We start from the raw sequence: 288,358 nt of genomic DNA on the forward strand, positions 1-288,358 counted from the left end.
GTGGGATGGCAAAACCACAGTTATTCTTTACTAGGGTATACCACACTTTTTTAAATAGAGATATTTGCGGCTGAACAGTGAGCGACACACTCAAACTGCTTTTTTTTTAGATACCAAAGGCCCAAAACTGGATAGTACAGCGATTTGACCCGTGGAACTGCGAAACCACACTGGGATGTCGGGCCTACACAAGACTATTTTCAACAGATATATTTTTGTGTCACAACAGTCAGGAGACACTACTGTTTTTCTTTACGGAAAAAACTACTAAAAGCTGAATAATAGAGATTTTTTACCTTAGGATGGCAGAACCACAGTTATTGTTTACTGGGGTATACCACACTTTTTTAAATAGAGATATTTGTGGCTGAACAGTGAGCGACACACTCAAACTGCTTTTTTTTAGATACCAAAGGCCCAAAACTGGATAGTACAGCGATTTGACCCGTGGAACTGCGAAAGCACACTGGGATGTCGGGCGTACACAAGACTATTTTCAACAGATATATTTTTGTGTCACAACAGTCAGGAGACACCACTGTTTTTCTTTATGGAAAATATACCAAAACCTGAATAATAGAGATTTTTTTACCGTGGGATGGCAAAACCACAGTTATTGTTTACTGGGGTATACCACACTTTTTTAAATAGAGATATTTGCGGCTGAACAGTGAGCGACACACTCAAACTGCTTTTTTTTTAGATACCAAAGGCCCAAAACTGGATAGTAAAGCGATTTGACCCGTGGAACTACGAAACCACACTGGGATGTCAGGCCTACAAAAGACTATTGTCAACAGATATATTTTTGTGTCACAACAGTCAGGAGACACTACTGTTTTTCTTTACAGAAAAAACTACCAAAAGCTGAATAATAGAGATTTTTTACCGTGGGATGGCAAAACCACAGTTATTGTTTACTGTGTTATACCACACTTTTTTAAATAGAGATATTTGCGGCTGAACAGTGAGCGACACACTCAAACTGCTTTTTTTTAGATACCAAAGGCCCAAAACTGGATAGTACAGCGATTTGACCCGTGGAACTGCGAAACCACACTGGGATGTCGGGCCTACACAAGAATATTTTCAACAGACATATTTTTGTGTCACAACAGTCAGGAGACACTAATGTTTTTCTTTACAAAAAAAACTACCAAAAGCTGAATAATAGAGATTTTTTACCGTAGGATGGCAAAACCACAGTTATTTTTTACTGGGCTACACCACACTTTTATAAATAGAGATATTTGCGGCTGAACAGTGAGCAACACACTCAAACTGCTTTTTTTTAGATACCAAAGGCCCAAAACTGGATAGTACAGCGATTTGACCCGTGGAACTGCGAAACCACACTGGGATGTCGGGCCTACACAAGACTATTTTCAACAGACATATTTTTGTGTCACAACAGTCAGGAGACACTACTGTTTTTCTTTACGGAAAAAACTACCAAAACCTGAATAATAGAGATTTTTTACCGTGGGATGGCAAAACCACAGTTATTCTTTACTGGGGTATACCACACTTTTTTAAATAGAGATATTTGCGGCTGAACAGTGAGCGACACACTCAAACTGCTTTTTTTTTAGATACCAAAGGCCCAAAATTGGATAGTACAGCGATTTGACCCGTGGAACTGCGAAACCACACTGGGATGTCGGGCCTACACAAGACTATTTTCAACAGACATATTTTTGTGTCACAACAGTCAGGAGACACTACTGTTTTTCTTTACGGAAAAAACTACCAAAACCTGAATAATAGAGATTTTTTACCGTGGGATGGCAAAACCACAGTTATTCTTTACTGGGGTATACCACACTTTTTTAAATAGAGATATTTGCGGCTGAACAGTGAGTGACACACTCAAACTGCTTTTTTTTTAGATACCAAAGGCCCCAAACTGGATAGTACAGCGATTTGACCCGTGGAACTGCGAAACCACACTGGGATGTCGGGCCTACACAAGACTATTTTCAACAGATATATTTTTTTTGTCACAACAGTCAGGAGACACTACTGTTTTTCTTTACGGAAAATATACCAAAACCTGAATAATAGAGATTTTTTTACCGTGGGATGGCAAAACCACAGTTATTGTTTACTGGGGTATACCACACTTTTTTAAATAGAGATATTTGCGGCTGAACAGTGAGCAACACACTCAAACTGCTTTTTTTTTAGATACCAAAGGCCCAAAACTGGATAGTACAGCGATTTGACCCGTGGAACTGCGAAACCACACGGGGATGTCGGGCCTACACAAGACTATTTTCAACAGATATATTTTTGTGTCACAACAGTCAGGAGACACTACTGTTTTTCTTTACGGAAAAAACTACCAAAAGCTGAATAATAGAGATTTTTTACCGTAGGATGGCAAAACCACAGTTATTGTTTACTGGGGTATACCACACTTTTTTAAATAGAGATATTTGTGGCTGAACAGTGAGCGACACACTCAAACTGCTTTTTTTTTTAGAAACCAAAGGCCCAAAACTGGATAGTACAGCGATTTGACCCGTGGAACTGCGAAACCACACTGGGATGTTGGGCCTACACAAGACTATTGTCAACGGATATATTTTTGTGTCACAACAGTCAGGAAACACTACTGTTTTTCTTTGCGGAAAATATACCAAAACCGGAATAATAGAGATTTTTTACTGTGGAATGTCAAATCCACAGTTATTGTTTACTGGGCTACACCACACTTTTATAAATAGAGATATTTGCGGCTGAACAGTGAGCAACACACTTAAACTGCTTTTTTTTTAGATACCAAAGGCCCAAAACTGGATAGTAAAGCGATTTGACCCGTGGAACTACGAAACCACACTGGGATGTCAGGCCTACACAAGACTATTTTCAACAGATATATTTTTGTGTCACAACAGCCAGGAGACACTACTGTTTTTCTTTACGGAAAATATACCAATACCAGAATAATACAGATTTTTTACTGTGGGATAGCAAAACCACAGTTATTGTTTACTGGGCTACACAACACTTTTTTAAATAGAGATATTTGCGGCTGAACAGTGAGCAACACACTCAAACTGCTTTTTTTTTAGATACCAAAGGCCCAAAACTGGATAGTGAAGCGATTTGACCCGTGGAACTACGAAACCACACTGGGATGTCAGGCCTACACAAGACTATTTTCAACAGATATATTTTTGTGTCACAACAGCCAGGAGACACTACTGTTTTTCTTTACGGAAAAAACTACCAAAAGCTGAATAATAGATATTTTTTACCATGGGATGGCAAAACCACAGTTATTGTTTACTGGGGTATACCACACTTTTTTAAATAGAGATATTTGCGGCTGAGCAGTGAGTGACACACTCAAACTGCTTTTTTTTTAGATACCAAAGGCCCAAAACTGGATAGTACAGAGATTTGACCCGTGGAACTGCGAAACCACACTGGGATGTCGGGCCTACACAAGACTATTTTCAACAGATATATTTTTGTGTCACAACAGTCAGGAGACACTACTGTTTTTCTTTACGGAAAAAACTACCAAAAGCTGAATGATAGAGATTTTTTACCGTGGGATGGCAAAACCACAGTTATTGTTTACTGGGGTATACCACACTTTTTTAAATAGAGATATTTGCGGCTGAACAGTGAGCGACACACTCAAACTGCTTTTTTTTTAGATACCAAATTACCAAAACTGGATAGTACAGCGATTTGACCCGTGGAACTGCGAAACCACACTGGGATGTTGGGCCTACACAAGACTATTGTCAACAGATATATTTTTGTGTCACAACAGTCAGGAGACACTACTGTTTTTCTTTACGGAAAATATACCAAAACCGGAATAATAGAGATTTTTTACCGTGGGATGCCGAAACCACAGTTATTGTTTACTGGGGTATACCACACTTTTTTAAACAAAGATATTTGCGGCTGAACAGTGAGCGACACACTCAAACTGCTTTTTTTTTAGATACCAAAGGCCCAAAACTGGATAGTACAGCGATTTGACCCATGGAACTGCGAAACCACACTGGGATGTCGGGCCTACACAAGACTATTTTCAACAGATATATTTTTGTGTCACAACAGTCAGGAGACACTACTGTTTTTCTTTACGGAAAAAACTACCAAAAGCTGAATAATAGAGATTTTTTACCGTAGGATGGCAAAAAAACAGTTATTGTTTACTGGGGTATACCATACTTTTTTAAATAGAGATATTTGCGGCTGAACAGTGAGCGACACACTCAAACTGCTTTTTTTTTAGATACCAAAGGCCCAAAACTGGATAGTACAGCGATTTGACCCATGGAACTGCGAAACCACACTGGAATGTTGGGACTACACAAGACTACATTCAACAGATATATTTTTGTGTCACAACAGTCAGGAGACACTACTGTTTTTCTTTACGGAAAATATACCAAAACCTGAATAATAGAGATTTTTTTACCGTGGGATGGCAAAACCACAGTTATTGTTTACTGGGGTATACCACACTTTTTTAAATAGAGATATATGCGGCTGAAAAGTGAGCGACACACTCAAACTGCTTTTTTTTTAGATACCAAAGGCCCAAAACTGGATAGTACAGTGATTTGACCCGTGGAACTGCGAAACCACACTGGGATGTTGGGCCTACACAAGACTATTGTGAACAGATATATTTTTGTGCCATAATAGTCAGGAGACACTACTGTTTTTCTTTACGGAAAATATACCAAAACCGGAATAATAGAGATTTTTTACTGTGGGATGGCAAAACCACAGTTATTGTTTACTGGGCTACACCACACTTTTATAAATAGAGATATTTGCGGCTGAACAGTGAGCGACACACTCAAACTGCTTTTTTTTTAGATACCAAAGGCCCAAAACTGGATAGTACAGCGATTTGACCCATGGAACTGCGAAACCACACTGGGATGTCGGGCCTACACAAGACTATTTTCAACAGATATATTTTTGTGTCACAACAGTCAGGAGACACTACTGTTTTTCTTTACGGAAAAAACTACCAAAAGCTGAATAATAGAGATTTTTTACCGTAGGATGGCAAAAAAAACAGTTATTGTTTACTGGGGTATACCACACTTTTTTAAATAGAGATATTTGCGGCTGAACAGTGAGCGACACACTCAAACTGCTTTTTTTTTAGATACCAAAGGCCCAAAACTGGATAGTACAGCGATTTGACCCGTGGAACTGCGAAACCACACTGGGATGTTGGGACTACACAAGACTATATTCAACAGATATATTTTTGTGTCACAACAGTCAGGAGACACTACTGTTTTTCTTTACGGAAAATATACCAAAACCTGAATAATAGAGATTTTTTTACCGTGGGATGGCAAAACCACAGTTATTGTTTACTGGGGTATACCACACTTTTTTAAATAGAGATATATGCGGCTGAAAAGTGAGCGACACACTCAAACTGCTTTTTTTTTAGATACCAAAGGCCCAAAACTGGATAGTACAGCGATTTGACCCGTGGAACTGCGAAACCACACTGGGATGTTGGGCCTACACAAGACTATTGTCAACAGATATATTTTTGTGCCACAATAGTCAGGAGACACTACTGTTTTTCTTTACGGAAAATATACCAAAACCGGAATAATAGAGATTTTTTACTGTGGGATGGCAAAACCACAGTTATTGTTTACTGGGCTACACCACACTTTTATAAATAGAGATATTTGCGGCTGAACAGTGAGCAACACACTCAAACTGCTTTCTTTTTAGATACCAAAGGCCCAAAACTGGATAGTAAAGCGATTTGACCCGTGGAACTACGAAACCACACTGGGATGTCAGGCCTACACAAGACTATTTTCAACAGATATATTTTTGTGTCACAACAGCCAGGAGACACTACTGTTTTTCTTTACGGAAAAAAACTACCAAAAGCTGAATAATAGAGATTTTTTACCGTGGGATGCCAAAACCACAGTTATTGTTTACTGGCGTATACCACATTTTTTTAAATAGAGATATTTGCGGCTGAACAGTGAGCGACACACTCAAACTGCTTTTTTTTTAGATACCAAAGGCCCAAAACTGGAGAGTACAGAAATTTGACCCGTGGAACTGCGAAACCACACTGGGATGTCGGGCCTACACAAGACTATTTTCAACAGACATATTTTTGTGTCACAACAGTCAGGAGACACTACTGTTTTTCTTTACGGAAAAAACTACCAAAAGCTGAATAATAGAGATTTTTTACCGTGGGATGCCAAAACCACAGTTATTGTTTACTGGGGTATACCACGCTTTTTTAAACAAAGATATTTGCGGCTGAACAGTGAGCGACACACTCAAACTGCTTTTTTTTAGATACCAAAGGCCCAAAACTGGATAGTACAGCGATTTGACCCGTGGAACTGCGAAACCACTCTGGGATGTCGGGCCTACACAAGACTATTTTCAACAGATATATTTTTGTGTCACAACAGTCAGGAGACACTACTGTTTTTCTTTACGGAAAATATACCAATACCAGAATAATACAGATTTTTTACTGTGGGATAGCAAAACCACAGTTATTGTTTACTGGGCTACACAACACTTTTTTAAATAGAGATATTTGCGGCTGAACAGTGAGCAACACACTCAAACTGCTTTTTTTTTAGATACCAAAGGCCCAAAACTGGATAGTGAAGCGATTTGACCCGTGGAACTACGAAACCACACTGGGATGTCAGGCCTACACAAGACTATTTTCAACAGATATATTTTTGTGTCACAACAGCCAGGAGACACTACTGTTTTTCTTTACGGAAAAAACTACCAAAAGCTGAATAATAGATATTTTTTACCATGGGATGGCAAAACCACAGTTATTGTTTACTGGGGTATACCACACTTTTTTAAATAGAGATATTTGCGGCTGAACAGTGAGTGACACACTCAAACTGCTTTTTTTTTAGATACCAAAGGCCCAAAACTGGATAGTACAGAGATTTGACCCATGGAACTGCGAAACCACACTGGGATGTCGGGCCTACACAAGACTATTTTCAACAGATATATTTTTGTGTCACAATAGTCAGGAGACACTACTGTTTTTCTTTACGGAAAAAACTACCAAAAGCTGAATGATAGAGATTTTTTACCGTGGGATGGCAAAACCACAGTTATTGTTTACTGGGGTATACCACACTTTTTTAAATAGAGATATTTGCGGCTGAACAGTGAGCGACACACTCAAACTGCTTTTTTTTTAGATACCAAAGGACCAAAACTGGATAGTACAGCGATTTGACCCGTGGAACTGCGAAACCACACTGGGATGTTGGGCCTACACAAGACTATTGTCAACAGATATATTTTTGTGTCACAACAGTCAGGAGACACTACTGTTTTTCTTTACGGAAAATATACCAAAACCGGAATAATAGAGTTTTTTTACCGTAGGATGGCAAAACCACAGTTATTGTTTACTGGGGTATACCACACTTTTTTAAATAGAGATATTTGCGGCTGAACAGTGAGCGACACACTGAAACTGCTTTTTTTTTAGATACCAAAGGCCCAAAACTGGATAGTACAGCGATTTGACCCGTGGAACTGCGAAACCACACTGGGATGTTGGGCCTACACAAGACTATTGTCAACAGATATATTTTTGTGTCACAACAGTCAGGAGACACTACTGTTTTTCTTTACGGAAAATTTACCTAAACCGGAATAATAGAGATTTTTTACTGTGGGATGGCAAAACCACAGTTATTGTTTACTGGGCTACACCACACTTTTTTAAATAGAGATATTTGCGGCTGAGCAGTGAGCGACACATTCAAACTGCTTTTTTTTTAGATACCAAAGGCCCAAAACTGGATAGTACAGCGATTTGACCCGTGGAACTGTGAAACCACACTGGGATGTCGGGCCTACACAAGACTTTTTTCATCAGATATATTTTTGTGTCACAACAGTCAGGAGACACTACTGTTTTTCTTTACGAAAAAACTACCAAAAGCTGAATAATAGAGATTTTTTACCGGGGATGGCAAAACCACAGTTATTGTTTACTGGGGTATACCACACTTTTTTAAATAGAGATATTTGCGGCTGAACAGTGAGCGACACACTGAAACTGCTTTTTTTTTAGGTACCAAAGGCCCAAAACTGGATAGTAAAGCGATTTGACCCGTGGAACTACGAAACCACACTGGGATGTCAGGCCTACACAAGACTATTTTCAACAGATATATTTTTGTGTCACAACAGCCAGGAGACACTACTGTTTTTCTTTACGGAAAAAACTACCAAAAGCTGAATAATAGAGATTTTTTACCGTGGGATGGCAAAACCACAGTTATTGTTTACTGGGGTATACCACACTTTTTTAAATAGAGATATTTGCGGCTGAACAGTGAGTGACACACTCAAACTGCTTTTTTTTTAGATACCAAAGGCCCAAAACTGGATAGTACAGCGATTTGACCCATGGAACTGCGAAACCACACTGGGATGTCGGGCCTACACAAGACTATTTTCAACAGATATATTTTTGTGTCACAACAGTCAGGAGACACTACTGTTTTTCTTTACGGAAAAAACTACCAAAAGCTGAATGATAGAGATTTTTTACCGTAGGATGGCAAAACCACAGTTATTGTTTACTGGGGTATACCACACTTTTTTAAATAGAGATATTTGCGGCTGAACAGTGAGCGACACACTCGAACTGCTTTTTTTTTAGATACCAAAGGCCCAAAACTGGATAGTACAGCGATTTGACCCGTGGAACTGCGAAACCACACTGGAATGTTGGGCCTACACAAGACTATTGTCAACAGATATATTTTTGTGTCACAACAGTCAGGAGACACTACTGTTTTTCTTTACGGAAAATTTACCAAAACCGGAATAATAGAGATTTTTTACTGTGGGATGGCAAAACCACAGTTATTGTTTACTGGGCTATACCACACTTTTTTAAATAGAGATATTTGCGGCTGAGCAGTGATCGACACACTCAAACTGCTTTTTTTTTAGATACCAAAGGCCCAAAACTGGATAGTACAGCGATTTGACCTGTGGAACTGTGAAACCACACTGGGATGTCGGGCCTACACAAGACCTTTTTCATCAGATATATTTTTGTGTCACAACAGTCAGGAGACACTACTGTTTTTGTTTACGGAAAATATACCAAAACCTGAATAATAGAGATTTTTTACCAAGGGATGGCAAAACCACAGTTATTGTTTACTGGGGTATACCACACTTTTTTAAATAGAGATATTTGCGGCTGAACAGTGAGCGACACACTCAAACTGCTTTTTTTTAGATACCAAAGGCCCAAAACTGGATAGTACAGCGATTTGACCCGTGGAACTGCGAAACCACACTGGGATGTCGGGCCTACACAAGACTATTTTCAACACACATATTTTTGTGTCACAACAGTCCGGAGACACTACTGTTTTTCTTTAGGGAAAAAACTACCAAAAGCTGAATAATAGAGTTTTTTTACCGTGGGATGGAAAAACCACAGTTATTGTTTACTGGGGTATACCACACTTATTTAAATAGAGATATTTGCGGCTGAACAGTGAGCGACACATTCAAACTGCTTTTTTTTTAGATACCAAAGGCCCAAAACTGGATAGTACAGTGATTTGACCCATGGAACTGCGAAACCACACTGGGATGTCGGGCCTACACAAGACTATTTTCAACAGATATATTTTTGTGTCACAACAGTCAGGAGACACTACTGTTTTTCTTTACGGAAAAAACTACCAAAAGCTGAATAATAGAGATTTTTTACCGTGGGATGGCAAAACCACAGTTATTGTTTACTGGGGTATACCACGCTTTTTTAAATAGAGATATTTGCGGCTGAACAGTGAGCGACACACTGAAACTGCTTTTTTTTAGGTACCAAAGGCCCAAAACTGGATAGTAAAGCGATTTGACCCGTGGAACTACGAAACCACACTGGGATGTCAGGCCTACACAAGACTATTTTCAACAGATATATTTTTGTGTCACAACAGCCAGGAGACACTACTGTTTTTCTTTACGGAAAAAACTACCAAAAGCTGAATAATAGAGATTTTTTACCGTGGGATGGCAAAACCACAGTTATTGTTTACTGGGGTATACCACACTTTTTTAAATAGAGATATTTGCGGCTGAACAGTGAGTGACACACTCAAACTGCTTTTTTTTTAGATACCAAAGGCCCAAAACTGGATAGTACAGCGATTTGACCCATGGAACTGCGAAACCACACTGGGATGTCGGGCCTACACAAGACTATTTTCAACAGATATATTTTTGTGTCACAACAGTCAGGAGACACTACTGTTTTTCTTTACGGAAAAAACTACCAAAAGCTGAATTATAGAGATTTTTTACCGTGGGATGGCAAAACCACAGTTATTGTTTACTGGGGTATACCACACTTTTTTAAATAGAGATATTTGCGGCTGAACAGTGAGCGACACACTCGAACTGCTTTTTTTTTTAGATACCAAAGGCCCAAAACTGGATAGTACAGCGATTTGACCCGTGGAACTGCGAAACCACACTGGGATGTTGGGCCTACACAAGACTATTGTCAACAGATATATTTTTGTGTCACAACAGTCAGGAGACACTACTGTTTTTGTTTACGGAAAATTTACCAAAACCGGAATAATAGAGATTTTTTACTGTGGGATGGCAAAGCCACAGTTATTGTTTACTGGGCTACACCACACTTTTTTAAATAGAGATATTTGCGGCTGAGCAGTGAGCGACACACTCAAACTGCTTTTTTTTTAGATACCAAAGGCCCAAAACTGGATAGTACAGCGGTTTGACCCGTGGAACTGTGAAACCACACTGGGATGTCGGGCCTACACAAGACTTTTTTCATCAGATATATTTTTGTGTCACAACAGTCAGGAGACACTACTGTTTTTCTTTACGAAAAAAACTACCAAAACCTGAATAATAGAGATTTTTTACCGGGGATGGCAAAACCACAGTTATTGTTTACTGGGGTATCCCACACTTTTTTAAATAGAGATATTTACGGCTGAACAGTGAGCGACACACTCAAACTGCTTTTTTTTTAGATACCAAAGGCCCAAAACTGGATAGTACAGCGATTTGACCCGTGGAACTGCGAAACCACACTGGGATGTCGGGCCTACACAAGACTATTTTCAACAGACATATTTTTGTGTCACAACAGTCAGGAGACACTACTGTTTTTCTTTACGGAAAAAACTACCAAAAGCTGAATAATAGAGATTTTTTACCGTGGGATGGCAAACCACAGTTATTGTTTACTGGGGTATACCACACTTTTTTAAATAGAGATATTTGCGGCTGAACAGTCAGCGACACACTCAAACTGCTTTTTTTTTAGATACCAAAGGCCCAAAACTGGATAGTACAGCGATTTGACCCGTGGAAGTGCGAAACCACACTGGGATGTTGGGCCTACACAAGACTATTGTCAACAGATATATTTTTGTGTCACAACAGTCAGGAGACACTACTGTTTTTCTTTACGGAAAATATACCAAAACCGGAATAATAGAGATTTTTTACTGTGGGATGGCAAAACCACAGTTATTGTTTACTGGGCTACACCACACTTTTTTAAATAGAGATATTTGCGGCTGAGCAGTGAGCGACACACTTAAACTGCTTTTTTTTTAGATACCAAAGGCCCAAAACTGGATAGTACAGCGATTTGACCCGTGGAACTGTGAAACCACACTGGGATGTCGGGCCTACACAAGACTTTTTTCATCAGATATATTTTTGTGTCACAACAGTCAGGAGACACTACTGTTTTTCTTTACGGAAAATATACCAAAACCTGAATAATAGAGATTTTTTACCAAGGGATGGCAAAACCACAGTTATTGTTTACTGGGGTATAGCACACTTTTTTAAATAGAGATATTTGCAGCTGAACAGTGAGCGACACACTCAAACTGCTTTTTTTTTAGATACCAAAGGCCCAAAACTGTATAGTACAGCGATTTGACCCGTGGAACTGCGAAACCACACTGGGATGTCGGGCCTACACAAGACTATTTTCAACACACATATTTTTGTGTCACAACAGTCAGGAGACACTACTGTTTTTCTTTAGGGAAAAAACTACCAAAAGCTGAATAATAGAGTTTTTTTACCGTGGGATGGAAAAACCACAGTTATTGTTTACTGGGGTATACTACACTTATTTAAATAGAGATATTTGCGGCTGAACAGTGAGCGACACACTCAAACTGCTTTTTTTTTAGATACCAAAGGCCCAAAACTGGATAGTACAGTGATTTGACCCATGGAACTGTGAAACCACACTGGGATGTCGGGCCTACACAAGACTTTTTTCATCAGATATATTTTTGTGTCACAACAGTCAGGAGACACTACTGTTTTTCTTTATGGAAAATATACCAAAACCTGAATAATAGAGATTTTTCACCGTCGGATGGCAAAACCACAGTTATTGTTTACTGGGGTATACCACACTTTTTTAAATAGAGATATTTGCGGCTGAACAGTGAGTGACACACTCAAACTGCTTTTTTTTAGATACCAAAGGCCCAAAACTGGATAGTACAGCGATTTGACCCATGGAACTGCGAAACCACACTGGGATGTCGGTCCTACACAAGACTATTTTCAACAGATATATTTTTGTGTCACAACAGTCAGGAGACACTACTGTTTTTCTTTACGGAAAAAACTACCAAAAGCTGAATGATAGAGATTTTTTACCGTGGGATGGCAAAACCACAGTTATTGTTTACTGGGGTATACCACACTTTTTTAAATAGAGATATTTGCGGCTGAACAGTGAGCGACACACTCGAACTGCTTTTTTTTTAGATACCAAAGGCCCAAAACTGGATAGTACAGCGATTTGACCCGTGGAACTGCGAAACCACACTGGGATGTTGGGCCTACACAAGACTATTGTCAACAGATATATTTTTGTGTCACAACAGTCAGGAAACACTACTGTTTTTCTTTACGGAAAATATACCAAAACCGGAATAATAGAGATTTTTTACTGTGGGATGGCAAAACCACAGTTATTGTTTACTGGGCTACACCACACTTTTTTAAATAGAGATATTTGCGGCTGAGCAGTGAGCGACACACTCAAACTGCTTTTTTTTTAGATACCAAAGGCCCAAAACTGGATAGTACAGTGATTTGACCCATGGAACTGCGAAACCACACTGGGATGTCGGGCCTACACAAGACTATTTTCAACAGATATATTTTTGTGTCACAACAGTCAGGAGACACTACTGTTTTTCTTTACGGAAAAAACTACCAAAAGCTGAATAATAGAGATTTTTTACCGTGGGATGGCAAAACCACAGTTATTGTTTACTGGGGTATACCACACTTTTTTAAATAGAGATATTTGCGGCTGAACAGTGAGCAACACACTCAAACTGCATTTTTTTTAGATACCAAAGGCCCAAAACTGGATAGTACAGCGATTTGACCCATGGAACTGCGAAACCACACTGGGTTGTCGGGCCTACACAAGACTATTGTCAACAGATATATTTTTGTGTCACAACAGTCAGGAGACACTACTGTTTTTCTTTACGGAAAATATACCAAAACCTGAATAATAGAGATTTTTTACCAAGGGATGGCAAAACCACAGTTATTGTTTACTGGGGTATACCACACTTTTTTAAGTAGAGATATTTGCGGCTGAACAGTGAGCGACACACACAAACTGCTATTTTTTTAGATACCAAAGGCCCAAAACTGGATAGTACAGCGATTTGACCCGTGGAACTGCGAAACCACACTGGGATGTCGGGCCTACACAAGACTATTTTCAACACAAATATTTTTGTGTCACAACAGTCAGGAGACACTACTGTTTTTCTTTACGGAAAAAACTACCAAAAGCTGAATGATCGAGATTTTTTACCGTGGGATGGCAAAACCACAGTTATTGTTTACTGGGGTATACCACACTTTTTTAAATAGAGATATTTGCGGCTGAACAGTGAGCGACACACTCAAACTGCTTTTTTTTTAGATACCAAAGGCCCAAAACTGGATAGTACAGCGATTTGACCCGTGGAACTGTGAAACCACACTGGGATGTCGGGCCTACACAAGACTTTTTTCATCAGATATATTTTTGTGTCACAACAGTCAGGAGACACTACTGTTTTTCTTTACGGAAAATATACCAAAACCTGAATAATAGAGATTTTTCACCGTGGGATGGCAAAACCACAGTTATTGTTTACTGGGGTATACCACACTTTTTTAAATAGAGATATTTGCGGCTGAACAGTGAGCGACACACTCAAACTGCTTTTTTTTTAGACACCAAAGGCCCAAAACTGGATAGTACAGCGATTTGACCCGTGGAACTGCGAAACCACACTGGGATGTCGGGCCTACACAAGACTATTTTCAACAGACATATTTTTGTGTCACAACAGTCAGGAGACACTACTGTTTTTCTTTACGGAAAAAACTACCAAAAGCTGAATAATAGAGATTTTTTACCGTGGGATGGCAAACCACAGTTATTGTTTACTGGGGTATACCACACTTTTTTAAATAGAGATATTTGCGGCTGAACAGTGAGCGACACACTCAAACTGCTTTTTTTTTTAGATACCAAAGGCCCAAAACTGGATAGTACAGCGATTTGACCCGTGGAACTGCGAAAACACACTGGGATGTCGGGCCTACACAAGACTATTTTCAACAGACATATTTTTGTGTCACAACAGTCAGGAGACACTACTGTTTTTCTTTAGGGAAAAAACTACCAAAAGCTGAATAATAGAGTTTTTTACCGTGGGATGGAAAAACCACAGTTATTGTTTACTGGGGTATACCACACTTATTTAAATAGAGATATTTGCGGCTGAAAAGTGAGCGACACACTCAAACTGCATTTTTTTTAGATACCAAAGGCCCAAAACTGGATAGTACAGTGATTTGACCCATGGAACTGCGAAACCACACTGGGATGTCGGGCCTACACAAGACTATTTTCAACAGATATATTTTTGTGTCACAACAGTCAGGAGACACTACTGTTTTTCTTTACGGAAAAAACTACCAAAAGCTGAATAATAGAGATTTTTTACCGTGGGATGGCAAAACCACAGTTATTGTTTACTGGGGTATACCACACTTTTTTAAATAGAGATATTTGCGGCTGAACAGTGAGCGACACACTCAAACTGCATTTTTTTTAGATACCAAAGGCCCAAAACTGGATAGTACAGCGATTTGACCCGTGGAACTGCGAAACCACACTGGGTTCTCGGGCCTACACAAGTCTATTGTCAACAGATATATTTTTGTGTCACAACAGTCAGGAGACACTACTGTTTTTCTTTACGGAAAATATACCAAAACCGGAATAATAGAGATTTTTTACTGTGGGATGGCAAAACCACAGTTATTGTTTACTGGGCTACACCACTCTTTTTTAAATAGAGATATTTGCGGCTGAGCAGTGAGCGACACACTTAAACTGCTTTTTTTTTAGATACCAAAGGCCCAAAACTGGATAGTACAGTGATTTGACCCATGGAACTGCGAAACCACACTGGGATGTCGGGCCTACACAAGACTATTTTCAACAGATATATTTTTGTGTCACAACAGCCAGGAGACACTACTGTTTTTCTTTATGGAAAAAACTACCAAAAGCTGAATAATAGAGTTTTTTACCGTGGGATGGCAAAACCACAGTTATTGTTTACTGGGGTATACCACACTATTTTAAATAGAGATATTTGCGGCTGAACAGTGAGCGACACACTCCAACTGCTTTTTTTTTAGATACCAAAGGCCCAAAACTGGATAGTACAGCGATTTGACCCGTGGAACTGCGAAACCACACTGGGATGTTGGGCCTACACAAGACTATTGTCAACAGATATATTTTTGTGTCACAACAGTCAGGAGACACTACTGTTTTTGTTTACGGAAAATATACCAAAACTGGAATAATAGAGATTTTTTTACTGTGGGATGGCAAAACCACAGTTATTGTTTACTGGGCTACACCACACTTTTTTAAATAGAGATATTTGCGGCTGAGCAGTGAGCGACACACTCAAACTGCTTTTTTTTTAGATACCAAAGGCCCAAAACTGGATAGTACAGCGATTTGACCCGTGGAACTGTGAAACCACACTGGGATGTCGGGCCTACACAAGACTTTTTCATCAGATATATTTTTGTGTCACAACAGTCAGGAGACACTACTGTTTTTCTTTACGGAAAATATACCAAAACCTGAATAATAGAGATTTTTCACCGTGGGATGGCAAAACCACAGTTATTGTTTACTGGGGTATACCACACTTTTTTAAATAGAGATATTTGCGGCTGAACAGTGAGCGACACACTCAAGCTGCTTTTTTTTAAGATACCAAAGGCCCAAAACTGGATAGTACAGCGATTTGACCCGTGGAAGTGCGGAACCACATTGGGATGTCGGGCCTACACAAGACTATTTTCAACAGATATATTTTTCTGTCACAACAGTCAGGAGACACTACTGTTATTCTTTACGGAAAATATACCAAAACCTGAATAATAAAGATTTTTTACCAAGGGATGGCAAAACCACAGTTATTGTTTACTGGGGTATACCACACTTTTTTAAATAGAGATATTTGCGGCTGAACAGTGAGCGACACACTCAAACTGCTTTTTTTTTAGATACCAAAGGCCCAAAACTGGATAGTACAGCGATTTGACCCGTGAAACTGCGAAACCACACTGGGATGTCGGGCCTACACAAGACTATTTTCAACAGACATATTTTTGTGTCACAACAGTCAGGAGACACTACTGTTTTTCTTTACGGAAAAAACTACCAAAAGCTGAATAATAGAGATTTTTTACCGTGGGATGGCAAACCACAGTTATTGTTTACTGGGGTATACCACACTTTTTTAAATAGAGATATTAGTGGCTGAACAGTGAGCGACACACTCAAACTGCTTTTTTTTTAGATACCAAAGGCCCAAAACTGGATAGTACAGCGATTTGACCCGTGGAACTGCGAAACCACACTGGGATGTCGGGCCTACACAAGACTATTTTCAACAGACATATTTTTGTGTCACAACAGTCAGGAGACACTACTGTTTTTCTTTAGGGAAAAAACTACCAAAAGCTGAATAATAGAGTTTTTTTACCGTGGGATGGAAAAACCACAGTTATTGTTTACTGGGGTATACCACACTTATTTAAATAGAGATATTTGCGGCTGAACAGTGAGCGACACACTCAAACTGCTTTTTTTTTAGCTACCAAAGGCCCAAAACTGGATAGTACAGTGATTTGACCCATGGAACTGCGAAACCACACTGGGATGTCGGGCCTACACAAGACTATTTTCAACAGATATATTTTTGTGTCACAACAGTCAGGAGACACTACTGTTTTTCTTTACGGAAAAAACTACCAAAAGCTGAATAATAGAGATTTTTTACTGTGGGATGGCAAAACCACAGTTTTTGTTTACTGGGCTACACAACACTTTTTTAAATAGAGATATTTGCGGCTGAACAGTGAGCAACACACTCAAACTGCTTTTTTTTTAGATACCAAAGTCCCAAAACTGGATAGTAAAGCGATTTGACCCGTGGAACTACGAAACCAAATTGGGATGTCAGGCCTACACAAGACTATTTTCAACAGATATATTTTTGTGTCACAACAGCCAGGAGACACTACTGTTTTTCTTTACGGAAAAAACTACCAAAAGCTGAATAATAGAGATTTTTTACCGTGGGATGACAAAACCACAGTTATTGTTTACTGGGGTATACCACACTTTTTTAAATAGAGATATTTGCGGCTGAACAGTGAGTGACACACTCAAACTGCTTTTTTTTTAGATACCAAAGGCCCAAAACTGGATAGTACAGCGATTTGACCCATGGATCTGCGAAACCACACTGGGATGTTGGGCCTACACAAGACTATTTTCAACAGATATATTTTTGTGTCACAACAGTCAGGAGACACTACTGTTTTTCTTTACGGAAAAAACTACCAAAAGCTGAATGATAGAGATTTTTTACCGTGGGATGGCAAAACCACAGTTATTGTTTACTGGGGTATACCACACTTTTTTAAATAGAGATATTTGCGGCTGAACAGTGAGCGACACACTCGAACTGCTTTTTTTTTAGATACCAAAGGCCCAAAACTGGATAGTACAGCGATTTGACCCGTGGAACTGCGAAACCACACTGGCATGTTGGGCCTACACAAGACTATTGTCAACAGATATATTTTTGCGTCACAACAGTCAGGAGACACTACTGTTTTTCTTTACGGAAAATATACCAAAACCGGAATAATAGAGATTTTTTACTGTGGGATGGCAAAACCACAGTTATTGTTTACTGGGCTACACCACACTTTTTTAAATAGAGATATTTGCGGCTGAGCTGTAAGCGACATACTCAAACTGCTTTTTTTTTAGATACCAAAGGCCCAAAACTGGATAGTACAGCGATTTGACCTGTGGAACTGTGAAACCACACTGGGATGTCGGGCCTACACAAGACTTTTTTCACCAGATATATTTTTGTGTCACAACAGTCAGGAGACACTACTGTTTTTCTTTACGGAAAATATAGCAAAACCTGAATAATAGAGATTTTTCACCGTGGGATGGCAAAACCACAGTTATTGTTTACTGGGGTATACCACACTTTTTTAAATAGAGATATTTGCGGCTGAACAGTGAGCGACACACTCAAACTGCTTTTTTTTTAGATACCAAAGGCCCAAAACTGGATAGTACAGCGATTTGACCCGTGGAACTGCGAAAACACACTGGGATGTCGGGCCTACACAAGACTATTTTCAACAGATATATTTTTGTGTCACAACAGTCAGGAGACACTACTGTTTTTCTTTACGGAAAATATACCAAACCTGAATAATAGAGATTTTTTACAAAGGGATGGCAAAACCACAGTTATTGTTTACTGGGGTGTACCACACTTTTTTAAATAGAGATATTTGCGGCTGAACAGTGAGCGACACACTCAAACTGCTTTTTTTTTAGATACCAAAGGCCCAAAACTGGATAGTACAGCGATTTGACCCGTGGAACTGCGAAACCACACTGGGATGTCGGGCCTACAGAAGAATATTTTCAACAGACATATTTTTGTGTCACAACAGTCAGGAGACACTGCTGTTTTTCTTTACGGAAAAAACTACGAAAAGCTGAATAATAGAGATTTTTTACCGTGGGATGGCAAACCACAGTTATTGTTTATTGGGGTATACCACACTTTTTTAAATAGAGATATTTGCGGCTGAACAGTGAGCGACACACTCAAACTGCTTTTTTTTTAGATACCAAAGGCCCAAAACTGGATAGTACAGCGATTTGACCCGTGGAACTGCGAAACCACACTGGGATGTCGGGCCTACACAAGACTATTTTCAACAGACATATTTTTGTGTCACAACAGTCAGGAGACACTACTGTTTTTCTTTAGGGAAAAAACTACCAAAAGCTGAATAATAGAGTTTTTTTACCGTGGGATGGAAAAACCACAGTTATTGTTTACTGGGGTATACCACACTTATTTAAATAGAGATATTTGCGGCTGAACAGTAAGCGACACACTCAAACTGCTTTTTTTTTAGATACCAAAGGCCCAAAACTGGATAGTACAGCAATTTGACCCATGGAACTGCGAAACCACACTGGGATGTCGAGCCTACACAAGACTATTTTCAACAGATATATTTTTGTGTCACAACAGTCAGGAGACACTACTGTTTTTCTTTACGAAAAAAACTACCAAAAGCTGAATAATAGAGATTTTTTACCGTGGGATGGCAAAACCACAGTTATTGTTTACTGGGGTATACCACACTTTTTTAAATAGAGATATTTGCGGCTGAACAGTGAGTGACACACTCAAACTGTTTTTTTTTAGATACCAAAGGCCCAAAACTGGATAGTACAGCGATTTGACCCATGGAACTGCGAAACCACACTGGGATGTCGGGCCTACACAAGACTATTTTCAACAGATATATTTTTGTGTCACAACAGTCAGGAGACACTACTGTTTTTCTTTACGGAAAAAACTACCAAAAGCTGAATGATTGAGATTTTTTAACGTGGGATAGCAAAACCACAGTTATTGTTTACTGGGGTATACCACACTTTTTTAAATAGAGATATTTGCGGCTGAGCAGTGAGCGACACACTCAAACTGCTTTTTTATTAGATACCAAAGGCCCAAAACTGCATAGTACAGCGATTTAACCCGTGGAACTGTGAAACCACACTGGGATGTCGGGCCTACACAAGACTTTTTTCTTCAGATATATTTTTGTGTCACAACAGTCAGGAGACACTACTGTTTTTCTTTACGGAAAATATACCAAAACCTGAATAATAGAGATTTTTCACCGTGGGATGGCAAAACCACAGTTATTGTTTACTGGGGTATAGCACACTTTTTTAAATAGAGATATTTGCGGCTGAACAGTGAGCGACACACTCAAACTGCTTTTTTTTTAGATACCAATGGCCCAAAACTGGATAGTACAGCGATTTGACCCGTGGAACTGCGAAACCACACTGGGATGTCGGGCCTACACAAGACTATTTTCAACAGATATATTTTTGTGTCACAACAGTCAGGAGACACTACTGTTTTTCTTTACGGAAAAAACTACCAAAAGCTGAATAATAGAGATTTTTTACCGTGGGATGGCAAAACCACAGTTATTGTTTACTGGGGTATACCACACTTTTTTAAATAGAGATATTTGCGGCTGAACAGTGAGCGACACACTCGAACTGCTTTTTTTTTAGATACCAAAGGCCCAAAACTGGATAGTACAGCGATTTGACCCGTGGAACTGCGAAACCACACTGGGTTGTTGGGCCTACACAAGACTATTGTCAACAGATATATTTTTGTGTCACAACAGTCAGGAGACACTACTGTTTTTCTTTACGGAAAATATACCAAAATCAGAATAATAGAGATTTTTTACTGTGGGATGGCAAAACCACAGTTATTGTTTACTGGGCTACACCACACTTTTTTAAATAGATATATTTGCAGCTGAGCAGTGAGCGACACACTCAAACTGCTTTTTTATTAGATACCAAAGGCCCAAAACTGGATAGTACAGCGATTTGACCCGTGGAACTGTGAAACCACACTGGGATGTCGGGCCTACACAAGACTTTTTTCTTCAGATATATTTTTGTGTCACAACAGTCAGGAGACACTACTGTTTTTCTTTACGGAAAATATACCAAAACCTGAATAATAGAGATTTTTCACCGTGGGATGGCAAAACCACAGTTATTGTTTACTGGGGTATACCACACTTTTTTAAATAGAGATATTTGCGGCTGAACAGTGAGCGACACACTCAAACTGCTTTTTTTTTAGATACCAAAGGCCCAAAACTGGATAGTACAGCGATTTGACCCGTGGAACTGCGAAACCACACTGGGATGTCGGGCCTACACAAGACTATTTTCAACAGACATATTTTTGTGTCACAACAGTCAGGAGACACTACTGTTTTTCTTTACGGAAAAAACTACCAAAAGCTGAATAATAGAGATTTTTTACCGTGGGATGGCAAACCACAGTTATTGTTTACTGGGGTATACCACACTTTTTTAAATAGAGATATTTGCAGCTGAACAGTGAGCGACACACTCAAACTGCTTTTTTTTTAGATACCAAAGGCCCAAAACTGGATAGTACAGCGATTTGACCCGTGGAACTGCGAAACCACACTGGGATGTCAGGCCTACACAAAACTATTTTCAACAGACATATTTTTGTGTCACAACAGTCAGGAGACACTACTGTTTTTCTTTAGGGAAAAAACTACCAAAAGCTGAATAATAGAGTTTTTTTACCGTGGGATGGAAAAACCACAGTTATTGTTTACTGGGGTATACCACACTTATTTAAATAGAGATATTTGTGGCTGAACAGTGAGCAACACACTCAAACTGCTTTTTTTTTAGATACCAAAGGACCAAAACTGGATAGTACAGTGATTTGACCCATGGAACTGCGAAATCACACTGGGATGTCGGGCCTGCACAAGACTATTTTCAACAGATATATTTTTCTGTCACAACAGTCAGGAGACACTACTGTTTTTCTTTACGGAAAAAACTACCAAAAGCTGAATAATAGAGATTTTTTACCGTGGGATGGCAAAACCACAGTTATTATTTACTGGGGTATACCACACTTTTTTAAATAGAGATATTTGCGACTGAACAGTGAGCGACACACTCAAACTGCATTTTTTTTAGATACCAAAGGCCCAAAACTGGATAGTACAGCGATTTGACCCGTGGAACTGCGAAACCACACAGGGTTGTCGGGCCTACACAAGACTATTGTCAACAGATATATTTTTGTGTCACAACAGTCAGGAGACACTACTGTTTTTCTTTACGGAAAATATACCAAAACCAGAATAATAGAGATTTTTTACTGTGGGATGGCAAAACCACAGTTATTGTTTACTGGGCTACACAATACTTTTTTAAATAGAGATATTTGCGGCTGAACAGTGAGCAACACACTCAAACTGCTTTTTTTTTTAGATACCAAAGGCCCAAAACTGGATAGTAAAGCGATTTGACCCGTGGAACTACGAAACCACATTGGGATGTCAGGCCTACACAAGACTATTTTCAACAGATATATTTTTGTGTCACAACATCCAGGAGACACTACTGTTTTTCTTTACGGAAAAAACTACCAAAAGCTGAATAATAGAGATTTTTTACCGTGGGATGGCAAAACCACAGTTATTGTTTACTGGGGTATACCACACTTTTTTAAATAGAGATATTTGCGGCTGAACAGTGAGTGACACACTCAAACTGCTTTTTTTTTAGATACCAAAGGCCCAAAACTGGATAGTACAGCGATTTGACCCGTGGAACTGCTAAACCACACTGGGATGTCGGGCCTACACAAGACTATTGTCAACAGATATATTTTTGTGTCACAACAGTCAGGAGACACTACTGTTTTTCTTTACGGAAAATATACCAAAACCGGAATAATAGAGATTTTTTACTGTGGGATGGCAAAACCACAGTTATTGTTTACTGGGCTACAGCACACTTTTTTAAATAGAGATATTTGCGGCTGAGCAGTGAGCGACACACTCAAACTACTTTTTTTTTAGATACCAAAGGCCCAAAACTGGATAGTACAGCGATTTGACCTGTGGAACTGTGAAACCACACTGGGATGTCGGGCCTACACAAGACTTTTTTCATCAGATATATTTTTGTGTCACAACAGTCAGGAGACACTACTGTTTTTCTTTACGGAAAAAACTACCAAAAGCTGAATGATAGAGATTTTTTACCGTGGGATGGCAAAACCACAGTTATTGTTTACTGGGGTATACCACACTTTTTTAAATAGAGATATTTGCGGCTGAACAGTGAGCGACACACTCAAACTGCTTTTTTTTTAGATACCAAAGGCCCAAAACTGGATAGTACAGCGATTTGACCCGTGGAACTGCGAAACCACACTGGGATGTCGGGCCTACACAAGACTATTTTCAACAGATATATTTTTGTGTCACAACAGTCAGGAGACATTACTGTTTTTCTTTACGGAAAATATACCAAAACCTGAATAATAGAGATTTTTTACCAAGGGATGGCAAAACCACAGTTATTGTTTACTGGGGTATACCACACTTTTTTAAATAGAGATATTTGCGGCTGAACAGTGAGCGACACACTCAAACTGCTTTTTTTTTAGATACCAAAGGCCCAAAACTGGATAGTACAGCGATTTGACCCGTGGAACTGCGAAACCACACTGGGATGTCGGGCCTACACAAGACTATTTTCAACAGACATATTTTTGTGTCACAACAGTCAGGAGACACTACTGTTTTTCCTTACGGAAAAAACTACCAAAAGCTGAATAATAGCGATTTTTTACCGTGGGATGGCAAACCACAGTTATTGTTTACTGGGGTATACCACACTTTTTTAAATAGAGATATTTGCAGCTGAACAGTGAGCGACACACTCAAACTGCTTTTTTTTTAGATACCAAAGGCCCAAAACTGGATAGTACAGCGATTTGACCCGTGGAACTGCGAAACCACACTGGGATGTCAGGCCTACACAAAACTATTTTCAACAGACATATTTTTGTGTCACAACAGTCAGGAGACACTACTGTTTTTCTTTAGGGAAAAAACTACCAAAAGCTGAATAATAGAGTTTTTTTACCGTGGGATGGAAAAACCACAGTTATTGTTTACTGGGGTATACCACACTTATTTAAATAGAGATATTTGCGGCTGAACAGTGAGCAACACACTCAAACTGCTTTTTTTTTAGATACCAAAGGACCAAAACTGGATAGAACAGTGATTTGACCCATGGAACTGCGAAATCACACTGGGATGTCGGGCCTACACAAGACTATTTTCAACAGATATATTTTTCTGTCACAACAGTCAGGAGACACTACTGTTTTTCATTACGCAAAAAACTACCAAAAGCTGAATAATAGAGATTTTTTACCGTGGGATGGCAAAACCACAGTTATTATTTACTGGGGTATACCACACTTTTTTAAATAGAGATATTTGCGACTGAACAGTGAGCGACACACTCAAACTGCATTTTTTTTAGATACCAAAGGCCCAAAACTGGATAGTACAGCGATTTGACCCGTGGAACTGCGAAACCACACAGGGTTGTCGGGCCTACACAAGACTATTGTCAACAGATATATTTTTGTGTCACAACAGTCAGGAGACACTACTGTTTTTCTTTACGGAAAATATACCAAAACCAGAATAATAGAGATTTTTTACTGTGGGATGGCAAAACCACAGTTATTGTTTACTGGGCTACACAATACTTTTTTAAATAGAGATATTTGCGGCTGAACAGTGAGCAACACACTCAAACTGCTTTTTTTTTTAGATACCAAAGGCCCAAAACTGGATAGTAAAGCGATTTGACCCGTGGAACTACGAAACCACATTGGGATGTCAGGCCTACACAAGACTATTTTCAACAGATATATTTTTGTGTCACAACATCCAGGAGACACTACTGTTTTTCTTTACGGAAAAAACTACCAAAAGCTGAATAATAGAGATTTTTTACCGTGGGATGGCAAAACCACAGTTATTGTTTACTGGGGTATACCACACTTTTTTAAATAGAGATATTTGCGGCTGAACAGTGAGTGACACACTCAAACTGCTTTTTTTTTAGATACCAAAGGCCCAAAACTGGATAGTACAGCGATTTGACCCGTGGAACTGCTAAACCACACTGGGATGTCGGGCCTACACAAGACTATTGTCAACAGATATATTTTTGTGTCACAACAGTCAGGAGACACTACTGTTTTTCTTTACGGAAAATATACCAAAACCAGAATAATAGAGATTTTTTACTGTGGGATGGCAAAACCACAGTTATTGTTTACTGGGCAACACCACACTTTTTTAAATAGAGATATTTGCGGCTGAGCAGTGAGCGACACACTCAAACTGCTTTTTTTTTAGATACCAAAGGCCCAAAACTGGATAGTACAGCGATTTGACCCGTGGAACTGTGAAACCACACTGGGATGTCGGGCCTACACAAGACTTTTTTCATCAGATATATTTTTGTGTCACAACAGTCAGGAGACACTACTGTTTTTCTTTACGGAAAATATACCAAAACCTGAATAATAGAGATTTTTCACCGTGGGATGGCAAAACCACAGTTATTGTTTACTGGGGTATACCACACTTTTTTAAATAGAGATATTTGCGGCTGAACAGTGAGCGCCACACTCAAACTGCTTTTTTTTTAGATACCAAAGGCCCACAACTGGATAGTACAGCGATTTGACCCGTGGAACTGCGAAACCACACTGGGATGTCGGGCCTACACAAGACTATTTTCAACAGATATATTTTTGTGTCACAACAGTCAGGAGACACTACTGTTTTTCTTTACGGAAAATATACCAAAACCTGAATAATAGAGATTTTTTACCAAGGGATGGCAAAACCACAGTTATTGTTTACTGGGGTATACCACACTTTTTTAAATAGAGATATTTGCGGCTGAACAGTGAGCGACACACTCAAACTGCTTTTTTTTTAGATACCAAAGGCCCAAAACTGGATAGTACAGCGATTTGACCCGTGGAACTGCGAAACCACACTGGGATGTCGGGCCTACACAAGACTATTTTCAACAGACATATTTTTGTGTCACAACAGTCAGGAGACACTACTGTTTTTCTTTACGGAAAAAACTACCAAAAGCTGAATAATAGAGATTTTTTACCGTGGGATGGCAAACCACAGTTATTGTTTACTGGGGTATACCACACTTTTTTAAATAGAGATATTTGCGGCTGAACAGTGTTCGACACACTCAAACTGCTTTTTTTTTAGATACCAAAGGCCCAAAACTGGATAGTACAGCGATTTGACCCGTGGAACTGCGAAACCACACTGGGATCTCGGGCCTACACAAGACTATTTTCAACAGACATATTTTTGTGTCACAACAGTCAGGAGACACTACTGTTATTCTTTATGGAAAAAACTATCAAAAGCTGAATGATAGAGATTTTTTACCGTGGAATGGCAAAACCACAGTTATTGTTTACTGGGGTATACCACACTTTTTTAAATAGAGATATTTGCGGCTGAACAGTGAGCGACACACTCGAACTGTTTTTTTTTCAGATACCAAAGGCCCAAAACTGGATAGTACAGCGATTTGACCCGTGGAACTGCGAAACCACACTGGGATGTTGGGCCTACAAAAGACTATTGTCAACAGATATATTTTTGTGTCACAACAGTCAGGAGACACTACTGTTTTTCTTTACGGAAAATATACCAAAACCGGAATAATAGGGATTTTTTACTGTGGGATGGCAAAACCACAGTTATTGTTTACTGGGCTACACCACACTTTTTTAAATAGAGATATTTGCGGCTGAGCAGTGAGCGACACACTCAAACTGCTTTTTTTTTTAGATACCAAAGGCCCAAAACTGGATAGTAAAGCGATTTGACCCGTGGAACTACGAAACCACACTGGGATGTCAGGCCTACACAAGACTATTTTCAACAGATATATTTTTGTGTCACAACAGTCAGGAGACACTACTGTTTTTCTTTACGGAAAAAACTACCAGAAGCTGAATAATAGAGATTTTTTACCGTGGGATGGCAAAACCACAGTTATTGTTTACTGGGGTATACCACACTTTTTTAAATAGAGATATTTGCGGCTGAACAGTGAGTGACACACTCAAACTGCTTTTTTTTAAGATACCAAAGGCCCAAAACTGGATAGTACAGCGATTTGACCCGTGGAACTGCGAAACCACACTGGGATGTCGGGCCTACACAAGACTATTTTCAACAGATATATTTTTGTGTCACAACAGTCAGGAGACAATACTGTTTTTCTTTACGGAAAAAACTACCAAAAGCTGAATGATAGAGATTTTTTACCGTAGGATGGCAAAACCACAGTTATTGTTTACTGGGGTATACCACACTTTTTTAAATAGAGATATTTGCGGCTGAACAGTGAGCGACACACTCAAACTGCGTTTTTTTTAGATACCAAAGGCCCAAAACTTGATAGTACAGCGATTTGACCCGTGGAACTGCGAAACCACACTGGGATGTCGGGCCTACACAAGACTATTTTCAACAGATATATTTTTGTGTCACAACAGTCAGGAGACACTACTGTTTTTCTTTACGGAAAATATACCAAAACCTGAATAATAGAGATTTTTTACCGTGGGATGGCAAAACCACAGTTATTGTTTACTGGGGTATACCACACTTTTTTAAATAGAGATATTTGCGGCTGAACAGTGAGCGACACACTCAAACTGCTTTTTTTTTTAGATACCAAAGGCCCAAAACTGGATAGTACAGCGATTTAACCCGTGGAACTGCGAAACCACACTGGGATGTCGGGCCTACACAAGACTATTTTCAACAGATATATTTTTGTGTCACAAAAGTCAGGAGACACTACTGTTTTTCTTTACGGAAAATATACCAAAACCTGAATAATAGAGATTTTTTACCGTGGGATGGCAAAACCACAGTTATTGTTTACTGGGGTATACCACACTTTTTTAAATAGAGATATTTGCGGCTGAACAGTGAGCGAAACACTCAAACTGCTTTTTTTTAGATACCAAAGGCCCAAAACTGGATAGTACAGCGATTTGACCCGTGGAACTGCGAAACCACACTGGGATGTCGTGCCTACACAAGACTATTTTCAACAGATATATTTTTGTGTCACAACAGTCAGGAGACATTGTTGTTTTTCTTTACGGAAAATATACCTAAACCTGAATAATAGAGATTTTTTACCGTGGGATGGCAAAACCACAGTTATTGTTTACTGGGGTATACCACACTTTTTTAAATAGAGATATTTGCGGCTGAACAGTGAGCGACACACTCAAACTGCTTTTTTTTCAGATACCAAAGGCCCAAAACTGGATAGTACAGCGATTTGACCCATGGAACTGCGAAACCACACTGGGATGTTGGGCCTAGACAAGACTATTGTCAACAGATATATTTTTGTGTCACAACAGTCAGGAGACACTACTGTTTTTCTTTACGGAAAATATACCAAAACCTGAATAATAGAGATTTTTTACTGTGGGATGGCAAAACCACAGTTATTTTTTACTGGGCTACACCACACTTTTTTAAATAGAGATATTTGCAGCTGAACAGTGAGCGACACACTCAAACTGCTTTTTTTTTAGATACCAAAGGCCCAAAACTAGATAGTACAGCGATTTGACCCGTGGAACTGCGAAACCACACTGGGATGTCAGGCCTACACAAGACTATTTTCAACAGACATATTTTTGTGTCACAACAGTCAGGAGACACTACTGTTTTTCTTTACGGAAAAAACTACCAAAAGCTGAATAATAGAGTTTTTTTTAACGTGGGATGGCAAAACCACAGTTATTGTTTACTGGGGTATACCACACTTTTTTAAATAGAGATATTTGTGGCTGAACAGTGAGCGACACACTCAAACTGCTTTTTTTTCAGATACCAAAGGCCCAAAACTGGATAGTACAGCGATTTGACCCATGGAACTGCGAAACCACACTGGGATGTTGGGACTAGACAAGAATATTGTCAACAGATATATTTTTGTGTCACAACAGTCAGGAGACACTACTGTTTTTCTTTATGGAAAAAACTACCAAAAGATGAATAACAGAGATTTTTTACCGTGGGATGGCAAAACCACAGTTATTGTTTACTGGGGTATACCACACTTTTTTAATTAGAGATATTTGCGGCTGAACAGTGAGTGACACACTCAAACTGCTTTTTTTTTTAGATACCAAAGGCCCAAAACTGGATAGTACAGCGATTTGACCCGTGGAACTGTGAAACCACACTGGAATGTCGGGCCTACACAAGAGTATTTTCAACAGATATATTTTTGTGTCACAACAGTCAGGAGACACTACTGTTTTTCTTTACGGAAAATATACCAAAAGCTGAATGATAGAGATTTTTTACCGTGGGATGGCAAAACCACAGTTATTGTTTACTGGGGTATACCACACTTTTTTAAATAGAGATATTTGCGGCTAAACAGTGAGCGACACACTCAAACTGCGTTTTTTTTAGATACCAAAGGCCCAAAAGTGGATAGTACAGCGATTTGACCCGTGGAACTGTGAAACCACACTGGGATGTCGGGCCTACACAAGACTATTTTCAACAGATATATTTTTGTGTCACAACAGTCAGGAGACACTACTGTTTTTCTTTACGGAAAAAACTACCAAAAGCTGAATAATAGAGATTTTTTACCGTGGGATGGCAAACCACAGTTATTGTTTCCTGGGGTATACCACACTTTTTTAAATAGAGATATTTGCGTCTGAACAGTGAGCGACACACTCACACTGCTTTTTTTTTAGATACCAAAGGCCCAAAGCTGGATCTTACAGCGATTTGACCCATGGAACTGCTAAACCACTCTGAGATGTCGGGCCTACACAAGACTATTTTCAACAGATATATTTTTGTATCACAACAGTCAGGAGACACTACTGTTTTTCTTTACGGAAAAAACTACCAAAAGCTGAATAATAGAGATTTTTTACCGTGGGATGGCAAAACCACAGTTATTGTTTATTGGGGTATACCACACTTTTTTAAATAGAGATATTTGCGGCTGAACAGTGAGCGACACTCTCAAACTGCTTTTTTTTTAGATACCAAAGGCCCAAAACTGGATAGTACAGCGATTTGACCCGTGGAACTGTGAAACCACACTGGGATGTCGGGCCTACACAAGACTTTTTTCAACAGATATATTTTTGTGTCACAACAGTCAGGAGACACTACTGTTTTTCTTTATGGAAAATATACCAAAACCTGAATAATAGAGATTTTTCACCGTTTGATGGCAAAACCACAGTTATTGTTTACTGGGGTATACCACACTTTTTTAAATAGAGATATTTGCGGCTGAACAGTGAGCGACACACTCAAACTGCTTTTTTTTTAGATACCAAAGGCCCAAAACTGGATAGTACAGCGATTTGACCCGTGAAACTGCGAAACCACACTGGGATGTCGGGCCTACACAAGACTATTTTCAACAGATATATTTTTGTGTCACAACAGTCAGGAGACACTACTGTTTTTCTTTACGGAAAATATAACAAAACCTGAATAATAGAGATTTTGTACCGTGGGATGGCAAAACCACAGTTATTGTTTACTGGGGTATACCACACTTTTTTAAATAGAGATATTTGCGGCTGAACAGTGAGTGACACACGCAAACTGCTTTTTTTTTAGATACCAAAGGCCCAAAACTGGATAGTACAGCGATTTGACCCGTGGAACTCGGAAACCACACTGGTATGTCGGGCCTACACAAGACTATTTTCAACAGACATATTTTTGTGTCACAACAGTCAGGAGACACTACTGTTTTTCTTTACGGAAAATATACCAAAACCTGAATAATAGAGATTTTTTTACCGTGGGATGGCAAAACCACAGTTATTGTTTACTGGGGTATACCACACTTTTTTAAATAGAGATATTTGCTGCTGAACAGTGAGCGACACACTCAAACTGCTTTTTTTTTAGATACCAAAGGCCCAAAACTGGATAGTACAGTGATTTGACCCATGGAACTGCAAAACCACAATGGGATGTCGGGCCTACACAAGACTATTTTCAACAGATATATTTTTGTGTCACAACAGTCAGGAGACACTACTGTTTTCTTTACGGAAAAAACTACCAAAAGCTGAATAATAGAGATTTTTTACCGTGGGATAGCAAAACCACAGTTATTGTTTACTGGGGTATACCACATTTTTTAAATAGAGATATTTGCGGCTGAACAGTGAGTGAGACACTCAAACTGCTTTTTTTTTAGATACCAAAGGCCCAAAACTGGATAGTACAGCGATTTGACCAGTGGAACTGCGAAACCACACTGGGATGTCGGGCCTACACAAGACTATTTTCAACAGATATATTTTTGTGTCACAACAGTCAGGAGACAATACTGTTTTTCTTTATGGAAAAAACTACCAAAAGCTGAATAATAGAGATTTTTTACCATGGGATGGCAAAACCACAGTTATCGTACACTGGGGTATACCACACTTTTTTAAATAGAGATATTTGCGGCTGAACAGTGAGCGACACACTCAAACTGCTTTTTTTTTACATACCAAAGGCCCAAAACTGGATAGTACAGCGATTTGACCCATGGAACTGCGAAACCACTCTGGGATGTCGGGCCTACTCAAGACTATTTTCAACAGATATATTTTTGTATCACAACAGTCAGGAGACACTACTGTTTTTCTTTACGGAAAAAACTACCAAAAGCTGAATAATAGAGATTTTTTACCGTGGGATGGCAAAAACCACAGTTATTGTTTATTGGGGTATACCACACTTTTTTAAATAGAGATATTTGCGGCTGAACAGTGAGCGACACTCTCAAACTGCTTTTTTTTTAGATACCAAAGGCCCAAAACTGGATAGTAAAGCGATTTGACCCGTGGAACTGCGAAACCACACTGGCATGTCGGGCCTACACAAGACTATTTTCAACAGATATATTTTTGTGTCACAACAGTCAGGAGACACTACTGTTTTTCTTTACGGAAAATATACCAAAACCTGAATAATAGATATTTTTTTACTGTGGGATGGCAAAACCACAGTTATTGTTTACTGGGGTATACCACACTTTTTTAAATAGAGATATTTGCGGCTGAACAGTGAGCGACACACTCAAACTGCTTTTTTTTTAGATACCAAAGGCCCAAAACTGGATAGTACAGCGATTTGACCCATGGAACTGCGAAACCACACTGGGATGTCGGGCCTACACAAGACTATTTTCAACAGATATATTTTTGTGTCACAACAGTCAGGAGACACTACTGTTTTTCTTTACGGAAAAAACTACCAAAAGCTGAATAATAGAGATTTTTTACCGTGGGATGGCAAAACCACAGTTATTGTTTGCTGGGGTATACCACACTTTTTTAAATAGAGATATTTGCGGCTGAACAGTGAGCGACACACTCAAACTGCTTTTTTTTTAGATACCAAAGGCCCAAAACTGGATAGTACAGCGATTTGACCGTGGAACTGCGAAACCACACTGGGATGTCGGGCCTACACAACACTATTGTCAACAGATATATTTTTGTGTCACAACAGTCAGGAGACACTACTGTTTTTCTTTACGGAAAATATACCAAAAACTGAATAATAGAGATTTTTTACTGTGGGATGGCAAAACCACAGTTATTGTTTACTGGGGTATACCACACTTTCTTAAATAGAGATATTTGCAGCTGAACAGTGAGCGACACACTCAAACTGCTTTTTTTTTTAGATAGCAAAGGCCCAAAACTGGATAGTAAAGCGATTTGACCCGTGCAACTACGAAACCACACTGGGATGTCGGGCCTACACAAGACTATTTTCAACAGATATATTTTTGTGTCACAACAGTCAGGAGACACTACTGTTTTTCTTTACGGAAAAAACTAGCAAAAGCTGAATAATAGAGATTTTTTACCGTGGGATGGCAAAACCACAGTTATTGTTTACTGGGGTATACCACACTTTTTTAAATAGAGATATTTGCGGCTGAACAGTGAGCGACACACGCAAACTGCTTTTTTTTTAGATACCAAAGGCCCAAAACTGGATAGCACAGCAGTTTGACCCGTTGAACTGCGAAACCACACCGGGATGTCGGGCCTACACAGGAATATTTTCAACAGATATATTTTTGTGTCACAACAGTCAGGAGACACTACTGTTTTTCTTTACTGAAAATACTACCAAAAGCTGAATAATAGAGATTTTTTACCGTGGGATGGCAAAACCACAGTTATTGTTTACTGGGGTATACCACATTTTTTTAAATAGAGATATTTGCTGCTGAAAAGTGAGCGACACACTCAAACTGCTTTTTTTTTAGATACCAAAGGCCCAAAACTGGATAGTACAGCGATTTGACCCGTGGAACTGCGAAACCACACTGGGATGTCGGGCCTACACAAGACTATTTTCAACAGATATATTTTTGTGTCACAACAGTCAGGAGACACTACTGTTTTTCTTTACGGAAAATATACCAAAACCTGAATAATAGAGATTTTTTTATCGTGTGATGGCAAAAGCACAGTTATTGTTTACTGGGGTATACCACACTTTTTTAAATAGAGATATTTGCGGCTGAACAGTGAGCGACACACTCAAACTGCTTTTTTTTTAGATAGCAAAGGCCCAAAACTGGATAGTACAGCGATTTGACCCATGGAACTGCGAAACCACACTGGGATGTCGGGCCTACACAAGACTATTTTCAACAGATATATTTTTGTGTCACAACAGTCAGGAGACACTACTGTTTTTCTTTAGAGAAAATAAACCAAAACCGGAATAATAGAGATTTTTTACTGTGGGATGGCAAAACCACAGTTATTGTTTACTGGGGTATACCACACTTTTTTAAATAGAGCTATTTGCGGCTGAACAGTGAGCGACACACTCAAACTGCTTTTTTTTTAGATACCAAAGGCCCAAAACTGTATAGTACAGCGATTTGACCCGTGGAACTACGAAACCACACTGGGATGTCGGGCCTACACAAGACTATTTTCAACAGATATATTTTTGTGTCACAACAGTCAGGAGACGCTACTGTTTTTCTTTACGGAAAAAACTACCAAAAGCTGAATAATAGAGATTTTTTACTGAGGGATGGCAAAACCACAGTTATTGTTTACTGGGGTATACCACACTTTTTTAAATAGAGATATTTGCGGCTGAACAGTGAGCAACACACTCAAACTGCTTTTTTTTTAGATACCAAAGGCCCAAAACTGGATAGTACAGCTATTTGACCCGTGGAACTGCGAAACCACACCGGGATGTCGGGCCTACACAGGACTATTTTCAACAGATATATTTTTGTGTCACAACAGTCAGGAGACACTACTGTTTTTCTTTACGGAAAAAACTACCAAAAGCTGAATAATAGAGATTTTTTACCGTGGGATGGCAAAACCACAGTTATTGTTTACTGGGGTATACCACATTTTTTTAAATAGAGATATTTGCCGCTGAAAAGTGAGCGACAAACTCAAACTGCTTTTTTTTTAGATACCAAAGGCCCAAAACTGGATAGTACAGCGATTTGACCCGTGGAACTGCGAAACCACACTGGGATGTCGGGCCTACACAAGACTATTTTCAACAGATATATTTTTGTGTCACAACAGTCAGGAGACACTACTGTTTTTCTTTACGGAAAATATACCAACACCTGAATAATAGAGATTTTTTACCGTGGGATGGCAAAACCACAGTTATTGTTTACTGGGGTATACCACACTTTTTTAAATAGAGATATTTGCGGCTGAACAGTGAGCGACACACTCAAACTGCTTTTTTTTAGATACCAAAGGCCCAAAACTGGATAGTACAGCGATTTGACCCGTGGAACTGCGAAACCACACTGGGATGTCGGGCCTACACAAGACTATTTTCAACAGATATATTTTTGTGTCACAACAGTCAGGAGACACTACTGTTTTTCTTTACGGAAAATATACCAAAACCTGAATAATAGAGATTTTTTACCGTGGGATGGCAAAACCACAGTTATTGTTTACTGGGGTATACCACACTTTTTTAAATAGAGATATTTGCGGCTGAACAGTGAGTGACACACTCAAACTGCTTCTTTTCTAGATAGCAAAGGCCCAAAACTGGATAGTACAGCGATTTGACCCATGGAACTGCGAAACCACACTGGGATGTCGGGCCTATACAAGACTATTTTCAACAGATATATTTTTGTGTCACAACAGTCAGGAGACACTACTGTTTTTCTTTAGAGAAAATAAACCAAAACCGGAATATTAGAGATTTTTTACTGTGGGATGGCAAAACCACAGTTATTGTTTACTGGGGTATACCACACTTTTTTAAATAGAGATATTTGCGGCTGAACAGTGAGCGACACACTCAAACTGCTTTTTTTTTAGATACCAAAGGCCCAAAACTGGATAGTACAGCGATTTGACCGTGGAACTGCGAAACCACACTGGGATGTCGGGCCTACACAACACTATTGTCAACAGATATATTTTTGTGTCACAACAGTCAGGAGACACTACTGTTTTTCTTTACGGAAAATATACCAAAAACTGAATAATAGAGATTTTTTACCGTGGGATGGCAAAACCACAGTTATTGTTTACTGGGGTATACCACACTTTCTTAAATAGAGATATTTGCAGCTGAACAGTGAGCGACACACTCAAACTGCTTTTTTTTTTAGATAGCAAAGGCCCAAAACTGGATAGTAAAGCGATTTGACCCGTGCAACTACGAAACCACACTGGGATGTCGGGCCTACACAAGACTATTTTCAACAGATATATTTTTGTGTCACAACAGTCAGGAGACACTACTGTTTTTCTTTACGGAAAAAACTAGCAAAAGCTGAATAATAGAGATTTTTTACCGTGGGATGGCAAAACCACAGTTATTGTTTACTGGGGTATACCACACTTTTTTAAATAGAGATATTTGCGGCTGAACAGTGAGCGACACACGCAAACTGCTTTTTTTTTAGATACCAAAGGCCCAAAACTGGATAGCACAGCAGTTTGACCCGTTGAACTGCGAAACCACACCGGGATGTCGGGCCTACACAGGAATATTTTCAACAGATATATTTTTGTGTCACAACAGTCAGGAGACACTACTGTTTTTCTTTACTGAAAATACTACCAAAAGCTGAATAATAGAGATTTTTTACCGTGGGATGGCAAAACCACAGTTATTGTTTACTGGGGTATACCACATTTTTTTAAATAGAGATATTTGCTGCTGAAAAGTGAGCGACACACTCAAACTGCTTTTTTTTTAGATACCAAAGGCCCAAAACTGGATAGTACAGCGATTTGACCCGTGGAACTGCGAAACCACACTGGGATGTCGGGCCTACACAAGACTATTTTCAACAGATATATTTTTGTGTCACAACAGTCAGGAGACACTACTGTTTTTCTTTACGGAAAATATACCAAAACCTGAATAATAGAGATTTTTTTATCGTGTGATGGCAAAAGCACAGTTATTGTTTACTGGGGTATACCACACTTTTTTAAATAGAGATATTTGCGGCTGAACAGTGAGCGACACACTCAAACTGCTTTTTTTTTAGATAGCAAAGGCCCAAAACTGGATAGTACAGCGATTTGACCCATGGAACTGCGAAACCACACTGGGATGTCGGGCCTACACAAGACTATTTTCAACAGATATATTTTTGTGTCACAACAGTCAGGAGACACTACTGTTTTTCTTTAGAGAAAATAAACCAAAACCGGAATAATAGAGATTTTTTACTGTGGGATGGCAAAACCACAGTTATTGTTTACTGGGGTATACCACACTTTTTTAAATAGAGATATTTGCGGCTGAACAGTGAGCGACACACTCAAACTGCTTTTTTTTTAGATACCAAAGGCCCAAAACTGTATAGTACAGCGATTTGACCCGTGGAACTACGAAACCACACTGGGATGTCGGGCCTACACAAGACTATTTTCAACAGATATATTTTTGTGTCACAACAGTCAGGAGACGCTACTGTTTTTCTTTACGGAAAAAACTACCAAAAGCTGAATAATAGAGATTTTTTACTGAGGGATGGCAAAACCACAGTTATTGTTTACTGGGGTATACCACACTTTTTTAAATAGAGATATTTGCGGCTGAACAGTGAGCGACACACTCAAACTGCTTTTTTTTTAGATACCAAAGGCCCAAAACTGGATAGTACAGCTATTTGACCCGTGGAACTGCGAAACCACACCGGGATGTCGGGCCTACACAGGACTATTTTCAACAGATATATTTTTGTGTCACAACAGTCAGGAGACACTACTGTTTTTCTTTACGGAAAAAACTACCAAAAGCTGAATAATAGAGATTTTTTACCGTGGGATGGCAAAACCACAGTTATTGTTTACTGGGGTATACCACATTTTTTTAAATAGAGATATTTGCCGCTGAAAAGTGAGCGACACACTCAAACTGCTTTTTTTTTAGATACCAAAGGCCCAAAACTGGATAGTACAGCGATTTGACCCGTGGAACTGCGAAACCACACTGGGATGTCGGGCCTACACAAGACTATTTTCAACAGATATATTTTTGTGTCACAACAGTCAGGAGACACTACTGTTTTTCTTTACGGAAAATATACCAACACCTGAATAATAGAGATTTTTTACCGTGGGATGGCAAAACCACAGTTATTGTTTACTGGGGTATACCACACTTTTTTAAATAGAGATATTTGCGGCTGAACAGTGAGCGACACACTCAAACTGCTTTTTTTTAGATACCAAAGGCCCAAAACTGGATAGTACAGCGATTTGACCCATGGAACTGCGAAACCACACTGGGATGTCGGGCCTACACAAGACTATTTTCAACAGATATATTTTTGTGTCACAACAGTCAGGAGACACTACTGTTTTTCTTTACGGAAAATATACCAAAACCTGAATAATAGAGATTTTTTACCGTGGGATGGCAAAACCACAGTTATTGTTTACTGGGGTATACCACACTTTTTTAAATAGAGATATTTGCGGCTGAACAGTGAGTGACACACTCAAACTGCTTCTTTTCTAGATAGCAAAGGCCCAAAACTGGATAGTACAGCGATTTGACCCATGGAACTGCGAAACCACACTGGGATGTCGGGCCTATACAAGACTATTTTCAACAGATATATTTTTGTGTCACAACAGTCAGGAGACACTACTGTTTTTCTTTAGAGAAAATAAACCAAAACCGGAATATTAGAGATTTTTTACTGTGGGATGGCAAAACCACAGGTATTGTTTACTGGGGTATACCACACTTTTTTAAATAGAGATATTTGCGGCTGAACAGTGAGCGACACACTCAAACTGCTTTTTTTTTAGATACCAAAGGCCCAAAACTGGATAGTAAAGCGATTTGACCCGTGCAACTACAAAACCACACTGCGATGTCGGGCCTACACAAGACTATTTTCAACAGATATATTTTTGTGTCACAACAGTCAGGAGACACTACTGTTTTTCTTTACGGAAAAAACTACCAAAACCTGAATAATAGAGATTTTTACCGTGAGATGGCAAAACCATAGTTATTGTTTACTGGGGTATACCACACTTTTTTAAATAGAGATATTTGCGGCTGAACAGTGAGCGACACACTCAAACTGCTTTTTTTTTAGATACCAAAGGCCCAAAACTGGATAGTACAGCAATTTGACCCGTGGAACTGCGAAACCACACCGGGATGTCGGGCCTACACAGGACTATTTTCAACAGATATATTTTTGTGTCACAACAGTCAGGAGACACTACTGTTTTTCTTTACGGAAAAAACTACCAAAAGCTGAATAATAGAGTTTTTTTACCGTGGGATGGCAAAACCACAGTTATTGTTTACTGGGGTATACCACATTTTTTTAAATAGAGATATTTGCCGCTGAAAAGTGAGCGACACACTTAAACTGCTTTTTTTTAGATACCAAAGGCCCAAAACTGGATAGTACAGCGATTTGACCCGTGGAACTGCGAAACCACACTGGGATGTCGGGCCTACACAAGACTATTTTCAACAGATATATTTTTGTGTCACAACAGTCAGGAGACACTACTGTTTTTCTTTACGGAAAATATACCAAAACCTGAATAATAGAGATTTTTTTACCGTGGGGTGGCAAAAGCACAGTTATTGTTTACTGGGTTATACCACACTTTTTTAAATAGAGATATTTGCGGCTGAACAGTGAGCTACACACTCAAACTGCTTTTTTTTTAGATAGCAAAGGCCCAAAACTGGATAGTACAGCGATTTGACCCATGGAACTGCGAAACCAAACTGGGATGTCGGGCCTACACAGGACTATTTTCAACAGATATATTTTTGTGTCACAACAGTCAGGAGACACTTCTGTTTTTCTTTAGAGAAAATAAACCAAAACCGGAATAATAGAGATTTTTTACTGTGGGATGGCAAAACCACAGTTATTGTTTACTGGGGTATACCACACTTTTTTAAATAGAGATATTTGCGGCTGAACAGTGAGAGACACACTCAAACTGCTTTTTTTTTAGATACCAAAGGCCCAAAACTGGATAGTACAGCGATTTGACCCGTGGAACTGCGGAACCACACCGGGATGTCGGGCCTACACAGGACTATTTTCAACAGATATATTTTTGTGTCACAACAGTCAGGAGACACTACTGTTTTTCTTTACGGAAAAAACTACCAAAAGCTGAATAATAGAGATTTTTTACCGTGGGATGGCAAAACCACAGTTATTGTTTACTGGGGTATACCACATTTTTTTAAATAGAGATATTTGCCGCTGAAAAGTGAGCGACACACTCAAGCTGCTTTTTTTTTAGATACCAAAGGCCCAAAACTGGATAGTACAGCGATTTGACCCGTGGAACTGCGAAACCACACTGGGATGTCGGGCCTAAACAAGACTATTTTCAACAGATATATTTTTGTGTCACAACAGTCAGGAGACACTAATGTTTTTCTTTACGGAAAATATACCAAAACCTGAATAATAGAGATTTTTTACCGTGGGATGGCAAAACCACAGTTATTGTTTACTGGGGTATACAAAACTTTTTTAAATAGAGATATTTGCGGCTGAACAGTGAGCGACACACTCAAACTGCTTTTTTTTAGATACCAAAGGTCCAAAACTGGATAGTACAGCGATTTGACCCGTGTAACTGCGAAACCACACTGGGATGTCGGGCCTACGCAAGACTATTTTCAACAGATATATTTTTGTGTCACAACAGTCAAGAGACACTACTGTTTTTCTTTACGGAAAATATACCAAAACCTGAATAATAGAGATTTTTTTACCGTGGGATGGCAAAACCACAGTTATTGTTTACTGGGGTATACCACACTTTTTTAAATAGAGATATTTGCGGCTGAACAGTGAGCGACACACTCAAACTGCTTTTTTTCTACATAGCAAAGGCCCAAAACTGGATAGTACAGCGATTTGACCCATGGAACTGCGAAACCACACTGGGATGTCGGGCCTACACAAGACTATTTTCAACAGATATATTTTTGTGTCACAACAGTCAGGAGACACTACTGTTTTTCTTTAGAGAAAATAAACCAAAACCGGAATAATAGAGATTTTTTACTGTGGGATGGCAAAACCACAGTTATTGTTTACTGGGGTATACCACACTTTTTTAAATAGAGATATTTGCGGCTGAACAGTGAGCGACACACTCAAACTGCTTTTTTTTTAGATACCAAAGGCCCAAAACTGGATAGTAAAGCGATTTGACCCGTGGAACTACGAAACCACACTGGGATGTCGGGCCTACACAAGACTATTTTCAACAGATATATTTTTGTGTCACAACAGTCAGGAGACACTACTGTTTTTCTTTACGGAAAAAACTACCAAAAGCTGAATAATAGAGATTTTTTACCATGGGATGGCAAAACCACAGTTATTGTTTACTGGGGTATACCACACTTTTTTAAATTGAGATATTTGCGGCTGAACAGTGAGCGACACACTCAAACTGCTTTTTTTTTAGATACCAAAGGCCCAAAACTGTATAGTACAGCGATTTGACCCGTGGAACTGCGAAACCACACCGGGATGTCGGGCCTACACAGGACTATTTTCAACAGATATATTTTTGTGTCACAACAGTCAGGAGACACTACTGTTTTTCTTTACGGAAAAAACTACCAAAAGCTGAATAATAGAGATTTTTTACCGTGGGATGGCAAAACCACAGTTATTGTTTACTGGGGTATACCACATTTTTTTAAATAGAGATATTTGCCGCTGAAAAGTGAGCGACACACTCAAACTGCTTTTTTTTTAGATACCAAAGGCCCAAAACTGGATAGTACAGCGATTTGACCCGTGGAACTGCGAAACCACACTGGGATGTCGGGCCTACACAAGACTATTTTTAACAGATATATTTTTGTGTCACAACAGTCAGGAGACACTACTGTTTTTCTTTACGGAAAATATACCAAAACCTGAATAATAGAGATTTTTTACCGTGGGATGGCAAAACCACAGTTATTGTTTACTGGGGTATAGCACATTTTTTTAAATAGAGATATTTGCCGCTGAAAAGTGAGCGACACACTCAAACTGCTTTTTTTTTAGATACCAAAGGCCCAAAACTGGATAGTACAGCGATTTGACCCGTGGAACTGCGAAACCACACTGGGATGTCGGGCCTACACAAGACTATTTTCAACAGATATATTTTTGTGTCACAACAGTCAGGAGACACTACTGTTTTTCTTTAGAGAAAATAAACCAAAACCGGAATAATAGAGATTTTTTACTGTGGGATGGCAAAACCACAGTTATTGTTTACTGGGGTATACCACACTTTTTTAAATAGAGATATTTGCGGCTGAACAGTGAGCGACACACTCAAACTGCTTTTTTTTTAGATAGCAAAGGCCCAAAACTGGATAGTACAGCGATTTGACCCATGGAACTGGGAAAGCACACTGGGATGTCGGACCTACACAAGACTATTTTCAACAGATATATTTTTGTGTCACAACAGTCAGGAGACACTACTGTTTTTCTTTAGAGAAAATAAACCAAAACCGGAATAATAGAGATTTTTTACTGTGGGATGGCAAAACCACAGTTATTGTTTACTGGGGTATACCACACTTTTTTAAATAGAGATATTTGCGGCTGAACAGTGAGCGACACACTCAAACTGCTTTTTTTTTAGATACCAAAGGCCCAAAACTGGATAGTAAAGCGATTTGACCCGTGGAACTGCGAAACCACACCGGGATGTCGGGCCTACACAGGACTATTTTCAACAGATATATTTTTGTGTCACAACAGTCAGGAGACACTACTGTTTTTCTTTACGGAAAAAACTACCAAAAGCTGAATAATAGAGATTTTTTACCGTGGGATGGCAAAACCACAGTTATTGTTTACTGGGGTATACCACATTTTTTTAAATAGAGATATTTGCGGCTGAACAGTGAGCGACACACTCAAACTGCTTTTTTTTTAGATACCAAAGGCCCAAAACTGGATAGTACAGCGATTTGACCCGTGGAACTGCGAAACCACACTGGGATGTCGGGCCTACACAAGACTATTTTGAACAGATATATTTTTGTGTCACATCAGTCAGGAGACACTACTGTTTTTCTTTACGGAAAATATACCAAAACCTGAATAATAGAGATTTTTTTACCGTGGGATGGCAAAACCACAGCTATTGTTTACTGGGGTATACCACACTTTTTTAAATAGAGATATTTGCGGCTGAACAGTGAGCGACACACTCAAACTGCTTTTTTTTTAGATAGCAAAGGCCCAAAACTGGATAGTACAGCGATTTGACACATGGAACTGCGAAACCACACTGGGATGTCGGGCCTACACAAGACTATTTTCAACAGATATATTTTTGTGTCACAACAGTCAGGAGACACTACTGTTTTTCTTTACGGAAAATATACCAAAACCTGAATAATAGAGATTTTTTACCGTGGGATGGCAAAACCACAGTTATTGTTTACTGGGGTATACCACACTTTTTTAAATAGAGATATTTGCGGCTGAACAGTGAGTGACACACTCAAACTGCTTCTTTTCTAGATAGCAAAGGCCCAAAACTGGATAGTACAGCGATTTGACCCATGGAACTGCGAAACCACACTGGGATGTCGGGCCTATACAAGACTATTTTCAACAGATATATTTTTGTGTCACAACAGTCAGGAGACACTACTGTTTTTCTTTAGAGAAAATAAACCAAAACCGGAATATTAGAGATTTTTTACTGTGGGATGGCAAAACCACAGGTATTGTTTACTGGGGTATACCACACTTTTTTAAATAGAGATATTTGCGGCTGAACAGTGAGCGACACACTCAAACTGCTTTTTTTTTAGATACCAAAGGCCCAAAACTGGATAGTAAAGCGATTTGACCCGTGCAACTACAAAACCACACTGCGATGTCGGGCCTACACAAGACTATTTTCAACAGATATATTTTTGTGTCACAACAGTCAGGAGACACTACTGTTTTTCTTTACGGAAAAAACTACCAAAACCTGAATAATAGAGATTTTTACCGTGAGATGGCAAAACCATAGTTATTGTTTACTGGGGTATACCACACTTTTTTAAATAGAGATATTTGCGGCTGAACAGTGAGCGACACACTCAAACTGCTTTTTTTTTAGATACCAAAGGCCCAAAACTGGATAGTACAGCAATTTGACCCGTGGAACTGCGAAACCACACCGGGATGTCGGGCCTACACAGGACTATTTTCAACAGATATATTTTTGTGTCACAACAGTCAGGAGACACTACTGTTTTTCTTTACGGAAAAAACTACCAAAAGCTGAATAATAGAGTTTTTTTACCGTGGGATGGCAAAACCACAGTTATTGTTTACTGGGGTATACCACATTTTTTTAAATAGAGATATTTGCCGCTGAAAAGTGAGCGACACACTTAAACTGCTTTTTTTTAGATACCAAAGGCCCAAAACTGGATAGTACAGCGATTTGACCCGTGGAACTGCGAAACCACACTGGGATGTCGGGCCTACACAAGACTATTTTCAACAGATATATTTTTGTGTCACAACAGTCAGGAGACACTACTGTTTTTCTTTACGGAAAATATACCAAAACCTGAATAATAGAGATTTTTTTACCGTGGGGTGGCAAAAGCACAGTTATTGTTTACTGGGTTATACCACACTTTTTTAAATAGAGATATTTGCGGCTGAACAGTGAGCTACACACTCAAACTGCTTTTTTTTTAGATAGCAAAGGCCCAAAACTGGATAGTACAGCGATTTGACCCATGGAACTGCGAAACCAAACTGGGATGTCGGGCCTACACAGGACTATTTTCAACAGATATATTTTTGTGTCACAACAGTCAGGAGACACTTCTGTTTTTCTTTAGAGAAAATAAACCAAAACCGGAATAATAGAGATTTTTTACTGTGGGATGGCAAAACCACAGTTATTGTTTACTGGGGTATACCACACTTTTTTAAATAGAGATATTTGCGGCTGAACAGTGAGAGACACACTCAAACTGCTTTTTTTTTAGATACCAAAGGCCCAAAACTGGATAGTACAGCGATTTGACCCGTGGAACTGCGGAACCACACCGGGATGTCGGGCCTACACAGGACTATTTTCAACAGATATATTTTTGTGTCACAACAGTCAGGAGACACTACTGTTTTTCTTTACGGAAAAAACTACCAAAAGCTGAATAATAGAGATTTTTTACCGTGGGATGGCAAAACCACAGTTATTGTTTACTGGGGTATACCACATTTTTTTAAATAGAGATATTTGCCGCTGAAAAGTGAGCGACACACTCAAGCTGCTTTTTTTTTAGATACCAAAGGCCCAAAACTGGATAGTACAGCGATTTGACCCGTGGAACTGCGAAACCACACTGGGATGTCGGGCCTAAACAAGACTATTTTCAACAGATATATTTTTGTGTCACAACAGTCAGGAGACACTAATGTTTTTCTTTACGGAAAATATACCAAAACCTGAATAATAGAGATTTTTTACCGTGGGATGGCAAAACCACAGTTATTGTTTACTGGGGTATACAAAACTTTTTTAAATAGAGATATTTGCGGCTGAACAGTGAGCGACACACTCAAACTGCTTTTTTTTAGATACCAAAGGTCCAAAACTGGATAGTACAGCGATTTGACCCGTGTAACTGCGAAACCACACTGGGATGTCGGGCCTACGCAAGACTATTTTCAACAGATATATTTTTGTGTCACAACAGTCAAGAGACACTACTGTTTTTCTTTACGGAAAATATACCAAAACCTGAATAATAGAGATTTTTTTACCGTGGGATGGCAAAACCACAGTTATTGTTTACTGGGGTATACCACACTTTTTTAAATAGAGATATTTGCGGCTGAACAGTGAGCGACACACTCAAACTGCTTTTTTTCTACATAGCAAAGGCCCAAAACTGGATAGTACAGCGATTTGGCCCATGGAACTGCGAAACCACACTGGGATGTCGGGCCTACACAAGACTATTTTCAACAGATATATTTTTGTGTCACAACAGTCAGGAGACACTACTGTTTTTCTTTAGAGAAAATAAACCAAAACCGGAATAATAGAGATTTTTTACTGTGGGATGGCAAAACCACAGTTATTGTTTACTGGGGTATACCACACTTTTTTAAATAGAGATATTTGCGGCTGAACAGTGAGCGACACACTCAAACTGCTTTTTTTTTAGATACCAAAGGCCCAAAACTGGATAGTAAAGCGATTTGACCCGTGGAACTACGAAACCACACTGGGATGTCGGGCCTACACAAGACTATTTTCAACAGATATATTTTTGTGTCACAACAGTCAGGAGACACTACTGTTTTTCTTTACGGAAAAAACTACCAAAAGCTGAATAATAGAGATTTTTTACCATGGGATGGCAAAACCACAGTTATTGTTTACTGGGGTATACCACACTTTTTTAAATTGAGATATTTGCGGCTGAACAGTGAGCGACACACTCAAACTGCTTTTTTTTTAGATACCAAAGGCCCAAAACTGTATAGTACAGCGATTTGACCCGTGGAACTGCGAAACCACACCGGGATGTCGGGCCTACACAGGACTATTTTCAACAGATATATTTTTGTGTCACAACAGTCAGGAGACACTACTGTTTTTCTTTACGGAAAAAACTACCAAAAGCTGAATAATAGAGATTTTTTACCGTGGGATGGCAAAACCACAGTTATTGTTTACTGGGGTATACCACATTTTTTTAAATAGAGATATTTGAGGCTGAAAAGTGAGCGACACACTCAAACTGCTTTTTTTTTAGATACCAAAGGCCCAAAACTGGATAGTACAGCGATTTGACCCGTGGAACTGCGAAACCACACTGGGATGTCGGGCCTACACAAGACTATTTTTAACAGATATATTTTTGTGTCACAACAGTCAGGAGACACTACTGTTTTTCTTTACGGAAAATATACCAAAACCTGAATAATAGAGATTTTTTACCGTGGGATGGCAAAACCACAGTTATTGTTTACTGGGGTATAGCACATTTTTTTAAATAGAGATATTTGCCGCTGAAAAGTGAGCGACACACTCAAACTGCTTTTTTTTTAGATACCAAAGGCCCAAAACTGGATAGTACAGCGATTTGACCCGTGGAACTGCGAAACCACACTGGGATGTCGGGCCTACACAAGACTATTTTCAACAGATATATTTTTGTGTCACAACAGTCAGGAGACACTACTGTTTTTCTTTAGAGAAAATAAACCAAAACCGGAATAATAGAGATTTTTTACTGTGGGATGGCAAAACCACAGTTATTGTTTACTGGGGTATACCACACTTTTTTAAATAGAGATATTTGCGGCTGAACAGTGAGCGACACACTCAAACTGCTTTTTTTTTAGATAGCAAAGGCCCAAAACTGGATAGTACAGCGATTTGACCCATGGAACTGGGAAAGCACACTTGGATGTCGGACCTACACAAGACTATTTTCAACAGATATATTTTTGTGTCACAACAGTCAGGAGACACTACTGTTTTTCTTTAGAGAAAATAAACCAAAACCGGAATAATAGAGATTTTTTACTGTGGGATGGCAAAACCACAGTTATTGTTTACTGGGGTATACCACACTTTTTTAAATAGAGATATTTGCGGCTGAACAGTGAGCGACACACTCAAACTGCTTTTTTTTTAGATACCAAAGGCCCAAAACTGGATAGTAAAGCGATTTGACCCGTGGAACTGCGAAACCACACCGGGATGTCGGGCCTACACAGGACTATTTTCAACAGATATATTTTTGTGTCACAACAGTCAGGAGACACTACTGTTTTTCTTTACGGAAAAAACTACCAAAAGCTGAATAATAGAGATTTTTTACCGTGGGATGGCAAAACCACAGTTATTGTTTACTGGGGTATACCACATTTTTTTAAATAGAGATATTTGCGGCTGAACAGTGAGCGACACACTCAAACTGCTTTTTTTTTAGATACCAAAGGCCCAAAACTGGATAGTACAGCGATTTGACCCGTGGAACTGCGAAACCACACTGGGATGTCGGGCCTACACAAGACTATTTTCAACAGATATATTTTTGTGTCACATCAGTCAGGAGACACTACTGTTTTTCTTTACGGAAAATATACCAAAACCTGAATAATAGAGATTTTTTTACCGTGGGATGGCAAAACCACAGCTATTGTTTACTGGGGTATACCACACTTTTTTAAATAGAGATATTTGCGGCTGAACAGTGAGCGACACACTCAAACTGCTTTTTTTTTAGATAGCAAAGGCCCAAAACTGGATAGTACAGCGATTTGACACATGGAACTGCGAAACCACACTGGGATGTCGGGCCTACACAAGACTATTTTAAACAGATATATTTTTGTGTCACAACAGTCAGGAAACACTACTGTTTTTCTTTAGAGAAAATAAACCAAAACCGGAATAATAGAGATTTTTTACTGTGGGATGGCAAAACCACAGTTATTGTTTACTGGGGTATACCACACTTTTTTAAATAGAGATATTTGCGGCTGAACAGTGAGCGGCACACTCAAACTGCTTTTTTTTTAGATACCAAAGGCCCAAAACTGGATAGTAAAGCGATTTGACCCGTGGAACTACGAAACCACACTGGGATGTCGGGCCTACACAAGACTATTTTCAACAGATATATTTTTGTGTCACAACAGTCAGGAGACACTACTGTTTTTCTTTACGGAAAAAACTACCAAAAGCTGAATAATAGAGATTTTTTACCATGGGATGGCAAAACCACAGTTATTGCTTACTGGGGTATACCACATTTTTTTAAATAGAGATATTTGCCGCTGAAAAGTGAGCGACACACTCAAACTGCTTTTTTTTTAGATACCAAAGGCCCAAAACTGGATAGTACAGCGATTTGACCCGTGGAACTGCGAAACCACACTGGGATGTCGGGCCTACACAAGACTATTTTCAACAGATATATTTTTGTGTCACAACAGTCAGGAGACACTACTGTTTTTCTTTACGGAAAATATACCAAAACCTGAATAATAGAGATTTTTTTACCGTGGGATGGCAAAACCACAGTTATTGTTTACTGGGGTATACCACACTTTTTTAAATAGAGATATTTGCGGCTGAACAGTGAGCGACACACTCAAACTGCTTTTTTTTTAGATAGCAAAGGCCCAAAACTGGATAGTACAGCGATTTGACCCATGGAACTGGGAAAGCACACTGGGATGTCGGACCTACACAAGACTATTTTCAACAGATATATTTTTGTGTCACAACAGTCAGGAGACACTACTGTTTTTCTTTAGAGAAAATAAACCAAAACCGGAATAATAGAGATTTTTTACTGTGGGATGGAAAACCACAGTTATTGTTTACTGGGGTATACCACACTTTTTTAAATAGAGATATTTGCGGCTGAAAAGTGAGCGACACACTCAAACTGCTTTTTTTTTAGATACCAAAGGCCCAAAACTGGATAGTACAGCGATTTGACCCGTGGAACTGCGAAACCACACTGGGATGTCGGGCCTACACAAGACTATTTTCAACAGATATATTTTTGTGTCACATCAGTCAGGAGACACTACTGTTTTTCTTTACGGAAAATATACCAAAACCTGAATAATAGAAATTTTTTTACCGTGGGATGGCAAAACCACAGCTATTGTTTACTGGGGTATACCACACTTTTTTAAATAGAGATATTTGCGGCTGAACAGTGAGCGACACACTCAAACTGCTTTTTTTTTAGATAGCAAAGGCCCAAAACTGGATAGTACAGCGATTTGACACATGGAACTGCGAAACCACACTGGGATGTCGGGCCTACACAAGACTATTTTAAACAGATATATTTTTGTGTCACAACAGTCAGGAAACACTACTGTTTTTCTTTAGAGAAAATAAACCAAAACCGTAATAATAGAGATTTTTTACTGTGGGATGGCAAAACCACAGTTATTGTTTACTGGGGTATACCACACTTTTTTAAATAGAGATATTTGCGGCTGAACAGTGAGCGGCACACTCAAACTGCTTTTTTTTTTAGATACCAAAGGCCCAAAACTGGATAGTAAAGCGATTTGACCCGTGGAACTACGAAACCACACTGGGATGTCGGGCCTACACAAGACTATTTTCAACAGATATATTTTTGTGTCACAACAGTCAGGAGACACTACTGTTTTTCTTTACGGAAAAAACTACCAAAAGCTGAATAATAGAGATTTTTTACCATGGGATGGCAAAACCACAGTTATTGCTTACTGGGGTATACCACACTTTTTTAAATAGAGATATTTGCGGCTGAACAGTGAGCGACACACTCAAACTGCTTTTTTTTTAGATACCAAAGGCCCAAAACTGGATAGTACAGCGATTTGACCCGTGGAACTGCGAAACCACACCGGGATGTCGGGCCTACACAGGACTATTTTCAACAGATATATTTTTGTGTCACAACAGTCAGGAGACACTACTGTTTTTCTTTACGGAAAAAACTACCAAAAGCTGAATAATAGAGATTTTTTACCGTGGGATGGCAAAACCACAGTTATTGTTTACTGGGGTATACCACATTTTTTTAAATAGAGATATTTGCCGCTGAAAAGTGAGCGACACACTCAAACTGCTTTTTTTTGTAGATACCAAAGGCCCAAAACTGGATAGTACAGCGATTTGACCCGTGGAACTGCGAAACCACACTGGGATGTCGGGCCTACACAAGACTATTTTTAACAGATATTTTTGTGTCACAACAGTCAGGAGACACTACTGTTTTTCTTTACGGAAAATATACCAAAACCTGAATAATAGAGATTTTTTACCGTGGGATGGCAAAACCGCAGTTATTGTTTACTGAGTTATACCACACTTTTTTAAATAGAGATATTTGCGGCTGAACAGTGAGCGACACACTCAAACTGCTTTTTTTTTTAGATACCAAAGGCCCAAAACTGGATAGTACAGTGATTTGACCCGTGGAACTGCGAAACCACACGGGGATGTCGGGCCTACACAGGACTATTTTCAACAGATATATTTTTGTGTCACAACAGTCAGGAGACACTACTGTTTTTCTTTACGGAAAAAACTACCAAAAGCTGAATAATAGAGATTTTTTACCGTGGGATGGCAAAACCACAGTTATTGTTTACTGGGGTATACCACATTTTTTTAAATAGAGATTTTGCCGCTGAAAAGTGAGCGACACACTCAAACTGCTTTTTTTTTAGATACCAAAGGCCCAAAACTGGATAGTACAGCGATTTGACCCGTGGAACTGCGAAACCACACTGGGATGTCGGGCCTACACAAGACTATTTTTAACAGATATATTTTTGTGTCACAACAGTCAGGAGACACTACTGTTTTTCTTTACGGAAAATATACCAAAACCTGAATAATAGAGATTTTTTACCGTGGGATGGCAAAACCGCAGTTATTGTTTACTGGGGTATACCACACTTTTTTAAATAGAGATATTTGCGGCTGAACAGTGAGCGACACACTCAAACTGCTTTTTTTTAGATACCAAAGGCCCAAAACTGGATAGTACAGCAATTTGACCCGTGGAACTGCGAAACCACACCGGGATGTCGGGCCTACACAAGACTATTTTCAACAGATATATTTTTGTGTCACAACAGTCAGGAGACACTACTGTTTTTCTTTACGGAAAAAACTACCAAAAGCTGAATAATAGAGATTTTTTACCGTGGGATGGCAAAACCACAGTTATTGTTTACAGGGGTATACCACACTTTTTTAAATAGAGATATTTGCGGCTGAACAGTGAGCGACACACTCAAACTGCTTTTTTTTTAGATAGCAAAGGCCCAAAACTGGATAGTACAGCGATTTGACCCATGGAACTGCGAAACCACACTGGGATGTCGGGCCTACACAAGACTATTTTCAACAGATATATTTTTGTGTCACAACAGTCAGGAGACACTACTGTTTTTCTTTAGAGAAAATAAACCAAAACCGGAATAATAGAGATTTTTTACTGTGGGATGGCAAAACCACAGTTATTGTTTACTGGGGTATACCACACTTTTTTAAATAGAGATATTTGCGGCTGAACAGTGAGCGACACACTCAAACTGCTTTTTTTTTAGATAGCAAAGGCCCAAAACTGGATAGTACAGCGATTTGACACATGGAACTGCGAAACCACACTGGGATGTCGGGCCTACACAAGACTATTTTAAACAGATATATTTTTGTGTCACAACAGTCAGGAGACACTACTGTTTTTCTTTAGAGAAAATAAACCAAAACCGGAATAATAGAGATTTTTTACTGTGGGATGGCGAAACCACAGTTATTGTTTACTGGGGTATACCACACTTTTTTAAATAGAGATATTTGCGGCTGAACAGTGAGCGACACACTCAAACTGCTTTTTTTTTTAGATACCAAAGGCCCAAAACTGGATAGTACAGTGATTTGACCCGTGGAACTGCGAAACCACACGGGGATGTCGGGCCTACACAGGACTATTTTCAACAGATATATTTTTGTGTCACAACAGTCAGGAGACACTACTGTTTTTCTTTACGGAAAAAACTACCAAAAGCTGAATAATAGAGATTTTTTACCGTGGGATGGCAAAACCACAGTTATTGTTTACTGGGGTATACCACATTTTTTTAAATAGAGATATTTGCCGCTGAAAAGTGAGCGACACACTCAAACTGCTTTTTTTTTAGATACCAAAGGCCCAAAACTGGATAGTACAGCGATTTGACCCGTGGAACTGCGAAACCACACTGGGATGTCGGGCCTACACAAGACTATTTTTAACAGATATATTTTTGTGTCACAACAGTCAGGAGACACTACTGTTTTTCTTTACGGAAAATATACCAAAACCTGAATAATAGAGATTTTTTACCGTGGGATGGCAAAACCGCAGTTATTGTTTACTGGGGTATACCACACTTTTTTAAATAGAGATATTTGCGGCTGAACAGTGAGCGACACACTCAAACTGCTTTTTTTTAGATACCAAAGGCCCAAAACTGGATAGTACAGCAATTTGACCCGTGGAACTGCGAAACCACACCGGGATGTCGGGCCTACACAAGACTATTTTCAACAGATATATTTTTGTGTCACAACAGTCAGGAGACACTACTGTTTTTCTTTACGGAAAAAACTACCAAAAGCTGAATAATAGAGATTTTTTACCGTGGGATGGCAAAACCACAGTTATTGTTTACTGGGGTATACCACACTTTTTTAAATAGAGATATTTGCGGCTGAACAGTGAGCGACACACTCAAACTGCTTTTTTTTTAGATAGCAAAGGCCCAAAACTGGATAGTACAGCGATTTGACCCATGGAACTGCGAAACCACACTGGGATGTCGGGCCTACACAAGACTATTTTCAACAGATATATTTTTGTGTCACAACAGTCAGGAGACACTACTGTTTTTCTTTAGAGAAAATAAACCAAAACCGGAATAATAGAGATTTTTTACTGTGGGATGGCAAAACCACAGTTATTGTTTACTGGAGTATACCACACTTTTTTAAATAGAGATATTTGCGGCTGAACAGTGAGCGACACACTCAAACTGCTTTTTTTTTAGATAGCAAAGGCCCAAAACTGGATAGTACAGCGATTTGACACATGGAACTGCGAAACCACACTGGGATGTCGGGCCTACACAAGACTATTTTAAACAGACATATTTTTGTGTCACAACAGTCAGGAGACACTACTGTTTTTCTTTAGAGAAAATAAACCAAAACCGGAATAATAGAGATTTTTTACTGTGGGATGGCGAAACCACAGTTATTGTTTACTGGGGTATACCACACTTTTTTAAATAGAGATATTTGCGGCTGAACAGTGAGCGACACACTCAAACTGCTTTTTTTTTTAGATACCAAAGGCCCAAAACTGGACAGTAAAGCGATTTGACCCGTGGAACTATGAAACCACACTGGGATGTCGGGCCTACACAAGACTATTTTCAACAGATATATTTTTGTGTCACAACAGTCAGGAGACACTACTGTTTTTCTTTACGGAAAAAACTACCAAAAGCTGAATAATAGAGATTTTTTACCCTGGGATGGCAAAACCACATTTATTGTTTACTGGGGTATACCACACTTTTTTAAATAGAGATATTTGCGGCTGAACAGTGAGCGACACACTCAAACTGCTTTTTTTTTAGATACCAAAGGCCCAAAACTGGATAGTACAGCGATTTGACCCGTGGAACTGCGAAACCACACCGGGATGTCGGGCCTACACAGGACTATTTTCAACAGATATACTTTTGTGTCACAACAGTCAGGAGACACTACTGTTTTTCTTTACGGAAAATATACCAAAACCTGAATAATAGAGATTTTTTACCGTGGGATGGCAAAACCGCAGTTATTGTTTACTGGGGTATACCACACTTTTTTAAATAGAGATATTTGCGGCTGAACAGTGAGCGACACACTCAAACTGCTTTTTTTTAGATACCAAAGGCCCAAAACTGGATAGTACAGCAATTTGACCCGTGGAACTGCGAAACCACACCGGGATGTCGGGCCTACACAAGACTATTTTCAACAGATATATTTTTGTGTCACAACAGTCAGGAGACACTACTGTTTTTCTTTACGGAAAAAACTACCAAAAACTGAATAATAGAGATTTTTTACCGTGGGATGGCAAAACCACAGTTATTGTTTACTGGGGTATACCACACTTTTTTAAATAGAGATATTTGCGGCTGAACAGTGAGCGACACACTCAAACTGCTTTTTTTTTAGATAGCAAAGGCCCAAAACTGGATAGTACAGCGATTTGACCCATGGAACTGCGAAACCACACTGGGATGTCAGGCCTACACAAGACTATTTTCAACAGATATATTTTTGTGTCACAACAGTCAGGAGACACTACTGTTTTTCTTTAGAGAAAATAAACCAAAACCGGAATAATAGAGATTTTTTACTGTGGGATGGCAAAACCACAGTTAATGTTTACTGGGGTATACCACACTTTTTTAAATAGAGATATTTGCGGCTGAACAGTGAGCGACACACTCAAACTGCTTTTTTTTTTAGATACCAAAGGCCCAAAACTGGATAGTAAAGCGATTTGACCCGTGGAACTACGAAACCACACTGGGATGTCGGGCCTACACAAGACTATTTTCAACAGATATATTTTTGTGTCACAACAGTCAGGAGACACTACTGTTTTTCTTTACGGAAAAAACTACCAAAAGCTGAATAATAGAGATTTTTTACCGTGGGATGGCAAAACCACAGTTATTGTTTACTGGGGTATACCACATTTTTTTAAATAGAGATATTTGCCGCTGAAAAGTGAGCGACACACTCAAACTGCTTTTTTTTTAGATACCAAAGGTCCAAAACTGGATAGTACAGCGATTTGACCCGTGGAACTGCGAAACCACACTTTGATGTCGGGCCTACACAAGACTATTTTCAACAGATATATTTTTGTGTCACAACAGTCAGGAGACACTACTGTTTTTCTTTACGGAAAATATACCAAAACCTGAATAATAGAGATTTTTTACCGTGGAATGGCAAAACCACAGTTATAGTTTACTGGGGTATACCACACTTTTTTAAATAGAGATATTTGCCCCTGAACAGTGAGCGACACACTCAAACTGCTTTTTTTTTAGATACCAAAGGCCCAAAACTGGATAGTACAGCGATTTGACCCGTGGAACTGCGAAACCACACTGGGATGTCGGGCCTACACAAGACTATTTTCAACAGATATATTTTTGTGTCAAAACAGTCAGGAGACACTACTGTTTTTCTTTACGGAAAATATACCAAAACCTGAATAATAGAGATTTTTTTACCGTGGGATGGCAAAACCACAGTTATTGTTTACTGGGGTATACCACACTTTTTTAAATAGAGATATTTGCGGCTGAACAGTGAGCGACACACTCAAACTGCTTTTTTTTTAGATAGCAAAGGCCCAAAACTGCATAGTACAGCGATTTGACCCATGGAACTGCGAAACCACACTGGGATGTCGGGCCTACACAAGACTATTTTAAACAGATATATTTTTGTGTCACAACAGTCAGGAGACACTACTGTTTTTCTTTAGAGAAAATAAACCAAAACCGGAATAATAGAGATTTTTTACTGTTTGATGGCAAAACCACAGTTAATGTTTACTGGGGTATACCACACTTTTTTAAATAGAGATATTTGCGGCTGAACAGTGAGCGACACACTCAAACTGCTTTTTTTTTTAGATACCAAAGGCCCAAAACTGGATAGTACAGCGATTTGACCCGTGGAACTACGAAACCACACTGGGATGTCGGGCCTACACAAGACTATTTTCAACAGATATATTTTTGTGTCACAACAGTCAGGAGACACTACTGTTTTTCTTTACGGAAAATATACCAAAACCTGAATAATACTACCAAAAGCTGAATAATAGAGATTTTTTACCGTGGGATGGCAAAACCACAGTTATTGTTTACTGGGGTATACCAGACTTTTTTAAATATATAGATTTGCGGCTGAACAGTGAGCGACACACTCAAACTGTCTTTTTTTTAGATACAAATGGCCCAAAATGGATAATACAGAGGTTTGAACCGTGGAAGTGCAAAACAACACTTCTGCTTCTCTAGCCTACACCAGACTATTTTCAACAGTTATATTTGTGTCTGAAAAATCAGAGACACGCTTTTTTTTTGGGGGGGGGGACACACCAAAAGGTTAATAAGACGGGTATTTGTACAGTGTGAAGGAGGAAAAAAAAAGAAGGATTTAGATGAAAAAAAAAGGATTTTTCCTGGCCCCCGACACCTGGTGCTAAGTCCAGCAATTTCAGCAACAGGAGCACACAGGACTGTAATGCAGCATTTGCTGGTATAACCACTGTGTCTCCTATACAGCCTGCCTGCCTGGTATCTGGGATGGATATTAGTCCTGAAAAGGACTGTTTGTTTGTTCTGGCAGCCTTTACAGACCCTACACTAACTATTTTGCAGTTTATATCTCTCCCTAAATCAGCAGCGCTGTCCCTACCCTGTCTAATCCGGAGCGACTGTGTCCAAGATGGCGGCGCCCGGTTTTAAATACTCGAGGTGACGCTGTGCGGCCAGCTAATCACTGTAATGCCCACAACCAACATGGCTGCAGCATTACAGTGACTGGCTGGCAATCCCTGCATGTTCATTGGCTCTGTAAAGAGCGCTAAACATGCAGGGCGGAGACCCGAGCTCCCGCCCGAGTAACCCGGAAATGCTCTGTGCTCGCCGAACATCCCGAGTAGCGTGATGCTCGGGCGAGTACCGAGCAGTGTCGAGCATGTTCGCTCAACATTACTTATAACCTGTGATGCTCTACACTAACTTCTATCTGCTGCTATACTAAGTGCACAAATTGGGTGCATTAGTCTACACCTGCATATTATTTAGTGTTGAGTTATACACTCATACTGTGTCCTACTGATTTGCAAATACAATAGTCCTCTATGCACTTATTGTGTGCTAATTCACAGTATATTTTGTATACTCACCTTTAATCTATAGGTATAGCAAAATGGGAAATTTCTTAAAACAAAACCTTTACTTTACCAACTAAGATTCCACTAAACCTGGTATAAAAACAAGACACACAGACATATGTACCTGACTTAGAGGTAGGTCAGTATGAACGTTACTCTGCAGTGAGATGCTGTAAAAGTAGCAGCATACAGTATTCTGATAGATCTCTCACAACAACAGAATATGGATGAGATGAGACACAAAGGGTAGCCAGCTTTATCACAAGTCAGGATATAGTATAAAAAAAAGAACAATCTCACCCAAGGCTAGCAGTTTTACAGGCATCAGGCCCCAAACCTTCCCAGGTCTATCAGGATGGAAGCGAATCCATGCGCATTTTCATCATCCTATTTTCAGACCATGAAAAGTGTCCTGCTTTTAATGATTACCCCATCCCATGATGAATCCTGAGCAGGGAAGAAATGTGTCGGGAGGAGGTTGTCTCATTCGGGAAGTCTTCACATTCACCTCATATATGTCAGGTTTGGTGCCTGTTGCCTGTAAAACAGCTAGCCTTGGGTGAGATTGTTTTTTTTCATGCTATATCCTGACTTGTGGTAAAGCTGGCTACCCTTTGTGTTGGGTGGTATTGTTGTTGAAATTGAATCTCATCTCATCCATTAACTGCTGTTGTGAGAGATCTATTAGAATATGCTGCTACTTTTACAGCATCTGACTGCAGAGGAACATTCATATTGACTTACCTGTGTTTTCCAAGTCAGGTACATATATGTCTGTGTTTCTTGTTTTTTTACTAGGTTTAGTGGTATTTTAATTGGTAAATTAATGGTTATGTTTTAAGAAATTTCCCATTTTGCTATACCTATTTCTTGATTTTTGGAGAAGTGGTTGTTTTCCTCAGCTTTCAATTTGAAAACTGTTTTGGCTAATTCACCTTTAATCTAGCAAGTTTATTGCTTACATTTACATAGGCCTGTTATGAGGATTATCCCTAGAATTTAACAGGATCTATAACCTTCAAGGAGCACTTTGAGGGATGTTTGTCTCTTAGATTTAAAGACTTTTCCATCCTTCCCTATTTTTTAGTCGTACTCCTCCCCTTATTATATGTCATTGTACTTTTGCATATCATTATTGCAATTTCTGTAATAATAAACTTTCATTTGTTCTAAAAAAAACCTTCTTTTTGCTTCTGAGTGTCTCTACCATCGCCCAGTTGGTTATGTATTTAATAGTTTAGTATTTTACTAGTTACTGTGATTGGGAGGGATTTGATAGGGATCCCCCTTTTTGGGTCATATAATTGCTTTAGGTGTTCGTCCCACTACACTGTAGTGGTATCTCTTTTATAGGTCAATATTTGGGAGCAAGGGGGTTTGTCACTGTGATATGCCCAGCAGTGGACCCATTCTGCCCTGACAGACATGGTCACCCCCAAGCGCGTCAATATTTTCGTTTTCAATTTTGCACATTCTTTGGCATCCCATAAGACTAAATCATTGTATTCCTTTTGTGGCTTCCCCGTTAAGTATGGCGCCGGCCACTGCTCTGGTGGGAGTTTTTTGCTCTCTGCAACTCTTTAAAAAAAAAGGTTAAAAAGGCCTCTATATCGTCACCCAGGTTCATTTTCTGCAAGACTCTCCTCACCGCCTTCCGGATAGAAAAATCATCAGCTGACCTTGGAGTCGGAGCTGCGGCCGGGCCATGAACTGCCTCTGACTAATTCAATGTGCTGCTGCTGTTGTCGGTTCTGTTGTGGGAGCTGTTGCATAAGCAGCTTATTTGTCTATTGTTGCCCCTGGAGCTACTGTAGCTGCTACTGCAGCTGTTGCTGTTGAAGCTGGGCTTGCACCAGGTGTTTAATCAAGTCCTCCAAGCTGTCTGATGTTGCTCCGTGGCTTATAGCCACCTTCACCCAAAACATGCATCACTTCTGTAGCAGTCACACATGTTCCCTGGCAAAACTGTCCGCACTTCTAACACCAAATGTAGCAATGCTACTTACTTGGGAGCGATTTGAGGTATCACAAAAACCGTTTTTATTTAAAGTCCGGCTGATTTAATTCAGTCTTCATAAACCACATCACAGGATACTCAAATACAGCCCTTGTTCGGCATAAAATAAAGCATAAAGCAACAAGTTCATACAATAATGCTGGTTAGCCCACCTGGCTTAGAATTAAGCTTCTTAGTCCTTTAGCAAAGGCACTTGTGTCACCCCAGGCCTGGATGCCACAAATAATAAAGGCTGTGTCTGAGAGCAGGAGGGAGGTTCCCTGGTTAGGGACAATTAGCATACAGCACCTCCTGTCCCAGGCCAGTAGGGGGAGCAGGCTGCCCCTATAAAAGCTGGAACTGGGCGAAGGGTTAGAGAGAACTGGACATCTAGCTCAGGACTGAGACTAGTCCCAGAGAAGGAGGGACAGTTCAGCTGTAGCTGAGGAGTCCGTGAGGCAGAGGAGAAACTGCAAGCCAGGGACAGAGGCGACGAGAGCCGGTCCTGGCTGAGAGAACCAATCTATCGGACATTGGGGTCCGAGGCTGTCAGGGTTGTAAGCCCAGCAGCAGAGAACCAACAAGTGAGGAATTTCAGGTCCCTTGGCCTAAGAAGCCTGGAGGCTCCGCCACACAGAGGGACCAGGACAGCGAGGATAAAGCACAAGGTACCCAAGGCCCGAGTCGCAAGCCATACAGGCGAGAAGTACACGGCCAGCTCAGGGACATGGGCTATTACACCACGAATGGGGGGGGGATAGTCAGAAAGAGCATAGAGAGAACGGTAGGCCTACACACTCACCCTGACAAGTGGGGCTCGCCCGAATGCTCTCAGACACCCAGGCTCATTCCTAACCAGTACCACAGTTGGGACAGAAATAATACCTACAATAAAGACCCTGGACTGTTTGAAGTGGACTCTGAACTCTTACTATTGCGGCCTGCACTATCACCCCCAGCATCCACCTACACTGCCCTGAGGCTACACTCTTCCCGTGGGGAGTTATCCTACCCCTGTGCTGCACACCAACACCAGCCTCAGCGGTCTGCCTTGCAGCAGCGGTTATCCCTGACCGCAATCCATGGGTGGCGTAGTCGGACATTCAAAACACTGATAAATAGACTGCCGCCATTTGGTCTGACCACCCTGAGCCACGGGATCGGGATACCACTACTACCCCCATCAGCACTGTACACCAGAAGGCCCGGTTCCGGGTACCCCACGGCCCAGGGGGCGAGTCAGCTTTGGCGTAGTCGGCAGGATTGTGACCAACCCGCCACAAACGGGTATTGCGTGCCTGAAAAAGACTTTATACTTACCTGAGTGAAGTTTCCCGCCATTCGGGGCCATTTCCCGCCAAATGGAGCCGTTTCCCGCCATCGGGCGCCATCTTCGGGATGCCGCGCGGGAAGAAGAGTGGCGTGGACGTCAAAAACGCGCAAGACCTTAAGCCCCGCCCTACGCTAAGACGCTGCGCAAGGTCCTGGAAGGAGATCCAGCGGACGCCGACGTCATCACCGAGCGACGCAAGCTCCTCGCCCAGAGCATCGCGAGCGGAGCCGCGGCCTACAGAAGAGGATCGCCGGAAGGTAGGCCACGGTTAACTAGGGGGGAGGAAGATGTCGGACGCGGAGGGACCCTCTACCACGAGCGTAGCCGCTGCAGCTGTGATGCCGTTTTCCATGCCCTATTTCCCCAGAGCGGCCTGGCTGCCACAGTATGCCGGCGAGTCGTATAATTTGGGCGACTTTAAAGAAAGGCTGTATAGCCTGTTCAAAGTTTATCCCCTGACAGAAGAACAGAAAGTAAGCATACTGATAGGGCAGTTAACTGGTGCGGCCCACCGGGAGGTAAAGTCTTGGACAGCTGAGGAGAAAAGGACTGTAAGGGGGGTTCTGACCCATCTACGGGACACCTTTGATACCCGTACCTCAGCAGAAATCAAAATGCGGTTCTATGGATGTAAGCAGCGAGCTCAAGATAGCATCAGAGACTATGCCCTAAATTTACAGGAAGCCTTGGGGGCAATCAAGCAAGCTGACCCTAGCAGTGTGCAGGATACAGATAAACTATTGACTGACCAGTTCATAGAAGATCTGCTGTCCAGCATCCACAGAACCCAGCTGCACCTCATGGCTCTACAGATCCCCTATTTGACTTTTGCACAGTTTAAAGGTAGGGCCATCCGGGTGCTCCGAGAACCCGCACCAGGTGGCGCTGTAGTTTCTCGGCGCCCTGCCATCACTTACCACCAGGAGGCAGCGCCCTACCCTGCAGACCTTGTGGGGGCTGATGCGCAGGCCCTAAACCCATCCCCGCCTGCAAACCTGCACCATAAGGTCCAAGAACTGACAAAGAGTGTTGCTGCATTGACCAGGACCATACAGTCATTACAGATGGACCCGTCAGGACCAATCAAGCTGGCTTCCAGTCCGGAGGATGTCCCGTGGCATCAACAGAGGAGGATCCCGTCGTTCAGAGGGAGGCCCGCCGATCATTACACTGAGGATGGACAGCCGATTTGCCGCCGTTGCAGCCAGCCGGGACACGTAGCCAGGTACTGTAATTTAAATGGGTCCGACCTGGGGCAGAGGGCCAACCCCCAGTCATAAGGTCATCAGGCCCGTCTAATTTGCGTGATAAGTACGTGGGGGAACGCCCAGTTTTACCCGTAGTGCTGGACGGTATCCCCATGAGTGCACTGCTGGACACCGGGTCCCAAGTGACTACCATCCCCTATGTACTTTTCAAGCAGTACTGGAGTGACACTGACATAACCCGCTATCCAGACAATGACTTGAGCATCATCGCCAGCAATGGCCAGCCCGTGCCGCAGGTGGGGTTCACAGAGATGACCATTAAGATTGGTAAAGTTGAACTGCCGGCACAGGGAGTGATCATTGTGGACATTGACCGTCGAGAAAGTCACCCTAAAATAACCTTGGGTACTAACGTGATTGAAAATTGTCTTTCAGAAGTAATTGTAATTTTGCAGCAGGTGGCGATGAATGCGAGCTCCAGCCAACAGAGGGTCCTCCAGAAAGAGATAAGAACCCTGATGAGACGGCAACAGGTAGAACTGTCTGGTGGTGAGATCGGTAGCGTGAGGATGAGCGACCCGTTCCCCATTGCCATGCCTCCCAAAAGTGAAATGATGATCTGGTGTCGGACTGCAATCGGGTTAAGAGGAAGAGACTACCAAGCCATGGTAGAACCCGTGTACTCAGACAGCAGGCCCACTATTTTGACAGCCCGGGGGGTGGTTGATGTCCGCCATGGAAGGGTGCCCGCCCGGATCTTAAACACTGGGGAAAGGGAAGTACATTTGCCCCGGTACGCTACATTAGCCAAATTGTTTGCTGCCGAACACAATGCTCTCAGGGTCATGGAACCCTTGCCTCCATCTCCACCGGTGGAGGATAATGGATCCCAGAAACACATGGAGGACTGGTGCCAGAAACTCCATGTGGGTGCTGACTCCACTCCCCTTCACCAAAAACAAGGAGTCTACCGGGTGGTTCAGGAGTACGAGAGAATCTTTAGTAAGCACCCGCTGGACTTCGGCATAGTGAAAGCGGTAGAACACCACATCCCCACGGGGAGCCACCCACCAATAAAAGAGAGACACAGACCTGTACCCCCTGCACATTATCAGAACGCAAAGGGCATACTGAGATAAATGAAAGAAGCTGGGGTCATTAGAGATAGCTGTAGCCCCTGGGCAGCTCCCTTAGTTTTGGTAAAAAAGAAAGACGGTACCATGAGAATGTGCATGGACTATAGAGAAGTCAATCGTATCACCCATAAAGACGCATACCCGTTGCCTAGAATAGAGGAGTCTTTGACCACACTAAAATCAGCTAATTTCTTCTCTACTTTGGACCTTACTAGGGGGTACCGGCAGGTTCCTGTGGCAGAGGCTGACAAGGAGAAGACCGCCTTCACCACCCCGATGGGATTAAGTGAATTCAACTGTATGCCATTCGGGCTCTGCAACGCACCTGGGACTTTCCAGAGGCTGATGGAATGCTGTCTAGGGCACCGAAACTTTGGGACGGTCCTACTTTACCTGGACGACGTGATTGTCTATTCGAAGACCTACGAGGGCCATCTAAAACACCTGCCAGAGGTGTTCGAAGCCCTGGCAGGCTATGGCCTGAAGGTGAAGCCCTCAAAGTGTCACCTGTTGAAACCGAAGGTACAGTACCTAGGACACGTGGTGAGTGCAGAGAGAGTAGCCCCCGACCCCGACAAGGTTACAGTAATCAAGAACTGGCCAAGCCCCTCTAACATCAAAGAATTGAGGCAATTCCTCGGGTTGGTCAGCTACTACCGAAGGTTCATCCCCGGGTTCACCAAGATGGCAGCCCCTATGCAGGACCTCCTTATAGGACAATCTAAGACCAGAAGCCAAAAGCCACCCTTCAAGTGGGACAAGCCGGAAGAGGAGTCCTTCCGCCAGCTGAAGATGGCCCTCACGGGGGATGAGATCCTGGCCTACCCCGATTATGACCAGCCTTTTATCCTCCACACAGACGCCAGTAATGTGGGGCTGGGAGCCGTACTGTCACAAAACCAACAGGGCAGAGAAAGGGTGATCGCGTACGCCAGCCGGAAGCTGAGGCCCACCGAGAGAAACCCGGAGAATAACAGCTCCTTCAAGCTAGAATTCTTGGCAGTGGTGTGGGCCATCACAGAACGGTTTAAACATTACCTGGCTTCCGCAAAGTTCACCATGTACACGGACAACAACCCGATGACACATCTGGACAATGCTAGACTTGGTGCCCTAGGACAGCGGTGGATGGCCCGGCTATCAAATTATGACTTCACAATCAAATACCGGGCAGGCAGAACCAATGCCAATGCAGACGCCCTATCAAGAATGCCCCACCTACCCGAAGGAAAAGAGGACTCAGAAGAGTTGGAGGAAGTAGAGCTCCCTGCGTTCCACCGGTATGGGGCCACTCAGTATTCTCACCGGGTAAGAGACAAAGACCTAACCACCGTCATGTTCAATCCCTTACCCCACCACGGCTGGGCTGAAATGCAAGATAGTGACCCTGCAATTCGCCTGGTGAAAGACCTGTTGACTCAGGCAGACGCTAGCCCTGGCCCGGACGCTCCAGAGGAAGCCAAGAAGTTATGGAAGGAGAAAAGTAGGCTATTCCTCTACGAAGGTAAGCTGTGCAGAAGGCTTGTCAACCACCGGACGCACGAGCTGACCTGGCAGGTAGTGGTCCCAAGACAAGATGCAGCAATGGTCCTGGAGGCCTACCATGACTGAGCGGGACACTTCGGGTGGAAGAAACTGGAGGTACTACTGAGAGAGCGGTTCTACTGGGTAGGTATGAGAGGGGCCATAGAGAAGTGGTGCAGGGACTGCGGCCCATGTAACCTCAGAAGGAAGGACGGTACCAGCCAGAAGACACCCTTGAGGCCCATCGTCACCAGGCAGCCTCTTGAACTGGTAGCTCTGGACCATGTGAAGTTGGCTCCAAGCCGGTCGGGCTACGTCTATGCCCTCACAATAGTGGACCACTATTCCCGGTTCCTGGTGGTGGTTCCCGTTAAAGACTTGACAGCCCAAACAGCGGCCAGAGCCTTCCAACAACACTTCTGCCATCCACACGGGTATCCGGAACAGGTCTTGACAGATCAAGGTCCAGCGTTCGAGGCGGAAATCTTCCAGGAGTTCTGCAACCTCTACGGCTGTAAGAAGATTCGGACAATGCCTTACCACCCACAAACCAATGGGCTGTGTGAGAAAATGAATAATATCGTCATTGATCTCCTCAAGACGTTGCCCCTGGAAGAACGCAGCCTGTGGCCGGAGAAGCTGCCAGACAGGATAGACTTATACAACCATATCCAGGTGAATGCTACCAACTGCACCCTGGCTTACCTGATGCGAGCAAGACCAGGTAAGCTGCCTATGGACCTGCAGATGGGAGTCCTGACACCCGAGGACACCTCCCCAGATGCGGACTGGGATACGGAACGGCGGCTACAGTACAAGAAGGTACAGGAGAGTGTGGAGAGGAGTCTGGCTCAAGCAAGAGAAAAGCAAGAGAGGCTCTTCAACCAACATGCCCCTGCTGGTCCCCTGGAACCTGGTGAGCAGGTCTTGAAGCAGAAGAGAAGGCTTCACAAGCTAGATGACCAGTGGGAGAGCGACCCGTACACAGTACTGCCGTCCAACCACGACAACCCGAAGGTATGTGTAATTACCAAGGATGGAGGAGAAACCACTAGCTCTGTCTCCAGAGACCACCTAAAACGGTGCCTCGAGCAACTGCAGAGTCCGAGTGAGGATCAAGATGACCTTGAACCCGCAGTGGACAAGGAAGAAATGGTCAGCACCGTTCTTGGAGAGTTCCCCCGGTCCCGGACTCGGATAAACGATGCCATAGTGGTACCCGTCCTACACTTCCTTCAACCAACCCAGCAGGAACATACAGAAAAAGCAGTCCCAGAGGCAGAAGAACCCATGCCAGCAGCCCAGGAGAGTCAACCCTCTGCTGACAGCGAGCCTGCCATGCCTGCGGTAAACCAAAGGACCCGCAGACAGCTGCCTGCCCTGCCGGTAAACCCAGCTAGTAGCTGTACCCTAAATGCTAGTGGGGAAAGCCAGGTTAGACCACCACCAGACAGTGGGTTACGCAGGTCAAACCGGAGCACTAGGGGTCAAATACCAGCTCGCTTTAAGATCTAAATGCTGCATATTGCAAATGTTTTATACTTGTTACCATGTTATTAATATTGTTTTCCCAGTTTTCCTAGATACAATGGACTGACAGGTCATGGACACTGAATGGCCGGAACTGTCTTGTAGATATTTGCACTTGGTGCCCTCTTGTGAAGATGGCCACAGAAGAAAAACCTGTCCAGCGTGGCCTCCTTGTGGTCCAAAGTAGTTAGCTTTTACCTTGCCGCCACACCCAAGGCCAGGAAATTGGGGTTTATAGGGACAGGTCCCCACACTGTGGAAAACTTCACCTTATTGGATGATATGGACACCCGGTCATGGAAGCGCCGTGACCTTAAGGACAAAATGTACTTGTAAATATGTTATGTTGTCATTTATACTCTGTTTGTTGTTGGCCAAAAAGGCTTAGTCCCGGAGTACTAAACTTTACTAATGGGGAATGTGTCACCCCAGGCCTGGATGCCACAAATAATAAAGGCTGTGTCTGAGAGCAGGAGGGAGGTTACCTGGTTAGGGACAATTAGCATACAGCACCTCCTGTCCCAGGCCAGTAGGGGGAGCAGGCTGCCCATATAAAAGCTGGAACTGGGGGCAGGGTTAGAGAGAACTGGACGACCTAGCTCAGGACTGAGACTAGTCCCAGAGAAGGAGGGATAGTTCAGCTGTAGCTGAGGAGTCCGTGAGGCAGAGGAGAATCTGCAAGCCAGGGACAGAGGCGACGAGAGCCGGTCCTGGCTGAGAGAACCAATCTACCGGACATTGGGGTCCGAGGCTGTCAGGGTTGTAAGCCAAGCAGCAGAGAACCAACCAGCGAGGGATTTCAGGTCCCTTGGCCTAAGAAGCCTGGAGGCTCCGCCACACAGAGGGACCAGTACAGCGAGGATAAAGCACAAGGTACCCAAGGACCGAGTCGCAAGCCATACAGGCGAGAAGTACACGGCCAGCTCAGGGATGTGGGCTATTACACCTCGAAGGGGGGGGATAGTCAGAAAGAGCATAGAGAGAACGGTAGGCCTACACACTCACCCTGACCAGTGGGGCTCGCCCGAATGCTCTCTGACACCCAGGCCCATTCCTAACCAGTACCACCGTTGGGTCAGTAATAATACCTACAATAAAGACCCTGGACTGTTTGAAGTGGACTCTGAACTCTTACTATTGCGGCCTGCACTATCACCCCCAGCATCCACCTACACTTCCCTGAGGCTACACTCTTCCCGTGGGGAGTTATCCTACCCCTGTGCTGCACACCAACACCAGCCTCAGCGGTCTACCTTGCAGCGCAATCCAAGGGTGGCGTAGTCGGACATTCAAAACACTGATAAATAGACTGCCGCCATTTGGTCTGACCACCCTGAGCCACGGGATCGGGTTGCCACTACTACCCCCATCAGCACCGTACACCAGAAGGCCTGGATCCGGGTACCCCACGGCCCAGGGGGCGAGTCACACTCAATCCAGGAGATTTACAGACATATACACAGCCATGTGTGAGGCAAGCAAACAGCTCTCAATTTACAAAGTGAACCACACCTAGCGGTGAAGATATGGTGAGCAGCCTGTCAGCTGCTCAAAATCAATCTGTCATAGCTGATTAACACTAGTGATAAGCGAGCACTAAAATGCTCGGGTACTCGTTGCACATTGGAATACTCGGGTGCTCGATCCGAGCAACGAACCCAATGTAAGTCTATGGGAAACTCGAGCATTTTTCAGGCGGCTCCCCCCGGCGGTCTGCAGAGGGCCTAAAAATTTCAAAAATCGATTGGAACAGTGCTCAAATAACATGGGAACAGCATGGGGAAGACCCCTGGAAGCATTTCTGACTCCCAGGTCACAACTGTCAACAACGTTGTCAGTGGTATTACACCACTTTTACGGACTCACAATTAAACATACAAAAACAAATCCTAAATGGATTTCCTGGGAAATATGTTAAGGAAAATCCTTTCCAGGTTAATGACTTGTATATAATGCAAAATAAATAACCAAAAACAAAAATACTCCTCCACACCTTGGGCTATGTTCACACGTAGCGTTTTTGATGCGTTCTTGCACTTTTGCATTGCTTTCAACCAAGACAAATGCATTCACCAGGAAATGTCATTTTAACATTTTACAACCTTATCTGGCCATGTGGTGTGTGACATATCATCAGACACATGCATATAGTGCTGAAAAGACATGGGAACAGCATGGGGAAGACCTCTGGAAGCATCTCTGACTCCCAGGTCACTGCCTAAAAGTGCGTCCATCAGAAGTGATCCTTGGTGCATGCGAAGATGCCTCCCGCCATGCACCTATCGTTGAAGACTTGCAACAATCACCGTCCACGTCCTTGTCCCAGTGCTGCGTTCAGTTGTCCCAGCCCCATTCCTTGGAATGAAAGTGCAAGTATGCAGCCAGCCACCCACCAACCTACAGGCTGCAATACTATACTGCAAAATTTTTGACAGCTGCTTGAACTTGAAATGTGGCCTTTTAGGCTCATGGAGGCGGAAGCTGTCCACAATCTTATGGCGGTAGTGACCAGGTATCCATACTCGGTCCCCAGCCGCCAATATTTGTCCCGGTGTCGTCTCCGCCTTCCACAAGCACGGGTCCCACAACATTACCCGTGCCCTCCCCAGTGCACTTACTGGGAAGGACCGCCTAACCACAAACACGTGGACAGGTGAATGTGGCCAGGGAGTTGTATTTCACCACAGCCATATTCTTTAGCTTGGTGAAGGGACTTGGGAAACCATATCTACCCAGCTGTCATTTCTCCCAGGAAGTACTCTAAAGCTGCTTTCACTTGAAATGTGGCCTTTTAGGATCGTGGAGGCGGAAGCTTTTCATAACCTCATGCCGGTGGCGGCCGGGTGTCCATACTCGGTCCCCAGCTGCCACTGTTTCTCCCACTTTCATGCCCTCCCCAGTGCACTTACTGGGAAAGACCGCCTAACCACAGACACATGGACAGGTGAATGTGGCCAGGGACGGTACGGAGCCAGTCCACAGCTTTTTTAACTGAGTTGTATTTCACCACAGCCATATTCTTTAGCTCGGTGAAAGGACTGGCATAGAGGGAAGCCATATCTACTCTGGGTGTCATTTCTCCCAGGAAGTTCTCTAAAGCAGCTTTTGTAGAAGCAATGGCAGCCCGTCCAACATCAACTCGCACTTCTCGGTGGTGCTTTGACACACAAACATCTTTCTTTGTGCATTTAATTTCATGACTACAGAGTTGGGCAATGGCCTTATTTGCAATCCGGTTTGAGAAATAACATGCATAAGCACTAGTGTTGAGCCACCCCATAGTGTTCGGGTTCGGTTCGGTTCGTCGAACACCGGGATGTTCGAGGAACTGTTCGTCGAACTGTTCGTCGAACACCTTAGAACACCGTCAAACACCGTTAAAACCAATGGCAGGCAAACAAAAACACATAGAAAACACCTTCAAAGGTGTCCAAAAGCTGACAAACTGCTCAGAAGACACTCTCTTTAAAAAAGCCGGCCGGCAAATTCAGCAGCGGCATACACCGGTACCCGACAATTTAGACAAGAAGGCATAGAGCATCACACATAGATTAGATAGATAGAAACATGTCAGTCACACATATAAGAAGCACAGTGACAGTGTTGGTTACTGCACTTGTCATTTAGTGTAAAGGATTTATTAAAAAAAATATTAGTGTTTTCATGCACCGTCTCTTTAAAAAAGCCGGCCGGCAATTCAGCAGCGGTACCCGACAATTTAGAACAGAAAGAATAGAGCTTCACACATAGATTAGATAGATAGAAACATGTCAGTCACATATATAAAAAGTACAGTGACAGTATTGCTTACTGTACTTGTTATTTAGTGTAAAGGATTTATTTAAAAAAATAATAGTGTTTTCATGCACTGTCTCTTTAAAAAAGCCGGCCGGCAATTCAGCATCTGTACTCGACAATTTCGAACAGAAAGATAGAGCATCACACATAGATTAGATAGATAGAAACATGTCAGTCAGATATATAATAAGTACAGTGATAGTGTTGGTTACTGTACTTGTCATTTAGTGTTAAAATAAAGGATTTATTAAAAAAAAAATTAGCGTGAGGTTCCCCGTAATTTTAGTCTCTAGCGGAGGTTAAGCAGACGGCTGGGGCAGATGTTTGAAGCCTGGGAAGGGGGTAATACCCACGGAGCTTCCCAGGCTACTAATATCAGCCCCCAGCTGAATACCTAGCCTTTACTAGCTATTAAAATGGGGGACCCCACAAAAAAATAACGTGGGGTCCCCCCTATTTTAATAGCTAGCAAAGGCTAGGCAGACAGCTGGGGGCTGATATTAATAGCTCAGGAAGGGTGCCATGAATATTGGCCGCCTCCCAGGCTAGAAACACCAGCCGTCAGCCGCCCCAGAAATGGCGCATGTATAGGATGCGCGAATTCTGGCACTTAGCCTCGCTCTTCCCACTGCCCTGTAGCGGTGGCAGTGGGGTAATACGGCTGGGATTGATGTCAGCTTATAATGCCAGCTGACATCAAGCCCAGGTTAGTAATGGAGAGGCGTCTATAAGACACCCCCATTACTAACCCCATAGTGAAAGTTAAAAAAAACACAAACACCCAGAATAAAGTCCTTTAATTGAAATAAACACACAATTCTTTATTGTTCTAAATTAAACCATACTTACCGTCACGCCCATTCCAGCTGAAGCCAACGATCTCCTGCAATAAAAATAAAATAATAAACCAACATCATCCTTACCTTTCGATGGTTCCCAGGACAGCTCCAGCTCTGCTACATCGAGATGACAGGCTGGACCGCAGCAGAACGCTGCCATCCAGCCTGTCAACCCGCAGACACTGAGAAGAGCAGGCTTGCTTCGCTCCTCAGTGTCTCGCTGTGACGGCATCCAGATGAGCCGAGGTCATGTCCAATGAACTCGGCTCACCTCATGCACGTCACTGACAGCGTGGGAAAATTCTCCTGCACTCAGCGCTTCAGCGTGGGAGAATTCTCACGCTGAAGCGCTGAGTGCAGGAGAATTCTCCCACGCTGTCAGTGACGTGCATGAGGTGAGCTCATGTCCAATGAACTCAGCTCACCTCATGCATGTCACTGACAGCGTGGGAAAATTCTCCTGCACTCAGCGCTTCAGTGTGAGAATTCTCCCACGCTGAAGCGCTGAGTGCAGGAGAATTTTCCCACGCTGTCAGTGACATGCATGAGGTGAGCTGAGTTCATTGGACATGAGCTCACCTCATGCACGTCACTGACAGCGTGGGAGAATTCTCCTGCACTCAGCGCTTCAGCGTGAGAATTTTCCCACGCTGTCAGTGACGTGCATGAGGTGAGCCGAGTTCATTGGACATGACCTCGGCTCATCTGGATGCCGTCACAGAGAGACACTGAGGAGCGCAAGCATGCCTGCTCTTCTCAGTGTCTGCGGGATGACAGGCTGGATGGCAGCGTTCTGCTGCGGTCCAGCCAGTCATCTCGATGTAGCAGAGCTGAAGCTGTTATGGGAGCCATGGAAAGGTAAGGATGATGTTGGTTTATTATTTTTCTTTTATTTCAGGAGATCGTTGGCTTCAGCTGGAATGGGCGTGATGGTAAGTATGGTTTAATTTAGAACAATAAAGAATTGTGTGTTTATTTCAATTAAAGGACTTTATTCTGGGTGTTGTGGTTTTTTTAAAAACTTTACTAGAAATTCATGGCGGTCATGTCTAATACTGGCGTGACCCCATGAATTTTGGGCTTAGGGCCAGCTGATAATACCAAGCTGGCCCTAACCCCTTTATTACCCAGTGAGCCACCGCATCAGGGCCCTGGATGAGTTGGGTACAGTGCCAGAAGATGGCGCTTCTATGAACGAGCCATTTTCCGGGGTGGCTGCGGACTGCAATTTGCAGCGGGGGGGGGGTCCCAGAAAGCTTGGGCCTCCCTGCGCTGCAGATTCCAGCCCCCAGCTGCCTAGTTGTACCTGGCTGAACACAAAAATAGGGCGAAGCCCCACGTATTTTTTTTTTAATTATTTCGTGAAATTCATGAAATAATTAAGAAAAAAAGGCCTTCTCTATATTGTTGTGTCCGGCCAGGTACAAATAGGCAGCTGGTGGTTGGGGGCAGCCCGTTCCTGCCTGCTGTACCTGGCTGGACACAAATATAGTGCGAAGCCCCACTTCAATTTTTTTTAATTATTTCAGGAAATTCATGAAATAATTAAGAAAAAAAGGCTTTCCCTATATTGTTGTGTCCGGCCAGGTACAAATAGGCAGCTGGTGGTTGGGGGCAGCCCGTTCCTGCCTGCTGTACCTGGCTGGACACAAATATAGTGCGAAGCCCCACTTCAATTTTTTTAAATTATTTCAGGAAATTCATGAAATAATTAAAAAAAAATTGACGTGGGGCTTCGCACTATACTTGTGTCCAGTCAGGTGCAGCAGGCAGGAACGGGCTGCCCCCAACCACCGGCTGCCTATTTGTACCTGGCCAGACACAACAATATAGGGAAGACCTTTTTTTTTTAATTATTTCATGAAATAATTAAAAAAAAATTGACGTGGGGCTTCGCACTATATTTGTGTCCAGCCAGGTACAGCAGGCAGGAACGGGCTGCCCCCAACCAACAGCTGCCTATTTGTACCTGGCCGGACACAACAATGTAGGGAAGCCCTTTTTTTCTTAATTATTTCATGAAATAATTTAAAGAAAATTGACGTGGGGCTTCGCCCAGTTTTTGTGTCCAGCCAGGTATAACTAGGCAGCTGGGGGCTGGAATTCGCATCGCAGGGAGGACCAAGCTTTCTGGGCCACCCCCGCTGCAAATTGCAGTCTGCAGCCACCCCGGAAAATGGCGCATTCATAGAAGCGCCATCTTCTGGCGCTGTACCCAACTCATCCAGGGCCCTGGTGCGGTGGCTCACTGGGTAATAAAGGGGTTAGGGCCAGCTTGGCATTATCAGCTGGCCCTAAGCCCGAAATTCATGGGGTCACGCCAATATTAGACATGACCGCCATGAATTTCTAGTAAAGTATTTAAAAAAAACACAACACCAAGAAAAAAGTCCTTTAATTGAAATAAACACACAATTCTTTATTGTTCTAAATTAAACCATACTTACCGTCACGCCCATTCCAGCTGAAGCCAACGATCTCCTGAAATAAAAGAAAAATAATAAACCAACATCATCCTTACCTTTCCATGGTTCCCATGACAGGTTCAGCTCTGCTACATCGAGATGACAGGCTGGACCGCAGCAGAACGCTGCCATCCAGCCTGTCATCCCGAAGACACTGAGAAGCGCAGGCTTGCTTGCGCTCCAACAGTGTCTCTCTGTGAGGGCATCCAGATGAGCCGAGTTAATGTCCAATGAACTCGGCTCACCTCATGCACGTCACTGACAGCGTGGGAGAATTCTCCTGCACTCAGCGCTTCAGCGTGGGAGAATTCTCACACTGAAGCGCTGAGTGCAGGAGAATTTTCCCACGCTGTCAGTGACGTGCATGAGGTGAACTGAGTTCATTGGACATGAGCTCACCTCATGCACGTCACTGACAGCGTGGGAGAATTCTCTTGCACTCAGCACTTCAGCGTGATAATTTTCCCACGCTGTCAGTGACGTGCATGAGGTGTGCCGAGTTCATTGGACATGAACTCGGCTCATCTGGATGCCGTCACAGAGAGACGCTGAGGAGTGCAAGCAAGCCTGCGCTTCTCAGTGTCTGCGGGATGACAGGCTGGATGGCAGCTTTCTGCTGCGTTCCAGCCTGTCATCTCGATGTAGCAGAGCTGAAGCTGTCGTGGGAACCATGGAAAGGTAAGGATTATGTTGCTTTATTATTTTTCTTTTATTGCAGGGGATCGTTGGCTTCAGCTGGAATGGGCGTGATTGTAAGTATGGTTTAATTTAGAACAATAAAGAATTGTGTCTTTATTTCAATTAAAGGACTTTATTCTGGGTGTTTGTGTTTTTTTTAACTTTGACTAAGGGGTTAGTAATGGGGGTGTCTTATAGACGACTCTCCATTACTAACCTGGGCTTGATGTCAGCTGGCATTATAAGCTGACATCAACCCCAGCCCTATTACCCCACTGCCACCGCTACAGGGCAGTGGGAAGACCGAGGCTAAGTGCCAGAATTGGCGCATCCTATGGATGTGCCATTTCTGGGGCGGCTGACGGCTGGTGTTTCTAGCCTGGGAGGGGGACAATATTCATGGCACCCTTCCTGGGCTATTAATATCAGCCCCCAGCTGTCTGCCTAGCCTTTGCTAGCTATTAAAATAGGGGGGACCCCACGTCAATTTTTTGGGGGGTCCCCCATTTTAATAGCTAGTAAAGGCTAGGCATTCAGCTGGGGGCTGATATTAGTAGCCTGGGAAGCTCCGTGGGTATTACCCCTTCCCAGGCTTCAAACATCTGCCCCAGCTGTCTGCTTAACCTCCGCTAGAGCCTAAAATTACGGGGAACCCCACGCCAATTTTTTTTTAAATAAATCCTTTATTTTAACACTAAATGACAAGTACAGTAACCAACACTATCACTGTACTTATTATATATCTGACTGACATGTTTCTATCTATGTAATCTATGTGTGATGCTCTATTCCTTCCATTCTAAATTGTCGGGTACCCTGCTGAATTGCCGGCCGGCTTTTTTAAAGAGACGGTGCATGAAAACACTAATTTTTTTTTAATAAATCCTTTACACTAAATGGCAAGTACAGTAACCAACACTGTCACTGTACTTCTTATATGTGTGACTGACATGTTTCTATCTATCTAATCTATGTGTGATTCTCTATTCCTTCCATTCTAATTTGTCGGGTACCGCTGCTGTATTGCCGGCCGGCTTTTTTAAAGAGAAGGTGCATGAAAACACTAATATATTTTTTAAATAAATCCTTTACACTAAATGACAAGTACAGTAAGCAACACTGTCACTGTACTTCTTATATATGTGACTGACATGTTTCTATCTATCTAATCTATGTGTGAAGCTCTATTCTTTCGGTTCTAAATTGTCGGGTACCGGTGTACGCCGCTGCTGAATTGCCGGCTTTTCATGTTTCACTGTGAGCACAGTTCCCATCGATTTGGGCAATCACTCTAATGCCACAACCACCATGGCTGTGGCATTACAGTGAGTGGCAGACAATCCCTGCATGATTGGTGCTCTAAATAGCGCCAGACATGCAGGACACGCTTTTGGTGCACGAACAGTTATCGAACATAACCTCGAACAGCCGAATTTTTTGCAAATCGTTCGGGTTCGTCGAACAACTCGAACACCGCTCAAAACAGCTCGAATTTAAGATTGGCGAACAGTTCTAGTCGAACACCGCTCATCTCTAATAAGCACGTCCGATCCACATTAAAAAAAGCAGCCATAGAGTGTCCGGGAACCTTCCCCCACACTTTTCTTAGCCAGGGCTGCTTCTCGCCAGGGTTGGTCGGACCCACCAGAAAACCGGAGACTCCTCCGGTGGGCCCTGGCTTCTCCTTCAGGAGCAGAGATGAGCGTTGTTCTACTCGAACTGTTCGCCAATCTCAAATTCGAGCTGTTTTGGGCGGTGTTCGAGCCGTTCGGCGAACACGAACAATTTGAGAAAAATTCGGCTGTTCGAGGTTATGTTCGATAACTGTTCGTACACCAAAATCATAACTGGATTTTTTCTCAGTAATCATGAAAATTAATGTTAATACGCAGTTTGAGTGTACAGCGGGGTGGGGGGAGGGGCAGGGGATGGATCTCTGCAGGAACAATGAAGATCTCCATTTTTTTTTTCTCTTTCCCGCATTTACAGTGGGGAGGTGCAATCTGTCAGCCTATCAGCAGCGCACACACGGAGCGAAGTGCTTTTTTTCACACAAGCAAGGGCATGTGTCATTGGCAGTGTATGTCACATGTCCTTGCCCTATAAGACCAAGCCATTTTCCCCGTCGCCACCATTTTCTCACTGCTGCAGCTGCGTGTTAGACGGCACCGCTGTTGCTGTGTGCGCTATACCTTGTTAATTTCAAGCCAATTTTCGCACAAATCTACAGATAGCTTGGGAGTAGGGAATAGTTGTGATTGCAGTCCTTTTAAGGACTAGGTTACAGCATTTCCTATGACTTTTATCAGGCAGGTCTGTGCTCTTAAATAGTGTTGAGCCACCCCCGTAGTGTTCGGGTTCGGTTCGGTTCGTCGAACACCGGGATGTTTGAGGAACTGTTCGTCGAACACCTTAGAACACCGTTAAAACCAATGGCAGGCAAACAAAAACACATAGAAACACATAGAAAACACCTTCAAAGGTGTCCAAAAGCTGACAAACTGCTCAGAAGACGCTCTCTTTAAAAAAGCCGGCCGGCAATTCAGCAGCGGCATACACCGGTACCCGACAATTTAGACAAGAAGGAATAGAGCATCACACATAGATTAGATAGATAGAAACATGTCAGTCACACATATAAGAAGCACAGTGACAGTGTTGCTTAGTGTACTTGTCATTTAGTGTAAAGGATTTATTTAAAAAAATAATAGTGTTTTCGTGCACCGTCTCTTTAAAAAAGCCGGCCGGCAATTCAGCATCTGTACCCGACAATTTATAACAGAAAGAATAGAGCTTCACACATAGATAGATATAAACATGCCAATCACATATATAATAAGTACAGTGATAGTGTTGGTTACTGTACTTGTCATTTAGTGTAAAGGATTTATTAAAAAAAATAATAGTGTTTTCATGCACCATCTCTTTAAAAAAGCCGGCCGGCAATTCAGTACCCGACAATTTAGAATAGAAAGAATAAAGAATCACACATAGATTAGATAGATAGAAACATGTCAGTCACATATATATGAAGTACAGTGACAGTGTTGGTTACTGCACTTGTCATTTAGTGTAAAGGATTTATTAAAAAAAATAATAGTGTTTTCATGCACCGTCTCTTTAAAAAAACCGGCCGGCAATTCAGCATCTGTACCCGACAATTTAGAACAGAAAGATAGAGCATCACACATAGATTAGATAGATAGAAACATGTCAGTCACATATATAAGAAGTACAGTGACAGTGTTGATTACTGTACTTGTCATTTAGTGTTAAAATAAAGGATTTATTAAAAAAAAAAAATTGGTGTGGGGTTCCCCGTAATTTTATTCTCTAGCGGAGGTTAAGCAGACGGCTGGGGCAGATGTTTGAAGCCTGGGAAGGGGGTAATACCCACGGAGCTTCCCAGGCTACTAATATCAGCCCCCAGCTGAATACCCAGCCTTTACTAGCTATTAAAATGGGGGACCCCCCAAAAAAATGACGTGGGGTCCCCCCTATTTTAATAGCTAGCAAAGGCTAGGCAGACAGCTGGGGGCTGATATTAATAGCTCAGGAAGGGTGCCATGAATATTGGCCCCCTCCCAGGCTAGAAACACCAGCCGTCAGCCGCCCCAGAAATGGCGCATCCATAGGATGCGCCAATTCTGGCACTTAGCCTCGCTCTTCCCACTGCCCTGTAGCGGTGGCAGTGGGGTAATAGGGCTAGGGTTGATGTTAGCTTATAATGCCAGCTGACATCAAGCCCAGGTTAGTAATGGAGAGGCGTCTATAAGACACCCCCATTACTAACCCCATAGTCAAAGTTAAAAGAAAACACAAACACCCAGAATAAAGTCCTTTAATTGAAATAAACACACAATTCTTTATTGTTCTAAATTAAACTCTACTTACCATCACGCCCATTCCAGCTGAAGCCAACGATCTCCTGCAATAAAAGAAAAATAATAAAGCAACCTCATCCTTACCTTTCCATGGATCCCACGACAGCTTCAGCTATGCTACATCGAGATGACATGCTGGACTGCAGCAGAACGCTGCCATCCAGCCTGTCATCCCGCAGACACTGAGAAGCGAATGCATGCTTGCGCTCCTCAGTGTCTCTCTGTGACGGCATAAAGATGAGCAGACAATGAACTCGGCTCACTTCATGCACGTCACTGACAGCGTGGGAAAATTCTCCTGCACTCAGCGCTTCAGCGTGAGAATTTTCCCACGCTGTCAGTGACGTGCATGAGGCTGATATTTAAATTTGGCGCACAAATCGGTGATTGGTCGCGGGCAGCGTCCGCGACCAATCAGCACGGTAGTGTTTAACTTTGGCGGCAAGATCAGTGATTGGTCGCGCGCCAAGACCGCGACCAATCACAGATTTGGGCGCCACATTTAAATATCGGCCGCGACCAATCAGCACAGCGTTGTTTAAATGTGGATCCAAGATCGGTGATTGGTCGCGGCCGATATTTAAATTTGGCGCACAAATCTGTGATTGGTCGCGGGCAGCGTCCGTGACCAATCAGCACAGTAGTGTTTAACTTTGGCGGCAAGATCAGTGATTGGTCGCGGTCAAGACGGCGACCAATCACCGATTTGTGCGGCACATTTAAATAGCGGCCGCGACCAATTGGATGTCAGCGCCGCTCACCGGTCCTCCCTTCACACCCTAGCCGCATGGATGTCAGCGACGCTGCCTGTGCGGATACTTCCGCTGCGAGAACCAGGGACATGAGCGGGCGCTCGCAGCAGAAGTATCCCGACCCGCAGCGCGGCTCCCCGGTCCTCCCTTCACACCCTAGCCGCTGTAGGGATGCGCCATTTCTGGGGCGGCTGACGGCTGGTGTTTCTTGCCTGGGAGGGGGCCAATATTCATGGCACCCTTCCTGGGCTATTAATATCAGCCCCCAGCTGTCTGCCTAGCCTTTGCTAGCTATTAAAATAGGGGGGACCCCACGTCATTTTTTTTGGGGGGGATCCCCCATTTTAATAGCTAGTAAAGGCTAGGTATTCCGCTGTGGGCTGATATTAGTAGCCTGGGAAGCTCCGTAGGTATTACCCCCTTCCCAGGCTTCAAACATCTGCCCCAGCTGTCTGCTTAACCTCCGCTAGAGCCTAAAATTACGGGGAACCCCACGCCAATTTTTTTTTAAATAAATCCTTTATTTTAACACTAAATGACAAGTACAGTAATCAACACTATCACTGTACTTCTTATATATGTGACTGACATGTTTCTCTCTATCTAATCTATGTGTGATGCTCTATTCCTTCTATTCTAAATTGTCGGGTACCGCTGCTGAAATGCCGGCCGGCTTTTTTAAAGAGACAGTGCATGAAAACACTATTATTTTTTTTAATAAATCCTTTACACTAAATGACAAGTACAGTAAGCAACACTGTCACTGTACTTCATATATATGTGACTGACATGTTTCTATCTATCTAATCTGTGTGTGATTCTCTATTCTTTCTATTCCAAATTGTCGGGTACAGATGCTGAAATGCCGGCCGGCTTTTTTAAAGAGACGGTGCATGAAAACACTATTATTTTTTTTGATAAATCCTTTACACTAAATGACAAGTACAGTAAGCAACACTGTTACTGTACTTCATATATATGTGGCTGACATGTTTCTATCTATCTAATCTATGTGTGAAGCTCTATTCTTTCGGTTCTAAATTGTCGGATACCGGTGTATGCCGCTGCTGAATTGCCGGCTTTTCATGTTTCACTGTTGGCACTGTTCCCATCGATTTGGGCAACCACTGTAATGCCACAACCACCATGGCAGTGGCATTACAGTGAGTGGCAGACAATCCCTGCATGATTGGTGCTCTAAATAGCGCCAGACATGCAGGACACGCTTTTGGTGCACGAACAGTTATCGAACATAACCTCGAACAGCCGAATTTTTTGCAAATCGTTCGGGTTCGTCGAACAACTCGAATACCGCCCAAAACAGCTCGAATTTGAGATTGGCGAACAGTTCTAGTCGAACACCGCTCATCTCTACTCTTAAATAGATAGGTTGTGGGAGTAAAGACTAATTGTAATTGGAGTACTTTTCAGGACTAGGTTACATCAGTTCCTATCAGTTTTTGCCAGGCAGGTCTGTGCCAGTGCTGTGCAAGTTTTTTTCACAGCATTTGGCTGAATCTAGCAAAGCTAATCCTTTTTGGCCTATTGCAGAGTGTGTTAGTCAGTGGAGTAGCCTATCTGTGTTGCAAGATATACCACCTGTGTATAGAATACCAATTTTTTTACTGCACCTAGTGAAGTAAAATCTTTTGGGCATAGCATCATTCTATTAGTCCATCTATACTGACCTCCATCAGGTTGCAAATTGAATATAATTTTTTTCTGCATCTAGCTCTGAAAAAATATTGGGCTTCTAGCTGTGTGTGGAACTTGTTGTATTAGTCCATCTATACTGACCTCCATCAGGTTGCAAACTGAATATATTTTTTCTGCATCTACCTCTGAAAAAATATTGGGCTTCTAGCTGTGTGTGGGACTTGTTCTATTAATCCATCTATACAGACCTCCATCAGGTTGCAAACTGAATATATTTTTTTCTGCATCTACCTCTGAAAAAATATTGGGCTTCTAGCTGTGTGTGGGACTTGTTGTATTAGTCCATCTATACTGACCTCCATCAGGTTGCAAATTAAAAATAATTTTTATCTGCATCTACAGTACCTCTGAAAAAATATTTGGGCTTCTAGCTGTGTGTGAGACTTCTTCTAGTAGTCCATCTATACTGACCTCCATCAGGTTGCAAATTGAATATAATTTTTATCTGCATCTAGCTCTGAAAAAATATTTGGCCTTCTAGCAGTGTGTGGGACTTTCTCTATTAGTCCATCTATACTGACCTCCATCAGGTTGCAAATTAAAAATAATTTTTATCTGCATCTACCTCTGAAAAAATATTTGGGCTTCTAGCTGTGTGTGGGACTTGTTCTATTAATCCATCTATACAGACCTCCATCAGGTTGCAAACTGAATATATTTTTTTCTGCATCTACCTCTGAAAAAATATTGGGCTTCTAGCTGTGTGTGGGACTTGTTGTATTAGTCCATCTATACTGACCTCCATCAGGTTGCAAACTGAATATATTTTTTTCTGCATTTACCTCTGAAAAAATATTGGGCTTCTAGCTGTGTGTGGGACTTGTTCTATTAATCCATCTATACAGACCTCCATCAGGTTGCAAACTGAATATATTTTTTCTGCATCTACCTCTGAAAAAATATGTGGCCTTCTAGCAGTGTGTGGGACTTTCTCTATTAGTCCATCTATACTGACTAGAGATGAGTGTTGTTCTACTCGAACTGTTCGCCAATCTCAAATTCGAGCTGTTTTGGGCGGTGTTCGAGCCGTTCGGCGAACACGAACAATTTGAGAAAAATTCGGCTGTTCGAGGTTATGTTCGATAACTGTTCGTGCACCAAAATCATAACTGGATTTTTTCTCAGTAATGATGAAAATTAATGTTAATACGCAGTTTGAGTGTACAGCGGGGTGGGAGGAGGGGCAGGGGATGGATCTCTGCAGGAACAATGAAGATCTCCATTTTTTTTTCTCTTTCCCGCATTTACAGTGGGGAGGTGCAATCTGTCACCCTATCAGCAGCGCACACACGGAGCGAAGTGCTTTTTTTCACACAAGCAAGGGCATGTGTCATTGGCAGTGTATGTCACATGTCCTTGCCCTATAAGACCAAGCCATTTTCCCCGTCGCCACCATTTTCTCACTGCTGCAGCTGCGTGTTAGACGGCACCGCTGTTGCTGTGTGCGCTATACCTTGTTAATTTCAAGCCAATTTTCGCACAAATCTACAGATAGCTTGGGAGTAGGGAATAGTTGTGATTGCAGTCCTTTTAAGGACTAGGTTACAGTATTTCCTACGACTTTTATCAGGCAGGTCTGTGCTCTTAAATAGATAGATTGTGGGAGTAAAGACTAATTGTAATTGGAGTCCTTTTCAGGACTAGGTTACATCAGTTCCTATCAGTTTTTGCCAGGCAGGTCTGTGCCAGTGCTGTGCAAGTTTTTTTCACAGCATTTGGCTGAATCTAGCAAAGCTAATCCTTTTTGGCCTATTGCAGAGTGTGTTAGTCAGTGGAGTAGCCTATCTGTGTTGCAAGATATACCACCTGTGTATAGAATACCAATTTTTTTACTGCACCTAGTGAAGTAAAATCTTTTGGGCATAGCATCATTCTATTAGTCCATCTATACTGACCTCCATCAGGTTGCAAATTGAATATAATTTTTTTCTGCATCTAGCTCTGAAAAAATATTGGGCTTCTAGCTGTGTGTGGAACTTGTTGTATTAGTCCATCTATACTGACCTCCATCAGGTTGCAAACTGAATATATTTTTTCTGCATCTACCTCTGAAAAAATATTGGGCTTCTAGCTGTGTGTGGGACTTGTTCTATTAATCCATCTATACAGACCTCCATCAGGTTGCAAACTGAATATATTTTTTTCTGCATCTACCTCTGAAAAAATATTGGGCTTCTAGCTGTGTGTGGGACTTGTTGTATTAGTCCATCTATACTGACCTCCATCAGGTTGCAAATTAAAAATAATTTTTATCTGCATCTACAGTACCTCTGAAAAAATATTTGGGCTTCTAGCTGTGTGTGAGACTTCTTCTAGTAGTCCATCTATACTGACCTCCATCAGGTTGCAAATTGAATATAATTTTTATCTGCATCTAGCTCTGAAAAAATATTTGGCCTTCTAGCAGTGTGTGGGACTTTCTCTATTAGTCCATCTATACTGACCTCCATCAGGTTGCAAATTAAAAATAATTTTTATCTGCATCTACCTCTGAAAAAATATTTGGGCTTCTAGCTGTGTGTGCGACTTGTTCTATTAATCCATCTATACAGACCTCCATCAGGTTGCAAACTGAATATATTTTTTTCTGCATCTACCTCTGAAAAAATATTGGGCTTCTAGCTGTGTGTGCGACTTGTTCTATTAATCCATCTATACAGACCTCCATCAGGTTGCAAACTGAATATATTTTTTTCTGCATCTACCTCTGAAAAAATATTGGGCTTCTAGCTGTGTGTGGGACTTGTTGTATTAGTCCATCTATACTGACCTCCATCAGGTTGCAAACTGAATATATTTTTTTCTGCATTTACCTCTGAAAAAATATTGGGCTTCTAGCTGTGTGTGGGACTTGTTCTATTAATCCATCTATACAGACCTCCATCAGGTTGCAAACTGAATATATTTTTTCTGCATCTACCTCTGAAAAAATATGTGGCCTTCTAGCAGTGTGTGGGACTTTCTCTATTAGTCCATCTATACTGACTAGAGATGAGTGTTGTTCTACTCGAACTGTTCGCCAATCTCAAATTCGAGCTGTTTTGGGCGGTGTTCGAGCCGTTCGGCGAACACGAACAATTTGAGAAAAATTCGGCTGTTCGAGGTTATGTTCGATAACTGTTCGTGCACCAAAATCATAACTGGATTTTTTCTCAGTAATGATGAAAATTAATGTTAATACGCAGTTTGAGTATACAGCGGGGTGGGAGGAGGGGCAGGGGATGGATCTCTGCAGGAACAATGAAGATCTCCATTTTTTTTTCTCTTTCCCGCATTTACAGTGGGGAGGTGCAATCTGTCACCCTATCAGCAGCGCACACACGGAGCGAAGTGCTTTTTTTCACACAAGCAAGGGCATGTGTCATTGGCAGTGTATGTCACATGTCCTTGCCCTATAAGACCAAGCCATTTTCCCCGTCGCCACCATTTTCTCACTGCTGCAGCTGCGTGTTAGACGGCACCGCTGTTGCTGTGTGCGCTATACCTTGTTAATTTCAAGCCAATTTTCGCACAAATCTACAGATAGCTTGGGAGTAGGGAATAGTTGTGATTGCAGTCCTTTTAAGGACTAGGTTACAGTATTTCCTACGACTTTTATCAGGCAGGTCTGTGCTCTTAAATAGATAGATTGTGGGAGTAAAGACTAATTGTAATTGGAGTCCTTTTCAGGACTAGGTTACATCAGTTCCTATCAGTTTTTGCCAGGCAGGTCTGTGCCAGTGCTGTGCAAGTTTTTTTCACAGCATTTGGCTGAATCTAGCAAAGCTAATCCTTTTTGGCCTATTGCAGAGTGTGTTAGTCAGTGGAGTAGCCTATCTGTGTTGCAAGATATACCACCTGTGTATAGAAAACCAATTTTTTTACTGCACCTAGTGAAGTAAAATCTTTTGGGCATAGCATCATTCTATTAGTCCATCTATACCGACCTCCATCAGGTTGCAAATTGAATATAATTTTTTTCTGCATCTAGCTCTGAAAAAATATTGGGCTTCTAGCTGTGTGTGGGACTTGTTGTATTAGTCCATCTATACTGACCTCCATCAGGTTGCAAACTGCATATATTTTTTTCTTCATCTACCTCTGAAAAAATATTGGGCTTCTAGCTGTGTGTGGGACTTGTTCTATTAATCCATCTATACAGACCTCCATCAGGTTGCAAACTGAATATATTTTTTTCTGCATCTACCTCTGAAAAAATATTGGGCTTCTAGCTGTGTGTGGGACTTGTTGTATTAGTCCATCTATACTGACCTCCATCAGGTTGCAAACTGAATATATTTTTTTCTGCATCTACCTCTGAAAAAATATTGGGCTTCTAGCTGTGTGTGGGACTTGTTGTATTAGTCCATCTATACAGACCTCCATCAGGTTGCAAACTGAATATATTTTTTTCTGCATCTACCTCTGAAAAAATATTGGGCTTCTAGCTGTGTGTGGGACTTGTTGTATTAGTCCATCTATACTGACCTCCATCAGGTTGCAAACTGAATATATTTTTTTCTGCATCTACCTCTGAAAAAATATTGGGCTTCTAGCTGTGTGTGGGACTTGTTCTATTAATCCATCTATACAGACCTCCATCAGGTTGCAAACTGAATATATTTTTTTCTGCATCTACCTCTGAAAAAATATTGGGCTTCTAGCTGTGTGTGGGACTTGTTGTATTAGTCCATCTATACTGACCTCCATCAGGTTGCAAACTGAATATATTTTTTTCTGCATCTACCTCTGAAAAAATATTGGGCTTCTAGCTGTGTGTGGGACTTGTTCTATTAATCCATCTATACAGACCTCCATCAGGTTGCAAACTGAATATATTTTTTTCTGCATCTACCTCTGAAAAAATATTGGGCTTCTAGCTGTGTGTGGGACTTGTTGTATTAGTCCATCTATACTGACCTCCATCAGGTTGAAAACTGAATATATTTTTTTCTGCATCTACCTCTGAAAAAATATTGGGCTTCTAGCTGTGTGTGGGACTTGTTCTATTAATCCATCTATACAGACCTCCATCAGGTTGCAAGCTGAATATATTTTTTTCTGCACCTACCTCTGAAAAAATATTGGTCTTCTAGCTGTGTGTGGGACTTGTTGTATTAGTCCATCTATACTGACCTCCATCAGGTTGCAAACTGAATATATTTTTTTCTGCATCTACCTCTAAAAAAATATTGGGCTTCTAGCTGTGTGTGGGACTTGTTCTATTAATCCATCTATACAGACCTCCATCAGGTTGCAAACTGAATATATTTTTTTCTGCATCTACCTCTGAAAAAATATTGGGCTTCTAGCTGTGTGTGGGACTTGTTCTATTAGTCCATCTATACTGACCTCCATCAGGTTGCAAACTGAATATATTTTTTTCTGCATCTACCTCTGAAAAAATATTGGGCTTCTAGCTGTGTGTGGGACTTGTTCTATTAATCCATCTATACAGACCTCCATCAGGTTGCAAACTGAATATATTTTTTTCTGCATCTACCTCTGAAAAAATATTGGGCTTCTAGCTGTGTGTGGGACTTGTTCTATTAATCCATCTATACAGACCTCCATCAGGTTGCAAACTGAATATATTTTTTTCTGCATCTACCTCTGAAAAAATATTGGGCTTCTAGCTGTGTGTGGGACTTGTTGTATTAGTCCATCTATACTGACCTCCATCAGGTTGCAAACTGAATATATTTTTTTCTGCATCTACCTCTGAAAAAATATTGGGCTTCTAGCTGTGTGTGGGACTTGTTCTATTAATCCATCTATACAGACCTCCATCAGGTTGCAAGCTGAATATATTTTTTTCTGCACCTACCTCTGAAAAAATATTGGGCTTCTAGCTGTGTGTGGGACTTGTTGTATTAGTCCATCTATACTGACCTCCATCAGGTTGCAAACTGAATATATTTTTTTCTGCATCTACCTCTGAAAAAATATTGGGCATCTAGCTGTGTGTGGGACTTGTTCTATTAATCCATCTATACAGACCTCCATCAGGTTGCAAACTGAATATATTTTTTTCTGCATCTACCTCTGAAAAAATATTGGGCTTCTAGCTGTGTGTGGGACTTGTTGTATTAGTCCATCTATAATGACCTCCATCAGGTTGCAAACTGAATATATTTTTTTCTGCATCTACCTCTGAAAAAATATTGGGCTTCTAGCTGTGTGTGGGACTTGTTGTATTAGTCCATCTATACTGACCTCCATCAGGTTGCAAACTGAATATATTTTTTTCTGCATCTACCTCTGAAAAAATATTGGGCTTCTAGCTGTGTGTGGGACTTGTTCTATTAATCCATCTATACAGACCTCCATCAGGTTGCAAACTGAATATATTTTTTTCTGCATCTACCTCTGAAAAAATATTTGGCCTTCTAGCAGTGTGTGGGACTTTCTCTATTAGTCCATCTATACTGACCTCCATCAGGTTGCAAATTAAAAATAATTTTTATCTGCATCTAGCTCTGAAAAAATATTTGGCCTTTTAGCAGTGTGTGGGACTTTCTCTATTAGTCCATCTATACTGACCTCCATCAGGTTGCAAATTGAATATAATTTTTTTCTGCATCTAACCCAGCCAATAGTTTTGGCCTAATACCACAGTTTTTCCACTCAGCTCTGCTCGGTTCCCATCCATTGTTTTTTTGTGCAAACAACTCCAGAGTTGTTAATTAGTTAACCACCAAAATGAGTGGAAAAAGGCCTGCTGCTGGTGGAAAGGGGAATAGGCGTGTTGGGAAGAGGAAAAAAGGTTGTGTCCGTGGGGTAGGTGTTAAAGCAACAGTAACATCTGCAGAAGAAAGACCATCTTCCAGCCAAACTAAAATGTCTACTTCTTTTAGCGGACAATGTGATAAGATCCCTTTCTTACTTCCACGCCAATCGCTACAAATTCCAGATGAGGCACAAACACAGCAGGTGCTTCAACGGATATCAAGTGCTCCTTTAAGTGGGCTCTCCTCCACATCAACTTCAACATCACAAATACTCCAGTCCTCAAAGGTGTCACCCCAATCGCACTTGCTTCCTCACAGCTCCCAAATCTCCAGCTGCCCGTCTGAGTATGAGGTAGAACAGATGGTTGAGTCTGCAGAGCTGTTTACTCATACTATAGCCTGGGAATCAGAGGTCGACTCCAGCGCTTCTGTGAATCCAGACGAAGAAATGATCTGCACTGATGCCCAGAATCTTTATGAGTCGGATCCAGGACCAGACGCAGAAGGTTCTGACCATAATGTAGACCCTCATTCCCAAACTGTAACTCCTGTTGGTGGAGACAATGAGGAAGACGATGATAAGACTCAAATACCTGATTGGAGCGACAACTTTAGTTTTTTGTCAGGGCAGGAACAGGTTGGCTCTGAGGACGATGGGTGTGATAACGCACAGGGTGATGATGATGAGGTTGGAGATCCCACTTACTGTCAACCCACAGTCAGCCAAGAGATGAGGTCAGCAGAGGAGGTGGAGGAAGATGCTAGTGACGACGAGGTCAGGTTGCGCCTTTCTGGACAGAGACGTAGTACTGGAAGCACGTCAACAACTGCATCCTCAAACACAACTCTGCCTCTCACCACAAGTCGTGGTGGCTCTTCAGGTCGCATGGGTGCTAAGCCTTGCATAGCCTGGGCATTTTTTCAGATCGATAAAGATGACCCAACTCGTGTTATCTGTAACATTTGTCAGCAAAAGCTAAGTAGAGGCCAAAAAATACATAGTTTGAGTACTTCATGCATGAACAGGCACATGGACATGAAGCATAAGTTGCAGTGGGAAGCTCAGTGTGCTACAATGCGGCCTAGCCGGCTGGGCCAACCACCGTCTGCCATATCTTGTGCATCCGCGGCCTCTTCATCCTCTGTGACTGGGGGGACAGCAGTCACACCTGTTTTGGGGCGCAGACCTGCCACCTCTTTACCCGCAACAGCCAGCGTGATTGGCAGGTCATCATTTTCTTTGGAGGTGGTAACACCAGCTGGTGTTGAGCGCTGTCCGACATCGATAGCACCACCTTTGGATCAAGGCAACCTAACATGTCCGCCTGCATCTTCCTCACAGACCGGCAGTAGCCAGCCCTCGGGTCCCTCAGATGTGGACAAGTAAAAGACCATTTCCTCCTAGCCATGAGAAAGCTAAGAGGTTGAATTTCACCATCTGCAAGTTCTTGGCTACAGAAATGCTGCCTTTCCGCCTGGTGGACACAGAGGATTTTCGAGACCTTATGTCCGTCGCAGTGCCCCAGTACCAGATGCCCAGTCGGCACTACTTCTCAAAGAAAGGTGTGCCTGCGCTCCACCAGCATGTCGCACACAACATCACCGCTTCTTTGAGAAACTCTGTGTGTGACAGGGTGCATTTCACCACAGACACTTGGACGAGTAGGCATGGACAGGGGCGTTACATGTCGCTGACTGGGCACTGGGTAACTATGGTGACAGCAGGACAAGGGGCTGCTGTCCAAGTCTTGCCGTCCCCACGAGTTGTGCGTCAATCCTCTTTATGTCAAAGTTCCTCCACTGCTTCTGCCTCCTCAACCTCCTCTCGGTCTTCCACCTGCACCCAAAGCCTGTCTGGTCATGCCACAAGCTTTCGAACTGCGCAGAAGGGATCCTGCACACCTCCTTACTATGCTGGCAGTAGGGCTCAACGTCATCAGGCGGTTTTTACCTTGAAATGTCTGGGAAATGTGAGTCACACAGCTGAGGAGTTGTGGTCAGCTCTGGAGAACCAATTTCATGAATGGTTGTCTCCACTGGACCTGAAACCAGGGAAGGCCGTGTGCGACAATGCTGCAAACCTGGGTGCGGCCCTTCGCCGGGGCAATGTCACACACGTGCCTTGTATGGCTCACGTGTTGAACCTGGTTGTCCAGCAATTTTTAGCCCACTATCCCAGACTAGATGGCCTTCTGCAGAGGGCACGGTCGCTGTGTGCTCACTTTCGCCGTTCGCATCCCGCAGCTCAGCGACTTACATCTCTACAGAAGTCGTTGGGCCTGCCACTTCACCGGCTAAAATGCGATGTGCCTACCCGGTGGAATTCAACTCTGCACATGTTGCAGCGACTGTGGCAGCACCAACAAGCCCTGGTGCAATACGTTCTGACGTATAGCCTGGGCCAACGAGATCCAGAGGTGGGGCAAATCACGCTGGAGGAGTGGTCTCAGATCAGGGACCTATGTACCCTTCTGCACAGTTTTGAAATGGCGACGAAGATGTTTAGTGCTGACGATGCCATTATCAGCATGACTATTCCGGTGATTTACATGCTGGAGCACATGTTAAACAGAATTCGGAGTCAGGTGGTGGCACAAGAGGAGGTGGAGGAAGTAGAGGAGGAGGAGTTGTATGCGGAAGGGCTAACATCTGCAAGGTCCAGACGGTCGGCAGCACCAAGGCGGCAGGCATGTGAGGGTGGGGGAGATGGTTTTACCAGGGCGCATGGTAGCAGCCAAACTAGTGAGGAAGGTGCAGGAGCCCAGGAAGAAGTGGAGGACGAACTGATGGAAGACTCATCAGATGAGGGAGACCTTGATCACATTTCTGTTGTGCGAGGTTGGGGGGAGAGGACAGAGGAAGGAAGCATGATTGTTACCTCGCCACCAACACAACAGGGACTTGGTGCTCCTGGATGCGCAACACACATGAGTGCCTTCTTGCTGCACTACCTGCAACATGACCCTCGAATTGTGAGAATTAGAAATAATCCTGACTACTGGGTTGCCACACTGTTAGATCCCCGGTACAAAAGTAAATTTGCAGAAATTATTCCTGTCATAGAAAGGGATGCACGCATGCAGAAGTATCAGCAGAGACTGTTGCAGAATCTTACATGTGCTTTTCCACAAAATACCAGTGGTGCACGTAGTGAATCTCACAGTTCCAACTTGCCAACCGTGGGACCGTCAAGTGTTCAGCACTCAAACCGTAACAGAACCACAGTATCTGCTGGTAACATCAATTTTGCGGAATCATTTCACCACTTTTTTAGCCCATCCTTTGCAAGGCCACAGGAGACAAGAAGTCTGACACATAGTCAACGCCTAGAGGCGATGGTACAGGAGTATCTCCAAGTAAACATTGAAGCCACGACTGTGTCACTGGACCCTTGCTCTTTTTGGGCTTCCAATCTGGATAAATGGCCGGAGCTAGCCACTTACGCCTTGGAGATCTTGTCATGCCCCGCAGCCAGCGTTCTGTCTGAACGTGTGTTCAGCGCTGCTGGTGGTGTGCTGACAGATAAGCGCACGCGGCTCTCCACTGATAATGTAGACAGACTCACGTTCATAAAGATGAACAAATCATGGATCCGAAACGACTTTTCTACCCCTGTGTCATCCTGGGGAGAGTAAAAGCTTGATGATTGGTTAAAATCACCCTACCAACCGTTTTAAGCTTTCAAATTACTAATCATGTTTATCTGTATCTTGGCTGGAAAATAATTTAGGCTTTGTAGCAGTGTGCAGCACTGATTCTATTAGGCCATCTATAATAAGCTCCACCAGATTTAAAATTACTAATCATGTTTATCTGTATCTTGACTGGAAAATAATTTGGGCTTTGTAGCAGTGTGCAGCACTGATCCTATTAGGCCATCTATACTAAAGCTTCACCAGATTTAAAATTAATAATAATTTTTAGCTGCATCTAACCCGGAAAATAATTTTGGGGCTCCGAGATGCGCAAGACACATAAGTGCCTTCTTGCTGCACTACCTGCAGCATGACCCTCATATTGTCAGAATTCGAAGTAATCATGACTACTGGGTTGCCACACTCTTAGATCCCCCAAACTTTTCGATCAACCTTTTCATTTTAATAAAGACCAAAAAAATGGTCATTTTTGAAATTATAAGCATTAGCAGGTTGTTAGAAACTGAAATCAAACAGTTTTCAACTCAAAACTTTATTCTAGGTGATGTTACATTTTCACATAGGACCCCTTGTTCGAAAGGAGCTTCTGAACTCTCTCGTCCATTGAATTTGTCAGGTTTTGGATGGTTTCTGCTTCAATTGTTTTGCATGAGGACAGAATACCCTCCCAGAGCTGTTGCTTAGATGTGAACTGCCTCCCGCTATCATAGACACTCCTTTTAATGATGCTCCAAAGGTTCTGAATGGGGTAGAGGTCAGGGGAGCATGGGGGTCACACCATAAGTTTGTCCCCTTTTATGCCCATATCAGCCAGAGATGCAGATGTTTTATGTGCAGCATGAGATGGTGCATTATCATACAGAAAAATGATCTTGCTGTGAAATACACGGTTTTTCTTCTTGAACCATGGCAGGAAGTGCTGTTTGAGAAAATCCACATACATTATGGAGATCATCTTTAGCGCCTTCAGGGATCCTAAAGGGGCCGACAATCTCTCTCCCCATGATTCCAGCCCAAAACATTACTCCACCTCCTCCTTGTTGGCGCTGTAGCCGTGTTTGCGTGGGGTGTCCATCAACCATCCATCCTCCACTCCATCCATCTGGACCATCGAGCGCTGCATGGCACTCATCCGTGAACAAAACAGTTTTGAAATCAGTCTTCATGTAATGTTTGGCCCACTGGAGCCGTTTCTGCTTGTGTGAAGTGGATAGAGGAGGTCGACAGGATGGCGTATGCACAGCTGCAAACCTCTGAAGAACCCTGCATCTTGTTGTTCGGGGGACGTTGGAGGCACAAGCAGCTTCAAAAACTTGTCTGCTGCTATGACAAGGCTTTTTTGCCGCTGCTCTTTCAACCTGACGTAATTGCCTGTAGGAAAGAGTCCTCAATTTGCCCTTATCAGCACGCACACGTGTGTACTGTGAATCAGCTACATACTTCTTGATTGCCAAGACACTTCATCCTGATCATCGCACAATGTTGATTGTAGTCATGCCTTGACCTAAACACTCCACAATTTGTTGCTTCTCAGCAGCCGACACATCCTTTTTCTTTCCCATTTTGGCAGAAAATGTAGGCTGCTTAATAATGTGAGACAGCCTTCTTAAGTAGTCTTGCCTTTCATTGGACACACCTGCCAAACTAATTAGCACAGGTGTCTGCAATTGCTTACAGTGATATAAAGAGCCCTGACACACATCACCATCAATGAGTTTAACTGACAAACAAACAAATTCTTCCCTTATCACTCCTAAACACTTTTTGCATAATAATTTGGAACACAGTGTACATGTGCTTTTCCACAAAACACCAGTGGTTCACGTAGTGAATCTTACAGTTCTAACTTGCCAACTGTGGTCTGTATGGAGTTGTTCAATAAAGGGCCCAAAACTAAGATAACATAGACGGGAGAGGTCTCTATGAATAGGAATTCCTAAGTATTTGATACCCTGTGAGGGCCAGGCAAAGGGAAAGTTGGACTGGATGGAATCCTATATGAATTTGGGGAGGGAGACATCGAGGGCCTCAGACTTCGCTGCATTGATTTTAAAATTTGACCATGTAACAAAGTGATCTATTTCAGCCATAACAGCATGGATGGATATATGTGATTGAGTGATATATACTAGGACATCATCAGCAAATAGAGAGCACTTGTGCTCGGTGCCTCCCACCTCAATCCACCTAATATTGGGGTTATGGCGAATTGATGAGAGCAGGTGCTCTGTCACTAGGATGTATAAGAGAGGGGACAGAGAACATCCCTGCCTTGTCCCATTGGTGATTGTGAAAGGTGATGAAAATGTTCTGACGCACCCCCTGGGCCTTGGGACACCCGGAACCGGACCCTTTTTGGTGGATGCTGGTGGTTGTAGTCTCCGTGGCGGCAACCCGGTTCCGTGGCTGAGGGCGGTCAAACCAGTGGCGGAACTATTTATGTGGTTTTGATGTTTAAATGTCCGACTACGCCACCCGTGGATTGCGGTCAGAGTGAACCGCCGCTCCAGGGCAGACCGCTGAGGCTGGTGTTGTGGGTGCAGCAGAGCGTAGCATAACTCCCCACGGGAGGAGTATAGCCTCAGGGCAGTGTATGCGGAGGATGGGGGTGATGGTGCAGGGCAGCAGCAGTAATGACACGGAGTCAGTGATGCAGTCCAGGGCCTTTACTCACAGTTCTTATTATCCAGACCACGTCTGCAGGTAACGGCTGCCCACGTCGTACTGTGCTCACCAGGTGAGGGGCTCAGACAACTCCCAGATAACTTTGGAGTGCTTCACAGGACCCCCTTTGTGTGTCCTTTGTCTGGCCTTTCTTACCAACCATTCTGTCCGGCTGCCTCGGGCCTCCTCTTGGTAAACTTGGCGCCAGTTTCCCTGACCCTATGTGGTGCCTTCCTAGCGGGTGTAGCGAGGGGCTGCGCCACATAAAATGTCACAGCCTCCTGTTTCTAGCTGAGGGTCGTTTCCTGCCTCCACTAGTTTCGGGGACCGGTCTCCCCCTTTGGCCTGACCCCTCCACGCAGGTGGATTCGGGCGTGCGGTGGCGACTCGCCCGTCCGCACCCCTGAGATCCCTTCGTTCCTCGTTCCTGGAGCCTTCTCCGCTCCTCTTCCTTCCTTCTCCCTCTTCCAGGCCTGGGCCTCTGTTACTAGGCCCGCCTCCGGAGCAGAGCTCATGCAGAGCCCCTGCTCCCTGCCACTTCTGCTCAGACTTCTCTGCACTGAACTAAGATGGTGCCCACCTTTTATACTCCCTTCTCAATGCACCCAGGAACTGCTTCCTCCCTGCTCCTGCACTACAGGGTTCCCCTTCCTCAGTGTTCCCTCCCCCCACTCCAGCCAGGGACAGGGACTGTCGTGCCCATCTCAGGGGCATATTGGTCGCCCTGCCCCACGGCAATGTGGTGTAATGCATGCAGGTGTCGGGTCCTGATCCACACTACATCCTTACCTGAGAGTGAGATATCACACCTCTGGATGAGGTGCAATACCTCTGTAGCAACCGAGCCCTCAGGGTGCTACAGTTCCATTTATCTTCAGCCTAGGTGACGTATTGCGATACAGGGCCGTGATTTTGGCTATAAAAGGGTCCCCTAGACCCCTACCCCAAGCTTTTTAAGAGAATCATATATGGCGTGCCAGGAGACTCTATGGAATGCTTTCTCAGCATCCAACGAGAGTATCTAATTACAAATTTTTAACTGCATCTAGCCCAGGAAATACTTTGTGCCTAGTAGCAGGGTCTGCTAGTCAGCGGATTATCCCGGCTGTTAAGCAAGCTACACCACCTGTAGTTTGGAAACTTCATTTTTTCAAAGGAAATGCTTCGGGACCACGGGATACTCAGTGAAGAGCATCAGGAGGCACCCCAAGGCATAGGGGCTCGGACTGGCAGTAGGATGCCTTGCGGTGGACAGCCGAGCTCGATCCTTATAAAAGCTTTTTAACTGCAGCAGCTTTAGTGGACGCTACTGGAGCTGGAATTACGCGGCTGCTGGCATGAGACTTGCCCTCCAATAGATCCTTGTAAATGGATTTAAAGTGTATTTATTCAAATTAGAGAGACAATTTAAATTAAAAAGCTTAGAGCTGCCTCCACCACAGGGGGGCTCGCTCGACCCACCAGCGGAAAGGCACCAGTATTGGGAGAGGGGGGCTGGCCGTCAGGGTTCACCGCGGCTCTGGCACAAACCCGGCGACACGGAGGTGGCACGGGCAGGAGCGGACTGAACGTGTCGGCTTCTCACTTTTTGGATTTTAGAAGGGCATGACATGCCTATATCTGTGTCTCCCCCTCCTTTTACTCCTCCACCTCTTTTCTTTTCGCATGACTATATGTACTTGTCACTTTTCCATGTGTTAGTTGTGTCTTCTGAGCAGTTTGTCAGCTTTTGGACACCTTTGAAGGTGTTTTCTATGTGTTTCTATGTGTTTTTGTTTGCCTGCCATTGGTTTTAACGGTGTTCGAAGGTGTTCGACGAACAGTTCGACGAACAGTTCGGCGAACACACGGGTGTTCGACGAACCGAACCGAACTCGAACACTACGGGGGTGGCTCAACACTAATACTGACCTCCATCAGGTTGCAAACTGAATATAATTTTTTTCTGCATCTAGCTCTGAAAAAATTTTTGGCCTTCTAGCAGTGTGTGGGACTTTCTCTATTAGTCCATCTATACTGACCTCCATCAGGTTGCAAATTCAAAATAATTTTTTGTCTGCATCTAGCTCTGAAAAAATATTGGGCTTCTAGCTGTGTGTGGGACTTGTTGTATTTGTCCATCTATACTGACCTCCATCAGGTTGCAAACTGAATATATTTTTTTCTGCATCTGCCTCTGAAAAAATATTGGGCTTCCAGCTGTGTGTGGGACTTGTTCTATTAATCCATCTATACAGACTTCCATCAGGTTGCAAACTGAATATATTTTTTTCTGCATCTACCTCTGAAAAAATATTGGGCTTCTAGCTGTGTGTGGGACTTGTTCTATTAATCCATCTATACAGACCTCCATCAGGTTGCAAACTGAATATATTTTTTTCTGCATCTACCTCTGAAAAAATATTGGGCTTCTAGCTGTGTGTGGGACTTGTCCTATTAATCCATCTATACAGACCTCCATCAGGTTGCAAACTGAATATATTTTTTTCTGCATCTACCTCTGAAAAAATATTGGGCTTCTAGCTGTGTGTGGGACTTTTTGTATTAGTCCATCTATACTGACCTCCATCAGGTTGCAAACTGAATATATTTTTTTCTGCATCTACCTCTGAAAAAATATTGGGCCTTCTAGCATTGTGTGGGACTTTCTCTATTAGTCCATCTATACTGACCTCCATCAGGTTGCAAATTCAAAATAATTTTTTGTCTGCATCTAGCTCTGAAAAAATATTGGGCTTCTAGCTGTGTGTGGGACTTGTTGTATTAGTCCATCTATACTGACCTCCATCAGGTTGCAAATTAAAAATAATTTTTATCTGCATCTACTTCTGAAAAAATATTTGGACTTCTAGCAGTGTGTGGGACTCATTGTATTAGGCCATCTATACCAAGCTCCACCAGCTTTGAAATTAATAATAATTTTTAGCTGCATCTAGCCCTGAAAATAATTTTTCCCAATAGTGGTAGCAATAGAAATATAGGGCGCGCGCCTGGCTAACAAAAATATACGCTTCATAACACAAAACACCAGCCTAGCGCACTGCATTAATAAGATGGCATCATCGTCTCTCCCAGTGCTAGGCCTACTATGCAGGCTAGTATTCCTGTGCCTAAAACACAATGTATGGGTCCGCGCTAGCCACTATGCTGAGGGGTATAAAGCTGCTGCTAACGCTTTATAACAATTCAATTGGCAGATTTTCACAGAGCTCTTCCACAACGCCCACCCATCGTGCAACAGTTGCCCACCCTCCCTATGGGATCTAGTGTCGAATAGTTGATGCCATTAATCAGAGCGTCAGTTGCCCCGTCAACGTGGCAAGCATACGGTAAGGCATGGGAAGAGTGGACACGACTAGTAGCAGGCAGACGGGTTGACCAATGTGAACAAGCCAGATCACAATTCACCATAGAATTTCTTCACCAGCTAATGATGAGGGGCATATCAGGGGCGTCAGCGCAGCGGTGTCTGACCGGAGTAGCATTTCACTTCCAACTACTGAATTGGGGAGATGTGACAAAGATTCATCATCAGACAATCCATAAAAGGGTGGAAAAGGGGTCAGCCAAGTCAGGAATGTAGACGTCCCGTCCCGTGTCACTAAAACTGATTTCTCACATCTTATCCCTAACACCATTAACATGACACTCACAATTTGAAGCAACACTAATGTCTACTGCATTTGTGATCGCCTTCTTCGGGGCGTTATGTATAAGCGAATTAGTCCCTCAATCCAAAATTACCACCAGTGGACGCTTATTACACCAGGAAGTAGTCATAGCCAATAATGCAATACGTGTACGCATACACCAATCGAAAACGGTTCCAGCGGGCAGGGGTACTTGGGTACTTCTACAACCCACAAACGGTACACTGAGTCGGGTAACAATAGTAAAAACATATCTAACCATCAGATCACAAAGTAATTTCTTCGTATCACACATTGATGGAACGCCATTATCAAGATACCTGTTCCAAGCTATAGTTAATAAATGCATAACATCGGCAGGGAACCACCCCAAAGATTACGGGACACACCCATTCCGCATAGGTGCGGCCACGGAAGCAGCAAGAGCAGGACTGTCAGAAACGGAAGTTCAGAGGATAGGGAAATGGCGATCCACGTGTTTGGCGAGATACATAAGACCGGACTTGTTATCCTAACGTGGCTTGTTTCTTTTACAGGTGACGCTAAGCCAACAGTGTGAGTGATAGGCCACTCGTATATATATTGGGCACAAAAAAGGGCGAAAGTCCGCCCAGGCGGGAGGAAATTAGAGTTTCATAACACATATTTCAACTGGAGAGGTATTAGAGGCCTGCTATGGCCACAGGTACTAATGGAGGTAATCAAGGTAGGGAGAGAGGCAAGAGGTCCGGTCATCTTAGTTATACAGGCCGGGGGAAACAACCTAGGTCATCACAAGAGCGCATAACTAATGGCAATAATGAAACTAGACACTGAGAGCTTCAGAGAATTTTTCACAAAATTAGCTATAGTATGGTCAGAGATTGTGCCGATAGCGGTATGGCAAGGTGCGCGAGACATCACGGCCATCGAATGGACAAGGCGGGTAATAAATATTCGGATGGCAAAATTTAGAAGAGACAGAGGCGGTGTAGTGATACGACACCGACAACTGGAAGGAGATAAAGCAGGCCTCATATGGCCCGACGGTGTTCACTTAATAGATATTGGACTGGACATATTCCTGTCAGGACTCCAGGACGGAGTGGAACAAGCGTTAAGAGTGATGGGTGGGGGTCAGAGTCCTGCATACGAGTACGCTGGATCCTCCGTGGCCTGGAAATAGAAAGGACATGTTGGAGAGTTACACTTGTTGGCCAACTTGCCGGAGTGGGGACCCAGGGCATGCTGCAACAAGCTGAATTATTTTAGAAATAAAATGCCTTTCTAATAGAATGAGTATAAAGAGTTAATAAAGCTGTGACCGATCCTCACCCATCCAGTTGTAAGAGTTACATTATTGGGTTGTCCATAAAAGGGGGGCGGTAGGGGGGCTTAGCATCTGGGTTTGGTTGGGGGTCCCCACAGTCTGCCTAGGCTAGATTAATTTAAAAATTCTTATTAGATACACAGGCGGTGCAGCTTGCTTCGCAGCTGGGCTACTACGCCCAAAGTATTGCCTAGGCTAGATGCAGTTAAAAATTCTACGCTGACTAGCAGACACTGAAGATTTGGAGCAGACCTCAGAGTAAACAGCTCTTCAGACTCAACCATCTGTGTTACCCCAAGCCATAGTGTATGTAGTTTCTTACAGTTAAAAGGGGGGGGGTGCGACCCAACCCACCTGGAATTGACGATGCCAACGTCACGTAAGACACAGCAAGGGGACTCCCAAAATTGTGGCACAGACACCACTTAACCCTAGAACGCATACCTGTGGCCTTGCAGGCCCGCCCAGTTAATTGTTTTCTATTTTCTGCAAGATTGCTTTAGTTAGAATTTTGAAACTCTAGGTATTCTTCATGTATATAGTTGTTTGTCATTTGAGTTTGAGTTATTCCATGTTATTTGCACACGGGCCTAAAGGGCCCCAGGTATGTGAAAGTGTAGATTTTTATGGTCATGCGTTCTAGGGTTAAGTGGCATCAATTGCCCCACTGTTGCTTAAAACGGTTGGTGAGGTGATTTTACCAAATCCCCAAGATTTTAGTCTCCCAAGGATGACACAGGGGTAGAAATGTCCTTGCGAATCCATGATTTGATCATCTTTATGAACGTGAGTCTGTCTACATTCTCAGTGGACAGCCGCGTGCGCTTATCTGTCAGCACAACACCAGCAGCGCTGAACACACGTTCAGAGAGAACGCTGGCTGCATGGCATGACAAGATCTCCAAGGCGTGACTGGCGAGCTCCGGCGATTTTTCAAGATTGGAATACCAAAATGAGCAAGGGTCCAGTGACACAGTCATGGCTTCGATGTTCACTTGGAGATTCTCCTGTACCGTCCTCTCTAGGCATTGACTATGTGTCAGACTTCTTGTCTACTGTGGCCTTGCAAAGGATGGTCTAAAAAAGTGGTGAAATGATTCCACAAAATTGCTGTTACCAGCAGATACTGTGTTACTGTTACTGTTTGAGTGATGAAGACTCGACAGTCCCACCGTTGGCAAGTTAGAACTGTGAGATTCACTACGTGCACCACTGGTGTTTTGTGAAAAAGCACATGTAAGATTCTGCAACAGAAACTCCTGCATTCCTTTTTATGGCAGGAATTATTTCGGCAAATATACTTTTGTACCGGGGATCTAAGAGTGTGGCAACCCAGTAGTCGGGATTACTTCGAATTCTGACAATCCGGGGGTCATGTTGCAGGTAGTGCAGCAAGAAGGCACTCATGTGTCTTGCGCATCCAGAAGGACCAAGTCCTTGTTGTGTTGGTAGCGAGGTAAGAATCATGCTTCCTTCCTCTGCCCTCTCCCTCCAACCTCGCACAACAGAAATGTGATCAAGGTCTCCCTCATCTGATGAGTCTTCCATGCCCATTGCCAGTTCGTCCTCCACTTCTTCCTTGGCTCCTGCACCTTCCTCAACAGTTTGGCTGCTACCATGCGCCCTGGTTAATCCCTCTCCCCCACCCTCCCATGCCTGCAGCCTTGGTGCTGCCAACCGTCTGGACCTTGGAGATGTTATCCCTTCCGCATACGACTCCTCCTCTACTTCCTCCACCTCCTCTTGTCCCACCACCTGACTCCGAATTCTGTTTAACATGTGCTCCAGCATGTAAATCACCGTAATAGTCATGCTGATAATGGCATCGTCAGCACTAAACATCTTCGTCGCCATTTCAAGACTGTGCAGAAGGGTGCATAGGTCCCTGATCTGAGACCACTCCTCCAGCGTGATTTGCCCCACCTCTGGATCTCGTTGGCCCAGGCTATACGTCAGAACGTATTGCACCAGGGCTTGTCGGTGCTGCCACAGTCGCTGCAACATGTGCAGAGTTGATTTCCACCGTGTCGGCACATCGCATTTCAGCCGGTGAACTGGCAGGCCCAACGACTTCTGTAGAGATGTAAGTCGTTGAACTGCGGGATGCGAACGGCGGAAGTGAGCACACAGCGACCGTGCACTCTGCAGAAGGCCATCTAGTCTGGGATAGTGGGCTAAAAATTGCTGGACAACCAGGTTCAACACGTGAGCCATACAAGGCACGTGTGTGACATTGCCCCGGCGAAGTGCCGCACCCAGGTTTGCAGCATTGTCGCACATGGCCTTCCCTGGTTGCAGGTCCAGTGGAGACAACCTTTCATGAAACTGGGTCTCCAGAGCTGACCAAAACTCCTCAGCTGTGTGACTCACATTTCCCAGACATTTCAAAGTAAACACTGATGCGTTGAGCCCTGCTGCCAGCATAGTAAGGAGGTGTGCAGGATTCCTTCTGCGCAGTTAGAAAGCAGGTGGCATTACCAGACAGGCTTTGGGTGCAGGTGGAGGACCGAGAGGAGGTTGAGGAGGCAGAAGCAGTGGAGGAAGTTCGAGATAAAGAGGATTAACACACAACTCGTGGGGACAGTAAGACTTGGACAGCAGCCCCTTGTCCTGCTGTCACCATAGTTACCCAGTGCCCAGTCAGCGACATGTAACGCCCCTGTCCATGCCTTCTCGTCCAAGTGTCTGTGGTGAAGTGCACCCTGTCACACACAGAGTTTCTCAAAGAAGCGGTGATGTTGTGTGCGACATGCTAGTGGAGCGCAGGCACACCTTTCTTTGAGAAGTAGTGCCGACTGGGCATCTGGTACTGGGGCACTGTGACGGACATAAGGTCTTGAAAATCCTCTGTGTCCTCCAGGTGGAAAGGCAGCATTTCTGTAGCCAACAGCTTGCAGATGGTGAAATTCAACCTCTTAGCTTTCTCATGGCTAGGAGGAAATGGTCTTTTACTTTTCCACATCTGAGGGACCGAGGGCTGGCTGTTGTGCTTAGACGGTGTTGAGTAGGGTGTCCACGGCAACTGCCGGTCTGTGAGGAAGATGCAGGTGGACATGTTAGGTTGCCTTGATCCAAAGGTGGTGCTCTCGATGTCGGAGAGCGCTCAACACTAGCAGGTGTTTCCACTTCCCAATGAACTGACGACCTGCCAATCACACTGGCTGTTGCGGGTAAAGAGGTGGCAGGTCTGCGTCCAAAAACATGTGTGACTGCTGTCCCCCCAGTCACAGAGGATGAAGAGGCTGCGGATGCACAAGATGGGGCAGACGGTGGTTGGCCCAGCCGGCTAGGCCGCATTGTAGCACAGTGAGCTTCCCACTGCAACTTATGCTTCATATCCATGTGACGGTACATGCATGAAGTACTCAAACTATGTATTTTTTGGCCTCTACTTAGCTTTTGCTGACAAATATTACAGATTACATGAGTTGGGTCATCCTTATCGATCTGAATAAATGCCCAGGCTATGCAAGGCTTAGAGCCCATGTGACCTGAATAGCCACTACGACTTGTGGTCAGAGGCAGAGTTGTGGTTGAGTATGCAGTTGTTGACGTGCTTCCAGTACTCCGTCTCTGTTCAGGAAGGCGCAACCTAACCTCGTCGTCAATAGCATCTGTGATGCCCCGCTGCGCTTGGTATCACAGATCCTACAAGAGTGCATTGATGGAATCCTCCACAAGAGGCCCCCATAAACATTCACACATCTCCACCTTCCACCTCAGACCAGCAGAGGGAGCCCGTTAGGGATATAAATAGGGAAGGTGGAGCTAGGCAGTTCAGTTCCTCTGAAGAGTTCCTGCAGTAGAGAAGCCTAAGAGAGGTCAGTCTGCAGTGGAGCTCAGTCTATTCTAGAGAAAGCAGTTAATAGTTCAGCAGTGGAGCACGAGGCTCCTGCTTGCTAGATTCAGGGAGCCCAGATAGAGCTTAAGGTGTGCCGGTGCCGTAAGATCAGTGAAGCGCGGCAAGCTGCCGTTAGTGTGTATAGCCTAGTGAGGGCCCGAGTAGGCCGAAGGCGAGTGGTGAGTTAGTACAAAAGGGGCAGAGGAGCTTAACCAGCTCACCCCGAAGCATTTACCGGACACAGGATCCGAGCTTACCGGTATCTCTATGACCCAGTAAGGCATAACTGGAATCCCTGGAGAACTACAAGTCCCAGGATCGCTAAGGTGCTGATATGTAACAGAGCCAGGAGACGCTTAGGCCCCGCATACTGGGAGCGTGAACTCCAAGAGAAGGCCCTACCACAAGGTCAGCCAGCGCAGGACAGAGACAAAGTTAGGCCTAGCTCCAGGCAGGTTAGAAACTTACTACGCAGAGGCAAGAAACAGGAGGCCCTACACCCGCTCATTGGGGAGGATCCTGATATGCACCCTTCACCCTACAGTGCTCCGTGATGTGTCTGAATTTCCACCAGTAAAAGGTACTGAAGTGACTACCCTGTCCATTTCCGTTCTTGCTCTGACCCAGCTGGGTCTCGCCTGTCCTGCATTCCCCCTGCATACGCTGCCCTGAGACCTAGCTCCACCTGTGGGGAGCTATACCATCGAGCTGCCTTATCACGGGCCTCAGTGGACTGCTGCAGCGCTGGTGCTTCTCTCCAGATACCACAGGTGGTGTCACAAACTCTTATAAAATTAACAATTATCCACCCTTTTAAAGAGTGACCCCAGGGTACGGGCCAGGGAGCCGACCACCGCGACATCCCAAAGGCCAGGCAAAGGCCCGGGTGACCTCATCGACTGGCTGACTGTGGGTTGACAGTAAGTGGGATCTCCAACCTTGTCATCATCACCCTGTGTGTTATCACACCCGTCGTCCTCAAAGCCAACCTCTTCCTGCCCTGACCGAAAAGTCAAGTTGTCGCTCCAATCAGGTATTTGAGTCTCATCATCGTCTTCATCATTGTCTCCACCAACAGGAGTCACAGTTTGGGAACGAGGGTCTACATTATGCTCAGAACCTTCTTCATCTGGTCCTGGATCCGACTTATAAAGATTCTGGGCATCAGTGCAGATCATTTCCTCGCCTGGATTAACAGAAGCTCTGGAGCAGACCTCCGTTTCCCAGGCTATAGTATGAGTAAACAGCTGTGCAGACTCAACCATCTGTGTTACCCCATACTCAGACGGGCAGCTGGAGACTTGGGAGTAGTGTTGAGCCACCCCCGTAGTGTTCGGGTTCGGTTCGGTTCGTCGAAAACCGGGATGTTCGAGGAACTGTTCGTCGAACTGTTCGTCGAACACCTTAGAACACCGTCGAACACCGATAAAACCAATGGCAGGCAAACAAAAACACATAGGAACACATAGAAAACACCTTCAAAGGTGTCCAAAAGCTGACAAACTGCTCAGAAGACGCTTTCTTTAAAAAAGCCGGCCAGCAATTCAGCAGCGGCATACACCGGTACCCGACAATTTAGACATGAAGGAATAGAGCATCACACATAGATTAGATAGATAGAAACATGTCAGTCACATATATATGAAGTACAGTGACAGTGTTGCTTACTGTACTTGTCATTTAGTGTAAAGGATTTATTAAAAAATATAATAGTGTTTTCGTGCACCGTCTCTTTAAAAAAGCCGGCCGGCAATTCAGCAGCGGTACCCGACAATTTATAACAGACAGAATAGAGCTTCACACATAGATTAGATAGATAGAAACATGTCAGTCACATATATATGAAGTACAGTGACAGTGTTGCTTACTGTACTTGTCATTTACTGCAAAGGATTTATTAAAAAAAATAATAGTGTTTTCATGCACCGTCTCTTTGAAAAAGCCGGCCGGCAATTCAGCATCTGTACCCGACAATTTAGAATAGAAGGAATAGAGAATCACACATAGATTAGATAGATAGAAACATGTCAGTCACATATATATGAAGTACAGTGACAGTGTTGCTTACTGTAATTGTCATTTAGTGTAAAGGATTTATCAAAAAAAATAATAGTGTTTTCATGCACCGTCTCTTTAAGAAAGCCGGCCGGCAATTCAGCATCTGTACTCGACAATTTATAACAGACAGAATAGAGCTTCACACATAGATTAGATAGATAGAAACATGTCAGTCACATATATAATAAGTACAGTGATAGTGTTGGTTACTGTACTTGTCATTTAGTATTAAAATAAAGGATTTATTATTAAAAAAAATTGGCGTGGGATTCCCCGTAATTTTAGTCTCTAGCGGAGGTTAAGCAGACGGCTGGGGCAGATGTTTGAAGCCTGGGAAGGGGGTAATACCCACGGAGCTTCCCAGGCTACTAATATCAGCCCCCAGCTGAATACCTAGCCTTTACTAGCTATTAAAATGGAGGACCCCCCCAAAAAAATGACGTGGGGTCCCCCCTAATTTAATAGCTAGCAAAGGCTAGGCAGACAGCTGGGGGCTGATATTAATAGCCCAGGAAGGGAGCCATGAATATTGGCCCCCTCCCAGGCTAGAAACACCAGCCGTCAGCCGCCCCAGAAATGGCGCATCCATAGGATGCGCCAATTCTGGCACTTAGCCTCGCTCTTCCACGCTGCCCTGGTGCGGTGGCAGGGGGTAATAGGGTTGGGGTTGATGTCAGCTTATAATGCCAGCTGACATCAAGCCCAGGTTAGTAATGGAGAGGCGTCTATAAGACACCCCAATTACTAACCCCATAGTCAAAGTTAAAAAAAAAACACAAACACCCAGAATAAAGTCCTTTAATTGAAATAAAGACACAATTCTTTATTGTTCTAAATTAAACCATACTTACCATCACGCCCATTCCAGCTGAAGCCAACGATCTCCTGCAATAAAAGAAAAATAATAAAGCAACCTCATCCTTACCTTTCCATGGTTCCCAGGACAGCTCCAGCTCTGCTACATCGAGATGACAGGCTGGACCGCAGCAGAACGCTGCCATCCAGCCTGTCATCCCGCGGACACTGAGAAGCGCAGGCATGCTTGCGCTCCTCAGTGTCTGACTGTGACGGCATCCAGATGAGCCGACAATGAACTCGGCTCACCTCATGTACGTCACTGACAGCGTGGGAAAATTCTCCTGCACTCAGCGCTTCAGCGTGAGAATTTTCCCACGCTGTCAGTGACGTGCATGAGGTGCGCCGAGTTCATTGGACATGACCTCGGCTCATCTGGATGCCGTCACAGCCAGACACTGAGTAGCGCAAGCAAGCCTGCGCTTCTCAGTGTCTGCGGGATGACAGGCTGGATGGCAGCTTTCTGCTGCGGTCCAGCCTGTCATCTCGATGTAGCAGAGCTGAAGCTGTCGTGGGAGCCATGGAAATGTAAGGATGATGTTGCTTTATTATTTTTCTTTTATTGCAGGAGATCGTTGGCTTCAGCTGGAATGGGCGTGATGGTAAGTATGGTTTAATTTAGAACAATAAAGAATTGTGTGTTTATTTCAGTTAAAGGATTTTTTTCTGGGTGTTGTGTTTTTTTTAAATACTTTACTAGAAATTCATGGTGGTCATGTCTAATATTGGCGTGACCCCATGAATTTCGGGCTTAGGGCCAGCTGATAATGCCAAGCTGGCCTTAACCCCTTTATTACCCAGTGAGCAACCGCACCAGGGCCCTGGATGAGTTGGGTACAGCGCCAGAAGATGGCGCTTCTATGAACGCGCCATTTTCCGGGGCGGCTGCGGACTGCAATTTGCAGCGGGTGGGGCCCAGAAAGCTTGGGCCTCCCTGCGCTGCAGATTCCAGCCCCCAGCTGCCTAGTTGTACCTGGCTGAACACAAAAATAGGGCGTAGCTCCACGCATTTTTTTTTTAGATTCATGAAATTCATGGAATAATTAAGAAAAAAAGGGCTTCCCTATATTGTTGTGTCCGGCTAGGTACAAATAGGCAGCTGGTGGTTGGGAGCAGCCCGTTCCTGCCTGCTGTACCTGACTGGACACAAATATAGGGCGAAGCCCCACATCAATTTTTTTTTCATTATTTCATGAATTTCCTGAAATAATTTAAAAAAAATTGACGTGGGGCTTCGCCCTATATTTGTGTCCAGTCAGGTACAGCAGGCAGGAACGGGCTGCCCCCAACCACCAGCTGCCTATTTGTACCTGGCCAGACACAACAATATAGGGAAGCCCTTTTTTAAAAAAATTATTTCATGAAATAATTAAAAAAAAATTGACGTGGGGCTTCGCACTATATTTGTGTCCAGCCAGGTACAGCAGGCAGGGACGGGCTGCCCCCAACCACCAGCTGCCTATTTGTACCTGGTTGGACACAACAATATAGGGAAGCCCTTTTTTTCTTAATTATTCCATGAATTTCATGAAATGATTAAAAAAAAAAATGCGTGGGGCTTCGCCCTATTTTTGTGCCCAGCCAGGTACAACTAGGCAGCTGGGAGCTGGAATCCGCAGCGCAGGGAGGCCCAAGCTTTCTGGGCCCCACCCGCTGCAAATTGCAGTCCGCAGCCGCCCCAGAAAATGGCGCGTTCATAGAAGCGCTGTACCCAACTCATCCAGGGCCCTGGTGCGGTGGCTCACTGGGTAATAAAGGGGTTAAGGCCAGCTTGGCATTATCAGCTGGCCCTAAGCCCGAAATTGATGGGGTCACGCCAATATTAGACATGACCACCATGAATTTCTAGTAAAGTATTTAAAAAAACACAAACACCCAGAATAAAGTCCTTTAATTGAAATAAACACACAATTCTTTATTGTTCTAAATTAAACCATACTTACCATCACGCCCATTCCAGCTGAAGCCAATGACTTCTGCAATAAAAGTAAAATAATAAACCAACATCATCCTTACCTTTCCATGGTTCCCAGGACAGCTTCAGCTCTGCTACATCGAGATGACAGGCTGGACCGCAGCAGAAAGCTGCCATCCAGCCTGTCATCCCGCGGACACTGAGAAGCGCAGGCTTGCTTGCGCTCTGCAGTGTCTGGCTGTGACGGCATAAAGATGAGACAAGTTCATGTCCAATGAACTCGGCTCACCTCATGCACGTCACTGACAGCGTGGGAGAATTCTCCTGCACTCAGCACTTCAGCGTGAGAATTCTCCCACGCTGTCAGTGACATACATGAGGTCAGCTGAGTTCATTGGACATGAATGAGCTCACCTCATGCACGTCACTGACAGCGTGGGAAAATTCTCACGCTGAAGCGCTGAGTGCAGGAGAATTTTCCCACGCTGTCAGTGACGTGCATGAGGTGAGCTCATTCATGTCCAATGATCTCAGCTCACCTCATGCACGTCACTGACAGCGTGGGAAAATTCTCCTGCACTCAGCGCTACAGCGTGAGAATTCTCCCACGCTGTCAGTGACGTGCATGAGGTGAGCTCATTCATGTCCAATGAACTCAGCTGACCTCATGTACGTCACTGACAGCGTGGGAGAATTCTCACGCTGAAGTGCTGAGTGCAGGAGAATTCTCCCACGCTGTCAGTGACGTGCATGAGGTGCGCCGAGTTCATTGGACATGACCTCGGCTCATCTGGATGCCGTCACAGCCAGACACTGCAGAGCGCAAGAATGCCTGCGCTTCTCAGTGTCTGCGGGATGACAGGCTGGATGGCGGCGTTCTGCTGCGGTCCAGCCTGTTATCTCGATGTAGCAGAGCTGAAGCTGTCGTGGGAACCATGGAAAGGTAAGGATGAGGTTGCTTTATTATTTTTCTTTTATTGCAGGAGATCGTTGGCTTCAGCTGGAATGGGCGTGACGGTAAGTATGGTTTAATTTAGAACAATAAAGGAATGTGTCTTTATTTCAAATAAAGGACTTTATTCTGGGTGTTTGTGTTTTCTTTTAACTTTGACTATGGGGTTAGTAATGGGGGTGTCTTATAGACGCCTCTCCATTACTAACCTGGGCTTGATGTCAGCTGGGATTATAAGCTGACATCAACCCCAACCCTATTACCCCACTGCCACCGCTACAGGGCAGTGGGAAGAGCGAGGCTAAGTGCCAGAATTGGCGCATTCTAAGGATGCGCCATTTCTGGGGCGGCTGACGGCTGGTGTTTCTAGCCTGGGAGGGGGCCAATATTCATGGCACCCTTCCTGGGCTATTAATATCAGCCCCCAGCTGTCTGCCTAGCCTTTGCTAGTTATTAAAATAGGGGGGACCCCACGTCATTTTTTTGGGGGGTCCCCCATTTTAATAGCTAGTAAAGGCTAGGTATTCCGCTGGGGGCTGATATTAGTAGCCTGGGAAGCTCCGTGGGTATTACCCCCTTCCCAGGCTTCAAACATCTGCCCCAGCAGTCTGCTTAACCTCCGCTAGAGACTAAAATTAAGGGGAACCCCACGCCAATTTTTTTTAAAATAAATCCTTTATTTTAACACTAAATGACAAGTACAGTAATCAACACTGTCACTGTACTTCATATATATGTGACTGACATGTTTCTATCTATGTAATCTATGTGTGATTCTCTATTCCTTCTATTCTAAATTGTCGGGTACAGATGCTGAATTGCCGGCCGGCTTTTTTAAAGAGACGGTGCATGAAAACACTATTATTTTTTTTTAATAAATCCTTTACACTAAATGACAAGTACAGCAAGCAACACTGTCACTGTACTTCATATATATGTGACTGACCTGTTTCTATCTATCTAATCTATGTGTGATTCTCTATTCGTTCTATTCTAAATTGTCGGGTACAGATGCTGAATTGCCGGCCGGCTTTTTTAAAGAGACAGTGCATGAAAACACTATTATTTTTTTTAATAAATCCTTTATACTAAATGACAAGTACAGTAAGCAACACTGTCACTGTACTTCATATATATGTGACTGACATGTTTCTATCTACCTAATCTATGTGTGATTCTCTATTTCTTCTATTCTAAATTGTTGGGTACAGATGCTGAATTGCCGGCCGGCTTTTTTAAAGAGACGGTGCATGAAAACACTATTATTTTTTTTAATAAATCCTTTACACTAAATGACAAGTACAGTAATCAACACTGTCACTGTACTTCATATATATGTGACTGACATGTTTCTATCTATCTAATCTATGTGTGAAGCTCTATTCTGTCTGTTATAAATTGTCGGGTACCGCTGCTGAATTGCCGGCCGGCTTTTTTAAAGAGACGGTGCATGAAAACACTATTATTTTTTTTGATAAATCCTTTACACTAAATGACAAGTACAGTAAGCAACACTGTCACTGTACTTCATATATATGTGACTGACATGTTTCTATCTATCTAATCTATGTGTGTAGCTCTATTCTTTCTGTTCTAAATTGTCGGGTACCGGTGTATGCCGCTGATGAATTGCCGGCTTTTCATGTTTCACTGTGAGCACTGTTCCCATCGATTTGGGCAATCACTGTAATGCCACAACCACCATGGCTGTGGCATTACAGTGAGTGGCAGACAATCCCTGCATGATTGGTGCTCTAAATAGCGCCAGACATGCAGGACACGCTTTTGGTGCACGAACAGTTATCGAACATAACCTCGAACAGCCGAATTTTTTGCAAATCGTTCGGGTTCGTCGAACAACTCGAACACCGCCCAAAACAGCTCGAATTTGAGATTGGCGAACAGTTCTAGTCGAACACCGCTCATCTCTACTTGGGAGCTGTGAGGAAGCAAGTGCGATTGGGGTGACACCTCTGAGGACTGGAGTATTTGTGATGTTGAAGTTGAGGTGGAGGAGAGCCCACTTGAAGGAGCACTTGATATTCGCTGAAGCACCTGCTGTTTTTGTGCCTCATCTGGAATTTGTAGCGATGGGCGTGTCCGTAACAAAGGGATCGTATCACATTGTCCACGAAAAGAAGTCGACATGTTAGTTTGGCTGGAAGATGGTCTTTCTTCTGCAGATGTTACTCCCACCCCACCGCGGGGGGCTCGACCCACCAGCAGACAGGCACCAGTATTAGGAGAGGGGGGCTGGCCGTCAGGGTCCACCGCGGCTCTGGCACAAACCCGGCGACACGGAGGTGGCACGGGCAGGAACGGACTGGCCGTGTCGGCTTCTCACTTTTTGGATTTTAGAAGGGCATGACATGCCTATATCTGTGTCTCCCCCTCCTTTTACTCCTCCACCTCTTTTATTTTCGCATGACTATATGTACTTGTCACTTTTCCATGTGTTAGTTATGTCTTCTGAGCAGTTTGTCAGCTTTTGGACACCTTTGAAGGTGTTTTCTATGTGTTTCTATGTGTTTTTGTTTGCCTGCCATTGGTTTTAACGGTGTTCGAAGGTGTTCGACGAACAGTTCGACGAACAGTTCGGCGAACACACGGGTGTTCGACGAACCGAACCGAACTCGAACACTACGGGGGTGGCTCAACACTAGTTATAAACTTCTGTGAAGCACCTAGGGGTTCAAGGTGCTCACTAGTGTTGAGCCACCCCCGTAGTGTTCGAGTTCGGTTCGGTTCGTCGAACACCCGTGTGTTCGCCGAACTGTTCGTCGAACTGTTCGTCGAACACCTTCGAACACCGTTAAAACCAATGGCAGGCAAACAAAAACACATAGAAACACATAGAAAACACCTTCAAAGGTGTCCAAAAGCTGACAAACTGCTCAGAAGACACAACTAACACATGGAAAAGTGACAAGTACATATAGTCATGCGAAAAGAAAAGAGGTGGAGGAGTAAAAGGAGGGGGAGACACAGATATAGGCATGTCATGCCCTTCTAAAATCCAAAAAGTGAGAAGCCGAGACGGCCAGTCCGCTCCTGCCCGTGCCACCTCCGTGTCGCCGGGTTTGTGCCAGAGCCGCGGTGAACCCTGACGGCCAGCCCCCCTCTCCCAATACTGGTGCCTGTCCGCTGGTGGGTCGAGAGAGCCCCCCTGTGGTGGAGGCAGCTCTAAGCTTTTTAATTTAAATTGTCCCTCTAATTTGAATGAATACACTTTAAATCCATTTACAAGGATCTATTGGAGGGCAAGTCTCATGCCAGCAGCCGCGTAATTCCAGCTCCAGTAGCGTCCACTAAAGCTGCTGCAGTTAAAAAGCTTTTATAAGGATCGAGCTCGGCTGTCCACCGCAAGGCATCCTACTGCCAGTCCCAGACCCTATGCCTTGGGGTGCCTCCTGATGCTCTTCACTGAGTATCCCGTGGTCCCGAAGCATTTCCTTTGAAAAAATTAAGTGTCCAAACTACAGGTGGTGTAGCTTGCTTAACAGCCGGGATAATCCGCTGACTAGCAGACACTGCTACTAGGCACAAAGTATTTCCTGGGCTAGATGCAGTTAAAAATTTGTAAGTAGATACTCTCGTTGGATGCTGAGAAAGCATTCCATAGAGTCTCCTGGCACGCCATATATGATTCTCTTAAAAAGCTTGGGGTAGGGGTCTAGGGGACCCTTTTATAGCCAAAATCACGGCCCTGTATCACAATACGTCACCTAGGCTGAAGATAAATGGAACTGTAGCACCGAGGGCTCGGTTGCTAAAGACGTATTGCACCTCACCCAGAGGTGTGATATCTCACTCTCAGATAAGGATGGAGTGTGGATCAGGACCCGACACCTGCATGCATTACACCACATTGCCGTGGGGCAGGGCGACCAATATGCCCCTGAGATGGGCACGACAGTCCCTGTCCCTGGCTGGAGTGGGGGGAGGGAACACTGAGGAAGGGGAACCCTGCAGTGCAGGAGCAGGGAGGAAGCAGTTCCTGGGTGCATTGAGAAGGGAGTATAAAAGGTGGGCACCATCTTAGTTCAGTGCAGAGAAGTCTGAGCAGAAGTGGCAGGGAGCAGGGGCTCTGCATGAGCTCTGCTCCGGAGGCGGGCCTAGTAACAGAGGCCCAGGCCTGCAAGAGGGAGAAGGAAGGAAGAGGAGCGGAGAAGGCTCCAGGAACGAGGAATGAAGGGATCCCAGGGGTGCGGACGGGCGAGTCGCCACCGCACGCCCGAATCCACCTGCGTGGAGGGGTCAGGCCAAAGGGGGAGACCGGTCCCCGAACTAGTGGAGGCAGGAAACGACCCTCAGCTAGAAACCGGAGGCTCTGACATTTTATGTGGCGCAGCCCCTTGCTCCACCCGCTAGGAAGGCACCACATAGGGTCAGGGAAACTGGCGCCAAGTTTACCAAGAGGAGGCCCGAGGCAGCCGGACAGAAGTGTTGGTAAGAAAGGCCAGACAAAGGACACACAAAGGGGGTCCTGTGAAGCGCTCCAAAGTTATCTGGGAGTTGTCTGAGCCCCTCACCTGGTGAGCACAGTACGACGTGGGCAGCCGTTACCTGCAGACGTGGTCTGGATAATAAGAACTGTGAGTAAAGGCCCTGAACTGCATCACTGAATCCGTGTCGTTACTGCTGCTGCCCTGCACCATCACCCCCATCCTCCGCATACACTGCCCTGAGGCTATACTCCTCCCGTGGGGAGTTATGCTACGCTCTGCTGCACCCACAACACCAGCCTTAGCGGTCTGCCCTGTAGCGGCGGTTCACTCTGACCGCAATCCACGGGTGGCGTAGTCGGACATTTAAACATCAAAACCACATAAATAGTTCCGCCACTGGTTTGACCGCCCTGAGCCACAGAACCGGATCATAGAATCATAGAATCATAGAATCATAGAATGGTAGAGTTGGAAGGGACCTCCTGGGTCATCTGGTCCAACCCCCTGCTCAAAGCAGGATTCACTAGATCATCTCAGACAAATGTCTGTCCAGCCTCTGTTTGAAGACGTCCATTGAAGGGGAACTCACCACCTCTCGTGGCAGCCTGTTCCACTCATTAATCACCCTAACTGTCAAAAAGTTTTTTCTAATATCTAATCTGTGTCTCCTCCCATTTAGTTTCATCCCATTGCTTCTAGTCTTTCCTTGTGCAAATGAGAATAAAGATGATCCTTCTACAATGTGACAGCCCTTGACATATTTGTAGACAGCTATTAAGTCTCCTCTCAGTCTTCTTTTTTGCAAGCTAAACATTCCCAAATCCTGCAACCGTTCCTCATAGGACATGGTTTGCAGACCAGTCACCATTCTGGTCGCTCTTCTCTGAACTTGCTCCAGTTTGTCTATGTCTTTTTTAAAATGTGGTGCCCAAAACTGTACACAGTATTCCAGATGAGGTCTGACCAAAGAGGAGTAAAGACCGATAATGACTTCACGTGATCTAGACTGTATGCTTCTGTTAATACATCCCAGAATTGTATTTGCCTTTTTTGCTGCTGCATCACACTGTTGACTCATGTTCAGTCTATGATCTATTAGTATACCTAAGTCTTTTTCACATGTACTGTTGCTTAGCTCTATTCCTCCCATTCTGTATATGCTTTTTTCATTTTTATTGCCCAGATGTAGTACTTTGCATTTTTCCCTGTTAAAAACCATTCTGTTGGTTGCTGCCCACTGCTCCAGTTTATTTAGGTCTTTTTGAATCCTCTCTCTCTCTTCTCTAGTATTAGCTATCCCTCCTAGCTTTGTGTCATCAGCAAATTTAATCAGTTTACCCTCAATTCCTTCATCTAAATCATTGATAAAGATGTTGAACAATACAGGTCCCAGGACGGAGCCCTGTGGTACCCCACTTGAGACATTCATCCAGCTGGATGTGAAGCCATTTACAACCACCCTTTGAGTCCGATCACTAAGCCAGTTATGAATCCACCTAACAGTTGCCTGGTCCATTGCATACTTGGTCATTTTTTCAATAAGGATCGTGTGAGATACTTTGTCAAATGCTTTGCTGAAGTCAAGATATACTATATCTACAGCATTTCCCTGATCCACCCAGTCAGTGATTCTGTCATAGAAGGAAATTAAGTTAGTCTGACATGACTTGTTAGTTACAAACCCATGCTGACTCTGGTTAATCACTTCATTCTTATCCATGTACTTACATACATGTTGTTTAATAATTTGTTCAAAGATCTTTCCTGGTATAAAAGTCAGACTCACCGGCCTATAGTTCCCTGGGTCCACCTTCTTCCCCTTTTTGAAGATAGGAACAACATTTGCTCTTCTCCAGTCTTCTGGGACTTCTCCTGTTCTCCAAGAATTTTCAAAGATTATGGAGAGTGGTTCTAAAATTTCTTCTACGATCTCCTTCAGTACTCTGGGGTGTAATTCATCTGGACCTGGAGACTTGAACTCATTTATGTTAGCTAAAAATTCCCTCACAATCTTTCTGTTTACAGATAACTTGGATTCCTCTATTCCTTTAAAAGGACAGTGAAGATCAGTTGATGTTACATTTTGTTTCTGAGAGAAAACAGATGCAAAATAGGAATTAAAAAGTTCGGCCTTCTCAACATCCTCTCTTACCATTTCTCCATTTTCATCCTGTAAAAATCCTATAGCATCTTTGACTTTTCTTTTACTTTTGACATACCCCCAAAATCCTTTTTTATTGCTTTTGACATCTCTTGCAAGCCTTAATTCATTGTCAGCTTTAGCTAACCTGATACGTGCCCTGCAGGATCTGCAGACTGCATTATAATCTTCTTTAGATATGCCTCCCTCTTTCCATTTAATAAACATTTCTTTCTTTCTTTTTAGCATGTGTTTAAGTTCTGTGTTCATCCATCCTGGTTTCCTTAAATGCTTCCCATTCTTCCTACTTTTCCGGATTGTTAACGATTGTGCTTTGAGAATCTCATTTTTAAAAATTTCCCATCCTTCCTGGACATTTTTGTCCTTAAGGACATCCAGCCATTGGATCCCTCCTATTCTCTTTCTGAGTCTCTTAAAATCTGCCTTTCTAAAATCTAACCTTGAAGTTTGAGTCTTCACATGTCTTCCTCCTCTAGTTATCCAAAATTCTATAATAGCATGATCGCTGCCTCCTAGGGTCCCAGCCACCTTTACCTCCTCAACCATTTCCTCCCTGTTTATAAGGATTAGATCCAAAGTAGCAGATCCCCTTGTTTTCTCCCCTACCTTTTGGAAGATAAAGTTGTCAGCAAGAGAGGATAAGAATTTGCTTGACCTGTTAGTTTTACTTGAGAGAGATTCCCAACAAATGTCTGGATAGTTGAAATCTCCCATGACCAGTACGTCATATTTTTTGGAGAACTTGGTCATTTGATACATAAAGAGTTCATCCATATCTTCAGCTTGCCCAGGTGGCCTGTAGTAAAAGCCTACAATGGTGTCCTTTCCGTTGTTCTCTCCTTGTATTCTTACCCAAACAGTTTCCACAGAACTCCCAGTCTCTGAAGCTTCAATCTCTGTGCAGATATACGCTTTTCTAACATACAATGCAACACCTCCTCCTCGTTTATCAAGTCTGTTTCTTGCAAATAAGTTGTATCCTTTTAGCCTTTTATTCCAATCATGTGTATCGTCCCACCAAGTTTCAGTGATTCCAATGACATCATATTCCTTTTCCTGCATTAGTAGTTCCAATTCTCCTTGTTTGTTGCCCATGCTTTGTGCATTTGTATAAAAACATTTTAGTTTGTGATTGGTTTCTCTTCCTCCCATATTTTTATTATTTAAATTGTTTTGTCTTTGTTCTTCCTTTCCACTTCCAGTAGCAGAGATCTCAATAGTATTTGTCAGTTGTATGGCTTTTTCTGGCCTTTTGCTTCCCTTCCCACATTGTTCTAGTTTAAAGCTCTTCTGATGAGTGTAGCAAGGCGACTTCCAAATACATGTTTTCCAGTCTTCGTAAGGTGCACCCCATCTCTAGCAAGTAGTCCATCGTATAGGTAATTCATTCCGTGATCCAGAAATCCAAATCCTTGTTGACAGCACCATCGACGTAGCCAGTTGTTCACCTGTAGAATCTTATTCCACCTCATTGTTCCATGGCCATCCACTGGGAGGATGGATGAGAAGACCACCTGCGCTCCCAATTCTTTCACTTTCTTGCCTAAGTCTTCAAAGTCACTGCAGATGGTTTCCAGGTCCTTTCTTGCGGTGTCATTTGTCCCCACATGTATTAGCAGGAATGGGTAGTGATCTGTAGGTCTGAAGAGTCTTGATATCCTGTCAGACACATCTTTAATTTTTGCTCCTGGAAGACAGCACATTTCTCTTGAGGTTATGTCTGGTCTGCAGATAGCGGCCTCTGTTCCTCTTAACAGGGAATCCCCCATGACCACCACTCTCCGTTTTTTCTTCACAACATTCTTCTTTCTCCATCCAGGAGGATTTTGAGGGCTTACAAGGTTATTCATTGCTGGCAAAGTCTTATTTTGCTGTATTTCTTCATGGTTCTCCTGCGTGAGAGCCTGGTACTGGTTCCTGAGCAGTATGGGTGCTGACTGCCTATCGATCCTCCTGCTTCTGTGGGTCACATGCTTCCATTCCTCTGTTTCCTCAGGTGCAGTTCGAATTTCTTCTCTTTCTGAATCATGAAGAGATAATTCTGCTCTGTCTAAGAACTCTTCACCTTCCTTAATGATTTTCAAGGTAGTTAACCTCTCTTCTAGATTTCGCAACTTTTCCTCCAACAGGGACACAAGCTTGCATTTCTGGCATGTGAAGTTTGGCTTTTCCACTGGCAAGTCTGTGAACATGTAGCAGGATATGCAGTTCACCAAATGGCTCCTGGACTCTTCCATGTTCTTATTGTTAATGTTCTGAAAACAGTGAAAAAAGCTTAAAAAAAAAGCTTCAAAATGCGCGCGCCGGTAGGCGCGCGGTTTACCGATGTCCTCTTTTCAGCTCCAACAGCCAAAATCCAGTGTTCTTTGAGCTCGCGGAGACTCTTCACTTACCCCAAAATGCAGTGGGAATATGCAAATTATCTCCTCAGGACTTCTCCCCTGGTTTAACGATGTCCTCTTTTCAGCTCCAACAGCCAAAATCCAGTGTTCTTTGAGCTCGCGGAGACTCTTCACTTACCCCAAAATGCAGTGGGAATATGCAAATTATCTCCTCAGGACTTCTCCCCTGGTTTAACGATGTCCTCTTTTCAGCTCCAACAGCCAAAATCCAGTGTTCTTTGAGCTCGCGGAGACTCTTCACTTACCCCAAAATGCAGTGGGAATATGCAAATTATCTCCTCAGGACTTCTCCCCTGGTTTAACGATGTCCTCTTTTCAGCTCCAACAGCCAAAATCCAGTGTTCTTTGAGCTCGCGGAGACTCTTCACTTACCCCAAAATGCAGTGGGAATATGCAAATTATCTCCTCAGGACTTCTCCCCTGGTTTAACGATGTCCTCTTTTCAGCTCCAACAGCCAAAATCCAGTGTTCTTTGAGCTCGCGGAGACTCTTCACTTACCCCAAAATGCAGTGGGAATATGCAAATTATCTCCTCAGGACTTCTCCCCTGGTTTAACGATGTCCTCTTTTCAGCTCCAACAGCCAAAATCCAGTGTTCTTTGAGCTCGCGGAGACTCTTCACTTACCCCAAAATGCAGTGGGAATATGCAAACTATCTCCTCAGGACTTCTCCCCTGGTTTACCGATGTCCTCTTTTCAGCTCCAACAGCCAAAATCCAGTGTTCTTTGAGCTCGCGGAGACTCTTCACTTACCCCAAAATGCAGTGGGAATATGCAAATTATCTCCTCAGGACTTCTCCCCTGGTTTACCGATGTCCTCTTTTCAGCTCCAACAGCCAAAATCCAGTGTTCTTTGAGCTCGCGGAGACTCTTCACTTACCCCAAAATGCAGTGGGAATATGCAAATTATCTCCTCAGGACTCCTCCCCTGGTTTACCGATGTCCTCTTTTCAGCTCCAACAGCCAAAATCCAGTGTTCTTTGAGCTCGCGGAGACTCTTCACTTACCCCAAAATGCAGTGGGAATATGCAAATTATCTCCTCAGGACTTCTCCCCTGGTTTACCGATGTCCTCTTTTCAGCTCCAACAGCCAAAATCCAGTGTTCTTTGAGCTCGCGGAGACTCTTCACTTACCCCAAAATGCAGTGGGAATATGCAAATTATCTCCTCAGGACTCCTCCCCTGGATCACCGCCACGAAGACTACAACCACCAGCATCCACCAAAAAGGGTCCGGCTCCGGGTGTCCCAAGGCCCAGGGGGTGCGTCAGAACATTTTCAGCACCTTTCACAATCACCAATGGGACAAGGCAGGGATGTCCTCTGTCCCCTCTCTTATACATCCTAGTGACGGAGCACCTGCTCTCATCAATTCGCCATAACCCCAATATTAGGTGGATTGAGGTGGGAGGCACCGAGTACAAGTGCTCTCTATTTGCTGATGATGTCCTAGTATATATCACTCAATCACATATATCCATCCCTGCTGTTATGGCTGAAATAGATCACTTTGTTACATGGTAAAATTTTAAAATCAATGCAGCGAAGTCTGAGGCCCTCGATGTCTCCCTCCCTAAATCCATATAGGATTCCATCCAGTCCAACTTTCCCTTTGCCTGGCCCTCACAGGGTATCAAATACTTAGGAATTCCTATTCATAGAGACCTCTCCCATCTATGTTATCTTAATTTTGGGCCCTTTATTGAACAATTCCATACAGACCACGGTTGGCAAGTTAGAACTGTAAGATTCACTACGTGAACCACTGGTGTTTTGTGGAAAAGCACATGTACACCGCGTTCCAAATTATTATGCAAAAAGTGTTTAGGAGTGATAAGGGAAGAATTTGTTTGTTTGTCAGTTAAACTCATTGATGGTGATGTGTGTCAGGGCTCTTTATATCACTGTAAGCAATTGCAGACACCTGTGCTAATTAGTTTGGCAGGTATGTCCAATGAAAGGCAAGACTACTTAAGAATGCTCTCTCACATTATTAAGCAGCCTACATTTTCTGCCAAAATGGGAAAGAAAAAGGATGTGTCGGCTGCTGAGAAGCAACAAATTGTGGAGTGTTTAGGTCAAGGCATGACTACAATCAACATTGTGCGATGATCAGGATGAAGTGTCTTGGCAATCAAGAAGTATGTAGCTGATTCACAGTACACACGTGTGCGTGCTGATAAGGGCAAATTGAGGACTCTTTCCTACAGGCAATTACATCAGGTTGAAAGAGCAGCGGCAAAAAAGCCTTGTCATAGCAGCAGACAAGTTTTTGAAGCTGCTTGTGCCTCCAACGTCCCCCGAACAACAAGATGCAGGGTCTTTCAGAGGATTGCAGCTGTGCATACGCCATCCTGTCGACCTCCTCTATCCACTTCACACAAGCAGAAACGGCTCCAGTGGGCCAAACATTACATGAAGACTGATTTCAAAACTGTTTTGTTCACGGATGAGTGCCGTGCAGCGCTCGATGGTCCAGATGAATGGAGTGGAGGATGGCTGGTTGATGGACACCCCACGCAAACACGGCTACAGCGCCAACAAGGAGGAGGTGGAGTAATGTTTTGGGCTGGAATCATGGGGAGAGAGATTGTCGGCCCCTTTAGGATCCCTGAAGGCGCTAAAGATGAACTCCATAATGTATGTGGATTTTCTCAAACAGCACTTCCTGCCATGGTTCAAGAAGAAGAACCGTGTATTTCACAGCAAGATCATTTTTCTGCATGATAATGCACCATCTCATGCTGCACATAAAACATCTGCATCTCTGGCTGATATGGGCATAAAAGGGGACAAACTTATGGTGTGACCCCCATGCTCCCCTGACCTCTACCCCATTCAGAACCTTTGGAGCATCATTAAAAGGAGTGTCTATGATGGCGGGAGGCAGTTCACATCTAAGCAACAGCTCTGGGAGGGTATTCTGTCCTCATGCAAAACAATTGAAGCAGAAACCATCCAAAACCTGACAAATTCAATGGACGAGAGAGTTCAGAAGCTCCTTTCGAACAAGGGGTCCTATGTGAAAATGTAACATCACCTAGAATAAAGTTTTGAGTTGAAAACTGTTTGATTTCAGTTTCTAACAACCTGCTAATGCTTATAATTTCAAAAATGACCATTTTTTTGGTCTTTATTAAAATGAAAAGGTTGATCGAAAAGTTTGGGGGATCTAAGAGTGTGGCAACCCAGTAGTCATGATTACTTCGAATTCTGACAATATGAGGGTCATGCTGCAGGTAGTGCAGCAAGAAGGCACTTATGTGTCTTGCACATCTCGGAGCCCCAAAATTATTTTCCGGGCTAGATGCAGCTACAAATTATTTTTAATTTTAAATCTGGTGAAGCTTATTATAGATGGCCTAATAGGATCAGTGCTGCACACTGCTACAAAGCCCAAATTATTTTCCAGTCAAGATACAGATAAACATGATTAGTAATTTGAAAGCTTAAAACGGTTGGTAGGGTGATTTTAACCAATCATCAAGCTTTTACTCTCCCCAGGATGACACAGGGGTAGAAAAGTCGTTTCGGATCCATGATTTGTTCATCTTTATGAACGTGAGTCTGTCTACATTATCAGTGGAGAGCCGCATGCGCTTATCTGTCAGCACACCACCAGCAGCGCTGAACACACGTTCAGACAGAACGCTGGCTGCGGGGCATGACAAGATCTCCAAGGCGTAAGTGGCTAGCTCCGGCCATTTATCCAGATTGGAAGCCCAAAAAGAGCAAGGGTCCAGTGACACAGTCGTGGCTTCAATGTTTACTTGGAGATACTCCTGTACCATCGTCTCTAGGCGTTGACTATGTGTCAGACTTCTTGTCTCCTGTGGCCTTGCAAAGGATGGGCTAAAAAAGTGGTGAAATGATTCCGCAAAATTGATGTTACCAGCAGATACTGTGGTTCTGTTACGGTTTGAGTGCTGAACACTTGACGGTCCCACGGTTGGCAAGTTGGAACTGTGAGATTCACTACGTGCACCACTGGTATTTTGTGGAAAAGCACATGTAAGATTCTGCAACAGTCTCTGCTGATACTCCTGCATGCGTGCATCCCTTTCTATGGCAGGAATAATTTCTGCAAATTTACTTTTGTACCGGGGATCTAACAGTGTGGCAACCCAGTAGTCAGGATTATTTCTAATTCTCACAATTCGAGGGTCATGTTGCAGGTAGTGCAGCAAGAAGGCACTCATGTGTGTTGCGCATCCAGGAGCACCAAGTCCCTGTTGTGTTGGTGGCGAGGTAACAATCATGCTTCCTTCCTCTGTCCTCTCCCCCCAACCTCGCACAACAGAAATGTGATCAAGGTCTCCCTCATCTGATGAGTCTTCCATCAGTTCGTCCTCCACTTCTTCCTGGGCTCCTGCACCTTCCTCACTAGTTTGGCTGCTACCATGCGCCCTGGTAAAATCATCTCCCCCACCCTCACATGCCTGCCGCCTTGGTGCTGCTGACCGTCTGGACCTTGCAGATGTTAGCCCTTCCGCATACAACTCCTCCTCCTCTACTTCCTCCACCTCCTCTTGTGCCACCACCTGACTCCGAATTCTGTTTAACATGTGCTCCAGCATGTAAATCACCGGAATAGTCATGCTGATAATGGCATCGTCAGCACTAAACATCTTCGTCGCCATTTCAAAACTGTGCAGAAGGGTGCATAGGTCCCTGATCTGAGACCACTCCTCCAGCGTGATTTGCCCCACCTCTGAATCTCGTTGGCCCAGGCTATACGTCAGAACGTATTGCACCAGGGCTTGTCGGTGCTGCCACAGTCGCTGCAACATGTGCAGAGTTGAATTCCACCGGGTAGGCACATCGCATTTTAGCCGGTGAAGTGGCAGGCCCAACGACTTCTGTAGAGATGTAAGTCGCTGAGCTGCGGGATGCGAACGGCGGAAGTGAGAACACAGCGACCGTGCCCTCTGCAGAAGGCCATCTAGTCTGGGATAGTGGGCTAAAAATTGCTGGACAACCAGGATCAACACGTGAGCCATACAAGGCACGTGTGTGACATTGCCCCGGCGAAGGGCCGCACCCAGGTTTGCAGCATTGTCGCACACGGCCTTCCCTGGTTTCAGGTCCAGTGGAGACAACCATTCATGAAATTGGTTCTCCAGAGCTGACCACAACTCCTCAGCTGTGTGACTCACATTTCCCAGACATTTCAATGTAAAAACCGCCTGATGACGTTGAGCCCTACTGCCAGCATAGTAAGGAGGTGTGCAGGATCCCTTCTGCGCAGTTAGAAAGCTTGTGGCATGACCAGACAGGCTTTGGGTGCAGGTGGAAGACCGAGAGGAGGTTGAGGAGGCAGAAGCAGTGGAGAAACTTTGACATAAAGAGGATTGACGCACAACTCGTGGGGACGGCAAGACTTGGACAGCAGCCCCTTGTCCTGCTGTCACCATAGTTACCCAGTGCCCAGTCAGCGACATGTAACGCCCCTGTCCATGCCTACTCGTCCAAGTGTCTGTGGTGAAATGCACCCTGTCACACACAGAGTTTCTCAAAGAAGCGGTGATGTTGTGTGCGACATGCTGGTGGAGCGCAGGCACACCTTTCTTTGAGAAGTAGTGCCGACTGGGCATCTGGTACTGGGGCACTGCGACGGACATAAGGTCTCGAAAATCCTCTGTGTCCACCAGGCGGAAAGGCAGCATTTCTGTAGCCAAGAGCTTGCAGATGGTGAAATTCAACCTCTTAGCTTTCTCATGGCTAGGAGGAAATGGTCTTTTACTTGTCCACATCTGAGGGACCGAGGGCTGGCTATTGTGCTTAGATGGGGTTGATAAGGGTGTCCCCGGCAAACTGCCGGTCTGTGAGGAAGATGCAGGCGGACATGTTAGGTTGCCTTGATCCAAAGGTGGTGCTATCGATGTCGGACAGCGCTCAAGACCAGCTGGTGTTACCACCTCCAAAGAAAATGATGACCTGCCAATCACGCTGGCTGTTGCGGGTAAAGAGGTGGCAGGTCTGCGCCCCAAAACAGGTGTGACTGCTGTCCCCCCAGTCACAGAGGATGAAGAGGCCGCGGATGCACAAGATATGGCAGACGGTGGTTGGCCCGGCCGGCTAGGCCACATTGTAGCACACTGAGCTTCCCACTGCAACTTATGCTTCATGTCCATGTGCCGGTTCATGCATGAAGTACTCAAACTATGTATTTTTTGGCCTCTACTTAGCTTTTGCTGACAAATGTTACAGATAACACGAGTTGGGTCATCTTTATCGATCTGAAAAAATGCCCAGGCTATGCAAGGCTTAGCACCCATGCGACCTGAAGAGCCACCACGACTTGTGGTGAGAGGCAGAGTTGTGTTTGAGGATGCAGTTGTTGACGTGCTTCCAGTACTACGTCTCTGTCCAGGAAGGCGCAACCTGACCTCGTCGTCACTAGCATCTTCCTCCACCTCCTCTGCTGACCTCATCTCTTGGCTGACTGTGGGTTGACAGTAAGTGGGATCTCCGACCTCATCATCATCACCCTGTGCGTTATCACACCCGTCGTCCTCAGAGCCAACCTGTTCCTGCCCTGACAAAAAACTAAAGTTGTCGCTCCAATCAGGTATTTGAGTCTTATCATCGTCTTCCTCATTGTCTCCACCAACAGGAGTTACAGTTTGGGAATGAGGGTCTACATTATGGTCAGAACCTTCTGCGTCTGGTCCTGGATCCGACTCATAAAGATTCTGGGCATCAGTGCAGATCATTTCCTCGTCTGGATTCACAGAAGCGCTGGAGTCGACCTCTGATTCCCAGGCTATAGTATGAGTAAACAGCTCTGCAGACTCAACCATCTGTTCTACCTCATACTCTGACGGGCAGCTGGAGATTTGGGAGCTGTGAGGAAGCAAGTGCGATTTGGGTGACACCTTTGAGGACTGGAGTATTTGTGATGTTGAAGTTGATGTGGAGGAGAGCCCACTTAAAGGAGCACTTGATATCCGTTGAAGCACCTGCTGTTTTTGTGCCTCATCTGGAATTTGTAGCGATTGGCGTTGCCGTAAGAAAGGGATCTTATCACATTGTCCGCTAAAAGAAGTAGACATTTTAGTTTGGCTGGAAGATGGTCTTTCTTCTGCACCTACCCCACGGACACAACCTTTTTTCCCCTTCCCAACACGCCTATTCCCCTTTCCACCAGCAGCAGGCCTTTTTCCACTCATTTTGGTGGTTAACTAATTCACAACTCTGGAGTTGTTTGCACAAAAAAACAATGGATGGTAACCGAGCAGAGCTGAGTGGCCAAACTGTGGTATTAGGCCAAAACTATTGGCTGGGTTAGATGCAGAAAAAAATTATTTTTAATTTGCAACCTGATGGAGGTCAGTATAGATGGACTAATAGACCAAGTCCCACACACCGCTAGAAGCCCAAATATTTTTTCAGAGCTAGATGCAGAAAATTTTTTTATTCAATTTGCAACCTGATGGAGGTCAGTATAGATGGACTAATAGACCAAGTCCCACACACTGCTAGAAGCCCAAATATTTTTTCAGAGCTAGATGCAGAAAAATGTTTTATTCAATTTGCAACCTGATGGAGGTCAGTATAGATGGACTAATAGACCAAGTCCCACACACTGCTAGAAGCCCAAATATTTTTTCAGAGCTAGATGCAGAAAAAAATTATTTTTAATTTGCAACCTGATGGAGGTCAGTATAGATGGACTAATAGACCAAGTCCCACACACTGCTAGAAGCCCAAATATTTTTTCAGAGATAGATGCAGAAAAAAATATTTTTAATTTGCAACCTGATGGAGGTCAGTATAGATGGACTAATAGAACAAGTCCCACACGCTGCTAGAAGCCCAAATATTTTTTCAGAGATAAATGAAGAAAAAAATTATTTTTAATTTGCAACCTGATGGAGGTCAGTATAGATGGACTAATAGACCAAGTCCCACACACTGCTAGAAGCCCAAATATTTTTTCAGAGCTAGATGCAGAAAAAAAATATTTTTAATTTGCAACCTGATGGAGGTCAGTATAGATGGACTAATAGAATGATGCTATGCCCAAAAGATTTTACTTCACTAGGTGCAGTAAAAAAATTGGTATTCTATACACAGGTGGTATATCTTGCAACACAGATAGGCTACTCCACTGACTAACACACTCTGCAAGAGGCCAAAAAGGATTAGCTTTGCTAGATTCAGCCAAATGCTGTGAAAAAAACTTGCACAGCACTGGCACAGACCTGCCTGGCAAAAACTGATAGGAACTGATGTAACCTAGTCCTGAAAAGGAATCCAATTACAATTAGTCTTTGCTCCCACAATCTATCTATTTAAGAGCACAGACCTGCTTGATAAAAGTCGTAGGAAATGCTGTAACCTAGTCCTTAAAGGACTGCAATCACAACTATTCCCTACTCCCAAGCTATCTGTATATTTGTGCGAAAATTGGCTTGAAATTAACAAGGTATAGCGCACACAGCAACAGCGGTGCCGTCTAACACGCAGCTGCAGCAGTGAGAAAATGGTGGCGACGGGGAAAATGGCTTGGTCTTATAGGGCAAGGACATGTGACATACACTGCCAATCACACATGCCCTTGCTTGTGTGAAAAAAAGCACTTCGCTCCGTGTGTGCGCTGCTGATAGGCTGACAGATTGCACCTCCCCACTGCAAATGCGGGAAAGAGAAAAAAAAATGGAGATCTTCATTGTTCCTGCAGAGATCCATCCCCTGCCCCTCCCCCCGCCCCGCTGTACACTCAAACTGCGTATTAACATTAATTTTCATCATTACTGAGAAAAAATCCAGTTATGATTTTGGTGCACGAACAGTTATCGAACATAACCTCGAACAGCCAAATTTTTCTCAAATTGTTCGTGTTCGCCGACCGGCTCGAACACCGCCCAAAACAGCTCGAATTTGAGATTGGCGAACAGTTCGAGTAGAACAACGCTCATCTCTAGTGCTCACTACACATCTAGATAAGTTCCCTGAGGGGTCTAGTTTCCAAAATGGTTCACTTGTGGGGGGTTTCCACTGTTTAGGCACATCAGGGGTTCTCCAAACGCAACATGGTGTCCGCTAATAATTCAAGCAAATTTCACATTGAAAAAGTCAAATGGCGCTTCTTCCCTTCCGAACCCTGCCGTGCACCCAAACAGTGTTTTTTCCCCACATATGGGGTATCTGCGTGCTCAGGGGAAATTGCACAACAAATTTTGTGGTCCATTTTTTCCTGTTACCCTGCGAAAATAAAAAAAAGTGGGTCTAAAGTAACATTTTTGTGAAAAAAGTTAAATGTTAATTTTTTTCTTCCACATTCCAAAAAATCCTGTGAAGCACCTGAAGGGTTAATAAAGTTCTTGAATGTGGTTTTGAGCACCTTGAAGGGTGCAGTTTTTAGAATGGTGTCACTTTTGGGTATTTTCTGTCATAAAGAACCCTCAAAGTGACTTCAAATGTGATGTCATCCCTAAAAAAATGGTTTTGTGCATTTTGTTGGAAAAATGAGAAATCGCTGGTCAACTTTTAACCCTCATAACTCCCTAATAAAAAAAAATTTTGGTTCCAAAATTATGCTGATGTAAAGTAGACATGTGGGAAATGTTATTTATTAACTATTTTGTGTGACATATCTCTCTGATTTAAGGGCATAAAAATTCAAATTTTGAAAATTGCAAAATTTTCAAAATTTTCGCCAAATTTATGTTTTTTTCACAAATAAATGCAAGTGATATCGAAGAAATTTTACCACAATCATGAAGTACAATATGTCACGAAAAAACAATCTCAGAATCAGGGGGATCCATTGAAGCATTCCAGAGTAATTACCTCATAAAGTGACAGCGGTCAGAATTGTAAAAATTGGCTTGGTCATTAACGTGCAAACCACCTTGGGTTGTAAAGGGGTTAAACAACTAGAAATTGATCATAGTAAAAATACAAGTATGAAAAATAAAAAGAAAAAGAAAACTAAGAAAAATTCATCAGAACAGAAAAGTGAACAAAAAATTAGGGATACTATCACCAGAATGGAAAAGAATGCCTTAGAGAAATTAAGAAACAATCAGGATTTGGTTATTAAACAGGCAGATAAAGGGGGAGGGATAGTCATCCAGAATAGAGATGATTATCTCAAAGAAACAATGAACATACTTTCTGATAATAAATATTATAAAGAGGTATCTATAGATCCAAGCCACAATTTTAATAAGGAATATCATCAATTAATTAATTAATAAGGACTTCAAGGAAAATATTTTGAACAAAAAAGAAAAACGTTTTTTAACGAAAAATTCACTTACTACAGCATTTTTCTATCATTTGCTGAAGGTCCATAAGGACCCAGTGACACCCCCGGGCCGCCCAATAATATCAGGGATTGGGTCTTTAACAAGCTACCTCTCGCACTATATAGACCTGTTTTTACAGGATATTGTGAAAACTCTACCGTCATACTTGCATGACTCAAGTCAACTCATTAGTGAATCCAAATCTCTATCATGGCATGAAAATTATTTTTTTATAACACTTAATGTTAATGGGCTATATATATTGCATGTTACACTTAGTGCATGTAATTGCATATACTACATAAGTGCTGCCACAATTGATAAAGGAATCAATTTACTTGTAACATGGAACCATGCCATATTATGAATAAGAACTACTTAGTACAAAACGTGTCAGATCTACTGAAGTAACTGGGTACAGTTCCCGGGGACTGTCCCATTTTTTTCCTTTTGCCTTTTAATTAATTTCTAAAAAAAATTGCTTTTAATCATGCATTGTTGTTGGATACTCACATCTACTGCTTTGTCCTGTTGCCAACACAGCTGAATCCTTGCACTGCTTGACTCCTTTCACATTAGTGAACTGGAAAAACTTTTTTCTATGTATTGGATGGCGCTATACACAGCAAGAGAGGATACTATGTAATAAGGGCGGGTGCTATACATAAGAGATTAAACTATGTGTATAATATATATTTTAATCTGTAGACTTGTCGCAATAAAAGAGGAAGGGCCTAAACACACTTCTTGCACCAGGGCCCCAATCAGTGATTGATCTCAGGGAGGCATAATATCATGTCTACATCCATTAGTCTCATCAAAAATATCTCAGAGTGGCAGTAAACCTTGAAGGAGAGTTGCATCTTCAGTATCTTTGCTTATCCTTTAGGATTTCCACAGGAACGAGTAGCTTTATAAAACTTGTGGCAGAAATATCTGCTCAGGTGAGAAAAAAATGTTCTATTTAATACATACTTTTGACAATTTCCTTTTGGTGGGTACCTCAGCAGTAACATGTAACCAAGCGGTGTCTAGGGTTTTACTTTCCAATCTTGGCTGTAATATCAACATGGAGAAGTCACGACTATTACTTCTTCAGATTCAGACATTTCTGAGTATCGCTCTATACTTAAACACTCAAGTTTTTTTCCTTCCAGAAGAGTGGGGTTGGGGCATAATGGAAAAGATCCACAGTTTAAATGCTTGCCCTTCCATCTCTCTGAGAAAAGCTTTATTACTCCAACCATCTTATTGGCTGTTTCATACCCAGAGCAACCAGTGTGAAATCTTTTCTGGCAAGGATAAAAATCAGGGGAGTTTACAAAAGCTTCATATCGCAAAACATGGTGAAATGTAGATCAATAAAAGGGTAACAATAAAATGAGAGGTGAAGACTCAAATGTATAAAAGGAGGACACGGTCTAGACACATTGTGTAAGGAGATGCAAATACCACATGAATAAATACATAATACAGTTGAAACCAGAAGTTTACATACACAATATAAAAAGATACATATGCATGTTTTTCTCAATATCTGACATGAAATCAGAATAAACCTTTCCCATTTTAGGTCAATTAGTATAACCATAATTTTTAATATTTGCCAAATGCCAGAATAATGAGAGAGAGAGAATGTTTTAAGGCATTTTTATTACTTACTGTAAAGTCAAAAGTTTACATACACTAAGATTACTACACCTTTAAACAATTCTGTACTGCCCATATGATGATGTCATGTGTTTGGAAGCTTCTAATAGTTTTTTTGGCAACATCTGAGTTAATTAGAGACTGACCTGTGGATGTATTTTAATGCACACCTGAAACACACTGCTTTTTTTGTAGCATCATGGGAAAGTCTAAAGAAATCAGCCAAGATATCAGGAAGAGAATTGTGGACTTGCACAAATCTGGCTCATCCTTGGGTACAATTTCAAGATACCTGAAGGTGCCTCATTCATCTGTACAAACAATTATATGTAAGTGCAAACAAGATGGGGATGTCCAGCCATCATACCACTCAGGAAGGAGACCGGTTCTGTGTCCCAGAGATGAACGTGTTTTGGTCCGACATGTGCATATTAACCCAAGGACAAAAGCAAAAGACCTTGTGAAGATGATGGCGGAAGCTGGTAAGATTGTGTCAATAACCACAGTGAAACAAGTACTGTATCAACATGGGCTGAGAGGCCACTCTGCCAGGAAAAGCCATTACTCCAAAAGAAACATAAAAAAAACAGATTAATGTTTGCAAATGCACACAGGAATAAAGACCTTAATTTTTGGACACATGTCCTGTGGTATTATCAAACTAAAATTGAACTTTTTGGGCATAATGACCATTATTACGTTTGGAGGAAAAAGGGAGAAGCTTGGTAGCCTAAGAACACCATCCCAGCTGTGAAACACGGGTGGGTAGGTAAACTTTTGACTTTGCAGTAAGTAATAAAAATGCCTTAAAACATTCTCTCTCTCTCTCATTATTCTGGCATTTGGCAAATATTAAAAATTATGGTAATCCTAATTGACCTAAAATGGGAACGGTTTATTCTGATTTCATGTCAGATATTGAGAAAAACATGCATATATGTCTTTTTATATAGTGTCTGTAAACTTCTGGTCTCCACTGTATATGTACTGAATAATGAATATAGATGTGCATAATTTGTATTGCATAAAGTATAGTCAATATATCCCAAAGTGTGCTACAATGTATAACAAAATACAGTCAGTATTCCAAATCATGTGGCTTATCCATAATTCCCTGTATCAGACCATGTGCCTGTAAGATTAAGATCTCAGTCAGCACTCTGAGCTCCCTAACCTGGTGGCTAAAAGAGAATCTCTTTAGAGGGATTCCATGGACTATCCAGAACATAGTGGTCATCACCACAGATGCAAGCCCTTAGGGTTGGGTGACCCACCTCGACAGATGATGCTTCCAGGGTTTGTATGACAGGTTAATAAAAGACAGATCCTCACATCTAAATAATTGATGGCAGTCAGTAGGGCCAGAGAGCCCTATTCTTTCAGGGAAAGAATGTAGTAATCTTATCAGACCACAGGACTGTAAAGTCCTTTCTAAACCACCAAGAGAGGGCCAAGTCTCTTTCCTTCATGTCAGTAGTAAAGAAGAATCTAAAGTCGCTAATTAATGTAGAATTTTAGCTAAATTGTGATATCTTATGCATGATTAAAATGTTTGAAATTAGAGCTGAGCGAATATATTCTAGTGGAATTTAATTCTATTTGAATATTAGAAAAAGCTATATTCCCCAAAATGCAGACTTTGTTTGTAATTCGCTTCTGTGCGAATAAGGGATATTCAATTCACAAATAGATAACCTATCTGCAAATTATATTTCTGAGGAAAATCTGTGCAAATAAAATTCTGTTTGTTTTTTCCCTTCTTCTTTTTTCCCCTGCTATTTCCTTCCTCTTTTTACCCGCACCCCTACCCTTCCCCTTCTTTTCTTTTTTCCCTGTTTTTCTTCCCCTTAATCCTACTTTGTTTCCTTTCTTTGTTACTTGTCTTGCCCTGCCCTGACATATGGGGTTAATGTCTTCTTACTTGCCCCCTGCTTAGCACGTACTAGCAATTCTGACATTATTATCATCTGACCTTGATGTCAGTTGTTTCCATCTGTTCCTACTGGTTCATGCGCATTCCGATATCCTCTGCCAGCTACATAATTCTCTGACATGGTGGTCACCTGATTATTGTGTTATGTGACCATCTCATCACCTGGCTGGATCATACGACCACCGCGTCACTTACTGGGTCGGCCCACTGAACTCATTCATATCAGTGCCTGTTGGCACAGTTATTTGACATCACCAGTTCATTATATACTTTACTGTACATGTGCCAGCATCCATATGATGCTACATCTGTACCTCCATTGTATGTAAGTGTGTATGTCCCTTTTTTATATGCTCATATTAACCTCACCTGTTGGTAGTATTTTACATTTATTCCATTGGATATTTCTTCTTTAAATACCTGGTTTAATTTCTCACCATCTACCCCTGACAAAGCGACAGTGAAACATATGGCGGCTGTTTGAAGGGTGGGCTTCTCTGTTATTAATTATTTATTTCCATTTACTAGTGATATTTGCTGTAGGTTATATCTGTTTTGACATTTTTGTATATACACTTAGGCATGTACTTATGTCTGTGTACCATTGAATACTTATTCGTGCATACTGTAAATTATACTATATATAACATACAATTATCTATGCCTTTTACCTTTGAGGTTACCACCGCTGCTAACCCTCCAATTTTAGCTTTCGTCTGTACTGCTGGAGCTATTTGTATCTCATTGTTTTTAGGATTTGTATTCTATAAAGTTCATCATTTTTTTATAATTTATAGAATTATGTTCTTTCCTGGCACATAATTTTCTTTTTCTTTTTGGTTGCATCTGTTGTTCCAGTGTCTTGTGGGGATATCAATATTCATTATTATCTGGGATTACAATTCTCAGTTGTTTCAAATTTGAATTTTGCCTAAACCTCTTTTCTCGAGTTGCAGTATTAATGTATTTTTTCCATGCCTTATTTTACACAGGTCATAGCTCTCTATAAAATGTGACCTTTATGTAAAAATGGAATCCTAATTGTAACGCGAAATGCTTAACCGTGCCCCCCTTTCTTGTTATGATTACCTTTCAGCGTAGGTACAAAAATGGAGGAATAAATGGCATAAAACAATAATCATGTGAACCTAGTGATAAATGTCCTCAAATGTTTTCTAAATTTGTATACAGATTGGAGGGATTATCTATATTAATTTATATAGTGTAAATTATTATTTTTTTATTGTTTTGTATTTTGCAGTTAGTCTGGACCATTACACTCCATCCACTAATAGAATCTAATAGTTCTTACTATTACTCTATTTTCTAACACTAATTAGTTTGGCTAAAACAAAGAAACTTGCATAGGATTAATGTTTATATTCTGGATAATTTCATATAATTTCCCACAGCTTTGTACACATATGAAGACATTGTATAAATTTTTGCTGAAATGCAAAATGAGTAGGCATATTATGAATAATTAACTTCATTTGACTCACATGAAGGCATTCGACTAAAATGTCAGTTAGCAGTTTCTGTACCTCTTTCATTCACAAGTCCAAAAAAAAAATTTATTTTTTTTCGCGGTTATTGTTTACTTCTGTTTTCTGCTGTTTTTATGGTTCTTTTTTTCTGTTACATTTAATGATGCCATAGGTTTATATTTCCATTCCATCACGTCTGTATGTGAATGCAAACATAGAATAACATGATGGCAGAAGAAAAAACATAGGCCCATCTAATCCGTCCCAATTTCTTTGTCTTAATTATGTTTCGTTTTTTGACATCTTCAGAAATTACAGTCTGAAATCTATATTTGCTTACAATACATTGATAAATCTGAGTTTATCTTAAATTAAAGAAAAAGAAGTTAGACTGAATGATGCAATATTTTTCTCCAGTAAAAAAAAGTATTTTTCTGACAGACATAACAGATACCAGACTGAACCTATTACACCCAATAGAATCCTTTTGGGTGCCGTTTCCATTCTTTGTGCAAAGGATCTCTATTTCACAGTTCATAGGGCTTGTTCACAAGTCGCGCTTTTGGTGAGTTTTTGATGTTGCAGATTTTTTACACCATTTTTGCACCTATTATGTACATTAGATTACATGCATTTTTTCATTGCGTTTTTAGTGCGTTTTTATCAAAACATTTTTTACACTGCGTTTTGTCTTTTGTTGTATGTCATGTTAACATAACTGCTTTGTTTTTCATATTTTCTGGTATTTGACTTTGGCAAAACTTTATTGATACAGTTGTTCTGATAACATACATTTTTGATGCGTTTCCGCAGCGGAAACGTGCTAAAAATTATGTGCATTTCTTAGTTGAGGATTTTCCACATCTAATGCAAGTCTATGGGAAAAATATGCACAAAAAAATGAGCGTACCCGCAAAAGAAATTAGCATGCTGTAGATCTTAAACACGCACCGCAGGTCAGTTTCAGTTTACGTTGACTAAAAAAGAAGCATAGTGGGCATGAGAATCTTATAAATCCCATCAACTTTCCTTGAACTGTAAGACGCTGCTTTTCTGACACAACAAAAATATTCAGCTTTAAAAACTAATCGTGGGCACACAGCCTTAGGCTATGGTCATATGAGCGTATATTCTCTCATCCGAGAGAGTCAGGTTGGAACACGTTCTGACTCTCCATAGGCTTATGTGGCACCCCAGGGGTATGATTGCCACAGTGATAGAAATATTGCGTCTGAGAGCAAGTGGGAGGTTCCCTGGTCAGGAGCCCTTGAACATGCAGCACCTCCTGTCCCAGACCAGATAGGGGAGGAACCTGCCCTATATAAACTGGATCTGGGGTGGGGTTAGTGAGTCAGAGCCTGGAGTTAGTTCCAGACACAGGGAAAGTAACAGCTAGGAGCTCTGTAGGAGCCAGGAGCTGAAGACCAGGGACTTGAGCTAAGCAGAGTTCATCCTGGAAGAAGACGCTAAGAACCGGACACAGGAGTCCGAGGCTGTGGGGACTTATATATATACTCAGCAGCAGAAACCAGCCGGCAGGGGATTCCAGGTCCTCTGGCCATAGAAGCCCGGAGGCTCAGTCACAAGCAAGGGACCAGCACCGCCGTCGTGGAGCGGAGGCTATCAGAAGGCCCCAAGTCACCAGCCATACGGGTGAGCACTACACGGTATACTCAGGGATGTGGGCTACTTCCACTCGCTTACAGCAAGGTAGCCAGAAAGAGTGCAGACAGACGGAGAGGCCTACAACTCCACCTGGCCAGGGGAACTCCTGTTTGCTCACAGACTGACCAGGCCTCTTATACTAGCCAGTACTCCCGGGAGGGTCTGCCTTATTATCATCTGTAAAGACCCTGAACTGCACTGCAAAGACTCTGAGTCATTCCTGCTGTGCTCATGCACCATCACTCCCATCATCTTACTGCCCTGAGGCTATACTCCTCCCATGGGGAGTTATCCCATTCTCTGCTGCGCACACAACACCAGCCTCAGCGGTCTGCCTCGCAGTGGCGGTACACTCTGACCGCAATCCACGGGTGGCGTAGTCGGACAATTAACCTAAAACCTATAAAAGGCTGCCACTGGTCTGACCACCCTGAGCCTCGGGACTGGGTCGCCACTACTACTCCCAGCATTGCCCTGAAGTCCGGTCTCAAGTGCCCCACGGCCCAGGGGGCGAGTCAGCTTTGGCGTAGTCGGCAGGATTGTGACCAACCCGCCACAAACGGGTATTGCGTGCCTGAAAAAGACTTTGCACTTACCTGAGTGAAGTTTCCCGCCATCCGGAGCCGTTTCCCGCCATCTTCAGTCGTCTCCCGCCATCTTCAGTCGTCTCCTGCCATCTTCAGTTGTTTCCCGCCGTCTTCAGCCGTTTTCCCGCCATCGGACGCCATCTTCAGGACGCTGCGCAGGAAGAAGAGGGGCGTGGACGTCCAAACCGCGCGAGATCTGAAGCCCCGCCCTACGCACTGATGCTGCGCAAGGTCTTGGAAGGAGAGAGAGCGACGCTGACGTCACCAGGACGCGACACAAGGTCCTCGTCCAGAGCAGCACCAGCGGAGCCGCGGCCTACAGAAGAGGATCGTCGGAAGGTAGGCCACGCTTAACTAGGGGGGAGGAAGATGACGGACGCGGAGGGACCTTCTACCACCAGCGCCGCTGCAGCAGCGGTGATGCCATTTACAATGCCTTACATCCCTGGAGCGGCCGGGCTGCCCCAATACTCAGGGGAGTCGCATACCCTAAGCGACTTTAAAGAGAAACTGTACAGCCTATTTAAAGTGTACCCCCTGAAGGAGGGACAAAAAGTGAGCATTTTGGTAGGCCAGCTAACCGGCGCAGCCCAACGTGAAGTAAAGTCCTGGTCAGTCAGGGACAATGAGACTGTGAAGGAGATCTTAGCCCATCTGAAGGACAATTTTGATACCCGTACCTCAGCAGAGATCAAAATGAGATGTTATGGGTGCAAGCAGCGGGCCCAAGACAGTATAAGAGACTATGCCTTGAATTTTCAGGAGGCCCTGGGAGCCATTAAACAGGCAGACCCTGACAGTGTGCGGAATGCAAATGAACTGTTGACTGAGCAATTCATTGAGGGTCTGCTGTCCAACGCCCACCGAACCCAGTTACGTGCAATGGCCTTGCAGAACCCTGGGTTAGACTTTGCAAAGTTCAAAGACAGGGCCATCCGGGTGCTCCGAGAACCGGCACCGGGTGGCGCTGTAACCCACAGGTGCCCTGCTATTACCTATCACAAGGAGGTGGCGCCCTTGTCTGCAGAGCCTGTGGGAGCTGGTGCGCAGGCTTTGGATAAAGACCCGGCTGCAGACCTGCACCATCAGGTCCAAGAACTGACCAAAAGCGTTGCCACATTAACCAGGACTGTGCATTCGTTACAGGTATCCTCTCCAGGAAGGATCAAGCTGGCCACCAGTCCGGAGGATGTCCCGTGGCGCCGACAGAGGTTGGATCCCATCGTCCAGAGGAAGACCCAGCGACAGATACAACGAGGACGGACAACCCATCTGCCGCCGCTGCAATCAACCCGGATATATGGCAAGGTACTGTCATTTAAACGGGCATAACCTGGGGCAGAGGGCCAATCCCTAGGGCCAATCCCTCAGGCCCATCGAACTGGCGTGATAAATACGTAGGGGGACGTCCAGTCTTGCCTGTGGTACTGGATGGCATTCCTATGAGTGCCCTACTAGACACCGGGTCACAGGTAACTACCATCCCTTATGTGCTCTTTAAGCGGTACTGGAATGACTCGGACATAACCCGCTACCCAGATGATGACCTGAGTATCATCGCCAGCAATGGTCAGCCCGTGCCGTAGGTGGGATTCAAAGAGGTGACCATTAAAATCGGTAAAGTTGAACTGGCGGTACAAGGACTGATTATTGTGGACATTGACCGTCGTGAGAGTCACCCTAAAATAACCTTGGGTACTAACGTGATTGAAAATTGTCTTGCAGAGATAATTGTTATATTACAGCAGGTTGCCATGAATGCCAGTTCCAGCCAGCAGCGTGTCCTACAAAAGGAGATCCGGGCACTGATGAAACGGCAACAGGTGGAACTATCTGGTGGTGAGATTGGTAGCGTGAGAATGTGTGACCCGTTCCCTATTGCCATGCCCCCGAAAAGTGAGAAGATGATATGGTGCCGGGCAGCTATTGGTCTAAGAGGTAGAGACTACCAAGCAATGGTCGAACCAATCTACTCGGACAGTAGGCCCACCATTTTGACAGCACGGGGGGTGGTCGATGTACGCCATGGGAGGGTGCCCGTCCGCATCATAAATATCGGGGAGAGAGAAGTATACCTGCCCCGGTATGCCACGCTAGCCAAATTGTTCACCATAAACCAAAATTCTGTAAAGGCCGTAGAACCCTTGCCTCCATCTCAACCAGAGGAAGGTAACGGCTCTAAGAAACAAATGGAGGACTGGTGTCAGCAGCTGCATTTGGGTACTGACTCCACTCCCTCACACCAAAAACAGGGAGTTTACCGGGTGCTTCAGGAGTACGAAAGAGTCTTTAGTAAACAGCCGCTAGACTTCGGCGAGTAAAAGGGGTAGAACATCACATCCCCACAGGAGACCATCCACCCATAAAGGAAAGATACCGACCTGTACCCCCTGCACACTATCAGCATGCAAAGGGGATGTTGCGAGACATGAAGGAGGCTGGGGTAATCAGGGACAGCTGAAGCCCCTGGGCAGCTCCACTAGTTCTAGTGAAAAAGAAAGACAACACCATGAGAATGTGCGTAGACTACAGAAAGGTCAACCGTATCACACACAAAGATGCGTACCCGTTACCTAGGCTAGAAGAATCTTTAGCTGCATTAAAATCTACTAACTTCTTCTCCACTTTGGATCTTACTAGCGGGTACTGGCAGGTTCCTGTAGCAGAGGCGGACAAGGAGAAGACTGCGTTCACCACCCCGATGGGTCTCAGCAAATTCAACTGTATGCTGTTCGGGCTCTGCCACGCACCAGGAACCTTCCAGCGGTTGATGGAATGCTGTCTGGGACACCGGAATTTCGAGACGGTCCTGTTATACCTGAACGATGTCATTATTTATTTCAAGACCTACGAGGACCATCTGAAACACCTGGCAGAAGTGTTTGACGCCCTGGCAAGCTACGGCCTAATGGTGAAACCCTCCAAGTGTCATCTGCTGAACCCAAAAGTACAGTACCTGGGACACGTGGTGAGTGCTGACGGAGTGGCTCCCGACCCCGATAATATCACCGTGATTAAGGACTGGCCAAGACCCTCCAGCATAAAGGAAGTGCGGCAGTTCCTCGGGTTGGTAGGCTACTACCGAAGATTCATTCCCGGTTTCACCAGAATGGCAGCACCTATGCAGGACCTCCTGATAGGCCAGTCCAGGAAGGCCAAAAACCAGAAGCCACCCTTCAGGTGGGAAAAGCTGGAAGAGGAGTCCTTCTGCCAGCTGAAGATGGCCCTCACGGGGGATGAAATCCTGGCATACCCTGACTACGGCTAGCCCTTTATCCTCCACACGGACGCAAGCAACATCGGGCTAGGAGCCGTACTGTCCCAGATTCAGCAGGGGAGAGAACGGGTAATCGCTTATGCCAGCCGAAAACTATGGCCCACAGAGAGAAACCCTGAGAATTATAGCTCATTCAAGCAAGAGATCCTGGCAGTGCTGTGGGCAGTGACGGAACGTTTCAAGCATTACCTTGCCTCCTCCAAGTTCACCGTGTACACGGACAACAACCCGTTGACACATCTGGACACTGCAAAACTTGGTGCCCTGGAGCAGAGATGGATGGCCCACCTGTCCAACTATGAATTCACCATCAAATACCGGGCGGGACGCTCAAATGCCAACGCAGATGCACTGTCCAGGATGCCGAACTTACCGGACGGAGGGGAAGATCCAGAGGAACTGGAAGAGATTGAACTCCCTGCGTTCCACCGTCATGGGATTACCCAATATTCCCACCGTGTAAGGGACAGGCACTCTGCTACGTTCAATCCCTTACCCCACAACAGCTGGGCAGAGACTCAAGACAGTGACCCCGCAGTCCATCTGGTGAAGGAAATGCTGACACAGGCTGATGCCCGCCTTGACCTAGACGCTCCGGAGGAGACCAAGCAACTGTGGAAGGAGAAAAGTTAGCTGTTTCTTTACAAAGAGAAGCTGTGCCAGAGAATGGTCAACTCCCGAACACATGAGCTGACCTGGCAGGTAGTGGTCCCGAGACGAGACACGGCTATGGTTCTGGAGGCATACCACGACGGAGCGGGGCACTTCCGATGGAAGAAGCTGGAGTTCCTGTTGCGTGGCCGGTTCTTCTGGGTAGGCAAGAGAGGAGCCATCGAGAGATGGTGCAGAGACTGTGGCCCGTGCAACCTAAAAAGGAAGGACCGTGCCAGCCAGAAGACTCCTCTGCAGCCCATCATTACCAGGCAGCCACTGGAGCTGGTAGCTCTGGACCATGTGAAACTGGCTCCAAGCAGATCTGGGTACATCTATGCCCTCACAATCGTAGATCACTACTCCCGGTTCCTGGTGGTGGTCCCTGTCAAAGACTTAACGGCTCAAACAGCAGCCAGAGCCTTCCAGCTGCACTTCTGCCGTCCACACTGGTATCCGGAGCAAGTGTTGACGGAACAAGGATCAGCCTTCGAAGCGGAGGTCTTCCAGGAGTTCTGCAATCTGTATGGCTGCAGGAAGATAAGAACAACGCCCTATCACCCTCAGACTAACGGACTTTGTGAGAAAATGAACCAGGTGGTGATAGACTTGCTAAAACGTTGCCCCTGGAAGAACGTAATCTGTGGCCTGAGAAACTGCCTGATCTGGTGGACCTGTATAACCACATCCCGGTGAATTCCACCAACTGTACCCCGGCTTACCTAATGAGAGCAAGACCTGGTAAGCTGCCTATTGACCTAGATATGGGAGTCCTGACACCCGCGGACACCTCGCCAGAGGCAGACTGGGATACAGACCGGCAGCAGCAGTACCGAAAAGTAGAAGAGAGCGTCGAGCGAAGTCTGTCTCAAGCAAGAGAAAGGCAAGAGAAGACTTATAACCAGCATGCTCCCGCTGTTCCCCTGGTGCCTGGAGAGCAGGTCTTAAAGAGAAATAGGCGGCTCCATAAGTTGGATGACCAGTGGGAGAAGGAACCATACACCGTACTGCCTTCACGCCATGAGAATCCAAAAGTCTGTATAATCAGTAAGGATGGAGGAGAAACCACAGCCATTGTTTCCAGAGACCACCTGAAAAAGTGTCCCGAGCAGCTGCAGAGCACTGACGAAGATCAAGAGAACCCTCAACCCGCAGAGGAAAGGGAAGAAATGATCAGTACCGAACTCGGAGACTTTCCCCAGTCCTGGACTCAAATTAACAATGCGGTCATGGTACCCATCTTCACCTTTCTCCAGCCAGCCCCTCAAGGGCCGACAGGTAGTGTCGGAAGAGCAGCCAGCCCAGGAGGCAGAAGGATCCATACAAGACGCCCAGGAGAATCAACCCTCTGCTAGTAGTGAGCCTGTCGTGCCCCTAGTAAGCCAAAGAGTACGCAGAAAGCTGCCAGGCCTACCCGCAACACCTCCTACACCCTGTAGTGCAGAACCAGATAGTGGGTTACGTAGGTCCACCAGGAGCACTAGAGGACAGATGCCCGCTCGCTGGAGAATCTAAAATGTAAATGTGAATTTACCTGTAAATTGCAAATGCTGAAAATGGTTTATGTTTTTGCTGCCTGTTTATTGATTATGTTTCTCTAGTTACCCTGCAGGTTTATTTGGACTGACAGGTTATGGACGCTGAATAACCGGAACTACATTGTAAATAGTTGCACTTTGTGCCTCTTGCGAAGACGGACACGGAAGAAAACCTGTCTGGCGTGGTCCCGTGTGGTCCAAAGTAATTAGTTTCGCCTTGCAGCCACGCCCAGGGCCAACGTTTGGGGTTTGCTTTGGACAGGTCCCCTACTCTGTTCTAAGACTTAGACTTCACCTTGGGTGATATGGACACCCGGTTACGGAAATGCCGTGACCATCAAGACAAAATGTACTTTTTCCTGTTTATACCCTTGTATTTGTGTTTTTCTTAAAAATGTGTTTAGTCCAGGAGTACTAAATTTCACTAGGGGGGAATGTGGCAGCCCAGGGGTCTGGTGGCCACAGTGATAGAAATATTACGTCTGAGAGCAAGTGGGAGGTTCCCTGGTCAGGAGCCCTTGAACATGCAACACCTCCTGTCCCAGACCAGATAGGGGAGGAACCTGCCCTATATAAATTGGATCTGGGGCGGGGTTAGTGAGTCAAAGCCTGGAGTTAGTTCCAGACACAGGGAAAGTAACAGCTAGGAGCTCTGTAGGAGCAAGGAGCTGAAGACCAGGGACTTGAGCTAAGCAGAGTTCGTCCTGGCAGAAGACGCTAAGAACCGGACACAGGAGTCCGAGGCTGTGGGGACTTATTTATATCCAGCAGCAGAAACCAGCCGGCAGGGGATTCCAGGTCCTCTGGCCATAGAAGCCCGGAGGCTCAGTCACAAGCAAGGGACCAGCACCGCCGTCGTGGAGCGGAGGCTATCAGAAGGCCCCAAGTCACCAGCCATACGGGTGAGCACTACACGGTATACTCAGGGACGTGGGCTACTTCCACTCGCTTATAGCAAGGTAGCCAGAAAGAGTGCAGACAGACGGGGATGCCTACAACTCCACCTGGCCAGGGGAACTCCTGTTTGCTCACAGACTGACCAGGCCTCTTATACTAGCCAGTACTCCCGGGAGGGTCTGCCTTATTATCATCAGTAAAGACCCTGAACTGCACTGCAAAGACTCTGAGTCGTTCCTGCTGCGCTCATGCACCATCACTCCCATCATCCACACTTACTGCCCTGAGGCTATACTCCTCCCGTGGGGAGTTATCCCATTCTCTGCTGCGCACACAACACCAGCCTCAGCGGTCTGCCTCGCAGCTGCGGTACACTCTGACCGCAATCCACGGGTGGCGTAGTCGGACAATTAACCTAAAACCTATAAAAGGCTGCCACTGGTCTGACCACCCTGAGCCATGGGACCGGGTCGCCACTACTACTCCCAGCATTGCCCTGAATTCCGGTCTCGAGTGCCCCACGGCCCCGGGGGCGAGTCACTTACATAGTAAAAGTCATTTCCACATCATGCAGAGTGCATCGTGACCCGGACAGTCTGCAGAGTGGAGATGTCACTCAGAAATACAGAAAAACGGGGCTAGACACCGGAGAGAGCAGAGGTAGGTGAGTATACTCATACTCTTACACTACATTACATGCATATACACACCTATTTAATGAATAAAAAGCTTAATGTGAGCAATTCTTTTAAGCAACAAAGATGGTGGTCAGAGGTGCTGCATGGCGGCTGAGTCATTACACAGCAGTGTTGAAGAAATGCTGAAATTAAGCTGAACTATTGTAGCAGAACTGTAGTGGACGTTTCATATAGCAGGATTGAAACTGTAGAGTTTCTGCAGTGGAGACCATATGAACATGAGGCGGAACAATGGACTTGTTGCAGTGGAGGCCAGATATAGCTGAGCTGGAACAGCCAAGTGGTTGTAGCGGTGACAAGATGTAGCAAAGTTGTTGTAATGGAACAAAGTTTAATTTTTCACCGGAGCATGTTGGGTTGCTGTGGCAGGAGAAGAGTTAGGACAGGTAAATGACAGGAAGAACAGAGAATCAGAGTTCTCTAGTGCAAATATATGAATGGAATTGATGGCATTGTTTTCATGTTTGATCTGGAAAAGTGTTGTCTTTATAAATTTATTTTGAGTGATTAAGCAAAAATCATTCTAGAGTATCCACGTTGCAATTAGGTGTGTTTTGCTTATAGAGGTATTGGTATAAACCGCGTTCCAAATTATTATGTAAATTGGATTTAAGTGTCATTAAGAGATAATTTTTTTTCAAATAAACTCATGGATGGTATTGTGTCTCGGAGCTCTTTGGATCACTGAAATCAATCTCAAACACCTGTTTGCCAGGTGAGTTCAATTAAAAGAAAACTATTTTAGAAGGATGTTCCACATTATTAAGCAAGCCACAGGTTTTAAGCAATATGGGGAAGAAGAAGGATCTCTCTGCTGCTGAAAAGCGTCAAATAATGCAATGCCTTGGACAAGGTATGAAAATATTAGATATTTCACGCAAACTTAAGCATGATCATTGTACTGTTAATAGATTTGTGGCTCATGCACAGCACAGACATTTTCATGCAGATAAAGACATAATGAGGAAGATTTCTGCCAGACAAATTTATCGGATTAAGAGAGCAGCTGCGAAAATACCATTACAAAGGAGCAAACAGATATTTGAAGCTGCTTGTGCCTCTGGAGACCTGCAAATCTCATGGTGAGGGATCCTCCAGAAGCTTTCAATTGTGCATAAACCTACTATTTGGCCACCCCTAAACAGTGCTCACAAGCAGAAACTGTTGCAGTGAGCCCAAACCTACATGAAGAATAGATTTAAAACAGTCTTGTTTACTGGTGTGTGCCGCTCAACCCTGGATGGTCCAGATGGGTGGAGTAGTGAATAGTTGGTGGATGGCCACAATGTTCCAACAAGGCTGCAACATCAGCAAGCAGGTGGCGAAGTCATGTTTTGGCCCGAAACAAAGGGAGAGCACTCGTAGGCCCCTTTAGGGTCCCTGAAAGTGTGAAAATGACCTTGGCACAGTATATAGAGCTTCTGACTGACTGCTTTCTTCCATGGAACAAAAATAACAACCGTGCCATCTATACAAAATCATCAATGCTGCAAAGAATACCTCTGAGTCATTGGCTGCTGTGTGCATAAAAGGAGAGAAACTCATAATGTGAACATTATCCTCCCCTGACCTCAACCCTATTGAGAACCTTTGGAGTATCCTCAAGAAAAAGATCTATGAGGGCAGGAGGCAGTTCACATCAAAAGAGCAGTTCTGGGAGGCTATTCTGGCATCCTGCAAAGGAATTCAAACAGAAAGTATCCAAAAACTCACAAGTTCAGTGGATTCAAGAATAGTGAAGGTGATATCAAAGAAGGGGTCACATTTTAACATGTAACTTAGCCTGTTAAGATGTTTATGATTGAAAATACTTTTGATTTCAGTAAATGTGACCGCTTAATGCTGCCAATTCAACAAATGACCATTTTTAGTTTTTTACAACCTACACAATGTTTGGAAACTCTGTTGTTCATAATAATTTGGAACAGTGCATTTTTAGTTTTGAAAAAATTACTGTTTTCATTGGGAGGTTTATCCAATAAAATTAGATTTATTCTCTATTTAGGAAAATCAGAGAAAAATAGCATTTGCATAATAATTTAGACTCTCTGTAAGGGGTGCACGCGTGCTGGGGTGTGCACGCGTCTTCTTGTGCAAAGTGGCTTCGGAGAGAAGTGGCAGTTATTTCAGAGGCCATGGACTAACATTCGTCTTCTTCTTCTCTTTCCACAGGTACATGCTCTGCATAATTCCCCTGCTCCTATGTATGCTGTCTTCTAATGCTCTGCTGACCCATCTCTCTGGTACATGCTCTGCATAATTCCCCTGCTTCATCTGTCCCACTCCAATCAATATTCACATATGTTTGTTCTTTCCCCACTATATACCTTATCTGATTTTTAGAGGTGCTAAACTGCAGAGACTTGCGTCCTGGCTCTGTCTTTGATCACCCAGCCATCTCCTGTTGAAATGACCAGCTGTTAATTTATCCACAAGCCGTTCCCACAATGCCCTACACCTGATATAGTTTAATGTGGCCTATATATTTAGACTCTCTGTAAGGGGTGCACGCGTGCTGGGGTGTGCACGCGTCTTCTTGTGCAAAGTGGCTTCGGAGAGAAGTGGCAGTTATTTCAGAGGCCATGGACTAACATTCGTCTTCTTCTTCTCTTTCCACAGGTACATGCTCTGCATAATTCCCCTGCTTCATCTGTCCCACTCCAATCAATATTCACATATGTTTGTTCTTTCCCCACTATATACCTTATCTGATTTTTAGAGGTGCTAAACTGCAGAGACTTGCGTCCTGGCTCTGTCTTTGATCACCCAGCCATCTCCTGTTGAAATGACCAGCTGTTAATTTATCCACAAGCCGTTCCCACAATGCCCTACACCTGATATAGTTTAATGTGGCCTATATATTTAGACTCTCTGTAAGGGGTGCACGCGTGCTGGGGTGTGCACGCGTCTTCTTGTGCAAAGTGGCTTCGGAGAGAAGTGGCAGTTATTTCAGAGGCCATGGACTAACATTCGTCTTCTTCTTCTCTTTCCACAGGTACATGCTCTGCATAATTCCCCTGCTTCATCTGTCCCACTCCAATCAATATTCACATATGTTTGTTCTTTCCCCACTATATACCTTATCTGATTTTTAGAGGTGCTAAACTGCAGAGACTTGCGTCCTGGCTCTGTCTTTGATCACCCAGCCATCTCCTGTTGAAATGACCAGCTGTTAATTTATCCACAAGCCGTTCCCACAATGCCCTACACCTGATATAGTTTAATGTGGCCTATATATTTAGACTCTCTGTAAGGGGTGCACGCGTGCTGGGGTGTGCACGCGTCTTCTTGTGCAAAGTGGCTTCGGAGAGAAGTGGCAGTTATTTCAGAGGCCATGGACTAACATTCGTCTTCTTCTTCTCTTTCCACAGGTACATGCTCTGCATAATTCCCCTGCTTCATCTGTCCCACTCCAATCAATATTCACATATGTTTGTTCTTTCCCCACTATATACCTTATCTGATTTTTAGAGGTGCTAAACTGCAGAGACTTGCGTCCTGGCTCTGTCTTTGATCACCCAGCCATCTCCTGTTGAAATGACCAGCTGTTAATTTATCCACAAGCCGTTCCCACAATGCCCTACACCTGATATAGTTTAATGTGGCCTATATATTTAGACTCTCTGTAAGGGGTGCACGCGTGCTGGGGTGTGCACGCGTCTTCTTGTGCAAAGTGGCTTCGGAGAGAAGTGGCAGTTATTTCAGAGGCCATGGACTAACATTCGTCTTCTTCTTCTCTTTCCACAGGTACATGCTCTGCATAATTCCCCTGCTTCATCTGTCCCACTCCAATCAATATTCACATATGTTTGTTCTTTCCCCACTATATACCTTATCTGATTTTTAGAGGTGCTAAACTGCAGAGACTTGCGTCCTGGCTCTGTCTTTGATCACCCAGCCATCTCCTGTTGAAATGACCAGCTGTTAATTTATCCACAAGCCGTTCCCACAATGCCCTACACCTGATATAGTTTAATGTGGCCTATATATTTAGACTCTCTGTAAGGGGTGCACGCGTGCTGGGGTGTGCACGCGTCTTCTTGTGCAAAGTGGCTTCGGAGAGAAGTGGCAGTTATTTCAGAGGCCATGGACTAACATTCGTCTTCTTCTTCTCTTTCCACAGGTACATGCTCTGCATAATTCCCCTGCTTCATCTGTCCCACTCCAATCAATATTCACATATGTTTGTTCTTTCCCCACTATATACCTTATCTGATTTTTAGAGGTGCTAAACTGCACAGACTTGCGTCCTGGCTCTGTCTTTGATCACCCAGCCATCTCCTGTTGAAATGACCAGCTGTTAATTTATCCACAAGCCGTTCCCACAATGCCCTACACCTGATATAGTTTAATGTGGCCTATATATTTAGACTCTCTGTAAGGGGTGCACGCGTGCTGGGGTGTGCACGCGTCTTCTTGTGCAAAGTGGCTTCGGAGAGAAGTGGCAGTTATTTCAGAGGCCATGGACTAACATTCGTCTTCTTCTTCTCTTTCCACAGGTACATGCTCTGCATAATTCCCCTGCTTCATCTGTCCCACTCCAATCAATATTCACATATGTTTGTTCTTTCCCCACTATATACCTTATCTGATTTTTAGAGGTGCTAAACTGCAGAGACTTGCGTCCTGGCTCTGTCTTTGATCACCCAGCCATCTCCTGTTGAAATGACCAGCTGTTAATTTATCCAAAAGCCGTTCCCACAATGCCCTACACCTGATATAGTTTAATGTGGCCTATATATTTAGACTCTCTGTAAGGGGTGCACGCGTGCTGGGGTGTGCACGCGTCTTCTTGTGCAAAGTGGCTTCGGAGAGAAGTGGCAGTTATTTCAGAGGCCATGGACTAACATTCGTCTTCTTCTTCTCTTTCCACAGGTACATGCTCTGCATAATTCCCCTGCTTCATCTGTCCCACTCCAATCAATATTCACATATGTTTGTTCTTTCCCCACTATATACCTTATCTGATTTTTAGAGGTGCTAAACTGCAGAGACTTGCGTCCTGGCTCTGTCTTTGATCACCCAGCCATCTCCTGTTGAAATGACCAGCTGTTAATTTATCCACAAGCCGTTCCCACAATGCCCTACACCTGATATAGTTTAATGTGGCCTATATATTTAGACTCTCTGTAAGGGGTGCACGCGTGCTGGGGTGTGCACGCGTCTTCTTGTGCAAAGTGGCTTCGGAGAGAAGTGGCAGTTATTTCAGAGGCCATGGACTAACATTCGTCTTCTTCTTCTCTTTCCACAGGTACATGCTCTGCATAATTCCCCTGCTTCATCTGTCCCACTCCAATCAATATTCACATATGTTTGTTCTTTCCCCACTATATACCTTATCTGATTTTTAGAGGTGCTAAACTGCAGAGACTTGCGTCCTGGCTCTGTCTTTGATCACCCAGCCATCTCCTGTTGAAATGACCAGCTGTTAATTTATCCACAAGCCGTTCCCACAATGCCCTACACCTGATATAGTTTAATGTGGCCTATATATTTAGACTCTCTGTAAGGGGTGCACGCGTGCTGGGGTGTGCACGCGTCTTCTTGTGCAAAGTGGCTTCGGAGAGAAGTGGCAGTTATTTCAGAGGCCATGGACTAACATTCGTCTTCTTCTTCTCTTTCCACAGGTACATGCTCTGCATAATTCCCCTGCTTCATCTGTCCCACTCCAATCAATATTCACATATGTTTGTTCTTTCCCCACTATATACCTTATCTGATTTTTAGAGGTGCTAAACTGCAGAGACTTGCGTCCTGGCTCTGTCTTTGATCACCCAGCCATCTCCTGTTGAAATGACCAGCTGTTAATTTATCCACAAGCCGTTCCCACAATGCCCTACACCTGATATAGTTTAATGTGGCCTATATATTTAGACTCTCTGTAAGGGTTGCACGCGTGCTGGGGTGTGCACGCGTCTTCTTGTGCAAAGTGGCTTCGGAGAGAAGTGGCAGTTATTTCAGAGGCCATGGACTAACATTCGTCTTCTTCTTCTCTTTCCACAGGTACATGCTCTGCATAATTCCCCTGCTTCATCTGTCCCACTCCAATCAATATTCACATATGTTTGTTCTTTCCCCACTATATACCTTATCTGATTTTTAGAGGTGCTAAACTGCAGAGACTTGCGTCCTGGCTCTGTCTTTGATCACCCAGCCATCTCCTGTTGAAATGACCAGCTGTTAATTTATCCACAAGCCGTTCCCACAATGCCCTACACCTGATATAGTTTAATGTGGCCTATATATTTAGACTCTCTGTAAGGGGTGCACGCGTGCTGGGGTGTGCACGCGTCTTCTTGTGCAAAGTGGCTTCGGAGAGAAGTGGCAGTTATTTCAGAGGCCATGGACTAACATTCGTCTTCTTCTTCTCTTTCCACAGGTACATGCTCTGCATATTTCCCCTGCTTCATCTGTCCCACTCCAATCAATATTCACATATGTTTGTTCTTTCCCCACTATATACCTTATCTGATTTTTAGAGGTGCTAAACTGCAGAGACTTGCGTCCTGGCTCTGTCTTTGATCACCCAGCCATCTCCTGTTGAAATGACCAGCTGTTAATTTATCCACAAGCCGTTCCCACAATGCCCTACACCTGATATAGTTTAATGTGGCCTATATATTTAGACTCTCTGTAAGGGGTGCACGCGTGCTGGGGTGTGCACGCGTCTTCTTGTGCAAAGTGGCTTCGGAGAGAAGTGGCAGTTATTTCAGAGGCCATGGACTAACATTCGTCTTCTTCTTCTCTTTCCACAGGTACATGCTCTGCATATTTCCCCTGCTTCATCTGTCCCACTCCAATCAATATTCACATATGTTTGTTCTTTCCCCACTATATACCTTATCTGATTTTTAGAGGTGCTAAACTGCAGAGACTTGCGTCCTGGCTCTGTCTTTGATCACCCAGCCATCTCCTGTTGAAATGACCAGCTGTTAATTTATCCACAAGCCGTTCCCACAATGCCCTACACCTGATATAGTTTAATGTGGCCTATATATTTAGACTCTCTGTAAGGGGTGCACGCGTGCTGGGGTGTGCACGCGTCTTCTTGTGCAAAGTGGCTTCGGAGAGAAGTGGCAGTTATTTCAGAGGCCATGGACTAACATTCGTCTTCTTCTTCTCTTTCCACAGGTACATGCTCTGCATAATTCCCCTGCTTCATCTGTCCCACTCCAATCAATATTCACATATGTTTGTTCTTTCCCCACTATATACCTTATCTGATTTTTAGAGGTGCTAAACTGCAGAGACTTGCGTCCTGGCTCTGTCTTTGATCACCCAGCCATCTCCTGTTGAAATGACCAGCTGTTAATTTATCCACAAGCCGTTCCCACAATGCCCTACACCTGATATAGTTTAATGTGGCCTATATATTTAGACTCTCTGTAAGGGGTGCACGCGTGCTGGGGTGTGCACGCGTCTTCTTGTGCAAAGTGGCTTCGGAGAGAAGTGGCAGTTATTTCAGAGGCCATGGACTAACATTCGTCTTCTTCTTCTCTTTCCACAGGTACATGCTCTGCATAATTCCCCTGCTTCATCTGTCCCACTCCAATCAATATTCACATATGTTTGTTCTTTCCCCACTATATACCTTATCTGATTTTTAGAGGTGCTAAACTGCAGAGACTTGCGTCCTGGCTCTGTCTTTGATCACCCAGCCATCTCCTGTTGAAATGACCAGCTGTTAATTTATCCACAAGCCGTTCCCACAATGCCCTACACCTGATATAGTTTAATGTGGCCTATATATTTAGACTCTCTGTAAGGGGTGCACGCGTGCTGGGGTGTGCACGCGTCTTCTTGTGCAAAGTGGCTTCGGAGAGAAGTGGCAGTTATTTCAGAGGCCATGGACTAACATTCGTCTTCTTCTTCTCTTTCCACAGGTACATGCTCTGCATAATTCCCCTGCTTCATCTGTCCCACTCCAATCAATATTCACATATGTTTGTTCTTTCCCCACTATATACCTTATCTGATTTTTAGAGGTGCTAAACTGCAGAGACTTGCGTCCTGGCTCTGTCTTTGATCACCCAGCCATCTCCTGTTGAAATGACCAGCTGTTAATTTATCCACAAGCCGTTCCCACAATGCCCTACACCTGATATAGTTTAATGTGGCCTATATATTTAGACTCTCTGTAAGGGGTGCACGCGTGCTGGGGTGTGCACGCGTCTTCTTGTGCAAAGTGGCTTCGGAGAGAAGTGGCAGTTATTTCAGAGGCCATGGACTAACATTCGTCTTCTTCTTCTCTTTCCACAGGTACATGCTCTGCATAATTCCCCTGCTTCATCTGTCCCACTCCAATCAATATTCACATATGTTTGTTCTTTCCCCACTATATACCTTATCTGATTTTTAGAGGTGCTAAACTGCAGAGACTTGCGTCCTGGCTCTGTCTTTGATCACCCAGCCATCTCCTGTTGAAATGACCAGCTGTTAATTTATCCACAAGCCGTTCCCACAATGCCCTACACCTGATATAGTTTAATGTGGCCTATATATTTAGACTCTCTGTAAGGGGTGCACGCGTGCTGGGGTGTGCACGCGTCTTCTTGTGCAAAGTGGCTTCGGAGAGAAGTGGCAGTTATTTCAGAGGCCATGGACTAACATTCGTCTTCTTCTTCTCTTTCCACAGGTACATGCTCTGCATAATTCCCCTGCTTCATCTGTCCCACTCCAATCAATATTCACATATGTTTGTTCTTTCCCCACTATATACCTTATCTGATTTTTAGAGGTGCTAAACTGCAGAGACTTGCGTCCTGGCTCTGTCTTTGATCACCCAGCCATCTCCTGTTGAAATGACCAGCTGTTAATTTATCCACAAGCCGTTCCCACAATGCCCTACACCTGATATAGTTTAATGTGGCCTATATATTTAGACTCTCTGTAAGGGGTGCACGCGTGCTGGGGTGTGCACGCGTCTTCTTGTGCAAAGTGGCTTCGGAGAGAAGTGGCAGTTATTTCAGAGGCCATGGACTAACATTCGTCTTCTTCTTCTCTTTCCACAGGTACATGCTCTGCATATTTCCCCTGCTTCATCTGTCCCACTCCAATCAATATTCACATATGTTTGTTCTTTCCCCACTATATACCTTATCTGATTTTTAGAGGTGCTAAACTGCAGAGACTTGCGTCCTGGCTCTGTCTTTGATCACCCAGCCATCTCCTGTTGAAATGACCAGCTGTTAATTTATCCACAAGCCGTTCCCACAATGCCCTACACCTGATATAGTTTAATGTGGCCTATATATTTAGACTCTCTGTAAGGGGTGCACGCGTGCTGGGGTGTGCACGCGTCTTCTTGTGCAAAGTGGCTTCGGAGAGAAGTGGCAGTTATTTCAGAGGCCATGGACTAACATTCGTCTTCTTCTTCTCTTTCCACAGGTACATGCTCTGCATATTTCCCCTGCTTCATCTGTCCCACTCCAATCAATATTCACATATGTTTGTTCTTTCCCCACTATATACCTTATCTGATTTTTAGAGGTGCTAAACTGCAGAGACTTGCGTCCTGGCTCTGTCTTTGATCACCCAGCCATCTCCTGTTGAAATGACCAGCTGTTAATTTATCCACAAGCCGTTCCCACAATGCCCTACACCTGATATAGTTTAATGTGGCCTATATATTTAGACTCTCTGTAAGGGGTGCACGCGTGCTGGGGTGTGCACGCGTCTTCTTGTGCAAAGTGGCTTCGGAGAGAAGTGGCAGTTATTTCAGAGGCCATGGACTAACATTCGTCTTCTTCTTCTCTTTCCACAGGTACATGCTCTGCATAATTCCCCTGCTTCATCTGTCCCACTCCAATCAATATTCACATATGTTTGTTCTTTCCCCACTATATACCTTATCTGATTTTTAGAGGTGCTAAACTGCAGAGACTTGCGTCCTGGCTCTGTCTTTGATCACCCAGCCATCTCCTGTTGAAATGACCAGCTGTTAATTTATCCACAAGCCGTTCCCACAATGCCCTACACCTGATATAGTTTAATGTGGCCTATATATTTAGACTCTCTGTAAGGGGTGCACGCGTGCTGGGGTGTGCACGCGTCTTCTTGTGCAAAGTGGCTTCGGAGAGAAGTGGCAGTTATTTCAGAGGCCATGGACTAACATTCGTCTTCTTCTTCTCTTTCCACAGGTACATGCTCTGCATAATTCCCCTGCTTCATCTGTCCCACTCCAATCAATATTCACATATGTTTGTTCTTTCCCCACTATATACCTTATCTGATTTTTAGAGGTGCTAAACTGCAGAGACTTGCGTCCTGGCTCTGTCTTTGATCACCCAGCCATCTCCTGTTGAAATGACCAGCTGTTAATTTATCCACAAGCCGTTCCCACAATGCCCTACACCTGATATAGTTTAATGTGGCCTATATATTTAGACTCTCTGTAAGGGGTGCACGCGTGCTGGGGTGTGCACGCGTCTTCTTGTGCAAAGTGGCTTCGGAGAGAAGTGGCAGTTATTTCAGAGGCCATGGACTAACATTCGTCTTCTTCTTCTCTTTCCACAGGTACATGCTCTGCATAATTCCCCTGCTTCATCTGTCCCACTCCAATCAATATTCACATATGTTTGTTCTTTCCCCACTATATACCTTATCTGATTTTTAGAGGTGCTAAACTGCAGAGACTTGCGTCCTGGCTCTGTCTTTGATCACCCAGCCATCTCCTGTTGAAATGACCAGCTGTTAATTTATCCACAAGCCGTTCCCACAATGCCCTACACCTGATATAGTTTAATGTGGCCTATATATTTAGACTCTCTGTAAGGGGTGCACGCGTGCTGGGGTGTGCACGCGTCTTCTTGTGCAAAGTGGCTTCGGAGAGAAGTGGCAGTTATTTCAGAGGCCATGGACTAACATTCGTCTTCTTCTTCTCTTTCCACAGGTACATGCTCTGCATAATTCCCCTGCTTCATCTGTCCCACTCCAATCAATATTCACATATGTTTGTTCTTTCCCCACTATATACCTTATCTGATTTTTAGAGGTGCTAAACTGCACAGACTTGCGTCCTGGCTCTGTCTTTGATCACCCAGCCATCTCCTGTTGAAATGACCAGCTGTTAATTTATCCACAAGCCGTTCCCACAATGCCCTACACCTGATATAGTTTAATGTGGCCTATATATTTAGACTCTCTGTAAGGGGTGCACGCGTGCTGGGGTGTGCACGCGTCTTCTTGTGCAAAGTGGCTTCGGAGAGAAGTGGCAGTTATTTCAGAGGCCATGGACTAACATTCGTCTTCTTCTTCTCTTTCCACAGGTACATGCTCTGCATAATTCCCCTGCTTCATCTGTCCCACTCCAATCAATATTCACATATGTTTGTTCTTTCCCCACTATATACCTTATCTGATTTTTAGAGGTGCTAAACTGCAGAGACTTGCGTCCTGGCTCTGTCTTTGATCACCCAGCCATCTCCTGTTGAAATGACCAGCTGTTAATTTATCCACAAGCCGTTCCCACAATGCCCTACACCTGATATAGTTTAATGTGGCCTATATATTTAGACTCTCTGTAAGGGGTGCACGCGTGCTGGGGTGTGCACGCGTCTTCTTGTGCAAAGTGGCTTCGGAGAGAAGTGGCAGTTATTTCAGAGGCCATGGACTAACATTCGTCTTCTTCTTCTCTTTCCACAGGTACATGCTCTGCATAATTCCCCTGCTTCATCTGTCCCACTCCAATCAATATTCACATATGTTTGTTCTTTCCCCACTATATACCTTATCTGATTTTTAGAGGTGCTAAACTGCAGAGACTTGCGTCCTGGCTCTGTCTTTGATCACCCAGCCATCTCCTGTTGAAATGACCAGCTGTTAATTTATCCACAAGCCGTTCCCACAATGCCCTACACCTGATATAGTTTAATGTGGCCTATATATTTAGACTCTCTGTAAGGGGTGCACGCGTGCTGGGGTGTGCACGCGTCTTCTTGTGCAAAGTGGCTTCGGAGAGAAGTGGCAGTTATTTCAGAGGCCATGGACTAACATTCGTCTTCTTCTTCTCTTTCCACAGGTACATGCTCTGCATAATTCCCCTGCTTCATCTGTCCCACTCCAATCAATATTCACATATGTTTGTTCTTTCCCCACTATATACCTTATCTGATTTTTAGAGGTGCTAAACTGCAGAGACTTGCGTCCTGGCTCTGTCTTTGATCACCCAGCCATCTCCTGTTGAAATGACCAGCTGTTAATTTATCCACAAGCCGTTCCCACAATGCCCTACACCTGATATAGTTTAATGTGGCCTATATATTTAGACTCTCTGTAAGGGGTGCACGCGTGCTGGGGTGTGCACGCGTCTTCTTGTGCAAAGTGGCTTCGGAGAGAAGTGGCAGTTATTTCAGAGGCCATGGACTAACATTCGTCTTCTTCTTCTCTTTCCACAGGTACATGCTCTGCATAATTCCCCTGCTTCATCTGTCCCACTCCAATCAATATTCACATATGTTTGTTCTTTCCCCACTATATACCTTATCTGATTTTTAGAGGTGCTAAACTGCAGAGACTTGCGTCCTGGCTCTGTCTTTGATCACCCAGCCATCTCCTGTTGAAATGACCAGCTGTTAATTTATCCACAAGCCGTTCCCACAATGCCCTACACCTGATATAGTTTAATGTGGCCTATATATTTAGACTCTCTGTAAGGGGTGCACGCGTGCTGGGGTGTGCACGCGTCTTCTTGTGCAAAGTGGCTTCGGAGAGAAGTGGCAGTTATTTCAGAGGCCATGGACTAACATTCGTCTTCTTCTTCTCTTTCCACAGGTACATGCTCTGCATAATTCCCCTGCTTCATCTGTCCCACTCCAATCAATATTCACATATGTTTGTTCTTTCCCCACTATATACCTTATCTGATTTTTAGAGGTGCTAAACTGCAGAGACTTGCGTCCTGGCTCTGTCTTTGATCACCCAGCCATCTCCTGTTGAAATGACCAGCTGTTAATTTATCCACAAGCCGTTCCCACAATGCCCTACACCTGATATAGTTTAATGTGGCCTATATATTTAGACTCTCTGTAAGGGGTGCACGCGTGCTGGGGTGTGCACGCGTCTTCTTGTGCAAAGTGGCTTCGGAGAGAAGTGGCAGTTATTTCAGAGGCCATGGACTAACATTCGTCTTCTTCTTCTCTTTCCACAGGTACATGCTCTGCATAATTCCCCTGCTTCATCTGTCCCACTCCAATCAATATTCACATATGTTTGTTCTTTCCCCACTATATACCTTATCTGATTTTTAGAGGTGCTAAACTGCAGAGACTTGCGTCCTGGCTCTGTCTTTGATCACCCAGCCATCTCCTGTTGAAATGACCAGCTGTTAATTTATCCACAAGCCGTTCCCACAATGCCCTACACCTGATATAGTTTAATGTGGCCTATATATTTAGACTCTCTGTAAGGGGTGCACGCGTGCTGGGGTGTGCACGCGTCTTCTTGTGCAAAGTGGCTTCGGAGAGAAGTGGCAGTTATTTCAGAGGCCATGGACTAACATTCGTCTTCTTCTTCTCTTTCCACAGGTACATGCTCTGCATAATTCCCCTGCTTCATCTGTCCCACTCCAATCAATATTCACATATGTTTGTTCTTTCCCCACTATATACCTTATCTGATTTTTAGAGGTGCTAAACTGCAGAGACTTGCGTCCTGGCTCTGTCTTTGATCACCCAGCCATCTCCTGTTGAAATGACCAGCTGTTAATTTATCCACAAGCCGTTCCCACAATGCCCTACACCTGATATAGTTTAATGTGGCCTATATATTTAGACTCTCTGTAAGGGGTGCACGCGTGCTGGGGTGTGCACGCGTCTTCTTGTGCAAAGTGGCTTCGGAGAGAAGTGGCAGTTATTTCAGAGGCCATGGACTAACATTCGTCTTCTTCTTCTCTTTCCACAGGTACATGCTCTGCATAATTCCCCTGCTTCATCTGTCCCACTCCAATCAATATTCACATATGTTTGTTCTTTCCCCACTATATACCTTATCTGATTTTTAGAGGTGCTAAACTGCAGAGACTTGCGTCCTGGCTCTGTCTTTGATCACCCAGCCATCTCCTGTTGAAATGACCAGCTGTTAATTTATCCACAAGCCGTTCCCACAATGCCCTACACCTGATATAGTTTAATGTGGCCTATATATTTAGACTCTCTGTAAGGGGTGCACGCGTGCTGGGGTGTGCACGCGTCTTCTTGTGCAAAGTGGCTTCGGAGAGAAGTGGCAGTTATTTCAGAGGCCATGGACTAACATTCGTCTTCTTCTTCTCTTTCCACAGGTACATGCTCTGCATAATTCCCCTGCTTCATCTGTCCCACTCCAATCAATATTCACATATGTTTGTTCTTTCCCCACTATATACCTTATCTGATTTTTAGAGGTGCTAAACTGCAGAGACTTGCGTCCTGGCTCTGTCTTTGATCACCCAGCCATCTCCTGTTGAAATGACCAGCTGTTAATTTATCCACAAGCCGTTCCCACAATGCCCTACACCTGATATAGTTTAATGTGGCCTATATATTTAGACTCTCTGTAAGGGGTGCACGCGTGCTGGGGTGTGCACGCGTCTTCTTGTGCAAAGTGGCTTCGGAGAGAAGTGGCAGTTATTTCAGAGGCCATGGACTAACATTCGTCTTCTTCTTCTCTTTCCACAGGTACATGCTCTGCATAATTCCCCTGCTTCATCTGTCCCACTCCAATCAATATTCACATATGTTTGTTCTTTCCCCACTATATACCTTATCTGATTTTTAGAGGTGCTAAACTGCAGAGACTTGCGTCCTGGCTCTGTCTTTGATCACCCAGCCATCTCCTGTTGAAATGACCAGCTGTTAATTTATCCACAAGCCGTTCCCACAATGCCCTACACCTGATATAGTTTAATGTGGCCTATATATTTAGACTCTCTGTAAGGGGTGCACGCGTGCTGGGGTGTGCACGCGTCTTCTTGTGCAAAGTGGCTTCGGAGAGAAGTGGCAGTTATTTCAGAGGCCATGGACTAACATTCGTCTTCTTCTTCTCTTTCCACAGGTACATGCTCTGCATAATTCCCCTGCTTCATCTGTCCCACTCCAATCAATATTCACATATGTTTGTTCTTTCCCCACTATATACCTTATCTGATTTTTAGAGGTGCTAAACTGCAGAGACTTGCGTCCTGGCTCTGTCTTTGATCACCCAGCCATCTCCTGTTGAAATGACCAGCTGTTAATTTATCCACAAGCCGTTCCCACAATGCCCTACACCTGATATAGTTTAATGTGGCCTATATATTTAGACTCTCTGTAAGGGGTGCACGCGTGCTGGGGTGTGCACGCGTCTTCTTGTGCAAAGTGGCTTCGGAGAGAAGTGGCAGTTATTTCAGAGGCCATGGACTAACATTCGTCTTCTTCTTCTCTTTCCACAGGTACATGCTCTGCATAATTCCCCTGCTTCATCTGTCCCACTCCAATCAATATTCACATATGTTTGTTCTTTCCCCACTATATACCTTATCTGATTTTTAGAGGTGCTAAACTGCAGAGACTTGCGTCCTGGCTCTGTCTTTGATCACCCAGCCATCTCCTGTTGAAATGACCAGCTGTTAATTTATCCACAAGCCGTTCCCACAATGCCCTACACCTGATATAGTTTAATGTGGCCTATATATTTAGACTCTCTGTAAGGGGTGCACGCGTGCTGGGGTGTGCACGCGTCTTCTTGTGCAAAGTGGCTTCGGAGAGAAGTGGCAGTTATTTCAGAGGCCATGGACTAACATTCGTCTTCTTCTTCTCTTTCCACAGGTACATGCTCTGCATAATTCCCCTGCTTCATCTGTCCCACTCCAATCAATATTCACATATGTTTGTTCTTTCCCCACTATATACCTTATCTGATTTTTAGAGGTGCTAAACTGCAGAGACTTGCGTCCTGGCTCTGTCTTTGATCACCCAGCCATCTCCTGTTGAAATGACCAGCTGTTAATTTATCCACAAGCCGTTCCCACAATGCCCTACACCTGATATAGTTTAATGTGGCCTATATATTTAGACTCTCTGTAAGGGGTGCACGCGTGCTGGGGTGTGCACGCGTCTTCTTGTGCAAAGTGGCTTCGGAGAGAAGTGGCAGTTATTTCAGAGGCCATGGACTAACATTCGTCTTCTTCTTCTCTTTCCACAGGTACATGCTCTGCATAATTCCCCTGCTTCATCTGTCCCACTCCAATCAATATTCACATATGTTTGTTCTTTCCCCACTATATACCTTATCTGATTTTTAGAGGTGCTAAACTGCAGAGACTTGCGTCCTGGCTCTGTCTTTGATCACCCAGCCATCTCCTGTTGAAATGACCAGCTGTTAATTTATCCACAAGCCGTTCCCACAATGCCCTACACCTGATATAGTTTAATGTGGCCTATATATTTAGACTCTCTGTAAGGGGTGCACGCGTGCTGGGGTGTGCACGCGTCTTCTTGTGCAAAGTGGCTTCGGAGAGAAGTGGCAGTTATTTCAGAGGCCATGGACTAACATTCGTCTTCTTCTTCTCTTTCCACAGGTACATGCTCTGCATAATTCCCCTGCTTCATCTGTCCCACTCCAATCAATATTCACATATGTTTGTTCTTTCCCCACTATATACCTTATCTGATTTTTAGAGGTGCTAAACTGCAGAGACTTGCGTCCTGGCTCTGTCTTTGATCACCCAGCCATCTCCTGTTGAAATGACCAGCTGTTAATTTATCCACAAGCCGTTCCCACAATGCCCTACACCTGATATAGTTTAATGTGGCCTATATATTTAGACTCTCTGTAAGGGGTGCACGCGTGCTGGGGTGTGCACGCGTCTTCTTGTGCAAAGTGGCTTCGGAGAGAAGTGGCAGTTATTTCAGAGGCCATGGACTAACATTCGTCTTCTTCTTCTCTTTCCACAGGTACATGCTCTGCATAATTCCCCTGCTTCATCTGTCCCACTCCAATCAATATTCACATATGTTTGTTCTTTCCCCACTATATACCTTATCTGATTTTTAGAGGTGCTAAACTGCAGAGACTTGCGTCCTGGCTCTGTCTTTGATCACCCAGCCATCTCCTGTTGAAATGACCAGCTGTTAATTTATCCACAAGCCGTTCCCACAATGCCCTACACCTGATATAGTTTAATGTGGCCTATATATTTAGACTCTCTGTAAGGGGTGCACGCGTGCTGGGGTGTGCACGCGTCTTCTTGTGCAAAGTGGCTTCGGAGAGAAGTGGCAGTTATTTCAGAGGCCATGGACTAACATTCGTCTTCTTCTTCTCTTTCCACAGGTACATGCTCTGCATAATTCCCCTGCTTCATCTGTCCCACTCCAATCAATATTCACATATGTTTGTTCTTTCCCCACTATATACCTTATCTGATTTTTAGAGGTGCTAAACTGCAGAGACTTGCGTCCTGGCTCTGTCTTTGATCACCCAGCCATCTCCTGTTGAAATGACCAGCTGTTAATTTATCCACAAGCCGTTCCCACAATGCCCTACACCTGATATAGTTTAATGTGGCCTATATATTTAGACTCTCTGTAAGGGGTGCACGCGTGCTGGGGTGTGCACGCGTCTTCTTGTGCAAAGTGGCTTCGGAGAGAAGTGGCAGTTATTTCAGAGGCAGTTAGTCAGGGCAGGAGTCAGGTCACCAACACTTTGACCACTTACTCTCCTTAAACTATGTTTCTGTTAGCTCTCACTTTTTCCTCTATAGTCCTCCACTTTCTAATAACCCCTCAAATCCCTACACCAAGTAAGAAACTCATCATCTCTCCCTCTATCCTCCCCATTCATCTCACCTCCTCCTCCAAATTATTCCTCAACATTCAATCCTGGATCTCCAAACACAGACAGCCACCTCATGCTCTCTCTTGCTCCCACCTGCTAACACTTTCTCTGCTCCTCCTCACTGCTGGAGATATCTCTCCAAATCCTGGTCCTCCTCGCCATATCCCCACAGTTACTTCTACCTCCTATCCACGACCTTCCTCAAACTGTCGCAACCCTTCTAACCTCATACCCATCCAACTAATACCCACCTCCTCAGCTATACTAACAGGAGCTCTATGGAACGCTCGCTCTGTCTGCAACAAACTTTCCTTCATCCACGATCTTTTCATTACAAACAAACTCTCCTTCCTCGCCATCACCGAAACCTGGCTCACCCCCTCTGACACAGCCTCCCCAGCTGCCCTTTCATATGGCGGATTCCACCTTTCCCACACCCCCCGCCCCAATGGCAAACATGGTGGAGGCGTAGGTTTCCTCCTATCAGAACTCTGTGCTTTCACCAAAATCCCACTGCCACCCTCCGTTACACTCCCCTCTTTTGAGGTGCACTGTGTGCGCATCTATTCCCCCTCCAACCTCCAACTGGCCGTCGTTTACCGACCCCCAGGGCAAGCCACCACCTTCTTAGACCATTTCACTACCTGGCTGCTTCACTTCCTTTCCACTGACATCCCCACTATCATAATGGGTGACTTCAACATCCCCATTGACACTCCCCACTCGTCTGTCTCTAAGCTACTATCCCTCACTTCCTCCTTTGGACTCACTCAATGGTCTTCCACACCCACCCACAAAGATGGCCACACACTGGACCTCATCTTCACCCGCCTCTGTTCCCTATCTAACCTCTCTAACTCACCACTCCCTCTCTCTGACCATAACCTCCTCACATTCTCTACCCTCTCCTCTCCGGGTGCACAATCCCCACTCCACAAACTCACACACCCTCGCAGAAATCTCAAACACCTTGACCTACACTCTCTCTCTGAATCCCTCCTTCCTCTCACAGACATAAATTCCTTGCACGATGCAGACGTTGCTGCTGCTTCATATAACACCACAATAGCTGCAGCTCTAGACTCGGTCGCCCCTCTCACACACACCACACCTCGCACATTCAACAGGCAACCCTGGCACACTAAACGTACCAAAGAACTGCGCCGGGCCTCCAGGGTTGCGGAGCGGAGATGGAAAAGGTCTCACTCCATCGAGCACTTCATCGCATTCAAGCAATCCCTCAGTAATTTCAAGTCCGCACTCACTACAGCAAAACAAACCTACTTCTCATCTCTCATATCCTCCCTATCTCACAACCCTAAACAGCTAGTTAACACTTTCAACTCTCTCCTTCATCCCCCAGCACCTCCTCCCTCTTCTCTCATCTCAGCCGACGACTTTGTCTCATTCTTCAAACAGAAGATTGACACCATCAGACAAAACTTTGGCCTAAAGTCCACACAACCCCTCCTCATATCTACTCAACCCTCCTCCTCCAAACCCCACTTCTCCACCATTACAGAAGGTCAAGTCTCCTCTTTACTCTCCAAATCACACCTCACCACCTGCGAACTTGACCCAATCCCATCCCACCTCATCACTAACCTCACCTCAGTCTTCATCTCAACCCTAACCCACCTCTTCAATCTATCACTAACAACCGGAGTCTTCCCCTCATGTTTCAAACATGCCGCAATCACACCCATCCTCAAAAAGCCCTCCCTTGACCCTTCCTCTCTGACCAGCTACCGCCCCATATCACTCCTCCCCTTTGCCTCAAAACTTCTAGAACAACATGTCCACCTTGAACTGTCCTCCCACCTCTCCTCCTTCTCCCTCTTCGACCGTCTACAATCTGGCTTCCGACCGCATCACTCGACTGAAACTGCCCTGACCAAAGTCACCAACGACCTACTAAATGCCAAATCCAAGCGACACTACTCCATCCTCCTCCTTCTGGACCTGTCATCTGCCTTTGACACAGTGGACCATTCCCTCTTACTCCAGATTCTCTCATCTCTTGGCATCACGGACTTGGCTCTATCTTGGATCTCCTCATACTTAACAGACAGGACATTCAGCGTCTCCCACTCACGCACCACCTCCTCATCTCGCCCCCTATCTGTCGGTGTCCCCCAAGGTTCAGTTCTAGGATCTCTGCTCTTCTCCATCTACACCTTCGGCCTGGGACAGCTCATAGAGTCTCACGGCTTTCAGTATCACCTCTATGCTGACGACACACAGATCTACCTCTCTGGACCCGATATCTCCTCCCTACTAACCAGAATCCCACAATGTCTGTCCGCCATCTCATCCTTCTTCTCCGACAGGTTTCTAAAACTCAACATGGATAAAACAGAGTTCATCATCTTTCCACCCTCTCATTCACATCCCCCATCCGACCTATCCATCAACGTCAATGGCTGTTCACTCTCCCCAGTCCCACAAGCTCGCTGCCTTGGGGTAACCCTGGACTCTGATCTCTCCTTCAAGCCACATATTCAAGCCCTTTCCACCTCCTGCCGACTCCAACTCAAAAACATCTCCCGGATCCGTGCATTCCTCAGCAAAGACTCTGCTAAAACACTAGTGCATGCCCTCATCATATCCCGCCTCGACTACTGCAACCTCCTGCTCCGTGGCATCCCTTCCAACACTCTTGCACCTCTCCAATCTATCCTAAACTCTGTTGCTCGACTAATCCACCTGTACCCCCGCTATTCCCCGGCCTCTCCTCTCTGTCAATCCCTTCACTGGCTCCCTACTGCCCAGAGAATTCAGTTCAAAACTCTAACCATGGCATACAAAGCCATCCACAACCTGTCTCCCCCATACATCTGTGACCTAGTCTCCCGGTACTTACCTGCACGCAACCTCCGATCCTCACAAGATCTCCTGCTCTACTCCCCTCTTATCTCCTCCTCCCACAATCGTATACAAGATTTCTCCCGTGCTTCCCCCCTACTCTGGAACTCTCTACCCCAACATATCAGACTCTCGCCGACCGTGGAAACCTTCAAAAGGAACCTGAAGACCCACCTCTTCCGACAAGCCTACAACCTGCAGTAACCACCGCTCCACCATACCGCTGCACGACCAGCTCTACCCTCACCTACTGTATCCTCACCCATCCCTTGTAGACTGTGAGCCCTCGCGGGCAGGGTCCTCGCTCCTCCTGTACCAGTCGCTGACTCGTTTTGTTAAGATTATGTAAATGCTTTTGTTATGTATATCCCTATCACATGTAAAGCGCCATGGAATAAATGGCGCTATAATAATAAATAATAATAATAATAATTTGGAACGCCATGTACTTCTATTTTATTATACAGTATTTGCTATTTTAACCAAAGTGACAACAGGAATGGCAATCTTATTGGTTGTCACATTTGAATTGGCAAATAACACCTTCTTAAATATCTTTGTTCTATTTTATTCTGCTATTCCCTTCCTGAAATCCATGAATAAATTGACAACTGGATATTAATATTCCACTGGTAATGTAATTGAACTTTTCTTCTGTTATTCCTCCTGGAATGCATGAATAAATCTACAACATGGTGTCCTAAGAAAAGATGGAAACAATCGAAGCCAGCATCCAAAATTAATTAAAACTTGGATTTTATTTCTTTAAGTTAAAAACTTGAATCCAGCAAGATTCCACGAGCGAGAGACATAAATATTGCATATGCATTTCAGGCACAACTTTCCCTTAAAGGAATTGTCCACTACTATAACAACACCTTCTCATACCCCATGTTTGGCCCCCGTTAAAATGAAAAAGTTTATACTCACCTCCCGTTCCAGCGGTGACGGCACTTGCAGTCCCAGGACTTATGTGTGGTTGTCATGTCATGTGAGCCCTGCGTCTAATCAGTGCTGGTGTCACTGTCCCCACCTTCAGATGTATAAGATGTATAATTGACAGGAAGTGGGGGCCCAGCCGCAGTTCTCAGGTCCTCTTGATTACTCATACGTCTAAAGGTGGGGACAGTGACGTCAGCACTGACTGGAAGCAAGGTTCACACGACGTAACAACCTCACAAGTGCCCCGGGAATGCGAGTGCCGACACTGCTGGAACAGCGCCGGCACGGGAGGTGAGTATAAGTGGTTTTATTTTAACGGGGGCAAACACTCATATTGAGAAGGGGTTGTCCACTATTTAATCATAGCATAGGTTATCTCCTGTTTATCCACTGTCCAGCAGTGTTATATCATGGGGCTAATAGCTAATGATAATTTACTAACCAAATTTTCAGTAACTTCTATCAACACCTTTGTTACCACATTTCACAATACAACTGTTTTCAAAATGATGCAACTTTCTACTAAATTTTAATTAAAAATATACAGGGTGCACAGTTCTTTTTTTGCAAATGTAAGCATGGTAATCTATTTTCAACAAACCCCAATTAAGTCAATTTCCATCTTTGACCTACTTCTTAGGCTGAAACATGGTCCAAGTATGTGCTGTGATGTCTGGACCTGCCATGAGTCACGTCATATATGCTTATGAGGCTCTTGATTATGGGTCACGAGTCCTGCGTCTGGTCAAGTACGTCATGATCCATACCGTATTTCACAGACTTCTGAATTCAACCTTACTAAAAGCCGGCAGAAAAAAAGTAGAATACAATTACTGTAGAATCAGACTGCAGGGTTACCACTGAAATTTGTTACTATGAAGATGTGTAAATTTGCATAGGAACTGTACACAGAAATATGTCAGGAAATTGAGTGATCTAATCTTTTTATTTTAGGTGCATAAAAGCAATAAAGATAATAGGTTGCAAAATTATATGTAATAGAAGTCAAAATGCCTTATTGTCATCTGCCAGTTGACCGCAATCAAATGGAACCAAGATGCCTTAGGAATGTTGAAGGGGGAACAGATTTGAAAGTGAGACCCGCTCAGGTGATGTCCAGTGAGGAGTTTTCAAATATGACGGTCGAGCGCTCCAAACCTGAGGTGATTTCGGCGCCAAGCTGCAGAGAGAAGGAGACGAGCACTGGATGTGCTGAGGAAACCAGCCTGACAGGTCAGAGTCAGAGACCTACGAGGCAGGACATGCGGATGCCAGTGAACAAATACCGGATTCACCGCAGAGGTCCCCAAGTGCCGTGGCCACTGAGGAGAGCCGGAATCTGCTTGTGGTACTGAGTGACTTCACAGTGCCCGACATTGCCCGTCAACCGACAAGGTCTGGACCCCACTATCCAAGGCACGAGAGACCGCCTTCAACGGCCGAGCAAAGAGGAGATAAGAGAGAACTGCGTCAGAGGAGTCCCGCCAGTAGAAACAGAGGAGCTGCATCGCTGAACAGGGCCGTCACTTCAATTGATCATCTACAGTACTGGGGACAGCCAGGTTTAGGATGTCAGGTTGGGAGAGGGACGGGCGAAGTGAAAAAAGCCAAACTGTATTTAATTGACTTTGTTAGAAAAAGACTTGTGGCCTAGCGGGAATAACCGGTGACCCCCGCTAGGGCCATTCACAGAGTTAAAGAACTGCCGTGGTGACTCCCACGCCAGGGTGCATCACATTATTTTGGGAGATTGTTCATTGTTATTGTAAATTACCTGTTCATTCTTTTTATTAACCCCTTATTTAAAGCCTGGTTATATACAGTACAGACCAAAAGTTTGGACACACCTTCTCATTTAAAGATTTTTCTGTATTTTCATGACTTTGAAAATTGTACATTCACTCTGAAGGCATCAAAACCATGAATTAACACATGTGGAATTATATACTTAACAAAAAAGTGTGAAACAACTGAAAATATGTCTTATATTCTAGGTTCTTCAAAGTAGCCACCTTTTGCTTTGATGACTGCTTTGCACACTCTTGGCATTCTCTTGATGAGCTTCAAGAGGCAGTCACCGGAAATGGTTTTCACTTCACAGGTGTGCCCTGTCAGGTTTAATAAGTGGGATTTCTTGCCTTATAAATGGGGTTGGGACCATCAGTTGTGTTGTGCAGAAGTCAGGTGTATACACAGCTGATAGTCCTACTGAATAGACTGTTAGAATTTGTATTATGGCAAGAAAACAGCAGCTAAGTAAATAAAAACAAGTGGCCATCATTACTTTAAGAAATGAAGGTCAGTCAGTGTGAAAAATTGGACAAACTTTGAAAGTGCCCCCAAGTGCAGTTGCAAAAACCATCAAGCGCTACAAAGAAACTGGCTCACATGAGGACCGCCCCAGGAAAGGAAGACCAAGAGTCACCTCTGCTTCTTAGGATAAGTTTATCTGAGTCACCAGCCTCTGAATTCGCAGGTTAACAGCAGCTCAGATTAGAGACCAGGTCAATGCCACACAGAGTTCTAGCAGCAGACACATCTCTACAACAACTGTTAAGAGGAGACCTTGTGCAGCAGGCCTTCATGGTAAATTAGCTGCTAGGAAACCACTGCTACGGACAGGCAACAAGCAGAAGAGACTTGTTTGGGCTAAAGAACACAAGGAATGGGCATTAGACCAGTGGAAATCTGTGCTTTGGTCTGATGAGTACAAATTTGAGATCTTTGGTTCCAACCACAGTGTCTTTGTGTGACGCAGAAAAGGTGAACGAATGGACTCTACAAGCCTGGTTCCCACCGTGAAGCATGGCGGAAGAGGTGTGATGGTGTGGGGGTGCTTTGCTGGTGACACTGTTGGGGATTTATTCAAAATTGAAGGCATACTGAACCAGCATGGCTACCACAGCATCTTGCAGCAGCATGCTATTCCATCCGGTTTGAGTTTAGTTGGACCATCATTTATTTTTCAACAGGACAATGACCCCAAACACCTCTAGGCTGTGTAAGGGCTATTTGACCAAGAAGGAGAGTGATGGGGTGCTACGCCAGATGACCTGGCCTCCACAGTCACCAGACCTGAACCCAATCGAGATGGTTTGGGGTGAGCTGGACCACAGAGTGAAGGCAAAAGGGCCAACAAGTGCTAAGCATCTCTGGGAACTCCTTCAAGATTGTTGGAAGACCATTTCCAGTGACTACCTCTTGAAGCTCATCAAGAGAATGCCAAGAGTGTGCAAAGCAGTCATCAAAGCAAAAGGTGGCTACTTTGAAGAACCTAGAATATGACATATTTTCAGTTGTTTCACACTTTTTTGCTAAGTATATAATTCCACATGTGTTAATTCATAGTTTTGATGCCTTCAGTGTGAATGTAAAATTTTCATAATTATGAAAATACAGAAAAATCTTTAAATGAGAAGGTGTGTCCAAACTTTTGGTTTGTATGGTGTATGTATATATATATATATATATATATATATATATTTATATAAATTGTTTTTACATATCTCTGACTGCCCTCATTTCGTGTCTCTGCGCCTTGCATTTCTGACACCTGCTTTACATTTACACAACCTTATCCCAGAGGTGTATCCGGAGGGGGCAGGCAGGCATCTGCCCTGTGCGCCGCCGGCAGGGGGGCACCATTGGGCTCCCTAATGCGGTGGTCCAAAGTGTCTCCCCCACTACCTGCATTTTGCCGCCCCTGGACTGGGTGTAGGCAGTTATCTGAGCTGGCTGTCAAGGTGACAACCGGCTCAGAAAAGGTGCAGCGTGCCGACTCCCAGTGAACATTTGTCTGGCAAGACTCATGATTGCTAATAACTAGTTGTCCTTTAAAAATCACACTGCCTATACATGCTGAAAAGTTTAATCTGAATTTAACGAACGTCTGAATTCGGTCTTACTAATAGCTGGCAAAAAGTAGGATATAATTAATTGATATAGAGTGACTGCAGAAAAGAAATACACTGACATTTATGTGTAGTCTATTACCATGGAGATGTATAAATCTGCTTAGGACCTATATACAATAAAACGACAGGAAATAAAGTGATCTAATATTTTATTGGATATGCACTGATGCAATAAAGTTTTGCAACTTTTGGTTGCAAAAGTGCATACAAATGTGATTTATTAAGATAATGTAAGTTTTAAGTTTTGTTTGGATATTGAAAGTTTTAGCAGGGCAGGGCTCATGATTGCCAATAACTTGAGAGAGTGATACTTTAAACTTTTGTTGACATGCAAAAGCATTGTGATATTTTTTTATTTATCCATTTAAATCAGTTTGGAATGTGGGTAATGCATGCTTTTTAGATCTATTTTTTTTTTTAGTTTATTTTAAGAAATACATTCATAGCTATAAACCGTTTGTCTTTCTTAGAAGGAATCTGTAACCAGGTTTTTGCTACCCCGTCTGTAGAGGTAGATACCCTAATTCCTTTGATGTAACTTAATTAGCTGCTTGCTGTCATTTTGATAAAATCAACATTTTATTTGTTGCAGATCTAGCAGTTTTCTCAATGCCAAGCTCTGTATAATTATGTAATGATTGGTATCTGTCTGCCCATGCGCAGCATACACAGAAATCTGCCAATCAGTGATGGGGGCGGGGTTATACAGAGCTCATGAATGTGCTTGACTACATGGCAGCCGGTTTACTAGTCTTCTTGCGATAAACAGTGATTTTATCAAATCTGCACTAAGCAGCCCACAAAGTGACACATCACTGGAATCAGGGACCTTTTCCCTACATGATGCTGCTTTCAGATTAAATGGCAAAAAACTGGTGAAAGATTCCCTTTAAATCATGTTTTATGTTACAAAAGAAATCAATAGAAATGTCATCAATCGAAAGAGTTGTTAGAACTGATAGAAAACTCCCAAGTCTGCTTACCTTACACATATTTTTTATACAAAGTGTAATTAGGCAAATGTCAGATGTTGTGTAAGAACCTAGAAGTCACAATTCTATCTTCTATAGCTCAGGTTACATCTTTTCTGTCATCTAAATCATTATTCAAAGTGATTTACAGCTAATAAGCATCAGTCTTGTGCTTTTGTTCTGACAGAAATGAATGGAAAAGTACTGAGGAAAGAACATTAGTGTCAGCAGGGGCATAGAACATGTGTGGTTAAAACAAAAATCTCATCATTATTGTTACTTAACATGCAGCTATTTTAATAGAGTTCTCAATGTGTAGGCTATTTGATATTATAAAATCAAAGCAGAGTATTAAATGACTGGAGGCCAATCAAATTTTGTAAGGTGCAAGAACATCATAATGTGTTTTTGATAATATGCTTTCGTTTTTGCTTTTATTTTAACTTCACAGGTTATGAAAAGTTTATAGTGGGTTTAATACGGTTTTTGCATAGAAAAGTCAAGGTATTTTCTGAATCATATCTTAAAGGTAAAGACTTTTTTTTAATAGACCTTACTACCCAAACTAAGACAAAGGTTAAAGTCACATTAGCCATCATTGTGACACATCCTAACACTTGTCAAAGTATAGAAAAAGTCTTTAGGGAATAAAGGTATCAATATTTATATAGTGAATAAATGGTTGTAATGGTGGTGGAAAAGCGGTCATTGTTTGGTCACTGTATAGTGGCAATTTTTCGTCACTGAATGTGATTATCACTCAGTACTTTTTGGATCAATTTTGTCAGAGGCAAAGACGGCATTATTTGTGACAAATTCACTGAATTTGCGACAGGGCCAATTTCCATTTTTGGGTTTTCATTTTTTCTTCCACTTCTTCTTCTCTTATATTTTTCTGTCCAATTGATGAGTTGTACTTTTGAATGACACTATTCATTTTACCACATAATGCACTGGACAATGGGGAAAAAAATCCAAGTGGAGAGAAACTGTGAAGAAAACATTGTTCTGACTGTTTTTATGGTGTACATTTTGTGGTAAAAATTACCTCGCAATATGATTCTTCTCATAGGAATTATTATGGCGCTACCTGTTTTTTAAATTTTTTTAATGGTGAAAAAAAATCAGAAGTTTTCTCAAAAAATTTTTGGGGATTGTGTCGCCATTTTCCGAGACCTTTAACATTTTCATTTTTCGGTCGATGAAGCTGTGTGACAACCTTTTATTTTGCGAGACATCATTTATATTGATATGATTTTGGGATAGATGTGATGTTTTGAGCGCTTCTTACAGCATTTTTTGTGGAATTGAAGTGATCACAAAAACTTAATTTTGGCCTTCTTGAATTTTTTTTTTTATAGTTGTCAAGGCTCACAGCCAGGGGGATCGTATCTCAACCTACCCACTCTGTTATGTTTGGAGTGAACAGCTCTCCGCTGCCCCCTATCGTCCGGACAATTAATCGATTGACCAACAATTAACAGAGGAGGTTGCAGGCTGCTTCCACTAATAGGCCGGTTATTGGGAAACTAACAGTGAGCGTATGGTATATACACCTCTGATTCCAACGCATGGAATATATGTACAGTTGTGCTCAAAAGTTTACATACCCCTGCAGAATTTTTGCTTTCTTGGCCTAATTTCAGAGAATATGAATGATAACAAAAAACTTTTTCTCCACTCATGGTTAGCCATTTATTGTCATACTACTGTGTTTTTTCTTTTTAAATCTTAATGACAACCAAAAACATGCAAATGACAATGATCAAAAGTTCACATACCCTGGTGATTTTGGCCTGATAACATGTACAGAATTTTACACAAATGGGTTTGAATGGCTACTAAAGATAACATCCTCACCTGTGACCTGTTTGCTTGTAATCAGTGTGTGTGCACTCATGGTTAGCCATTTATTGTCAAGCTACTGTGTTTTTTCTTTTTAAATCTTAATGTCAACCAAAAACATCATAATGACCCTTATCGAAAGTTCACATACCCTGGGGATTTTGGCCTGATAACATGCACAGAATATGACACAAATGGGTTTGAATGGCTACTAAAGGTAACATTCTCACCTGTGACCTGTTTGCTTGTAATCAGTGTGCATAAAAGCTGAGTGAGTTTCTGGGATCCAGAGAGACTCTTGCATCTTTCATCCAGTTACTGATGTTTCTGGATTGTGAGTCATGAGGAAAGCAAAAGAATTGTCAACTGATCTACGGGAAAGGTAGTTGAACTGTATAACACAGGAAAGGAATACAAAAAAATATCCAAGGAATTGATAATGCCAGTCAGCAGTATTAAAACTGTGATTAACAAATGGAAAATCAGGGGATCTCTAAAAACCAAACCATGGTCAGGTAGACCAACAAAAATTTCGGCCACAACTGCCAAGAAAATTGTTTGGGATGCAAAGAAAAACCCACAAATAACATCAGCTGAAATTCAGGACTCTCTGAAAACTAGCGGTGTGGCTGTTTCAAGATGCACAATAGGGAGGCATTTGAAGAAAAATGGGCTGCATGGTCAAGTCACCAGAAGAAAGCCATTACTGAGCAAATGCCACAAAGTATCTCGCCTACAATACGCCAAACAGCACCGAGACAAGCCTCAAAACTTCTGGTACAAGGTAATTTGGAGTGATGAGACCAAAATTGAATTTTTTGGCCACAACCATAAACGTTACATTTGGAGAGAGGTCAACAAGGCCTATGATGAAAGGAACACCATTCCTACAGTAAAGCACGAAGGTGGATAGCTGATGTTTTGGGGATGTGCGAGCTACAAAGGCACAGGAAACTTGGTAAAAGTTGAAGGAAAGATGATAGCAGCATGTTATCAGAAAATACTGCAGGCAAATTTGCACTCATCAGCCCGGAAGCTGCGCATGTGATGTACTTGGATGTTCCAAAATGACAACGATCCAAAACACAAGGCCAAGTTGACCTGTCATTGGCTACAGCAGAACAAAGTGAAGGTTCTGGAGTGGCCATCTCAGTCTCCTGACCTCAATATTATTGAGCCACTCTAGGGAGATCTCAAGTGCGCATTTCATGCTAGACAGCCCAGGAATTTACATAAACTGGAGGCTTTTTGCCAAGAAGAATGGGTAGCTTTACCATCTGAGAAAATAAAGATCCTCATCCACAACTACCCCAAAAGACTTCAAGCTGTCATTGATGTTAGAGGGGGCAATACACGGTATTAAGAACTGGGGTATGTGAACTTTTGATCAGGGTCGTTTGAATGTTTTTGGTTGTCATTAAGATTTATAAAGAGAAAACACAGTAGTTTGACAATAAATGGCTTCACCCAACTAATAACCATGAGTGGAGAAAAAGTTTTTCTGTTATCATTCATATTCTCTGAAACAAGGCCAAGAAAGGAAAAATTCTGCCGTGGTATGTAAACTTTTGAGTACAACTATATATACCCCCATACGGTCACTGCTAACTTCACGGTAACCCAAGAAAGATTATTAGCTGCCACCACCAGTCGTTTTTACAGGCTGACTGGACACCTAATAGGTAGCATATGGCTTTGAGGTGCGATTTACAGAACAAAAGGAACATAGCTATTAAATTTTACATTTACTGTATATACTCGAGTATAAGCCGAGTTTTTCAGCACATTTTTTTGTGCATATTCCATTGGATATTGGTGGGGGAGTTGCAGCGGCGAACAAGGGGTTGTGGCAGCGGAGGAGCGGGGCACACGCATTAGTGCGTGGAGAAGAGAAAGGCGTGGAGAAGAGGGAATATTCCTTCTCTTTAGCAGCAGCCACAGAGGAGCGCTGAGCCGCGGCTCCTGCTGACAGTGCATGCTACTAAAGAGAATGCATATTCACTCTTCTCCACGCCCATGGTCCAGGGGTGGAGAGGAGTGAATATGCCGGCAGCTCACATCAGCATCTGAGAGCGCATGCCTGTGACGCCATGCACTGCTCAGATGCTGACATGAGCTGCTGCAGCAGTACGGGATGCAGCGCATGAGCAGAGGTGAGGAAGGAAGGTAAGTAGAAGTGTTTATTTTTTAATGTGTGCAGTGATGGGGCCATACATACCAGGATAAGGTGATGAGGAGGCCATGCATACCAGGATTGGGGGATAAGAGGGCCATACATACCAGGATTGGGGGATGAGGAGGCCATACATACCAGGATTGGGGGATGAGGAGGCCATGCATACAAGGATTGGGGGGTGAGGAGGCCATGCATACCAGGATTGGGGGATGAGGTGGCCATGCATACCAGGATTGGAGCTGAGGGGGCCATGCATATCAGGATTGGAGCTGAGGGGGTCATGCATACCAGGATTGGGGATGAGGGTGCCATGCATACCAGTATTGGGGGATGAGGGGGCCATGCATACCAGGATTGGGGCATGAGGGGGCCATGCATACCAGGATTGGAGGATGAAGAGGCCATGAATACCAAGATTGGGGGATTAGGGGGCCAGGCATTACCAGGATTGGAGATGAGGGTGCAATGCATACAAGGATTGGGGATGAGGGTGCCATGCATACCAGGATTGGGGATGAGGGGTCCATGCATACCAGGATTGGGCATAAGGGGACCATGCATGCCAGGATTGAGGATGAGGGAGCAATGCACACCAGGATGGTGAAATTTACCAGTAGCTGCTGCATTTCCCACTGTAGGCACTCGAGTCAATAAGTTTTCCCAGTTTTTTGTGGTAAATTTAGGTACCTCGGCTTATACTCGGGTCGGCTTATACTTGAGTATATACTGTAATTCAGAACGATAGGCAGTGTTTATAAAAAATATACAAAAGGTTTTACAAAGGAGACAAAACAAGACAGCAATATACAGTTACATAAAATAAAACGGATAAAACAAAGGAAAGTCACTCACAGAGATAAATCAACTTAACCGAAAGAGAGCACTTTGATTGGAGATGTTTAGTGAATGGGATTCGTGCATACATGATGTGTATCTCTCTACAGGAATAAAGATCATAATTTGGCTTGACCTTTTATCAGAACCTAAGTTACACCCACACCCCCTCCTTGATGACCTCATGTAGGTCGGGTTGTGGATTGTTCTTAGCCCTTCAGGATTTTCTGAAATTCTCAACTTATTCAATAACTTCTCTTTGGATAATCGCAGAAGTTCAAGACTGCCGCCATATTTTTTATTAGAATTTTACCATTACCCAGAGACCAAACATGACATGGCTGTTGTCAGTTACCTTGTTACTATTAATTTGTGGCTTATAGGCAGGGGTTACAGTTATAACAAAATATATATATTCTTCCCCTATTTGCCCTGAAGCTGAATGTATGTCCCATCACGATAGGGTTTATATAAACTCCAATATTCAATATTTCCTTTCAGAGACATACATCTGCGGCCAATGTATAGCATTTCACTTGCAGGAAGCCACAGCGATACTTGAATTCAAGATGCATTTCCTGGGGACAAAGGAGGATTCCACTTTGTTAGTTATGTGTTGTAAGGCGGCGGTGTTCACACCGTGCAGTAACTGAGGCAGTGACCCAAGCAAGTCCAACATAAACAGCTTTCATTCAGCAACTTACGGGTAAACAGATAATCCTCGAGATCGCAGCCGGGTTAACATAAGTCCACAACAACGGTTGCTATGGGCACCGGCCGCACCGGGCCGCTCAGAGCCTGACGGGTGCAGAGCCTTCCCAGGCGTAGGTTCAGCTACACACAGGCCCACCAAGCTTTCCTGCTACGTTCCTAGCAGGTCACAACACTGAACAACACTAATCCTTAATGCAGGGTTTTTTAAGGACCTGTGGCAAGAGCCACTGGAAAACCCGGGTTGGAGGGAGGAGGCCACCCCACTGCTTTCCTGTAGCCTCCTCCAAGAAATGAAGGCCCTGCCAGGTTTTACTAATCTGCCTTAGCAAGATAGCCTGACCAGGTCAATGCTCACCTTCATTCCTGCAGTGATCAGGTGTGTCTGTGAATGCAATGCACTCCAATGGATTTAATAGGTCTCTGTACACATTCTGGGGGATATATATAACGTCCCTCGTATATGATCCCAGTCACTGCCTCACATATCCCCCCCCTCTGTTCAAACTTGTGGGGTTGAACATTTGTCACCATACAGGGTGCCCGGGACAGGGCATCCGCGTTTGCCTGCGACTTCCAGGGCGATGTTCCACAGAGAAACTGAAATTTTGCAGTGACAGGAACCACCCGGTGACTCGCGTATTCCTCTCCTTGAAGTTCCTCATCCATACCAAGGGTGAGTGGTCCGTCACCAAGCGGAACTGATGCCCGAGTAAATAATAACGTAGCGATTCCAAGGCCCACTTAAAAGCCAAACACTCCTTCTCTACCACGCTATAGTTTTTCTCTGCCGGGATAAGTTTTCTACTCAAGTAGGTGACTGGGTGCTCTTCACTAGTGTTGAGCGAGCACTAAAATGCTCAGGTGCTAGAAGCTCGGGCAGAGCTCGCCGTGATACTCGGGTGCTCGACCCGAGCCATGAGCCCAATGTTAGTCTATGGGAGACCTGAGCATTTTTGCGGCGGCACCCCCAGCAGTCTTTTAAAAGCCTAACAAGTGCCCAAAATGATAGTGACAGTGCTCAAATGACATGGGGACAGCATGGGGATCGCCCCAGGAAGCATTTATGACCCTCAGGTCACTGCTGTCAACAATGTGGTCAGAGGTATTAAGCCACATTTAAGGCCTCACAATAAAACGTTCAAAAACTAAACTGAAACTGCTTTCCTGTGAAATATGTTAAGGAAGTTCCTTTCCAGGGTAAAGACTTGTGTATAAGGTAAAATAAATAACCAAAAAAAAATACTCCTCCACACCTTGGGCTATGTTCACAAGTAGCATTTTTTATGCGTTTTTGCACTTTTGTATTGCTTTCAACCGTGACAAATGCATTCACCGGGAAATGTCATTTTAACATTTTACAACCTTATCTGGCCATGTGCTGTGTGACACATGCATACAGTGCTGAAAAGACATGGGAACAGCATGGGGAAGACCCCTGGAAGCCTCTCTGACACCCAGGTCACTGCCTAAAACTGTGCCCATCAGAAGTCATCCTTGCCGTATCACAAGATGCAGACTTGTAACTATCCCCGTGCAAGTTCTTGTACCAGGGCACTGTTCAATTGTACCTCCCCCATTCCTTGGAATGCAAGCGTAAGTGTGCAGCCTGCCACCCACCCACCCCCAGGCTGCAATACCATACTGCTTGCTTGCACTTGAAATTGGGCCTTTTAGGCATGTGGAGGCGGAATCTGGCCACCACATCAAGGCTGCGTTGGAGGCCTGGAATCCATACTCCGTCCCCAGCCGCCCGGCGGCCGGGTGTCTACACTCGGTCACCAGCCGCCATGGGGTGGCCGGGTGTCCATACTCGGTCCCCAGCCACCCCGCTCTCTTCTGCTCACAAATCCTTTGCAACATGCGGAGGGTAGAGTTCCAACGTGTGGGGACATCACACACCAGTCAGTGTGACGGAAGCTGCAAACGCTGCTGCAACACAGCAAGGGCGGCGGAAGCTGTAGCCGACTTGCGAAAATGAGCTGACAGGCGGCGTACTTTGACGAGCAGATCTGGCAACTCGGGGTACGATTTAAGAAACCACTGAACCACGAGGTTAAGCACATGAGCCAGGCATGGTACGTGTGTGATCTCGCCTCGCCTCAGAGCCGCCACCAGGTTACGGCCATTGTCACACACCACCATGCCTGGATGTAGGTTCAGTGGTCTCAGCCACAGAACTGCCTGCTCTTTCACAGCCGTCCACAACTCACAAGCAGTGTGAGGTTTCTCACCTAAGCTTAGGAGTTTCAGCACAGCCTATTGCCACTTGGCGGAGGCAGTACTGCAGTGCTTCCAGCTTGTAACTCATGTGGTGATATCTGAGATGGAGGCTGAACATGAGGAGGAGGAGGATGATGCGCAGGTGCTGTACACTGTGGGGGCAACTCTTACTGACATAGGGCCCGCAATCCTCGGTGTGGGGAGGATGTGTTCCGTCCCAAGGTCCGACTGGGTCCCGGCTTCCACTATGCTTACCCAGTGTGCCATCAGGGAGATGTACCGTTCCTGGCCACAAGCACTTGTCCACGTGTCCGTTGTCAGGTGGACTCTCCCAGTAACTGCGTTGTTGAGGGCACGGCAGATGTTTTGGGACACATGCTTCTGTAGTGCGGGGATGGCACACCAGGCAAAATAGTGTCGGCTGGGGACCAAGTACCGAGGGACGGCCACAGCCATAAGGTTGAGGAAGGATTTCATCTCCACCAGCCTAAAAGGCAGCATTTCCAACGCAAGCAGTCGTGAAATGTGTGAATTTAGGACTGTGGCCTGTGGGGCGTTAGCTGCGAATTTCCGCTTTCATTCAAAGGTCTGGGATATGGACAATTGAGCGCTGCGGTGGGACGTGGACGTTGGCATTGATGATGTTTCTTGAGAAACTGCCATAACAAGTGAAGACTGAGAAGAGGGGGCATCTTTGCATGCAGTATGGACAGGGGATTGCCTTGCACACACAACAGGGGGTTCTATTGCACGCACAACAGTGGAAGAAGCAGTGGTGACACCCGCTGACACTGGTCGTGGACCCTGGGGTCGCCCCACAAAGTCGGGTGCTTTGCTGCCATGTGTCTGATCATGCTGGTGGTGGTCAGGCTGGTAGTTTTGTCACCCCTGCTGATGCTGGCATGGCAGGTGGTACAAATGGCCTTTTTGGGGTTATCAGCAGAGTCTTTAAAAAAATTCCAGACTCTGGAAGACCTACCGGTTGTACTGGCAACGGCCCTCGTGTTGGTGTTACGGGGAACAATTGCCCGCCTTCTGTCTGTGGCCACCACACCGTTCTTCCTGCCTGTTGGGGTACTCTTCCTCCCTCCCCCTGTGTGCTGCTGGCCTCACTCTGCATGTCCTCCTGCCACATTGGGTCAGTTACTAGATCATCCACCACCTCCTCCTCTTCCACTTGCGCACCACGATCCTCCTCCTCACTTCCTGGCAATTGTGTCTCGTCATCATCCACCTCTTGTGACAAATTGCCAGTGTCGACTTCCTGTGGCCATGGCTGTTCAAATATTTGGGCATCGCTACATGGGATCTCCTCTTCCACCACTTCAAGCGGAGCAGGCGAGGGGCACAAATCTGGAAATGGACCAGTGAACAGCTCTTCAGAGTGTCCAAGTGTGGGATCAGTTGCTGTCTGACGACACTCGGCACGGTGGGAGGAAGGAGCATCAGGGTGAGAAGGAGTATGCGGTCGAGACTCACGGCTACTAAGAGTCGACCGTGTGGAAGACAGGACAGAGGTGGTGGTGCCCAGGTGACTGGAAGTATTATCTGCTATCCAATTAATAACCTGTTCACACTGATCAGTTCGCAATACAGGTGTTGTTTTGTGCTTCCCTAGAAATTCGGTAAAGAAGTGGGAGCGAGAAGATGTGGCTGTTTGTTGTGGCACATTTTCACCTTGGCCACGGCCCCGTCCTCTGCACGCACCATCACCAGAACGTCCACTTCCACGTCCCTTGCCACGCGCCTTGCCCATTGTAAAGAAAGTAAAATAGCTTACACTCGCACTATCAAAGGAAAAAGGGTAATTAAAAGTAGATTAGAACCGTAGAAGAGGAAAACCACAGTTCTATTTCTCTGGCCTACACCCGACTCTTTTAAACAATCTGAACAATCAGGGAGAAAATATTACTGTTTTTCTTTACGGAAAAAATGCCAAAAGCAGGATAATAGAGATTTTTAACCGTGGAACAGCAAAACCACAGTTATAATTTACTGGTGTATACCAGGCTTTTTAAAATATATATATATTTGCGGCTGAACAGTGAGCGACACACTCAAACTGTTTTTTTAAATACAAATGGCCCAAAAGTAGATAATACAGAGGTTTGAACCGTGGAACTGCAAAACCACACTTGTATTTCTCGGGCCTACACCAGACTATTTTCAGCAGATATATTTGTGTCTGAACAATCAGGAGACACTATAATTAATTTTTTACGGCCAAAGATTGCGAAAAGCAGGATACTACAGAGATTTCACCCGTGGAACTGCAAAATCACACTTGTATTTCTCGGGCCTACACCAGACTATTTTCAGCAGATATATTTGTGTCTGAAAAATCAAGGAGACACTATTATTTTTTTTTTACGGCAAAAAATGCAAAAAGTTGGATAATAGAGATTTTTTACCGTGGAACAGCAAAAGCACACTTCTGTCTCTCTGGCCTACACCAGACTATTTTCAACAGATATATTTGTGTCTGAAAAATCAGGGAAACACTATTATTTTTTTATTTACGGCAAAAAAATCCAACTGCAGGATAATAGAGATTTTTTACCATGGAACAGCAAAACCACAGTTATAATTTACTGGTGTATACCAGACTTTTTTAAATATATATATTTGCGGCTGAGCAGTGAGCGACACACTCAAACTGTTTTTTTTAGATACAAATGGCCCAAAAATGGATAATACAGAGGTTTGAACCGTGGAACTGCAAAACCACACTTATATTTCTCGGGCCTACACCAGACTATTTTCAACAGATATATTTGTGTCTGAACAATCAGGAGACACTATTATTTATGTTTTATGGCCAAAAAATGCGAAAAGCAGGATAATACAGAGATTTGACCCGTGGAACTGCAAAACCACACTTGTACTTCTCGGGCCTACACCAGACTATTTTCAGCAGATATATTTGTGTCTGAAAAATCAGGGAGACATTATTATATTTTTTTTTACGGCAAAAAATGCAAAAAGCAGGATAATAGAGATTTTTTACCGTGGAACAGCAAAAGCACACTTCTGTCTCTCTGGCCTACACCAGACTATTTTCAACAGATATATTTGTGTCTGAAAAATCAGGGAGACACTATTATTTTTTTTTTTCATGGCAAAAAATGCCAAGAGCAGGATAATAGAGATTTTTTACCGTGGAACAGCAAAACCACACTTCTGTCTCTCTGGCCTACACCAGACTATTTTCAACAGATATATTTGTGTCTGAAAAATCAGGGAGACACTATTATTTTTTTTTTCATGGCAAAAAATGCCAAGAGCAGGATAATAGAGATTTTTTACCGTGGAACAGGAAAAGCACACTTCTGTCTCTCTGGCCTACACCAGACTATTTTCAACAGATATATTTGTGTCTGAAAAATCAGGGAGACACTATTATTTTTTTTTTTACGGCAAAAAATTCCAAGAGCAGGATAGTAGAGATTTTTTACCGTGGAACAGCAAAAGCACACTTCTGATTCTCTGGCCTACACCAGACTATTTTCAACAGATATATTTGTGTCTGAAAAATCAGGGAGACACTATTATTATTTTTTTTACGGCAAAAAATTTTAAGAGCAGGATAATAGAGATTTTTTACCGTGGAACAGCAAAACCACAGTTATAATTTACTGGTGTATACCAGACTTTTTTAAATATATATATTTGCGGCTGAACAGTGAGCGACAAACTCAAACTGTCTTTTTTAGATACAAATGGCCCAAAAGTGGATAATACAGAGGTATGAACCGTGAAACTGCAAAACCACACTTGTATTTCTTGGGCCTACACCAGACTATTTTCAACAGATATATTTGTGTCTGAACAATCAGGAGACACTATTTATTTTTTACGTCAAAAAATGCCAAAAGCAGGATAATAGAGATTTTTTACCATGGAACAGCAAAACCACAGTTATAATTTACTGGTGTATACCAGACTTTTTTAAATATATATATATTTGCGGCTGAACAGTAAGCGACACACTCAAACTGTTTTTTTTATATACAAAATGGCCCAAAAGTGGATAATACAGAGTTTTGAACCGTGTAACTGCAAAACCACACTTGTATTTCTCGGGCCTACACCAGACTATTTTCAACAGATATATTTTTGTCTAAACAATCAGGAGACACTAATACTGTTTTTCTTTACGGCAAAAAATGCCAAAAGCAGGATAATACAGAGATTAGATCCATGGAACTGCAAAAGCACACTTGTATTTCTCGGGCCTACACCAGACTATTTTCAACAGATATATTTGTGTCTGAACAATCAGGAGACACTATTGTATACTTTTTATGGCCAAAAATTCGAAAAGCAGGATAATACAGAGATTTCACCCTTGGAACTGCAAAACCACACTTGTATTTCTCGTGCCTACACCAGACTATTTTCAATAGATATATTTGTGTCTGAACAATCAGGAGACACTATTTATTTTTTACGGCAAAAAATACCAAAAGCAGGATAATAGAGATTTTTTACCGTGAGCAGCAAAACCACAGTTATAATTTACTGGTGTATACCAGACTTTTTTAAATATATATATATTTGCGGCTGAACAGTGAGAGACACACTCAAACTGGTTTTTTTAGATACAAGTGGCCCAAAAGTGGATAATACAGAGGTTTGAACCGTGGAACTGCAAAACCACACTTGTATTTCTCGGGCCTACACCAGACTATTTTCAACAGATATATATGTGTCTGAACAATCAGGAGACACTATTATTTATTTTTTATGGCCAAAAATTGCGAAAAGCAGGATAATACAGAGATTTGACACGTGGTACTGCAAAACCACACTTGTATTTCTCGGGCCTACACCAGACTATTTTCAACAGATATATTTGTGTCTGAACAATCAGGAGACACTATTTATTTTTTACGGCAAACAATCCCAAAAGCAGGATAATAGAGATTTTTTACCGTGGAACAGCAAAACCACAGTTACAATTTACTGGTGTATACCAGACTTTTTAAAATATATATATATTTGCGGCTGAACAGTGAGCGACACACTCAAACTGTTTTTTTTAAGATACAAATGGCCCAAAAGTGAATAATACAGAGGTTTGAACCGTGGAACTGCAAAACCACACTTGTATTTCTCGGGCCTACACCAGACTATTTTCAACAGATATATATGTGTCTGAACAATCAGGAGACGCTATTATTTATTTTTTACGGCCAAAAATTGCAAAAAGCAGGATAATACAGAGATTTGACCCATGGAACTGCAAAACCACACTTGTAATTCTCGGGCCTACACCAGACTATTTTCAGCAGATATATTTGTGTCTGAACAATCAGGAGACACTATTTATTTTTTACGGCAAACAATCCCAAAAGCAGGATAATAGAGATTTTTTACCGTGGAACAGCAAAACCACAGTTACAATTTACTGGTGTATACCAGACTTTTTAAAATATATATATATTTGCGGCTGAACAGTGAGCGACACACTCAAACTGTTTTTTTTAAGATACAAATGGCCCAAAAGTGAATAATACAGAGGTTTGAACCGTGGAACTGCAAAACCACACTTGTATTTCTCGGGCCTACACCAGACTATTTTCAACAGATATATATGTGTCTGAACAATCAGGAGACGCTATTATTTATTTTTTACGGCCAAAAATTGCAAAAAGCAGGATAATACAGAGATTTGACCCATGGAACTGCAAAACCACACTTGTAATTCTCGGGCCTACACCAGACTATTTTCAGCAGATATATTTGTGTCTGAAAAATCAGGGAGACACTATAATTTTTTTTTTTTTGGCAAAAAATGCAAAAAGCAGGATAATAGAGATTTTTTACCCTGGAACAGCAAAAGCACACTTCTGTCTCTCTGGCCTACACCAGACTATTTTCAACAGATATATGTGTGTCTGAAAAATCAGGGAGACGCTATTATTTTTTTTTTCACGGCAAAAAATGCCAAGAGCAGGATAATAGAGATTTTTTACCGTGGAACAGCAAAAGCACACTTCTGTCTCTCTGGCCTACACCAGACTATTTTCAACAGATATATTTTTGTCTGAAAAATCAGGGAGACACTATTATTTTTTTTTTTACGACAAAAAATGCCAAAAACAGGATAATAGAGATTTTTTACCGTGGAACAGCAAAACCACAGTTATAATTTACTGGTGTATACCAGACTTTTTTAAATATATATATTTGCGGCTGAACAGTGAGCAACACACTCAAACTGTCTTTTTTAAATACAAATGGCCCAAAAGTGGATAATACAGAGGTATGAACCGTGAAACTGCAAAACCACACTTGTATTTCTCGGGCCTACACCAGACTATTTTCAACAGATATATTTGTGTCTGAACAATCAGGAGAAACTATTTATTTTTTACGGCAAAAAATGCCAAAAGCAGGATAATAGAGATTTTTTACCATGGAACAGCAAAACCACAGTTATAATTTACTGGTGTATACCCGACTTTTTTAGATATATATATATTTGCGGCAGAACAGTGAGCGACACACTCACACTGTTTTTTTTTATATAAATGGCTCAAATGTGGATAATACAGAGTTTTGAACCGTGAAACTGCAAAACCACACTTGTATTTCTGGGGCATACACCAGACTATTTTCAACAGATATATTTGTGTCTGAACAATCAGGAGACACTATTATTTATTTTTTACGGCCAAAAATTGCGAAAAGCAGGATAATACAGAGATTTGACCCTTGGAACTGCAAAACCACGCTTGTATTTCTCGGGCCTACACCAGACTATTTTCAACAGATATATTTGTGTTTGAACAATCAGGAGACACTATTATTTATTTTTTACGCCCAAAAATTGCGAAAGGCAGGATAATACAGAGATTTGACCCTTGGAACTGCAAAACCACACTTGTATTTCTCGGGCCTACACCAGACTATTTTCAACAGATATATTTGTGTCTGAACAATCAGGAGACACTATTTATTTTTTACGGCAAAAAATGCCAAAAGCAGGATAATAGACATTTTTTACCGTGAGCAGCAAAACCACAGTTATAATTTACTGGTGCATTCCAGACTTTTTTAAATATATATATATATTTGCGGATGAACAGTGAGCGACACACTCAAACTGTTTTTTTTAAGATACAAATGGCCCAAAAGTGAATAATACATAGCTTTGAACCGTGGAACTGCAAAACCACACTTGTATTTCTCGGGCCTACACCAGACTATTTTCAACAGATATATTTGTGTCTGAACAATCAGGAGACGCTATTATTTATTTTTTATGGCCAAAAATTGCAAAAAAGCAGGATAATACAGAAATTTGACCAGTGGAACTGCAAAACCACACTTGTAATTCTCGGGCCTACACCAGACTATTTTCAGCAGATATATTTGTGTCTGAAAAATCAGAGAGACACTATTATGTTTTTTTTTACAGCAAAAAATGCAAAAAGCAGGATAATAGAGATTTTTTACCGTGGAACAGCAAAAGCACATTTCTGTCTCTCTGGCCTGCATCATACTATTTTCAACAGATATATTTGTGTCTGAAAAATCAGGGAGACGCTATTATTATTTTTTTTGCGGCAAAAAAAGCCAAAAGCAGGATAATACAGGTTTTTTACCGTGAAACAGCAAAACCACAGTTATAATTTACTGGTGTATACCAGACTTTTTAAAATATATATATATATTTGCGGCTGAACAGTGAGCGACACACTCAAACTGTTTTTTTTAAGATACAAATGGCCCAAAAGTGGATAATACAGAGCTTTGAACCGTGGAACTGCAAAACCACACTTGTATTTCTCGGGCCTACACCAGACTATTTTCAACAGATGTATTTGTGTCTCAACAATCAGGAGACACTATTATTTATTTTTTACAGCCAAAAATTGCGAAAAACAGGATAATACAGAGATTTGACCCATGGAACTGCAAAACCACACTTGTATTTCTCGGGCCTACACCAGACTATTTTCAGCAGATATATTTGTGTCTGAACAATCAGGAGACACTATTTATTTTTCACGGCAAAAAATGCCAAAAGCAGGATAATAGAGATTTTTTACCATGGAACAGCAAAAGCACACTTCTGTCTCTCTGGCCTACACCAGACTATTTTCAACAGATATACAGTATAGACCAAAAGTTTGGACACACCTTCTCATTTAAAGATTTTTCTGTATTTTCATGACTATGAAAATTGTACTTTCACACTGAAGGCATCAAAACTATGAATTAACACATGTGGAATTATATACTTAACAAAAAAGTGTGAAACAACTGAAAATATGTCTTATATTCTAGGTTCTTCAAATTAGCCACCTTTTGCTTTGATGACTGCTTTGCACACTCTTGGCATTCTCTTGATGAGCTTCAAGAGGTAGTCACCGGAAATGGTCTTCCAACAGTCTTGAATGAGTTCCCAGAGATGCCTAGCACTTGTTGGCCCTTTTGCCTTCACTCTGCGTTCCAGTTCACCACAAACCATCTCGATTGGGTTCAGGTCTGGTGACTGTGGAGGCCACGTCATCTGGCGTAGCACCCCATCACTCTCCTCCTTGGTCAAATAGCCCTTACAAAGCCTGGAGGTGTGTTTCGGGTCATTGTCCTGTTGAAAAATAAATGATGGTCCAACTAAACGCAAACCGGATGGAATAGCATGCCGCTGCAAGATGCTGTGGTAGCCATTCTGGTTCAGTATGCCTTCAATTTTGAATAAATCCCCAACAGTTTCACCAGCAAAGCACCCCCACATCATCACACCTCCTCCTCCATGCTTCACGGTGGGAACCAGGCATGTAGAGTCCATCCGTTCACCTTTTCTGCGTCGCACAAAGACACGGTGGTTGGAACCAAAGATCTTAAATTTGTACTCATCAGACCAAAGCACAGATTTCCACTGGTCTAATTCCATTCCTTGTGTTCTTTAGCCCAAACATGTTTCTTCTGATTGTTGCCTGTCCTTAGCAGTGGTTTCCTAACAGCTATTTTACCATTAAGGCCTGCTGCACAAAGTCTCCTCTTAACAGTTGTTGTAGAGATGTGTCTGCTGCTAGAACTCTGTGTGGCATTGACCTGGTCTCTAATCTGAGCTGCTGTTAACCTGCGATTTCTGAGGCTGGTGACTCTGATAAACTTATCCTCAGAAGCAGAGGTGACTCTTGGTCTTCCTTTCCTGGGGCGGTCCTCATGTGAGCCAGTTTCTTTGTAGCGCTTGATGGTTTTTGCAACTGCACTTGGGGACACTTTCAAAGTTTGCCCAATTTTTCGGACTGACTGACCTTCATTTCTTATAAGTAATGATGGCCACTCGTTTTTCTTTACTTAGCTGCTTTTTTCTTGCCATAATACAAATTCTAACAGTCTATTCAGTAGGACTATCAGCTGTGTATCCACCTGACTTCAGCACAACACAACTGATGGTCCCAACCCCATTTATAAGGCAAGAAATCCCACTTATTAAACCTGACAGGGCACACCTGTGAAGTGAAAACCATTTCCGGTGACTACCTCTTGAAGCTCATCAAGAGAATGCCAAGAATGTGCAAAGCAGTCATCAAAGCAAAAGGTGGCTACTTTGAAGAGCCTAGAATATAAGACATATTTTCAGTTGTTTCACACTTTTTTGTTAAGTATATAATTCCACATGTGTTAATTCATAGTTTTGATGCCTTCAGTGTGTGAATGTACAATTTTCAAAGTCATGAACATACAGAAAAATCTTTAAATGAGAAGGTGTGTCCAAACTTTTGGTCTGTACTGTATTTATGTCTGAAAAATCAGGGAGACACTATTATTTTTTTTTTTCATGGCAAAAATGCCAAGAGCAGGATAATAGAGATTTTTTACCGTGGAACAGCAAAAGCACACTTCTGTCTCTCTGACCTACACCAGATTATTTTCAACACATATATTTGTGTCTGAAAAATCAGGGAGACACTATTATTTTTTTTTTACGGCAAAAAGTGCCCAAAACAGGATAATAGAGATTTTCTACTGTGGAACAGCAAAACCACAGTTATAATTTACTGGTGTATACCAGACTTTTTTAAATATGTATATTTGTGGCTAAACAGAGAGTGACACACTCAAACTGTTTTTTTTAGATACATGGCCCATGGAGCTGCAAAACCACACTTCTATTTCTCTGGCCTACACCAGACTATTTTCAACAGATATATTTGTGTCTGAAAAATCAGAGATACACTTTTTTTTTGGGGGGGGGGGGAGGGGGACACCAAAAGGTTAATAAGACGGGCATTTGTACAGTGTGAAGGAGGAAAAAAAAGAGGATTTAGATGAAAAAAAAAGTATTTTTCCTGGCCCCCGAGACCTGGAGCTAAGTCCAGCGATTTCAGCAACAGGAGCACACAGGACTGTAATGCAGCGTTTGCTGGTATAACCACTGTGTCTCCTATACAGCCTGCCTGCCTGATATCTGGGATGGATATTAGTCCTGAGAAGGACTGTTTGTTTTATCTGGCAGCCTTTACAGACCCTACACTAACTATTTTGCAGGATATATCTCTCCCTAAATCAGCAGCGCTGTCCCTACACTGTCTGATCCGGAGCGACTGTGTCCAAGATGGCGGCACCCAGTTTTAAATACTCGAGGTGACGCTGTGCAGCCAGCCAATCACTGTAATGCCCACAAACAACATGGCTGCGGCATTACAGTGACTGGATGGCAATCCCTGCATGTTCATTGGCTCTGTAAAGAGTGCCAAACATGCAGGGCGGAGACCCAAGCTCCCGCCCGAGTAACCCGGAAATGCTCGGTGCTCGCCGAACATCCCGAGTAGCGTGACGCTCGGGCGAGTACCGAGCAGTGTCGAGCATGCTCGCTCAACACTACTCTTCACCATTCACTTTTTGTGACAATACCGCCCCGAGGCCTACCTCCAAGGCATCTGTCTGTACAATGAAGGTTTCCTTGAAGTTGGGACTGATGAGGACCGGCTGTCCACACAGGGCCAATTTCATGGACTGAAAGGCTTCTTCTGCCTGAGGGCTCCACTGAACCATTACCGATTTTTTCCCTTTCAAGAGATCGGTCAGTGCCACCGTTCTCCCAGCATAATTAGGTATAAACCAGCGGTAATACCCAAGGATGCCAAGGAATACCCTCATCTGTTTTGTACTTAACGGTTTAGGCCAGTTTTTAATGTCCTCAACTTTATTGATTTGGGCTTGATAACTCCTCAGCCAATCACATACCCCAAATATCGAGCTTCCTCTAGCCCTACTGCTCATTTTTTGGGGTTTGCCGTTAACCCCGTGGCTCTGAGAGAATCCAGCACCGCTTGTACCTGCGATAGGTGCGTATTCCAGTCGGTGCTAAAGATGAAAATATCATCTAGATACGCGGACGCGTACTCCTGATGAGGCTTGAGCACTATGTCCATCAGCCTCTGGAATGTAGCTGGGGCCCCATGTAACCCAAAAGGTAAGACCACATAGTGATATAGACCTTCCGGAGTTATGAAGGCGGTCTTTTCTTTTGCCGATTCCGTGAGAGGTACCTGCCAGTAACCCTTGGTGAGATCGAGCGTGGTAAAGTACTGGGCCTGCCCTAGTCTCTCAATCAGCTCATCCACCCTGGGCATTGGATAAAGGTCAAACTTCGAACTTCATTTAATTTCCGGAAATCGTTACTGAAGTGTAACGATCCATATGGTTTCGGAATCAGTACGATGGGGTTAGCCCACTCACTCTGTGATTCCTCGATGACGCCTAACTGGAGCATTTGTTTTACCTCGGCCATGATGGCTTGCCTCCGGGCCTCGGGTACCCGGTACGGTCTCATTCGTACCCTTACCCCAGGTTCAGTGATAATGTCATGTTTGAGAACCGTAGTCCTACCCGGTAGCTCTGAGAACACGTCGGTAGTCTGCTGCACCAGCGAGCAAGCCTCCCGTCGCTGCTGTTTAGTGAGAGCATCACTTATCCTAACCTCTCCCCCGGACGCATCACTGGCTGAAGGTAGAGAACTCTCTGGCGATATGCCCGGAGTGACGTCTGTAACTAAACACTCTCGATCTTTCTAAGGTTTTAGCAGGTTTACATGATAAAGCTGCTCAGGTTTCCTCCTTCCAGGCTGATACACCCGGTAATTTACCACCCCCACCTTTTCTCGAACCTCATATGGCCCTTGTCACTTGGCCATGAGCTTACTCTCGGCTGTGGGTACCAGTACTAACACCCGATCGCCCTTGTTAAAAGACCTGACCGGAGCACTTTTACTATATGTGCGCCTCTGGGCTGCCTGGGCATCTAACATGTTCTTTCACAATGGGCATGACTGCTGCGATCCGGTCCTGCATACTAGCCATGTGTTCAATCCAGGTCAATGCTCACCTTCATTCCTGTATTGCAGCCGCAGGTGTGTCTGTGACTGCAATGCACTCCAATGGATTTAATAGGTCTCTGTACACATTCTGGGGGATGTATAACGTCCCTCCTATACGATCCTAGTCACTGCCTCACAGTGTAAACACATGAACTTTTGTTATCTAACGCGCTGAAAAGACATCTCATTTATCAATTACCTGCCAATTCTATCAATCTCAGTCTTTCACAAAAGACATCCTCATTAGTACTGCAGGGATATTTTGTCCTAAAAGGAGCTCCTGCATGTTAATTTCCTACTGCTTTATGCCCATTATACAAGTCTAAGAGATTGGAAGCTCTTGTTTCCTTACTGGAAAAGAGAGAGGGTAGGTCCATTCACTACAGTGGCTGCAGAGATTTTAATATTTTCTATGACAACAGTGTTTATGTTTACCAATCAACATCGCTGCATATAGCAGAAATCATGATCTCCTTTGAAGCCCAGCCACAGCCAGGGTTTCAAAGGAGCTCCGTAATGACAAACACAAGGGTCTTCAATAGACCCTCAGCTTTCATAGCAGCCCATTGGGGACCTGCATTCACATCATGGGCACGCATTGACAGTGTGAGATGTGTGTCAGCTCACCAGGGTGCTATAAATGTGTATACCTGTGTCCGAATCAGTATAATACTGTACCTGTTGTAAATAGATCTGCAGTAATGTTGTTATTCGGGCACAAGATGTCACTGTTACCTAAGCATATTCGGTGACAAGATGTCACTGTTGCCTAAGCATTGCTGAAAGACTGTGAGATGCATGCAAAATGTCAGTGGTGTTGCTACAATCTGAGTGATATGAAACACAGGAAGAGGAAGTGCAGCCATCTTAAGGTCAGTCTGCAGTTATTCAGAACAGTAAGAGGATATGCTGGACGGGAATCCAACAACATCCTCTTGTGGAAGCATCCCACCGATGGTGGCAAATTGGAGCTGATCATGTCCGTGACCAGAACCTGTCCAGATGTGAGATTTCTGCCAGGAACGCTGCTAAGAGACGGAAAAGGCCAGGACCTAGTGTCTGAGGTGTTGGACGCCGCTGAGGAGTTAAGTCACAGTCATCAACAGTACCATTCACCTGCTGGAGGGGCCCCGCATCCGTCCGTATACACCGGTTGTCCGGAGAAGACTCTGGTCAGTAAGAAAACTAAGGCCCACTGCACCCAGTGAGTAACCGTGTAGGCACCTCACTACATTCTGGCGCGAAAATGCTCAAGGCTGAGATTGAACCTAGATAGTTAGATAGATGGGCATATTGACTGTTTCAGGACACATTTATTGCAAAAATCAGCATTTGCTACCACGTTTCCTCTTTGTTCCATAATTAAAAATCATAATCCACACCTAGGTGCCAACATGGCAAGCAATCGACTTCAGAACAAGCTTGAGCTTCTTTTTGTTTCAGGAGAGAGTTTCTGAGGAACGTCATGGTACGGGACAATTGTTCAACTTCAATAGACTTCGTTCACAGCTAAATAGCCATCACAGTTGGTTAACTTTTAGGGTATTTTCGATAGAGTTCGATATAGTTGAGGACAGACAATTCCTCTGAGTTCATTGAAGTCACATCTGGACTGAAGAGGGATTCTTGGTTGGGGGATAGAGGTAATTGATAGTAAGATTGTAAACTGCTGTGCTCTACCGCAGGCGAGCCCACATGTTACACTAATATACTTGTCCCAGTCCCCAGGGTGTAAACAGGAAACAGGTGGCCGGATTAGACAGGCACATCAGTACGTAGATTTACAGTTGAAACCAGAAGTTTACATACACTATATAAAAAGACATATACGCATGTTTTTCTCAATATCTGACATGAAATCAGAATAAACCTTTCCCGTTTTAGGTCAATTAGGATTACCATAATTTTTAATATTTGCCAAATGCCATAATAATGAGAGAGAATGTATTAAGATATTTTTATTACTTACTGCAAAGTCAAAAGTTTACATACACTAAGATTATTATGCCTTTTCTGGACTGCCCATATGATGATGTCATGTGTTTCGAAGCTTCTCATAGGTTTTTTGGCAACATCTGAGTTAATTAGAGACACAACTGTGTATTTTAATGCACACCTGAAACACACTGTTTCTTTGTGTAGCATCATGGGAAAGTCTAAAGAAATCAGCCAAGATATCAGGAAAAGAATTGTGGACTTGCACAAGTCTGGCTTATCCTTGGGTACAATTTCAAGATACCTGAAGGTGCCTCGTTCATCTGTACAAACAATTATATGCAAATACAAACAAGATGGGAATGTCCAGCCATCATACCGCTCAGGAAGGAGACTGGTTCTGTGTCCCAGAGATGAACGTGGTTTGGTCCGACATGTGCATATCAACCCAAGGACAAAAGCAAAAGACCTTGTGAAGATGATGGCGGAAGCTGGTAAGATTGTGTCAATAACCACAGTGAAACGAGTACTGTATCAACATGGGCTGAAAGGCAACTCTGCCAGGAAGAAGCCATTACTCCAAAAGAAACATAAAAAGGCCAGATTAATGTTTGCAAATGCACACAGGAACAAAGACTTTCATTTTTTGAGACATGTCCTGTAGTCCGATGAAACTAAAATTTAACCTTTTGGGCATAATGACCATCGTCACGTTTGGAGGGAAAATTAGAAGCTTGGAAGCCTAAGAACACCATCCCAACTGTGAAACACGGGGGTGGCAGCATCATGTTGTGGGGTTGTTTTGCTGCAGGAGGGAACTGGTGCATTTCACAACATAGATGGCATCATGAGAAAAGAAGATTATGTGGCAATACTGAAGCAACATATGAAGACATCAGCCAGGAAGTTAAAGCTTGGGCGAAAATGGGTCTTCCAAAAGGACAATGACCCGAAGCATACTGCCAAAATGGTAACAAATTGGCTTAATGATAAAAAAGTCAATGTTTTGAAGTGACCATCACAAGGCTCTGATCTCAATCCTATTGAAAATTTATGGGCAAAGCTGAAAAGGCAGGTGCGACCAAGGCAACCTTCATACCTGGATCAGTTAAACCAGTTTTGACAGGAGGAATGGCCCACATTCTGACCAACTATTGTGAGAAACTTGTGGAAGGATATCCCAAATGTGTGATCCAAGTCATTCAGTTTAAGGGTAATGGTACCAAATAATAATGAAATGTATGTAAACTTTTAACTTCGAGGTAAGTAATAAAAATGCTTTAAAACATTCTCTCTCTCATTATTCTGGCATTTGGCAAAAATTAAAAATTATCTTAATCCTAATTGACCAAAAACGAGAAAACTTTTTTAATGATGAGCGAGCATACTCGCAAGTACTCGGTACTCGCCCGAGCATCTCAGTACTCGAGATGCTCGGAGCTCGCCAAGTACTAGCGAGATGCTCAGGCGGATGCTCGGGTCCCCTCCATGTATGTTTGGCGCTCTTTAGAGCCAATCAACATGCAGGGATTGCCTGCCACTCATTGTAATGCCGCAGCCATGGTGGTTGTGGTATTACAGTGATTGGCTGGCCGCACAGCGTCATCAGGTCTATATCAGACCTCGCGCTGCCGTGCTCATCACAGTCACTCCGGAATCAGGCTGAGCTAGGGAGAGATTTGCTTGTGTATTAGGTAGTGTAGGGAGAAAAAACATACATTACACATATCCATCTTAACCATCAGTCCTTCTGAGGACTAATTCATCTGCAGAGATATCAGGCAGGCAGTGTATATAGCAGACTGCAGTGCATATAGCACAAGAGGCTCCATTCTAATTCTGCCTTCTGCTGCTGTTAGATATTTCTAGACAAAGGCCCAGGTCTCATGGGCCAGGAATACTTTTTTTTGAATCTTAATCCTCATTATTTGCTTAAAATTCAATCCAGAGAACACCGTTTTTCTGTGCCATTTGCTTGTTGGCACTGCGGAATACAGCCAGGTCCTTTCCATATTACAGTGCTAAAAATCCATCTATTTAAAACTGTGTTTTCTCCGTCAAACGGATCACATATACGTTTTCAGAAAATACTGCCATTTCTGGCCTCCATTAAAAATTAGTTTCAGTGTGTCAGTGAAGCAATTGACACCAGTTTGCTGTTCAAAATAGTTACCTACAGGCCAGGTATTTAGAACTGTGGTTTCTCCGAAACACGGATCACATATAAGTTTGCTCCAAATTCAGTCATTTGTAGTGAGCGTGGAAGATATTGTCCTCCATTTAAAATGTGCAAGGCACGTGGCAAGGGAGGGGGAACTGGACGTGATGGTGATGGTGCATGCAGAGGCTGAGGACAAGGCCATGGGCAAGCTGAAATTGTGCCACAACAAACACCCACATCTTCTCGCCCGACCTTCCTGTCCCTATTCCTAGGGGACCGCAGCACACCACTATTGAAACCAGAGCAGTGTCAACCAGCAGCACACAGGAGGAGGGAGGCAGAGCACCCCAATAGGCAGGAAGAAGCAGTGTGGTGGCCGCAGACAGAAGGCAGGCAACCGTTCCCCGTAACACCAACACGAAGGAAGTTGCCAGTACAACTGTTAGGTCTTCCCGAGTCTGGGTGTTTTTTAAAGACTCTGCTGATAACCCCAAAAAGGCCATTTGCACCACCTGCGAGGCCAGCATCAGCAGTGGTGGCAAAACAACCAGCCTGACCATCACCAGCATGATCAGGCACATGGCAGCAAAGCACCTGACTTTGTGGGCCGAATCCCAGGGTCCAGGAACAGTGTCTGCGGGTGGCACCATTGCTTCTTCCGCTGTTGTGCATGCAAGCCAATCCCCTGTCCATGGTGCATGCGAAGATGCCTCCTGCCCTGCACCTGTCGTTGCACACTCTCAAGTAGCAGCATCAGGAAGCACGTCCACGTCCTTGTCCCAGCGCAGCGTTCAGTTGTCCATACCCCAGTCCTTGGAACGCAAGCGCAAATACGCAGCCAACGCCCCACAGGCCACACTACTAAATTTTCACATTTCACGACTGCTTCCACTCGAAATGTTGCCTTTTAGGCGCATGGAGACCGAAGCATTCCGCAACCTGATGGCGGCGGCCGTCCCTCGGTACTCAGTCCCCAGCCGCCACTATTTCTCCCGGTGTGCCGTCCCCGCATTACACAAGCACGTGTCCCAAAACATTAGCCATGTCCTCAACAAAGCAGTTACTGGGAAAGTCCACATAACCACGGACACGTGGACAAGTGCTTGTGGGCAGGGATGGTACATCTCGCTGATGGCACACTGGGTTAACATAGTGGAAGCCGGGACCCAGTCGGACCTTAGGACGGAACACGTCCTCCTGACGCCAAGGCATTACAAGAATAGGAGGCCCGCTGCTTTCTAATGGGAACATTTTTTTATGAGGCCATCCTCCACGTCTCTTCCAAGGGGCATTGGAGTGCCTCCCAATTTTTGGCAGCCCTTGCATTCACTGCATAGGCAAGCACAATGGGAGACCCACTTCCTAATAATGGGAACATTGTTTTGAGGAGGCCCCTCGACCTCCACGTCTCTTCCAATGGGCATTGGAGTGCATCCAAATTTTTAGCAACCCTTGCGTTCACTGCATAGGTCAGCACTGTGGGAGACCCACTTCCTAATAATGGAAACATTGTTTTGAGGAGGCCCTCTGACCTACATGTCTCTTCCAAGGGGCATTGAAGTGCCTCCAAATTTTTGGCAACCCTTGCATTCACTGCATAGGTCAACACTATGGGAGACCTACTTCCTAATAATGGGAACATTTTTTCATGAGGCCCTCTATGTCTCTTCCAAGGGGCATTGGAGTGCCTCCAAATTTTTTGCAACCCTTGCATTCACTGCATAGGCAAACACAATTGGAGACCCACTTCCTAATAATGGGAACATTGTATTCAGGAGGCCCTCTGACCTCCACGTCTCTTCCAAGGGGCATTGGAGTGCCTCCAATTTGCGTTCACTGCATAGGCCAGCACTATGGGAGACCCACTTCCTAATGAAGGGAACATTGTTTTGAGGAGGTCCTCTGACCTCCACGTCTCTTCCAAGGGGCATTGAAGTGCCTCCAAATTTTTGGCAACCCTTGCATTCACTGCATAGGCCAGCACTATGGGAGACCCACTTCCTAATAGTGGGAACATTTTTTCACGAGGCCCTCTACGTCTCTTCCAAGGGGCATTGGGGTGCCTCCAAATTTTTGGCAACCCTTGCATTCACTGCATAGGCAAACACAATGGGAGATCCGCTTCCTAATAATGGGAACATTGTTTTCAGGAGGCCCTCCTCTATGTCTCTTCAAAGGGGTATTGGGGTACATCCAAATTTTCAAAGTGGTATTGGAGTCCAAATTTTGGGCAGACCTGCCACTCACTGCATATGCAATAACAGTATAGGAGACCCACTCTTTAGTAATGGGAACAATAAAACATAGCCGGCTGATGGCTCTCTAAGAATAGTGAGGGCCGACTGCTGGCCCTTTAAGAATAGTAAAGGTCGCCTGATGGTCCTATAAAATAGGCTTTGTGACTTTCAGAGTCCCTCCTTCATAAAAGAAACACAATGTGTCTGATGATATCTCACACACAACATAGCCAGATAAGGTTGTAAAATGTTAAAATGACATTTCCTGGTAAATGCATTTATCATGGTTTAAAGCAATGCAAAAGTGAAAAAAACGCATCAAAAACACTACGTGTAAACATAGCCCAAGGTGTTGAGGAGCATTTCTGTTTTTGGTTATTTATTTTGCTTTATATTTATAGTCATTACCCTGGAAAGGATGTTTCTTAACATATTTCCCAGGAAAATCCATTTTAGTTTCATTTTGGTATTTTTATTGTGAGCCCGTAAAAGTGGCATAATACCTCTGACAAAGTTGTTGACAGAAGTGACCTAGGAGTCAGAAATGCTTCCAGGGGTCTTCCCCATGCTGTCCCCATGTCATTTGAGCACTGTTCCCATTGACTTGGGCAATTTTTACACCCTCTGCAGACCACTGGGGGGAGCCGCCTGAAAAATGCTCGAGTTTCCCATAGACTTACATTGGGCTCGTTGCTTGGGTCGAGCACCCGAGTATTCCAATGTGCTCGACCCGAGCATCGAGCACCTGAGCATTTTAGTGTTTGCTCATCACTAGTCTTTTTATATAGTGTATGTAAACTTCTGGTTTCAACTATATAGAAAGTATAGTAGGTACAGATTGTTTGGGTGCCACACTGTACAGCACAAGAGTCTAAGCCTCCTGGCTGAATTTCTGTATAATGCTTTAAATGTTTTCTATTTTCTGGTTGTCATCCACATAACTAAGTAAAATAGTTACAGTGAGTGAACTGTGTAGGAGTCGGTTTTCTCGCCTGTGACTTCACTGTATCCTGAAGAACACACCCTGGTACATGACTCACAACAGCAGCATTTAACAGGTTAAGAATCATGGATGGTGCTCCGCTCCATCTACAATGGTTACAGGCAGGACCTGGCTGTAACACACAGCCATGACCTGCCAGGTATGGGGCAGTCTCATCCAGCTTCTGACTTGTGCCGCACATGTTGTGAAGGGTTTAAAAAAATCGGCATTTTTGTGAATGAGGGTTTTTTGTAGAATACAATTCCACTGGAATATATTTGCTCATCTTTAATAGATAGACCCAAGGGGCCCTTCCCCCATCATCCTGAGTCAGGAGAGAACCTACATGGTGAAAAAGGGAAGAATCACAGCAGTGTTTCACGTACAGTGGGGGAAAAAGGTATTTAGTCAGCCACCAATTGTGCAAGTTCTCCCACTTAAAAAGATGAGAGAGGCCTGTAATTGACATCATAGGTAGACCTCAACTATGAGAGAAAAAAAGAGAAAACAAATCCTGAAAATCACATTGTCTGATTTGGAAAGAAATTTTCTTCAAATTTTGGTTGAAAATAAGTATTTGGTCAATTACAAAAGTTCATCTCAATACTTTGTTATATATCCTTTGTTGGCAATGATAGAGGTCAAATGTTTTCTGTAAGTCTTCACAAGGTTGGCACATGCTGTTACTGGTATGTTGGCCGATTCCTCCATGCAGATCTCCTCTAGAACAGTGATGTTTTGGGGCTGTCGCTGGGCAACACGGACTTTCAACCCCCTCCAAAGGTTTTCTATAGGGTTTAGATCTGGAGACTGGCTAGGCCACTCCAGGACCTTGAAATGCTTCTTATGAAGCCACTTCTTCATTGCCCTGATGGTGTGCTTGGGATCATTGTCATGCTGAAAGACCCAGCCACGTTTCATCTTCAATGCCCTTGCTGATGGAAGGAGGTTTGCACTCAAAATCTCACGATACATGGCCCCATTTATTCTTTCATGTACACGGATCAGTCGTCCTGGTCCCTTGACAGAAAAACAGCCCCAAAGCATGATGTTGCCACCCCCAAGCTTCACAATAGGTATGGTGTTCTTTGGATAAAAATCAGCATTCTTTCTTCTCCAGACACGACGAGTTGTGTTTCCACCAAACAGTTCTACTTTGGTTTCATCTGACCATATGACATTCTCCCAATATTCTTCTGGGTCATCCAAATGCTCTCTAGCAAACTTCAGACGGGCCCGAACATGTAATTGCTTAAGCAGGGGGACATGTCTGGCACTGCATGATCTGAGTCCCTGGCGGCGTAGTGTGTTACTGATGGTAGCCTGTGTAACGTTGGTCCCAGCTCTCTCTCTGCGGTTCTGGGATTTTTGCTCACCGTTCTTGAGATCATTTTGACCCCAAGGAGTGAGATCTTGTGTGGAGCCCCAGATCGAGGGAGATTATCAGTGGTCTTGTATGTCTTCCATTTTCGAATTATTGCTCCCACAGTTGATTTCTTCACACCAAGCGGCTTGCCTATTGCAGATTCAGTCTTCCCAGCCTGATGCAGGGCTACAATTTTGTTTCTTGTGTCCTTCGACAGCTCTTTGGGACTGTTTGAGGTTGCGAACAGGTGTCTTTTATACTGATAACAAGTAGAGATGAGCGTTGTTCTACTCGAACTGTTCGCCAATCTCAAATTCGAGCTGTTTTGGGCGGTGTTCGAACCGTTCGGCGAACACGAACAATTTGAGAAAAATTCGGCTGTTCGAGGTTATGTTCGATAACTGTTCGTGCACCAAAATCATAACTGGATTTTTTCTCAGTAATGATGAAAATTAATGTTAATACGCAGTTTGAGTGTACAGCGGGGTGGGGGGAGGGGCAGGGGATGGATCTCTGCAGGAACAATGAAGATCTCCATTTTTTTTTTCTCTTTCCCGCATTTACAGTGGGGAGGTGCAATCTGTCAGCCTATCAGCAGCGCACACACGGAGCGAAGTGCTTTTTTTCACACAAGCAAGGGCATGTGTCATTGGTAGTGTATGTCACATGTCCTTGCCCTATAAGACCAAGCCATTTTCCCCATCGCCACCATTTTCTCACTGCTGCAGCTGCGTGTTAGACGGCACCGCTGTTGCTGTGTGTGCTATACCTTGTTAATTTCAAGCCAATTTTTGCACAAATCTACAGATAGCTTGGGAGTAGGGAATAGTTGTGATTACAGTCCTTTTAAGGACTAGGTTACAGCATTTCCTACGACTTTTATCAGGCAGGTCTGTGCTCTTAAATAGATAGATTGTGGGAGTAAAGACTAATTGTAATTGGAGTCCTTTTCAGGACTAGGTTACATCAGTTCCTATCAGTTTTTGCCAGGCAGGTCTGTGCCAGTGCTGTGCAAGTTTTTTTCACAGCATTTGGCTGAATCTAGCAAAGCTAATTATTATTATTATTTATTATTATAGCGCCATTTATTCCATGGCGCTTTACATGTGAAAAAGGGGGTATAATACAAGAACAATTTCAATAATCTTGAACACAATGTGACAGCGACTGGTACAGGCGGAGCGAGGACCCTGCCCGCGAGGGCTCACAATCTACGAGGGATGGGTGAGGATACAGTAGGTGAGGGTAGAGCTGGTCGTGCAGCGGTATGGTGGAGCGGTGGTTACTGCAGGTTGTAGGCTTGTCGGAAGAGGTGGGTCTTCAGGTTCCTTTTGAAGGTTTCCACGGTAGGCGAGAGTCTGATACGTTGGGGTAGAGAGTTCCAGAGTAGGGCGGAAGCACGGGAGAAATCTTGTATACGGTTGTGGGAGGAGGAGATAAGAGGGGAGTAGAGCAGGAGATCTTGTTAGGATCGGAGGTTGCGTGCAGGTATGTAACGGGAGACTAGGTCGGAGATATATGAAGGAGACAGGTTGTGAATGGCTTTGTATGTCATGGTTAGGGTTTTGAACTGGAGTCTCTGGGCAATGGGGAGCCAGTGAAGAGATTGACAGAGAGGAGAGGCCGGGGAATAGCGGGGGGACAGGTTGATTAGTCGAGCAGCAGAGTTTATGATAGATTGGAGGGGTGCGAGAGTGTTAGAGGGGAGGCCACAGAGCAGGAGGTTGCAGTAGTCAAGGCGGGAGATGATGAGGGCGTGCACTAGTGTTTTTGCAGATTCATGGTTTAGGAATGTGCGGATCCGGGAGATATTTTTAAGTTGGAGTAGGCAGGAAGTGGAAAGGGCTTGGATATGTGGTTTGAAGGAGAGTTCCGAGTCCAGGGTTACCCCGAGGCAGCGAGCTTGAGGGACTGGGGAGAGTGGGCAGCCATTGACTATGATGGATAGGTCAGTTGGGAGGGTTGAATGAGATGGCGGAAAGATGATGAATTCTGTTTTGTCCATGTTAAGTTTTAGAAATCTAGCAGAGAAGAAGGATGAAATAGCAGACAGACATTGTGGGATTTTGGTTAATACGGAGGTGATATCGGGTCCAGAGAGGTAGATCTGTGTGTCATCAGCATAGAGGTGATCCTTTTTGGCCTATTGCAGAGTGTGTTAGTCAGTGGAGTAGCCTATCTGTGTTGCAAGATATACCACCTGTGTATAGAATACCAATTTTTTTTACTGCACCTAGTGAAGTAAAATCTTTTGGGCATAGCATCATTCTATTAGTCCATCTATACTGACCTCCATCAGGTTGCAAATTGAATATAATTTTTTTCTGCATCTAGCTCTGAAAAAATATTGGGCTTCTAGCTGTGTGTGGGACTTGTTGTATTAGTCCATCTATACTGACCTCCATCAGGTTGCAAACTGAATATATTTTTTTCTGCATCTACCTCTGAAAAAATATTGGGCTTCTAGCTGTGTGTGGGACTTGTTCTATTAATCCATCTATACAGACCTCCATCAGGTTGCAAACTGAATATATTTTTTTCTGCATCTACCTCTGAAAAAATATTGGGCTTCTAGCTGTGTGTGGGACTTGTTCTATTAATCCATCTATACAGACCTCCATCAGGTTGCAAACTGAATATATTATTTTCTGCATCTACCTCTGAAAAAATATTGGGCTTCTAGCTGTGTGTGGGACTTGTTGTATTAGTCCATCTATACTGACCTCCATCAGGTTGCAAACTGAATATATTTTTTTCTGCATCTACCTCTGAAAAAATATTGGGCTTCTAGCTGTGTGTGGGACTTGTTGTATTAGTCCATCTATACTGACCTCCATCAGGTTGCAAACTGAATATATTTTTTTCTGCATCTACCTCTGAAAAAATATTGGGCTTCTAGCTGTGTGTGGGACTTGTTCTATTAATCCATCTATACAGACCTCCATCAGGTTGCAAACTGAATATATTTTTTTCTGCATCTACCTCTGAAAAAATATTGGGCTTCTAGCTGTGTGTGGGACTTGTTGTATTAGTCCATCTATACTGACCTCCATCAGGTTGCAAACTGAATATATTTTTTTCTGCATCTACCTCTGAAAAAATATTGGGCTTCTAGCTGTGTGTGGGACTTGTTCTATTAATCCATCTATACAGACCTCCATCAGGTTGCAAACTGAATATATTTTTTTCTGCATCTACCTCTGAAAAAATATGTGGCCTTCTAGCAGTGTGTGGGACTTTCTCTATTAGTCCATCTATACTGACCTCCATCAGGTTGCAAACTGAATATAATTTTTTTCTGCATCTAGGTCTGAAAAAATATTTGGCCTTCTAGCAGTGTGTGGGACTTTCTCTATTAGTCCATCTATACTGACCTCCATCAGGTTGCAAATTAAAAATAATTTTTATCTGCATCTACAGTACCTCTGAAAAAATATTTGGGCTTCTAGCTGTGTGTGGGACTTGTTCTATTAGTCCATCTATACTGACCTCCATCAGGTTGCAAATTAAATATAATTTTTATCTGCATCTAGCTCTGAAAAAATATTTGGCCTTCTAGCAGTGTGTGGGACTTTCTCTATTAGTCCATCTATACTGACCTCCATCAGGTTGCAAATTAAAAATAATTTTTATCTGCATCTAGCTCTGAAAAAATATTTGGCCTTCTAGCAGTGTGTGGGACTTTCTCTATTAGTCCATCTATACTGACCTCCATCAGGTTGCAAATTAAAAATAATTTTTATCTGCATCTACCTCTGAAAAAATATTTGGGCTTCTAGCTGTGTGTGGGACTTGTTCTATTAATCCATCTATACAGACCTCCATCAGGTTGCAAACTGAATATAATTTTTTTCTGCATCTAGCTCTGAAAAAATATTTGGCCTTCTAGCAGTGTGTGGGACTTGTTCTATTAGTCCACCTATACTGACCTCCATCAGGTTGCAAATTCAAAATAATTTTTTGTCTGCATCTAGCTCTGAAAAAATATTTGGCCTTCTAGCAATGTGTGGGACTTTCTCTATTAGTCCATCTATACTGACCTCCATCAGGTTGCAAACTGAATATATTTTTTTTCTGCATCTACCTCTGAAAAAATATTGGGCTTGTAGCTGTGTGTGGGACTTGTTCTATTAATCCATCTATACAGACCTCCATCAGGTTGCAAACTGAAGAAAAATTTTTTCTGCATCTACCTCTGAAAAAATATTTGGGCTTCTAGCTGTGTGTGGGACTTGTACTATTAGTCCATCTATACTGACCTCCATCAGGTTGCAAATTGAATATAATTTTTTTCTGCATCTAACCCAGCCAATAGTTTTGGCCTAATACCACAGTTTGGCCACTCAGCTCTGCTCAGTTCCCATCCATTGTTTTTTTGTGCAAACAACTCCAGAGTTGTGAATTAGTTAACCACCAAAATGAGTGAAAAAAGGCCTACTGCTGGTGGAAAGGGGAATAGGCGTGTTGGGAAGGGGAAAAAAGGTTGTGTGGGGTAGGTGTTAAAGCAACAGTAACATCTGCAGAAGAAAGACCATCTTCCAGCCAAACTAAAATGTCTTCTTTTAGCGGACAATGTGATAAGATCCCTTTCTTACGGCCACGCCAATCGCTACAAATTCCAGATGAGGCACAAAAACAGCAGGTGCTTCAACGGATATCAAGTGCTCCTTTAAGTGGGCTCTCCTCCACATCAACTTCAACATCACAAATACTCCAGTCCTCAAAGGTGTCACCCCAATCGCACTTGCTTCCTCACAGCTCCCAAATCTCCAGCTGCCCATCTGACTATGAGGTAGAACAGATGGTTGAGTCTGCAGAGCTGTTTACTCATACTATAGCCTGGGAATCAGAGGTCGACTCCAGTGCTTCTGTGAATCCAGACGAGGAAATGATCTGCACTGATGCCCAGAATCTTTATGAGTCGGATCCAGGACCAGACGCAGAAGGTTCTGACCATAATGTAGACCCTCATTCCCAAACTGTAACTCCTGTTGGTGGAGACAATGAGGAAGACGATGATAAGACTCAAATACCTGATTGGAGCGACAACTTTAGTTTTTTGTCAGGGCAGAAACAGGTTGGCTCTGAGGACGACGGGTGTGATAACGCACAGGGTGATGATGATGAGGTTGGAGATCCCACTTACTGTCAACCCACAGTCAGCCAAGAGATGAGGTCAGCAGAGGAGGTGGAGGAAGATGCTAGTGACGATGAGGTCAGGTTGCGCCTTCCTGGACAGAGACGTAGTACTGGAAGCACGTCAACAACTGCATCCTCAATCACAACTCTGCCTCTCACCACAAGTCGTGGTGGCTCTTCAGGTCGCATGGGTGCTAAGCCTTGCATAGCCTGGGCATTTTTTCAGATCGATAAAGATGACCCAACTCGTGTTATCTGTAACATTTGTCAGCAAAAGCTAAGTAGAGGCCAAAAAATACATAGTTTGAGTACTTCATGCATGAACCGGCACATGGACATGAAGCATAAGTTGCAGTGGGAAGCTCAGTGTGCTACAATGCGGCCTAGCCGGCCGGGCCAACCACCGTCTGCCATATCTTGTGCATCCGCGGCCTCTTCATCCTCTGTGACAGGGGGGACAGCAGTCACACCTGTTTTGGGGCGCAGACCTGCCACCTCTTTACCCGCAACAGCCAGCGTGATGGGCAGATCATCATTTTCTTTGGAGGTGGTAACACCAGCTGGTGTTGAGCGCTGTCAGACATCGATAGCACCACCTTTGGATCAAGGCAACCTAACATGTCCGCCTGCATATTCCTCACAGACCGGCAGTTTGCCGGGGACACCCTTATCAACCCCGTCTAATCACAATAGCCAGCCCTCGGTCCCTCAGATGTGGACAAGTAAAAGACCATTTCCTCCTAGCCATGAGAAAGCTAAGAGGTTGAATTTCACCATCTGCAAGCTCTTGGCTACAGAAATGCTGCCTTTCCGCCTGGTGGACACAGAGGATTTTCGAGACCTTATGTCCGTCGCAGTGCCCCAGTACCAGATGCCCAGTCGGAACTACTTCTCAAAGAAAGGTGTGCCTGCGCTCCACCAGCATGTCGCACACAACATCACCGCTTCTTTGAGAAACTCTGTGTGTGACAGGGTGCATTTCACCACAGACACTTGGACGAGTAGGCATGGACAGGGGCGTTACATGTCGCTGACTGGGCACTGGGTAACTATGGTGACAGCAGGACAAGGGGCTGCTGTCCAAGTCTTGCCGTCCCCACGAGTTGTGCGTCAATCCTCTTTATGTCAAAGTTCCTCCACTGCTTCTGCCTCCTCAACCTCCTCTCGGTCTTCCACCTGCACCCAAAGCCTGTCTGGTCATGCCACAAGCTTTCTAACTGCGCAGAAGGGATCCTGCACACCTCCTTACTATGCTGGCAGTAGGGCTCAACGTCATCAGGTGGTTTTTACATTGAAATGTCTGGGAAATGTGAGTCACACAGCTGAGGAGTTGTGGTCAGCTCTGGAGAACCAATTTCATGAATGGTTGTCTCCACTGGACCTGAAACCAGGGAAGGCCGTGTGCGACAATGCTGCAAACCTGGGTGCGGCCCTTCACCGGGGCAATGTCACACACGTGCCTTGTATGGCTCACGTGTTGAACCTGGTTGTCCAGCAATTTTTAGCCCACTATCCCAGACTAGATGGCCTTCTGCAGAGGGCACGGTCGCTGTGTGCTCACTTCCGCCGTTCGCATCCCGCAGCTCAGCGACTTACATCTCTACAGAAGTCGTTGGGCCTGCCACTTCACTGGCTAAAATGCGATGTGCCTACCCGGTGGAATTCAACTCTGCACATGTTGCAGCGACTGTGGCAGCACCGACAAGCCCTGGTGCAATACGTTCTGACGTATAGCCTGGGCCAACGAGATCCAGAGGTGGGGCAAATCACGCTGGAGGACTGGTCTCAGATCAGGGACCTATGCACCCTTCTGTACAGTTTTGAAATGGCGACGAAGATGTTTAGTGCTGACGATGCCATTATCAGCATGACTATTCCGGTGATTTACATGCTGGAGCACATGTTAAACAGAATTCGGAGTCAGGTGGTGGCACAAGAGGAGGTGGAGGAAGTAGAGGAGGAGGAGTTGTATGCGGAAGGGCTAACATCTGCAAGGTCCAGACGGTCGGCAGCACCAAGGCGGCAGGCATGTGAGGGTGGGGGAGATGGTTTTACCAGGGCGCATGGTAGCAGCCAAACTAGTGAGGAAGGTGCAGGAGCCCAGGAAGAAGTGGAGGACGAACTGATGGAAGACTCATCAGATGAGGGAGACCTTGATCACATTTCTGTTGTGCGAGGTTGGGGGGAGAGGACAGAGCAAGGAAGCATGATTGTTACCTCGCCACCAACACAACAGGGACTTGGTGCTCCTGGATGCGCAACACACATGAGTGCCTTCTTGCTGCACTACCTGCAACATGACCCTCGAATTGTGAGAATTAGAAATAATCCTGACTACTGGGTTGCCACACTGTTAGATCCCCGGTACAAAAGTAAATTTGCAGAAATTATTCCTGCCATAGAAAGGGATGCACGCATGCAGGAGTATCAGCAGAGACTGTTGCAGAATCTTACATGTGCTTTTCCACAAAATACCAGTGGTGCACGTAGTGAATCTCACAGTTCCAACTTGCCAACCGTAGGACCGTCAAGTGTTCAGCACTGAAACCGTAACAGAACCACAGTATCTGCTGGTAACATCAATTTTGCGGAATCATTTCACCACTTTTTTAGCCCATCCTTTGCAAGGCTACAGGAGACAAGAAGTCTGACACATAGTCAACGCCTAGAGACGATGGTACAGGAGTATCTCCAAGTAAACATTGAAGCCATGACTGTGTCACTGGACCCTTGCTCTTTTTGGGCTTCCAATCTGGATAAATGGCCGGAGCTAGCCACTTACGCCTTGGAGATCTTGTCATGCCCCGCAGCCAGCGTTCTGTCTGAACGTGTGTTCAGCACTGCTGGTGGTGTGCTGACAGATAAGCGCACGCGGCCCTCCACTGATAATGTAGACAGACTCACGTTCATAAAGATGAACAAATCATGGATCCGAAATGACTTTTCTACCCCTGTGTCATCCTGGGGAGAGTAAAAGCTTGATGATTGGTTAAAATCACCCTACCAACCGTTTTAAGCTTTCAAATTACTAATCATGTTTATCTGTATCTTGGCTGGAAAATAATTTGGGCTTTGTAGCAGTGTGCAGCACTGATTCTATTAGGCCATCTATAATAAGCTCCACCAGATTTAAAATTACTAATCATGTTTATCTGTATCTTGACTGGAAAATAATTTGGGCTTTGTAGCAATGTGCAGCACTGATCCTATTAGGCCATCTATACTAAAGTTTCACCAGATTTAAAATTAATAATAATTTTTAGCTGCATCTAGCCCGGAAAATAATTTTGGGGCTCCGAGATGCGCAAGACACATAAGTGCCTTCTTGCTGCACTACCTGCAGCATGACCCTCATATTGTCAGAATACGAAGTAATCATGACTACTGGGTTGCCACACTCTTAGATCCCCCAAACTTTTCGATCAACCTTTTCATTTGAATAAAGACCAAAAAAATGGTCATTTTTGAAATTATAAGCATTAGCAGGTTATTAGAAACTGAAATCAAACAGTTTTCAACTCAAAACTTTATTCTAGGTGATGTTACATTTTCACATAGGACCCCTTGTTCGAAAGGAGCTTCTGAACTCTCTCGTCCATTGAATTTGTCAGGTTTTGGATGGTTTCTGCTTCACTTGTTTTGCATGAGGACAGAATACCCTCCCAGAGTTGTTGCTTAGATGTGAACTGCCTCCCGCCATCATAGACACTCCTTTTAATGATGCTCCAAAGGTTCTGAATGGGGTTGAGGTCAGGGGAGCATGGGGGTCACACCATAAGTTTGTCCCCTTTTATGCCCATATCAGCCAGAGATGCAGATGTTTTATGTGCAGCATGAGATGGTGCATTATCATGCAAAAAAATGATCTTGCTGTGAAATACACGGTTCTTCTTCTTGAACCATGGCAGGAAGTGCTGTTTGAGAAAATCCACATACATTATGGAGTTCATCTTTAGCGCCTTCAGGGATCCTAAAGGGGCCGACAATCTCTCTCCCCATGATTCCAGCCCAAAACATTACTCCACCTCCTCCTTGTTGGCGCTGTAGCCGTGTTTGCGTGGGGTGTCCATCAACCAGCCATCCTCCACTCCATCCATCTGGACCATCGAGCGCTGCACGGCACTCATCCGTGAACAAAACAGTTTTGAAATCAGTCTTCATGTAATGTTTGGCCCACTGGAGCCGTTTCTGCTTGTGTGAAGTGGATAGAGGAGGTCGACAGGATGGCGTATGCACAGCTGCAAACCTCTGAAGGACCCTGCATCTTGTTGTTCGGGGGACGTTGGAGGCACCAGCAGCTTCAAAAGCTTGTCTGCTGCTATGACAAGACTTTTTTGCCGCTGCTCTTTCAACCTGACGTAATTGCCTGTAGGAAAGAGTCCTCAATTTGCCCTTATCAGCACGCACACGTGTGTACTGTGAATCAGCTACATACTTCTTGATTGCCAAGACACTTCATCCTGATCATCGCACAATGTTGATTGTAGTCATGCCTTGACCTAAACACTCCACAATTTGTTGCTTCTCAGCAGCCGACACATCCTTTTTCTTTCCCATTTTGGCAGAAAATGTAGGCTGCTTAATAATGTGAGACAGCCTTCTTAAGTAGTCTTGCCTTTCATTGGACACACCTGCCAAACTAATTAGCACAGGTGTCTGCAATTGCTTACAGTGATATAAAGAGCCCTGACACACATCACCATCAATGAGTTTAACTGACAAACAAACAAATTCTTCCCTTATCACTCCTAAACACTTTTTGCATAATAATTTGGAACACAGTGTACATGTGCTTTTCCACAGAACACCAGTGGTTCACGTAGTGAATCTTACAGTTCTAACTTGCCAACCGTGGTCTGTATGGAGTTGTTCAATAAAGGACCCAAAATTAAGATAACATAGATGGGAGAGGTCTCTATGAATAGGAATTCCTAAGTATTTGATACCCTGTGAGGGCCAGGCAAAGGGGGAAGTTGGACTGGATGGAATCCTATATGGATTTGGGGAGGGAGACATCGAGGGCCTCAGACTTCGCTGCATTGATTTTAAAATTTGACCATGTAACAAAGTGATCTATTTCAGCCATAACAGCATGGATGGATATATGTGATTGAGTGATATATACTAGGACATCATCAGCAAATAGAGAGCACTTGTACTCGGTGCCTCCCACCTCAATCCACCTAATATTGGGGTTATGGCGAATTGATGAGAGCAGGTGCTCCGTCACTAGGATGTATAAGAGAGGGGACAGAGAACATCCCTGCCTTGTCCCATTGGTGATTGTGAAAGGTGATGAAAATGTTCTGACGCGCCCCCTGGGCCTTGGGACAACCGGAGCTGGACACTTTTTGGTGGATGCTGGTGGTTGTAGTCTCCGTGGCGGCGACCCGGTTCCGTGGCTCAGGGCGGTCAAACCAGTGGCGGAACTATTTATGTGGTTTTGATGTTTAAATGTCCGACTACGCCACCCGTGGATTGCGGTCAGAGTGAACCGCCGCTCCAGGGCAGACCGCTGAGGCTGGTGTTGTGGGTGCAGCAGAGCGTAGCATAACTCCCCACGGGAGGAGTATAGCCTCAGGGCAGTGTATGCGGAGGATGGGGGTGATGGTGCAGGGCAGCAGCAGTAACGACACGGAGTCAGTGATGCAGTCCAGGGCCTTTACTCACAGTTCTTATTATCCAGACCACGTCTGCAGGTAACGGCTGCCCACGTCGTACTGTGCTCACCAGGTGAGGGGCTCAGACAACTCCCAGATAACTTTGGAGCGCTTCACAGGACCCCCTTTGTGTGTCCTTTGTCTGGCCTTTCTTAACAACCCTTCTGTCCGGCTGCCTCGGGCCTCCTCTTGGTAAACTTGGCGCCAGTTTCCCTGACCCTATGTGGTGCCTTCCTAGCGAGTGTAGCGAGGGGCTGCGCCACATAAAATGTCACAGCCTCCTGTTTCTAGCTGAGGGTCGTTTCCTGCCTCCACTAGTTTCGGGGACCGGTCTCCTCCTTTGGCCTGACCCCTCCACGCAGGTGGATTCGGGCGTGCGGTGGCGACTCGCCCGTCCGCACCCCTGGGATCCCTTCGTTCCTCGTTCCTGGAGCCTTCTCCGCTCCTCTTCCTTCCTTCTCCCTCTTCCAGGCCTGGGCCTCTGTTACTAGGCCCGCCTCCGGAGCAGAGCTCATGCAGAGCCCCTGCTCCCTGCCACTTCTGCTCAGACTTCTCTGCACTGAACTAAGATGGTGCCCACCTTTTATACTCCCTTCTCAATGCACCCAGGAACTGCTTCCTCCCTGCTCCTGCACTACAGGGTTCCCCTTCCTCAGTGTTCCCTCCCCCCACTCCAGCCAGGGACAGGGACTGTCGTGCCCATCTCAGGGGCATATTGGTCGCCCTGCCCCACGGCAATGTGGTGTAATGCATGCAGGTGTCGGGTCCTGATCCACACTACATCCTTACCTGAGAGTGAGATATCACACCTCTGGGTGAGGTGCAATACCTCTGTAGCAACCGAGCCCTCAGGGTGCTACAGTTCCATTTATCTTCAGCCTAGGTGACGTATTGCGATACAGGGCCGTGATTTTGGCTATAAAAGGGTCCCCTAGACCCCTACCCCAAGCTTTTTAAGAGAATAATATATGGCGTGCCAGGAGACTCTATGGAATGCTTTCTCAGCATCCAACGAGAGTATCTAATTACAAATTTTTAACTGCATCTAGCCCAGGAAATACTTTGTGCCTAGTAGCAGTGTCTGCTAGTCAGCGGATTATCCCGGCTGTTAAGCAAGCTACACCACCTGTAGTTTGGACACTTAAACTGCTGGCATGAGACTTGCCCTCCAATAGATCCTTGTAAATGGATTTAAAGTGTATTCATTCAAATTAGAGAGACAATTTAAATTAAAAAGCTTAGAGCTGCCTCCACCACAGGGGGGCTCGCTCGACCCACCAGCGGACAGGCACCAGTATTGGGAGAGGGGGGCTGGCCGTCAGGGTTCACCGCAGCTCCGGCACAAACCCGGCGACGCGGAGGTGGCACGGGCAGGAGCGGACTGAACGTGTCGGCTTCTCACTTTTTGGATTTTAGAAGGGCATGACATGCCTATATCTGTGTCTCCCCCTCCTTTTACTCCTCCACCTCTTTTCTTTTCGCATGACTATATGTACTTGTCACTTTTCCATGTGTTAGTTGTGTCTTCTGAGCAGTTTGTCAGCTTTTGGACACCTTTGAAGGTGTTTTCTATGTGTTTCTATGTGTTTTTGTTTGCCTGCCATTGGTTTTAACGGTGTTCGAAGGTGTTCGACGAACAGTTCGACGAACAGTTCGGCGAACACACGGGTGTTCGACGAACCGAACCGAACTCGAACACTACGGGGGTGGCTCAACACTACTAACAAGTTCAAACAGGTGCCAGTACTACAGGTAATGAGTTTAGGATAGAGGAGCCTCTTAATGCAGAAGCTACAGGTCTGTGAGAGCCAGAAATCTTCCTTGTTTGTAATTGACCAAATACTTATTTTCCACCAAAATTTGAAAAAAAAATTCTTTCCAAATCAGACAATGTGATTTTCAGGATTTGTTTTCTCATTTTGTCTCTCATAGTTGAGGTCTACCTATGATGTCAATTACAGGCCTCTCTCATCCTTTTAAGTGGGAGAACTTGCACAATCGGTGACTGACTAAATACTTTTTTTCCCCACTGTATCTGTATTGCGACTAGGCTCCCCTTACCCATGGGTCCCTGTACAGTTGAACTTGTATACATTACTGTGCAAACATTTTAAGCAGGTGTGTAAAAAATGCGGCAAAGTAACAAAGCTTTTAAAAATAGTTTTATTAAACAGCTGTTATCAATTAAAAGAAAAGTAGTGAAAAAAAGAGAAATCTAGATCATATCAATATTTGGTGTGAACACCTTTCGAATTCAAAACTGCATCAATTATTTTTATGTACACTTTTAAGGTCATGGCTATGAGAAACAAGTAAAACCAAACAGGTGATAATAATCATCATTTTAATATGTAGGTTTAACCAGTCATTAATTGAAACTGCGGTGTGGGAGGCTTAAACTGGGTGAGGAACAGCCAAACTGCTACAAAGCTGAGGTTGTGGAAGACAGTGTCCTGTCACATGTCATACAACATGGCAAGACTGAGCACAGCTACAAGAATGAAAGTAGTTATATTGTATCAGAAAGGTCTCTCCTAGATGAAGATTTCAAAGCAGTTTCAAGATGAGCTGGTTAAACTCTTTTTGAAGAAGCACCAAGAAATGTGTAATGATGAGGACTATTGATGCCATGATCGGCCAAGGAAACTTAATATAGCTGATGAAAGACACATATTCTCAAACCTGGCAGCAACCATCTATTGTTTGGAGACGTCTGGCCAGAAGTGGTCTTTATGAAATTGTCACAGCCCAAAATCCTACCTTTTACAGGGAAAAAAGGCTATGCGACTCAACTATGCTTGAAAATATTGGAACATATGCCACGTTCTAGGAGAAAGTTTATGCAACAAGCAGAGGGGAGCTGTATTAGGTCTACTTAAGGAAAATGTGAACATCATGATGTGCAGGTATTTTCAAGCAAAAACAACTTTGACATTTTACATTAGGAATATTTCTACTTTTGTTTATATTTCATTACTGGGCAAATTACAGTGGGTACGGAAAGTATTTAGACCCCTTTAAATTTTTAACTCTTTGTTTCATTGCAGACATTTGGTGAATTCTAAAAAGTTCATTTTTTTTCTCATTACAGTACACTCTGCACCCCATCTTGACTGAAAAAAAAAACAGAAATATAGACATTTTTGTAAATTTATTAAAATAGAGAAACTGAAATACTGAAATATCACATGGTCATAAGTATTCAGACCCTTTGCTCAGACACTCATATTTAAGTCACATGCTGTCCATTTCTTTGTGATCCTCCTTGAGATGGTTCTACTCCTTCATTGGAGTCCAGCTGTGTTTAATTAAACTGATAGGACTTGATATGGAAAGGCACACACCTGTCTATATAAGACCTCACAGCTCACAGTGCATGTCAGACCAAATGAGAATCATGAGCTCAAAGTTATTGCCCAAGGAGTTCAGAGATAAAATTGTGACAAGGCACAGATCTGGCCAAGGTTACAAAAGAATTTCTGCAGTACTCAAGGTTCCTAAGAGCACAGTGGCCTCCATAATCCTTAAATGGAAGAAGTTTGGCACCACCAGAAGCCTTCCTAGACCTGGCCATCCAGCCAAACTGAGCAATCATGAGAGAAGAGCCTTGGTGAGAAAGGTAAAGAAGAACCCCAAGATCACTGTGGCTGAGCTCCAGAGATGCAGTAGGGAGATGGGAGAAAGTTCCACAAAGTCAACTATCACTGCAGCCCTCCACCAGTCGGGCCTTTATTTCAGAGTGGCCTGACGGAAGCCTCTCCTCAGTGCAAGACATATGAAAGCCCACATAAAGTTTGCTTAAAAACAAATGAAGGACTCCCAAACTATGAGAAATAAGATTCTCTGGTCTGATGAGACGAAGATAGAACTTTTTGGTGATAATTCTAAGGGGTATGTGTGGAGAAAACAAGGCACTGCTCATCACCTGCCCAATACAATCCCAACAGTGAAACATGGTGGTGGCAGCACCATGCTATGGGGGTGTTTTTCAGCTGCAGGGACAGGACGACTGGTTGCAATTGAAGGAAAAATGAATGCGGCCAAGTACAGAGATATCCTGGATGAAAACCTCTTCCAGAGTGCTCTGGATTTCAGACTTGGCCGAAGGTTCACCTTCCAACAAGACAATGATCCTAAGCACACAGCTAAAATAACAAAGGACAGAGCCGGAGCTCTGACCTAAACCCAATTGTGCATCTTGAGAGACCTGAAAATGGCTGTCCACCAACGTTCACCATCCAACCTGACGGAACTGGAGAGGATCTGCAAAGAAGAATGGCAGAGGATCCCCAAATCAAGGTGTGAAAAACTTGTTGCATAATTCCCATGAAGACTCATGGCTGTACTAGCTCAAAAGGGTGCTTCTACTCAATATTGAGCAAAGGGTCTGAATACTTATGACCATGTGATATTTCAGTTTTTATTTTTTAATAAATTTGCAAAAATTTCTACATTTCTGTTTCTGTTTTTTTTCAGTCAAGATGGGGTGCAGTGTGTACATTAACGAGAAAAAAAAGAACTTTTTAGAATTTACCAAATGACTGCAATGGAACAAAGAGTGAAAAATTTAAAGGGGTCTGAATACTTTCCGTACCCACTGTATGTACTGTTTATAAAAAAGTACTTTTTAAGTGAATTTATTCATTGACTTTTCGGTTTTAAATGGTTGAATAATTACGGCTGTTACTGGATTAGATTGAGAGCTGTAATACAAGTAAATAACATCTTTCCTTTGCATAATATATTTCTTCTTAGCTAAATAAGCCATTATTAAAAACAAATCCATCGTTGGTCCTAGTGGAAATGTATCACTTACAGCTTGACACCAGTTTTAACTGCTTTTATGTTTGCTTGAACCTTATAATAGATTTCAAAATATATCCTGTATCGCATATAATTTTTCTTTGATCTGGTATTCCTTTTAATCTGTGACTCATTGCTGAATTTCTTTCCCTTTTATTACCATCAGTGACCCACAAATTCCCTTTTGAAGTAATGAATTTCAGTGTTTATATAGGAAAGAAGCAGTTTGAATTAAGAAAACATAAGTGCTTTAGCGATTTTCAGTATAATTTATTATATATCTAAAAAGGACCAATTTGAGCAAAATGAAATGGAACAATTATATCATGTTATGTATTTTTCAATATGTCAATTAATATGAAAAGTCAACTACTTCTTAAAGTGAAACTGTCACAATCTACTATCTATACTATCTATTGTGCAGAAGATGAAGCATTAATCCTTCCAGAATACAGCACTCTCCAATCTTTGAATCTTTGCAATTAAAAATGTTTTTATTGACAAAATAACAATTAATGGCAAGTCCGAGATATACCCCTATTATGAGATTTTGTGACATTTTGGCTTCTTCTGAGCCTTGATCTCACAGTGAAGGGGTGTGGAAAAGGAATAGAGTACTAACTGTGCTGGGAGTCCCCAGATGAGTTACATGTTGGGGTGGTTAGGGTATGAATGAGACAGTCGCCTACCTGCCCCTGAAGACAACAATTTGCATAATGTGAATATGGACTTGCGGTTTTATTGTGTTTTATTGTGTAATGTTAAATGTGTAAAGCGTAATGTGATTAATGCAAAATGTGATAAGTACTGATGCTGCTGTGTGGGTACTGCAAAACAACCTGATACACTCAGCTCAGGGGTAGGGAGAGTATAGAATATAGGCTAGTACTTAGGTAGTGTTAGATAGGAACATTAGGATAGATAATGTAGTGGTGGGCCTTATTAGTGTACAGTGATAGGAATAGTGTAGGATACAGTTAAATGTTTGGTATCAGCCCAACATAGGAGGGGACAAGGACAAGTAAAAAAGGAAAACACTTCCTGATTTAGTTAGAGTTAGGTTAGTGTGAGGTTCGTTTTATACCACACAAGCATAAGCTACATCAGCACAGCTTAGAAGGAAGATACGATGCAAATAAATTAAAATAAATATTTTTATTATTGCAGATATTAAAACAAAAGGTTAAAACAATTAAAAAGCAGAGACCTTCAGGTTCCCTTAGTGTAAACACTTCATAGCCATATAAATAATGCACATAGCCCAATAAGTAGATAGATGGTAATAACAGTTATACCTATTAATTCGTCTTTTATACATAGACAAGTGTAAAGTAATAAGTAGAATTATGTCCAATAAGAGAAAACCTTTGATTCTAAATCCAGTAATGGAGTAATGGGATAAATTATGCCCACAATCATTTGAAAAGTGCAAGTGCATGTACAAAAAAGGGGTAATTGTGTTAAATCCCATGATCTTTGTATAAAGAAGGGTTAATTAAAAGGTAATCGTCACAATAAATATGTGCAAGGACACCCCTGCAGAAACCACGAAACAATTTAAAGTCCCTATATGTGTAATAGGATACCAGCTAGTGTTTGGGATGTTAGGGGAATATGCAGGAGATGTACCCAGAGTGGTTGAAGGTATACTGAGGAACCTGCCCCGACGACGCCATTTCGTGAGTGCTTCTTCAATGGGGGCAGGTTCCTCAGTATACCTTCAACCATATGTAAGTATTTATCTGCAACCCACTCTGGGTACATCTCCTGCATATTCCCCTAACATCTCAAACACTAGCTGGTATTCTATTACACACATAGGGACTTGAAATTGCTTCGTGGTTTCTGCAGGGGTGTCCTTGCACTAGACATGAGCGTTGTTCGACTCGAACTGTTCGGCAATCTCAAATTCGAGCTGTTTTGGGCGGTGTTCGAGCCGTTCGGCGAACACGAACGATTTGAGAAAAATTCGGCTGTTCGAGGTTATGTTCGATAACTGTTCGTGCACCAAAATCATAACTGGATTTTTTCTCAGTAATGATGAAAATTAATGTTAATACGCAGTTTGAGTGTACAGCGGGGTGAGGGGAGGGGCAGGGGATGGATCTCTGCAGGAATAATGAAGATCTCCATTTTTTTTTCTCTTTCCCGCATTTACAGTGGGGAGGTGCAATCTGTCAGCCTATCAGCAGCGCACACACGGAGCGAAGTGCTTTTTTTCACACAAGCAAGGGCATATGTCATTGGCAGTGTATGTCACATGTCCTTGCCCTATAAGGCCAAGCCATTTTCCCCATCGCCACCATTTTCTCACTGCTGCAGCTGCGTGTTAGACGGCACCGCTGTTGCTGTGTGCGCTATACCTTGTTAATTTCAAGCCAATTTTCGCACAAATCTACAGATAGCTTGCGAGTAGGGAATAGTTGTGATTGCAGTCCTTTTAAGGACTAGGTTACAGCATTTCCTAAGACTTTTATCAGGCAGGTCTGTGCTCTTAAATAGATAGATTGTGCGAGTAAAGACTAATTGTAATTGCAGTCCTTTTCAGGACTAGGTTACATCAGTTCCTATCAGTTTTTGCCAGGCAGGTCTGTGCCAGTGCTGTGCAAGTTTTTTTCACAGCATTTGGCTGAATCTAGCGAAGCTAATCCTTTTTGGCCTATTGCAGAGTGTGTTAGTCAGTGGAGTAGCCTATCTGTGTTGCAAGATATACCACCTGTGTATAGAATACCAATTTTTTTACTGCACCTAGTGAAGTAAAATCTTTTGGGCATAGCATCATTCTATTAGTCCGTCTATACTGACCTCCATCAGGTTGCAAATTGAATATAATTTTTTTCTGCATCTAGCTCTGAAAAAATATTTGGGCTTCTAGCAGTGTGTGGGACTTGTTCTACTAGTCCATCTATACTGACCTCCATCAGGTTGCAAACTGAATATAATTTTTTTCTGCATCTAGCTCTGAAAAAATATTTGGCCTTCTAGCAGTGTGTGAGACTTGTTCTATTAGTCCATCTATACTGACCTCCATCAGTTTGCAAACTGAATATAATTTTTTGTCTGCATCTAGCTCTGAAAAAATATTTGGCCTTCTAGCAGTGTGTGGGAATTTCTCTATTAGTCCATCTATACTGACCTCCATCAGGTTGCAAATTAAAAATAATTTTTATCTGCATCTACCTCTGAAAAAATATTTGGGCTTCTAGCTGTGTGTGGGACTTGTTCTATTAGTCCATCTATACTGACCTCCATCAGGTTGCAAACTGAATATAATTTTCTTCTGCATCTAGCTCTGAAAAAATATTTGGCCTTCTAGCAGTGTGTGGGACTTTCTCTATTAGTCCATCTATACTGACCTCCATCAGGTTGCAAATTAAAAATAATTTTTATCTGCATCTAGCTCTGAAAAAATATTTGGCTTTCTAGCAGTGTGTGGGACTTTCTCTATTAGTCCATCTATACTGACCTCCATCAGGTTGCAAATTCAAAATAATTTTTTGTCTGCATCTAGCTCTGAAAAAATATTTGGCCTTCTAGCAGTGTGTGGGACTTTCTCTATTAGTCCATCTGAACTGACCTCCATCAGGTTGCAAATTCAAAATAATTTTTTGTCTGCATCTAGCTCTGAAAAAATATTTGGCCTTCTAGCAGTGTGTGGGACTTTCTCTATTAGTCCATCTATACTGACCTCCATCAGGCTGCAAATTAAAAATAATTTTTATCTGCATCTACCTCTGAAAAAATATTTGGCCTTCTAGCTGTGTGTGGGACTTGTTCTATTAGTCCATCTATACTGACCTCCATCAGGTTGCAAACTGAATATAATTTTTTTCTGCATCTAGCTCTGAAAAAATATTTGGCCTTCTAGCAGTGTGTGGGACTTTCTCTATTAGTCCATCTATACTGACCTCCATCAGGTTGCAAATTAAAAATAATTTATATCTGCATCTAGCTCTGAAAAAATATTTGGCCTTCTAGCAGTGTGTGGGACTTTCTCTATTAGTCCATCTATACTGACCTCCATCAGGTTGCAAACTGAATATCTTTTTTTTCTGCATCTACCTCTGAAAAAATATTGGGCTTCTAGATGTGTGTGGGACTTGTTCTATTAATCCATCTATACAGACCTCCATCAGGTTGCAAACTGAATATAATTTTTTTCTGCATCTACCCCTGAAAAAATATTTGGGCTTCTGGCTTTGTGTGGGACTTGTTCTATTAGTCCATCTATACTGACCTCCATCAGGTTGCAAACTGAATATAATTTTTTTCTGCATCTAGCTCTGAAAAAATATTTGGCCTTCTAGCAGTGTGTGGGACTTTCTCTATTAGTCCATCTATACTGACCTCCATCAGGTTGCAAATTAAAAATAACATTTTGTCTGCATCTAGCTCTGAAAAAATATTTGGCCTTCTAGCAGTGTGTGGGACTTTCTCTATTAGTCCATCTATACTGACCTCCATCAGGTTGCAAACTGAATATATCTTTTTTTCTGCATCTACCTCTGAAAAAATATTGGGCTTCTAGCTGTGTGTGGGACTTGTTCTATTAATCCATCTATACAGACCTCCATCAGGTTGCAAACTGAATATAATTTTTTTCTGCATCTACCTCTGAAAAAATATTTGGGCTTCTAGCTGTGTGTGGGACTTGTTCTATTAATCCATCTATACAGACCTCCATCAGGTTGCAAACTGAATATAATTTTTTTCTGCATCTACCTCTGAAAAAATATTTGGGCTTCTAGCTGTGTGTGGGACTTGTTCTATTAGTCCATCTATACTGACCTCCATCAGGCTGCAAACTGAATATAATTTTTTTCTGCATCTAGCTCTGAAAAAATATTTGGCCTTCTAGCAGTGTGTGGGACTTTCTCTATTAGTCCATCTATACTGACCTCCATCAGGTTGCAAATTAAAAATAATTTTTATCTGCATCTAGCTCTGAAAAAATATTTGGCCTTCTAGCAGTGTGTGGGACTTTCTCTATTAGTCCATCTATACTGACCTCCATCAGGTTGCAAACTGAATATATTTTTTTTCTGCATCTACCTCTGAAAAAATATTGGGCTTCTAGCAGTGTGTGGGACTTTCTCTATTAGTCCATCTATACTGACCTCCATCACGCTGCAAATTCAAAATAATTTTTTGTCTGCATCTAGCTCTGAAAAAATATTTGGCCTTCTAGCAGTGTGTGGGACTTTCTCTATTAGTCCATCTATACTGACCTCCATCAGGTTGCAAATTAAAAATAATTTTTATCTGCATCTACCTCTGAAAAAATATTTGGGCTTCTAGCTGTGTGTGGGACTTGTTCTATTAGTCCATCTATACTGACCTCCATCAGGTTGCAAACTGTATATAATTTTTTTCTGCATCTAGCTCTGAAAAAATATTTGGCCTTCTAGCAGTGTGTGGGACTTTCTCTATTAGTCCATCTATACTGACCTCCATCAGGTTGCAAATTAAAAATGATATTTATCTGCATCTAGCTCTGAAAAAATATTTGGCCTTCTAGCAGTGTGTGGGACTTTCTCTATTAGTCCATCTATACTGACCTCCATCAGGTTGCAAATTAAAAATAATTTTTTGTCTGCATCTAGCTCTGAAAAAATATTTGGCCTTCTAGCTGTGTGTGGGACATTCTCTATTAGTCCATCTATACTGACCTCCATCAGGCTGCAAATTCAAAATAATTTTTTGTCTGCATCTAGCTCTGAAAAAATATTTGGCCTTCTAGCAGTATATGGGACTTTCTCTATTAGTCCATCTATACTGACCTCCATCAGGCTGCAAATTAAAAATAATTTTTATCTGCATCTACCTCTGAAAAAATATTTGGCCTTCTAGCTGTGTGTGGGACTTGTTCTATTAGTCCATCTATAGTGACCTCCATCAGGTTGCAAATTGAATATAATTTTTTTCTGCATCTAACCCAGCTAATAGTTTTGGCCTAATACCATAGTTTGGCCACTCAGCTCTGCTCGGTTCCCATCCATTGTTTTTTTGTGCAAACAACTCCAGAGTTGTGAATTAGTTAACCACCAAAATGAGTGGAAAAAGGCCTGCTGCTGGTGGAAAGGGGAATAGGCGTGTTGGGAAGGGGAAAAAAGTTTGTGTCCGTGGGGTAGGTGTTAAAGCAACAGTAACATCTGCAGAAGAAAGACCATCTTCCAGCCAAACTAAAATGTCTACTTCTTTTAGCGGACAATGTGATAAGATCCCTTTCTTACGGCCACGCCAATCGCTACAAATTCCAGATGAGGCACAAAAACAGCAGGTGCTTCAACGGATATCAAGTGCTCCTTTAAGTGGGCTCTCCTTCACATCAACTTCAACATCACAAATACTCCAGTCCTCAAAGGTGTCACCCCAATCGCACTTGCTTCCTCACAGCTCCCAAATCTCCAGCTGCCCGTCTGAGTATGAGGTAGAACAGATGGTTGAGTCTGCAGAGCTGTTTACTCATACTATAGCCTGGGAATCAGAGGTCGACTCCAGTGCTTCTGTGAATCCAGACGAGGAAATGATCTGCACTGATGCCCAGAATCTTTATGAGTCAGATCCAGGACCAGACGCAGAAGGTTCTGACCATAATGTAGACCCTCATTCCCAAACTGTAACTCCTGTTGGTGGAGACAATGAGGAAGACGATGATGAGACTCAAATACCTGATTGGAGCGACAACTTTAGTTTTTTGTCAGGGCAGGAACAGGTTGGCTCTGAGGACGACGGGTGTGATAACGCACAGGGTGATGATGATGAGGTTGGAGATCCCACTTACTGTCAACCCACAGTCAGCCAAGAGATGAGGTCAGCAGAGGAGGTGGAGGACGATGCTAGTGACGACGAGGTCAGGTTGCGCCTTCCTGGACAGAGACGTAGTACTGGAAGCACGTCAACAACTGCATCCTCAAACACAACTCTGCCTCTCACCACAAGTCGTGGTGGCTCTTCAGGTCGCATGGGTGCTAAGCCTTGCATAGCCTGGGCATTTTTTCAGATCGATAAAGATGACCCAACTCGTGTTATCTGTAACATTTGTCAGCAAAAGCTAAGTAGAGGCCAAAAAAATACATAGTTTGAGTACTTCATGCATGAACCGGCACATGGACATGAAGCATAAGTTTCAGTGGGAAGCTCAGTGAGCTACAATGCGGCCTAGCCGGCCGGGCCAACCACCGTCTGCCATATCTTGTGCATCCGCGGCCTCTTCATCCTCTGTGACTGGGGGGACAGCAGTCACACCTGTTTTGGGGCGCAGACCTGCCACCTCTTTACCCGCAACAGCCAGCGTGATGGGCAGGTCATCATTTTCTTTGGAGGTGGTAACACCAGCTGGTGTTGAGCGCTGTCCGACATCGATAGCACCACCTTTGGATCAAGGCAACCTAACATGTCCGCCTGCATCTTCCTCACAGACCGGCAGTTTGCCGGGGACACCCTTATCAACCCCATCTAAGCACAATAGCCAGCCCTCGGTCCCTCAGATGTGGACAAGTAAAAGACCATTTCCTCCTAGCCATGAGAAAGCTAAGAGGTTGAATTTCACCATCTGCAAGCTCTTGGCTACAGAAATGCTGCCTTTCTGCCTGGTGGACACAGAGGATTTTCGAGACCTTATGTCCGTCGCAGTGCCCCAGTACCAGATGCCCAGTCGGCACTACTTCTCAAAGAAAGGTGTGCCTGCGCTCCACCAGCATGTCGCACACAACATCACCGCTTCTTTGAGAAGCTCTGTGTGTGACAGGGTGCATTTCACCACAGACACTTGGACGAGTAGGCATGGACATGGGCGTTCCATGTCGCTGACTGGGCACTGGGTAACTATGGTGACAGCAGGACAAGGGGCTGCTGTCCAAGTCTTGCCGCCCCCACGAGTTGTGCGTCAATCCTCTTTATGTCAAAGTTCCTCCACTGTTTCTGCCTCCTCAACCTCCTCTCGGTCTTCCACCTGCACCCAAAGCCTGTCTGGTCATGCCACAAGCTTTCTAACTGCGCAGAAGGGATCCTGCACACCTCCTTACTCTGCTGGCAGTAGGACTCAACGTCATCAGGCGGTTTTTACTTTGAAATGTCTGGGAAATGTGAGTCACACAGCTGAGGAGTTGTGGTCAGCTCTGGAGAACCAATTTCATGAATGTTTGTCTCCACTGGACCTGAAACCAGGGAAGGCCGTGTGCGACAATGCTGCAAACCTGAGTGCGGCCCTTCGCCGGGGCAATGTCACACACGTGCTTTGTATGGCTCACGTGTTGAACCTGGTTGTCCAGCAATTTTTAGCCCACTATCCCAGACTAGATGGCCTTCTGCAGAGGGCACGGTCGCTGTGTGCTCACTTCCGCCGTTCGCATCCCGCAGCTCAGCGACTTACATCTCTACAGAAGTCGTTGGGCCTGCCACTTCACCGGCTAAAATGCGATGTGCCTACCCGGTGGAATTCAACTCTGCACATGTTGCAGCGACTGTGGCAGCACCGACAAGCCCTGGTGCAATACGTTCTGACGTATAGCCTGGGCCAACGAGATCCAGAGGTGGGGCAAATCACGCTGGAGGAGTGGTCTCAGATCAGGGACCTATGCACCCTTCTGCACAGTTTTGAAATGGCGACGAAGATGTTTAGTGCTGACGATGCCATTATCAGCATGACTGTTCCGGTGATTTACATGCTGGAGCACATGTTAAACAGAATTCGGAGTCAGGTGGTGGCACAAGAGGAGGTGGAGGAAGTAGAGGAGGAGGAGTTGTATGCGGAAGGGCTAACATCTGCAAGGTCCAGACGGTCGGCAGCACCAAGGCGGCAGGCATGCTGGTGGGACGGCTTGTATACTTTTTTTGATCAAAAATAGTTCACTAAGTACCCTATATTTATTATGCAACTTTGCTTTACATTTATATATAATGATGGTAGGGTATGAGATATATTTTTGTCTTTTGTAGGTTTTGTTTCTTTTTTGCTAGTGTGAACATGCTTGTATTTCTTGCATGTCTACCATCTTAGACCTCAGTTCACATTGCCTGGTTTTTTGTCTTGTTTGCATTCTGTGCAATTTAAGGGTGTGGCATCCCCTTTGTTGAGCTGACTGGTATATATGTAGCTTACCACGGGCGTGGGTGGTCTGGAGTTGGGACCAGGTCCTATTTGTCTACCCTTTTATATGCATTACTTCAACTTTGATATACAGTAAGGTTTTTAATATAGGCAGTATAGGTACCGTCCCAATTTAGGGTCACCTTGCCGCTGGTGGGACGGCTTGTATACTTTTTTTGATCAAAAATAGTTCACTAAGTACCCTATATTTATTATGCAACTTTGCTTTACATTTATATATAATGATGGTAGGGTATGAGATATATTTTTGTCTTTTGTAGGTTTTGTTTCTTTTTTGCTAGTGTGAACATGCTTCTATTTCTTGCATGTCTACAATCTTAGACCTCAGTTCACATTGCCTGGTTTAAGGTCCAGACGGTCGGCAGCACCAAGGCGGCAGGCATGTGAGGGTGGGGGAGATGGTTTTACCAGGGCGCATGGTAGCAGCCAAACTAGTGAGGAAGGTGCAGGAGCCCAGGAAGAAGTGGAGGACGAACTGATGGAAGACTCATCAGATGAGGGAGACCTTGATCACATTTCTGTTGTGCGAGGTTGGGGGGAGAGGACAGAGGAAGGAAGCATGATTGTTACCTCGCCACCAACACAACAGGGACTTGGTGCTCCTGGATGCGCAACACACATGAGTGCCTTCTTGCTGCACTACCTGCAACATGACCCTCGAATTGTGAGAATTATAAATAATCCTGACTACTGGGTTGCCACACTGTTAGATCCCCGGTACAAAAGTAAATTTGCAGAAATTATTCCTGCCATAGAAAGGGATGCACGCATGCAGGAGTATCAGCAGAGACTGTTGCAGAATCTTACATGTGCTTTTCCACAAAACACCAGTGGTGCACGTAGTGAATCTCACAGTTCCAACTTGCCAACCGTGGGACCGTCAAGTGTTCAGCACTCAAACCGTAACAGAACCACAGTATCTGCTGGTAACATCAATTTTGCGGAATCATTTCACCACTTTTTTAGCCCATCCTTTGCAAGGCCACAGGAGACAAGAAGTCTGACACATAGTCAACGCCTAGAGACGATGGTACAGGAGTATCTCCAAGTAAACATTGAAGCCATGACTGTGTCACTGGACCCTTGCTCTTTTTGGGCTTCCAATCTGGATAAATGGCCGGAGCTAGCCACTTACGCCTTGGAGATCTTGTCATGCCCCGCAGCCAGCGTTCTGTCTGAACGTGTGTTCAGCGCTGCTGGTGGTGTGCTGACAGATAAGCGCACGCGGCTCTCCACTGATAATGTAGACAGACTCACGTTCATAAAGATGAACAAATCATGGATCCGAAACGACTTTTCTACCCCTGTGTCATCCTGGGGAGAGTAAAAGCTTGATGATTGGTTAAAATCACCCTACCAACCGTTTTAAGCTTTCAAATTACTAATCATGTTTATCTGTATCTTGGCTGGAAAATAATTTGGGCTTTGTAGCAGTGTGCAGCACTGATTCTATTAGGCCATCTATAATAAGCTCCACCAGATTTAAAATTACTGATCATGTTTATCTGTATCTTGACTGGAAAATAATTTGGGCTTTGTAGCAGTGTGCAGCACTGATCCTATTAGGCCATCTATACTAAGCTCCACCAGATTTAAAATTAATAATAATTTTTAGCTGCATCTAGCCCGGAAAATAATTTTGGGGCTCCGAGATGCGCAAGACACATAAGTGCCTTCTTGCTGCACTACCTGCAACATGACCCTCATAGTGTCAGAATTCGAAGTAATCATGACTACTGGGTTGCCACACTCTTAGATCCCCCAAACTTTTCGATCAACCTTTTCATTTTAATAAAGACCAAAAAAATGGTCATTTTTGAAATTATAAGCATTAGCAGGTTATTAGAAACTGAAATCAAACAGTTTTCAACTCAAAACTTTATTCTAGGTGATGTTACATTTTCACATAGGACCCCTTGTTCGAAAGGAGCTTCTGAACTCTCTCGTCCATTGAATTTGTCAGGTTTTGGATGGTTTCTGCTTCAATTGTTTTGCATGAGGACAGAATGCCCTCCCAGAGCTGTTGCTTAGATGTGAACTGCCTCCCGCCATCATAGACACTCCTTTTGATGATGCTCCAGAGGTTCTGAATGGGGTAGAGGTCAGGGGAGCATGGGGGTCACACCATAAGTTTGTCCCCTTTTATGCCCATATCAGCCAGAGATGCAGATGTTTTATGTGCAGCATGAGATGGTGCATTATCATGCAAAAAAATGATCTTGCTGTGAAATACACGGTTCTTCTTCTTGAACCATGGCAGGAAGTGCTGTTTGAGAAAATCCACATACATTATGGAGTTCATCTTTAGCGCCTTCAGGGATCCTAAAGGGGCCGGCAATCTCTCTCCCCATGATTCCAGCCCAAAACATTACTCCACCTCCTCCTTGTTGGCGCTGTAGCCGTGTTTGCGTGGGGTGTCCATCAACCAACCATCCTCCACTCCATCCATCTGGACCATCGAGCGCTGCACGGCACTCATCCGTGAACAAAACAGTTTTGAAATCAGTCTTCATGTAATGTTTGGCCCACTGGAGCCGTTTCTGCTTGTGTGAAGTGGATAAAGGAGGTCGACAGGATGGCGTATGCACAGCTGCAAACCTCTGAAGGACCCTGCATCTTGTTGTTCGGGGGACGTTGGAGGCACCAGCAGCTTCAAAAACTTGTCTGCTGCTATGACAAGGCTTTTTTGCCGCTGCTCTTTTAACCTGACGTAATTGCCTGTAGGAAAGAGTCCTCAATTTGCCCTTATCAGCACGCACACGTGTGTACTGTGAATCAGCTACATACTTCTTGATTGCCAAGACACTTCATCCCGATCATCGCACAATGTTGATTGTAGTCATGCCTTGACCTAAACACTCCACAATTTGTTGCTTCTCAGCAGCCGACACATCCTTTTTCTTTCCCATTTTGGCAGAAAATGTAGGCTGCTTAATAATGTGAGACAGCTTTCTTAAGTAGTCTTGCCTTTCATTGGACACACCTGCCAAACTAATTAGCACAGGTGTCTGCAATTGCTTACAGTGATATAAAGAGCCCTGACACACATCACCATCAATGAGTTTAACTGACAAACAAACAAATTCTTCCCTTATCACTCCTAAACACTTTTTGCATAATAATTTGGAACACAGTGTACATGTGCTTTTCCACAAAACACCAGTGGTTCACGTAATGAATCTTATAGTTCTAACTTGCCAACCGTGGTCTGTATGGAGTTGTTCAATAAAGGGCCCAAAATTAAGATAACATAGATGGGAGAGGTCTCTATGAATAGGAATTCCTAAGTATTTGATACCCTGTGAGGGCCAGGCAAAGGGAAAGCTGGACTGGATGGAATCCTATATGGATTTGGGGAGGGAGACATTGAGGGCCTCAGACTTCGCTGCATTGATTTTAAAATTTGACCATGTAACAAAGTGATCTATTTCAGCCATAACAGCATGGATGGATATATGTGATTGAGTGATATATACTAGGACATCATCAGCAAATAGAGAGCACTTGTACTCGGTGCCTCCCACCTCAATCCACCTAATATTGGGGTTATGGCGAATTGATGAGAGCAGGTGCTCCCTCACTAGGATGTATAAGAGAGGGGACAGAGGACATCCCTGCCTTGTCCCATTGGTGATTGTGAAAGGTGATGAAAATGTTCTGATGCACACCCTGGGCCTTGGGACACCCGGAGCCGGACCCTTTTTGGTGGATGCTGGTGGTTGTAGTCTTCGTGGCGGCGACCCGGTTCCATGGCTCAGGGTGGTCAAACCAGTGGCGGAACTATTTATGTGGTTTTGATGTTTAAATGTCCGACTACGCCACCCGTGGATTGCGGTCAGAGTGAACCACCGCTGCAGGGCAGACCGCTGAGGCTGGTGTTGTGGGTGCAGCAGAGCGTAGCATAACTCCCCACGGGAGGAGTATAGCCTCAGGGCAGTGTATGCGGAGGATGGGGGTGATGGTGCAGGGCAGCAGCAGTAACGACACGGAGTCAGTGATGCAGTCCAGGGCCTTTACTCACAGTTCTTATTATCCAGACCACGTCTGCAGGTAACGGCTGCCCACGTCGTACTGTGCTCACCAGGTGAGGGGCTCAGACAACTCCCAGATAACTTTGGAGCGCTTCACAGGACCCCCTTTGTGTGTCGTTTGTCTGGCCTTTCTTACCAACCCTTCTGTCCGGCTGCCTCGGGCCTCCTCTTGGTAAACTTGGCGCCAGTTTCCCTGACCCTATGTGGTGCCTTCCTAGTGGGTGTAGCGAGGGGCTGCGCCACATAAAATGTCACAGCCTCCGGTTTCTAGCTGAGGGTCGTTTCCTGCCTCCACTAGTTTTGGGGACCGGTCTCCCCCTTTGGCCTGACCCCTCCACGCAGGTGGATTCGGGCGTGCGGTGGCGACTCGCCCGTCCGCACCCCTGGGATCCCTTCATTCCTCGTTCCTGGAGCCTTCTCCGCTCCTCTTCCTTCCTTCTCCCTCTTCCAGGCCTGGGCCTCTGTTACTAGGCCCGCCTCCGGAGCAGAGCTCATGCAGAGCCCCTGCTCCCTGCCACTTCTGCTCAGACTTCTCTGCACTGAACTAAGATGGTGCCCACCTTTTATACTCCCTTATCAATACACCCAGGAACTGCTTCCTCCCTGCTCCTGCACTACAGGGTTCCCCTTCCTCAGTGTTCCCTCCCCCCACTCCAGCCAGGGACAGGGACTGTCGTGCCCATCTCAGACGCATATTGGTCGCCCTGCCCCACGGCAATGTGGTGTAATGCATGCAGGTGTCGGGTCCTGATCCACACTCCATCCTTACCTGAGAGTGAGATATCACACCTCTGGGTGAGGTGCAATACCTCTGTAGCAACCGAGCCCTCAGGGTGCTACAGTTCCATTTATCTTCAGCCTAGGTGACGTATTGTGATACAGGGCCGTGATTTTGGCTATAAAAGGGTCCCCTAGACCCCTACCCCAAGCTTTTTAAGAGAATCATATATGGCGTGCCAGGAGACTCTATGGAATGCTTTCTCAGCATCCAACGAGAGTATCCAATTACAAATTTTTAACTGCATCTAGCCCAGGAAATACTTTGTGCCTAGTATTAGTGTCTGCTAGTGAGCGGATTATCCCGTCTGTTAAGCAAGCTACACCACCTGTAGTTTGGACACTTCATTTTTTCAAAGGAAATGCTTCGGGACCACGGGATACTCAGTGAAGAGCATCAGGAGGCACCCCAAGGCATAGGGGCTGGGACTGGCAGTAGGATGCCTTGCGGTGGACAGCCGAGCTCGATCCTTATAAAAGCTTTTTAACTGCAGCAGCTTTAGTGGACGCTACTGGAGCTGGAATTACGCGGCTGCTGGCATGAGACTTGCCCTCCAATAGATCCTTGTAAATGGATTTAAAGTGTATTCATTCAAATTAGAGAGACAATGTAAATTAAAAAGCTTAGAGCTGCCTCCACCACAGGGGGGCTCGCTCGACCCACCAGCGGACAGGCACCAGTATTGGGAGAGGGGGGCTGGCCGTCAGGGTTCACCGCGGCTCTGGCACAAACCCGGCGACACGGAGGTGGCACGGGCAGGAGCGGACTGAACGTGTCGGCTTCTCACTTTTTGGATTTTAGAAGGGCATGACATGCCTATATCTGTGTCTCCCCCTCCTTTTACTCCTCCACCTCTTTTCTTTTCGCATGACTATACGTACTTGTCACTTTTCCATGTGTTAGTTGTGTCTTCTGAGCAGTTTGTCAGCTTTTGGACACCTTTGAAGGTGTTTTCTATGTGTTTCTATGTGTTTTTGTTTGCCTGCCATTGGTTTTAACGGTATTCGAAGGTGTTCGACGAACAGTTCGGCGAACACACGGGTGCTCGACGAACCGAACCGAACTCGAACACTACGGGGGTGGCTCAACACTACCTTGCACATATTTATTGTGACGATTACCTTTTAATTAACCCTTCTTTATACAAAGATCATGGGATTTAACACAATTACCCCTTTTTTTGTACATGCACTTGCACTTTTCAAATGATTGTGGGGATAATTTATCCCATTACTCCATTACTGGGTTTAGAATCAAAGGTTTTCTCTTATTGGGCATAATTCTACCTATTACTTTACACTTGTCTATGTATAAAAGACGAATTAATAGGTATAACTGTTATTACCATCTATCTACTTATTGGGCTATGTGCATTATTTATTTGGCTATGAAGTGTTTACTCTAAGGGAACCTGAAGGTCCCTGCTTTTTAATTATTTTAACCTTTTGTTTTAATATCTGCAATAATAAAAATATTTATTTTAATTTATTTGCATCGTATCTTCCTTCTAAGCTGAGCTGATGTAGCTTATGCTTGTGTGGTATATATCGAATTTCTGGAAGTCTTACTCTGACCATTGTGTTATATACTAGTGTGAGGTTCGTGTCAAGTTCATGTCAAGTTGAATTTCAAGCTGCAATGGCTGGAGACATGTGGAGTGCATATCGTTCTGGCAGCATGATGTCGTACCAAATGTCCTGCGGAACTTCCTGTAACATCCTGGGCCTATGACCCGAACTAGGCACTGAGGGGTGTACCTTAATCCCTTCCATACAGAGGAAGCCGGACGGGAAACCTCGAGAGGGAGATGTAACGGACCTCTGGAGTGCTGTCAGCTGGACTGACAAGAGGATCAAGCGTCCCCTGATGTGTGTACCACTGATCCAGGAGCCAAGGACATGGATGCAGCAGAGGCCTTTGGCCTACAAGTGAGTGCAAAGCAAACTTCACAGCACAACACATATAGAATTGTAGGAGTTCATATCTAACACATGAAGACACAGCAATGGAAAAGCACTAGGACATTTAAAGGGGTAATCTATTTTGGAAATTATCCCTTGTACATAGGATACGGGATAACTTCCCAATTGCTGAGGGTCTAGCCGCTGCAACCCCAACCGAACCCAAAAACTGGGGCTTTGAAGATCATTCACACTGTGACTCCATTCATTCTTATGGGAATGCTGAAACCAAGCCGAGCAATGCACGTGAAGGCGGGATCCGTGGGGACCCAGTGTCCCGTCCCCCACAGATCTGGAATTTATCCCATGGATAATGACCAAACTTGAGAATAACCTCTTTAAGTGGACTTGAAGTGTATGTACTGTTGTTCAGCACTGTTTTCTCATTTTATTTGCGCACTGTATGTCACTGCTATTTTGATCATATTACAGAATTATGCATCATTTTCCTCATCACAAAAAAAAATTTCCACCCAAGAAAACAATGAAGTAAAGTAATTTTTTTTTGTTGGTGCACGTCATCATCTTAAACTTTTTACCACAAAGGAGGGCTATATAAAATAGAAGGCTTTAGCTAGTAAGTTTATTAGCTTTCTTAAGAGGTTAGCTAGGGTTCTGCAATTTAGGGTAAAATAAATAGAATGCTATAAAGATAAAACTTGTGATATAAACATGCCTGTACTTGTTGAATATTGCTAGTAGGAATGAGAGAACTTTTGGCCTTTTTGCAATTTGCTTTGGAATAATATATTGAAACACTCTATCAAAACATACTCCTAAATAATTTATGACTTCAGTTGTATTAAAGTTCTCATGTAACACATTTCACACATGGCAAATCCTTCCATAGCAAGACTTATCTTTTTTGCAAGTCCAGAACAGTTGGTATAAAACAAATATTATAAATAATTAAGCATGTGACTCTCGCCTTAGTCTAGACATTGTAGTAGTTGTAAAATCTAACTGAAACTAAAATTTTAATACTTATGCAAAATAATGACTGTGACCTAATTAACAAAGAAACAAAGAGAGCAGACCATGATTTTCTTTTGTCCTTTAGGTGGAAAGGTATGTCCCGGCAGTCCAATTATATATGATACACAGTGGAAATTCAACTTCTTTTTTTCTACACTAATTCTGAACTAACGATTAGTGTGCTCCTTTGAGTTTGCCACCCAACATATGGACTAGATGATTGCAATATTAAAAATATAAAGAAGGCAAAACGGCAAAAAACAGCATATCAATCATAATATCATCACATAATAAAGATAAATTTGTGTTATTGGTTAGTTTTTTTAATCCATGACACAAGAAAACATGCGTTAGAAGAGGGTTGAGGGCGTAGTAGTCTATCATACAACATTTTGTTAATAAATTAATACAAATAAAACATCAAGTTATACCCTATCAGATCTGTTGAGCTCCTATATTCTCTACAAGAGAGACAATGCCAGACTCCTCTGACGGCCCTGTTAACTTACCGAAAACAAAAGGGTCGACAGTCCAAAATTGTATATGCCGGATTCTTATATCCACTGACATGAACTGTTGGAGGAGAGTTGGGTGGCAACATAAATATTAAATTTATAGCCAATCCAGCTGATATTGGTAAATTTGGCTGATGGTCTAATGTATATGGCCTTAAAAGTCAGATGAGCTAACACAGCATGGTATCAGCAATTTGTAAGATAACCACTACACAGCATAGAGATGGGTTTGGGTTAATTTTCTGTTGAGACGCCTAGAGGTGTTCAGTCATTGCCTTGTTAAAAAACCAAATAGTACTTGAATAAAGTGCTAGCCAGATGGAATGGCATTTTATTAAACAAAGCTGTGGTAGCGATGCTTGCTAAATATGTCTTCCCTTCACTATACATGATCAACAGCACCATCACACAACCATCAAAGCACCACCACAACTCCTCGAATGTGCACCACATAACCTGACACCATCATCAACTCCTCGCGCATGCTTCACAGTGGGAACCACGCAATCTGACATCATCTCGTTTCCAGCTCATCTACAATACTCAGAGCAACAGATTAGAGATGAACGTACCATTTAAAATTCAAATTAACTGTGACGAATTTTCTCCAAAAAAGGTAGAATTGCAGTGAATAAATTTGCCATGATTCATAATGCTAATAAGCCTCTATTTGTCTGGAAAATGCATGTATAACACTCAAAGGTGGTTAGTATTGATTAAACCCTTTTTCAACTATGTAATGCAAACACAGTCTTATTAACCCTGCGTCAGGCGCAATCACACATTTTTGTTACCCCCTCCTCTCCAAGGGGGCAGGGGATCCGGCCCCTCCCAGGACCTTCCTATCTTTAGGTGCTGCTCGGAACCCCCCCACTTAGTTTTACTGCTGTCCTTGTAGAGAGCAGGCTTGACCTCTGTGGCCTCTCAGGCTTATTGCGCCTGAAGGTTATCACTTTTGAAGGTCTGTACTTTCTGGGTCTTTTTCATCATAATTGTTTATTTTGCTTGTTTTATGAATGAATAATGCAAAGTTTGTGGATATTTCGTAGAAATAAGTAAGGTTTTCTTATAAGCAAGAGGGTTTTCTTAGAAATGGCCTCTCAGGCACATTGCGCCTGAACACATAATAATAATAATCTCTGATACGATATGATAATATGATCTGCCAGTCTTACTTTTATCGGCCAATGTGTTTCTTCTGCTGAACTTTTAAAGTCTGAATCTTTGTGAACTTGACTCCAGTTACATCTGGAGTTTTACAGATCTTACAAAGTCATGCCTTACAATTAATTTTTTTCCTAATTTTAATGTTTTGTAATATTTATGTCCTAAAAACTGGAAGCCATTTGGCAGTAGTTGTGAAATTTGGGTACTTTTTGTTGTATTACTTTTATGGTTATTAAATGTTTGGTTTTTTTTTGTATGTGATTTTTCATACTCTCTTTTAATACATCCCTGTGAAGGTCACTGATTACTTTTAGAGCCAATAAATTGAGATACATAGGTATTATAGGTGCTTTTTTAACCTGTGCCTGTCGGGTTCACTGCACCTGAACTCGGGAGTGCCAGAGATGCGCCTGACCCAGGGTTGATGTCCAGGCAACCTCAACTTATCTTGCTTAATGAAAATGGATGATAACTGGTGGTAACCAGCAGCCTATTTAAACACACACTGCAGTGTCAGTCATTGTATCCTACTTAAATTATATAAATGGCTGACAAATTATCCCTTGTTTGTGGCAGACGCATGCCTTGCTGGTGTTTATACACTGGTGGTGCAAATAGAAGAAGCTATGTTTTTTCACATGGGAAGTGCAACAAATCTTCCTGTTTGGGGAGTATTAAGAGTTGTGTCCCCTTTATTAATGGAGACAAAACAAGTTTACTTTTATGAATGTGAAGACATAATGACTTCTCAACTATGATTGAAAAAAATATCCTATTTTTTAGGATCCACAACATATTTGCTATTTACAAAACGATTGAGCCATAACAACCCCAATTCCAAAAAAGTTTAAACACTGTGTGCAATGTAAAGAAAACAGGAATGCAATGATTTATAAATATTTTATAGCCATATATTATTCCTAACAAAACATAGAACACATCTCATAAGTTGAATGTTAGATATTTTTCGAATTCATTTAAAAAAATTACTCATTTAAAAATTGATGGCAGGAACACATCACAAAAAAGTTGGGAGAGGGCTATTTCTACCATTGTGTAGCATCCCTTCTTTTCACAACAGTCTGTAAATGTCTGGACAGTGAGTACATCAATTGCTGGAGTTTTTGGAGAGAAATGGTGTCCCATTCCTGTTTGATATAGGGTTCTAATTGCTCAACAGTCCTGGATCCTCCTTGCCAAATTTTTCTTTCACAAAGCAACACACTGTTGTGTTGGTGTAGTAAGTGATTTAGCATTGTATTACTGAAATATGCAAAGCCTTTTCCCTTTCCTGAAATATACAATGTCTGAAAGGAAGCATATGTTGTTCTAAAACCTCTATTTACTGCTCAACATTTATGGTGCTTTTCAATATGTGTAAGTTGTTCATGTCATAACTACTAATGCAACCACATATCAACAGAGATACAGAATTTTGAACTGTATGCTGATAACAAGCCCAGAGAAGACGGCAGCATTTCTAGATTGTGTTAGATATAGCTTATACTTTACAAGATAGGGCTTTAACTTACATTTGTGGATTGCATGGCAAACTGTGTTCACAGACAATGATTTCTGGAAGTATTCCTGTGGCCATTCAGTGATTTGTACAACCGAAATGTGGCTGTTTTTAAGACAGTGCAAACTGAGGGCCTGTAGATCATGAGGATTGATCATCGGCCTTGTCCCTTGTTCACATTGATATCTCCATGATTTCTGAATCTTTTTATTAATTTAATTACTATATATGGTGGGATATTAAAAATCTTTGCAATTTATCTTTGAGTAATATTTTTCTGAAATTGTTCCAGAAATTTTTACATAGTTGTTCACAGACTGGTGACACTGACCATCTTTGCTTCTAAGAGACTCTGCCTCTCTAACATGGTCTTTTCATACAGTCAAGTGACTGAAAATTAACCCTCCAGCAGTTTTTCATTAGTACCACTTACTTTTCCTTTTTCTTTTCAAAATTCTTTTTATTAACGTATAAAGAATCGAACAAGATGAAAACAAAACCATGACAAGCTATTTGAATACAAAAGTGGTGTCTGCTGTAGCACAAACAGATGCGTCAATCGGTAGAGAGATTTTTATGAGAGGGTTAACTAAATCGTGGAATGTCGGTTCAGATGTGTTGTGTATGTACAGTCCGCGCGGCCGACAGAGAGATGGTATAGTTCTTTTAGTATTAGCATTCAAGATATGCGGGGAGTTCATGGCTATGAGCCGAGCTCCATGGAAGCATGCCCTACTCATAAGTCCGTGCCACATAGCACCACGGTAATTCTGTTCATCTTTAAGATAAATGCAAAACATTTAAAACAGTATGAAAGAGAGAGTAAAGAAAAGCAGAAGAAGAAGAAGGGAGAGAAAGTAGAGATCAAAAGATTAGAAACTAGATAGGGGAGGGGGGGGGGAACGAGAGGCACCTTTAGTCTGAAGGTTTCCCAGGGTTGGATTAATGCTTCTTATGAATGCTCTGTCGATTTAGTGGAGAGATAGTCTAGCCAGGCTCGCCAAGTATTTATGAGGGTAGTTTTGAATGGTTTACTAAGGCTGCTTGTTCGGCTACATGATATAATGAGTGAATTCTCTCCCTCACTTGTATTTATGTGGGAAGAGTGGGAGATTTCCAATACAATGGAACAAACAGCTTCGCTGCACTTAAGATATGTTGAGCTAGTAATGACTCCTTCTTGTGGCCAGGCCATGTCGGAAAGTGCAGTAGGGCCATTTCTGGTTTTAAGATAAGGTCTCTACGTAAGACTTTCTGAATGAGGGCTTCCACCTGCTTCCAGTACGGAGCTAAGACTGGGCATAGCCACCACAAATGAAAGTAATCAGCAGTGGTTGTTCCACACCTCCAGCAACCTGACGAGTGGCTAGTGTCCCACGCCCGAGCCTGAGTAGGCGTGATGTACCATCTCGTTACAATCTTATACGAGTTTTCTTGTGCTCTCACGCATTGGGTGGGGCCATGTGAGTAATTATAGATGTGTTGGATTTGTGCAGGTGTGAAGAAATATCCCAGATCTTTTTCCCATTGCATGATGTATGCTCTCTTGAGGCAAGTGTCTGTGGTTAATATGGTTCGGTAAATTGTAGAGATGATTTTTTTAGGTCTCGTGGATGCTGCACAGAGAGTCTCAAATGCAGTCAGACCTCTGGAAAGATCTGAGATTTTTAGGAGCAGACGGAGAATATCCCTGATGGAATTGTATTGCACAAAATGCAGTGTTGAAAGGCCAGGCAATTTTCAGAGTTCTGCCAGGGAGAGGAGTGCTCCATCTCGTAAAAGTTGGTCAATAGAGTAGGTAGAGAATTTATTATCCGCTTGCAGTCTCGTGCCAGGTATATTTACTAGATGTGCTAGGAGGCCAGAGAGGGTAACCAGCGGGGAAAGGGTTGGTGCCAGTGATTGCATCGCTCCCTGCCAGATTTTTTTGAACTTGGGCTGGATCAGGCTTTTCAAAATATTCTTTCTACCCATCCACGAGATATATTTTTCCCTCCAAATCTTTATAATAGCTGAGGTGGACGTCAGTAGGGGGTGAATGTTTAGTTTGAATAGGTCGGCGTAGTTCCTGCCCAATTTCACACCTAGATAAGTTATGTAAAGTTTGGACCTGGCTAGGGGGTATAAATTTTTCAATTTTTGGAGGGTGAGCGGAGGAATCTGCATCCCCAGAGCCTCTGATTTCGATATATTAATTTTAAAATTGGACAGGGTGCTGTATTGATCCATGAGGTCCATAAGGGCAGGTAGTCCTCTCAGAGGGTTTGTCAAAAGAACCAAGAGGTCATCTGCGAAGGCCGCTGTCTTAAAGTGGTATTCGTTTATTTTGATGCCCTCTATATCTTGATTGCATCGCTCCCTGCCAGATTTTTTTGAACTTGGGCAGGATCAGGCTTTTCAAAATATTCTTTCTACCCATCCACGAGATATATTTTTCCCTCCAAATCTTTATAATAGCTGAGGTGGACGTCAGTAGGGGGTGAATGTTTAGTTTGAATAGGTCGGCGTAGTTCCTGCCCAATTTCACACCTAGATAAGTTATGTAAAGTTTGGACCTGGCTAGGGGGTATAAATTTTTCAATTTTTGGAGGGTGAGCGGAGGAATCTGCATCCCCAGAGCCTCTGATTTCGATATATTAATTTTAAAATTGGACAGGGTGCTGTATTGATCCATGAGGTCCATAAGGGCAGGTAGTCCTCTCAGAGGGTTTGTCAAAAGAACCAAGAGGTCATCTGCGAAGGCCGCTGTCTTAAAGTGGTATTCGTTTATTTTGATGCCCTCTATATCTTGATTATGTTGAATTGCCACTAGAAGAGGTTCCATTGCCAACATGAACAACAATGGGGACAATGGCCAGCCCTGTCTGGTTCCATTTTTAATGGTAAATGCATCAGTTATAGAATCATTTATTTTAATACGTGCCGTGGGTTCAAGATACATCGCCATGATAGATGAGATTATTGCGGGGGGCATCTGAAATCTAAAGAGTGCTTCTTCTAAGTAGGTCCAGTCCACCCTATCAAAGGCTTTTTCCGCGTCCGTACCCAAGAGGACCAGTGGGAGTTTGCGGAACTTGGCGTATTGAATGAGGTGTAATACTTTGTATGCATTGTCTCTACCCTCTCTGCCACTCACAAAGCCCGTTTGGCTCGTTGAGATCAGGTGTGGCAGAAACTCTGCCAATCTGCGAGCAATCATATCGGCTAGTAGTTTCAAGTCTACATTCAATAAGGAGATAGGCCGATAGTTGCTGAACAGACTTGGGTCCTTACCCTCTTTGTGCATCAATGAAATTCTAGCTTCAAGCATCTGACGGGGCAATGGTTGGCCAGCAAGTGTGGCATTGCACAGTGTCAGGAGGTGTGGTAGTAGCAGAGGGGAGAAAGTCTTATAATAAAGGGCTGAAAACCCATCAGGTCTGGGAGCCTTCCCCTTAGGACATTGTGACAAGGTGGACTGGAGCTCCTGAAGTGTAAAGGGTTTAAGTAATTTTTGTTGGCAGTCTTCCGATAGGGTTGGAAGCTGAAGTTTCTGTAGTTTCTGTAGGAAGCCTTTTGCTTTCAGGCGTCATTGGAGTATATCCCTCTCTGTGTCATCTGGGCGTAAATTGTAGAGTTGCGTGTAATATTTGAGAAAGGCTTTTTCGATATGTGATGGGTTTTGTGAAGCCACCCCACTTTTATTTTTAATCGAGTAAATTTGAGTGCGAGTTTGCCGTTTGCGCTGGTATGAAATTAAAAATTTTGATGCCCTAAAATTTTAGTTTTCCAAATTGCATAATGTTTCGCTGAATTAAAGTTAAGTAGATCCTTAAGTTGGAGTCTTTTAGTTGTAAGGTTGGCAAGTGTTGTAGGGTCTAGATTTTTTTTGGGTTGATGCTCCAACTCCGCTATTTCATCATATAGTTTTGGGTTTCTGTGTGTCTCCTTCTATTGAAAAAAGATGCAACAGAAATCAGTTCCCCTCTGATTACAGACTTGTGAGTTTCCCACAAAGATTGTATAGAGATTCCTTCTGTTTGGTTATGATGGAAATAGTGCTGTAACTTCTCAGACAGACGTTTTTTAATGTCAGGGAGATCCAGAAGTGATTAATTTATTTGCCAAGATCTACGAAGTGGACGCTGTTTAGATGTGGAGATCTTCATTAGGACTACTGAGTGATCTGAGTAAATACTAGGTACAATGGTGGATGTTTTCAGATCAGGGAGCACTCTCCTTGACACCAGTATGTAGTCCAATCTATGATATGACTTATGTGGATTGGAATAATAGGCGTAGTCTTGCACCGATGGGTTCATGTATCTCCAGGAATCCACCAGCTGCATGGACTGCAAACATGCATGGATCCTAGCCAGGTCTCTAGATGAGACGGCACTTTTTTGTTTGGTGGTGTCCAGGAGAGGTTCCAATGCCAGGTTCAAATCGCCGCCTATTATAATCACTCCCTCACTAAACCTCTCTAATTTTTTCATAGTAGCAGTTATCCACTTCAGTAGTTTTTTGTTTGGGGCGTAGAGACTGCCAAGCGTCGTCAAGGTGCCATTTAGTATGCCTTTGACCAATATATATCTACCAAGTGGATCTATAAGAGTCTGTCGGTGCTGAAATTGGACTCTTCTCTTGATAGCTATTGATACACCTCTTGAGCCCGAATGGGTAGTAGTGGAATGATACCACTTGTTATAAATCGATCTGTCAAAGTTGGGAATTTTATTTGGTTTAAAGTTGGTCTGTTGTATAAGGAGGACGTCCGTCCCTCGTTTTTTAAAGGCATGTAAGGTCGGGTGTTTAGTGCGTGGTGAATTGAGACCGTGTGCATTTAATGATGCTATATTAAGCACCTTGTTGTTATCCAGAGTTGGCGAGAGGATCAGGGAGGCTGGAAGCTGCCGATGAAGAGCATTCGGTTGTGCCTGTTGGGGAGGGGGGTGGATGGGGAATAGATTGGTGGAGGAGAGGGGAAGATAGTCGGGAGGGTAGTGAGGGGAGAAACAGAGAAAGTTAATAAAATCATTGAAGTAATATATGTAACATTTCCAGGATTAGAAAATTGCATCAACAAAGGTAGTTTAACAGTAATTGCCAGCTCGGGGGAACAATAATTTTCTCTCGCATTCAAAAATTCTAGGTGGGAGCTTAAGGAGCGGGAAAGAAGGGATTGGTTGCTGGGAGAACCGGGAACAAGGGTTGGAAGTAGGATAAGAAGAGGAGGAGTGGAGAGGGGGGGGGGGTAGGGCAGAGGTTTTGGAATAGGGGGGGTCTAGGGGAGAGGGATATGAGGGAGATGGGGGAGAGGGGTGGGGGTGGTGAAAAGAGTTCAGGGTTTCCCACTCGTTTGCACTCTCGTGGTAGTAATGTAGTTAGAGTGCTTGATCATATAGGAGCTATACATAGGTGGTCAAGGATCTGTTCGGAGGTTGAAACAGGATATAAGTAATAAGGCATAAACTTATTTAGTGTATATGCTCCGGTTTCATTACTTTCTGCTATTTGTGGGGTTAATGATAAGGTAATAATAACAATTCAAAGAAGGCAGAGTCAGGTGGTGTCTTCTGGGCCCTTGGAGGGAGTGGATTTCGCTGCCTTCTATTTGGAACACTGTGATCTCGGGGTCAGTGCTTGTTGCCACGGTGGTGAATTCGGGAGTGAGTGGATTAGCGTTGCTGAGTGAAAGGATTCCAAGTCCGGGTATGAGTCCAGAGCTATATCTAAAGAGGAGCATGCTGCTTTGATATCTGCGGAGTTCCTGGCGACAATCGACCTGTCACCAACAGTAATATGTATTCCAAAGGGGAAAAGCCAGCGGAATTTGTATCCTTTTTTGAGGACTGACTCTGTGAGAGGCTTTAGTAATCGCCTTTTTCTCAAAGTGACAGCCGAGAGGTCTTGAAAGAGGAGAATTTTCATGCCCTCATATATGATTTCTCGTTGCTCTCTGGCTCTGCGTAAAATTAAGTCCTTTGTCCGGTAATCAAGGAAACGACATAGCACATCATGAGGAGTTTCTCCCTGCGCCGGTCTGGGGCGAAGTGTCCCGTGCACCTGGATGAGTTCAATATTACGCGGGTTGTCATCTCCCAGTAAAGCAGTGAAGATTTCCAACACCGCCCTACCCAGAGCCTCAAATGCTACCGACTCAGGGAGGCCCTTAATTCGAATGTTATTACGGTATTCCCTGTTCTCGTGGTCTTCGAGGGTGGCATGAATCCGGTGAAACTGTTGCTCATGAGAATTTAGGCAGTCTAATAGAGAGTTGGATTGTTGTATTATTGGCATCTGAGCATTTTCTAAGGACTCTATCCTATGCCCCTGAAGGGAAAGATCTTGCTTGATTTCGGCCAAATCTCTCCCTATGGGTTCCAAAGCTTTGGCCAGGATACGTTTTAGAAAGGACCTGGTAACAATAGAGTCTTTTGTCACAGTGCCAGAGGTGCCAGCGTCGGAATCACTTTCCATATCTGAATCCGAATCTTCTATGAATGGTAGGTTGGATTGTTTAGTAGGTTTCGGGGTCTCTGATGAGTCACTTTGCTTCCTTAGAAATTGATCTACATCAGCTTGGGTGACTGATTTTGGAGGTTTTGGGGGCACTTTTGGGGCCTTTATGGTTGTTTTCCCCATGATATGTTTGGGATCCTGACCAGTGGATCTTGGAGAAATGACTTAATTGCTCCCCCTGCTGGCAATGGAGCAAGCTAGCATGCCATAGTAGGAAGGAGAGATGAAAGGGTTAATCTGGAAGTTACACTATGGAAATCCTACTGGATCTGTAGATGCTGTGCTCCAGAGTAGAAGGAGTTAAATGTAACCGGTCTAAGTTACAGGGGCTCTAGTGGGAGATGTTATAACAGTGATCCTGCAGGGGGGAAGGTTCCCTGTAGGTTACAGCACACTTAAAATCCTGTAACCCATGCCGCTCCGCCACCCCTCGGCGTCCCTCCCGCTAGATCTGCTGCCGTGGGATGCAGCCTGCAGCGAGGGGTCGCCGGCCGCGTCTGTGTTTAATGGCGGCGGGGATCGGAAGTGAACACTCCCTCTCGACTAACTCGTGCTCAACCGGTCTCTTCCCGCCGCTGGATGCACCACCGGCCGCGACCACACCGATTTCCCCGCCGCTGGGTAGAGCACTCGGGCTCGGCGAAGTGCCGGTCTCGTCGGGAGTATGGGTGCATGGGACCGGTGCGGCAGGTCTCCCGCTACGGCGAGTTCGCCTCCACTGCGCCGCGGTCGCAACAAAGGCACAGTTCAGATCTCCCGGGTTCAGGCAGGGCTTCAGCGGGCAGTGGACGCATGGCAGCCACAGCTCAGGTGCGGGTGGTGATCGTGCAAAGGGGATGATCACAGCAGAAGAGGGAGCTGGTGTAATGCTGGGCCCAGGATGGCAGAGGCAGGGGGCATGGGTGGATACCACCTGTATAAAGGTTGTGGAGGCTTGATGTGCAACCTTATTCCAGTCCTCTGGGTCCCTGAATTGTGTGCAGGTGATGGTGATGATTTTGGGGCAGTTTGATGGGCCTCCTTCAGTGGATGGCTCGGATGCTGCTGGATTTAGCAGGAGCTGTGGTGCATGCAGCCTCCCAGGTCAGCGGCCATCTTGGATCTAGTACCACTTACTTTTCCATCCTTTTGTTAACACTTTCCCAACTTTGTTGAAATATTCTACATAGTAACATAGTAACGTAGGTTGAATAAAGGCCTAGGTCCATCAAGTTCAACCCGTCTCCTCTAATTATACTCCCTACACTAACACTACACTTAGTTACTAACTTACTGGGACGAGGCCTCACCAATGTATTATTATTACCATTTTTATTATTGCTGCATTATTACAATTAAAAATAAATCCGTTTATAATTTTTTAGATTAGTTTTATATTTTCTATTACTCTTGTGATTCTAATAATGGTATTACTAAAATCCCTATGCTTAAATCTGTTGATCCAGAAAAAGGCAAAAATCCCAAGACACATTCAGCCAATTTGCGTCATGTGGAAAAATTCCTTCTTGACCCAGAGAAAAGGCGATCAGTCCTAGAACCCTGGATCAAACGTAATTATGATACTAGCTATGTAATTACTATTACTGTACTAAATGTACTACTATAGGTGTAACATTTTGTCTAACTGTAACCCACAATTTTATTTTTATCGAGGAAATCGTCCAGCCCATTTTTGAAAACTGTTATAGTGTCTGCCATTACTATCTCTTGTGATAGAGCATTCCACAGCCCGACTGCTCTGACTGTAAGCAACCTTGTCCTGTTTAGGTGCCGGAATCACTTTTCTTCCACCCGTAATGAGTGCCCCCTGTTCCTTAGTATGGTCTTCGGAAGGAATAAGTCATGTGCTAGTCCTTTGTACTGACCACACATATATTTATATATTTATATATATATAGGGGAGCGCTCCACATTCAGTTCCTGGACTGCCTATCAGGTATATTATTTCCTTCTTTCCCATTATGAGACCTTTACAACTACTTCCCTCTACTTTTTTGGAGGCCCCATTTTAGGTGCTTTTGCATTTAGCAACATAGCAACATCATTCTTATGTCCGCCTGTGTGCATGTCCCCTAATACCAGCACATGCTTTGTATCTTATGTTATTGGTATATTATAATTTTCTTGCATAACAGGTGGGCACACTGCACTAGTTAGTGTGCATTGTAATTGGCACCTCTTTTCATCTATATATAATAATTTTTTTATATATCTGTTGCTATGAGGTTGTAACATGATAGGTCATCTTTATCACATATGGGATGGCGGTCCTCATCTCTACTTCTTTCATTCGTTGTATAGATATGTTTTTTATACATATTTGGTGTACTAGTTCTTGATTTACCATTCTGAATGTGGGCATTCTTGTGCTTGTTGTGCCATTGTAACCATTTTTGTAATAAAGGTTTTTTATTCATGGATTCTAAAAAGTCATGTTTATTATTGGACCACACGTTCAGTGATTCTCTTGGTTGCTGTGTGTCTTAACCGAATGGTCTGCCATTCATATTGTATGTCCATATAGCACACAATCTGTGATACTATGGGTATTTTACACTGACCAACTGGTCCTTGCTGAAAAACCCCTTTATATATGTGGCTATATCCTTGGTGTCTGTTGCATCTATATATTTATACGTGTAAATGAGATCCCCTCTGAGGCGTCGTTTTTCTAAGCTAATCAAGCTCAACTTTTTCCACCTCTCATCATATGAGAGGCCTTCCATCCCATGTAATAATCTAGTAGCCCACCTTTGAACTGACTCTAACTTCTGAATATCCTTTTTAAAATGTGGAGCCCAAAACTGGATCCCATATTCCAGATGTGGCCTCACCAGTGATTTATAAAGAGGTAACAATACGTTGGGATCGCAGGATTTTTTAAATCTTTTTATACATTCTAAAATCTTGTTTGCATTTGTGACTGCTGCTTGACATTGATACTGCTGCTCAGCTTACTTGAAACCAGAATACCCAAGTCCTTCTCCTGTTTTGTAGTCCCGAGTATACTCACATTTAATGTAGATGCAGCAATAGGATTACTCTGTCCTATTTGCATTACTCTACATTTATCTACATTAAATCTCATCTGCCAAGTGTTTGCCCATTCAGTCATCTTATCCAGATCGTTCTGCAATATCGTAATGTCAAGATCAGATTTTAATATTCTACATAGTTTGGTGTCGTCAGCAAACACTGACACTTTACTCTCAATCCCATCCCAAGGTCATTAATAAAGAGGTTAAAAAGAATCGGTCCTAGCACAGATCCCTGCGGCACCCCACTGCTGACTATATCCCATTTAGAGAACGTACCATTTATGAGGACTCTTTGTTTCTTATCATTTAGCAATTTTTTTACCCATCTACATATAGTTCCCCCAAGTCCCTGCTTCTGTAGCTTCAGTATAAGGCTGTGGCACAGTATCAAATGCCTTTGCAAAGTCCAGATAAATCACATCAGCTGCATTACCTCCTCATAGAACCTCAACATGTTGGTTAGACATGACCTATTTTTCATGAATTCATGCTGATTATAATTTATTATATTATTCTCTGTGATATAACTTTTCAGGTCATCTCTTACAGTGGTGGCCAAACGTATTGGCACCCCTGCAATTCTGTCAGATAATACTCAGTTTCTTCCTGAAAATGATTGCAATCACAAATTCTTTGGTATTATTATCTTCATTTAATTTGTCTTCAATGAAAAAACACAAAAAGAATTGTCCTAAAGCCAAATTGGATATAATTCCACACCAAACCTAAAAAAGGGGGTGGACAAAAGTATTGGCACTGTTTGAAAAATCATGTGATGCTTCTCTAATTCGTGTAATTAACAGCACCTGTAACTTACCTGTGGCACCTAACAGGTGTTTGCAATAACTAAATCACACTTGCAGCCAGTTAACATGGATTAAAGTTGACTCAACCTCTGTCCTGTGTCCTTGTGTGTACCACATTGAGCATGGAGAAAAGAAAGAAGACCAAAGAACTGTCTGAGGACTTGAGAAACCAAATTGTGAGGAAGCATGAGCAATCTCAAGGCTACAAGTCCATCTCCAAAGACCTGAATGTTCCTGTGTCTTCCGTGCGCAGTGTCATCAAGAAGTTTAAAGCCCATGGCACTGTGGCTAACCTCCCTAGATGTGAACGGAAAAGAAAAATTGACGAGAGATTTCAACGCAAGATTGTGCGGATGGTGGATAAAGAACCTCGACTAACATCCAAACAAGTTCAAGCTGCCCTGCAGTCCGAAGGTACAACAGTGTCAACCCGTACTATCCGTCGGCGTCTGAATGAAAAGGGACTGTATGGTAGGATACCCAGGATTACCCCACTTCTTACCCCGAGACATAAAAAAGCCAGGCTGGAATTTGCCAAAACTTACCGGAGAAAGCCTAAAACGTTTTGGAAGAATGTTCTCTGGTCAGATGAGACAAAAGTAGAGCTTTTTGGGAAAAAGCATCAACATAGAGTGTACAGGAAAAAAAAAGAGGCATTCAAAGAAAAGAACATGGTCCCTACAGTCAAACATGGCGGAGGTTGCCTGATGTTTTGGGGTTGCTTTGCTGCCTCTGGCACTGGACTGCTTGACCGTGTGCATGGCATTATGAAGTCTGAAGACTACCAACAAATTTTGCAGCAAAATGTAGGGCCCAGTGTGAGAAAGCTGGGTCTCCCTCAGAGGTCATGGGTCTTCCAGCAGGACAATGACCCAAAACACACTTCCAAAAGCACTATAAGATGGTTTGAGAAAAAGCACTGGAGACTTCTAAGGTGGCCAGCAATGAGTCCAGACCTGAATCCCATAGAACACCTGTGGAGAGATCTCAAAATGGCAGTTTGGAGAAGGCACCCTTCAAATATCAGGGACCTGGAGAAGTTTGCCAAAGAATAATGGTCTACAATTCCAGCAGAGCATTGTAAGAAACTCATTGATGGTTACCGGAAGCGGTTGTTCGCAATTATTTTGGCTAAAGGTTGTGCAACCAAGTATTAGGCTGAGGGTGCCAATACTTTTGTCTGGCCCATTTTTGGAGCTTTGTGTGAAATGATCAATGATTTGACTTTTGCTTCATTCTCTTCTGTGTTTTTTCCTTGCAAGCAAATTAAATGAAGATAATAAGACCAAAGAATTTGTGATTGCAATCATTTTCAGGAAGAAACTGAGTATTATCTGACAGAATTGCAGGGGTGCCAATACTTTTGGCCACCACTGTATGATGCCCTCAAAAACTTTGCACACTACTGATGTCAAACTTAACGGACGGCAGTTACCTGGATCCACCTTATTATCTTTCTTACATATTGGTACCACATCACCTATCCCCCAATCCTGTGGCACTACCCCTGTTTCAAGAAGTGTAAGAAAATGAGATTCAGTGATTTGTCAATTACGGAGTTCACTTCCCTCAGTATCCGTGGATAAATACCATCTAGGCAGGGGGATTTGTCAATGTTTAATTTGTTCAGACGCAGGCGTACTTCTTTTTGTGTAAAACTAGTTATAACAGGTGATGAACTTTGATTTTTGCCCTGTTGAAAGATCCCTGGGACAAACGGTTTGTTAGTGAACATGGATGAAAAGTGCCTGTTTAATATCTCAGCCTTTTCTTTGTCCTCTATAATTATATTGTTATTATCGTCTTTTAAGGGGACGACATCATCCATGTTGCCATGAATTTCTAAATGCATTCTTTTTTCAAATTTAAAAGAGAAATGTCTAACTTTCTACTTAGAACACATATCATAAATTATGGCTATAATAGATCTACAAATCGCTGCATTTTTGTTTTCTTTACATTTTCAAAGTGTCCCAAATTTTTTGTTACTGGAATTGTACAAAAACATTTTATCAAGCCATCCAAAAATGATCCATTTTTTAGGGAACGAGAACAGGCCAGCTGGTTACAAAGTGAAAATTAAATGGATTGTTAACAATTCTTTCATACAATTTTGGGACTTTTTTCGTGCTTGAGTAGTTTCAAGACAATACACTTCACATCTGCTGTACATTATAGCTATAAAACACTGTGGGTGGCAAGTAGATGTGTGCTTGAGTAGTGGCAGTAGCCGATGCTGCATGGTAGATAATTATAATTGGCAAGCAAGGAAGTGTGGGGCAGTGCAGGGTTAGAAATGGCAATCCCGACAGCAGCAGTACTACAGTATAATTTGCATGATGGACAAGGAGTAGATGCCTGACTGATGGTGGGCCATCGTCACTAGTGGCAGCAGGACTGTGTAGAAGACAGACAACAGGTAGGTAGGCAGGCAGATGGTATGGCTCATTTAACCCCTTCATGCCACAGCCCTTTTCCGTTATTGCCTTTTCATTTTTTGCTCCCCTTCTTCCCAGAGTCATAGCCTTTTTATTTTTTGGTCAATATGGCCATGTGAGGGCTTATTTTTTGCAGGACGAGTTGTACTTTTGAACGCCATCATTGGTTTTATCATAACATGTACTGGAAAACAGGAAAAAAATTCCAAGTGTGGAGAAATTGCAAAAAAAGTGCACAATTGTTTTTTTTGTTGTTGTTTTTATCATGTTCACTAAATGCTAAAACTGACCTGCCATTATTATTCCCTAGGTCATTACAAGCTCGTAGACACCAACCATGTATAGGTTCTTTTTTGAGTGGTGAGAAAAAAAAAATTTGTTTAAAAAAAAGGCGCCATTTTCCGAGGCCCGTAGCGTCTCCACTTTTCAGAATCTGGGGCCGGATGAGGGCTTATTTTTTAGGCGATGAGTTTACGTTTTTATTGATACCATCTTGGTTAAGATACGATCTTTTGATCACCTGTTATTGCATGTTATTGCAATGTTGCGGCGACAAAAAAACGTAATTCTGGCGTTTAGATTTTTTTATCGTTACGCCATTTAACGATCTGATTAATTTTTTTATGTTGATAGATCAGGCAATTCTGAATGCAACGATACCAAATATGTGTATATTTAATTTTTTTTTTGTTGTTTTATTTTGAATGGGGCAAAAGGGGGGTGATTTAAACTTTTATTTATTTTTATTTTTTTTATATTTTTAAAAACTTTTTTTTTCTACTTTTTACTTGCTTCAATAGTCAGAGTTTGACAGCAGTATTTAACTAGTTAAGAGCTGCGGGTGGATCGCGATTCCACCCACGGCTGTTGCGGGCACATGTCAACTGTAAGAATCAGCTGGCATGTGCCCGAAAAAGTGCGGGCTCAGCGCCAGAGGCCGCAGCACAGGGGGGGACATGGCATGCTCAGCACAGGTACGGCGCATGTCGTGAAGGAGTTAATCATTTGGCCTCAGCCATAGGCAAATGAAAGTTGCCCTTGATCAATGCCTTTATTTTGCCAAATGTAAGGTTTTCCACACTAGTGGTGAATAACATGGTCTGCTGGGAAGTCACAATGTCAACTACTGTGCTGAATCCCATCTCTGATGATGTACTGGAAACTGGACATCGCAGTAGGATCATAGCAAACTGTGTCTCTTCTTTCCACTGGTCCAATCTGCTGAGACAAAAAGTACAGTAGATAAACCAACTGGTCAATCACATCATAAATATTGTAATTGGTGTTGCTGCATCCTTGCTTATTTGTAAAATTATTAATTTTGTTAAATAATATTGCACTTTTGAAAATCAAAGAATTTGGGTTTGATCATTTTCATTTTGTCAGATAAATCTCAATTTAACACAAATTTTTAGATTAATTAGAGTCCCCATAAGGCACAAAAGCAAATACAGGTGCATCTCACTAAATTAGAATATCATCAAAAAGTTAATTTATTTCAGTTCTTCAATACAAAAAGTGAAACTCATATATTATATGGAGTCATTAAAACAGAGTGATCTATTTCAAGTGTTTATTTCTGTTAATGTTGATGATTATGGCTTACAGCCAAGAAAAACACAGTCAAGATCTCAGTAAATTGGAATAATTAACAAAAACATATGCAAAGGCTTCCTAAGCAATTAAAAAGGTCCCTTAGTCTGTTTCAGTAGGCTCCACAATCATGGGGAATACTGCTGACTTGACAGATGTCCAGAAGGCAGTCATTGACACTAAGTAAATGCAAAGTAAATGTTGCATTTCATTTGGAAATCAAGGTCCCAGAGTCTGGAAGAAGTATGGAGAGGCACACAATCCAAGCTGCTTGAGGTCTAGTGTGAAGTTTCCATAATCAATGACGGTTTGGGGAGCCATGTCATCTGTTGGTGTAGGTCCACTGTGTTTTATCAAGACTAGTGATGAGCGAATATGTTCGAAATCCGATCTCCAAACTTAGGTTCGACACAAATGTGGCACATTCGGATTCGTAATTGGAAAGGCGAGCAAAATTTGTTAAATTCGGGAAAATCGGTAATATTCGGCAAATTTCCGTGGTTACGTGATTGCGGGGCAACTACAGCGATTTTTACAGTTTTGTGCTTGTGTATGATGAGCACGGAGACATGGCAGATGAGTGGGGGGACTGGTGATAGCTTAAAACAGGTCAGATCAGCGGCACGCTGTTTTTTTTTTTTTTTTTTCCTGTAGGCGGAACTTTTAAGTCAGGAAAGCATGGCTAGCCAATCAGAGTGCAGGAAGCATCCACAGTGTCCCAGACACAAGGGCGTCTGCAATTGGCTATTGAAATCACATGTCTTCTCCATATAAAAACCAGCCATGTTCCCTCAGCGCCATTTTATGCATGTCACTGAAGGAGATAGACACTACTGAGTGTGCTCTGTCCTGTGTAATGAGAGATATTAGCTAGATAGATGGGCGCTTCTGTGGAAGTCAGATAGTGTAGATAAGTCCTGTGCTGTGTACCTGTTCAATCGACCTTGCAGCCCTTTTTTTTGTTTTTGTGCAGTTACTGAGATTCTGACAGAAAGAGTAGGTCCTATGGCATAGAACAATGTTGTGCACCAGTTGTACTGTCTGTGCTCCATGCAGACTTTCAATCTATTTTTGCACTTGCTAATGTGATAAAGCAAGCAAGCCCTTGTAGGCCACTTTTTGATTTTGTGGGGTTGGAATTCAGCTATCTGCACAGCTTGTCAGTGCAGAACTTCTGAGTGCAGAGCACAAAAACTGTTTTTTTTCATTTGCTAATTTGATAGTGCAAGCTGTGTTAACCCAGTTTGCAGTTTTTTGGTGGGTGAAATTCAGCTATTTTCAAAGTAAAAAAAGTTTTTTTCTGTTGCTAGCCACAGTCCACCAAAGACTTTTTTGTGTCGCAGACGTCTTACACTCTGCTATAAGCCACCTAGTGCTTTTAGTGGCTGTGAAATTCAGCTGTTTTCACAGTTAAAAAATTTATTTTTTCTGTTGCTAGTCACAGTCCATCGAAGATTTTTTTGTGCAGCAAACGTGATACACTCTGCTAAAATCCACCTACTATTTTAGTCAGCTGTTTTCAAAGTAAAAAATTAGATTTTTTTGTCTTGCTAGGCAGAGTCCACAAATGATTTTTTTGTGTGCCAAACATCATACACTATACGTCAGCTGCTACGTTAGTGGTGGTGAACTTCGGCTGTTTTCAGTCAGCGTTATACAGGCGCTAGATCTGAGTTTGAAATAGTTTAGAGAATATCTATTATGTTATACAGGCGTCATCCACAGTAAAAAAATGCTTTGTTCGGTTCCTAACATTATACAGCAGGGAACATCTCAGTTTGAAATATTTTGGAGAATATCTCGTATGTTATACAGGCCTCATCCACAGCAAAAAAAATACTTTGTTCGGTTCCTAACACTATACAGCAGGAACATCTCAGTTTGAAATAGTTTGGAGAATATTTCTTATGTTATATAGGCGTCATCCACAGGAAAAAAATTACTTTGTTTGGTTCCTAACACTATACAGCAGGAAGATCTCAGTTTGAAATAGTTTGGAGAATATCTCCTATGTTATACAGGCCTCATCCACAGCAAAAAAAAATACTTTGTTCGGTTCCTAACATTATACAGCAGGGACATCTCAGTTTGAAATAGTTTGGAGAATATCTCCTATGTTATACAGACGTCATTCCAGTAAAAAAAATACTTTGTTCGGTTCCTAACACTATACAGCAGGAACATCTCAGTTTGAAATAGTTTGGAGAAAATCTCCTATGCTATATAGGTGTCATCCACAGTAAAAAAAATACTTTGGTTAGTAACGTTATACAGCAAGCCATATCTTACCTTGTCATTTAGTGCCGCTGAAATTCAGGTGCTCCTACTACAGTATCTGAGCAACATGAGACAACTATGATTGGCCAACACAAACATAATATATAAGGGCGCACCCCTTGATCCTATCGCCACCTCTTCCGTGGTAAGAACTCTGGCTACTATATTATATCCAATACTACTGTATCTACTATGGATTTGCGATCTACCTCACAAGCCCCCCGGGTGCTTGTGTGCCCTTCCCCTGCACTTTGATTGAGACGCCAGTACTTACTCCCTACCTCAATTATTTATTTACTGTATGACGTCTCACTTTCTGGGTACTGGGGCATTATGCATCCGGTTTGGAGTCTGTAGTATTATTTTGGATAGGTCGCACACAATATTATGCTGCATTGTTTGGAACTCAGCTGTACACTATTATAATATGCGCTACTGAATACTAGTCAGTCTTCTAACCACTCCATACCTTTGTATCCAACTTAATAACTGTCTTGTTCTATTTTAACATTACTATCTAATAAAAGAATTTGTTTTATACCTACACCCTGTTTTCTGTCTTGTCCGCCCATTTTCTCTCTCTCTGAGCAACGTGAGTGGGAAAAAGAGAGGTCGTGGTGGAAGGGGAAATAGGCTTGGTGTTCAAGGTATACGTGGGGTAGGTGGTAATGTTAATGAAAGCACTACTGAACCTACACAGTCATGTCCTATTGAAAGACAACTGACAACTTCTGTTACTAGACGGGCTACTCCACTCCTTTTCTTTGGCAGCCGCACAGCGATACACTTTGTTGATAAGGGCCAGAAAGAGCAGGTTACATAGTTACATAGTTACATAGTTAGTAAAGCCGAATAAAGACTTGCGTCCATCAAGTTCGACCTGTTAGTTCTGTAATTGCTAAAGTTGATCCAGAGGAGGGCAAAAACCCCAAATGATTTAGCCAATCTTCACCTGAGGAAAAATTCCCTCCCGACTCTGAAACCAGCAGTCAGAATAAATCCCTGTATCAACCTACTATTTTATTCTATTTTTAAGTATATGCAGAAATCTGCCTGGTATCTAGAAAAGCATCCAGTCCCCGCTTGAACTGGTTTAGTGAATCCGACATTACCGTCTCCTCACTCAGTGAATTCCATATTCTCACTGCTCTTACCGTAAAGAACCCCTTCCTATGCTGGTGCTGAAACCTTTTCTCTTCCAGTCTTAGTGAATGCCCTCTTGTTACCGTAATATCCCTCCTTTTGAACAAATTCCGGGCAAGGTCTCTATACTGTCCCCTAACATATTTAGGTTCTCCAGTGGATGGCAAGCGCTGCTTCAAGTGGCCTCTCCTCTTCTTCCTCCACCTCAACATCACACACAGTACAGTCCACAGAGGTGGCACCCCAATTACTCTTGCTTCCCCCTGTGTCACAACTGTCCAAGTGCCCAACTGACTGTAGCAAACCACAGATGGGCGAGTCTGTAGAACTGTTCACCCACTCTATACCATGGGCATCAGAAGTGTACTCCAAACATTCACAGAGTCAAGAAGAGGAGGAAAGCATCTGCACCGAAGCCCAAATTTTTTTTACGTTGGATTCGGGGCAGGACGGAGTAGGATCCGAGCAGGTTCCTGACCCTTGTCAACAGACATTAATCACCGGGGAGGGAGGTGATCCTGATGAGACTCAGATACCTGAGGCTCATGCGGACTGTACTGTGCTGTTGGGGCAACAAGAGGAGAAAGGTCACTCTGAGGGCGAGGAATGGGATAACATATTGGATGATGGCGAGGTTGGAGATCCTACTTGGTGTGAACCCAGAGTCACACAGCTGAGTAGGTCATCTGAGGAGGTGGAGGAGGAAGATGAGGAGGTTACCTTCCACTCTACAGCACAGACATGGAGTTATGCAAGCATGAGGAGTACTGCATCCTTAGCCTGCAGCTCGCAGGGCTGGCAAGGGTTGCCTAGCCTGGGCCTTTTTTGAGATCGCAAAGGATGAGCCAACTCACGATATCTGCACACTTTACAAGAAAAAACTCATTAGAGGAAAAAGTGCAATAATTTGACTGTTGCATGCATGAACCTTCACATGCACACACAACATGCGTTACACTGGGAATCTCACTGCGATATAAAATGCGGACCAGCGGACCTCAACAACCATCAGCTGCCCCATCAACCACATCTGCTGCTTCTTCCTCCTGTTACTGTGCCAAGTATTGTCAAGCAGGTCTCCCACCGCAAAACTTCTGGTTCTCTACCTACTCCAGTCAGGCTGAGTGAGAGCCCGTCAGCTGTAATGGAAGCGGGCATGCCTGCTGTGTTTGTTTCACCGAGCACACCACACGTATCTCAATCTACCATAACATCTGCGCCTGCACCTCACTCACGGTCCAGCAGTTTGTCTGTTTCACCGTACTTCGCCCTCTCTCAGCACCGCAGCCAGCCCTCGGTCCTGCAGTTGTAGTCATGTAAAAGATTGTTTCATTCTACACGTGACTAGAGATGAGCGAATGTTTCAATATTCAATTCGAATTACGATCTCCGAATTTGCGATATTCGCCGATTTATTCGTGGAATGTTCAATGAACGTTACCGAACGCCATAGGATTTAATGGGGGGGGACAAAAAAAACTCAACGCAACACCTTAAAACTGGTCCAAAAGCTGCCAAAACACATCAAATTAGGGGTAGACACCTGGAAAAATTCATTAATTGACCCAGAGTACAAGTACTTTAATTATTATTACTATTCCAGCGACATTTATTCAGTGGCGGGTTACATGTCAAAAGGGGTCACTGACTGGTACAAGAGGAGAGAGGCCCCATCCTACCAGGGAGCACAAACAATCTACAAGTGATGAGGATACAGTAGAGGATACAGTAGATCAGGGTACAGCATGCCCTACAGCGGTATGCTGGAGTGAGGGTTACCGCAGATTGTACGCTTGTCACAAGAAGTGGGTCTTCAGCTTCCTTTTCAAGGTTTCCACGATAGGGAACAGTCTGATGTGTTGGGGTACAGCTTTATCACAGCAGGGGAGATGCACGGGGCAAATCTGTTGCGAGCCTAAATCAGGTTAAGCTTCAAGGAGCTCACAACTGAGCAGAATAACCCCTGCACCAATTAATATGAAGGCATTAGGCTTCTTTTTAATGACTGCAGGAGTGAGAGGAATCAGATGCAAGCTTCAACACAATGTTCACAAGGTAGACAGCAGCAGTGTTCGGTCTCCTAGAAAACGAGCTAACTCCTTTATGATAATATAGGACAACATCTGCAAGTAGTTTGTATGTTCTCCCCATGTTTGCGGGGGTTTCCTTCAGGTTCTCCGGTTACCTCCTGAGTAAAAAACAGCCATACAGGAGTGTTCATAAATCAAAAAATTAGGGCCTCACACCACCATTTCCGTGGCCAACAGATCGGAGAAGGTGGATTTCCAACTCTTAGCTTGGTCATGTGTGGGAGGAAACAATTTTCTACGTGAACACAAATACGGGACCGAAAGCTGGCTGTGGTGCTGAGAGAGGGCGTCTTACGGTGAAACGGACAAACTGCTGGACTGTGAGTGAGGTGCAGGGAGATATGTTACGGTGGATTGAGAAACATGTGGTGAACTCGGTGAAACAAACACAGTATGTATGTCCGTTTCCGTTACCGCTGACGGGCTCTCACTCAGCCTGACTGGAGCAAGTAGAGAAGCAAAGTTCTGCAGTGGGAGACCTGCGTGCCAATACTTGGCATGGTAACAGAGGAGGAGGAAGAAGCAGCGGATGTGGATGAAGGGGCAGCTGATGGTTGTTGAGGTCCACTGGTCCTTATTTTATCGCAGTGAGATTGCCAGAGTAACGCATGTTGGTTGCGCATGTGAAGGTTCATGCATGTAGTAGTCAAATTATTGCACTTTTTCCCTCTACTGAGTTTTTTATCACAAAGTTTTCAGATAACGTGAGTTGGCTCATCCTTTGGGGCCTCAAAAAAGGCCCAGGCTAGGCAACCCTTGAAGCCCCTGCAAGCTGCAAACCAGCAACCGCTGCTGGTCACTGCCACGGTTGCAGCTAAGGATGTAGTGCTCCTCGTGCTTGCATCACTACGTGTCTGCGCCATAGGGCGCAACGTAACCTCCTCATCTTCCTCCTCCACCTCCTCAGATGAGCTACTCAGCTACGTGCCTCTGGGTACACACCAAGTTAAATGTGCAAGCTCATCATCATCCAATGTGATATCCCATTCCTCGCCTTCTCTTCTTCTTGCCCTGACAGCACAGTACAGTCGAGGGTCAGGAAGCTGCTCGGAACCAACCTTTTTTTTCCCCCTGTGTGGAGAAGAATATCTGCCCCAAACAATTTTAAGCTGAGATGCAGTCTACTTTGTATACCCATGTTGAGTTTATCAGGTCTGTGTACCCCTGTGTGGAGATCAATATCTGCACCAAAAAATTATTTTCACTATAGTATGACTATTGTAAAGTAGACCAAAACCTCTTCCACTGAAACCAACCCAGCACATGGAGACCTAATCAGGAGTGTTCACATTTCCCTAAATTAGGGCCTAATACCACCGAAGTGGCATCAATTTCAGTACAGTAGAGATTGTACAATTAGGAATGACACCTCTTCCCCTACAGCCAACACAGTAGATGGAGACCCAATCAGGACCGTTCCCATTTGAAAACAATTGGGCCTAAAACCACCAAACTGGCATCAATTTCACTAGAGTATAAGTAGTATAAATGGGAACCAACACCTCTTCCACTACAGCCAACCCAATAGATGGAGACCCAATCAGGATTCCCCACATTTCCAAAAATTACTGGCAGACACCAATAATGTTGCATCAATTTCAGTACAGTAGAAAGTGTACAATTAGAAAAGACATTTCTTCTCCTATAGCCAACACAGTAGATGGAGACACAATCAGGACAGTTACCATTTGAAAACATTTGGGCCTAAAACCACCAAAGTGGCATGAATTTCACTAGAGTATAAGTAGTATAATGGGGACCGACACCTCTTCCACTACAGCCAGCCCAATAGATGGATACTCAATCAGGATTCCCCACATTTCCAAAAATTAGGGCCTAAAACCTGCAGTCGCAGCAAGGGCAGGCACACAAGCCATAACAAAGACTGCAAATTCTCAAGATCAATGCAGGACACTAAATACTACATTGCCTACTCTGTACAGTCTGCAATTGGGGTGCAAAAGTCCTTTGAGATCCATGACTTGTTCATCTTTATGAAAGTTAGGTGGTCAACACTTTCATGGGACAGCCGGTATCCACTAAGACACCACCAGCAGCATTGAACACACGTTCTGAGAGAACGCTGGCTGCCGGGCATGATAAAACCTCCAAGGCGTGACAGGCGATCTCAGGCCATTCATCAATTTTTGAAGACCAAAATGTAAAAGGGTCAAAATCCTCACTGATGATATTCGTATTGAGCTCTAGATCCTCCACCACCCTCTACAGTCATTCTCCACGTGTCAGACTTCTACTCTGTTGTGCTGATGCATGAGCTTGTCAAAAAAATGCGTGAAAGGATTCACAGAAATTGCTTCTGCCACTTTCTCTGCTGATGCTGCTAATGTTTTGGTGTTGACGAACTGACGTGCCAGAGGTTGAAAGACTACATCTGCGATGCACACTGTGTGCCTCACTCCTATCTTGGTGAAAAGCTCTATTAAGGTTGCTTAAAAGCTTGTTTGCGGGAAGCATCTGGCAAAATTTACTCTTATAACATGGATCTAACAGAGTGGCAACTCAGTAGTCAGCATTATTTTGAATTCTAACTATACGGGGATCAAGTTGCAGAAAGTGCAGCAAGAAGGCACTCAGATGTCGGGCTCTTCCAGGTGGTCCAAAGCCAGACTCTATTGTTGGCTACATAACACTGATGCATGTTTCCTCTGTCCCCTCCTGCCAACTACGCTCAACAGAGAGGGGATGATTACCCTCTTCGTCTTCCGACTGTTGCTCACCCATCACCTCTTCCTCCTCCATTTGTTCCTCGGCTCTTGCACCTTCATTAACAGTATGTCTGGTATCACCAAACCCCCTCGATCGCAGAAAGCCACCATCACTTGGCATCCGCCTGTGTGATGACAGTCTGGAACTTTGAGACATTCTTATCCCTTCTGCATCCTCCTCTTCTTCTGGTACAACCACCTCCTGCCGCACCCTATTCAAAGTCTTCTCCAGCATGTAGATGACCGGAATAGTGATGCTGATGACGGCATTGTCAGTGCTAACTAGTTTAGTAGCCATTTCAGAACTGTGCAGAAGGGTGCAGAGGTCATTAATCTGTTCCCACTCCGTAAACATGATATGCCCCATGTCCGTACTGCGTCGGATTTGGCTATACGACATGACATACTCCGTCCGGGTTCGTTGCTGCTGCCACAGTCGCTGCAACATGTGCAGAGTGAAATTCCACCACGTCGGCACATTGCATATCAACCTGTTAACTGGCATGTAGAAAGACCTCTCTAACGATGCAAGTTGATGACATGAGGGATGTGAATGGCGGAAGTGAGCACACAGTTTCCGTACTTTCTGAAGCAACTCATCCAGGCCGGGATAGTGGTGGAGAAATCGCTGTAACACCAGGTTGAGGACGTGAGCCATGCAAGGCACGTGTGTGAGTTCGCCTCGGCGTAAGGCCGCCAACAGGTTCGCACCATTATCGCACACGGCCTTTCCTGGCTCCAGCTTCAGCGGAGACAGCCATTGCTGAAACTGAGCATGGAGAGCTGTCCACAACTCTTCAACTGTATGACTGCGATATCCAAAGCATATTAATTTGAAGACTGCCTGATTGCGGTGAGCCAAGGCTGCGCAGTACGGAGGTGGTGTGGATTCGCTCTGCACTGTTGGAACGCATGTCTTGTTAAGGCAGAGGTTGATTGCGCAGGTGGAGGCCCTAGAGGAGGTGGAGGACGCAGAAGCAGTGAAGGAAGTGTGAAATACAGAGGTTTCTTCTGCAAGCCTTTGGGAATCCAAGATTTGTGGAGCAGCCCCTGCCCCCACAGCCACCTAGTTCACCCAGTGCCCAGTCAGTGAGATGTAATGCTCTTGGCCATGCTTACTCATCCAGGTGTCTGTGGTGAAATGAACCCTGCAGATATAGATTTAGTCAAGGAATGGGTGATGTTTTCTGCGACATGCTGGTGTAGCGCAGGCACAGCTTTCTTAGAGAAGTAATGGTGACTGGGCAACTGGTACTGGGGGACTGCGATGGCCATAAGCTTTCGGAAACTGTCTGTATCTACCAGGCGGAAAGGCAGCATTTCTGTGGCCAACAGATTGAAGATGGTGGAATTCAACCTCTTAGCTTTGTCATGTGTAGGATGAATCAATCTTTTACGTGACCACAACTGCGGGACCGAGGGCTGGCTGCGGTGCTGAGAGAGGGCGGAGTACGGTGAAATGGACAAACTGCTGAACTGTGAGTGAGGTGCAGATGTTACGGTGGATTGAGAAACGTGTGGTGTGCTCAGTGAAACAAACACAATAGGCATGTCCACTTCCGTTACAGCTGACAGGCTCTCACTCAGCCTGACTGGTGCAGGTAGAGAACCAGAAGTTTTGCGGTGGGAGACCTGCATGCCAATACTTGGCACGGTAACAGAGAAGGAGGAAGAAGCAGTGGATGCCGTTGATGGGGCAGCTGATGGTTGTTGAGGTTTGCTGGTGCAGTGAGATTCCCAGCGTAATGCATGTTGTGTGCGCATGTAAAGGTCCATGCATGTAGTAATCAAATTATTGCACTTTTTCCCTCTACTGAGATTTTTTGCAAAGTGTGCAGATAATGTGAGTGGGCTCATCCTTTGCGATATCAAAAAAGGCCATGGCTAGGCAACCCTTGCCACCCCTGCGAGCTGGAAGGCCCGTGACCGCTGCTGGCCGCAGCCACAGTTGTGGCTAAGGATGCAGTGCTCCTCATGCTTGCATCACTCCATGTCTGCGCTGTAGAGTGGAAGGTAACCTCCTCATCTTCCTCCTCCACCTCCTCAGATGACCTACTCAGCTGTGTGACTCTGGGTTCACACCAAGTAGGATCTCCAACCTCGCCATCATCCAATATGTTATCCCATTCCTCGCCCTCAGAGTGACCCTTCTCCTCTTGTTGCCCCAACAGCACAGTACAGTCCGCATGAGCCTCAGGTATCTGAGTCTCATCAGGATCACCTCCCTCCCCGGTGGTTAACATCTGTTGACAAGGGTCAGGAACCTGCTCGGATCCTACTCCGTCCTGCCAAGAATCCAATGTAAAAAAAATTTGGAGCAGATGCTTTCCTCCTCTTCTTGACTCTGTGAATGTTTGGATTACACTTCTGATGCTCATGGTAGAGAATGGGTGAACAGTTCTACAGACTGGCCCGTCTGTAGTTCGCTACAGTCAGTTGGGCGCTTGGACAGTTGTGACACAGGGGGAAGCAAGGGTAATTGGGGTGCCACCTTTGTGGACTGTACTGTGTGTGATGTTGAGGTGGAGGAAGAAGAGGAGAGGCCGCTTGAAGCAGCGTTTGCCATCCACTGGAGCACCTGCTCTTTTTGGCCCTTATCAACAAGGCGTATCGCTGTGCGGCTGCCAAAGAAAGTGAGTGGAGTAGCCCATCCAGTAACAGAAGTTGTCAGTTGTCTTTGGATAGGACATGGCGGTGTTGGTTCGCTAGTGCTTTCACTAACATTACCAGTAACCCCATGTATACCTTGAACACCAAGCCTATTCCCCCTTCCACCACGACCTCTCTTTTTCCCACTCACGTTGCTCAGATACTGTAGTAGGAGCACGCTACTAGCAAAACAAAAATAGATTTTTCCCTCTGCAACAGCTCTGCACAAACCTGAATTTCAGCGGCACTAAATGACAAGGTAAGATATGGCTTGCTGTATAACGTTACTAACTGAACAAAGCATTTTTTTTACTGTGGATGATGCCTACATAACATAGGAGATTTTCTCCAAACTATTTCAAACTGAGATGTTCCTGCTGTATAGTGTTAAAAACCGAACAAAGTATTTTTTTTACTGGGGATGACGCGTGTATAACATAGGAGATATTCTCCAAACTATTTCAAACTGAGATGTCCCTGCTGTATAAAGTTAGGAACCAAAGTATTTTTTTACTGTGGATGATGCCTGTATAACATAGGAGATATTCTCCAAACTATTTCAAACTCAGATCTAGGCTGCTGTACAACATTAGCAACAGCAAAAATTAGATTTTTTTGGACTCTGCACAAGCTCTGAAAACAGTTGAATTTCACCACCACTAAAAGCACTAGGTGGCTTATAGCAGAGTGTAACATGTCTGCGACACAAAAAGATCTTTGGTGGACTGTGGCTAGCAACAGCAAAAAAATATTTGTTTTACTGTGCATAAAGCTGAAGTTCATCTACCAAAAAAATGGCAAACTGGGCTAACACAGCTTGCACTATCATATTAGGAAATTAACAAAAAAGTTTTTGTGCTCTGCACTCAGAAGCTCTGCACTGACAAGATCTGCAGATTAGAGATGAGCGGTGTTCGAATCGAACTGTTCGCCAATCTCAAATTCGAGCTGTTTTGGGCGGTGTTCGAGCCGTTCGACGAACCTAAACGATTTGAAAAAAATCCGGCTGTTCGAGGTTATGTTCGATAACTGTTCGTGCACCCAAATCGTAACTGGATTTTTTCACAGTAATACTGATAATCAATGTTAATACACAGTTTGAGTGCACAGCGGGGCGGGGGGAGGGGCATGGGATGGATCTCTGCAGAAATAATGAAGATCTCCATTTTTTTTTCTCTTTCCCGCATTTACAGTGGGGAGGTGCAGTCTATCAGCCTATCAGCATCGCACACACGGAGCGAAGTGCTTTTTTTCACACAAGCAAGGGCATGTGTCATTGGCTGTGTATGTCACATGTCCTTGCCCTATAAGATCCAGCCATTTTCCCCGTCACCACCATTTTCTCACTGCTGCAGCTGAGTGTTAGACGGCACTGCTGCTGCTGTTAGCGCTATATTGTGTAACAGAATTGCAAGCGAATTTTCTCTTAAATAGACAGAAATGTTTAGGGAGTAGGGACTAGTTTGTAATTGCAGCCCTTTTGAGGGCTAGGTTACAACAGTTCCTAGCACTTTTAGCAGGCAGGTCTGTGCTATTAAAACGACAGATAGGTTGGGAGTAGTGACTAGTTGTAACGCCAGCCCTTTTGAGAGCTAGGTTACATCAGTTCCTATCACTTTTTGCCATGCAGGTCTGTTTTAGTGCTGTGCAAGTGTTTTTCACAGCATTTGGCTAAATCTAGCTAAGCAAATCCTTTTGGGCCTCTTGCAGTGTGTGTTAGTCAGTGGAGTAGCCTATCTGTGTTGCAAGCTATACCACCTGTGTATGTAATACAAATTTTTTACTGCACCTAGCCAAGTAAAACCTTTTGGGCCTGTAGCAGTGTACTCAATCTATTAGGCCATCTATACCAAGCTCCACGAGCTTTGAAATTAATAATAATTTTTAGCTGCATCTTGCCCGGAAAATAATTTTGGGCTTAGTAGCAGTGTGTGGTACACATTGTATTAGGCCATCTATACCAAGCTCCACCAGCTTTGAAATTAATAATAATTTTTAGCTGCATCTTGCCTGTAAAATAATTTTGGGCATATTAGCAGTGTGTGGTACTCATTCTATTAGGCCATCTATACTAAGCTCCACCAGCTTTCAAATTACTAATAATTTTTAGCTGCATCTTGACTGGAAAATAATTTTGGGCATAGTAGTAGTGTGTGGTACTCATTGTATTAGGCCATCTATACCAAGCTCCACCAGCTTTGAAATTAATAATAATTTTTAGCTGCATCTAGCCCGGAAAATAATTTTTCTTCCCAATAGTGGTAGCAATAGAAATATGGGGCGCGCGCCTGGCTAACAAAAATATACGCTTCATAACAAAAAACACCAGCCTAGCGCACTGCATTAATAAGATGGCATCATCGTCTCTCCCAGTGCTAGGCCTACTACGCCGGCTAGCATTCCTGTGCCTAAAACACAATGTATGGGTCCACGCTAGCCACGATGCTGAGGGGTCTAAAGCTGCTGCTATCGCTTTATCACAATTCAATTGGCAGATTTTCACAGAGCTCCTCCCCGACGTCCACCCATCGGGCAACAGTTGCCCACCCTCCCTATGGGATCTAGTGGCGAATAGTTGATGCCATTAATCAGAGCGCCAGTTGCTCCGTCGACGTGGCAAGCATACGGTAAGGCATGGGAAGAGTGGACACGACTAGTAGCAGGCAGACGGGTTGACCAATGTGAAAAAGCCAGATTACAAGTCACCATAGAATTTCTCCACCAGCTAAGGGGCATATCAGGGGCGTCACCGCAGCGGTGTCAGACCGGAGTAGCATTTCACTTCCAACTACTGAATTGGGGAGATGTAACAAAGAGATTCATCATCAGACAATCCATAAAAGGGTGGAAAAGGGGTCAGCCAAGTCAGGAGTGTAGGCGTCACGTCCCGTGTCACTAAAACTGATTTCTCACATCATATCCCTAACACCATTAACATGACACTCACAATTTGAAGCAACACTACGGTCTACTAGAGATGAGCGGTGTTCGACTCGAACTGTTCGCCAATCTCAAATTCGAGCTGTTTTGGGCGGTGTTCGAGCCGTTCGGCGAACCCGAACGATTTGAAAAAAATTCGGCTGTTCGAGGTTATGTTCGATAACTGTTCGTGCACCAAAATCATAACTGGATTTTTTCTCAGTAATGCTGAAAATTAATGTTAATACGCAGTTTGAGTGTACAGCGGGGTGGGGGGAGGGGCAGGGGATGGATCTCTGCAGAGATAATGAAGATCTCCATTTTTTTTTCTCTTTCCCGCATTTACAGTGGGGAGGTGCAATCTGTCAGCCTATCAGCAGTGCACACATGGAGCGAACTGCTTTTTTTCAGGCAAGGGCATGTGTCATTGGCAGTGTATGTCACATGTCCTTGCCCTATAAGACCCAGCCATTTTCAACGGCGCCACAATTTTCTCACTGCTGCAGCTGCGTGTTAGACGGCACCGCTGTTGCTGTGTGCGCTATACTTTGTTAATTTGAAGCCAATTTTCGCACAAATCTACAGATAGCTTGGGAGTAGTGAATAGTTGTGATTGCAGTCCTTTTAAGGACTAGGTTACATCATTTCCTACGACTTTTATCAGGCAGGTCTGTGCTCTTAAATAGGTTGGGAGTAAAGACTAATTGTAATTGCAGTCCTTTTCAGGGCTAGGTTACATCAGTTCCTATCACTTTTATCAGGCAGGTCTGTGCTCTTAAATAGATAGGTTGGGAGTAAAGACTAATTGTAATTGCAGTCCTTTTCAGGGCTAGGTTACATCAGTTCCTATCACTTTTTGCCAGGCAGGTCTGTGCCAGTGATGTGCAAGTTTTTTTTCACAGCATTTGGCTTAATCTAGCAAAGCAAATCCTTTTTGTCCTCTTGCAGTGTGTGTTAGTCAGTGGAGAAGCCTATCTGTGTTGCAAGCTACACCACCTGTGTATAGAACACAAATTTTTTTACTACACCTAGTGAAGTAAAACCTTTTGGGCATAGCATCATTCTATTAGTCCATCTATACTAACCTCCACCAGGTTGCAAATTCAAAATAATTTTTATCTGCATATAGCTCTAAAAAAATATTTGGGCTTCGGCTTGTAGCAGTGTGTGCGACTTGTTCTATTAGTCCATCTATACTAACCTCCATCAGGTTGCAAATTCAATATAATTTTTTTCTGCATCTAGCTCTGAAAAAATATTTCGGCTTCTAGCAGTGTGTGGGACTTGTTCTATTATTCCATCTATACTAACCTCCAGCAGGTTGCAAATTCAAAATAATTTTTATCTGCATCTAGCTCTGAAAAAATATTTGGGCTTCGGCTTGTAGCAGTGTGTGGGACTTGTTCTATTAGTCCATCTATACTAACCTCTAGCAGGTTGCAAATTCAATATAATTTTTTTCTGCATCTAGCTCTGAAAAAATATTTGGGCTTCGGCTTGTAGCAGTGTGTGGGACTTGTTCTATTAGTCCATCTATACTAACCTCCATCAGGTTGCAAATTCAATATAATTTTTTTCTGCATCTAGCTCTGAAAAAATATTTTGGCTTGTAGCAGTGTGTGGTACTTGTTCTATTAGTCCATCTATACTAAACTCCAGCAGGTTGCAAATTCAAAATAATTTTTTTCTGCATCTAGCTCTGAAAAAATATTTCAGCTTGTAGCAGTGTGTGGGACTTGTTCTATTAGTCCATCTATACTAACCTCCAGCAGGTTGCAAATTCAAAATAATTTTTTTCTGCTTCTAGCTCTGAAAAAATATTTCGGCTTTTAGCAGTGTGTGGGACTTGTTCTATTAGTCCATCTATACTAACCTCCACCAGGTTGCAAATTCAATATAATTTTTATTTGCATCTAACCCTGCCAATACTTTTGGGCTAATACCACAGTTTGGCCACTCAGCTCTGCTCAGTTCCCATCCATTGTTTTTGTGCAAACAACTCCAGAGTTGTGAATTAGTTAACCACAAAATAAGTGGAAAAAGTCCTGCTGCTGGTGGAAAGGGGAATAGGCGTGTTGGGAAGGGAAAAAAAGGTTGTGTCCGTGGAGTAGGTGTTAAAGCAACAGTAACATCTGCAGAAGAAAGACCATCTTCCAGCCAAACTAAGATGTCTACTTCTTTTAGCGGACAATGTGATAAGATCCCTTTCTTACGGCCACGCCAATCGCTACAAAATCCAGATGAGGCACAAAAACAGCAGGTGCTTAACCCCTTAAGCCCCGAGTGTGGTTTGCACGTTAATGACCAGGCCAATTTTTACAATTCTGACCACTGTCAATTTATGAGGTAATTACTCTGGAACGCTTCAACGGATCCCCCTGATTCTGAGATTGTTTTTTCGTGACATATTGTACTTCATGATTGTGGTAAAATTTCTTCGATATCACTTGCGTTTATTTGTGAAAAAAATGGAAATTTGGCGAAAATTTAGAAAATTTTGCAATTTTCAAAATTTGAATTTTTATGCCCTTAAATCAGAGAGATATGTCACACAAAAGGGTTAATAAATAACATTTCCAACATGTCTACTTTACATCAGCACAATTTTGGAACCAACATTTTTTTTTGTTAGGGAGCTATAAGGGTTAAAAGTTGACCAGCGATTTCTCATTTTTCCATCAAAATTTACAAAACCATTTTTTTAGGGACCACATCACATTTGAAGTCACTTTGAGAGGTCTTTATGACAGAAAATACCCAAAAGTGACACCATTCTAAAAACTGCACCCCTCAAGGTGCTCAAAACCACATTCAAGAACTTTATTAACCCTTCAGGTGCTACACAGGAATTTTTTGAATGTGGAAGAAAAAAATGAACATTTAACTTTTTTCACAAAAATGTTACTTTAGACCCAATTTTTTTTATTTTCACAGAGGTAACAAGAAAAAATGGACCCCAAAATTTGTTGTGCAATTTCCCCTGGGCACGTGGATACCCAATATGTGGGGAAAAAACACTGTTTGGGCGCACGGCAGGGCTCGGAAGGGAAGGAGCGCAATTTGACTTTTTGATTGTAAAATTTGCTTGAATAAGTAGCGGACGCCATGTTGTGTTTGGAGAGCCCCTGTGTGCCCAAACATTGGAGCTCCCCCACAAGTGACCCCATTTTGGAAACTAGACCCCCCAAGGCACCTATCTAGATGCATAGTAAGCACTTGGAACCCCCAGGTGCTTGACAAATTGATTCGTAAAAATGAAAAAGTGAAAAAAAAAACACTTTTTCATTTTTATGAATCAATTTGTGAAGCACCTGGGGGTTCCAAGTGCTCACTATGCATCTAGATAGGTGCCTTGGGGGGTCTAGTTTCCAAAATGGGGTCACTTGTTGGATAACTCCAATGTTTGGGCACACAGGGACTCTCCAAATGCAACATGGTATCCGCTAACAAATTGAATGGAAAATCGGCTCAAATTGTTAGCGGACACCAAGTTGCGTTTGGAGAGCCCCTGTGTGCCCAAACTTTGGAGCTCCCCCACAAGTGACCCTATTTTGGAAACTAGACCCCCAAAGGCACCTATCTAGATGCATAGTGAGCACTTGGAACCCCCAGGTGCTTCACAACTTGATTCGTAAAAATGAAAAAGTGAAAAAAAAAACACTTTTTCATATTTATGAATCAATTTGTGAAACACCTGGGGGTTCCAAGTGCTCACTATGCATCTAGATAGGTGCCTTGGGGGGTCTAGTTTCCAAAATGGGGTCAATTGTGGGGGAGCTCCAATGTTTGGACACACAGGGACTCTCCAAATGCAACATGGTATCCGCTAACAAATTGTCGGCTCAAATTGCTAGCGGACATCATGTTGCGTTTGGAGAGCCCCTGTGTGCCCAAACATTGGAGCTCCCCCACAAGTGACCCCATTTTGGAAACTAGACACCCCAAGGCACCTTTCTAGATGCATAGTGAGCACTTGGAACCCCCAGGTGCTTCCCAAATTGATTCGTAAAAATGAAAAAGTGAAAAAAAAACACTTTTTCATATTTATGAATCAATTTGTGAAACACCTGGTGGTTCCAAGTGCTCACTATGCATCTAGATAGGTGCCTTGGGGTGTCTAGTTTCCAAAATGGGGTCAATTGTGGGGGAGCTCCAATGTTTGGGCACACATGGACTCTCCAAATGTAACATGGTATCCGCTAACAAATTGTCGGCTCAAATTGTTAGCGGACATCATGTTGCGTTTGGAGAGCTACTGCGTGCACAAACATTGGAGCTCCCCCACAAGTGACCCCATTTTGGAAACTAGACCCCCCAAGGCACCTATCTAGATGCATAGTGAGCACTTGGAACCCCCAGGTGTTTCACAAATTGATTCATAAATATGAAAAAGTGTTTTTTTTTCACTTTTTCATTTTTACGAATCAATTTGTGAAGCACCTGGGGGTTCCAAGTGCTCACTATGCATCTAGATAGGTGCCTTGGGGGGTCTAGTTTCCAAAATGGGGTCACTTGTGGGGGAGCTCCAATGTTTGTGCACGCAGTAGCTCTCCAAACGCAACATGGCATCTGCTAACAATTTGAGCCGATTTTCCATTCAATTTGTTAGCGGACACCATGTCGCGTTTGGAGAGCCCGTGATGTGCCTAAACAGTGGAGCTCCCCCACAAGTGACCCCATTTTGGAAACTATACCCCTCAAGGATTTTATTAAGGTGTATAGTGAACATTTTGAACCCAGAGGTACGACACAGAATTTGTTTACATTAGGTCATCATATTGAATAAGTTGTCATTAGTCTTGAGCGCAAGTGCTCGCTACTTGAGTTTGCATCAGGTACTCAGGTATGTACCATGTACAGCGTGTGTTCGAGTGACATGCTCAAGTCCCTGCTCCGCATGTTTCACGGTTATTAGACACCCAAAAAAAACATGCGGGGATCGCTCGTGCATGGCAGGCAATCCCCGTAAAGTTTTTTTGGCCGCGAAGCATATGGGGCAGAGACTCGAGCATGTCACTCAAATACCCACGATACTCAATGCATACCAGAGCACCCGATGCAAACTCAAGTAGGGAGCACTTGCGCTCAACACTAGTCGCCATATCGTCATCTTTCTTCTTACTTTTGAAAAAAATCCCAACCCCATCACAACCCTAACCCCAACCCTTACCCCAACCCCAGCCCTAACCGTAGCACAACCCTAACCGTAGCACAACCCTAACCCTAGCACAACCCTAACCCTAGCACAACCCTAACCCTAGCACAACTCTAACCCCAAACCCAGCCCTAACCCTAGCCCAATCCTAACCCAAGAGTTTATTTTTTGCGCCTTTCCTCGTGCGGTATAAGTGATTAGATGACTTTATCCTTCGGGTCGGTGCCATTACAGTGATACCAGAATCATATCGGGTTTTTATGACTGACAGCTGTCACACACAAAAAGACGCATTTTTTGTAAAATCTAGTTTTTGCATCGCCATATTTTGAGAGCTATAATTTTTCCAGATTTTGGCAGACAGTCATGTGATGGCTCGTTTTTTGCGGGATGAGTTGACGTTGGTATTGGTGCTATTTTCAGGCATGTGACATTTTTTGATCGCTTTCTATTCCGATTTTTGGGAGGCAGAATAAACAAAAACCAACAATTCAGGAATTGTTTTTTTTTTTTTTATTCTGTTCCGCGTGTGGTAAAAGTGATAAGGCAGCTTTATTCTTCAGGTCAGTACGTTTACAGCGGTACCACATTTATATCGTTTTTCTATGTTTTGCACTTTTACATAATAAAAGCAATTTTATAGAAAAAAATATTTTTTAGCATAGCTTTATTCTGAGAGCTATAACTTTTTTATTTTTCGGCTGATGGAGCTGTATGTCAGCTTGTTTTTTGCGGGACGAGATGACGTTTTCAGCGGTGCCATTTTTATTTATATTCGTCTTTTTGATCATGTGTTATTCCATTTTTTATTTGGCGGTATGGTGATAAAGCATTGTTTTTTGCTTCGTTTTTTTTTTTTTTTTTTTACCGTGTTCACTGAAGGGGTTAACTAGTGGGACAGTTTTATAGGTCAGGTTGTTCCGGACGTGGCGATAGCAAATATGTGTACTTTTATTGTTTTTTTTGTTTTTTTTTATAATAATATTTATTGATGGGTACATTATATTTTTATTTTTGGTGGATTATTTTATTTTTTTTTTTTTATATATTTTTGCAATTTTTTTTTTTTTTTTTTCACTTACTGACAGTTTTTATACTTTATTACTTTGTCCCACTCTGGGACTTTCACTTTTTTTTCTCTGATCGCCTGCATGGCACAGGAATGCAGCACCATCCCTGTGTCATACAGGCTATCAGCGCTGCACAGTGAGAAGATTGTTTGGAGATGCACTGCGCATGTCCAAACAATCTTCCTGCTGTCTGGTGACCCGGATGTTGTCATGACGACATCGGGTCATCATGGCAACACCCGGGAAACCTTTGCAGACAGCGCTGGAAGCAGGAAAAGGAGGTGAGTATCTGCGATCACCTCCCCTTGCCCCCGCAATGCTGCGATCGGCTGCGATCGACTTCGATCGCAGCATCGCAGGGGTTAATGTGCTGGGAGCGGTGCAGGACCGCTCCCTGCACATAGTACCGGGTGTCAGCTGTGACAATCAGCTGACACCCGGCTGCGATTGCGCCCGCACAGCCTGTGTGCGCGCGCGATCGCGATGACGTACTAATACGGGTCTGGCTCTTAAGTTCCAGGGCACGGACGCGTATTAGTACGTCAGATGTTATTAAGGGGTTAAATGGATATCAAGTGCTCCTTTAAGTGGGCTCTCCTCCACCTCAACTTCAACATCACAAATACTCCAGTCCTCAGAGGTGTCACCCCAATCGCACTTGCTTCATCACAGCTCCCAAATCTCCTGCTGCCCGTCTGAGTATGAGGTAGAACAGATGGTTGAGTCTGCAGAGCTGTTTACTCATACTATAGCCTGGGAATCAGAGGTCGGCTCCAGAGCTTCTGTGAATCCAGACGAGGAAATGATCTGCACTGATGCCCAGAATCTTTATGAGTCGGATCCAGGACCAGACGCAGAAGGTTCTGACCATAATGTAGACCCTCGTTCCCAAACTGTAACTCTTGTTGGTGGAGACAATGAGGAAGACGATGATGAGACTCAAATACCTGATTGGAGCGACAACTTTAGTTTTTTGTCAGGGCAGGAAGAGGTTGGCTCTGAGGACGACGGGTGTGATAACACACAGGGTGATGATGACGAGGTTGGAGATCCCACTTACTGTCAACCCACAGTCAGCCAAGAGATGAGGTCAGCAGAGGAGGTGGAGGAGGATGCTAGTGACGACGAGGTCAGGTTGCGCCTTCCTGGACTGAGACGTAGTACAGGAAGCACGTAAACAACTGCATCTTCAAACACAACTCTGCCTCTGACCACAAGTCGTGGTGGCTCTTCAGGTCGCATGGGTGCTAAGCCTTGCATAGCCTGGGCATTTTTTCAGATCGATAAAGATGACCCAACTCGTGTTATCTGTAACATTTGTCAGCAAACGCTAAGTAGAGGCCAAAAAATACATAGTTTGAGTACTTCATGCATGAACCAGCACATGGATATGAAGCATAAGTTGCAGTGGGTAGCTCACTGAGCTACAATGCGGCCTAGCCGGCCGGGCCAACCACCATCTGCCACATCTTGTGCATCCGCGGCCTCTTCATCCTCTGTGACTGAGGGGACAGCAGTCACACCTGTTTTGGGACTCAGACCTGCCACCTCTTTACCCGCAACAGCCAGCATGATTGGCAGGTCATCATTTTCTTTGGAGGTGGAAACACCAGCTGGTGTTCAGCGCTGTCCGACATCGATAGCACCACCTTTGGATCAAGGCAACCTAACATGTCCGCCTGCATCTTCCTCACAGAACGGCAGTTTGCCGGGGACACCCTTATCAACCCCGTCTAAGCACAACAGCCAGCCCTCGGTCCCTCAGATGTGGACAAGTAAAAGATCATTTCCTCCTAGCCATGAGAAAGCTAAGAAGTTGAATTTCACCATCTGCAAGCTCTTGGCTACAGAAATGCTTCTTTTCCGCCTGGTGGACACAGAGGATTTTCGAGACATTATGTCCGTCGCAGTGCCCCAGTACCAGATGCCCAGTCGGCACTACTTCTTAAGAAAGGTGTGCCTGCGCTCCACCAGCATGTCGCACACAATATCACCGCTTCTTTGAGAAACTCTGTGTGTGACAGGGTGCATTTCACCACAGACACTTGGACGAGTAGGCATGGACAGGGGCGTTACATGTCGCTGACTGGGCACTGGGTAACTATGGTGACAACAGGACAAGGGGCTTCTGTCCAAGTCTTGCCGTCCCCACGAGTTGTGCGTCAATCCTCTTTATCTCAAAGTTCCTCCACTGCTTCTGCCTCCTCAACCTCCTCTCGGTCCTCCACCTGCACCCAAAGCCTGTCTGGTCATGCCACAAGCTTTCTAACTGCGCAGAAGGGATCCTGCACACCTCCTTACTATGCTGGCAGCAGGGTTCAACGTCATCAGGCGGTTTTTACTTTGACATGTCTGGGAAATGTGAGTCACACAGCTGAGGAGTTGTGGTCAGCTCTGGAGAACCAGCTTCATAAATGGTTGTCTCCACTGGACCTGCAACCAGGGAAGGCCGTGTGCGACAATGCTGCAAACCTCGGTGCAGCCCTTCACCGGGGCAATGTCACACACGTGCCTTGTATGGCTCACGTGTTGATCCTGGTTGTCCAGCAATTTTTAGCCCACTATCCCGGACTAGATGGCCTTCTGCAGAGGGCACGGTCGCTGTGTGCTCACTTCCGCCGTTCGCATCCCGCAGCTCAGCGACTTACATCTCTACAGAAGTCGTTAAGCCTGCCACTTCACCGGTTAAAATGCGATGTGCCTACCCGGTGGAATTCAACTCTGCACATGTTGCAGCGACTGTGGCAGCACTGACAAGCCCTGGTGCAATACGTTCTGACGTATAGCCTAGGCCAACGAGATCCAGAGGTGGGGCAAATCACGCTGGAGGAGTGGTCTCAGATCAGGGTCCTATGCACCCTTCTGCACAGTTTTGAAATGGCGACGAAGATGTTTAGTGCTGACGATGCCATTATCAGCATGACTATTCCGGTGATTTACATGCTGGAGCACATGTTAAACAGAATTCGGAGTCAGGTGGTGGCACAAGAGGAGGTGGAGGAAGTAGAGGAGGAGGAGTTGTATGCGGAAGGGCTAACATCTGCAAGGTCCAGACAGTCGGCAGCACCAAGGCGGCAGGCATGTGAGGGTGGGGGAGATGGTTTTACCAGGGCGCATGGTAGCAGCCAAACTAGTGAGGAAGGTGCAGGAGCCCAGGAAGAAGTGGAGGACGAACTGATGGAAGACTCATCAGATGAGGGAGACCTTGATCACATTTCGGTTGTGCGAGGTTGGGGGGAGAGGGCAGAGGAAGGAAGCATGATTGTTACCTCGCCACCAACACAACAGGGAATTGGTGCTCCTGGATGCGCAAGACACATGAGTGGCTTCTTGCTGCTCTACCTGCAACATGACCCTCGAATTGTGAGAATTAGAAATAATCCTGACTACTGGGTTGCCACACTGTTAGATCCCCGGTACAAAAGTAAATTTGCAGAAATTATTCCTGCTATAGAAAGGGATGCACGCATGCAGGAGTATCAGCAGAGACTGTTGCAGAATCTTACATGTGCTTTTCCCCAAAACACTAGTGGTGCACGTAGTGAATCACACAGTTCCAACTTGCCAACCGTGGGACCGTCGAGTGTTCAGCACTAAAAACGTAACAGAAACACAGTATCTGCTGGTAACATCAATTTTGCGGAATCATTTCACCACTTTTTTAGCCCATCCTTTGCAAGGCCACAGGAGACAAGAAGTCTGACACATAGTCAACGCCTAGAGACGCTGGTACAGGATTATCTCCAAGTAAACATTGAAGCCATGACTGTGTCACTGGGCCCTTGCTCTTTTTGGGCTTCCAATCTGGATAAATGGCCGGAGCTCGCCACTTACGCCTTGAAGATCTTGTCATGCCCCGCAGCCAGCGTTCTGTCTGAATGTGTGTTCAGCGCTGCTGGTGGTGTGCTGACAGATAAGCGCACGCGGCTCTCCACTGAGAATGTAGACAGACTCACGTTCATAAAGATGAACAAATCATGGATCCGAAATGACTTTTCTACCCCTGTGTAATCCTGGGGAGAGTAAAAGCTTGATGATTTGTTAAAATCACCTCACCAACCGTTTTAAGCTTTCAAATTACTAATCATGTTTATCTGTATCTTGGCTGGAAAATAATTTGGGCCTTGTAGCAGTGTGCAGTACTGATTCTATTAAGCCATCTATACTAAACTCCACCAGATTTAAAATTACTAATCATGTTTATCTGTATCTTGGCTGGAAAATAATTTGGGCTTTGTAACAGTTTGCAGTACTGATTCTATTAGGCCATCTATACTAAGCTCCACCAGCTTTCAAATTAATAATAATTTTTAGCTGCATCTAGCCTGGAAATAATTTTTGGGCTCCTAGATACACAAGACACATGAGTGCCTTCTTGCTGCACTACCTGCAACATGACCCTCAGATTGTCAGAATTTGAAGTAATCCTGACTACTGGGTTGCCACACTCTTAGATCCCCCACACTCTTCGATCAACCTTTTCATTATAATAAAGTACAAAAAAATCGTCATTTTTTAAATTATAAGCATTAGCAGGTTATTAGAAACTGAAATCAATCAGTTTTCAACTCAAAACTTTATTCTAGGTGATGTTACATTTGCACATAGGACCCCTTGTTCGAAAGGAGCTTCTGAACTCTCTCGTCCATTGAATTTGTCAGGTTTTGGATGGTTTCTGCTTCAATTGTTTTGCATGAGGACAGAATACCCTCCCAGAGCTGTTGCTTAGATGTGAACTGCCTCCCGCCATCATAGACACTCCTTTTGATGATGCTCCAGAGGTTCTGAATGGGGTTGAGGTCAGGGGAGCATGGGGGTCACACCATAAGTTTGTCCCCTTTTATGCCCATATCAGCCAGAGATGCAGATGTGTTATGCGCAGCATGAGACGGTTCATTATCATGCATGAAAATGATCTTGCTGCGGAATACACGGTTCTTCTTCTTGAACCATGGCAGGAAGTGCTGTTTGAGAAACTCCACATACATTATGGAGTTCATCTTTACCCCTTCAGGGATCCTAAAGGGGCCAACAATCTCTCTCCCCATGATTCCAGCCCAAAACATTACTCCACCTCCTCCTTGTTGGTGCCGTAGCTGTGTTTGCATGGGGTGTCCATCAACCAGCCATCCTCCACTCCATCCATCTGGACCATCGAGCGTTGCGCGGCACTCATTGGTGAATAAAACAGTTTTGAAGTCAGTCTTCATGTATTGTTTGGCCCACTGGAGCCGTTTCTGCTTGTGTGCAGTGGATAGAGGAGGTCGACAGTATGGCTTACGCACAGCTGCAAACCTCTGAAGGACTCTGCATCTTGTTGTTCTGGGGACGGTGGAGGTACCAGCAGCTTCAAAAACTTGTCTGCTGCTATGACAAGGCTTTTTTGCCGCTGCTCTTTTAGCCTGACGTAATTGCCTGTAGGAAAGAGTCCTCAATTTTCCCTTATCAGCACGCACACGTGTGTACTGTGAATCAGCTACATACTTCTTGATTGTGCGATGATCAGGATGAAGTGTCTTGGCAATGTTGATTGTAGTCATGCCTTGACCTAAACACTCCACAATTTGTTGCTTCTCAGCAGCCGACACATCCTTTTTCTTTCCCATTTTGGCAGAAAATGTAGGCTGCTTAATAATGTGGCACAGCCTTCTTAAGTATTCTTGCCTTTCATTGGACACACCTGCCAAACTAATTAGCACAGGTGTCTGCAATTGCTTACAGTGATATATAGAGCCCTGACACACATCACCATCAACGAGTTTAACTGACAAACAAAAAAATTCTTACCTTATCACTCCCAAACACTTTTTGCATAATAATTTGGAACACAGTGTACATGTGCTTTTCCACAAAACACCAGTGGTTCACGTAGTGAATCTTACAGTTCTAACTTGCCAACCGTGGTCTGTATGGAGTTGTTCAATAAAGGGCCCAAAATTAAGATAACATAGACGGGAGAGGTCTCTATGAATAGGAATTCCTAAGTATTTGATACCCTGTGAGGGCCAGGCAAAGGGAAAGTTGGACTGGATGGAATCCTGTATGGATTTGGGGAGGGAGACATCGAGGGCCTCAGACTTCGCTGCATTGATTTTAAAATTTGACCATGTAACAAACTGATCTATTTCAGCCATAATAGCAGGGATGGATATATGTGATTGAGTGATATATACTAGGACATCATCAGCAAATGCAGAGGACTTGTACTCGGTGCCTCCCTCCTCAATCCACCTAATATTGGGGTTATGGCGAATTGATGAGAGCAGGTGCTCCGTCACTAGGATCTATAAGAGAGGGGACAGAGGACATCCCTGCCTTGTCCCATTGGTGATTGTGAAAGGTGATGAAAATGTTCCATTTATCTTCAGCCTAGGTGACGTATTGCGATACAGGGCCGTGATTTTGCCTATAAAAGGGTCCCCTAGACCCCTACCCTAAGCTTTTTAAGAGAATAATATATGGCGTGCCAGGAGACTCTATGGAATGCTTTCTCGGCATCCAACGAGAGTATCTAATTACAAATTTTTAACTGCATCTAGCCCAGGAAATACTTTGTGCCTAGTAGCAGTGTCTGCTAGTCAGTGGATTATCCCAGCTGTTAAGCAAGCTAGACCACCTGTAGTTTGGACACTTAATTTTTTCAAAGGAAATGGTTTGGGCCCCCGGGGCACTCAGTGAAGAGCATCGGGGAGGCACCCCAAGGCATAGGGGCTGGGACTGGCGGTAGGATGCCTTGCGGTGGACCGCTGAGCTCGATCCTTATAAAAGCTTTTTAACTGCCGCAGCTTTAGTGGACGCTACTGGAGCTGGAATTACGCGGCTGCTGGCATGAGACTTGCCCTCCAATAGATCCTTGTAAAAGGATTTAAAGTGTACTCATTCAAATTAGAGAGACAATTTAAATTAAAAGATTAGACCTGCCTCAACCGCAGGGGGGCTCGCTCGACCCACCAGCGGACAGGCACCAGTATTGGGAGAGGGGGGCTGGCCGTCAGGGTCCACCGCGGCTCTGGCACAAAGCCGGTGACACGGAGGTCGCACGGGCAGGAATGGACTGGCCGTGTCGGCTTCGCACTTTTTTGGTTTAAAAGGGCATGACATGCCTATATCTGTGTCTCCCCCTCCTTTTACTCCTCCACCTCTTTTCTTTTCGCATGACTATATGTACTTGTCACTTTTCCATGTGTTAGTTGTGTCTTCTGAGCAGTTTGTCAGCTTTTGGACACATTTGAAGGTGTTTTCTATGTGTTTCTATGTGTTTTTGTTTGCCTGCCATTGGTTTTAACGGTGTTCGAAGGTGTTCGACGAACAGTTCGACGAACAGTTCGACGAACATACGGGTGTTCGATGAACCGAACCGAACTCGAACACTACGGGGGTGGCTCAACACTACTGTCTACTGCATTTGCGATCGCCTTCTTCGGGGCGCTATGCATAAGCGAATTAGTCCCTCAATCCAAAATTACCACCAGTGGAGGCTTATTACACCAGGATGTAGTCATAGCCAATAATGCAATACATCTACGCATACTCCAATCGAAAACGGTTCCAGTGGGCAGGGGCACTTGGGTACTTCTACAACCCGCAAACGGTACACTGAGTCGGGTATCAATAGTAAAAACATATATAACCATCAGATCACAAAGTAATTTCTTCCTATCACACATTGATGGAATGCCATTATCAAGATATCAGTTCCAAGCTATATTTAATAAATGCATAACATCGGCAGGGAACCACCCCAAAGATTACGGGACACACTCATTCCGCATAGGCGCGGCCACGGAAGCAGCAAGAGCAGGACTGTCAGAAATGGAAGTTCAGAGGATAGGGAGATGGCGATCCACGTGTTTGGCGAGATACATAAGACTGGACTTGTTATCCTAATGTGGTTTGTTTCTTTTACAGGTGACGCTAAGCCAACAGTGTGGGTGATAGGCCACTCGTATATATATTGGGCAGAAAAAAGGGCTAAAGTCCACCCAGGCGGGAGGAAATTAGAGTTTCATAACACATATTTCAACTGGAGAGGTATTAGAGGCCTGCTATGGCCACAGGTACTAATGGAGGTAATCAAGGTAGGGAGAGAGGCAAGAGGTCCGGTCATCTTAGTTATACAGGCCGGGGGAAACGATCTAGGTCATCACAAGAGCGCATAACTAATGGCAATAATGAAACTAGACACTGAGCGCTTCAGAGAATTTTTCACAAAACTAACTATAGTATGGTCAGAGATTGTGCCGATAGCGGTATGGCAAGGTGCGCGAGACATCACGGCCATCGAACGGATAAAGCGCGTAATAGATATTCGGATGGCAAAATTTAGAAGAGACAAAGGAGGTGTAGTGATACAACACCGACAACTGGAAGGAGATAAAGCAGGCCTCATACGGCCCAACGGTGTTCACTTAATGGATATTGGACTGGACATATTCCTGTCAGGACTCCAGGACGGAGTAGAACAAGAGTTAAGAGTGATGGATGGGGGTCAGAGTCCTGCATACGAGTATGCAGGATCCTCCGTGGCCTGGAAATAGAAAGGACATGTTGGAGAGTTACACTTGTTGGCCAACTTGCCGGTGTGGAGACCCAGGGCATGCTGCAACAAGCTGAATTATTTTAGAAATAAAATGTCTTTCTAATGGAATGAGTATAAAGAGTTAATAAAGCTGTGACCGATCCTCACCCATCCAGTTGTAAGAGTTACATTATTGTATTGTCAAGGAAAGGGGGGCGGTAGGGGGGCTGAGCGTCTGGGTTTGGTTGGGGGTCCCCACAGTCTACCTAGGCTAGATGCATTTAAAAATTCTTTTTAGATACACAGGCGGTGCAGCTTGCTTCGCAGCTGGGCTACTACGCCCAAAGTATTGCCTAGGCTAGATGCACTTAAAAATTCTACGCTGACTAGCAGACACTGAAGCTTTGGAGCAGACCTCTGAGTAAACAGCTCTTCAGACTCAACCAACTGTGTTACCCCAAGCCATAGTGTATGTAGTTTCTTACAGTTAAAAGGGGGGGGGGAGCGACCCAACCCACCTGGAATTGATGATGCCAACGTCACGTAAAACACAGCAAGGGGACTCCAAAAAGAGTCTCCATTTTTTCCAAAAATTGTGACACAGACACCACTTAAGTGGCATCAATTGCCCCAGAGTTGCTTAAAATGGTTGGTGAGGTGATTTTACCAAATCCTCAAGCTTTTAGTCTCCCCAGGATGACACAGGGGTAGAAAAGTCCTTGCGGATCCATGATTTATTCATCTTTATGAACGTGAGTCTGTCTACATTCTCAGTGGACATCCGCGTGCGCTTATCTGTCAGCACACCACCAGCAGCGCTGAACGCACATTCAGAAAGAACGCTGGCTGCAGGGCATGACAAGATCTTCAAGGCGTGAGTGGCGAGCTCCGGACATTTTTCCAGACTGGAATCCCAAAATGAGCAAGGGTCCAGTGACACAGTCATGGCTTCGATGTTCACTTGGAGATACTCCTGTACCATCCTCTCTAGGCGTTGACTATGTGTCAGACTTCTTGTCTCCTGTGGCCTTGCAAAGGATGGTCTAAAAAAGTGGTGAAACGATTCCACAAAATTGCTGTTACCAGCAGATACTGTGTTACTGTTACGGTTTGAGTGATGAAGACTCGACAGTCCTATGGTTTGCAAGTTGGAACTGTGAGATTCACTACGTGTACCACTGGTGTTTTGTGGAAAAGCACATGTAAGATTCTGCAACAGCCTCTGCTGATACTCCTGCATGCATGAATCCCTTCCTATGGCAGGAATTATTTCGGCAAATTTACTTTTGTACCAGGGATCTAAGAGTGTGGCAACCCAGTAGTCGGGATTACTTCGAATTCTGACAATCCAAGGATCATGTTGCAGGTAGTGCAGCAAGAAGGCACTCATGTGTCTTGCGCATCCAGGAGGACCAAGTCCTTGTTGTGTTGGTAGCGAGGTAAGAATCATGCTTCCTTCCTCTGCCCTCTCCCCCCAACCTCACACAACAGAAATGTGATCAAGGTCTCCCTCATCTGATGAGTCTTACATGCCCATCGCCAGTTCGTCCTCCACTTCTTCCTCGGCTCCTGCACCTTCCTCAACAGTTTGGCTGCTACCATGCGCCCTGGTTAATCCCTCTCCCCCACCCTCCCATGCCTGCCGCCTTGGTGCTGCCGACCGTCTGGACCTTGGAGATGTTATCCCTTCCGCATACGACTCCTCCTCTACTTCCTCCACTTCCTCTTGTCCCACCACCTGACTCTGAATTCTGTTTAACGTGTGCTCCAGCATGTAAATCACCGGAATAGTCAAGCTGATAATGGCATCGTCAGCACTAAACATCTTCGTCGCCATTTCAAAACTGTGCAGAAGGGTGTGTGGCGCCCCTGAGGGTTCAGTCGCCACAGAGGTACTGCATCTCACCCAGAGGTGTGGTATCTCACCCTCAGGTAAGGAATGAGTATGGCTCGGGACCCTAACACCTGCATCCAATACATACCCGCAGTGGGGGTAGGGCGAGATTGCTCCTAAGGGAGAGCACAGTCCCAGGTCCCTAGCTGGCGGGAGGGTCCTATGTAGTGGGTGTGGGTGGAGAAAGCAGCTTAGGGGAGCACATGACAGGGAGAGTATAAGTAGGAAGCCATCTAAGAAAGAGCAAGCCAGTCAGAGGAGGAGAAATGACAGGAGCAGAGGCTCTGCATGAGCTCTGCTCTGGAGGCGGGCCTAGCCTGGGAGGCCCAGGACTGAAGGAGAGAAGAGAGAAGTGGGAGCAGGAAGGCTCCAGGAACAGAAGGGACCCTAGGGGTACGGGCCGTGCAGAAGGCCACCCGTACGCCCGCTGCTACCAGGAGGTAGAGGGGTCAGGCCAGATAAGGGGAACCGGTCCGTCAACTAGCGGAGAAACAGCAAGGCTCAACTAGAAACCGGAGGCTGCAGCATTTCATGTACTGCAGGCCAAAGTCCACACCAGTCTCACTAAGAAGGTAGCCACATAGGACCCAGGGGGCGGAACACACGTCGCCCGCCAAGGCCCGAGGATACCGGATAGAAGTGTCACTGGGTGTGAGGTACAGGGAGAAGGCCAGAGAAAGGACACACAGAAGGGGGTCCTGCTAAGTACTCCGGAGCTATCTGGGGGTGGACTGAGCCCCTCACTGAGTACGCACAGCACGACGGGGGAGATTGCTCTGGTACCTGTAATCTGGACTGCAACAACTGTGAGTAAAGATCTTGGGACTGCATCACACGGACTCTGTGTTCATTTCTGACTCTCTGCACTACAACCACCATCATCCACCCACACTGCCCTGAAGCTACACTCTTCCTGTGGGGAGTAATAATACCATTGCTGCAAAACCACCAGCTTCAGAGGACTGTTCCGCAGCGGCGGCCCCTTTGGCCGCACTCCACAGGTGGCGTAGTCGGACATTTTAAAACCCATATATACAAATTACCCTTGGATTTACCGCCCTGGGTCACGGACCGGGTCACCGCCACAGTGACTACAAACCCCAGCGTCTACCGGCCCGGCTCCGGGTACTCCATGGCCCAGGGGGCACGTCAACTTCATAGGTCCCTGATCTGAGACCAATCCTGCAGCGTGATTTGCCCCACCTCTGGATCTCGTTGGCTCAGGCTATACATCAGAACGTATTGCACCAGGGCTTATCGGTGCTGCCACAGTCGCTGCAACATGTGCAGAGTTGAATTCCACCGTGTCGGCACATCGCATTTCTGCCGGTGAACTGGCAGGCCCAACGACTTCTGTAGAGATGTAAGTCGTTGAGCCGCGGGATGCGAATGGCAGAAGTGAGCACACAGCGACCGTGCCCTCTGCAGAAGGCCATCTAGTCCGGGATAGTGGGCTAAAAATTGCTGGACAACCAGGTTCAACACGTGAGCCATACAAGGCACGTGTGTGACATTGCCCCGGTGAAGGGCCGCACCCAGGTTTGCAGCATTGTTGCACACGGCCTTCCCTGGTTGCCGGTCCAGTGGAGATAACCATTCATGAAACTGGGTCTCCAGAGCTGACCACAACTCCTCAGCTGTGTGACTCACATTTCCCAGACATTTAAAAGTAAACACCGTCTGATGCCGTTGAGCCCTGCTGCCAGCATAGTAAGGAGGTGTGCAGGATTCCTTCTGCGCAGTTAGAAAGCGGGTGGCATTACCAGACAGGCTTTGGGTGCAAGTGGAGGACCGAGAGGAGGTTGAGGAGGCAGAAGCAGTGGAGGAACTTCTAGATAAAGAGGATTGACGCACAACTCATGGGGACGGCAAGACTTGGACAGCAGCCCCTTGTCCTGCTGTCACCATAGTTACCCAGTGCCCAGTCAGCGACATGTAATGCCCCTGTCCATGCCTACTCATCCAAGTGTCTGTGGTGAAATGCACCCTGATACACATAGAGTTTCTCAAAGAAGCGGTGATGTTGTGTGCAACATGCTGGTGGAGCGCAGGCACACCTTTCTTTGAGAAGTAGTGCCGACTGGGCATCTGGTACTGGAGCACTGTGACGGACATAAGGTCCTCTGTGTCCACCAGGTGGAAAGGCAGAATTTCTGTAGCCAACAGCTTGCAGATGGTGAAATTCAACCTCTTAGCTTTGTCATGGCTAGGAGGAAATGATCTTTTACATGTCCACATCTGAGGGACCGAGGGCTGGCTGTTGTGCTTAGACGGGGTTGAGTAGGGTGTCCCCGGCAAACTGCCGTTCTGTGAGGAAGATGCAGGCGGAAAAGATAGGTTGCCTTGATCCAAAGGTGGTGCTCTCAATGTCGGAGAGCGCTCAACACCAGCTGGTGTTTCCACTTCCAAATGAAATGATGACCTGCCAATCACACTGGCTGTTGCGGGTAAAGAGGTGGCAGGTCTGCATCCAAAAACATGTGTGACTGCTGTCACAGAGGATGAAGAGGCCGCTGATGCACAAGATGGGGTTGACGGTGGTTGGCCCGGCCCGCTAGGCCGCATTGTAGCACAGTGAGCTTCCCACTGCAACTTATGCTTCATATCCATGTGACGGTTCATGCATGAAGTACTCAAACTATGGATTTTTTGGCCTCTACTTAGCTTTTGGTGACAAATATTACAGATAACTCGAGTTGGGTCATCCTTATCGATCTGAAAAAATGCCCAGGCTATGCAAGGCTTAGAGCCCATGCGACCTGAAGAGCCACCACGACTTGTGGTCAGAGGCAGAGTTGTGGTTGAGGATGCAGTTGTTGACATGCTTCCAGGACTCCGTCTCTGTCCAGGAAGGCGCAACCTAACCTCATCGTCAATAGCATCTGTGACACCCAGCTGCGCTTGGTATCACAGATCCTAGAAGAGTGCATTGATGGAATCCTCCACAAGAGGCCCCCATAAACATTCACACATCTCCACCTTCCACCTCAGACCAGCAGAGGGAGCCTGTTAGGGATATAAATAGGGAAGAGTTCCTGCAGTAAAGAAGCCTAAGAGAGGTCAGTCTGCAGTGGAGCTCAGTCTAGTCTAGAGAACTCAGTTAATAGTTCAGCAGTAGAGCACGAGGCTCCTGCTAGCTAGATTCAGGGAGCCCAGTTAGAGATTAAGGTGTGCCGGCGCCATAAGATCGGTGAAGCGCGGCAAGCTGCGGTTAGTGTGTATAGCCTAGTGAGGGCCCGAGTAGGCCAAAGGCGAGTGGAGAGTTAGTACATAGGGGGCAGAGGAGCTTAACCAGCTCACCCCGAAGCATTTACCGGACATCGGATTCGAGCTTACTGGGATCTCTATGACCCAGTAAGGCATAACCGGAATCCCTGGAGAACTACAAGTCCCAGGATCGCTAAGGTGCTGATACGTAACAGAGCCAGGAGACGCTTAGGCCCCGCATACTGGGAGCGTGAACTCCAAGACAAGGCCCTACCACAAGGTCAGCCAGCGCAGGACAGAGACAAAGTTAGGCCTAGCTCCAGGCAGGTCAGAAACTTACTACACAGAGGCAAGAAACAGGAGGCCCTACACCCGCTCATTGGGGAGGATCCTGATATGCACCCTTCACCCTACAGTGCTCCGGGATGTGCCTGAATTTCCACCAGTAAAAGGTACTGAAGTGACTACCGTGTCCATTCCCGTTCTTGCTCTGACCCAGCTGGGTCTCGCCTGTCCTGCATTCCCCCTGCATACGCTGCCCTGAGGCCTAGCTCCACCTGTGGGGAGCTATACCATCGAGCTGCCTTATCACCGGCCTCAGTGGACTGCTGCAGCGCTGGTGCTTCTCACCAGATACCACAGGTGGCGTCACGAACTCTTATAAAATTAACAATTATCCACCCTTTTAAAGAGTGACCCCAGGGTACGGGCCCGGGAGCTGACCACCGCGACATCCCAAATGCCAGGCAAAGGTCCGGGTACCGAGTCATCCCCATCCCCTGGACTAGTCACATCCTCCTCCACCTCCTCTGCTGACCTCATCGACTGGCTGACTGTGGGTTGACAGTAAGTGGGATCTCCAACCTCATCATCATCACCCTGTGTGTTCTCACACCCGTCGTCCTCAGAGCCAACCTCTTCCTGCCCTGACCGAAAAGTCAAGTTGTCGCTCCAATCAGGTATTTGAGTCTCATCATCGTCTTCATCATTGTCTCCACCAACAGGAGTTACAGTTTGGGAATGAGGGTCTACATTATGGTCAGAACCTTCTTCATCTGGTCCTGGATCTGACTCATAAAGATTCTGGGCATCAGTGCAGATCATTTCCTCATCTGGATTAACAGAAGTTCGGGAGCAGACCTCCGTTTCCCAGGCTATAGTATGAGTAAACAGCTGTGCAGACTCAACCATCTGTGTTACCCCATACTCAGACGGGCAGCTGGAGACTTGGGAGCTGTAAGGAAGCAAGTGCGATTGGGGTGACACCTCTGAGGACTGGAGTATTTGTGATGTTGAAGTTGAGGTGGAGGAGAGCCCACTTGATATCCGTTGAAGCACCTGCTGTTTTTGTGCCTCATCTGGAATTTGTAGCGATGGGCGTGTCCATAAGAAAGGGATCGTATCACATTGTCCACAAAAAGAAGTAGACATCTTAGTTTGGCTGGAAGATGGTCTTTCTTCTGCAGATGTTACTCCTCCCCACCGCGGGGGAGGGCTCGACCCACCAGCGGACAGGCACCAGTATTGGGAGAGGGGGGCTGGCCGTCAGGGTCCACCGTGGCTCTGGCACAAACCCGGCGACACGGAGGTCACACGGGCAGGAACGGACATGCCTATATCTGTGTCTCCCCCTTCTTTTACTCCTCCACCTCTTTTCTTTTCGCATGACTATATGTACTTGTCACTTTTCCATGTGTTAGTTGTGTCTTCTGAGCAGTTTGTCAGCTTTTGGACACCTTTGAAGTGTTTTCTATGTGTTTTCTATGTGTTTCTATGTGTTTTTGTTTACCTGCCATTGGTTTTAATGGTGTTCAACGGTGTTCGACGAACAGTTCGGCGAACAGTTCGGCAAACATACGGGTGTTCGACGAACCGAACCGAACTCGAACACTACGGGGGTGACTCAACACTACTGCAGATAGCTGAATTTCAACCCCACAAAAACAAAAAGTGGCCTACAAGGGCTTACTTGCTTTATCACATTAGCAAGTGCAAAAATAGATTGAAGGTCTGCATGGAGCACAGTACAACCGATGCACGGCACTGTTCTGAGCCATAGACCCTGCTCTTTCTGTGAGAATCTCAGTAATTGCACAAAAAAAAAAAAAAAAGACTGCAACGTCGATTGAACAGGTACACAGCACAGGACTTATCTACACTATCTGACTTCCCCAGAATCGCCCATATATCTGGCTAATATCTCTCATTACACAGGACAGAGCACACTCAGCAGCGTCTTTCTCCTTCAGTGACATGAATAAAATGGCGATGAGAGAACATGGCCGGTTTTTATGTGGAGAGGACATGTGATTTCAGCAGCCAATTGCAGAAGCCCTTGTGTCTGGGACACTGTGGATGCTTCCTGTGCTCTGATTGGCTAGCCGCGTTTTCCCGACTTAAAGTTACCGCCTACAGTAAGGAAAAAAAAACAGCGCACCGCTGATCTAACCTGTTCTGAGCTTTCACCAGCCCCCCCACTCATCTGCAACGTCTCCCCACTCATCATAAGCCAGCACTATGATAGCAAAACTGTAAAAAACGCAGTAGCTGCCACGCAATCACGTAACCACGTAAATTCGCTGAATGTTACCGATTTTCCCGAATTTAACAAATTTTGCTCGCCTTTCCGATCATGAATCTGAATGAGCTAAATTCGTGTCGAACTTAACATTTGAGATCGGATTTCGAACATACTTGCTCATCACTGCACATGACAAAGCTAAGAGGTTGAACTCCACCATCTCCAATCTGTTGGCCATGGAAATGCTGCCTTTCCGCCTGGTAGATACAGACAGTTTCCGAAAGCTGATGACCGTCGCAGTCTCCCAGTACCAGTTGCCCAGTCGCCATTACTTCTCTAAGAAAGCTGTGCCTGCGCTACACCAGCATGTCACAGACAACCTCACCCCTTCCTTGACTAAATCTATGTCTGCAAGGGTGCATTTCACCACAGCCAGATGGAAGAGTAAGCATGGCCAAGGGAGTAACATCTCGCTGACTAGTGACTCTGGTGGCTGTGAGGGCATAAGGGGAAGGGGCTGCTCCACAAATTTTGGAATCCTCAACGCTTGCAGAACAAACCTCAGTATTTCATACTTCCTCCACTGCTTCTGTGTCCTCCACCTCCTCTAGGGCCTCCACCTGCGCACTCAACCTCTGCCTTAATGAGACACGCATTCCAACAGTGCAGAGCGAATCCACAACACATCCGTACTGCGCAGACAGGGCTCACTGCAAACAGACAGTTTTCAAATTAATATGCCTTGGAGATCGCAGTCATACAGCTGAAGAGTTGTGGACAGCTCTCCATGCTCAGTTTCAGCAATGGCTGTCTCCACTGAACCTGGAGCCAGGAAAGGCCGTGTGCGATAACGGTGCCAACCTGTTGGCGGCCCTATGCCGAGGTGAACTCACACACGTGCCTTGCATGGCTCACGTCCTCAACCACGATTTCTCCACCACTATCCTGCAGTGGTGCACTATCGAGACCTGATGCAGTATGTCATGTCGTATAGCCTGGGCCAACGCAGTACGGACGTGGGAATTTCACGTTTACGGAGTGGGAACAGATTAAGGACCTCTGCACCCTTCTGCATAGTTTTGAAATGGCTACTAAACTAGTTAGCACTGACGATGCCATCATCGGCATCACTATTCCGGTTATCTACATGCTGGAGAAGACTTTGAATAGCGTGCGGCAGGAGGTGGTTGTACCAGAAGAAGAGGAGGATGCGGAAGAGATAAGAATGTCTCAAAGTTCCAGACTGCTGTCACACAGGAGGATGCCAAGTGATGGTGGCTTCCTGCGATCGAGGGGGTTTGGTGATACCAGACATACTGTTAGTGAAGGTGCAAGAGCCGAGGAACAAATGGAGGAAGACGAGGTGATGGACGAGCAACAGTCAGACAATGAAGAGGATAATCATTGGAGGAAACATGCATCAATGTGGCGCATCCAACCATAGAGTCTGGCTTTGGACTACCTGGAAGAGCCCGACATATGAGTGCCTTCTTGCTGCACTTTCTGTAACATGATCCCCGTATAGTTAGGATTCAAAATAATGCTGACTACTGGGTTGCCATTCTGTTAGATCCACATTATAAGAGTACATTTTGCCAGATGCTTCCCACCCTGGAAAGTGACCTGCTAATGTTGGGGTATCGAAACGAGCTTTTAAGCAACCTTAATAGAGCTTTTACCCAAGATAGGAGTGAGGCACACAGTGTGCCTCGCAGCTGTAGTCTTTCAACCTCTGGCACATCAGTTCGTCAATGCCAAAACATTAGCAGCATCAGCGGAAAAAGTGGCAGAAGCAATTTCTGTGAGTCCTTTCACACAACTTTTAGACCAGCTCGTGCACCAACACAACAGAGTAGAAGTCTGACACGTGGAGAACGACTGGAGAGGATGGTGGAGGACTATCTACAGCTCAATACGAATACCATCAGAGAGGATTTTGACCTTTTTACATTTTGGTCTTCAAAAATGGATGAATAACCTGAGCTCGCCTGTCATGCCTTGGAGGTTTTATCATGCCCGGCCGGCATCCAGCGTTCTCAAAGGACAAGTCATGAATCTCAAAGGACTTTTGCACCCCTGTTGCATACTGTACAGAATAGGCGATGTTGTAGTTTTTGGTGTGCTGCACTGATCTTGTGGAATAGCAGTCTGATATGGCTTGTTTGCCTGCTCTTGCTGCAGCTACAGGTTTTAGGCCCTAATTTTTTGAAATGTGGAGAATACAGTTTTGGTCTCTCAATCCATTGGTTGGCTGTATTGGAAGAGGTGTTGTTCCTAATTGCACAAATTCTACTGTACTGAAATTGATGACACTTTGTTGGTTTCTGCATTAATTTTTGGAAATGTGGGGAATCCTGATTGGGTCTCCATATATTCGGTTGGCTATAGGGGAAGAGGTGTCAGTCTCCATTATACTACTTATACGCTAGTGAAATTGATGCCACTTTGGTGTTTTTAGGCCTAAATGTTTTCAAATGGGAACCTGATTGGGTGTCCATCTACTGGGTTGGCTGTAGTGGAAGAGGTGTCGGTCCCCATTATAATACTTATACTCAATTTAAATTAATTGTTTGGTGCAGATATTGTTCTCACAGGAGAACACATGATAAAGTAGAAATTGGTTTTCTTTCCATCGTGGTATATAAAGTCTTTGATATATATATGTCTTTGATCACCCAGCCATCTCCTGGTGAGGTGACCAGCTGCTAATTTAGCCACAAGCAGCTCCCACAATGCCCCTCACCTGATGGTTTAGTGTGCCCTATGTATTTAGGAGCTCCTTATGGGGTGCACACGTGCTGGGTTGTGCACTTGTTTTCTCGTGCAAAGTGGCTTCGGAGATAAGTGGCAGTTATTTCAGAGGCAGTTAGTCAGGGCAGGAGACAGGTAACCAACACTTTGACCACTTACTTTCTATTAACTATGTTTCTGTTAGCTCTCACTTTTTCCTTTATAGTCCTCCACTTTCTAGTAACCCCTCAAATCCCTACACCTAGTAAGGAACTCTTCATCTCTCCCTCCATCCTCCCCATTTATCTCACTTCCCCCTCAGAATTATTCCTCAACATTCAATCCTGTATCTCCAAACACAGACAGCCACCTCATGCTCTCTCTTGCTCCCACCTGCTAACACTTTCTCTGCTACTCCTCACTGCTGGAGATATCTCTCCAAATCCTGGTCCTCCTCACCATATCCCCACAGTTACTTCTACCTCCTATCCACGACCTTCCACAAACTGTCGCAACCCTTCTAACCTCATACCCATCCAACTAATCCCCACTTCCTCAGTTGCACTAACAGGAGCTCTATGGAACGCTCGCTTCATCTGCAACAAACTTTCCTACATCCACGACCTTTGCATTACTAACAAACTTTCCTTACTCGCCATCACCGAAACCTGGCTCACCCCCTCTGACACAGCCTCCACATCTGCACTTTCGTATAGCGGATTCCACCTTTCCCACACACCCCGCCCCAATGGCAAACATGGTGGAGGCGGAGGTTTTCTCCTGTCAGATAACTGCACTTTCACCCAAATCCCACTGCCACCCTCCGTTACACTCCGCTCTTTTGAGGTGCACTGTGTGCGCATCTATTCCCCCTCTGACCTCCAACCGGCCGTCATTTACCGACCCCCAGAGCTAGCCACCACTTTCTAAGACCACTTCACCACCTGGCTGCTTCACTTCCTTTCCGCTGACATCCCCACTATCATAATTGGTGACTTCAACATCCACATTGACACTTCCCACTCGTCTGTCTCTAAGTTCCTATCCCTCGCTTCCTCCTTCGGTCTTGCTCAATGGTCTTCTGCAGCTACTCATAAAGATGGCCAGACACTGGACCTCATCTTCACCCACCTCTGTTCCCTATCTAACCTCTCTAACTCACCTCTCCCTCTCTCTGACCATAACCTCCTCACATTCTCTACCCTCTCCTCTCCAGGTGCACAATCGCCACTCCACAAACTTACACACACTCGCAGAAACCTCAAACACCTTGACCTACACTCACTCTCTGAATCCCTCCTCCCTCTTACAGACATAAATTCCTTACACAACGCAGATGTAGCTGCCACTTTATATAACACCACAATAGCTGCAGCTCTCGACTCTATTGCCCCTCTCACACATACCAAAGCTCGCACAATCAACAGGCAACCCTGGCACACCAAACTTACTAAAGAACTGCGACGGGCCTCCAGGGTTGCGGAGCGGAGACGGAAAAGGTCTCGCTCCATCGAGCACTTCATCGCATTCAAACAATCCCTCACTATTTTCAAGTCCACACTCACTACAGCAAAACAAACCTACTTCTCATCTCTCATATCCTCCCTGTCTCACAACCCTAAATAGCTATTTAACACTTTCAATTCTCTCCTTCGTCCCCCAGTACCTCCTCCCTCTTCTCTCATCTCAGCCAAAGACTTTGCCTCATTCTTCAAGCAGAAGATTGACACCATCAGACAAAGCTTTTGCCTAAAGTCCGCACAACCACTCCTCATATCTACTCAACCTTCCTCCTCCAAACCCCACTTCTCCACCATTACAGAAGGTTGTCTCCTCTTTACTCTCCAAATCACACCTCACCACCTGCGAACTTGACCCAATCCCATCCCACCTCATCCCTAACCTTACCACAGTCTTCATCCCAACCCTTGCCCACCTCTTCAACCTGTCACTAACAACCGGTGTCTTCCCCTCATGTTTCAAACATGCCGCAATCACACCCATTCTCAAAAAGCCCTCCCTTGACCCATCCTCTCTGACTAGCTACCGCCTCATATCACTTCTCCCCTTTGCCTCAAAACTACTAGAACAACATGTCCACCTTGAACTGTCCTCCCACCTCTCCTCCTGTTCCCTCTTCGACCGCCTACAATCTGGCTTCCGACCGCATCACTCGACTGAAACTGCCCTGACCAAAGTCACCAACGACCTACTAACCGCCAAATCCAAGCGACACTACTCCATCCTCCTCCTTCTGGACCTGTCATCTGCCTTCGACACAGTGGACCATTCCCTCTTACTATAGATCTCTTGGCATCATGGACTTGGCCCTATCTTGGATCTCCTCATACTTAACAGACAGGATATTCAGCGTCTCCCACTCATGCACCACTTCCTCATCTCGCCCCCCTATCTGTCGGTGTCCCCCAAGGTTCAGTTCTAGGACCTCTGCTCTACTCCATCTACACCTTTGGCCTGGGACAGCTCATAGAGTCTCATGGCTTTCAGTATCACCTCTATGATTATGACTCACAGATCTACCTCTCTGGACCCGAAATCTCCTCCCTACTAACCAAAATCCCACAATGTCCGCCAT

The sequence above is a fragment of the Phyllobates terribilis genome, unplaced genomic scaffold (genome assembly GCF_046119375.1).
Source record: "Phyllobates terribilis strain yellow unplaced genomic scaffold, ASM4611937v1 Scaffold_4__5_contigs__length_816908805, whole genome shotgun sequence".
Classification (NCBI taxonomy): domain Eukaryota; kingdom Metazoa; phylum Chordata; class Amphibia; order Anura; family Dendrobatidae; genus Phyllobates; species Phyllobates terribilis.